We start from the raw sequence: 284,442 nt of genomic DNA, 5'->3' as shown, positions 1-284,442 counted from the left end.
TTGTTGTTAGGGTGTTAGGGTTGTTTGTTTCAGGGAGTTATGGTTGTTTGTTTTTAGGGGTTTAGGGTTGTTTGTTGTTAGGGGTTAGTGTTTGTTGTTAGGGGGTTAGTGTTTTTTGTTGTTAGGGGGTTAGGATTGTGTGTTGTTAGGGGGTTATTGTTGTTTTTTCTTAGGGGGTTAGAGTTGTTTGTGGTTAGGCGGTTAGGTTTGGTTTTTGTTAGGGTGTTAGTGTTTTTTGTTGTTAGGGGGTTAATGTTGTTTGTTGTTAGGGATTTAGGGTTGTTTCTTGTTGGGGTTTAGTGGTTTTTTTGTTAGGGTGTTAGTGTTGTTTGTGGTTAGGGTGTTAGTGTTTTTGGTTGTTAGGGGGTTAGGGTTGTTTGTTTTTAGGGGGTTAGGGTTGTTTTTTGATAGGGGGTTAGTGTTGTTCGTTGTTAGGGGTTTAGGGTTGTTGCTTGTTAGCGATTTAGGGCTGTTTGTTGATAGGGGGTTAGGGTTGTTTGTTTTTAGGGGTTCAGTGTTGTTTGTTTTTAGGGTTTTAGGGTTCTTTGTTTTTAGGGGTTAAGATTGTGTGTTGTTAGGGGGTTACTGTTGTTTGTTGTTAGGGGGTTTGTGTTGTTTGTGGTTAGGAGTTTAGTGTTGTTGGTTGTTAGTGGGTTAGTGTTGTTTGTTGTTAGGGGCTTAGTGTTGTTTGTTTTTAGGGGTTCAGTGTTGTTTCTTTTTAGGGTTTTAGGGTTGTTTTTTTTTTAGGGGGTTAGTGTTGTTTGTTCTTGGGGTGTTAGGATTGTTAGTTGTTAGGGTGTTATTGTTGATTGTTGTTAGGGGGTTAGTGTTGTTTGTGGTTAGGGGGTTAGTGTTGTTTGTTGTTAGGGGTTTAGTGTTGTTTGTTGTTAGGGGGTTAGGGTTGTTTGTTGTAAGGGAGTTAGGGTTGTTTGCTGTTAGGGGGTTAGGGTTGTTTGTTGTTAGGGGTCGTGTTGTTTGTTGTTAGGGGTTTAGTGTTGTTTATTGTTACGGGGTTAGGGTAGTTTCTTGTTAAGGAGTTAGTGTTGTTTGTTGTTAGTGGGTTAGGGTTGTTTGTTGTTAGGAGGTTAAGGTTGTTTGTTGTAAGGGGGTTAGGGTTGTTTGTTGTTATGGGGTTAGGTTTGTTTGTTGTTGGGGTTTAGGGTTGTTTGTTGTTAGGGGGTTAGTGTTGTTTGATGTGAGTGGTTTAGGGTTGTTTGTTGTTAGGGGGTTAGGGTTGTTTGTTGTTAGGGGGTTAGGGTTGTTTGTTGTGAGTTCTTTAGGGTTGTTTGTTTTTAGTGGGTTAGTGTTTTTAGTTGTTTGGGTTTTAGCGTTGTTTGTTTTTAGGGGTTTAGTGTTGTTTGTTGATAGGGTGTTAGGGTTGTTTGTTGTTAGTGGGTGAGGGTTGTTTGTTGATAGGGGTTTAGGGTTGTTTTTTGTTAGGCGTTTGTGTTGTTTGTTGTTGGGTGTTAGTGTTGTTTGTTAGGGGGTTAGTTTTGTTTGTTGTTAGTGGGTTAGGGTTGTTTGTTAGTGGGTTAGGGTTGTTTGTTGTTAGGGGATTAGGGTTGTTTGTTGTTATGGGGTTAGGGTAGTTTCTTATTGGGGTTAGTGTTGTTTGTTTTTAGTGGGTTAGTGTTGTTTGTGGTTAGGGGGTTAGTGTTGGTTGTTGTTAGGGGCTTAGTGTTGTTTGTTGTTAGGTGTTCAGTGTTCTTTTTTTTACGGGTTTAGGGTTGTTTCGTTTTAGGGGGTTAGGGTTGTTTGTTGTTAGTGAGTTAGTGTAGTTTGTTGTTAGGGTGTTAGGGTTGTTTGTTTCAGGGAGTTATGGTTGTTTGTTGTTAGGGGGTTAGGGTTGTTTGTTGTTACGGGGTTAGGGTTGTTTGTTGATAGGGGGTTAGGGTTTTTGTTGTTAGGGGGTTAGTGTTGTTTGTCGTTGGGGTTAGTGTTGTTTGTTCTAAGGGGGTTAGTGTTGTTTATTCTTAGGGGGTTAGGGTTGGTTGTTGTTAGGGTTTTAGTGTTGTTTGTTGTTAGGGGGTTAGTGTTCTTTGATTTTAGGGGTTTAGGGTTGTTTGTTGTTAGTGGGTTAGTGTTGTTTGTTGTTAGGGTGTTAGGGTTGTTTGTTGTTAGTGGGTTAGGGTTGTTTGTTGTTAAGGGAATTAGGGTTCTTGTTGTTAGGGTGTTAGTGTTGTTTGAGGTTGGGGGTTAGTGTTTGTTGTTAGGCGGATAGTGTTGTTTGTTGTTAGGGGGTTTGGGTTGGTTGTTGTTAGGTGTTAGTGTTGTTTGTTGTTAGGGGGTTATTGTTGTTTGTTGTTATGGGGTTAATGTTCTTTGTGGTTAGGGAGTTAGTGTTTGTTGTTAGGGGGTTAGTGTTGTTTCTTCTAAGCGGTTTAGGGTTGTTTCTTGTTGGGGTATACTGGTGTTTGTTGTTAGGGTGTTAGTGTTGTTTGTTGATAGGGGGTTAGTTTTGGTTGTTGTTAGGGGCTTAGTGTTGTTTGTTGTTAGGTGTTCAGTGTTCTTTTTTTTACGGGTTTAGGGTTGTTTCGTTTTAGGGGGTTAGGGTTGTTTGTTGTTAGTGAGTTAGTGTAGCTTGTTGTTAGGGTGTTAGGGTTGTTTGTTTCAGGGAGTTATGGTTGTTTGTTTTTAGGGGTTTAGGGTTGTTTGTTGTTAGGGGTTAGTGTTTGTTGTTAGGGGGTTAGTGTTTTTTGTTGTTAGGGGGTTAGGATTGTGTGTTGTTAGGGGGTTATTGTTGTTTTTTCTTAGGGGGTTAGAGTTGTTTGTGGTTAGGCGGTTAGGTTTGGTTTTTGTTAGGGTGTTAGTGTTTTTTGTTGTTAGGGGGTTAATGTTGTTTGTTGTTAGGGATTTAGGGTTGTTTCTTGTTGGGGTTTAGTGGTTTTTTTGTTAGGGTGTTAGTGTTGTTTGTGGTTAGGGTGTTAGTGTTTTTGGTTGTTAGGGGGTTAGGGTTGTTTGTTTTTAGGGGGTTAGGGTTGTTTTTTGATAGGGGGTTAGTGTTGTTCGTTGTTAGGGGTTTAGGGTTGTTGCTTGTTAGCGATTTAGGGCTGTTTGTTGATAGGGGGTTAGGGTTGTTTGTTTTTAGGGGTTCAGTGTTGTTTGTTTTTAGGGTTTTAGGGTTCTTTGTTTTTAGGGGTTAAGATTGTGTGTTGTTAGGGGGTTACTGTTGTTTGTTGTTAGGGGGTTTGTGTTGTTTGTGGTTAGGAGTTTAGTGTTGTTGGTTGTTAGGGGGTTAGGGTTGTTTGTTGTTAGGGAGTTAGGGTTGTGTGTTGTTAGGGGGTTAGCGTTGTTTGCTGTTAGGGGGTGCGGGTTGTTTTTTGTTGGCGGATTAGGGTTGTTTGTTGTTAGTGGGTTAGTGTTGTTTGTTGTTAGGGGCTTAGTGTTGTTTGTTTTTAGGGGTTCAGTGTTGTTTCTTTTTAGGGTTTTAGGGTTGTTTTTTTTTAGGGGGTTAGTGTTGTTTGTTCTTGGGGTGTTAGGATTGTTATTTGTTAGGGTGTTATTGTTTGTTGGTAGGGGGTTAGTGTTGTTTGTGGTTAGGGGGTTAGTGTTGTTTGTTGTTAGGGGGTTAGGGTTGTTAGTTGTTAGGTGTTAATGTTTGTTGTTAGGGGGTTAGTTTTGCTTGTTGTTAGGGGTTTAGGGTTGTTTCTTTTTGGGGTTTAGTGGTGTTTGTTGTTCGGGTGTTAGTGTTGTTTGTTGTTAGGGGGTTAGTGTTGGTTGTTGTTACTGGGTTAGTGTTTTTTGTTGTTAGTGGGTTAGTACTTTTTGTTGTTAGGGGCTTAGTGTTGTTTGTTTTTAGGGTTTTAGGGTTGTTTGTTTTTAGGGGGTGAGTGTTGTTTGTTGTCAGAGGGTTAGGATTGTTTGTTGTTAGGGGGTTAGTGTTGTTTGTTGTTTGGGGGTTAGGGTTGTTGTTTGTTAGGGGGTTAGTGTTCAATCTTGTTGGGGTTAGTGTTGTTTGTTAGGGGGTTAGATTTGTTTGTTGTTGGTGGGTTAGTGTAGTTTGTTGTTAGTGGGTTAGTGTTGTTTGTTGTTAGGGGGTTAGTGTTTTTTTTTGTCAGGGGGTTAGTGTTCGTTGTTGGGGGTTAGTGTTGTTTGTTGTTAGGGGGTTAGTGTTGGTTGTTGTTACTGGGTTAGTGTTTTTGTTTTTACTGGGTTAGTGCTGTTTGTTGTTAGGGGCTTAGTGTTGTTTGTTTTTAGGGGTTCAGTGTTGTTTGTTTTTAGGGTTTTAGGGTTCTTTGTTTTTAGGGGTTAAGATTGTGTGTTGTTAGGGGGTTACTGTTGTTTGTTGTTAGGGGGTTTGTGTTGTTTGTGGTTAGGAGTTTAGTGTTGTTGGTTGTTAGGGGGTTAGGGTTGTTTGTTGTTAGGGTGTTAGGGTTGTGTGTTGTTAGGGGGTTAGCGTTGTTTGCTGTTAGGGGGTGCGGGTTGTTTTTTGTTGGCGGATTAGGGTTGTTTGTTGTTAGTGGGTTAGTGTTGTTTGTTGTTAGGGGCTTAGTGTTGTTTGTTTTTAGGGGTTCAGTGTTGTTTCTTTTTAGGGTTTTAGGGTTGTTTTTTTTTAGGGGGTTAGTGTTGTTTGTTCTTGGGGTGTTAGGATTGTTAGTTGTTAGGGTGTTATTGTTGTTTGTTGTTAGGGGGTTAGTGTTGTTTGTGGTTAGGGGGTTAGTGTTGTTTGTTGTTAGGGGTTTAGTGTTGTTTGTTGTTAGGGGGTTAGGGTTGTTTGTTGTAAGGGAGTTAGGGTTGTTTGCTGTTAGGGGGTTAGGGTTGTTTGTTGTTAGGGGTCGTGTTGTTTGTTGTTAGGGGTTTAGTGTTGTTTATTGTTACGGGGTTAGGGTAGTTTCTTGTTAAGGAGTTAGTGTTGTTTGTTGTTAGTGGGTTAGGGTTGTTTGTTGTTAGGAGGTTAAGGTTGTTTGTTGTAAGGGGGTTAGGGTTGTTTGTTGTTATGGGGTTAGGTTTGTTTGTTGTTGGGGTTTAGGGTTGTTTGTTGTTAGGGGGTTAGTGTTGTTTGATGTGAGTGGTTTAGGGTTGTTTGTTGTTAGGGGGTTAGGGTTGTTTGTTGTTAGGGGGTTAGGGTTGTTTGTTGTTAGTTCTTTAGGGTTGTTTGTTTTTAGTGGGTTAGTGTTTTTAGTTGTTTGGGTTTTAGCGTTGTTTTTTTTTAGGGGTTTAGTGTTGTTTGTTGATAGGGTGTTAGGGTTGTTTGTTGTTAGTGGGTGAGGGTTGTTTGTTGATAGGGGTTTAGGGTTGTTTTTTGTTAGGCGTTTGTGTTGTTTGTTGTTGGGTGTTAGTGTTGTTTGTTAGGGGGTTAGTTTTGTTTGTTGTTAGTGGGTTAGGGTTGTTTGTTAGTGGGTTAGGGTTGTTTGTTGTTAGGGGATTAGGGTTGTTTGTTGTTATGGGGTTAGGGTAGTTTCTTATTGGGGTTACTGTTGTTTGTTTTTAGTGGGTTAGTGTTGTTTGTTGTTAGGGGGTTAGTGTTGGTTGTTGTTAGGGGCTTAGTGTTGTTTGTTGTTAGGTGTTCAGTGTTCTTTTTTTTACGGGTTTAGGGTTGTTTCGTTTTAGGGGGTTAGGGTTGTTTGTTGTTAGTGAGTTAGTGTAGTTTGTTGTTAGGGTGTTAGGGTTGTTTGTTTCAGGGAGTTATGGTTGTTTGTTGTTAGGGGGTTAGGGTTGTTTGTTGTTACGGGGTTAGGGTTGTTTGTTGATGGGGGTTAGGGTTTTTGTTGTTAGGGGGTTAGTGTTGTTTGTCGTTTGGGTTAGTGTTGTTTGTTCTAAGGGGGTTAGTGTTGTTTATTCTTAGGGGGTTAGGGTTGGTTGTTGTTAGGGTTTTAGTGTTGTTTGTTGTTAGGGGGTTAGTGTTCTTTGATTTTAGGGGTTTAGGGTTGTTTGTTGTTAGTGGGTTAGTGTTGTTTGTTGTTAGGGTGTTAGGGTTGTTTGTTGTTAGTGGGTTAGGGTTGTTTGTTGTTAAGGGAATTAGGGTTCTTGTTGTTAGGGTGTTAGTGTTGTTTGAGGTTGGGGGTTAGTGTTTGTTGTTAGGCGGATAGTGTTGTTTGTTGTTAGGGGGTTTGGGTTGGTTGTTGTTAGGTGTTAGTGTTGTTTGTTGTTAGGGGGTTGGTGTTGTTTGTTCTTAGGGGGTTAGGATTGTTTGTTGTTAGGGGGTTATTGTTGTTTGTTGTTATGGGGTTAATGTTCTTTGTGGTTAGGGAGTTAGTGTTTGTTGTTAGGGGGTTAGTGTTGTTTCTTGTTAGGGGTTTAGGGTTGTTTCTTGTTGGGGTATACTGGTGTTTGTTGTTAGGGTGTTAGTGTTGTTTGTTGATAGGGGGTTAGTTTTGGTTGTTGTTAGGGGCTGAGTGTTGTGTGTTGTTAGGTGTTCAGTGTTCTTTTTTTTATGGGTTTAGAGTTGTTTCGTTTTAGGGGGTTAGGGTTGTTTGTTGTTAGGTGCTTAGGGTTGTTTGTTGTTAGTGGGTTAGGGTTGTTTGTTGTTAGGGGGTTAGCGTTGTTTGTTGTAAGGGGGTAAGGGTTGTTTGTTGTTAGGGGGTTAGGGTTTTTTGCTGTTAGAGGGTTAGGGTTGTTTTTTGTTAGGGGTAGTGTTGTTTGTTGTTAGGGGGTTAGTGTTGTTTGTTGTTAGGGGTTTAGGGTTGTTTCTTGTTGGGGTTTAGTGCTGTTTGTTGTTAGGGGGTTAGTGTTGGTTGTTGTTAGGGGCTTAATGTTGGTTGTTGTTAGGGGCTTAGTGTTCTTTGTTGTTAGGTGTTCAGTGTTCTTTTTTTTACGGGGTTAGAGTTGTTTGTTGTTAGGTGATTACGGTTGTTTGTTCTAAGGGGGTTAGGGTTGTTTGTTGTTAGGGGGTTAGGGTTGTTTGTTGTTAGGGGTAGTGTTGTTTGTTTTTCGGGGTTTAGTGTTGTTTATTGTTACGGGGTTAGGGTAGTTTCTTGTTAAGGAGTTAGTGTTGTTTGTTGTTAGTGGGTTTTGGGTTGTTTGTTGTTAGGAGGTTAAGGTTGTTTGTTGTAAGGGGGTTAGGGTTGTTTGTTGTTATGGGGTTAGGTTTGTTTGTTGTTGGGGTTTACGGTTGTTTGTTGTTAGGGGGTTAGGGTTGTTTGTTGTTAGTTCTTTAGGGTTGTTTGTTTTTAGTGGGTTAGTGTTTTTAGTTGTTTGGGTTTTAGCGTTGTTTGTTTTTAGGGGTTTAGTGTTGTTTGTTGATAGGGTGTTAGGGTTGTTTGTTGTTAGTGGGTGAGGGTTGTTTGTTGATAGGGGTTTAGGGTTGTTTTTTGTTAGGCGTTTGTGTTGTTTGTTGTTGGGTGTTAGTGTTGTTTGTTAGGGGGTTAGTTTTGTTTGTTGTTAGTGGGTTAGGGTTGTTTGTTAGTGGGTTAGGGTTGTTTGTTGTTAGGGGATTAGGGTTGTTTGTTGTTATGGGGTTAGGGTAGTTTCTTATTGGGGTTAGTTTTGTTTGTTTCTAGTGGGTTAGGGTTGTTTGTTGTTAGGGGTTTAGTGTTGGTTGTTGTTAGGGGCTTAGTGTTGTTTGTTGTTAGGTGTTCAGTGTTCTTTTTTTTACGGGTTTAGGGTTGTTTCGTTTTAGGGGGTTAGGGTTGTTTGTTGTTAGTGAGTTAGTGTAGCTTGTTGTTAGGGTGTTAGGGTTGTTTGTTTCAGGGAGTTATGGTTGTTTGTTTTTAAGGGTTTAGGGTTGTTTGTTGTTAGGGGTTAGTGTTTGTTGTTAGGGGGTTAGTGTTTTTTGTTGTTAGGGGGTTAGGATTGTGTGTTGTTAGGGGGTTATTGTTGTTTTTTCTTAGGGGGTTAGAGTTGTTTGTGGTTAGGCGGTTAGGTTTGGTTTTTGTTAGGGTGTTAGTGTTTTTTGTTGTTAGGATGTTAATGTTGTTTGTTGTTAGGGATTTAGGGTTGTTTCTTGTTGGGGTTTAGTGGTTTTTTTGTTAGGGTGTTAGTGTTGTTTGTGGTTAGGGTGTTAGTGTTTTTGGTTGTTAGGGGGTTAGGGTTGTTTGTTTTTAGGGGGTTAGGGTTGTTTTTTGATAGGGGTTAGTGTTGTTCGTTGTTAGGGGTTTAGGGTTGTTGCTTGTTAGCGATTTAGGGCTGTTTGTTGATAGGGGGTTAGGGTTGTTTGTTTTTAGGGGTTCAGTGTTGTTTGTTTTTAGGGTTTTAGGGTTCTTTGTTTTTAGCGGTTAAGATTGTGTGTTGTTAGGGGGTTACTGTTGTTTGTTGTTAGGGGGTTTGTGTTGTTTGTGGTTAGGAGTTTAGTGTTGTTGGTTGTTAGTGGGTTAGTGTTGTTTGTTGTTAGGGGCTTAGTGTTGTTTGTTTTTAGGGGTTCAGTGTTGTTTCTTTTTAGGGTTTTAGGGTTGTTTTTTTTTTAGGGGGTTAGTGTTGTTTGTTCTTGGGGTGTTAGGATTGTTAGTTGTTAGGGTGTTATTGTTGTTTGTTGTTAGGGGGTTAGTGTTGTTTGTGGTGAGGGGGTTAGTGTTGTTTGTTGTTAGTGGTTTAGTGTTGTTTGTTGTTAGGGGGTTAGGGTTGTTTGTTGTAAGGGAGTTAGGGTTGTTTGCTGTGAGGGGGTTAGGGTTGTTTGTTGTTAGGGGTCGTGTTGTTTGTTGTTAGGGGTTTAGTGTTGTTTATTGTTACGGGGTTAGGGTAGTTTCTTGTTAAGGAGTTAGTGTTGTTTGTTGTTAGTGGGTTAGGGTTGTTTGTTGTTAGGAGGTTAAGGTTGTTTGTTGTAAGGGGGTTAGGGTTGTTTGTTGTTATGGGGTTAGGTTTGTTTGTTGTTGGGGTTTAGGGTTGTTTGTTGTTGGGGGTTAGTGTTGTTTGATGTGAGTGGTTTAGGGTTGTTTGTTGTTAGGGGGTTAGGGTTGTTTGTTGTTAGTTCTTTAGGGTTGTTTGTTTTTAGTGGGTTAGTGTTTTTAGTTGTTTGGGTTTTAGCATTGTTTGTTTTTAGGGGTTTAGTGTTGTTTGTTGATAGGGTGTTAGGGTTGTTTGTTGTTAGTGGGTGAGGGTTGTTTGTTGATAGGGGTTTAGGGTTGTTTTTTGTTAGGCGTTTGTGTTGTTTGTTGTTGGGTGTTAGTGTTGTTTGTTAGGGGGTTAGTTTTGTTTGTTGTTAGTGGGTTAGAGTTGTTTGTTAGTGGGTTAGGGTTGCTTGTTGTTAGGGGATTAGGGTTGTTTGTTGTTATGGGGTTAGGGTAGTTTCTTATTGGGGTTAGTGTTGTTTGTTTTTAGTGGGTTAGTGTTGTTTGTTGTTAGGGGGTTAGAGTTGTTTGTTGTTAGGGGCTTAGCGTTGTTTGTTGTAAGGGGGTAAGGGTTGTTTGTTGTTATGGGGTTAGGGTTTTTTGCTGTTAGAGGGTTAGGGTTGTTTTTTGTTAGGGGTAGTGTTGTTTGTTGTTAGGGGGTTAGTGTTGTTTGTTGTTAGGGGTTTAGGGTTGTTTCTTGTTGGGGTTTAGTGCTGTTTGTTGTTAGGGGGTTAGTGTTGGTTGTTGTTAGGGGCTTAATGTTGGTTGTTGTTAGGGGCTTAGTGTTCTTTGTTGTTAGGTGTTCAGTGTTCTTTTTTTTTACGGGGTTAGAGTTGTTTGTTGTTAGGTTATTACGGTTGTTTGTTCTAAGGGGGTTAGGGTTGTTTGTTGTTAGGGGGTTAGGGTTGTTTGTTGTTAGGGGTAGTGTTGTTTGTTTTTAGGGGTTTAGTGTTGTTTATTGTTACGGGGTTAGGGTAGTTTCTTGTTAAGGAGTTAGTGTTGTTTGTTGTTAGTGGGTTTTGGGTTGTTTGTTGTTAGGAGGTTAAGGTTGTTTGTTGTAAGGGGGTTAGGGTTGTTTGTTGTTATGGGGTTAGGTTTGTTTGTTGTTGGGGTTTACGGTTGTTTGTTGTTAGGGGGTTAGGGTTGTTTGTTGTTAGTTCTTTAGGGTTGTTTGTTTTTAGTGGGTTAGTGTTTTTAGTTGTTTGGGTTTTAGCGTTGTTTGTTTTTAGGGGTTTAGTGTTGTTTGTTGATAGGGTGTTAGGGTTGTTTGTTGTTAGTGGGTGAGGGTTGTTTGTTGATAGGGGTTTAGGGTTGTTTTTTGTTAGGCGTTTGTGTTGTTTGTTGTTGGGTGTTAGTGTTGTTTGTTAGGGGGTTAGTTTTGTTTGTTGTTAGTGGGTTAGGGTTGTTTGTTAGTGGGTTAGGGTTGTTTGTTGTTAGGGGATTAGGGTTGTTTGTTGTTATGGGGTTAGGGTAGTTTCTTATTGGGGTTAGTTTTGTTTGTTTTTAGTGGGTTAGGGTTGTTTGTTGTTCGGGGTTTAGTGTTGGTTGTTGTTAGGGGCTTAGTGTTGTTTGTTGTTCGGTGTTCAGTGTTCTTTTTTTTACGGGTTTAGGGTTGTTTCGTTTTAGGGGGTTAGGGTTGTTTGTTGTTAGTGAGTTAGTGTAGCTTGTTGTTAGGGTGTTAGGGTTGTTTGTTTCAGGGAGTTATGGTTGTTTGTTTTTAGGGGTTTAGGGTTGTTTGTTGTTAGGGGTTAGTGTTTGTTGTTAGGGGGTTAGTGTTTTTTGTTGTTAGGGGGTTAGGATTGTGTGTTGTTAGGGGGTTATTGTTGTTTTTTCTTAGGGGGTTAGAGTTGTTTGTGGTTAGGCGGTTAGGTTTGGTTTTTGTTAGGGTGTTAGTGTTTTTTGTTGTTAGGGGGTTAATGTTGTTTGTTGTTAGGGATTTAGGGTTGTTTCTTGTTGGGGTTTAGTGGTTTTTTTGTTAGGGTGTTAGTGTTGTTTGTGGTTAGGGTGTTAGTGTTTTTGGTTGTTAGGGGGTTAGGGTTGTTTGTTTTTAGGGGGTTAGGGTTGTTTTTTGATAGGGGGTTAGTGTTGTTCGTTGTTAGGGGTTTAGGGTTGTTGCTTGTTAGCGATTTAGGGCTGTTTGTTGATAGGGGGTTAGGGTTGTTTGTTTTTAGGGGTTCAGTGTTGTTTGTTTTTAGGGTTTTAGGGTTCTTTGTTTTTAGGGGTTAAGATTGTGTGTTGTTAGGGGGTTACTGTTGTTTGTTGTTAGGGGGTTTGTGTTGTTTGTGGTTAGGAGTTTAGTGTTGTTGGTTGTTAGTGGGTTAGTGTTGTTTGTTGTTAGGGGCTTAGTGTTGTTTGTTTTTAGGGGTTCAGTGTTGTTTCTTTTTAGGGTTTTAGGGTTGTTTTTTTTTTAGGGGGTTAGTGTTGTTTGTTCTTGGGGTGTTAGGATTGTTAGTTGTTAGGGTGTTATTGTTGATTGTTGTTAGGGGGTTAGTGTTGTTTGTGGTTAGGGGGTTAGTGTTGTTTGTTGTTAGGGGTTTAGTGTTGTTTGTTGTTAGGGGGTTAGGGTTGTTTGTTGTAAGGGAGTTAGGGTTGTTTGCTGTTAGGGGGTTAGGGTTGTTTGCTGTTAGGGGTCGTTTTGTTTGTTGTTAGGGGTTTAGTGTTGTTTATTGTTACGGGGTTAGGGTAGTTTCTTGTTAAGGAGTTAGTGTTGTTTGTTGTTAGTGGGTTAGGGTTGTTTGTTGTTAGGAGGTTAAGGTTGTTTGTTGTAAGGGGGTTAGGGTTGTTTGTTGTTATGGGGTTAGGTTTGTTTGTTGTTGGGGTTTAGGGTTGTTTGTTGTTAGGGGGTTAGTGTTGTTTGATGTGAGTGGTTTAGGGTTGTTTGTTGTTAGGGGGTTAGGGTTGTTTGTTGTTAGGGGGTTAGGGTTGTTTGTTGTTAGTTCTTTAGGGTTGTTTGTTTTTAGTGGGTTAGTGTTTTTAGTTGTTTGGGTTTTAGCGTTGTTTGTTTTTAGGGGTTTAGTGTTGTTTGTTGATAGGGTGTTAGGGTTGTTTGTTGTTAGTGGGTGAGGGTTGTTTGTTGATAGGGGTTTAGGGTTGTTTTTTGTTAGGCGTTTGTGTTGTTTGTTGTTGGGTGTTAGTGTTGTTTGTTAGGGGGTTAGTTTTGTTTGTTGTTAGTGGGTTAGGGTTGTTTGTTAGTGGGTTAGGGTTGTTTGTTGTTAGGGGATTAGGGTTGTTTGTTGTTATGGGGTTAGGGTAGTTTCTTATTGGGGTTAGTGTTGTTTGTTTTTAGTGGGTTAGTGTTGTTTGTTGTTAGGGGGTTAGTGTTGGTTGTTGTTAGGGGCTTAGTGTTGTTTGTTGTTAGGTGTTCAGTGTTCTTTTTTTTACGGGTTTAGGGTTGTTTCGTTTTAGGGGGTTAGGGTTGTTTGTTGTTAGTGAGTTAGTGTAGTTTGTTGTTAGGGTGTTAGGGTTGTTTGTTTCAGGGAGTTATGGTTGTTTGTTGTTAGGGGGTTAGGGTTGTTTGTTGTTACGGGGTTAGGGTTGTTTGTTGATAGGGGGTTAGGGTTTTTGTTGTTAGGGGGTTAGTGTTGTTTGTCGTTGGGGTTAGTGTTGTTTGTTCTAAGGGGGTTAGTGTTGTTTATTCTTAGGGGGTTAGGGTTGGTTGTTGTTAGGGTTTTAGTGTTGTTTGTTGTTAGGGGGTTAGTGTTCTTTGATTTTAGGGGTTTAGGGTTGTTTGTTGTTAGTGGGTTAGTGTTGTTTGTTGTTAGGGTGTTAGGGTTGTTTGTTGTTAGTGGGTTAGGGTTGTTTGTTGTTAAGGGAATTAGGGTTCTTGTTGTTAGGGTGTTAGTGTTGTTTGAGGTTGGGGGTTAGTGTTTGTTGTTAGGCGGATAGTGTTGTTTGTTGTTAGGGGGTTTGGGTTGGTTGTTGTTAGGTGTTAGTGTTGTTTGTTGTTAGGGGGTTATTGTTGTTTGTTGTTATGGGGTTAATGTTCTTTGTGGTTAGGGAGTTAGTGTTTGTTGTTAGGGGGTTAGTGTTGTTTCTTGTTAGCGGTTTAGGGTTGTTTCTTGTTGGGGTATACTGGTGTTTGTTGTTAGGGTGTTAGTGTTGTTTGTTGATAGGGGGTTAGTTTTGGTTGTTGTTAGGGGCTTAGTGTTGTTTGTTGTTAGGTGTTCAGTGTTCTTTTTTTTACGGGTTTAGGGTTGTTTCGTTTTAGGGGGTTAGGGTTGTTTGTTGTTAGTGAGTTAGTGTAGCTTGTTGTTAGGGTGTTAGGGTTGTTTGTTTCAGGGAGTTATGGTTGTTTGTTTTTAGGGGTTTAGGGTTGTTTGTTGTTAGGAGTTAGTGTTTGTTGTTAGGGGGTTAGTGTTTTTTGTTGTTAGGGGGTTAGGATTGTGTGTTGTTAGGGGGTTATTGTTGTTTTTTCTTAGGGGGTTAGAGTTGTTTGTGGTTAGGCGGTTAGGTTTGGTTTTTGTTAGGGTGTTAGTGTTTTTTGTTGTTAGGGGGTTAATGTTGTTTGTTGTTAGGGATTTAGGGTTGTTTCTTGTTGGGGTTTAGTGGTTTCTTTGTTAGGGTGTTAGTGTTGTTTGTGGTTAGGGTGTTAGTGTTTTTGGTTGTTAGGGGGTTAGGGTTGTTTGTTTTTAGGGGGTTAGGGTTGTTTTTTGATAGGGGGTTAGTGTTGTTCGTTGTTAGGGGTTTAGGGTTGTTGCTTGTTAGCGATTTAGGGCTGTTTGTTGATAGGGGGTTAGGGTTGTTTGTTTTTAGGGGTTCAGTGTTGTTTGTTTTTAGGGTTTTAGGGTTCTTTGTTTTTAGGGGTTAAGATTGTGTGTTGTTAGGGGGTTACTGTTGTTTGTTGTTAGGGGGTTTGTGTTGTTTGTGGTTAGGAGTTTAGTGTTGTTGGTTGTTAGGGGGTTAGGGTTGTTTGTTGTTAGGGAGTTAGGGTTGTGTGTTGTTAGGGGGTTAGCGTTGTTTGCTGTTAGGGGGTGCGGGTTGTTTTTTGTTGGCGGATTAGGGTTGTTTGTTGTTAGTGGGTTAGTGTTGTTTGTTGTTAGGGGCTTAGTGTTGTTTGTTTTTAGGGGTTCAGTGTTGTTTCTTTTTAGGGTTTTAGGGTTGTTTTTTTTTAGGGGGTTAGTGTTGTTTGTTCTTGGGGTGTTAGGATTGTTATTTGTTAGGGTGTTATTGTTTGTTGGTAGGGGGTTAGTGTTGTTTGTGGTTAGGGGGTTAGTGTTGTTTGTTGTTAGGGGGTTAGGGTTGTTAGTTGTTAGGTGTTAATGTTTGTTGTTAGGGGGTTAGTTTTGCTTGTTGTTAGGGGTTTAGGGTTGTTTCTTTTTGGGGTTTAGTGGTGTTTGTTGTTCGGGTGTTAGTGTTGTTTGTTGTTAGGGGGTTAGTGTTGGTTGTTGTTACTGGGTTAGTGTTTTTTGTTGTTAGTGGGTTAGTACTTTTTGTTGTTAGGGGCTTAGTGTTGTTTGTTTTTAGGGTTTTAGGGTTGTTTGTTTTTAGGGGGTGAGTGTTGTTTGTTGTCAGAGGGTTAGGATTGTTTGTTGTTAGGGGGTTAGTGTTGTTTGTTGTTTGGGGGTTAGAGTTGTTGTTTGTTAGGGGGTTAGTGTTCAATCTTGTTGGGGTTAGTGTTGTTTGTTAGGGGGTTAGATTTGTTTGTTGTTGGTGGGTTAGTGTAGTTTGTTGTTAGTGGGTTAGTGTTGTTTGTTGTTAGGGGGTTAGTGTTTTTTTTTGTCAGGGGGTTAGTGTTCGTTGTTGGGGGTTAGTGTTGTTTGTTGTTAGGGGGTTAGTGTTGGTTGTTGTTACTGGGTTAGTGTTTTTGTTTTTACTGGGTTAGTGCTGTTTGTTGTTAGGGGCTTAGTGTTGTTTGTTTTTAGGGGTTCAGTGTTGTTTGTTTTTAGGGTTTTAGGGTTCTTTGTTTTTAGGGGTTAAGATTGTGTGTTGTTAGGGGGTTACTGTTGTTTGTTGTTAGGGGGTTTGTGTTGTTTGTGGTTAGGAGTTTAGTGTTGTTGGTTGTTAGGGGGTTAGGGTTGTTTGTTGTTAGGGTGTTAGGGTTGTGTGTTGTTAGGGGGTTAGCGTTGTTTGCTGTTAGGGGGTGCGGGTTGTTTTTTGTTGGCGGATTAGGGTTGTTTGTTGTTAGTGGGTTAGTGTTGTTTGTTGTTAGGGGCTTAGTGTTGTTTGTTTTTAGGGGTTCAGTGTTGTTTCTTTTTAGGGTTTTAGGGTTGTTTTTTTTAGGGGGTTAGTGTTGTTTGTTCTTGGGGTGTTAGGATTGTTAGTTGTTAGGGTGTTATTGTTGTTTGTTGTTAGGGGGTTAGTGTTGTTTGTGGTTAGGGGGTTAGTGTTGTTTGTTGTTAGGGGTTTAGTGTTGTTTGTTGTTAGGGGGTTAGGGTTGTTTGTTGTAAGGGAGTTAGGGTTGTTTGCTGTTAGGGGGTTAGGGTTGTTTGTTGTTAGGGGTCGTGTTGTTTGTTGTTAGGGGTTTAGTGTTGTTTATTGTTACGGGGTTAGGGTAGTTTCTTGTTAAGGAGTTAGTGTTGTTTGTTGTTAGTGGGTTAGGGTTGTTTGTTGTTAGGAGGTTAAGGTTGTTTGTTGTAAGGGGGTTAGGGTTGTTTGTTGTTATGGGGTTAGGTTTGTTTGTTGTTGGGGTTTAGGGTTGTTTGTTGTTAGGGGGTTAGTGTTGTTTGATGTGAGTGGTTTAGGGTTGTTTGTTGTTAGGGGGTTAGGGTTGTTTGTTGTTAGGGGGTTAGGGTTGTTTGTTGTTAGTTCTTTAGGGTTGTTTGTTTTTAGTGGGTTAGTGTTTTTAGTTGTTTGGGTTTTAGCGTTGTTTTTTTTTAGGGGTTTAGTGTTGTTTGTTGATAGGGTGTTAGGGTTGTTTGTTGTTAGTGGGTGAGGGTTGTTTGTTGATAGGGGTTTAGGGTTGTTTTTTGTTAGGCGTTTGTGTTGTTTGTTGTTGGGTGTTAGTGTTGTTTGTTAGGGGGTTAGTTTTGTTTGTTGTTAGTGGGTTAGGGTTGTTTGTTAGTGGGTTAGGGTTGTTTGTTGTTAGGGGATTAGGGTTGTTTGTTGTTATGGGGTTAGGGTAGTTTCTTATTGGGGTTACTGTTGTTTGTTTTTAGTGGGTTAGTGTTGTTTGTTGTTAGGGGGTTAGTGTTGGTTGTTGTTAGGGGCTTAGTGTTGTTTGTTGTTAGGTGTTCAGTGTTCTTTTTTTTACGGGTTTAGGGTTGTTTCGTTTTAGGGGGTTAGGGTTGTTTGTTGTTAGTGAGTTAGTGTAGTTTGTTGTTAGGGTGTTAGGGTTGTTTGTTTCAGGGAGTTATGGTTGTTTGTTGTTAGGGGGTTAGGGTTGTTTGTTGTTACGGGGTTAGGGTTGTTTGTTGATGGGGGTTAGGGTTTTTGTTGTTAGGGGGTTAGTGTTGTTTGTCGTTTGGGTTAGTGTTGTTTGTTCTAAGGGGGTTAGTGTTGTTTATTCTTAGGGGGTTAGGGTTGGTTGTTGTTAGGGTTTTAGTGTTGTTTGTTGTTAGGGGGTTAGTGTTCTTTGATTTTAGGGGTTTAGGGTTGTTTGTTGTTAGTGGGTTAGTGTTGTTTGTTGTTAGGGTGTTAGGGTTGTTTGTTGTTAGTGGGTTAGGGTTGTTTGTTGTTAAGGGAATTAGGGTTCTTGTTGTTAGGGTGTTAGTGTTGTTTGAGGTTGGGGGTTAGTGTTTGTTGTTAGGCGGATAGTGTTGTTTGTTGTTAGGGGGTTTGGGTTGGTTGTTGTTAGGTGTTAGTGTTGTTTGTTGTTAGGGGGTTGGTGTTGTTTGTTCTTAGGGGGTTAGGATTGTTTGTTGTTAGGGGGTTATTGTTGTTTGTTGTTATGGGGTTAATGTTCTTTGTGGTTAGGGAGTTAGTGTTTGTTGTTAGGGGGTTAGTGTTGTTTCTTGTTAGGGGTTTAGGGTTGTTTCTTGTTGGGGTATACTGGTGTTTGTTGTTAGGGTGTTAGTGTTGTTTGTTGATAGGGGGTTAGTTTTGGTTGTTGTTAGGGGCTGAGTGTTGTGTGTTGTTAGGTGTTCAGTGTTCTTTTTTTATGGGTTTAGAGTTGTTTCGTTTTAGGGGGTTAGGGTTGTTTGTTGTTAGGTGCTTAGGGTTGTTTGTTGTTAGTGGGTTAGGGTTGTTTGTTGTTAGGGGGTTAGCGTTGTTTGTTGTAAGGGGGTAAGGGTTGTTTGTTGTTAGGGGGTTAGGGTTTTTTGCTGTTAGAGTGTTAGGGTTGTTTTTTGTTAGGGGTAGTGTTGTTTGTTGTTAGGGGGTTAGTGTTGTTTGTTGTTAGGGGTTTAGGGTTGTTTCTTGTTGGGGTTTAGTGCTGTTTGTTGTTAGGGGGTTAGTGTTGGTTGTTGTTAGGGGCTTAATGTTGGTTGTTGTTAGGGGCTTAGTGTTCTTTGTTGTTAGGTGTTCAGTGTTCTTTTTTTTTACGGGGTTAGAGTTGTTTGTTGTTAGGTGATTACGGTTGTTTGTTCTAAGGGGGTTAGGGTTGTTTGTTGTTAGGGGGTTAGGGTTGTTTGTTGTTAGGGGTAGTGTTGTTTGTTTTTCGGGGTTTAGTGTTGTTTATTGTTACGGGGTTAGGGTAGTTTCTTGTTAAGGAGTTAGTGTTGTTTGTTGTTAGTGGGTTTTGGGTTGTTTGTTGTTAGGAGGTTAAGGTTGTTTGTTGTAAGGGGGTTAGGGTTGTTTGTTGTTATGGGGTTAGGTTTGTTTGTTGTTGGGGTTTACGGTTGTTTGTTGTTAGGGGGTTAGGGTTGTTTGTTGTTAGTTCTTTAGGGTTGTTTGTTTTTAGTGGGTTAGTGTTTTTAGTTGTTTGGGTTTTAGCATTGTTTGTTTTTAGGGGTTTAGTGTTGTTTGTTGATAGGGTGTTAGGGTTGTTTGTTGTTAGTGGGTGAGGGTTGTTTGTTGATAGGGGTTTAGGGTTGTTTTTTGTTAGGCGTTTGTGTTGTTTGTTGTTGGGTGTTAGTGTTGTTTGTTAGGGGGTTAGTTTTGTTTGTTGTTAGTGGGTTAGGGTTGTTTGTTAGTGGGTTAGGGTTGTTTGTTGTTAGGGGATTAGGGTTGTTTGTTGTTATGGGGTTAGGGTAGTTTCTTATTGGGGTTAGTTTTGTTTGTTTTTAGTGGGTTAGGGTTGTTTGTTGTTAGGGGTTTAGTGTTGGTTGTTGTTAGGGGCTTAGTGTTGTTTGTTGTTAGGTGTTCAGTGTTCTTTTTTTTACGGGTTTAGGGTTGTTTCGTTTTAGGGGGTTAGGGTTGTTTGTTGTTAGTGAGTTAGTGTAGCTTGTTGTTAGGGTGTTAGGGTTGTTTGTTTCAGGGAGTTATGGTTGTTTGTTTTTAGGGGTTTAGGGTTGTTTGTTGTTAGGGGTTAGTGTTTGTTGTTAGGGGGTTAGTGTTTTTTGTTGTTAGGGGGTTAGGATTGTGTGTTGTTAGGGGGTTATTGTTGTTTTTTCTTAGGGGGTTAGAGTTGTTTGTGGTTAGGCGGTTAGGTTTGGTTTTTGTTAGGGTGTTAGTGTTTTTTGTTGTTAGGGGGTTAATGTTGTTTGTTGTTAGGGATTTAGGGTTGTTTCTTGTTGGGGTTTAGTGGTTTTTTTGTTAGGGTGTTAGTGTTGTTTGTGGTTAGGGTGTTAGTGTTTTTGGTTGTTAGGGGGTTAGGGTTGTTTGTTTTTAGGGGGTTAGGGTTGTTTTTTGATAGGGGGTTAGTGTTGTTCGTTGTTAGGGGTTTAGGGTTGTTGCTTGTTAGCGATTTAGGGCTGTTTGTTGATAGGGGGTTAGGGTTGTTTGTTTTTAGGGGTTCAGTGTTGTTTGTTTTTAGGGTTTTAGGGTTCTTTGTTTTTAGCGGTTAAGATTGTGTGTTGTTAGGGGGTTACTGTTGTTTGTTGTTAGGGGGTTTGTGTTGTTTGTGGTTAGGAGTTTAGTGTTGTTGGTTGTTAGTGGGTTAGTGTTGTTTGTTGTTAGGGGCTTAGTGTTGTTTGTTTTTAGGGGTTCAGTGTTGTTTCTTTTTAGGGTTTTAGGGTTGTTTTTTTTTTAGGGGGTTAGTGTTGTTTGTTCTTGGGGTGTTAGGATTGTTAGTTGTTAGGGTGTTATTGTTGTTTGTTGTTAGGGGGTTAGTGTTGTTTGTGGTGAGGGGGTTAGTGTTGTTTGTTGTTAGGGGTTTAGTGTTGTTTGTTGTTAGGGGGTTAGGGTTGTTTGTTGTAAGGGAGTTAGGGTTGTTTGCTGTGAGGGGGTTAGGGTTGTTTGTTGTTAGGGGTCGTGTTGTTTGTTGTTAGGGGTTTAGTGTTGTTTATTGTTACGGGGTTAGGGTAGTTTCTTGTTAAGGAGTTAGTGTTGTTTGTTGTTAGTGGGTTAGGGTTGTTTGTTGTTAGGAGGTTAAGGTTGTTTGTTGTAAGGGGGTTAGGGTTGTTTGTTGTTATGGGGTTAGGTTTGTTTGTTGTTGGGGTTTAGGGTTGTTTGTTGTTAGGGGGTTAGTGTTGTTTGATGTGAGTGGTTTAGGGTTGTTTGTTGTTAGGGGGTTAGGGTTGTTTGTTGTTAGTTCTTTAGGGTTGTTTGTTTTTAGTGGGTTAGTGTTTTTAGTTGTTTGGGTTTTAGCATTGTTTGTTTTTAGGGGTTTAGTGTTGTTTGTTGATAGGGTGTTAGGGTTGTTTGTTGTTAGTGGGTGAGGGTTGTTTGTTGATAGGGGTTTAGGGTTGTTTTTTGTTAGGCGTTTGTGTTGTTTGTTGTTGGGTGTTAGTGTTGTTTGTTAGGGGGTTAGTTTTGTTTGTTGTTAGTGGGTTAGAGTTGTTTGTTAGTGGGTTAGGGTTGCTTGTTGTTAGGGGATTAGGGTTGTTTGTTGTTATGGGGTTAGGGTAGTTTCTTATTGGGGTTAGTGTTGTTTGTTTTTAGTGGGTTAGTGTTGTTTGTTGTTAGGGGGTTAGGGTTGTTTGTTGTTAGGGGCTTAGCGTTGTTTGTTGTAAGGGGGTAAGGGTTGTTTGTTGTTATGGGGTTAGGGTTTTTTGCTGTTAGAGGGTTAGGGTTGTTTTTTGTTAGGGGTAGTGTTGTTTGTTGTTAGGGGGTTAGTGTTGTTTGTTGTTAGGGGTTTAGGGTTGTTTCTTGTTGGGGTTTAGTGCTGTTTGTTGTTAGGGGGTTAGTGTTGGTTGTTGTTAGGGGCTTAATGTTGGTTGTTGTTAGGGGCTTAGTGTTCTTTGTTGTTAGGTGTTCAGTGTTCTTTTTTTTTACGGGGTTAGAGTTGTTTGTTGTTAGGTTATTACGGTTGTTTGTTCTAAGGGGGTTAGGGTTGTTTGTTGTTAGGGGGTTAGGGTTGTTTGTTGTTAGGGGTAGTGTTGTTTGTTTTTAGGGGTTTAGTGTTGTTTATTGTTACGGGGTTAGGGTAGTTTCTTGTTAAGGAGTTAGTGTTGTTTGTTGTTAGTGGGTTTTGGGTTGTTTATTGTTAGGAGGTTAAGGTTGTTTGTTGTAAGGGGGTTAGGGTTGTTTGTTGTTATGGGGTTAGGTTTGTTTGTTGTTGGGGTTTACGGTTGTTTGTTGTTAGGGGGTTAGGGTTGTTTGTTGTTAGTTCTTTAGGGTTGTTTGTTTTTAGTGGGTTAGTGTTTTTAGTTGTTTGGGTTTTAGCGTTGTTTGTTTTTAGGGGTTTAGTGTTGTTTGTTGATAGGGTGTTAGGGTTGTTTGTTGTTAGTGGGTGAGGGTTGTTTGTTGATAGGGGTTTAGGGTTGTTTTTTGTTAGGCGTTTGTGTTGTTTGTTGTTGGGTGTTAGTGTTGTTTGTTAGGGGGTTAGTTTTGTTTGTTGTTAGTGGGTTAGGGTTGTTTGTTAGTGGGTTAGGGTTGTTTGTTGTTAGGAGATTAGGGTTGTTTGTTGTTATGGGGTTAGGGTAGTTTCTTATTGGGGTTAGTTTTGTTTGTTTTTAGTGGGTTAGGGTTGTTTGTTGTTAGGGGTTTAGTGTTGGTTGTTGTTAGGGGCTTAGTGTTGTTTGTTGTTCGGTGTTCAGTGTTCTTTTTTTTACGGGTTTAGGGTTGTTTCGTTTTAGGGGGTTAGGGTTGTTTGTTGTTAGTGAGTTAGTGTAGCTTGTTGTTAGGGTGTTAGGGTTGTTTGTTTCAGGGAGTTATGGTTGTTTGTTTTTAGGGGTTTAGGGTTGTTTGTTGTTAGGGGTTAGTGTTTGTTGTTAGGGGGTTAGTGTTTTTTGTTGTTAGGGGGTTAGGATTGTGTGTTGTTAGGGGGTTATTGTTGTTTTTTCTTAGGGGGTTAGAGTTGTTTGTGGTTAGGCGGTTAGGTTTGGTTTTTGTTAGGGTGTTAGTGTTTTTTGTTGTTAGGGGGTTAATGTTGTTTGTTGTTAGGGATTTAGGGTTGTTTCTTGTTGGGGTTTAGTGGTTTTTTTGTTAGGGTGTTAGTGTTGTTTGTGGTTAGGGTGTTAGTGTTTTTGGTTGTTAGGGGGTTAGGGTTGTTTGTTTTTAGGGGGTTAGGGTTGTTTTTTGATAGGGGGTTAGTGTTGTTCGTTGTTAGGGGTTTAGGGTTGTTGCTTGTTAGCGATTTAGGGCTGTTTGTTGATAGGGGGTTAGGGTTGTTTGTTTTTAGGGGTTCAGTGTTGTTTGTTTTTAGGGTTTTAGGGTTCTTTGTTTTTAGGGGTTAAGATTGTGTGTTGTTAGGGGGTTACTGTTGTTTGTTGTTAGGGGGTTTGTGTTGTTTGTGGTTAGGAGTTTAGTGTTGTTGGTTGTTAGTGGGTTAGTGTTGTTTGTTGTTAGGGGCTTAGTGTTGTTTGTTTTTAGGGGTTCAGTGTTGTTTCTTTTTAGGGTTTTAGGGTTGTTTTTTTTTTAGGGGGTTAGTGTTGTTTGTTCTTGGGGTGTTAGGATTGTTAGTTGTTAGGGTGTTATTGTTGTTTGTTGTTAGGGGGTTAGTGTTGTTTGTGGTGAGGGGGTTAGTGTTGTTTGTTGTTAGGGGTTTAGTGTTGTTTGTTGTTAGGGGGTTAGGGTTGTTTGTTGTAAGGGAGTTAGGGTTGTTTGCTGTGAGGGGGTTAGGGTTGTTTGTTGTTAGGGGTCGTGTTGTTTGTTGTTAGGGGTTTAGTGTTGTTTATTGTTACGGGGTTAGGGTAGTTTCTTGTTAAGGAGTTAGTGTTGTTTGTTGTTAGTGGGTTAGGGTTGTTTGTTGTTAGGAGGTTAAGGTTGTTTGTTGTAAGGGGGTTAGGGTTGTTTGTTGTTATGGGGTTAGGTTTGTTTGTTGTTGGGGTTTAGGGTTGTTTGTTGTTAGGGGGTTAGTGTTGTTTGATGTGAGTGGTTTAGGGTTGTTTGTTGTTAGGGGGTTAGGGTTGTTTGTTGTTAGTTCTTTAGGGTTGTTTGTTTTTAGTGGGTTAGTGTTTTTAGTTGTTTGGGTTTTAGCATTGTTTGTTTTTAGGGGTTTAGTGTTGTTTGTTGATAGGGTGTTAGGGTTGTTTGTTGTTAGTGGGTGAGGGTTGTTTGTTGATAGGGGTTTAGGGTTGTTTTTTGTTAGGCGTTTGTGTTGTTTGTTGTTGGGTGTTAGTGTTGTTTGTTAGGGGGTTAGTTTTGTTTGTTGTTAGTGGGTTAGAGTTGTTTGTTAGTGGGTTAGGGTTGCTTGTTGTTAGGGGATTAGGGTTGTTTGTTGTTATGGGGTTAGGGTAGTTTCTTATTGGGGTTAGTGTTGTTTGTTTTTAGTGGGTTAGTGTTGTTTGTTGTTAGGGGGTTAGGGTTGTTTGTTGTTAGGGGCTTAGCGTTGTTTGTTGTAAGGGGGTAAGGGTTGTTTGTTGTTATGGGGTTAGGGTTTTTTGCTGTTAGAGGGTTAGGGTTGTTTTTTGTTAGGGGTAGTGTTGTTTGTTGTTAGGGGGTTAGTGTTGTTTGTTGTTAGGGGTTTAGGGTTGTTTCTTGTTGGGGTTTAGTGCTGTTTGTTGTTAGGGGGTTAGTGTTGGTTGTTGTTAGGGGCTTAATGTTGGTTGTTGTTAGGGGCTTAGTGTTCTTTGTTGTTAGGTGTTCAGTGTTCTTTTTTTTTACGGGGTTAGAGTTGTTTGTTGTTAGGTTATTACGGTTGTTTGTTCTAAGGGGGTTAGGGTTGTTTGTTGTTAGGGGGTTAGGGTTGTTTGTTGTTAGGGGTAGTGTTGTTTGTTTTTAGGGGTTTAGTGTTGTTTATTGTTACGGGGTTAGGGTAGTTTCTTGTTAAGGAGTTAGTGTTGTTTGTTGTTAGTGGGTTTTGGGTTGTTTATTGTTAGGAGGTTAAGGTTGTTTGTTGTAAGGGGGTTAGGGTTGTTTGTTGTTATGGGGTTAGGTTTGTTTGTTGTTGGGGTTTACGGTTGTTTGTTGTTAGGGGGTTAGGGTTGTTTGTTGTTAGTTCTTTAGGGTTGTTTGTTTTTAGTGGGTTAGTGTTTTTAGTTGTTTGGGTTTTAGCGTTGTTTGTTTTTAGGGGTTTAGTGTTGTTTGTTGATAGGGTGTTAGGGTTGTTTGTTGTTAGTGGGTGAGGGTTGTTTGTTGATAGGGGTTTAGGGTTGTTTTTTGTTAGGCGTTTGTGTTGTTTGTTGTTGGGTGTTAGTGTTGTTTGTTAGGGGGTTAGTTTTGTTTGTTGTTACTGGGTTAGGGTTGTTTGTTAGTGGGTTAGGGTTGTTTGTTGTTAGGGGATTAGGGTTGTTTGTTGTTATGGGGTTAGGGTAGTTTCTTATTGGGGTTAGTTTTGTTTGTTTTTAGTGGGTTAGGGTTGTTTGTTGTTAGGGGTTTAGTGTTGGTTGTTGTTAGGGGCTTAGTGTTGTTTGTTGTTCGGTGTTCAGTGTTCTTTTTTTTACGGGTTTAGGGTTGTTTCGTTTTAGGGGGTTAGGGTTGTTTGTTGTTAGTGAGTTAGTGTAGCTTGTTGTTAGGGTGTTAGGGTTGTTTGTTTCAGGGAGTTATGGTTGTTTGTTTTTAGGGGTTTAGGGTTGTTTGTTGTTAGGGGTTAGTGTTTGTTGTTAGGGGGTTAGTGTTTTTTGTTGTTAGGGGGTTAGGATTGTGTGTTGTTAGGGGGTTATTGTTGTTTTTTCTTAGGGGGTTAGAGTTGTTTGTGGTTAGGCGGTTAGGTTTGGTTTTTGTTAGGGTGTTAGTGTTTTTTGTTGTTAGGGGGTTAATGTTGTTTGTTGTTAGGGATTTAGGGTTGTTTCTTGTTGGGGTTTAGTGGTTTTTTTGTTAGGGTGTTAGTGTTGTTTGTGGTTAGGGTGTTAGTGTTTTTGGTTGTTAGGGGGTTAGGGTTGTTTGTTTTTAGGGGGTTAGGGTTGTTTTTTGATAGGGGGTTAGTGTTGTTCGTTGTTAGGGGTTTAGGGTTGTTGCTTGTTAGCGATTTAGGGCTGTTTGTTGATAGGGGGTTAGGGTTGTTTGTTTTTAGGGGTTCAGTGTTGTTTGTTTTTAGGGTTTTAGGGTTCTTTGTTTTTAGGGGTTAAGATTGTGTGTTGTTAGGGGGTTACTGTTGTTTGTTGTTAGGGGGTTTGTGTTGTTTGTGGTTAGGAGTTTAGTGTTGTTGGTTGTTAGTGGGTTAGTGTTGTTTGTTGTTAGGGGCTTAGTGTTGTTTGTTTTTAGGGGTTCAGTGTTGTTTCTTTTTAGGGTTTTAGGGTTGTTTTTTTTTTAGGGGGTTAGTGTTGTTTGTTCTTGGGGTGTTAGGATTGTTAGTTGTTAGGGTGTTATTGTTGATTGTTGTTAGGGGGTTAGTGTTGTTTGTGGTTAGGGGGTTAGTGTTGTTTGTTGTTAGGGGTTTAGTGTTGTTTGTTGTTAGGGGGTTAGGGTTGTTTGTTGTAAGGGAGTTAGGGTTGTTTGCTGTTAGGGGGTTAGGGTTGTTTGTTGTTAGGGGTCGTGTTGTTTGTTGTTAGGGGTTTAGTGTTGTTTATTGTTACGGGGTTAGGGTAGTTTCTTGTTAAGGAGTTAGTGTTGTTTGTTGTTAGTGGGTTAGGGTTGTTTGTTGTTAGGAGGTTAAGGTTGTTTGTTGTAAGGGGGTTAGGGTTGTTTGTTGTTATGGGGTTAGGTTTGTTTGTTGTTGGGGTTTAGGGTTGTTTGTTGTTAGGGGGTTAGTGTTGTTTGATGTGAGTGGTTTAGGGTTGTTTGTTGTTAGGGGGTTAGGGTTGTTTGTTGTTAGGGGGTTAGGGTTGTTTGTTGTTAGTTCTTTAGGGTTGTTTGTTTTTAGTGGGTTAGTGTTTTTAGTTGTTTGGGTTTTAGCGTTGTTTGTTTTTAGGGGTTTAGTGTTGTTTGTTGATAGGGTGTTAGGGTTGTTTGTTGTTAGTGGGTGAGGGTTGTTTGTTGATAGGGGTTTAGGGTTGTTTTTTGTTAGGCGTTTGTGTTGTTTGTTGTTGGGTGTTAGTGTTGTTTGTTAGGGGGTTAGTTTTGTTTGTTGTTAGTGGGTTAGGGTTGTTTGTTAGTGGGTTAGGGTTGTTTGTTGTTAGGGGATTAGGGTTGTTTGTTGTTATGGGGTTAGGGTAGTTTCTTATTGGGGTTAGTGTTGTTTGTTTTTAGTGGGTTAGTGTTGTTTGTTGTTAGGGGGTTAGTGTTGGTTGTTGTTAGGGGCTTAGTGTTGTTTGTTGTTAGGTGTTCAGTGTTCTTTTTTTTACGGGTTTAGGGTTGTTTCGTTTTAGGGGGTTAGGGTTGTTTGTTGTTAGTGAGTTAGTGTAGTTTGTTGTTAGGGTGTTAGGGTTGTTTGTTTCAGGGAGTTATGGTTGTTTGTTGTTAGGGGGTTAGGGTTGTTTGTTGTTACGGGGTTAGGGTTGTTTGTTGATAGGGGGTTAGGGTTTTTGTTGTTAGGGGGTTAGTGTTGTTTGTCGTTGGGGTTAGTGTTGTTTGTTCTAAGGGGGTTAGTGTTGTTTATTCTTAGGGGGTTAGGGTTGGTTGTTGTTAGGGTTTTAGTGTTGTTTGTTGTTAGGGGGTTAGTGTTCTTTGATTTTAGGGGTTTAGGGTTGTTTGTTGTTAGTGGGTTAGTGTTGTTTGTTGTTAGGGTGTTAGGGTTGTTTGTTGTTAGTGGGTTAGGGTTGTTTGTTGTTAAGGGAATTAGGGTTCTTGTTGTTAGGGTGTTAGTGTTGTTTGAGGTTGGGGGTTAGTGTTTGTTGTTAGGCGGATAGTGTTGTTTGTTGTTAGGGGGTTTGGGTTGGTTGTTGTAAGGTGTTAGTGTTGTTTGTTGTTAGGGGGTTATTGTTGTTTGTTGTTATGGGGTTAATGTTCTTTGTGGTTAGGGAGTTAGTGTTTGTTGTTAGGGGGTTAGTGTTGTTTCTTGTTAGCGGTTTAGGGTTGTTTCTTGTTGGGGTATACTGGTGTTTGTTGTTAGGGTGTTAGTGTTGTTTGTTGATAGGGGGTTAGTTTTGGTTGTTGTTAGGGGCTTAGTGTTGTTTGTTGTTAGGTGTTCAGTGTTCTTTTTTTTACGGGTTTAGGGTTGTTTCGTTTTAGGGGGTTAGGGTTGTTTGTTGTTAGTGAGTTAGTGTAGCTTGTTGTTAGGGTGTTAGGGTTGTTTGTTTCAGGGAGTTATGGTTGTTTGTTTTTAGGGGTTTAGGGTTGTTTGTTGTTAGGGGTTAGTGTTTGTTGTTAGGGGGTTAGTGTTTTTTGTTGTTAGGGGGTTAGGATTGTGTGTTGTTAGGGGGTTATTGTTGTTTTTTCTTAGGGGGTTAGAGTTGTTTGTGGTTAGGCGGTTAGGTTTGGTTTTTGTTAGGGTGTTAGTGTTTTTTGTTGTTAGGGGGTTAATGTTGTTTGTTGTTAGGGATTTAGGGTTGTTTCTTGTTGGGGTTTAGTGGTTTTTTTGTTAGGGTGTTAGTGTTGTTTGTGGTTAGGGTGTTAGTGTTTTTGGTTGTTAGGGGGTTAGGGTTGTTTGTTTTTAGGGGCTTAGGGTTGTTTTTTGATAGGGGGTTAGTGTTGTTCGTTGTTAGGGGTTTAGCGTTGTTGCTTGTTAGCGATTTAGGGCTGTTTGTTGATAGGGGGTTAGGGTTGTTTGTTTTTAGGGGTTCAGTGTTGTTTGTTTTTAGGGTTTTAGGGTTCTTTGTTTTTAGGGGTTAAGATTGTGTGTTGTTAGGGGGTTACTGTTGTTTGTTGTTAGGGGGTTTGTGTTGTTTGTGGTTAGGAGTTTAGTGTTGTTGGTTGTTAGGGGGTTAGGGTTGTTTGTTGTTAGGGAGTTAGGGTTGTGTGTTGTTAGGGGGTTAGCGTTGTTTGCTGTTAGGGGGTGCGGGTTGTTTTTTGTTGGCGGATTAGGGTTGTTTGTTGTTAGTGGGTTAGTGTTGTTTGTTGTTAGGGGCTTAGTGTTGTTTGTTTTTAGGGGTTCAGTGTTGTTTCTTTTTAGGGTTTTAGGGTTGTTTTTTTTTAGGGGGTTAGTGTTGTTTGTTCTTGGGGTGTTAGGATTGTTATTTGTTAGGGTGTTATTGTTTGTTGGTAGGGGGTTAGTGTTGTTTGTGGTTAGGGGGTTAGTGTTGTTTGTTGTTAGGGGGTTAGGGTTGTTAGTTGTTAGGTGTTAATGTTTGTTGTTAGGGGGTTAGTTTTGCTTGTTGTTAGGGGTTTAGGGTTGTTTCTTTTTGGGGTTTAGTGGTGTTTGTTGTTCGGGTGTTAGTGTTGTTTGTTGTTAGGGGGTTAGTGTTGGTTGTTGTTACTGGGTTAGTGTTTTTTGTTGTTAGTGGGTTAGTACTTTTTGTTGTTAGGGGCTTAGTGTTGTTTGTTTTTAGGGTTTTAGGGTTGTTTGTTTTTAGGGGGTGAGTGTTGTTTGTTGTCAGAGGGTTAGGATTGTTTGTTGTTAGGGGGTTCGTGTTGTTTGTTGTTTGGGGGTTAGGGTTGTTGTTTGTTAGGGGGTTAGTGTTCAATCTTGTTGGGGTTAGTGTTGTTTGTTAGGGGGTTAGATTTGTTTGTTGTTGGTGGGTTAGTGTAGTTTGTTGTTAGTGGGTTAGTGTTGTTTGTTGTTAGGGGGTTAGTGTTTTTTTTTGTCAGGGGGTTAGTGTTCGTTGTTGGGGGTTAGTGTTGTTTGTTGTTAGGGGGTTAGTGTTGGTTGTTGTTACTGGGTTAGTGTTTTTGTTTTTACTGGGTTAGTGCTGTTTGTTGTTAGGGGCTTAGTGTTGTTTGTTTTTAGGGGTTCAGTGTTGTTTGTTTTTAGGGTTTTAGGGTTCTTTGTTTTTAGGGGTTAAGATTGTGTGTTGTTAGGGGGTTACTGTTGTTTGTTGTTAGGGGGTTTGTGTTGTTTGTGGTTAGGAGTTTAGTGTTGTTGGTTGTTAGGGGGTTAGGGTTGTTTGTTGTTAGGGTGTTAGGGTTGTGTGTTGTTAGGGGGTTAGCGTTGTTTGCTGTTAGGGGGTGCGGGTTGTTTTTTGTTGGCGGATTAGGGTTGTTTGTTGTTAGTGGATTAGTGTTGTTTGTTGTTAGGGGCTTAGTGTTGTTTGTTTTTAGGGGTTCAGTGTTGTTTCTTTTTAGGGTTTTAGGGTTGTTTTTTTTTAGGGGGTTAGTGTTGTTTGTTCTTGGGGTGTTAGGATTGTTAGTTGTTAGGGTGTTATTGTTGTTTGTTGTTAGGGGGTTAGTGTTGTTTGTGGTTAGGGGGTTAGTGTTGTTTGTTGTTAGGGGTTTAGTGTTGTTTGTTGTTAGGGGGTTAGGGTTGTTTGTTGTAAGGGAGTTAGGGTTGTTTGCTGTTAGGGGGTTAGGGTTGTTTGTTGTTAGGGGTCGTGTTGTTTGTTGTTAGGGGTTTAGTGTTGTTTATTGTTACGGGGTTAGGGTAGTTTCTTGTTAAGGAGTTAGTGTTGTTTGTTGTTAGTGGGTTAGGGTTGTTTGTTGTTAGGAGGTTAAGGTTGTTTGTTGTAAGGGGGTTAGGGTTGTTTGTTGTTATGGGGTTAGGTTTGTTTGTTGTTGGGGTTTACGGTTGTTTGTTGTTAGGGGGTAAGGGTTGTTTGTTGTTATGGGGTTAGGGTTTTTTGCTGTTAGAGGGTTAGGGTTGTTTTTTGTTAGGGGTAGTGTTGTTTGTTGTTAGGGGGTTAGTGTTGTTTGTTGTTAGGGGTTTAAGGTTGTTTCTTGTTGGGGTTTAGTGCTGTTTGTTGTTAGGGGGTTAGTGTTGGTTGTTGTTAGGGGCTTAATGTTGGTTGTTGTTAGGGGCTTAGTGTTCTTTGTTGTTAGGTGTTCAGTGTTCTTTTTTTTTACGGGGTTAGAGTTGTTTGTTGTTAGGTTATTACGGTTGTTTGTTCTAAGGGGGTTAGGGTTGTTTGTTGTTAGGGGGTTAGGGTTGTTTGTTGTTAGGGGTAGTGTTGTTTGTTTTTCGGGGTTTAGTGTTGTTTATTGTTACGGGGTTAGGGTAGTTTCTTGTTAAGGAGTTAGTGTTGTTTGTTGTTAGTGGGTTTTGGGTTGTTTGTTGTTAGGAGGTTAAGGTTGTTTGTTGTAAGGGGGTTAGGGTTGTTTGTTGTTATGGGGTTAGGTTTGTTTGTTGTTGGGGTTTACGGTTGTTTGTTGTTAGGGGGTTAGGGTTGTTTGTTGTTAGTTCTTTAGGGTTGTTTGTTTTTAGTGGGTTAGTGTTTTTAGTTGTTTGGGTTTTAGCGTTGTTTGTTTTTAGGGGTTTAGTGTTGTTTGTTGATAGGGTGTTAGGGTTGTTTGTTGTTAGTGGGTGAGGGTTGTTTGTTGATAGGGGTTTAGGGTTGTTTTTTGTTAGGCGTTTGTGTTGTTTGTTGTTGGGTGTTAGTGTTGTTTGTTAGGGGGTTAGTTTTGTTTGTTGTTACTGGGTTAGGGTTGTTTGTTAGTGGGTTAGGGTTGTTTGTTGTTAGGGGATTAGGGTTGTTTGTTGTTATGGGGTTAGGGTAGTTTCTTATTGGGGTTAGTTTTGTTTGTTTTTAGTGGGTTAGGGTTGTTTGTTGTTAGGGGTTTAGTGTTGGTTGTTGTTAGGGGCTTAGTGTTGTTTGTTGTTAGGTGTTCAGTGTTCTTTTTTTTACGGGTTTAGGGTTGTTTCGTTTTAGGGGGTTAGGGTTGTTTGTTGTTAGTGAGTTAGTGTAGCTTGTTGTTAGGGTGTTAGGGTTGTTTGTTTCAGGGAGTTATGGTTGTTTGTTTTTAAGGGTTTAGGGTTGTTTGTTGTTAGGGGTTAGTGTTTGTTGTTAGGGGGTTAGTGTTTTTTGTTGTTAGGGGGTTAGGATTGTGTGTTGTTAGGGGGTTATTGTTGTTTTTTCTTAGGGGGTTAGAGTTGTTTGTGGTTAGGCGGTTAGGTTTGGTTTTTGTTAGGGTGTTAGTGTTTTTTGTTGTTAGGATGTTAATGTTGTTTGTTGTTAGGGATTTAGGGTTGTTTCTTGTTGGGGTTTAGTGGTTTTTTTGTTAGGGTGTTAGTGTTGTTTGTGGTTAGGGTGTTAGTGTTTTTGGTTGTTAGGGGGTTAGGGTTGTTTGTTTTTAGGGGGTTAGGGTTGTTTTTTGATAGGGGTTAGTGTTGTTCGTTGTTAGGGGTTTAGGGTTGTTGCTTGTTAGCGATTTAGGGCTGTTTGTTGATAGGGGGTTAGGGTTGTTTGTTTTTAGGGGTTCAGTGTTGTTTGTTTTTAGGGTTTTAGGGTTCTTTGTTTTTAGGGGTTAAGATTGTGTGTTGTTAGGGGGTTACTGTTGTCTGTTGTTAGGGGGTTTGTGTTGTTTGTGGTTAGGAGTTTAGTGTTGTTGGTTGTTAGTGGGTTAGTATTGTTTGTTGTTAGGGGCTTAGTGTTGTTTGTTTTTAGGGGTTCAGTTTTGTTTCTTTTTAGGGTTTTAGGGTTGTTTTTTTTTTAGGGGGTTAGTGTTGTTTGTTCTTGGGGTGTTAGGATTGTTAGTTGTTAGGGTGTTATTGTTGTTTGTTGTTAGGGGGTTAGTGTTGTTTGTGGTTAGGGGGTTAGTGTAGTTTGTTGTTAGGGGTTTAGTGTTGTTTGTTGTTAGGGGGTTAGGGTTGTTTGTTGTTAGGGTTCGTGTTGTTTGTTGTTAGGGGTTTAGTGTTGTTTATTGTTACGGGGTTAGGGTAGTTTCTTGTTAAGGAGTTAGTGTTGTTTGTTGTTAGTTGGTTAGGGTTGTTTGTTGTTAGGAGGTTAAGGTTGTTTGTTGTAAGGGGGTTAGGGTTGTTTGTTGTTATGGGGTTAGGTTTGTTTGTTGTTGGGGTTTAGGGTTGTTTGTTGTTAGGGGGTTAGTGTTGTTTGATGTGAGTGGTTTAGGGTTCTTTGTTGTTAGGGGGTTAGGGTTGTTTGTTGTTAGTTCTTTAGGGTTGTTTGTTTTTAGTGGGTTAGTGTTTTTAGTTGTTTGGGTTTTAGCGTTGTTTGTTTTTAGGGGTTTAGTGTTGTTTGTTGATAGGGTGTTAGGGTTGTTTGTTGTTAGTGGGTGAGGGTTGTTTGTTGATAGGGGTTTAGGGTTGTTTTTTGTTAGGCGTTTGTGTTGTTTGTTGTTGGGTGTTAGTGTTGTTTGTTAGGGGGTTAGTTTTGTTTGTTGTTAGTGGGTTAGGGTTGTTTGTTTGTGGGTTAGGGTTGTTTGTTGTTAGGGGATTAGGGTTGTTTGTTGTTATGGGGTTAGGGTAGTTTCTTATTGGGGTTAGTGTTGTTTGTTTTTAGTGGGTTAGTGTTGTTTGTTGTTAGGGGGTTAGTGTTGGTTGTTGTTAGGGGCTTAGTGTTGTTTGTTGTTAGGTGTTCAGTGTTCTTTTTTTTACGGGTTTAGGGTTGTTTCGTTTTAGGGGGTTAGGGTTGTTTGTTGTTAGTGAGTTAGTGTAGTTTGTTGTTAGGGTGTTAGGGTTGTTTGTTTCAGGGAGTTATGGTTGTTTGTTTTTAGGGGTTTAGGGTTGTTTGTTGTTAGGGGTTAGTGTTTGTTGTTAGGGGGTTAGTGTTTTTTGTTGTTAGGGGGTTAGGATTGTGTGTTGTTAGGGGGTTATTGTTGTTTTTTCTTAGGGGGTTAGAGTTGTTTGTGGTTAGGCGGTTAGGTTTGGTTTTTGTTAGGGTGTTAGTGTTTTTTGTTGTTAGGGGGTTAATGTTGTTTGTTGTTAGGGATTTAGGGTTGTTTCTTGTTGGGGTTTAGTGGTTTTTTTGTTAGGGTGTTAGTGTTGTTTGTGGTTAGGGTGTTAGTGTTTTTGGTTGTTAGGGGGTTAGGGTTGTTTGTTTTTAGGGGCTTAGGGTTGTTTTTTGATAGGGGGTTAGTGTTGTTCGTTGTTAGGGGTTTAGCGTTGTTGCTTGTTAGCGATTTAGGGCTGTTTGTTGATAGGGGGTTAGGGTTGTTTGTTTTTAGGGGTTCAGTGTTGTTTGTTTTTAGGGTTTTAGGGTTCTTTGTTTTTAGGGGTTAAGATTGTGTGTTGTTAGGGGGTTACTGTTGTTTGTTGTTAGGGGGTTTGTGTTGTTTGTGGTTAGGAGTTTAGTGTTGTTGGTTGTTAGTGGGTTAGTGTTGTTTGTTGTTAGGGGCTTAGTGTTGTTTGTTTTTAGGGGTTCAGTGTTGTTTCTTTTTAGGGTTTTAGGGTTGTTTTTTTTTAGGGGGTTAGTGTTGTTTGTTCTTGGGGTGTTAGGATTGTTAGTTGTTAGGGTGTTATTGTTGTTTGTTGTTAGGGGGTTAGTGTTGTTTGTGGTTAGGGGGTTAGTGTTGTTTGTTGTTAGGGGTTAAGTGTTGTTTGTTGTTAGGGGGTTAGGGTTGTTTGTTGTAAGGGAGTTAGGGTTGTTTGCTGTTAGGGGGTTAGGGTTGTTTGTTGTTAGGGGTCGTGTTGTTTGTTGTTAGGGGTTTAGTGTTGTTTATTGTTACGGGGTTAGGGTAGTTTCTTGTTAAGGAGTTAGTGTTGTTTGTTGTTAGTGGGTTAGGGTTGTTTGTTGTTAGGAGGTTAAGGTTGTTTGTTGTAAGGGGTTAGGGTTGTTTGTTGTTATGGGGTTAGGTTTGTTTGTTGTTGGGGTTTAGGGTTGTTTGTTGTTAGGGGGTTAGTGTTGTTTCATGTGAGTGGTTTAGGGTTGTTTGTTGTTAGGGGGTTAGGGTTGTTTGTTGTTAGGGGGTTAGGGTTGTTTGTTGTTAGTTCTTTAGGGTTGTTTGTTTTTAGTGGGTTAGTGTTTTTAGTTGTTTGGGTTTTAGCGTTGTTTGTTTTTAGGGGTTTAGTGTTGTTTGTTGATAGGGTGTTAGGGTTGTTTGTTGTTAGTGGGTGAGGGTTGTTTGTTGATAGGGGTTTAGGGTTGTTTTTTGTTAGGCGTTTGTGTTGTTTGTTGTTGGGTGTTAGTGTTGTTTGATAGGGGGTTAGTTTTGTTTGTTGTTAGTGGGTTAGGGTTGTTTGTTAGTGGGTTAGGGTTGTTTGTTGTTAGGGGATTAGGGTTGTTTGTTGTTATGGGGTTAGGGTAGTTTCTTATTGGGGTTAGTGTTGTTTGTTTTTAGTGGGTTAGTGTTGTTTGTTGTTAGGGGGTTAGTGTTGGTTGTTGTTAGGGGCTTAGTGTTGTTTGTTGTTAGGTGTTCAGTGTTCTTTTTTTTACGGGTTTAGGGTTGTTTCGTTTTAGGGTGTTAGGGTTGCTTGTTGTTAGTGAGTTAGTGTAGTTTGTTGTTAGGGTGTTAGGGTTGTTTGTTTCAGGGAGTTATGGTTGTTTGTTGTTAGGGGGTTAGGGTTGTTTGTTGTTACGGGATTAGGGTTGTTTGTTGATAGGGGGTTAGGGTTTTTGTTGTTAGGGGGTTAGTGTTGTTTGTCGTTGGGGTTAGTGTTGTTTGTTCTAAGGGGGTTAGTGTTGCTTATTCTTAGGGGGTTAAGGTTGGTTGTTGTTAGGGTTTTAGTGTTGTTTGTTGTTAGGGGGTTAGTGTTCTTTGATTTTAGGGGTTTAGGGTTGTTTGTTGTTAGTGGGTTAGTGTTGTTTGTTGTTAGGGTGTTAGGGTTGTTTGTTGTTAGTGGGTTAGGGTTGTTTGTTGTTAAGGGAATTAGGGTTCTTGTTGTTAGGGTGTTAGTGTTGTTTGAGGTTGGGGGTTAGTGTTTGTTGTTAGGCGGATAGTGTTGTTTGTTGTTAGGGGGTTTGGGTTGGTTGTTGTTAGGTGTTAGTGTTGTTTGTTGTTAGGGGGTTGGTGTTGTTTGTTCTTAGGGGGTTAGGATTGTTTGTTGTTAGGGGGTTATTGTTGTTTGTTGTTATGGGGTTAATGTTCTTTGTGGTTAGGGAGTTAGTGTTTGTTGTTAGGGGGTTAGTGTTGTTTCTTCTTAGGGGTTTAGGGTTGTTTCTTGTTGGGGTATACTGGTGTTTGTTGTTAGGGTGTTAGTGTTGTTTGTTGATAGGGGGTTAGTTTTGGTTCTTGTTAGGGGCTGAGTGTTGTGTGTTGTTAGGTGTTCAGTGTTCTTTTTTTTATGGGTTTAGAGTTGCTTCGTTTTAGGGGGTTAGGGTTGTTTGTTGTTAGGTGCTTAGGGTTGTTTGTTTTTAGTGGGTTAGGGTTGTTTGTTGTTAGGGGGTTAGTGTTGGTTGTTGTTAGGGGCTTAATGTTGGTTGTTGTTAGGGGCTTAGTGTTCTTTGTTGTTAGGTGTTCAGTGTTCTTTTTTTTTACGGGGTTAGAGTTGTTTGTTGTTAGGTTATTACGGTTGTTTGTTCTAAGGGGGTTAGGGTTGTTTGTTGTTAGGGGGTTAGGGTTGTTTGTTGTTAGGGGTAGTGTTGTTTGTTTTTCGGGGTTTAGTGTTGTTTATTGTTACGGGGTTAGGGTAGTTTCTTGTTAAGGAGTTAGTGTTGTTTGTTGTTAGTGGGTTTTGGGTTGTTTGTTGTTAGGAGGTTAAGGTTGTTTGTTGTAAGGGGGTTAGGGTTGTTTGTTGTTATGGGGTTAGGTTTGTTTGTTGTTGGGGTTTACGGTTGTTTGTTGTTAGGGGGTTAGGGTTGTTTGTTGTTAGTTCTTTAGGGTTGTTTGTTTTTAGTGGGTTAGTGTTTTTAGTTGTTTGGGTTTTAGCGTTGTTTGTTTTTAGGGGTTTAGTGTTGTTTGTTGATAGGGTGTTAGGGTTGTTTGTTGTTAGTGGGTGAGGGTTGTTTGTTGATAGGGGTTTAGGGTTGTTTTTTGTTAGGCGTTTGTGTTGTTTGTTGTTGGGTGTTAGTGTTGTTTGTTAGGGGGTTAGTTTTGTTTGTTGTTAGTGGGTTAGGGTTGTTTGTTAGTGGGTTAGGGTTGTTTGTTGTTAGGGGATTAGGGTTGTTTGTTGTTATGGGGTTAGGGTAGTTTCTTATTGGGGTTAGTTTTGTTTGTTTTTAGTGGGTTAGGGTTGTTTGTTGTTAGGGGTTTAGTGTTGGTTGTTGTTAGGGGCTTAGTGTTGTTTGTTGTTAGGTGTTCAGTGTTCTTTTTTTTACGGGTTTAGGGTTGTTTCGTTTTAGGGGGTTAGGGTTGTTTGTTGTTAGTGAGTTAGTGTAGCTTGTTGTTAGGGTGTTAGGGTTGTTTGTTTCAGGGAGTTATGGTTGTTTGTTTTTAAGGGTTTAGGGTTGTTTGTTGTTAGGGGTTAGTGTTTGTTGTTAGGGGGTTAGTGTTTTTTGTTGTTAGGGCGTTAGGATTGTGTGTTGTTAGGGGGTTATTGTTGTTTTTTCTTAGGGGGTTAGAGTTGTTTGTGGTTAGGCGGTTAGGTTTGGTTTTTGTTAGGGTGTTAGTGTTTTTTGTTGTTAGGGGGTTAATGTTGTTTGTTGTTAGGGATTTAGGGTTGTTTCTTGTTGGGGTTTAGTGGTTTTTTTGTTAGGGTGTTAGTGTTGTTTGTGGTTAGGGTGTTAGTGTTTTTGGTTGTTAGGGGGTTAGGGTTATTTGTTTTTAGGGTGTTAGGGTTGTTTTTTGATAGGGGGTTAGTGTTGTTCGTTGTTAGGGGTTTAGGGTTGTTGCTTGTTAGCGATTTAGGGCTGTTTGTTGATAGGGGGTTAGGGTTGTTTGTTTTTAGGGGTTCAGTGTTGTTTGTTTTTAGGGTTTTAGGGTTCTTTGTTTTTAGGGGTTAAGATTGTGTGTTGTTAGGGGGTTACTGTTGTTTGTTGTTAGGGGGTTTGTGTTGTTTGTGGTTAGGAGTTTAGTGTTGTTGGTTGTTAGTGGGTTAGTGTTGTTTGTTGTTAGGGGCTTAGTGTTGTTTGTTTTTAGGGGTTCAGTGTTGTTTATGTTTAGGGTTTTAGGGTTGTTTTTTTTTTAGGGGGTTAGTGTTGTTTGTTCTTGGGGTGTTAGGATTGTTAGTTGTTAGGGTGTTATTGTTGTTTGTTGTTAGGGGGTTAGTGTTGTTTGTGGTTAGGGGGTTAGTGTTGTTTGTTGTTAGGGGTTTAGTGTTGTTTGTTGTTAAGGGGTTAGGGTTGTTTGTTGTAAGGGAGTTAGGGTTGTTTGCTGTTAGGGGGTTAGGGTTGTTTGTTGTTAGGGGTCGTGTTGTTTGTTGTTAGGGGTTTAGTGTTGTTTATTGTTACGGGGTTAGGGTAGTTTCTTGTTAAGGAGTTAGTGTTGTTTGTTGTTAGTGGGTTAGGGTTGTTTGTTGTTAGGAGGTTAAGGTTGTTTGTTGTAAGGGGGTTAGGGTTGTTTGTTGTTATGGGGTTAGGTTTGTTTGTTGTTGGGGTTTAGGGTTGTTTGTTGTTAGGGGGTTAGTGTTGTTTGATGTGAGTGGTTTAGGGTTGTTTGTTGTTAGGGGGTTAGGGTTGTTTGTTGTTAGTTCTTTAGGGTTGTTTGTTTTTAGTGGGTTAGTGTTTTTAGTTGTTTGGGTTTTAGCGTTGTTTGTTTTTAGGGGTTTAGTGTTGTTTGTTGGTAGGGTGTTAGGGTTGTTTGTTGTTAGTGGGTGAGGGTTGTTTGTTGATAGGGGTTTAGGGTTGTTTTTTGTTAGGCGTTTGTGTTGTTTGTTGTTGGGTGTTAGTGTTGTTTGTTAGGGGGTTAGTTTTGTTTGTTGTTAGTGGGTTAGGGTTGTTTGTTAGTGGGTTAGGGTTGTTTGTTGTTAGGGGATTAGGGTTGTTTGTTGTTATGGGGTTAGGGTAGTTTCTTATTGGGGTTAGTTTTGTTTGTTTTTAGTGGGTTAGGGTTGTTTGTTGTTAGGGGTTTAGTGTTGGTTGTTGTTAGGGGCTTAGTGTTGTTTGTTGTTAGGTGTTCAGTGTTCTTTTTTTTACGGGTTTAGGGTTGTTTCGTTTTAGGGGGTTAGGGTTGTTTGTTGTTAGTGAGTTAGTGTAGCTTGTTGTTAGGGTGTTAGGGTTGTTTGTTTCAGGGAGTTATGGTTGTTTGTTTTTAGGGGTTTAGGGTTGTTTGTTGTTAGGGGTTAGTGTTTGTTGTTAGGGGGTTAGTGTTTTTTGTTGTTAGGGGGTTAGGATTGTGTGTTGTTAGGGGGTTATTGTTGTTTTTTCTTAGGGGGTTAGAGTTGTTTGTGGTTAGGCGGTTAGGTTTGGTTTTTGTTAGGGTGTTAGTGTTTTTTGTTGTTAGGGGGTTAATGTTGTTTGTTGTTAGGGATTTAGGGTTGTTTCTTGTTGGGGTTTAGTGGTTTTTTTGTTAGGGTGTTAGTGTTGTTTGTGGTTAGGGTGTTAGTGTTTTTGGTTGTTAGGGGGTTAGGGTTGTTTGTTTTTAGGGGGTTAGGGTTGTTTTTTGATAGGGGGTTAGTGTTGTTCGTTGTTAGAGGTTTAGGGTTGTTGCTTGTTAGCGATTTAGGGCTGTTTGTTGATAGGGGGTTAGGGTTGTTTGTTTTTAGGGGTTCAGTGTTGTTTGTTTTTAGGGTTTTAGGGTTCTTTGTTTTTAGGGGTTAAGATTGTGTGTTGTTAGGGGGTTACTGTTGTCTGTTGTTAGGGGGTTTGTGTTGTTTGTGGTTAGGAGTTTAGTGTTGTTGGTTGTTAGTGGGTTAGTGTTGTTTGTTGTTAGGGGCTTAGTGTTGTTTGTTTTTAGGGGTTCAGTGTTGTTTCTTTTTAGGGTTTTAGGGTTGTTTTTTTTTAGGGGGTTAGTGTTGTTTGTTCTTGGGGTGTTAGGATTGTTAGTTGTTAGGGTGTTATTGTTGTTTGTTGTTAGGGGGTTAGTGTTGTTTGTGGTTAGGGGGTTAGTGTTGTTTGTTGTTAGGGGTTTAGTGTTGTTTGTTGTTAGGGGGTTAGGGTTGTTTGTTGTAAGGGAGTTAGGGTTGTTTGCTGTTAGGGGGTTAGGGTTGTTTGTTGTTAGGGGTCGTGTTGTTTGTTGTTAGGGGTTTAGTGTTGTTTATTGTTACGGGGTTAGGGTAGTTTCTTGTTAAGGAGTTAGTGTTGTTTGTTGTTAGTGGGTTAGGGTTGTTTGTTGTTAGGAGGTTAAGGTTGTTTGTTGTAAGGGGGTTAGGGTTGTTTGTTGTTATGGGGTTAGGTTTGTTTGTTGTTGGGGTTTAGGGTTGTTTGTTGTTAGGGGGTTAGTGTTGTTTGATGTGAGTGGTTTAGGGTTGTTTGTTGTTAGGGGGTTAGGGTTGTTTGTTGTTAGGGGGTTAGGGTTGTTTGTTGTTAGTTCTTTAGGGTTGTTTGTTTTTAGTGGGTTAGTGTTTTTAGTTGTTTGGGTTTTAGCGTTGTTTGTTTTTAGGGGTTTAGTGTTGTTTGTTGATAGGGTGTTAGAGTTGTTTGTTGTTAGTGGGTGAGGGTTGTTTGTTGATAGGGGTTTAGGGTTGTTTTTTGTTAGGCGTTTGTGTTGTTTGTTGTTGGGTGTTAGTGTTGTTTGATAGGGGGTTAGTTTTGTTTGTTGTTAGTGGGTTAGGGTTGTTTGTTAGTGGGTTAGGGTTGTTTGTTGTTAGGGGATTAGGGTTGTTTGTTGTTATGGGGTTAGGGTAGTTTCTTATTGGGGTTAGTGTTGTTTGTTTTTAGTGGGTTAGTGTTGTTTGTTGTTAGGGGGTTAGTGTTGGTTGTTGTTAGGGGCTTAGTGTTGTTTGTTGTTAGGTGTTCAGTGTTCTTTTTTTTACGGGTTTAGGGTTGTTTCGTTTTAGGGGGTTAGGGTTGCTTGTTGTTAGTGAGTTAGTGTAGTTTGTTGTTAGGGTGTTAGGGTTGTTTGTTTCAGGGAGTTATGGTTGTTTGTTGTTAGGGGGTTAGGGTTGTTTGTTGTTACGGGGTTAGGGTTGTTTGTTGATAGGGGGTTAGGGTTTTTGTTGTTAGGGGGTTAGTGTTGTTTGTCGTTGGGGTTAGTGTTGTTTGTTCTAAGGGGGTTAGTGTTGCTTATTCTTAGGGGGTTAAGGTTGGTTGTTGTTAGGGTTTTAGTGTTGTTTGTTGTTAGGGGGTTAGTGTTCTTTGATTTTAGGGGTTTAGGGTTGTTTGTTGTTAGTGGGTTAGTGTTGTTTGTTGTTAGGGTGTTAGGGTTGTTTGTTGTTAGTGGGTTAGGGTTGTTTGTTGTTAAGGGAATTAGGGTTCTTGTTGTTAGGGTGTTAGTGTTGTTTGAGGTTGGGGGTTAGTGTTTGTTGTTAGGCGGATAGTGTTGTTTGTTGTTAGGGGGTTTGGGTTGGTTGTTGTTAGGTGTTAGTGTTGTTTGTTGTTAGGGGGTTGGTGTTGTTTGTTCTTAGGGGGTTAGGATTGTTTGTTGTTAGGGGGTTATTGTTGTTTGTTGTTATGGGGTTAATGTTCTTTGTGGTTAGGGAGTTAGTGTTTGTTGTTAGGGGGTTAGTGTTGTTTCTTGTTAGGGGTTTAGGGTTGTTTCTTGTTGGGGTATACTGGTGTTTGTTGTTAGGGTGTTAGTGTTGTTTGTTGATAGGGGGTTAGTTTTGGTTGTTGTTAGGGGCTGAGTGTTGTGTGTTGTTAGGTGTTCAGTGTTCTTTTTTTTATGGGTTTAGAGTTGTTTCGTTTTAGGGGGTTAGGGTTGTTTGTTGTTAGGTGCTTAGGGTTGTTTGTTGTTAGTGGGTTAGGGTTGTTTGTTGTTAGGGGGTTAGTGTTGGTTGTTGTTAGGGGCTTAATGTTGGTTGTTGTTAGGGGCTTAGTGTTCTTTGTTGTTAGGTGTTCAGTGTTCTTTTTTTTTACGGGGTTAGAGTTGTTTGTTGTTAGGTGATTACGGTTGTTTGTTCTAAGGGGGTTAGGGTTGTTTGTTGTTAGGGGGTTAGGGTTGTTTGTTGTTAGGGGTAGTGTTGTTTGTTTTTAGGGGTTTAGTGTTGTTTATTGTTACGGGGTTAGGGTAGTTTCTTGTTAAGGAGTTAGTGTTGTTTGTTGTTAGTGGGTTTTGGGTTGTTTGTTGTTAGGAGGTTAAGGTTGTTTGTTGTAAGGGGGTTAGGGTTGTTTGTTGTTATGGGGTTAGGTTTGTTTGTTGTTGGGGTTTACGGTTGTTTGTTGTTAGGGGGTTAGGGTTGTTTGTTGTTAGTTCTTTAGGGTTGTTTGTTTTTAGTGGGTTAGTGTTTTTAGTTGTTTGGGTTTTAGCGTTGTTTGTTTTTAGGGGTTTAGTGTTGTTTGTTGATAGGGTGTTAGGGTTGTTTGTTGTTAGTGGGTGAGGGTTGTTTGTTGATAGGGGTTTAGGGTTGTTTTTTGTTAGGCGTTTGTGTTGTTTGTTGTTGGGTGTTAGTGTTGTTTGTTAGGGGGTTAGTTTTGTTTGTTGTTAGTGGGTTAGGGTTGTTTGTTAGTGGGTTAGGGTTGTTTGTTGTTAGGGGATTAGGGTTGTTTGTTGTTATGGGGTTAGGGTAGTTTCTTATTGGGGTTAGTTTTGTTTGTTTTTAGTGGGTTAGGGTTGTTTGTTGTTAGGGGTTTAGTGTTGGTTGTTGTTAGGGGCTTAGTGTTGTTGGTTGTTAGGTGTTCAGTGTTCTTTTTTTTACGGGTTTAGGTTTGTTTCGTTTTAGGGGGTTAGGGTTGTTTGTTGTTAGTGAGTTAGTGTAGCTTGTTGTTAGGGTGTTAGGGTTGTTTGTTTCAGGGAGTTATGGTTGTTTGTTTTTAGGGGTTTAGGGTTGTTTGTTGTTAGGGGTTAGTGTTTGTTGTTAGGGGGTTAGTGTTTTTTGTTGTTAGGGGGTTAGGATTGTGTGTTGTTAGGGGGTTATTGTTGTTTTTTCTTAGGGGGTTAGAGTTGTTTGTGGTTAGGCGGTTAGGTTTGGTTTTTGTTAGGGTGTTAGTGTTTTTTGTTGTTAGGGGGTTAATGTTGTTTGTTGTTAGGGATTTAGGGTTGTTTCTTGTTGGGGTTTAGTGGTTTTTTTGTTAGGGTGTTAGTGTTGTTTGTGGTTAGGGTGTTAGTGTTTTTGGTTGTTAGGGGGTTAGGGTTGTTTGTTTTTAGGGGGTTAGGGTTGTTTTTTGATAGGGGGTTAGTGTTGTTCGTTGTTAGAGGTTTAGGGTTGTTGCTTGTTAGCGATTTAGGGCTGTTTGTTGATAGGGGGTTAGGGTTGTTTGTTTTTAGGGGTTCAGTGTTGTTTGTTTTTAGGGTTTTAGGGTTCTTTGTTTTTAGGGGTTAAGATTGTGTGTTGTTAGGGGGTTACTGTTGTCTGTTGTTAGGGGGTTTGTGTTGTTTGTGGTTAGGAGTTTAGTGTTGTTGGTTGTTAGTGGGTTAGTGTTGTTTGTTGTTAGGGGCTTAGTGTTGTTTGTTTTTAGGGGTTCAGTGTTGTTTCTTTTTAGGGTTTTAGGGTTGTTTTTTTTTAGGGGGTTAGTGTTGTTTGTTCTTGGGGTGTTAGGATTGTTAGTTGTTAGGGTGTTATTGTTGTTTGTTGTTAGGGGGTTAGTGTTGTTTGTGGTTAGGGGGTTAGTGTTGTTTGTTGTTAGGGGTTTAGTGTTGTTTGTTGTTAGGGGGTTAGGGTTGTTTGTTGTAAGGGAGTTAGGGTTGTTTGCTGTTAGGGGGTTAGGGTTGTTTGTTGTTAGGGGTCGTGTTGTTTGTTGTTAGGGGTTTAGTGTTGTTTATTGTTACGGGGTTAGGGTAGTTTCTTGTTAAGGAGTTAGTGTTGTTTGTTGTTAGTGGGTTAGGGTTGTTTGTTGTTAGGAGGTTAAGGTTGTTTGTTGTAAGGGGGTTAGGGTTGTTTGTTGTTATGGGGTTAGGTTTGTTTGTTGTTGGGGTTTAGGGTTGTTTGTTGTTAGGGGGTTAGTGTTGTTTGATGTGAGTGGTTTAGGGTTGTTTGTTGTTAGGGGGTTAGGGTTGTTTGTTGTTAGGGGGTTAGGGTTGTTTGTTGTTAGTTCTTTAGGGTTGTTTGTTTTTAGTGGGTTAGTGTTTTTAGTTGTTTGGGTTTTAGCGTTGTTTGTTTTTAGGGGTTTAGTGTTGTTTGTTGATAGGGTGTTAGAGTTGTTTGTTGTTAGTGGGTGAGGGTTGTTTGTTGATAGGGGTTTAGGGTTGTTTTTTGTTAGGCGTTTGTGTTGTTTGTTGTTGGGTGTTAGTGTTGTTTGATAGGGGGTTAGTTTTGTTTGTTGTTAGTGGGTTAGGGTTGTTTGTTAGTGGGTTAGGGTTGTTTGTTGTTAGGGGATTAGGGTTGTTTGTTGTTATGGGGTTAGGGTAGTTTCTTATTGGGGTTAGTGTTGTTTGTTTTTAGTGGGTTAGTGTTGTTTGTTGTTAGGGGGTTAGTGTTGGTTGTTGTTAGGGGCTTAGTGTTGTTTGTTGTTAGGTGTTCAGTGTTCTTTTTTTTACGGGTTTAGGGTTGTTTCGTTTTAGGGGGTTAGGGTTGCTTGTTGTTAGTGAGTTAGTGTAGTTTGTTGTTAGGGTGTTAGGGTTGTTTGTTTCAGGGAGTTATGGTTGTTTGTTGTTAGGGGGTTAGGGTTGTTTGTTGTTACGGGGTTAGGGTTGTTTGTTGATAGGGGGTTAGGGTTTTTGTTGTTAGGGGGTTAGTGTTGTTTGTCGTTGGGGTTAGTGTTGTTTGTTCTAAGGGGGTTAGTGTTGCTTATTCTTAGGGGGTTAAGGTTGGTTGTTGTTAGGGTTTTAGTGTTGTTTGTTGTTAGGGGGTTAGTGTTCTTTGATTTTAGGGGTTTAGGGTTGTTTGTTGTTAGTGGGTTAGTGTTGTTTGTTGTTAGGGTGTTAGGGTTGTTTGTTGTTAGTGGGTTAGGGTTGTTTGTTGTTAAGGGAATTAGGGTTCTTGTTGTTAGGGTGTTAGTGTTGTTTGAGGTTGGGGGTTAGTGTTTGTTGTTAGGCGGATAGTGTTGTTTGTTGTTAGGGGGTTTGGGTTGGTTGTTGTTAGGTGTTAGTGTTGTTTGTTGTTAGGGGGTTGGTGTTGTTTGTTCTTAGGGGGTTAGGATTGTTTGTTGTTAGGGGGTTATTGTTGTTTGTTGTTATGGGGTTAATGTTCTTTGTGGTTAGGGAGTTAGTGTTTGTTGTTAGGGGGTTAGTGTTGTTTCTTGTTAGGGGTTTAGGGTTGTTTCTTGTTGGGGTATACTGGTGTTTGTTGTTAGGGTGTTAGTGTTGTTTGTTGATAGGGGGTTAGTTTTGGTTGTTGTTAGGGGCTGAGTGTTGTGTGTTGTTAGGTGTTCAGTGTTCTTTTTTTTATGGGTTTAGAGTTGTTTCGTTTTAGGGGGTTAGGGTTGTTTGTTGTTAGGTGCTTAGGGTTGTTTGTTGTTAGTGGGTTAGGGTTGTTTGTTGTTAGGGGGTTAGTGTTGGTTGTTGTTAGGGGCTTAATGTTGGTTGTTGTTAGGGGCTTAGTGTTCTTTGTTGTTAGGTGTTCAGTGTTCTTTTTTTTTACGGGGTTAGAGTTGTTTGTTGTTAGGTGATTACGGTTGTTTGTTCTAAGGGGGTTAGGGTTGTTTGTTGTTAGGGGGTTAGGGTTGTTTGTTGTTAGGGGTAGTGTTGTTTGTTTTTAGGGGTTTAGTGTTGTTTATTGTTACGGGGTTAGGGTAGTTTCTTGTTAAGGAGTTAGTGTTGTTTGTTGTTAGTGGGTTTTGGGTTGTTTGTTGTTAGGAGGTTAAGGTTGTTTGTTGTAAGGGGGTTAGGGTTGTTTGTTGTTATGGGGTTAGGTTTGTTTGTTGTTGGGGTTTACGGTTGTTTGTTGTTAGGGGGTTAGGGTTGTTTGTTGTTAGTTCTTTAGGGTTGTTTGTTTTTAGTGGGTTAGTGTTTTTAGTTGTTTGGGTTTTAGCGTTGTTTGTTTTTAGGGGTTTAGTGTTGTTTGTTGATAGGGTGTTAGGGTTGTTTGTTGTTAGTGGGTGAGGGTTGTTTGTTGATAGGGGTTTAGGGTTGTTTTTTGTTAGGCGTTTGTGTTGTTTGTTGTTGGGTGTTAGTGTTGTTTGTTAGGGGGTTAGTTTTGTTTGTTGTTAGTGGGTTAGGGTTGTTTGTTAGTGGGTTAGGGTTGTTTGTTGTTAGGGGATTAGGGTTGTTTGTTGTTATGGGGTTAGGGTAGTTTCTTATTGGGGTTAGTTTTGTTTGTTTTTAGTGGGTTAGGGTTGTTTGTTGTTAGGGGTTTAGTGTTGGTTGTTGTTAGGGGCTTAGTGTTGTTGGTTGTTAGGTGTTCAGTGTTCTTTTTTTTACGGGTTTAGGTTTGTTTCGTTTTAGGGGGTTAGGGTTGTTTGTTGTTAGTGAGTTAGTGTAGCTTGTTGTTAGGGTGTTAGGGTTGTTTGTTTCAGGGAGTTATGGTTGTTTGTTTTTAAGGGTTTAGGGTTGTTTGTTGTTAGGGGTTAGTGTTTGTTGTTAGGGGGTTAGTGTTTTTTGTTGTTAGGGGGTTAGGATTGTGTGTTGTTAGGGGGTTATTGTTGTTTTTTCTTAGGGGGTTAGAGTTGTTTGTGGTTAGGCGGTTAGGTTTGGTTTTTGTTAGGGTGTTAGTGTTTTTTGTTGTTAGGGGGTTAATGTTGTTTGTTGTTAGGGATTTAGGGTTGTTTCTTGTTGGGGTTTAGTGGTTTTTTTGTTAGGGTGTTAGTGTTGTTTGTGGTTAGGGTGTTAGTGTTTTTGGTTGTTAGGGGGTTAGGGTTATTTGTTTTTAGGGTGTTAGGGTTGTTTTTTGATAGGGGGTTAGTGTTGTTCGTTGTTAGGGGTTTAGGGTTGTTGCTTGTTAGCGATTTAGGGCTGTTTGTTGATAGGGGGTTAGGGTTGTTTGTTTTTAGGGGTTCAGTGTTGTTTGTTTTTAGGGTTTTAGGGTTCTTTGTTTTTAGCGGTTAAGATTGTGTGTTGTTAGGGGGTTACTGTTGTTTGTTGTTAGGGGGTTTGTGTTGTTTGTGGTTAGGAGTTTAGTGTTGTTGGTTGTTAGTGGGTTAGTGTTGTTTGTTGTTAGGGGCTTAGTGTTGTTTGTTTTTAGGGGTTCAGTGTTGTTTCTTTTTAGGGTTTTAGGGTTGTTTTTTTTTTAGGGGGTTAGTGTTGTTTGTTCTTGGGGTGTTAGGATTGTTAGTTGTTAGGGTGTTATTGTTGTTTGTTGTTAGGGGGTTAGTGTTGTTTGTGGTTAGGGGGTTAGTGTTGTTTGTTGTTAGGGGTTTAGTGTTGTTTGTTGTTAGGGGGTTAGGGTTGTTTGTTGTAAGGGAGTTAGGGTTGTTTGCTGTTAGGGGGTTAGGGTTGTTTGTTGTTAGGGGTCGTGTTGTTTGTTGTTAGGGGTTTAGTGTTGTTTATTGTTACGGGGTTAGGGTAGTTTCTTGTTAAGGAGTTAGTGTTGTTTGTTGTTAGTGGGTTAGGGTTGTTTGTTGTTAGGAGGTTAAGGTTGTTTGTTGTAAGGGGGTTAGGGTTGTTTGTTGTTATGGGGTTAGGTTTGTTTGTTGTTGGGGTTTAGGGTTGTTTGTTGTTAGGGGGTTAGTGTTGTTTGATGTGAGTGGTTTAGGGTTGTTTGTTGTTAGGGGGTTAGGGTTGTTTGTTGTTAGTTCTTTAGGGTTGTTTGTTTTTAGTGGGTTAGTGTTTTTAGTTGTTTGGGTTTTAGCGTTGTTTGTTTTTAGGGGTTTAGTGTTGTTTGTTGATAGGGTGTTAGGGTTGTTTGTTGTTAGTGGGTGAGGGTTGTTTGTTGATAGGGGTTTAGGGTTGTTTTTTGTTAGGCGTTTGTGTTGTTTGTTGTTGGGTGTTAGTGTTGTTTGTTAGGGGGTTAGTTTTGTTTGTTGTTAGTGGGTTAGAGTTGTTTGTTAGTGGGTTAGGGTTGCTTGTTGTTAGGGGATTAGGGTTGTTTGTTGTTATGGGGTTAGGGTAGTTTCTTATTGGGGTTAGTGTTGTTTGTTTTTAGTGGGTTAGTGTTGTTTGTTGTTAGGGGGTTAGTGTTGGTTGTTGTTAGGGGCTTAGTGTTGTTTGTTGTTAGGTGTTCAGTGTTCTTTTTTTTACGGGTTTAGGGTTGTGTCGTTTTAGGGGGTTAGGGTTGTTTGTTGTTAGTGAGTTAGTGTAGTTTGTTGTTAGGGTGTTAGGGTTGTTTGTTTCAGGGAGTTATGGTTGTTTGTTGTTAGGGGGTTAGGGTTGTTTGTTGTTACGGGGTTAGGGTTGTTTGTTGATAGGGGGTTAGGGTTTTTGTTGTTAGGGGGTTAGTGTTGTTTGTCGTTGGGGTTAGTGTTGTTTGTTCTAAGGGGGTTAGTGTTGTTTATTCTTAGGGGGTTAGGGTTGGTTGTTGTTAGGGTTTTAGTGTTGTTTGTTGTTAGGGGGTTAGTGTTCTTTGATTTTAGGGGTTTAGGGTTGTTTGTTGTTAGTGGGTTAGTGTTGTTTGTTGTTAGGGTGTTAGGGTTGTTTGTTGTTAGTGGGTTAGGGTTGTTTGTTGTTAAGGGAATTAGGGTTCTTGTTGTTAGGGTGTTAGTGTTGTTTGAGGTTGGGGGTTAGTGTTTGTTGTTAGGCGGATAGTGTTGTTTGTTGTTAGGGGGTTTGGGTTGGTTGTTGTTAGGTGTTAGTGTTCTTTGTTGTTAGGGGGTTATTGTTGTTTGTTGTTATGGGGTTAATGTTCTTTGTGGTTAGGGAGTTAGTGTTTGTTGTTAGGGGGTTAGTGTTGTTTCTTGTTAGCGGTTTAGGGTTGTTTCTTGTTGGGGTATACTGGTGTTTGTTGTTAGGGTGTTAGTGTTGTTTGTTGATAGGGGGTTAGTTTTGGTTGTTGTTAGGGGCTTAGTGTTGTGTGTTGTTAGGTGTTCAGTGTTCTTTTTTTTATGGGTTTAGATTTGTTTCGTTTTAGGGGGTTAGGGTTGTTTGTTGTTAGGTGCTTAGGGTTGTTTGTTGTTAGTGGGTTAGGGCTGTTTGTCGTTAGGGGGTTAGCGTTGTTTGTTGTAAGGGGGTAAGGGTTGTTTGTTGTTATGGGGTTAGGGTTTTTTGCTGTTAGAGGGTTAGGGTTGTTTTTTGTTAGGGGTAGTGTTGTTTGTTGTTAGGGGGTTACTGTTGTTTGTTGTTAGGGGTTTAGGGTTGTTTCTTGTTGGGGTTTAGTGCTGTTTGTTGTTAGGGGGTTAGTGTTGGTTGTTGTTAGGGGCTTAATGTTGGTTGTTGTTAGGGGCTTAGTGTTCTTTGTTGTTAGGTGTTCAGTGTTCTTTTTTTTTACGGGGTTAGAGTTGTTTGTTGTTAGGTGATTACGGTTGTTTGTTCTAAGGGGGTTAGGGTTGTTTGTTGTTAGGGGGTTAGGGTTGTTTGTTGTTAGGGGTAGTGTTGTTTGTTTTTAGGGGTTTAGTGTTGTTTATTGTTACGGGGTTAGGGTAGTTTCTTGTTAAGGAGTTAGTGTTGTTTGTTGTTAGTGGGTTTTGGGTTGTTTGTTGTTAGGAGGTTAAGGTTGTTTGTTGTAAGGGGGTTAGGGTTGTTTGTTGTTATGGGGTTAGGTTTGTTTGTTGTTGGGGTTTACGGTTGTTTGTTGTTAGGGGGTTAGGGTTGTTTGTTGTTAGTTCTTTAGGGTTGTTTGTTTTTAGTGGGTTAGTGTTTTTAGTTGTTTGGGTTTTAGCGTTGTTTGTTTTTAGGGGTTTAGTGTTGTTTGTTGATAGGGTGTTAGGGTTGTTTGTTGTTAGTGGGTGAGGGTTGTTTGTTGATAGGGGTTTAGGGTTGTTTTTTGTTAGGCGTTTGTGTTGTTTGTTGTTGGGTGTTAGTGTTGTTTGTTAGGGGGTTAGTTTTGTTTGTTGTTAGTGGGTTAGGGTTGTTTGTTAGTGGGTTAGGGTTGTTTGTTGTTAGGGGATTAGGGTTGTTTGTTGTTATGGGGTTAGGGTAGTTTCTTATTGGGGTTAGTTTTGTTTGTTTTTAGTGGGTTAGGGTTGTTTGTTGTTAGGGGTTTAGTGTTGGTTGTTGTTAGGGGCTTAGTGTTGTTTGTTGTTAGGTGTTCAGTGTTCTTTTTTTTACGGGTTTAGGGTTGTTTCGTTTTAGGGGGTTAGGGTTGTTTGTTGTTAGTGAGTTAGTGTAGCTTGTTGTTAGGGTGTTAGGGTTGTTTGTTTCAGGGAGTTATGGTTGTTTGTTTTTAAGGGTTTAGGGTTGTTTGTTGTTAGGGGTTAGTGTTTGTTGTTAGGGGGTTAGTGTTTTTTGTTGTTAGGGGGTTAGGATTGTGTGTTGTTAGGGGGTTATTGTTGTTTTTTCTTAGGCGGTTAGAGTTGTTTGTGGTTAGGCGGTTAGGTTTGGTTTTTGTTAGGGTGTTAGTGTTTTTTGTTGTTAGGGGGTTAATGTTGTTTGTTGTTAGGGATTTAGGGTTGTTTCTTGTTGGGGTTTAGTGGTTTTTTTGTTAGGTTGTTAGTGTTGTTTGTGGTTAGGGTGTTAGTGTTTTTGGTTGTTAGGGGGTTAGGGTTGTTTGTTTTTAGGGGGTTAGGGTTGTTTTTTGATAGGGGGTTAGTGTAGTTCGTTGTTAGGGGTTTAGGGTTGTTGCTTGTTAGCGATTTAGGGCTGTTTGTTGATAGGGGGTTAGGGTTGTTTGTTTTTAGGGGTTCAGTGTTGTTTGTTTTTAGGGTTTTAGGGATCTTTGTTTTTAGGGGTTAAGATTGTGTGTTGTTAGGGGGTTACTGTTGTCTGTTGTTAGGGGGTTTGTGTTGTTTGTGGTTAGGAGTTTAGTGTTGTTGGTTGTTAGTGGGTTAGCATTGTTTGTTGTTAGGGGCTTAGTGTTGTTTGTTTTTAGGGGTTCAGTTTTGTTTCTTTTTAGGGTTTTAGGGTTGTTTTTTTTTTAGGGGGTTAGTGTTGTTTGTTCTTGGGGTGTTAGGATTGTTAGTTGTTAGGGTGTTATTGTTGTTTGTTGTTAGGGGGTTAGTGTTGTTTGTGGTTAGGGGGTTAGTGTTGTTTGTTGTTAGGGGTTTAGTGTTGTTTGTTGTTAGGGGGTTAGGGTTGTTTGTTGTAAGGGAGTTAGGGTTGTTTGCTGTTAGGGGGTTAGGGTTGTTTGTTGTTAGGGTTCGTGTTGTTTGTTGTTAGGGGTTTAGTGTTGTTTATTGTTACGGGGTTAGGGTAGTTTCTTGTTAAGGAGTTAGTGTTGTTTGTTGTTAGTGGGTTAGGGTTGTTTGTTGTTAGGAGGTTAAGGTTGTTTGTTGTAAGGGGGTTAGGGTTGTTTGTTGTTATGGGGTTAGGTTTGTTTGTTGTTGGGGTTTAGGGTTGTTTGTTGTTAGGGGGTTAGTGTTGTTTGATGTGAGTGGTTTAGGGTTGTTTGTTGTAAGGGGGTTAGGGTTGTTTGTTGTTAGTTCTTTAGGGTTGTTTGTTTTTAGTGGGTTAGTGTTTTTAGTTGTTTGGGTTTTAGCGTTGTTTGTTTTTAGGGGTTTAGTGTTGTTTGTTGATAGGGTGTTAGGGTTGTTTGTTGTTAGTGGGTGAGGGTTGTTTGTTGATAGGGGTTTAGGGTTGTTTTTTGTTAGGCGTTTGTGTTGTTTGTTGTTGGGTGTTAGTGTTGTTTGTTAGGGGGTTAGTTTTGTTTGTTGTTAGTGGGTTAGGGTTGTTTGTTTGTGGGTTAGGGTTGTTTGTTGTTAGGGGATTAGGGTTGTTTGTTGTTATGGGGTTAGGGTAGTTTCTTATTGGGGTTAGTGTTGTTTGTTTTTAGTGGGTTAGTGTTGTTTGTTGTTAGGGGGTTAGTGTTGGTTGTTGTTAGGGGCTTAGAGTTGTTTGTTGTTAGGTGTTCAGTGTTCTTTTTTTTACGGGTTTAGGGTTGTTTCGTTTTAGGGGGTTAGGGTTGTTTGTTGTTAGTGAGTTAGTGTAGTTTGTTGTTAGGGTGTTAGGGTTGTTTGTTTCAGGGAGTTATGGTTGTTTGTTTTTAGGGGTTTAGGGTTGTTTGTTGTTAGGGGTTAGTGTTTGTTGTTAGGGGGTTAGTGTTTTTTGTTGTTAGGGGGTTAGGATTGTGTGTTGTTAGGGGGTTATTGTTGTTTTTTCTTAGGGGGTTAGAGTTGTTTGTGGTTAGGCGGTTAGGTTTGGTTTTTGTTAGGGTGTTAGTGTTTTTTGTTGTTAGGGGGTTAATGTTGTTTGTTGTTAGGGATTTAGGGTTGTTTCTTGTTGGGGTTTAGTGGTTTTTTTGTTAGGGTGTTAGTGTTGTTTGTGGTTAGGGTGTTAGTGTTTTTGGTTGTTAGGGGGTTAGGGTTGTTTGTTTTTAGGGGGTTAGGGTTGTTTTTTGATAGGGGGTTAGTGTTGTTCGTTGTTAGGGGTTTAGCGTTGTTGCTTGTTAGCGATTTAGGGCTGTTTGTTGATAGGGGGTTAGGGTTGTTTGTTTTTAGGGGTTCAGTGTTGTTTGTTTTTAGGGTTTTAGGGTTCTTTGTTTTTAGGGGTTAAGATTGTGTGTTGTTAGGGGGTTACTGTTGTTTGTTGTTAGGGGGTTTGTGTTGTTTGTGGTTAGGAGTTTAGTGTTGTTGGTTGTTAGTGGGTTAGTGTTGTTTGTTGTTAGGGGCTTAGTGTTGTTTGTTTTTAGGGGTTCAGTGTTGTTTCTTTTTAGGGTTTTAGGGTTGTTTTTTTTTAGGGGGTTAGTGTTGTTTGTTCTTGGGGTGTTAGGATTGTTAGTTGTTAGGGTGTTATTGTTGTTTGTTGTTAGGGGGTTAGTGTTGTTTGTGGTTAGGGGGTTAGTGTTGTTTGTTGTTAGGGGGTTAGGGTTGTTTGTTGTAAGGGAGTTAGGGTTGTTTGCTGTTAGGGGGTTAGGGTTGTTTGTTGTTAGGGGTCGTGTTGTTTGTTGTTAGGGGTTTAGTGTTGTTTATTGTTACGGGGTTAGGGTAGTTTCTTGTTAAGGAGTTAGTGTTGTTTGTTGTTAGTGGGTTAGGGTTGTTTGTTGTTAGGAGGTTAAGGTTGTTTGTTGTAAGGGGGTTAGGGTTGTTTGTTGTTATGGGGTTAGGTTTGTTTGTTGTTGGGGTTTAGGGTTGTTTGTTGTTAGGGGGTTAGTGTTGTTTGATGTGAGTGGTTTAGGGTTGTTTGTTGTTAGGGGGTTAGGGTTGTTTGTTGTTAGGGGGTTAGGGTTGTTTGTTGTTAGTTCTTTAGGGTTGTTTGTTTTTAGTGGGTTAGTGTTTTTAGTTGTTTGGGTTTTAGCGTTGTTTGTTTTTAGGGGTTTAGTGTTGTTTGTTGATAGGGTGTTAGGGTTGTTTGTTGTTAGTGGGTGAGGGTTGTTTGTTGATAGGGGTTTAGGGTTGTTTTTTGTTAGGCGTTTGTGTTGTTTGTTGTTGGGTGTTAGTGTTGTTTGATAGGGGGTTAGTTTTGTTTGTTGTTAGTGGGTTAGGGTTGTTTGTTAGTGGGTTAGGGTTGTTTGTTGTTAGGGGATTAGGGTTGTTTGTTGTTATGGGGTTAGGGTAGTTTCTTATTGGGGTTAGTGTTGTTTGTTTTTAGTGGGTTAGTGTTGTTTGTTGTTAGGGGGTTAGTGTTGGTTGTTGTTAGGGGCTTAGTGTTGTTTGTTGTTAGGTGTTCAGTGTTCTTTTTTTTACGGGTTTAGGGTTGTTTCGTTTTAGGGGGTTAGGGTTGCTTGTTGTTAGTGAGTTAGTGTAGTTTGTTGTTAGGGTGTTAGGGTTGTTTGTTTCAGGGAGTTATGGTTGTTTGTTGTTAGGGGGTTAGGGTTGTTTGTTGTTACGGGGTTAGGGTTGTTTGTTGATAGGGGGTTAGGGTTTTTGTTGTTAGGGGGTTAGTGTTGTTTGTCGTTGGGGTTAGTGTTGTTTGTTCTAAGGGGGTTAGTGTTGCTTATTCTTAGGGGGTTAAGGTTGGTTGTTGTTAGGGTTTTAGTGTTGTTTGTTGTTAGGGGGTTAGTGTTCTTTGATTTTAGGGGTTTAGGGTTGTTTGTTGTTAGTGGGTTAGTGTTGTTTGTTGTTAGGGTGTTAGGGTTGTTTGTTGTTAGTGGGTTAGGGTTGTTTGTTGTTAAGGGAATTAGGGTTCTTGTTGTTAGGGTGTTAGTGTTGTTTGAGGTTGGGGGTTAGTGTTTGTTGTTAGGCGGATAGTGTTGTTTGTTGTTAGGGGGTTTGGGTTGGTTGTTGTTAGGTGTTAGTGTTGTTTGTTGTTAGGGGGTTGGTGTTGTTTGTTCTTAGGGGGTTAGGATTGTTTGTTGTTAGGGGGTTATTGTTGTTTGTTGTTATGGGGTTAATGTTCTTTGTGGTTAGGGAGTTAGTGTTTGTTGTTAGGGGGTTAGTGTTGTTTCTTGTTAGGGGTTTAGGGTTGTTTCTTGTTGGGGTATACTGGTGTTTGTTGTTAGGGTGTTAGTGTTGTTTGTTGATAGGGGGTTAATTTTGGTTGTTGTTAGGGGCTGAGTGTTGTGTGTTGTTAGGTGTTCAGTGTTCTTTTTTTTATGGGTTTAGAGTTGTTTCGTTTTAGGGGGTTAGGGTTGTTTGTTGTTAGGTGCTTAGGGTTGTTTGTTGTTAGTGGGTTAGGGTTGTTTGTTGTTAGGGGGTTAGCGTTGTTTGTTGTAAGGGGGTAAGGGTTTTTTGTTGTTATGGGGTTAGGGTTTTTTGCTGTTAGAGGGTTAGGGTTGTTTTTTGTTAGGGGTAGTGTTGTTTGTTGTTAGGGGGTTAGTGTTGTTTGTTGTTAGGGGTTTAGGGTTGTTTCTTGTTGGGGTTTAGTGCTGTTTGTTGTTAGGGGGTTAGTGTTGGTTGTTGTTAGGGGCTTAATGTTGGTTGTTGTTAGGGGCTTAGTGTTCTTTGTTGTTAGGTGTTCAGTGTTCTTTTTTTTTACGGGGTTAGAGTTGTTTGTTGTTAGGTGATTACGGTTGTTTGTTCTAAGGGGGTTAGGGTTGTTTGTTGTTAGGGGGTTAGGGTTGTTTGTTGTTAGGGGTAGTGTTGTTTGTTTTTAGGGGTTTAGTGTTGTTTATTGTTACGGGGTTAGGGTAGTTTCTTGTTAAGGAGTTAGTGTTGTTTGTTGTTAGTGGGTTTTGGGTTGTTTGTTGTTAGGAGGTTAAGGTTGTTTGTTGTAAGGGGTTAGGGTTGTTTGTTGTTATGGGGTTAGGTTTGTTTGTTGTTGGGGTTTACGGTTGTTTGTTGTTAGGGGGTTAGGGTTGTTTGTTGTTAGTTCTTTAGGGTTGTTTGTTTTTAGTGGGGTAGTGTTTTTAGTTGTTTGGGTTTTAGCGTTGTTTGTTTTTAGGGGTTTAGTGTTGTTTGTTGATAGGGTGTTAGGGTTGTTTGTTGTTAGTGGGTGAGGGTTGTTTGTTGATAGGGGTTTAGGGTTGTTTTTTGTTAGGCGTTTGTGTTGTTTGTTGTTGGGTGTTAGTGTTGTTTGTTAGGGGGTTAGTTTTGTTTGTTGTTAGTGGGTTAGGGTTGTTTGTTAGTGGGTTAGGGTTGTTTGTTGTTAGGGGATTAGGGTTGTTTGTTGTTATGGGGTTAGGGTAGTTTCTTATTGGGGTTAGTTTTGTTTGTTTTTAGTGGGTTAGGGTTGTTTGTTGTTAGGGGTTTAGTGTTGGTTGTTGTTAGGGGCTTAGTGTTGTTTGTTGTTAGGTGTTCAGTGTTCTTTTTTTTACGGGTTTAGGGTTGTTTCGTTTTAGGGGGTTAGGGTTGTTTGTTGTTAGTGAGTTAGTGTAGCTTGTTGTTAGGGTGTTAGGGTTGTTTGTTTCAGGGAGTTATGGTTGTTTGTTTTTAAGGGTTTAGGGTTGTTTGTTGTTAGGGGTTAGTGTTTGTTGTTAGGGGGTTAGTGTTTTTTGTTGTTAGGGGGTTAGGATTGTGTGTTGTTAGGGGGTTATTGTTGTTTTTTCTTAGGGGGTTAGAGTTGTTTGTGGTTAGGCGGTTAGGTTTGGTTTTTGTTAGGGTGTTAGTGTTTTTTGTTGTTAGGGGGTTAATGTTGTTTGTTGTTAGGGATTTAGGGTTGTTTCTTGTTGGGGTTTAGTGGTTTTTTTGTTAGGGTGTTAGTGTTGTTTGTGTTTAGGGTGTTAGTGTTATTGGTTGTTAGGGGGTTAGGGTTGTTTGTTTTTAGGGGGTTAGGGTTGTTTTTTGATAGGGGGTTAGTGTTGTTCGTTGTTAGGGGTTTAGGGTTGTTGCTTGTTAGCGATTTATGGCTGTTTGTTGATAGGGGGTTAGGGTTGTTTGTTTTTAGGGGTTCAGTGTTGTTTGTTTTTAGGGTTTTAGGGTTCTTTGTTTTTAGGGGTTAAGATTGTGTGTTGTTAGGGGGTTACTGTTGTCTGTTGTTAGGGGGTTTGTGTTGTTTGTGGTTAGGAGTTTAGTGTTGTTGGTTGTTAGTGGGTTAGTGTTGTTTGTTGTTAGGGGCTTAGTGTTGTTTGTTTTTAGGGGTTCAGTGTTGTTTCTTTTTAGGGTTTTAGGGTTGTTTTTTTTTTAGGGGGTTAGTGTTGTTTGTTCTTGGGGTGTTAGGATTGTTAGTTGTTAGGGTGTTATTGTTGTTTGTTGTTAGGGGGTTAGTGTTGTTTGTGGTTAGGGGGTTAGTGTTGTTTGTTGTTAGGGGTTTAGTGTTGTTTGTTGTTAGGGGTTAGGGTTGTTTGTTGTAAGGGAGTTAGGGTTGTTTGCTGTTAGGGGGTTAGGGTTGTTTGTTGTTAGGGGTCGTGTTGTTTGTTGTTAGGGGTTTAGTGTTGTTTATTGTTACGGGGTTAGGGTAGTTTCTTGTTAAGGAGTTAGTGTTGTTTGTTGTTAGTGGGTTAGGGTTGTTTGTTGTTAGGAGGTTAAGGTTGTTTGTTGTAAGGGGGTTAGGGTTGTTTGTTGTTATGGGGTTAGGTTTGTTTGTTGTTGGGGTTTAGGGTTGTTTGTTGTTAGGGGGTTAGTGTTGTTTGATGTGAGTGGTTTAGGGTTGTTTGTTGTTAGGGGGTTAGGGTTGTTTGTTGTTAGTTCTTTAGGGTTGTTTGTTTTTAGTGGGTTAGTGTTTTTAGTTGTTTGGGTTTTAGCGTTGTTTGTTTTTAGGGGTTTAGTGTTGTTTGTTGATAGGGTGTTAGGGTTGTTTGTTGTTAGTGGGTGAGGGTTGTTTGTTGATAGGGGTTTAGGGTTGTTTTTTGTTAGGCGTTTGTGTTGTTTGTTGTTGGGTGTTAGTGTTGTTTGTTAGGGGGTTAGTTTTGTTTGTTGTTAGTGGGTTAGAGTTGTTTGTTAGTGGGTTAGGGTTGCTTGTTGTTAGGGGATTAGGGTTGTTTGTTGTTATGGGGTTAGGGTAGTTTCTTATTGGGGTTAGTGTTGTTTGTTTTTAGTGGGTTAGTGTTGTTTGTTGTTAGGGGGTTAGTGTTGGTTGTTGTTAGGGGCTTAGTGTTGTTTGTTGTTAGGTGTTCAGTGTTCTTTTTTTTACGGGTTTAGGGTTGTTTCGTTTTAGGGGGTTAGGGTTGTTTGTTGTTAGTGAGTTAGTGTAGCTTGTTGTTAGGGTGTTAGGGTTGTTTGTTTCAGGGAGTTATGGTTGTTTGTTGTTAGGGGGTTAGGGTTGTTTGTTGTTACGGGGTTAGGGTTGTTTGTTGATAGGGGGTTAGGGTTTTTGTTGTTAGGGGGTTAGTGTTGTTTGTCGTTGGGGTTAGTGTTGTTTGTTCTAAGGGGGTTAGTGTTGTTTATTCTTAGGGGGTTAGGGTTGGTTGTTGTTAGGGTTTTAGTGTTGTTTGTTGTTAGGGGGTTAGTGTTCTTTGATTTTAGGGGTTTAGGGTTGTTTGTTGTTAGTGGGTTAGTGTTGTTTGTTGTTAGGGTGTTAGGGTTGTTTGTTGTTAGTGGGTTAGGGTTGTTTGTTGTTAAGGGAATTAGGGTTCTTGTTGTTAGGGTGTTAGTGTTGTTTGAGGTTGGGGGTTAGTGTTTGTTGTTAGGCGGATAGTGTTGTTTGTTGTTAGGGGGTTTGGGTTGGTTGTTGTTAGGTGTTAGTGTTGTTTGTTGTTAGGGGGTTATTGTTGTTTGTTGTTATGGGGTTAATGTTCTTTGTGGTTAGGGAGTTAGTGTTTGTTGTTAGGGGGTTAGTGTTGTTTCTTGTTAGGGGTTTAGGGTTGTTTCTTGTTGGGGTATACTGGTGTTTGTTGTTAGGGTGTTAGTGTTGTTTGTTGATAGGGGATTAGTTTTGGTTGTTGTTAGGGGCTTAGTGTTGTGTGTTGTTAGGTGTTCAGTGTTCTTTTTTTATGGGTTTAGATTTGTTTCGTTTTAGGGGGTTAGGGTTGTTTGTTGTTAGGTGCTTAGGGTTGTTTGTTGTTAGTGGGTTAGGGTTGTTTGTTGTTAGGGGGTTAGCGTTGTTTGTTGTAAGGGGGTAAGGGTTGTTTGTTGTTAGGGGGTTAGGGTTTTTTGCTGTTAGAGGGTTAGGGTTGTTTTTTGTTAGGGGTAGTGTTGTTTGTTGTTAGGGGGTTAGTGTTGTTTGTTGCTAGGGGTTTAGGGTTGTTTCTTGTTGGGGTTTAGTGCTGTTTGTTGTTAGGGGGTTAGTGTTGGTTGTTGTTAGGGGCTTAATGTTGGTTGTTGTTAGGGGCTTAGTGTTCTTTGTTGTTAGGTGCTCAGTGTTCTTTTTTTTTACGGGGTTAGAGTTGTTTGTTGTTAGGTGATTACGGTTGTTTGTTCTAAGGGGGTTAGGGTTGTTTGTTGTTAGGGGGTTAGGGTTGTTTGTTGTTAGGGGTAGTGTTGTTTGTTTTTCGGGGTTTAGTGTTGTTTATTGTTACGGGGTTAGGGTAGTTTCTTGTTAAGGAGTTAGTGTTGTTTGTTGTTAGTGGGTTTTGGGTTGTTTGTTGTTAGGAGGTTAAGGTTGTTTGTTGTAAGGGGGTTAGGGTTGTTTGTTGTTATGGGGTTAGGTTTGTTTGTTGTTGGGGTTTACGGTTGTTTGTTGTTAGGGGGTTAGGGTTGTTTGTTGTTAGTTCTTTAGGGTTGTTTGTTTTTATTGGGTTAGTGTTTTTAGTTGTTTGGGTTTTAGCGTTGTTTGTTTTTAGGGGTTTAGTGTTGTTTGTTGATAGGGTGTTAGGGTTGTTTGTTGTTAGTGGGTGAGGGTTGTTTGTTGATAGGGGTTTAGGGTTGTTTTTTGTTAGGCGTTTGTGTTGTTTGTTGTTGGGTGTTAGTGTTGTTTGTTAGGGGGTTAGTTTTGTTTGTTGTTAGTGGGTTAGGGTTGTTTGTTAGTGGGTTAGGGTTGTTTGTTGTTAGGGGATTAGGGTTGTTTGTTGTTATGGGGTTAGGGTAGTTTCTTATTGGGGTTAGTTTTGTTTGTTTTTAGTGGGTTAGGGTTGTTTGTTGTTAGGGGTTTAGTGTTGGTTGTTGTTAGGGGCTTAGTGTTGTTTGTTGTTAGGTGTTCAGTGTTCTTTTTTTACGGGTTTAGGGTTGTTTCATTTTAGGGGGTTAGGGTTGTTTGTTGTTAGTGAGTTAGTGTAGCTTGTTGTTAGGGTGTTAGGGTTGTTTGTTTCAGGGAGTTATGATTGTTTGTTTTTAGGGGTTTAGGGTTGTTTGTTGTTAGGGGTTAGTGTTTGTTGTTAGGGGGTTAGTGTTTTTTGTTTTTAGGGGGTTAGGATTGTGTGTTGTTAGGGGGTTATTGTTGTTTTTTCTTAGGGGGTTAGAGTTGTTTGTGGTTAGGCGGTTAGGTTTGGTTTTTGTTAGGGTGTTAGTGTTTTTTGTTGTTAGGGGTTAATGTTGTTTGTTGTTAGGGATTTAGGGTTGTTTCTTGTTGGGGTTTAGTGGTTTTTTTGTTAGGGTGTTAGTGTTGTTTGTGGTTAGGGTGTTAGTGTTTTTGGTTGTTAGGGGGTTAGGGTTGTTTGTTTTTAGGGGGTTAGGGTTGTTTTTTGATAGGGGGTTAGTGTTGTTCGTTGTTAGGGGTTTAGGGTTGTTGCTTGTTAGCGATTTAGGGCTGTTTGTTGATAGGGGGTTAGGGTTGTTTGTTTTTAGGGGTTCAGTGTTGTTTGTTTTTAGGGTTTTAGGGTTCTTTGTTTTTAGGGGTTAAGATCGTGTGTTGTTAGGGGGTTACTGTTGTTTGTTGTTGGGGGTTTGTGTTGTTTGTGGTTAGGAGTTTAGTGTTGTTGGTTGTTAGGGGGTTAGGGTTGTTTGTTGTTAGGGTGTTAGGGTTGTGTGTTGTTAGGGGGTTAGCATTGTTTGCTGTTAGGGGGTGCGGGTTGTTTTTTGTTGGCGGATTAGGGTTGTTTGTTGTTAGTGGGTTAGTGTTGTTTGTTGTTAGGGGCTTAGTGTTGTTTGTTTTTAGGGGTTTAGTGTTGTTTCTTTTTAGGTTTTTAGGGTTGTTTTTTTTTTAGGGGGTTAGTGTTGTTTGTTCTTGGGGTGTTAGGATTGTTAGTTGTTAGGGTGTTATTGTTGTTTGTTGTTAGGGGGTTAGTGTTGTTTGTGGTTAGGGGGTTAGTGTTGTTTGTTGTTAGGGGTTTAGTGTTGTTTGTTGTTAGGGGGTTAGGGTTGTTTGTTGTAAGGGAGTCAGGGTTGTTTGCTGTTAGGGGGTTAGGGTTGTTTGTTGTTAGGGGTCGTGTTGTTTGTTGTTAGGGGTTTAGTGTTGTTTATTGTTACGGGGTTAGGGTATTTCTTGTTAAGGAGTTAGTGTTGTTTGTTGTTAGTGGGTTAGGGTTGTTTGTTGTTAGGAGGTTAAGGTTGTTTGTTGTAAGGGGGTTAGGGTTGTTTGTTGTTATGGGGTTAGGTTTGTTTGTTGTTGGGGTTTAGGGTTGTTTGTTGTTAGGGGGTTAGTGTTGTTTGATGTGAGTGGTTTAGGGTTGTTTGTTGTTAGGGGGTTAGGGTTGTTTGTTGTTAGGGGGTTAGGGTTGTTTGTTGTTAGTTCTTTAGGGTTGTTTGTTTTTAGTGGGTTAGTGTTTTTAGTTGTTTGGGTTTTAGCGTTGTTTGTTTTTAGGGGTTTAGTGTTGTTTGTTGATAGGGTGATAGGGTTGTTTGTTGTTAGTGGGTGAGGGTTGTTTGTTGATAGGGGTTTAGGGTTGTTTTTTGTTAGGCGTTTGTGTTGTTTGTTGTTGGGTGTTAGTGTTGTTTGTTAGGGGGTTAGTTTTGTTTGTTGTTAGTGGGTTAGGGTTGTTTGTTAGTGGGTTAGGGTTGTTTGTTGTTAGGGGATTAGGGTTGTTTGTTGTTATGGGGTTAGGGTAGTTTCTTATTGGGGTTAGTGTTGTTTGTTTTTAGTGGGTTAGTGTTGTTTGTTGTTAGGGGGTTAGTGTTGGTTGTTGTTAGGGGCTTAGTGTTGTTTGTTGTTAGGTGTTCAGTGTTCTTTTTTTACGGGTTTAGGGTTGTTTCGTTTTAGGGGGTTAGGGTTGCTTGTTGTTAGTGAGTTAGTGTAGTTTGTTGTTAGGGTGTTAGGGTTGTTTGTTTCAGGGAGTTATGGTTGTTTGTTGTTAGGGGGTTAGGGTTGTTTGTTGTTACGGGGTTAGGGTTGTTTGTTGATAGGGGGTTAGGGTTTTTGTTGTTAGGGGGTTAGTGTTGTTTGTCGTTGGGGTTAGTGTTGTTTGTTCTAAGGGGGTTAGTGTTGTTTATTCTTAGGGGGTTAGGGTTGGTTGTTGTTAGGGTTTTAGTGTTGTTTGTTGTTAGGGGGTTAGTGTTCTTTGATTTTAGGGGTTTAGGGTTGTTTGTTGTTAGTGGGTTAGTGTTGTTTGTTGTTAGGGTGTTAGGGTTGTTTGTTGTTAGTGGGTTAGGGTTGTTTGTTGTTAAGGGAATTAGGGTTCTTGTTGTTAGGGTGTTAGTGTTGTTTGAGGTTGGGGGTTAGTGTTTGTTGTTAGGCGGATAGTGTTGTTTTTTGTTAGGGGGTTTGGGTTGGTTGTTGTTAGGTGTTAGTGTTGTTTGTTGTTAGGGGATTGGTGTTGTTTGTTCTTAGGGGTTTAGTGTTGTTTGTTGTTAGGGGGTTAGTGTTGTTTGTTGTTAGGGGTTAGTGTTGTTTGTTGTTAGGGGGTTAGTGTTTTTTGTTGTTAGGGGGATAGGATTGTGTGTTGTCAGGGGGTTATTGTTGTTTGTTCTTAGGGCGTTAGAGTTGTTTGCTGTTAGGTGGTTAGGTTTGGTTTTTGTTAGGGTGTTAGTGTTTTTTGTTGTCAGGGGGTTAGTGTTGTTTGTTGTTAGGGATTTAGGGTTGTTTCTTGTTGGGGTTTAGTGGTTTTTTTGTTAGGGTGTTAGTGTTGTTTGTGGTTGGGGGTTAGTGTTTTTGGTTGTTAGGGGGTTAGGGGTGTTTGTTGATGGGGGTTAGTGTTGTTTGCTGTTAGGGGTTTAGGGTTGTTGGTTGTTAGCGCTTTAGGGCTGTTTGTTGATACGGGGTTAGGGTTGTTTGTTTTTAGGGGGTTATCGTTTTTTGTTACGGGGTTAGGGTTGTTTCTTTTTAGGGGTTAGTGATGTTTGTGGTTAGGGGGTTAGTGTTGTTTGTTGTTAGGGGGTTAGTGTTGTTTCTTGTTAGGAGTTTAGGGTTGTTTCTTGTTGGGGTATAGTGCTCTTTGTTGTTAGGGGGTTAGTGTTGGTTGTTGTTAGGGGCTTAATGTTGGTTGTTGTTAGGGGCTTAGTGTACTTTGTTGTTAGGTGTTCAGTGTTCTTTTTTTTTACGGGGTTAGAGTTGTTTGTTGTTAGGTGATTAGGGTTGTTTCTTGTTAGTGGTTTAGGGTTGTTTGTTGTTAGGGGGTTAGGGTTGTTTGTTGTAAGGGGGTTAGGGTTGTTTTGCTGTTACGGGGTTAGGGTTGTTTGTTGTTAGGGGTAGTGTTGTTTGTTTTTAGGGGTTGAGTGTTGTTTATTGTTATGGGGTTAGGGTAGTTTCTTGTTAAGGAGTTAGTGTTGTTTGTTGTTAGTGGGTTAGGGTTGTTTGTTGTTAGGAGGTTAAGGTTGTTTGTTGTAAGGGGGTTAGAGTTGTTTGTTGTTATGGAGTTAGGTTTGTTTGTTGTTGGGGTTTACGGTTGTTTGTTGTTAGGGGGTTAGTGTTGTTTGTTGTTAGGGGGTCAGTGTTGTTGGTTGTTAGGGGGTTAGGGTTATTTGTTGTTGGGGGATAGCGTTGCTTCTTGTTAGGGGGTTAGGGTTGTTTGTTGTTAGGGGGTTAGTGATGTTTCTTGTTAGATAGTTAAGGTTCTTTGCTGTTAGGGGGTTAGGGTTGTTTGTTGTTAGTGGGTTAGAGTTGTTTGTGCTTGGGGTTAGCTTTGTTTTTTGTTGGGGTTTAGTGTTGTTTGTTATTCATGGGTTAGTTTTGTTGTTGTTAGTGGGTTAGGGTTGTTTGTTGTTGGGGTAGGGTTGTTTGTTGTTAGAGGGTTAGTGTTGTATTTGTTTGGGGTTAGTGTTTTTTGTTGTTAGGGTGTTAGGGTTGTTTGTTGTTATTGTGTCAGGGTTGTTTGTTGTTAGGGGCTTAGGGTTGTTTTTTTTTAGGGGGTTAGTGTTGTTTGTTGTTGGGGGTTAGTGTTGTTTCTTAGGGGGTCAGTTTTGTTTGTTGTTAGTGTTTTAGAGTTGTTTTTTGTTAGGGGGTTAGGGTTGTTGTTAGGCGGTTAGTGTTGTTTGTTTTTGGGAGTTAAAGTTGTTTCTTCTTATGGGGTTAGTGTTGTTGTTCGGGGGTTAGGGTTGGTTGTTGTTAGGGTCTTAGTCTTGTTTGTTGTTAGGGGGTTAGTGTTGTTTGTTGTTAGGGGTTTAGGGTTGTTTCTTGTTGGGGTTTAGTGGTTATTGTTGTTAGGGTGTTAGTGTTGCTTGTGGTTAGGGGTTTAGTGTTGTTGGTTGTTTGGGGGTTAAGATTGTTGTTAGGGGGTTAGGGTTGTTTGTTGTTAGGGGGTTAGTGTTGTTTGTTGTTGGGGGTTAGGGTTGTTAGTTGTTAGGGTGTTAATGTTTGTTGTTAGGTTGTTAGTTTTGCTTGTTGTTAGGGGTTTAGGGTTGTTTCTTTTTGGTGTTTAGTGGTGTTTGTTGTTCGGGTGTTAGTGTTGTTTGTTGTTAGGGGGTTAGTGTTGGTTGTTGTTACTGGGTTAGTGTTTTTTGTTGTTAGTGGGTTAGTACTTTTTGTTGTTAGGGGCTTAGTGTTGTTTGTTTTTAGGGTTTTAGGGTTGTTTGTTTTTAGGGGGTGAATGTTGTTTGTTGTCAGAGGGTTAGGATTGTTTGTTGTTAGGGGGTTAGGGTTGTTGTTTGTTAGGGGGTTAGTGTTCTTTCTTGTTGGGGGTTAGTGTTGTTTGTTAGGGGGTTAGATTTGTTTGTTGTTGGTGGGTTAGTGTAGTTTGTTGTTAGTGGGTTAGTGTTGTTTGTTGTTAGGGGGTTAGTGTTTTTTTTTGTCAGGGGGTTAGTGTTCGTTGTTGGGGGTTAGTGTTGTTTGTTGTTAGGGGGTTAGTGTTGGTTGTTGTTACTGGGTTAGTGTTTTTGTTTTTACTGGGTTAGTGCTGTTTGTTGTTAGGGGCTTAGTGTTGCTTGCTTTTAGGGGTTCAGTGTTGTTTGTTTTTAGGGTTTTAGGGTTCTTTGTTTTTAGGTGTTAAGATTGTGTGTTGATAGGGGGTTACTGTTGTTTGTTGTTAGGGGGTTTGTGTTGTTTCTGGTTAGGAATTTAGTGTTGTTGGTTGTTGGGGGTTAGGGTTGTTTGTTGTTAGGGTGTTAGGGTTGTTTGTTGTTAGGGAGTTAGTGTTGTTTGTTCTTAGTGTGTTAGTGTTTTTTGTTAGGGGGTTAGTTTTGTTTGTTGTTAGTGGGTTAAGGTTGTTTGTTGTTAGGGGGTTAGGGTTGTTGTTGTTAGGGGGTTAGTGTTGTTTTTTGTTGGGGGATGGTGTTGTTTGTTCTTAGGGGTTAGTGTTGTTTGTTGTTATGGGGTTAGGGTTCGTTGTGGTTAGGGTGTTAGTGTTGTTTGTTGTTAGGGGGAGAGTGTTGTTTGTTGTTAGGGGTTTAGGGTTTTTTCTTGTTGGGGTTTAGTGGTGTTTGTTGTTAGGTTGTTTGTTTTTAGGGGGTTAGTGTTGGTTGTTGTTAGTAGATTAGTGTTTTTTGTTGTTAGTGGGTTAGTGCTGTTTGTGGTTAGGGTGTTAGTGTTGTTGGTTGATAGGGGGTTAGGGTTGTTTGGTGTTAGGGGGTTAGGGTTGTTTTTTTTAGGGGGTTGGTGTTGTTTGTTCTTAGGGGGTTAGTGTTGTTTGTTGTTATGGGGTTAGGGTTCGTTGTGGTTAGGGTGTTAGTGTTGTTTGTTGTTGGGGGTTAGTGTTGTTTGTTCTTAGGGGGTTAGTGTTGTTTGTTGTTAGGGTTTAGTGTTGGCTGTTTTTAGGGTTTTACTGTTTTTTGTTGTTAGTGGGTTAGTGTTGTTTGTTGTTAGGGTTAGGGTCAGACTTAGAGTTACATTTGCAGTTAAGTTGAGGGTTTTCAGTCAGTGTTACGGTTAAGATTGGGGTAGGGCTAGGGTTAGGGTTAGAGTTAGGGTTAGGGGTAAGGGTTAGGTTTAAGTTTATGGTAGGCTTAAAGATAAGGTCATGGTTAGGTTAGGGTCAGGGTTAGGATTAGAATTAGGTTTAGAGTGAGGATTAGGGTCAGAGTTATTGTAAGGGTTAGGTTTAGGGTTAGAGGTGGGACAAGGTTAAGGTGAGGGTTCGGTTTACGTGTAGGGTTAGGGTTAAAGTCAGGGTGAGTTTTAGGTTAGGGATAGGGTGAAGTTTAAGATAGGGTGAGGATTAGGGTTATGGCAAAGGTTTGGGCTTGTTTTCAGGTTAGTGTTAAGGTTATGTTTAGGGTTAGGGTTAAGTTCAGGGGTTGTGTTTAGTTTTAGGGTTAGGGTTAGATTTAAGGTTAGGGTTAAGTTTAGTGTTGCAGTTAAAGTTAGGGTTATGGTTGTGTTAGGCGTTGTGGTTGGGGTGAGGGTTAGTTTTAGGGTTAGGGTTGGATAGGGTTAGGATTATGGTTACGGTAAGGTGTTAGGCGTTAGAGGTGTAGTTTAGGGTTAGGGTTTGGGTGAAGATTCCGGTTAGGCATTGGGGTTCTGGTCATGGTTAGGTTTGGTTTAGGGTTAGTGTTATGTTTATGATTAGGTTTAGGGTTAGTGTTAGAGTTGGCGTTATGTTTTTGGATAGGCTTTGGTGTTAGGGGTTAGGTTTTGTTTTAGGGTTAGGGTTATCATTAGGGCTTAGGGGTTCTGGTTAGCGTTAGGGTTAGGGATAGCATTAGGTTTAGTGTTGGGGGATACAGTTAGGGGTTCAGGTGAGGGTTAGGTTTAGGTTTACAGTTAAAGTAAGGGTTTAGGGCAACTGTTATTGTTAGGGTTAGAGTTCGAGTTAGGGTTAGAGTTCGAGTTAGGGTTAGGGCTAGAGATAGAGTTAGGGTTAGGGTAGTGGTATGGTTAGGATTAAGGCTAGGTTTACAGTACAGGGTAGGGCGAAGCTAGGTTTAGGGTCAGGTTTAGAGTTAGTGTTAGTGCTAGGGTTTAGGATTAGTTTTAGGGTGTGGGTTAGAGTCATAGTTAGAGTTAGCGTTAGGGTTTGGGTTCGGGCTAGGGTTAGGGTTAGAGTTAGGGTTAGGGTTTAGTGTTTTGTTTAAGTTCATGGTAGAGTTAAGGTTAGGTAATGGTTAGGGTCAGGGTTAGGATTAGTATTAGCTGTAGGTTGAGGGTTAGGGCCAGAATTATTGTAAGGGTTAGGTTTAGGGTTACAGATGGGTTAATGTTAAGGTTAGAGTTAGGTTTAGAGGTAGGGTTAGGGTTAAAGTTAGGGTTACCTTTAGGTTAGTGATAGGGTGAATTTTAAGATAGGTTGAGGGTTACGGTTACACTTAGGTTTAAATTTAGAGTTAGTGCTAGGGTTTAGGGTTAGGGTTAGTGTTAGTTTTAGAGTTATTGTTAGGCTTAGGATAGGGTTAGGGTAGAGTAAAAGTTAGGCTTATGGGTAGGGTTAGGGTAAGAGTTAGGTTTAAGTGAGGGTTAGAGTCAGAATGAGTTATAGGGTTAAGGTTAGGGAAAGGGTTAGGGGTTCGTGTGAGTGTTAGTGTTAGGTTTCCAGTTAAGCTGATGTTTTAGGGTGTTATGGTTACGGTCAGGGTTAGAGGTAGGGATAGGGTTAGGTTTAAGTTTAGGGTTAGAGTGAGGGGATAGTTTAGGGTTAGGTTTAGTTTTAGGGTTTGGATTAGGTTTAGGTTTAGGGTGAAGTTTAGGTTAAGGATGAGGGTTAGGGTTAGGGGTAGTGTTTGCTTAGGTGTTTGGGTTAAGGTTAGGGTCAGGTTAGGGTTAGGTTTAGGTTTAGTGTTAAGGTTAGGGTTAGGGTTAGGATTAGCAGTTTTTCAGTAGAAGCCATACGTTTGCAAGAGCAAATGAGGAATTCATTGCAGGAAAGAGGAAGGAAAGAAACTTTGTCTACTTCTGCCTGCTTTGCTCAGAGGACTGGATGAAGTCAGGGAGTTCTCCCTTCCACTGAGAAACATACAGGATGCTGTTCCCTCTGTGCTTTCTTATTTGGAAAAGAGTCTGCAGTTCCACACTTTGAACTGTGGAAAGGCACTGGGGTTTGTTAGGATTTCCCCAGGCGCTTTGATTTCCCTGGGCCAAAAAAAGCCTTCACAATAGCTTACAGCATACTCGTTCCACTTCCAGAATAAAGCTACCGCAAGGCAGTTCTCCAGAGGAAAACTTCCCTTTGCAAAGGGCAGATTTGCCGAGCTCACTACGGGAAAGCGAAACCGAAAGACTGTTTTCTCCTTCTAACTGTTTTCGTCAGAGGAATGGATGAAGTCACAGTGTTCTTTTTTTCACTGAGATACTAAAATCTGATGTGGCCTCTGAGCTCTGTTTTTGGCAAATAACTGAATGTGACATACATTTATGTGGGGAAACATACGGCTTTGCCAGGATTTCTCTGCGCACTGTGTTTTCCCTGGGCCTCACTGTACCAACAGTATCTCATCAGGGCAACACTGCACAGGATTTACTCTGCCAGGAGAGAGTTACTGCTTTGTATTTTGTGCGAGGAAACTTTTCTTTGGCAAGTGTGAATTGACCGCATTCAGGCAGAAAGGAGAATACGAAAAGGCCTTTTCTCCTGGGTGCTCTCACAATCTCTTGAAACTAAAACTATGTAGTAGCTCCTCTGGAAGGATAAATGCACCGTGATATACTTTTTCAGAAGAAGCCTTGCGGTTGTAAGAGCAAAGGAGGAATTCATTGCAGGAAAGAGGAAGGAAAGAAAGTTTCTCTCCTTCTGCCTGCTTTGCTCAGAGGACTGGAGGAAGTCAGGGAGTTCTCCCTTTCACTGAGAAACGTGCAGGCTGCTGTTGCCTGTGCGCTCTCTAATTTGGAAAAGAGTCTTCAGTTCCACACTCTGAACTGTGGAAAGACACCAGGGTTTGATAGGATTTCCCCAGGTGCTTTTTTTTCCCTGGGCCAAAACGAGCCTTCACAACAGCTTAAGGCCAACACTGCATACTCGTTCCTCATCCAGAAAATGACTACCATGAGTCTTTTCTCTCTAAGCCTAACCCTAAACCGAATCCTAAGCATAACAATAAACCTAACTGTTAACCTGACCCTAACATGAACCCAAACACCTATCCCTAATACTAACCCTAACCCTCATCCTTAACCTAATCTTCACCCAAAACCTAAACCTAAACATAACCCTAAAGCAAAATTAACCCTAAACTATGCCCTAACCCTAAATCTAACCCTAACCCTAACTCTAAGCCTAACCCTAGCCCTACCACCCTAAAACACCAGCTTAAGTATAAACCTAACACTAACAACCACACGAACCCCTAACTCTTTCCCTAACCCTAACCTATCCCTAATCCTAACCTAAACCTGACCTAAACCTAACCTGTACCGTATGCCTAAACTTAACCCTAACCCTAAATCTACCGTAACACTAACCCTAAATGTAGCAATAACTCTAAACTTGACCCTAACCCTCAACCTAAACCCTAGCGATAACTCTAACTCTAACCCTAACCCTGACCCTAACCTAGTGCAACCCTTTACCGTAAACCGAGCCTTAACCCTACCTTACCCCTACCCTAAACCTAACCCTAACACTAACCTTAAACCTAACTCTAAACTTAACCCTAACTCTCACTATTTTCTGAAACTTCACCCTAACCCTAACTCTAACCCTAACCTTAACAATTGACCTAAACCAAAAACTTAAATGTAAACCTAACCATAACCATCACCCTAGCCTTAACCATTTCCGCAACCCTAAACCTAACGCTCACCCTAGCCCTAACCCTAATAAGAACAGTAACTCTAATCTAACCATAACCCTGACACTAACCCTATACTTAAACCTACCCTAACCAAAAACCTAAACCTAACACCGTAAACCTAACGTCTAACAGTAACTAAAACCCTAACCCTTATCCTAACCCTTGTCTGAACCCTCACCCTTAACCTAAACTTCATACAAACGCTAAAACTAACCCTAACCTTAAACATAACACCAACCCTAACCCGAACCCTAAACCTAACCTTAATACTAACCTGAACACAAACACAAACTCGAGCCCTAACAATAAAAATAACCCTCATCCAAACCCTAACACTAACCCTAAACCTAACCCAAACCCTATCCTTGAACATAACTCGAACCATAATGCTAGTCCAAATGTAACCCTAAACCTAACCCTTACAATAGCCCTGAACCTAACCCTAAACCTGATCCTAACCCTAGACCTAAACCTAACGCTAACCCTAAATCTAACCTTGACCCTAAATTGACCACTGACTCGAACACTAAACCGGCACCTAAACCTAAATATTGCCCTACACCTAACCATAACCCTAACTCTAACCCTAATGATGACACTTAACCTAAACCCTCACCTAAACTGTAAAAGTAACCGTAACCCTCACCCTAACCCCTAACCGTATCCCCAACCCTAACCCTAACACTAACCTGAACCCCTGAGCCCTAACAATAACCCTAACCCTAACCCTAACCCAAACCCTAACCTCTAACACCAAAGCCTAACCCAAACATTAACTCTAACTCGAACACTAACCTGAAACCTAATCATAAACCTAACCGTAACCCTAAACCAAACCTAACCATGGTCAGAACCACAATGCTTTACCGGAACCCTCACCCACCCCTAACCCTAAACTACACTTCTAACCCCTAACACCTTACCATAACCATAATCCTAAGCATACACAACCCTAACCCTAAACCTAAACCTCACCCCAACCACAATGCCTAACACAAACCGTAACCTTAACTGTTACACTAAACTTAACCCCAACCTAAAATCTAACCCTAACCCTAAAACTAAACACAACCCATAAACTTAACCCTAACCCTAAACATAACCTTAACACTAACCCGAAAACTAACCCAAACCTTAGCCATAACCCTAACCCTCACCCTATCTTAAACTTCATCCTATCCCTAACCTAAAGCTAACCCTAACTTGAACCCTAAACCTAACCCTAACCTTAACCATGGCCCACTTGTAACCCTAAACCTAACCCTTACAACATCTCTGACCCTAACCCTCACCCTAAACCTAATCCTAACCCTGACCCTAACCCTAACCTAACCTTAACCTAACATTAAGGCTACCATAAACTTACACCTAACCCTAACCTCTAACCCTAACTCTAACTGTAACCCTAGCCCTAACCCTAACAGTAACACCCAAAACACTCAACTGTAAATGGAACTCTAACTCTTACCCTAACACTATACTTAACCCTAAACAGAACCCTACCCTAAACCTTACCGAAACAATAACCCCTAACCCTAACTCTAAACCTAATCATTAGCCTAAACCTAAACTTAACCTAAACCTAAACCTAAACACTCACCCTAACTCTAACCCTAATCCTAAACCTAAAACAAACCCTCACCCTTAACCAAAATTTCACCCTAACCATAACGTTAACCTACCTTAAATTCATTCAAACCCTAACCAAAACTAAAACTAACCCTAACGCTAACACTAACCCCAAACCTAAAACTAAACATAACCTAACCCTAACCCCTAACCCTAAACCTCAGAATTAAAATAAACTTCACACTAAGCCTAACCCTAAAACTAAAAAAACAACCTAAACATGCCACTAAATCTCCACCTAACCCTGACCCTAACCCTAACCCTAATCCTAAACATAAACCTAATCCTAACCCTAACTCTAACCCTAACCCTAACTGTAACACCCTAAAACATCAGCTTAACTGTAAACCTGACACTAACCCTCACACGAATCCTTAACCCATCCCCCAATCCTAACCCTATCCCTAATCCTAGCCCTAACCCTGAACTAAACCTGACCCTTACCCTAACCCTAAAATTAACCCTAACATTAACTCTACCCTAACCCTAAACTTAAGCCTAACAATAACTCTAAATGTAACCCTAACCCTAACCCAGCACTACCCTTTACCGTAAACCTAGCCTTCACAGTAACCTTACCCCTACCGTAACCCTAACCCTAAACCTAACCCTGACACTAACCTTAACCCTAACTCTAACCTTAACCCTAACACTCACTCTTAACTGAAACTTCACCCTAACCCTAACCCTAACTCTAACTCTAACCCTAACCATAACAATTAACCTAAACCCTCTCCTTAACGGTAAACCTAACACTAACACACACCCTAACCCTTAACCGTGTCCCCAACCCTAAACCTAATGCTATCCCTAAACTTATCCCTAACCCTAACTCTAACACGAAGAGTAACCCCAATCTAATCCTAACCCTAACATTAACCTTAAACTTAAGACTAGCCTAACCATAAACCTAAACCTAACACCCTAAACCTAATGTCTAACATTATAATTCTAACCCTAATCCTAACCCTTATCCTAACCCTCACACTTAACCTGAACTTCACACTAATACTAACCCTGTTCGTAAATCTAACCCTAAACATAACCCCTAACCCTAATCCAAACCCTAAACCTAAGCTTAAAAGTAACGTGAGCACAAACCCAAACTCCAGCCCTAACCATAAAAATAACCCTCACCCTAGCCTAAACATCATCCAAACCCTAACCCTAACCTTAGCCCTAACCTAAACCTAAGCAAAACCCTTACCTTAAACCTGACTCTAACCATAACACTAGTCCATCTGAAACCCTAAACCTAACCCTTACGATAGCCCTGAACCTAACCCTAACCCTAAACATAATCCTAATCCTAAACCTAACCCTAACTCTAAACTTGACCCTAAATAGAACACTAGCTCTGACCCTAAATACAACACTAACTCTAACCCTAAACTTGGACGTAAACCTAAATATTACCCTACACCTAACCCTAACCCTAAACCTAACCCTAACTCGAACTCTAACCCTAATCATAACACTTACCCTAAACCCTCACCTTAACTGTAAAACTAACCGTAACCTTCACTCTAACCCCTAACCGTAGCCCAAAACCCTAACCCTAATGCTAACCCTAGCCCTAACCACAACACTAACCTGAAACCCCTAAGCCATAAAGATAACACTAACCCTAACGCAAACCCTAACCCATAACACCAAAACCTAACCTAAACCTTAACACTATGCCTCACCCTAACTCTAACACTAACCCGAAACCTAATCATAAACCTAACCCTAACACTGAACCAAACTTAACCATGACCAGAACCACAATGCCTAACCGAAACCCTCACCCAAACCCTAACCCTAAACTACACCTCTAAACCCTAACATCTTACCATAACCGTAATCCTAACTCTACCCAACCCTAACCATAAACCTAACACTCACCCCAACCACAATGCCTAACACAAATCGTAACCCTAACTGTTACACTTAACTTAACCCTAACCTAAAATCTACCCCTAACCCTAAAACTAAACAGAACCCATAAACTTCACCCTAACCCGAAACATAAACTTAACACTAACCTGAAAACGAACCCAAACCTTCGCCATAACCCTAACCCTCACCCTACTTTACTTCACCCTCTCCCTAACCTAAAGCTAACCCTAACTTTAACCCTAATCCTACCCCTAAACCTAACCCTAACCTTAACCTTGGCCCATCTGTAACCCTAAACCTAACCCTTGTAATAACTCTGACACTAACCCTCGCCCGAAACCTAATTCTAATCCTAACCCTGACCCTAACCCTAACCTAACCTTAACCCTAACTTTAAGCCTACCACAAACTAACCTAAACCTAACCCCTAACCCAACTCTAACCCTAAACCTAGCCCTGACCCTAACCGTAACAGTTACGCAAAACCCTCACCTTAACTGTAAACGTAAATCTAACTCTTACCGTAACCCTAAACTTAACCCTAATTATAACCCTATCCTAAACCTAACTGAAACACTAACCACTAACCCTAACTGTAACCCTAATGCTTAGCCTAAACCTAACCTTAACCCTAAACCTAACCTTAACCACTAACCCTAACTCTAACCCTAACCCGAAACCAAACCCTCACACTTAACCAAAATTTCAACCTAACCATAACCCTAAACCTACCCTAACTTCATTCAAACCCTAACCCTAAGCTAAACTAACACTAAACCTAACCCTAACCCTAACCCTAAATCTAACCCTAACCCTGAATCTAACCTGAACTCTAAACCAAAACCCTAAACCTGACCCTAACATTAATCCAAACGCCCACCCCAACCGTAACCCTCATCCTTAACCTAAATTTCACCCTAAACCTAAGCCTAAAGCACTATCACCATACTCTAGCCCTAACTCTAAACCTAACCTAACTCTAACCCTAAACCTTACTGTAACACCCAAAAACATCAGCTTAATGTAAACATAACACTAATCCTCACACGAAACCCGAACCCTTTCCCTAACCCTAACCCTATCCCTCATCCTAACCCTAAACCTGACGTAAACCTAACTCTTACCCTAACCTTAACCTTAACCTTAACCTTAACTCTACCCTAACCTTAACCGTAAACCTAACAATAACTCTAAACCTGACCTTAACCCTAACCCTAAACCCTAGCACTAACTCTAAACCTAACCCTAACCTAGCCTTACACTTTACCGTAAACCCAGTCTTAACCCTAACCCGACCGCTACCTTAACCCTAACCTGAACCTAACCCTAACACTAACCTTAACCCTAAATCTAACATTAACCCTGAACCCCACTATTAACTGAAACTTCACCATGAGCCTAACTCTAACCCTAACCATAACAATTACCCTAAACCCTCACCTTAACTGTAAACCTAAACCTAACCCTCACCATATCCCCAACCCTCACCCTAACCCCTAACTATATTCCTAACCCTAAACCTAATGCTATCCCTAACCCTAACTGTAACCCTAACACGAACAGTAACCCTAATCTAACACTAACTCTAACATTAACCCTAAACTTAAACCTATCCTAACTATAAACCTAAAAGTAGCACCCTAAACCTAACGTCTAACACTAACCCTAATCCTAACCCTAACCCTAACTCTCACCCTTAACCTAAACTTCACACTAACCCTAAACCTAAAACTAACCCTAACACTAAACATAACCCCTAACCCTAAACTGGACCCTAAATCTAACCATAACACTAACCTGAACACAAACCCAAACTCTAGCCCTAACCCTAAAAGTAACCCTCAGCCTATGCTAAGCTTCAACCAAATCCTAACCCTAACCATAATCGTAAACGTAAACCTAGCCCAAACCCTAACCTTAAACCTAACTCTAACCGTAAAGCTAGTCCATCTGTAACCCTAAACCTAAGCCTTACAATAGCTCTGAACCTAACCCTAATCCCAAGCCCAACAATAGACCTAATCCTAAACCTAACCCGAACTCTAAACTTGACCCTAAATAGAACACTAACTCTAACCCTAAAGCAGGACTTAAACCTAAAACTTACCCTGCACCTAACCCTAAACCTAACCCTAACTCTAACTCTAACCCTAATCATAACACTTGCCCTAAAACCTAACCTTAACTGCAATACTAACTGTAACCCTCACCTAACCCCTAACCGTACCCCCAAAAGCTAACCCTAATGCTATCCCTAACCCTAACCCTAACACTCACCTGAAAACCTAAGCCCTAACGATAACCCTAACCTTAACCCAAAACCTAACCCCTAGCACCAAAGCCTAACCCGAACTCTAACACTAACCCTAAACCTAATCATAAAACTAACCCTAACCCTAAACCAAACCTAACCATGACCAGAACCACAATGCCTAACCGGAACCCTCACCCAAGCCCTAACCCAAAACTACTCCTCTAATCCCTAACACCTTACCATAACCAGAATCCTAACCCTACCCAACCCTAATCCTAAACCTAATCCTCACACCAACCACAATGCCTAACACAAACCGTAAACCTAACCCTAACCGTAACACTGAACTTAACCCTAACCTAAAATCTACCCCTAACCCTAAAAGTAAACAGAACCCATAAACTTATTCCTAACCCTAAACATAACCTTAACACTAACCTGAAAACTCAAGCAAACCTTAGCCATAACCCTAACCTCACCCTATCTTAAACTTCACCCTATCCCTAATCTAAAGCACACCCTAACTTTAACCCTGACCCTAACCTTAACCTTGGCCCACCTGTAACCCCAAACCTAACCCTTACAATAACTCTGACCCTAACCCTCACCCTAAACCTAATCCTAATACTAACCCTGACCCTAACCCTAACCAAACCTTAACCCTAACTTTACCCTACCATAAACTTAAACCTAACCCTAACCTGTAACCCGAAATCTAAACCTAACCCTAGCCCTAGCCCTTAACCTAACCCTAACCCTAAATGTAACACTTACCCAAAACCCTCACCTTAACTGTAACCATAAATCTAACTCTTAACCTAACCCTAAATATAACCCTACCCTAAACCTAACCGAAACACTAACACCTAACTCGAAATCAAATCCTGATCTTTAGCCTAAACCTAACCTTAACCCTAAGCCTAACCCTAACCACTAACCCTAATTCTAACCCTTACCCTAAGCCTGATCCTAAACCGAACCCTAACCCTTACCCTAAACCTGACCCTAACATTAACCGAAACACCTAACCCTAACCCAAACCCTAAACCTAACCCTAACCTTAACCCAAACACCTAAACCTAACGCTAACCCTAACCCTCATCCTTAACATAAATTTCAAGATAAACCTAAGCCTAACCTTAACCCTAAAACTAAACCTAACCCTAAACTATCCCCTAAATATAGCCCTAAACCTAAACCTCATCCTAACCCTAACTACAACCCTGACCTAACCGTAACACTGTAAAACATCAGCTTAAGTGTAAACCTAACACTAACCCTCCCACGAACACCTAACCCTTTCCCTAACCCTAACCCTATCCCTAATCCTAACCTTAACCCTGACCTAAACCTAACACTTACCCTAACGCTAAACTTAACCTTAACTCCACCCTAAAACTAACAAAAACTCTAAACCTGACCCTACCTCTTACCCTAAACCCTAGTACTAGCTCTAACTCTAAACCTAACCCTAACCTAGCCCTACCCTTTACCGTAAACCTAGACTTAACCCTAACCTTACCACTACCCTAACCCTAACCCTAACTCTAAACTTAACCCTAACTGATATCTTAACCCCAACCCTTACCCTGACCCTGACTATTAACTGAAACTTCACCCTAAACCTAACCCAAACTCTAACTCGAACCCTAACTATAACACTTACCCTAAACCCTCACCTTAACTGTAAACCTAACCCTAACCCACACCCTAACCACAACCCTCACCCTAACCCCTAACCGTATCCCCAACCCTAAACCTAATGCGATCCCTAACCCTATCCCTAACCCAAACACGAACATTAAACCTAATCTAACCCTAACTCTAACATTAACCCAACCCTAACCATAAACCTAACGTTAGCATCCTAAATCTAACCTCTAACACTAACTATAATCCTAACCCTAATTCTAACTCTTATCCTAACCCTCACCCTTAACCTAAACTTCACACTAACCCTAAACCAAAACATAACCCTAACCCTAAACATAACCCCTAACCCTAACCTGAACCCTAGCCTTAAAGCTAACCTGGACACAAACCCAAACTCTAGCCCTAACCGTAAAAATAACCCTCACCCTATCCTAAACTTCATCCAAACTCTAACACTACCTTAAACCTAAACCTAAACCTAACCCAAACCCTAACCTTAAACCTACCTCTAACCATAACGCTAGTCCACCTGTAACCCTAAACCTAACCCTTACAATAGCCCGGAAATTAACCCTAAACCTAATCCTAGCCCTAGACCTAATCCTAACCTAACCCTAACTGCACCCTTGACCCTAAAGAGAACACTAACTCTAACCCTAAACCTGGACCGAAACCTAAATCTTAACACTAACCCGAAAACTAACCCAAACTTTAGCCATAACCCTAACCCTCACCCTATCTTAAACTTCATCCTATCCCTAACCTAAAGCTAACCCTAACTTTAACCCTAACCCTAACCCTAAACCTAACACTAACCTTAACCTTGGCCCACCAGTCACCGTACACCTAACCCTTACGATAACTCTGACCCTAAACCTCTCCCTAAACCTAATCCTAATCCTAACCCTACCCTAACTCTAACCTAACCTTAACCTTAACTTTAACCCTATCATAAAATTAAACCTAACCCTAAACCCTAATCCTAACTCTAACCCTAACTGTAACACATACCCAAAACCTTCACCTTAACTATAAATGTAACTCTAATTCTTACCCTAACCCTAAATAAAACCCTACCCTAAACCTAACCAAAACACCCCTAACCCTAACTCTAACCCTAATCCTTAGCCCAGACCTAACCATAACCCTAAACCTACCCTAACTTTATTCAAATCCTAACCTTAAACAAAACTAAAACAAACCCTAAACCTATCCCTAACCCTACCCCTGACACTAATCTGAACAATAACCCCTAGCCCTAACCCTAACCCTCACGCTTAACATCAACTTCACCCTAACCCTATCCTAAAACTAAACATAACACTAAATCTCCCCCAACCGTGAACCTAACCCAATCCTAAGCATAAAACTAAACCTAAACTTAACCCTAACCCTGACCCTGACCCTAACTCTAACCTTAATCCTAACCATAAAAATTACCCAACACACTCAGCTTAAATGGAAACCTACCGCTAACCCACACCCTAACATCTAAACCTAAACCCAACACTTAACCTAACCCTATCTCTAACCTTATCCTAGCCCTACACCTAAACATGACTTAATCCTAACACTTACCCTAAACCTGACCCTAAACCTAACCTTAACCTTAAACCTAATCCTAACCTGAACCCTAACCCCTACCCCAAACCCTAAGCTCAACCCTCACCCTTAAATTAAACTTCACCCTATCCCGAACTCTAACTTTAAACCGAATCCTAATCCTAACTCTAAACCTAACCCTAAACCTGACTCTAACATTAACCCAAACACCTAACCCTAACCCTAACAGTAAGCCTAACCCTAACCCTAACCCTAACCCTAACCTGACCCTAACCTTAACCCAAACACCTAACCCTAACACTAAACCTAACCCTAACCCTCATCCTTAACCTAAACTGCACCCTAACCCTGACCCTGAAACTAAACATAACACTAAATCTCCCCCTAACCCTGACCGTAACCCAAATCCTAGCCATAAACCTAACCCTAACCCGAACCTTAACCCTAACCCTGACCCTAACTCTAACTCTAACCCTAATCCAACCCTAAAACTTACCCTACAAACTCAACTTAAATGGAAACCTAGCACTAACCCTCACCCTAACATCTGAACCTAACCCCAACCCTTAACCTGACCCTATCTCAAACCTTAACCGTGCCCTAGCCTAACCATGATTTAACCTTAACACTTACCCTAAACCTAACCCTAAAACTAATCTTAAACCTAAGCCTAAAACTAACCTTAACCCTAACCCTAACCCCTAACCCTAAGCTCAACCCTCACTCTTAACTTAAATTTCACCCAAACACTAACCCTAAAACGAACCCAACACTAACCCTAAACGCAAACATAAACCTAACCCTAACGTTAACCCAAACACCTAACCCTAACACTAACCCTAAACATAACCCTCATCCTTAACCTAAACTTCACCCTAAACCTAAGCCTAAGCCTAACCCTAAAACTAAACCTAACCCTAAACTATCACCTAACTCTAGCCCGAACGCTAAACCTAACAATGACCCTAACCATAACACCCTAAAACATCAGCTTAACTGTAAACCTAACACTTACCCTCAGACGAACCCCTAACCCTTTCACAAACCCTAACCCGATCCCTAATCCTAAACCTAACGCTGACGTAAACCTAACCCTTCCCCTAAACCTAAATTAAACCTAACCTTAACTCTACCTATACCTAAACCAAACAATAACTCGAATCCGGACCCTAACCCTAACCCTAAACTCAGCACTAAGTATGATTCTAAACCTAACCCTAACCCTAACCCAGCCCAACCCTTTACCGTAAACCTAGTCTTAACCCTAACCTTACCTACCCTAAACCTAACACTAACGCTAACCTTAACCCTAACTCTAACATTAACCCTAACTTTTAGCGTAACCCTCACTATTAACTGAAACTTCACCCGACCCCTAACCCTAACTCTAACCATAACCATAACACTTACCCTGAACACTCACCTTAACTGTAAAACTAACCGTAACCCTCAACCTAACCCCTAACTGTATCCCGAACCCTAACCCTAAAGCTATCCCTAAGCCTAACCCTAACACTCACCTGAACCTTTAAGCCCTAAGGATAACCCGAACCTGAAATCAAACCCTAACACATAACACCAAAGCATAACCCAAACCTTAACCCTAACTCTCACCCTAACTCTAACACTAACCCGAAACCGAATCATAAATCTAACCCTAACCCTAAACCAAACCTAACCATGACCAGAACCACAATGCCTAACCAAAACCCTCACCCAAACCCTACCCCTAAACTACACCTCTAACTCCTAACACATTACCATAACCATAATCCTAACCCTAACCAAACCTAACCCTAAACCTAACCCTCATCCCAACCACAACGCCTGACACAAACCATAACCCTAACCCTAACAGTAACACTGTAAATAACCCTAACCTAAAATCTAAACCTAACCCTAAAACTAAACAGAACCCGTAAACTTAACCCTAACCCTAAACATAACCTTAACAATAACCTGAAAACTAACGCAAACCTTAGCCATAACCCTAAACCTAACCCGCACCCTATCTTAAACTTCACCCTATCCCTATCCTAAAGCTAACCCTAACTTTAACCCTAACCCTAACCCTAACCTTAACCTTGGCCAACCTGTAACCCTCATCCAAACCCTTACAATAACTCTGACCCTATCCTTCGCCCTAAACCTAATGCTAATCCTAACCCTAACCTAACCTTAACCCTACCATAATCTTAAACCAAACCCTAACTCCTAACCCTAACTCTAACCCTAACCCTAACACTAAGCCTAACCCTAACAATAACACTTACCCAAAACCCTCATCTTAACTGTAAACGTAACTCTAACTCTTACCCTAACCCTAAACTTAATCCTAAATATAACTCTACCGTAAACCAAACTGAAACACTAACCCCTAACCCTAACTCTAACCCTAATCCTTAGCCTAAGCCTACCCTTAAACGTAAACCTAACCCTAACCCTAAACGGAACCCTCACTCTTAACCAAAATTCCCCCTAACCATGACCCTAAACCTCCCCTAACTTCATTCAAACCCTAACCTTAGCCAAAAATAAAACTAAACTTAAACCTAACCCTAAATGTAAACCTAACCCTAACCCGGACCATAACCTGAACCCTAACCCCTAACCCTAACCCTCACGCTTAACATAAACTTCACCCTAACCCTAAAACTAAATATAACACTAAATCTCCGGCTACCCCTGACCCTAACCCTAATCCTAACCATAAACCTAACCCAAACCTGAACCTAACTCTAACCCTAACCCTAATCCTAACCCTAAAACTTACCCTACACACTCAGCTTAAATGGAAACCTAGAACTAACCCTCACCCTAACATCTAAACCTAACCCCAACCCTTAACCTAACCCTATCTCTAACCTTAACCTAGCCCTAAACCTAACAATGACTTAACCTTAACATGTACTCGAAACCTAAGCATAAACCTAAACTTAACCCTAAACCTAATCCTAACCTTAACCCTAACCCTAACCCCTAACGCTAACCTGAGCTCAACACTCGCCCTTAACTTTAAATGCACCCTAACACTAACCCTAAACTGAACCCTAACCCTAACCCTAAACCTAAGCCTAAACCTGACCCTAGCATTAACCCAAACATGTAAACCTGACCCTAATACTAACCCTAACCCTAAATCTAACCCTAACCTTAACGCAAACACGTAACGCTAACACTAGTCCTAACCCTCATCCTTAACGTATGCTTCACCCAAAACGTAAGCCTAAGCCTAACCTGAAACTAAACCTAACCCTAAACTATCCCCTCAGTCTAGCCCTAACCCTAAACCTAACCCTAACCCTAACTCTAACCATACCCCTAACCATAACACTCTAAAACATCAGCTAAACTGTAAACCTAACACTAACCATCACATGAATCGCTAACCCTTTCCCTAATCCTACCCCATCCCTAATCCTAACCTTAACCTTGACCTAATCCTAACCCTTACCCTAACCCTAAACTTAACACTAACCTTAACTCGAACTTAACCCTAACCCTAACAATAACTCTAAACCTGACCCTAACCCTAAGCCTAAACCCTAGCACTAACTCTAACTCTAAACCTAACCCTAACCCTAACCTAGCCCTACCCTTTACCGTAAACCTAGCCTAAACCCTAACCTTAAAAAAAAAATAACCCTGACACTAACCTTAAGCATAACTCTAACCTTAACCCTAACCCTGACTATTAACTGAAACTTCATCCTAACCATAAGCCTAACTCTAATTCTAACCATAACCATAACAATTACCCTAAACCCTCACCTTCAATGTAAACCTAAACCTAACCCTTAACCGTACCCCCAACCCTAAACCTAATGCTATCTATCCCTCACATTATCCCTAACCCTAACCCGAAGACGAACAGTAACCCTAATCTAACGCTAACCCTAACATTAACCCTAAACTTAACCCTTCCCTAACCATAAACCTAACCCTAACACCCTAAACCTAAACTCTAACACTAACTATAAACCAAACCCTAATGCAAACCCTTATCCTAACCCTCACCCTTAACCTAAACTTCACACTAACCCTAAACCTAAACCTAATCTGAACATAACCACTAACCCTAACCTGAACCCTAAACCTAACCTTAGCACTAACATGAACACAAACCCAAAGTCTAGCCCTAACCCTAAAAATAACCCTCACCCTATCCTAAACTTCATCCAAACCCTAACGCTAACCTTAGTCCTAAACCTAAACCTAAACCTAACCCAACCCCTAACATTAAATCTAACTCTAACCATAATGCTAGTCCACCTGTAACCCTAAACCTAACCCTAAAATACCCCTCAACCTAACCCTAAACCTAATCCTAACCCTAGACCTAATCCTAACCCTAACCCGAACTCTAACCTTGACCCTAAATAGAACACTAACTCTACCCCTAAACCTGAAACTAAAGCTAAATCTTACCCTACACCTAACCCTAAACGTAAACCTACCCCTAACTCTATGTCTAACGATAATCGGGACACTTATCCTAAACCCTCGCCTTAAATGTAAAACTAACCGTAACACTCACTCTAACCCCTAACGGTATCCCACAACCCTTACCCTAATGCTATCCCTAACCCTAACACTAACCTGAACACCTAAGCCCTAATGATAACCCTAACCCTAACCCCAAACCTAACCCATAACACCAAAACCTAACCCTAACCTTAAAGGTAGCTCTCAACCTAACTCTAACTCTAACACTAACCCGAAACCTAATCATAAACCTAACCCTAACCCTAACCCTAAACCAATCCTAACCATGACTAGAACCACAATGCCTAACCAGAACCCTCACCCAAACCCTAACCCTAAACTACACCTCTAACACATAACACCTTACCGTAACCATAATCCTAACCCTACCCAACCCTAACCCTAAACCTAAACCTCACCCCAACCACAACGCCTAACACAAAACGTAACCCTAACCCTAACTGTAACACTAAACTTAACCCTAACCTTAAACATAACCCTAACCCTAAAACTAAACAGAACCCGTAAACTTAACCCTAACACGAAACACAACCTTAACACTAATCTGAAAACTAACCGAAACCTTAGCCATAACCCTAACCCTCACCCTATCTTAAACTTCACCCTATCCCTAACCTAAAGCTCACCCTAATTCTAAACCTATCCCTACCCCTAAACCTAACCCTAACCTTAACCTTGGCCCACCTGTAACCCTAAAACTAACCCTTACAATAACTCGGACCCTAACCCTCACCCTAAACCTAATCCTAATCCTAACCCTGACCATAACCCTAACCTAACCTTAACCCTAACTTTAACCCTACGATAAACTCAAACCTAACCCTAACCCCGAACAATAACTCTAACCAAAATTTCACCCTACCCATAACCGTAAACCTACCCTAACTTCATTCAAATCCTAACCCTAACCAAAACTAAAGCTAACCCTAAACCTAACGTAAAACCTAACCCTGACCCTAACCTGAACCCTTACCCCTAACCCTAACCCTAACCCTCACGCTTAACATAAACTTCACCCTAACCCTAGCCCTAAAACTAAACATAATACTAAATCTCCCCAACCCTGACCCTAACCCTAATCCTAACCATATACCTAACTCTAACCTTAAACATAATCCTAACCCTGACCCTAAATCTATCTCTAACCCTAATCCTAACCCTAAAACTTACCCTACACACTCAGCTTCAATGGAAACCTAGCACTAACCCTCACACTAACATCTAAACCTAAACCCTACCCTTAACCTAATCTTATCTCTAACCTTTACCTAGCCCTAAACCTAACCATGACTTAACCGTAACACTTACCCTAACCCTAACCCTAACCCCTAACACTAACCCTAAGCTCAACCCTCACCCTTAACTTAAACTTCACCCTGACCCTAACCTTAAACTAAACCCTAACCCTAAAGCTAACCTTAACATTAACCCAAACACCAAAACCTAACCCTGACACTAACACTAACCCTAAACCTAACCCTAACCTGATCCTAACCTTAACCCAAACACCTAACTCTAATATTTACCCTAACGCTAATCTTAACTTAACTTTCACCCTATACATAAGCATAACCCTAAAATTAAACCTAACCCTAAACTATCCCCTCAGTCTAGCCCTAACCCTAACTCTAACTCTAACCCTGACCCTAACCGTAACACTGTAAAACATCAGCTTAACTGTAAATCTAACACTAACCCTCACACGAACCCTAACCCTTTCCCTAAACCTAACTCTATCCCTAACCCTAACCCTGACCTAAACATAACCCTTACCCTAACCCTAAACTTAACCCTAACCTTAACTCTACCCTAACCCTAACACTAACAATAACTCTAAACCTGACCCGAACCCTAACCCTAAACCCTAGCACTAACTCCAACTCTACACCTAATCCTAACCCTAACCTAGACGTACCCTTGACCGTAAACCTAGCCTTACCCCTATCCTAACCCTAACCCTAAACCTAACCCTAACACTAATCTTAATCCTAACTCTAACCTTAACCCTAACCCTTACCCTAACCCTCACTATTAACTGAAAATTCACCCTAACCCTAACCCTAACTCTAACTCTAACCCTAACCATAACACTTACCCTAAACCCTCACCTTAACTCTAAACCTAACACTAAAGCTCACCCGAACCCCTAACCGAATCCCCAACCCTAAACCTGCCGCTATCCCTAAACTTATCCCTAACCCTAACCCAAACACGAACAGTAACACTAATCTAATACTAACCCTTACATTAACCCTAAACTTAACCCTACCCTAACCATAAACCTAACCCTAACACCCTAAACATAAAATCTAACACTAAGTATAATCCTCACTGTAATCCTAACCCTTACCTTGACCCTCACTATGAACCTAAACATCACTCTAACCCTGAACCTAAACCTAACACTAACCCTAAACGTAACTCCTAACACTAACCCGAACCCTAAAACTAACCTTAACACTAACCTGAACACAAAATCAAACTTCAGCCCTAATCATAAGAATAACCCTCACCCCGTCCTAAGGTTCATCCAACACTAACCCTAACCTTCACCCTAAACCTAAACCTAACCCAAACCCTAACCTTAAACCAAACTCTAACCATAACACTACTCCACCTGTAACCCTAAAACTAAGCCTTACATTAGCCCTGAACCTAACCCTAGACCTAACCCTAATCCTAACCCTAACCCTAACTCTAAGCTTGATCCTAAATAGAACACTAACTCTAATTCTAAACCTGAACCTAAACCGAAATCTTACCCTACACCTAACCCTAACCCTGAACCTAACCCTAACTCTAACCCTAAAAATAACACTTACCCTAAACCCTCACCTTAACTGTAAAACTAACCGCAACCCTCACCCTAACCCCTAACCGTATCCCCCAACCCTAACCCTAATGCTATTCCTAACCCTAACACTAACCTGAACCCCTAAGCCCTAACGATAACCCTAACCCCTAACCCCTAACCCAAACCCTAACCCCTAACACCAAAGCCTAACCCAAACCTTAACCCTAAGTCTCACCCTAACTCTAACTCTAACATTACCCGAAACCTAATAATAAACCTAACCCTAACCCTAAACCAAACCTAACCATGACCAGAACCACAATGACTAACCGGAACCCTCACCCAAACCCTAACCCTAAACTAAAACTCTAACCCTTAACACCTTACCATAACCATAATCCTAAACCTACCCAACCCGAACCCTAAACCTAACCCTCACCCAAACGACAAAGCCTAACACAAACCGTGACCCTAATCCTAACCATAACACTAAACTTAACCCTAACCCTAAAACTAAAAAGAACCCGTAAACTTAACCTTAACCCTAAACATAACCTTAACACTAACCTGAAACCAAACCCAAACCTTAGCCATAACCCTAACACTAACCCTCAGCCTATCTTAAACTTCACCCTATCCCTAAGCTAAAGCTCACCCTAACTTTAACCCTAACCCTACCCCTAAATCAAACCCTAAACTTAACCTTGGCCCACCTGTAGTACCCTAAACCTAACCCTTACAATAACTCTGACCCTAACCCTCACCCTTACCCTAACCCTAACCGTAACCCTCACCCTTAACCTAAACTTCACACTAACCCTAAATCTAAACATAACCCTACCCCCAAACATAACCCCTAACCCTAATCCAAACGCTAAAACTAACCTTAACACTAACCTGAACACGAACCCAAACTCTAGCCCTAACCTTAAAAATAACACTCACCATATCGTAAACTTCATCCAAACCCTAACCCTAAATCTAAACCTAACCCAAACCCTAAACTTAAACTTAACTCTAATCATAACGCTAGTCCACCTGTAACCCTAAACCTAACCCTTACAATAGCCCTGAACCTAACAATAACCCTTACCCAAAACCCTAACCCAAATCCTAACCCGAAGCCTAAACCGAAGCCTAAGGTGAACCCAAACCCGAACCCTAAACCCAAACCATATCACTAGCCCTAGCCCTAGGCCCTAGCCCAAGTCCTAGCCCTAGCCCTAGCCCTAACCCTAACACTAACTCGAACCCTAAAACCTAACCCTAAACATTAACCCTAACCCTGAACACTAACCCTAACACTAACCGCTAACCCTAAACCCAAACCCTAAAAACTAACCCTAACCCTGAACACTAACCCTAACACTAACTGCTAACCCTAAACTCTAACCCTAACCCTAAACCCTAACACTAACCCTAACACTAACCATAAAACCTAACCCTAAACTCTAACCATCAGCCTAACCCAAAACCCTAACCCTAACCCTACACTCTAGCCCTAAAACCCTAGCCCTAGCCCTACCCCTAACACCAAGCCCTAGCCCTAGCCCTAACCCTAACCCTAAACTCTAACCTCTAAAACTAACCCTAGCCCTAAACCTAAACCCTAAATCCTAACCCTAAACCCAAACCCTAAACCTAACCCTGACTCTAACCCCTAACCCTGACCCAGACCCTGACCCTAAACCGTGACAATGACCCTAAACCCTGACCATGACCCTAACCCTGACCCTAAACTCTGACCCTGACACTAAACACTGACTCTGACCCTGACCCTAAACTCTATCACTAAACACTAAACCCTAACCCCTAGCCCTAACACATAGCCCTAACCTTACCCCAACCCTAATCCTAAACCCTAAACCCTAACCATAAAAATAAACCCTAAACCTAACCCTGACCCTAACCCCTAACCCTGACCCTGACCCTGACCCTAAACCCTGACCATAAACCCTGACCATGACACTAAAAACTGACCCTGACCCTAAACTCGAACACTAAACCCTAAACCTAACCTTAACCCCTAAACCCGATCCCTAACCATAACCCTAACACTAAACTAAACCCTAAACCCTAACCTGTGTAGGGAGTGAGGAGGTGGGAGGGACTAGGCTGGGCGCTGTGAAGGGAGTCAGGAGGTGGGAGAGACCATGCAGGGCCCTGTATAGAGAGTGAGAGACCAGGCAGGGCACTGTATAGGGAGTAAGATGGTGGGACAAAAGAGACAGAAACCTGTGTAGGGAGTGAAGAGCTGAGAGACCAGACAGAGACCTTTGTAGGGATTGAGGAGGTGGGTGAGACCAGGTAGGGCCCTGTGTAGGGAGTGAGGAGGTGGGTGAGACCAGGCAGGGCCCTGAGGGGGAGAGAGGAGATGGAAGAGACCAGGCAGGGACAGGTGTAGGAAGTGAGGAGGTGGGAGGGACCAGGAAGGGCCCTGTGTAAGGAGTGAGGATGTGGAAGAGAACAGGCAGAGACCTTTACAGGGATGGAGGAGGTGGGAGAGAAAAGGCGGGGCCCTGAGTAGGGAGCGAGGAGCTGGGAGCAACCAGGCACGGCCATGTCTAGGGAGTGAGGAGGTGGGAGAGGTCAGGCAGGGACCTGTGTAGGTGGTTAGGCCTTAGGAGAGACCAGGCAGAGACCTGCATAGGGAGTGAGGAGGTGAGAGAGACCAGGTAGAATGCTGTGTAAAGAGTGAGGATGTAGGAGAGACCAGGCAGGGCCCTGTGTAAGGAGTGATGAGGTGGGAGAGACGAAGCAGGGAGCTGTGTAGGGAGTGAGGAAGTGGGAGAGGCCAGGCAGAGACCTGTGTAGGGAGTGAGGAGGTGGGAGAGAATAGGCAGAAACCTGTGTAGGGATTGAGAAGATGGTAGACAGCAGGCAGGGCCCTGTGTAGGGAGTGAAGAGGTGGGAGAACCATTCAGAGACCTGCATAGGGAGTGAGGAGATGAGAGAGACCAGGAAGGTCCCTCTGTAGGGAGTGAGTTGGCCAGAGATCAGGCATGTCCCTGTATGGAGTAAGGATATGGGAGAGACCAGGCGGGCCCTGTGCAGGGAGTTAGGAGGTGGGAGAGAACAGGCAGAGAAGAGTGTAGGGAGTGAGGAGGTGGGACAGACCAGGCAGGGCTCTGTGCATAGAGAAGATGGGAGACACCAGACAGGGCCCTGTGTAGGGAGTGAAGAAGAGGGAGACCCAGGCAGAGTCCTGCTTAGGGAGTGAGGAGATGGGAGAGACCAGGCAGAGCCAAGTATAGGGAGTGAGGATATGGGAGAGACCAGGCAGGCCCTGTGTAAGGAGTGATGAGGTGGGAGAGACCAAGCAGGACCCTGTGCAGGGTGTGAGGGGGAGGGAGCATCCAGGCAGGGCCCTGTGTAGGGAGTGAGGTGTTGGGAGAGACCACACAGGTCCTGTGTAGGGAGTGAGAATGTGCCAGAGATCAGGCAGGGCCCTGTGTAGGGAGTGAGGAGGTGGGAGAGAACAGACAGAGACATACGTAGGGAGTAAGCAGAAGGGAGACACCAGGCAGGGCCCTCTGTAGGGAGTGAGGAGGAGGGACATACCAGGCAGGGCCCTGTGTAAGGAGTGAGGAGGTGGGAGAATCCAGGCAGACACCTGTGTAGGGAGTGAGGAGCTGGAAGAGACCAGGCAGGGACCTGTGTAGGTCCTGAGGAGGTGGGAGAGGCCAGGCAGCATCCTGTGTAGGGAGTGAGAAGGTGGGAGAGACCAGGCAGGGCCCTATGTTGGGAGTGAGGATGCAGGAGAGAAGAGGCAGAGATGTGGGAGAGACCAGGCAAAGACCTGTGAAGGGACTGAGGAGGTGGGAGAGACCTGGCAGGGCCCAGTGTAGGGAGTGAGTATCTTGGAGAGAAGAGGCAGAGACCTGTGTAGGGATTGAGAAGAAGGAGAGACCAGGCCGGGCCCTGTGTAGGGAGTGAGGAGGTGGGAGAGGCCAGGCAGAGCCCTGTGTAGGGAGTGAGGTGTTAGGAGAGACCAGGCAGGGCCCTGTGTAGGGGGTGATGAGGTGAGAGAGACCAGGTAGGACCCTGTGTACAGAGTGAGGATGTGGAAGAGAACAGGCAAGGCTGTGTGTAGGAAGTAAGGTGGTGGAGATACCAGTCAGGGACCTGTGTAGGGATTGAGGAAGTGGGAGAGACTAGGCAGGACCCTGTGTAGGGAGTGAGGAGGTGGGAGAGACCATCAGGGCCCTGTGTAGGGAGTGAGGAGGTGATAGAGAACAGGTAAGGCCCTGCATACACAGTGAGGAGTTGGGAGAGACCACCCAGATACCTGAGTAGGGAGTCAGGATGTGGGAGAGATCAGGCAGAGCCCTGTGTAGGAAGTGAGGAGGTGGGAGAGACCATGCAGGGAGCTGTATAGGGAGGGAGCAGGTGGGAGAGACAAGGCAGGGCCCTGTGTAGGGAGTGAGGAGGTGGGAGAGACCAGGCAGGGCCCTGTGGAGGGAGTAAGGAGGTGGAGAGACCAGGCAGTGGCTTGTTTAGGGAGTGAGCAGGTGCGAGAGAACATCAGGGCCCTGTGTAGGGAGTGAGGAGGAGGGAGAAAACAGGCTAACACCTGTGTATGTAGTAAGGCGGTGGGAAAGACCACCCAGAGACCTGTGTAGGGATTGAGGAATGGGAGGGAACAGGCAGAGAACTGTGTAGGGAGTGAGGAGGTAGGAGAGACCAGGCAAGGCCCTGTGTGGGGAGCGAAGAGGTGAAGAACCAGGCAGAGTCCTGCATAGGGAGTGAGGAGGTGGGATTGACTAGGCAGGACCCTGGGTAGGGTGTGAGGAGGTGGGAGATTCCAGGCAGGGCCCTTTGTAGGGAGTGAGGTGTTGGGAGAGACCAGGCAGAGTCCTGTGTAGGGAGTGAGGATGTGGGAGAGACCAGGCAGGGCCCTGTGTAGGGCCTGAGGAGGTTAGAAATACCAGGCAGGGCCCTGAGTAGGAAGTGAGGAAGTGGAAGAGAAGAGGCAGGGTACTGTCTAGGGACTGAAGAGGTGGGAAAGAACAGGCAGAGACCCTTGTAGGGAATGAGGAGGTGGGAGAAACCATGCAGAGACCTGTGTAGGGATGGAGAAGGTGGGAGGGACCAGTTAGGGCCCTGTGTGTGTAGTCAGGATGTGAGAGAGAGGAGGCAGGGTCCTGTGTGCATTGAGGATGTGGGAGGGACAAGGCAGGGCTCTGTCTAGGGAGTGGCGAGGTGGGAGAGGCCAGGCAGGGACCTGTGTAGGGAGTGAGGAAGTGAGAGACACCAGGTAGAATGCTGTGTAAAGAGTGAGGATGTTGGAGAGACTAGGCAGGGCCCTGTGTAGGGAGTAAGGAGGTGGAGAGACCAGGCAGAGTCCTGTTTAGGGAGTGAGGAGGTGGGAGAGATCATCAGGGCCCTGTAAAGGGAGTGAGGAGGTGGGAGAGACCACGCAGATACCTGTGTAGGAACTGAGGAGGTGGGAGAGAACAGGAAGAGAGCCCTGTGTAGGGAGTGAGGAGGTGGGAGAGACCAGGCAGGGACCTGTGCATGGAGTGAGGAGAAGGGAGAGAACAGGCACAGCCATGTGTAGGGAGTGAGGAGGTGAAAGAGACCAGGCAGGGCCCTGTGTAGGGAGTGTGGTGTTGGGAGAGACCAGGCAGGTCCTGTGTAGGGAGTGAGGAGGTGAGAGAGACCAGGCACAGCCCTGCGTAGGGAGGGAGGAGGTTGGAAATACCAGGCAAGTTCCTGTGTAGGGAGTGAGGAGGTGGGAGAGAACATGCAGAGACCCTTGTAGGGAATGAGGAGGTGGGAGAAACCATGCAGACACCTGTGTAGGGATGGAGGAGGTGGGAGAGCCAGGCAGGGCCTGTGTAGGTAGTCAGGTTGTGAGAGAGACCAGGCAGGCCCCTGTGTAGGAAGTGAGGATGTGGGAGAGACCAGGCAGGGTCCTGTGTAGGGAGTGAGAGACCAGGCAGGGCCCTGTGTAGGGAGGGAGGTGGTGGGAGAGAACAGACAGAGACCTATGCAGGGAGTGAAGAGGTGAGAGACCAGACAGAGACCTTTGTAGGGATTGAGGAGGTGGGAGAGACCAGGCAGGCCCTGTGCAGGGAATGAGGATGTGGGAGAAATCAGGCAGGGCCCTGTAGAGAGTAAGGAGTTGGAGAGACCAGGCAGGGCCTGTTTAGGGAGTGAGAAGGTGGGAGAGACCATCAGGGCCCTGTGTAGGGATTGAGGAGGTGGGAGAAACCAGGCAGGACCCTGTTTAGGGAGTGAGGAGATGGGAGAGATCATCAGGGCCCTGTGTAGGGAGCGAGGAGGTGAAAGAGAACAGGCAAGGCCCTGTATACAGAGTGAGGAGTTGAGAGAGAACACCCAGATACCTGAGTAGGGAGTCAAGAAGCGGGAGAGATCAGGTAGAGCCCTGGGTAGGAATTGAGGAGGTGGGAGAGACCATGCAGGGAGCTGTATAGGGAGGGAGCAGATGGGAGAGACAAGGCAGAGCCCTGTGAAGGGATTGAGGAGGTGGGAGAGACCTGGCAGGGCCTTGTGTAGGGAGTGAGTATCTTGGAGAGAAGAGGCAGAGACCTGTGTAGGGATTCAGAAGGTGGAGAGACCAGGCAGGGCCATGTGTAGGGAGTGGGGAGGTTGGAGAAGCCAGGCAGGGCCCTGTGTAGGGAGTGAGGAGGTGGGAGAGACCAGGTAGGACCCTGTGTACAGAGTGAGGATGTGGGAGAGACCAGGCAGGTCTGTGTGTAGGGAGTAAGGAGGTGGAGATGCCAGGCAGGGCCCTGTGTAGGGAGTGAGGATGTAGGAGAGATCATCAGGGCCCTGTGCAGGGAGTGAGCAGATGGGATACACCAGGCAGGGCCCTGTATAGGGAGTGAGGAGATGGGAGAGAACAAGCACAGCCCTGTGTAGGGAGTGAGAAGAAGGGAGATAACAGCCAGAAACACTGTGCAGGGACTGAGGAGGTGGGAGAGGTAAGGCAGGACTCTGTGTAGGGAGTGAGGGGGTGATAGAGACCAGGCAGAGCCCTGTGTAGGGAGTGAGGAGGTGGGAGAGGCCAGGCATGGCCCTGTGTAAGGAGTGAGGAGGTGGGAGAGACCAGGCAGGGCCCTGTGGAGGGAGTAAGGAGGTGGAGAGACCAGGCAGTGGCTTGTTTAGGGAGTGAGCAGGTGCGAGAGAACATCAGGTCCCTGTGTAGGGAGCGAGGAGGAGGGAGAAAACAGGCTAACACCTGTGTATGTAGTAAGGCGGTGGGAAAGACCACCCAGAGACCTGTGTAGGGATTGAGGAATGGGAGGGAACAGGCAGAGAACTGTGTAGGGAGTGAGGAGGTAGGAGAGACCAGGCAAGGCCCTGTGTGGGGAGTGAAGAGGTGGAGAACCAGGCAGAGTCCTGCATAGGGAGTGAGGAGGTGGGATTGACTAGGCAGGACCCTGGGTAGGGTGTGAGGAGGTGGGAGATTCCAGGCAGGGCCCTTTGTAGGGAGTGAGGTGTTGGGAGAGACCAGGCAGAGTCCTGTGTAGGGAGTGAGGATGTGGGAGAGACCAGGCAGGGCCCTGTGTAGGGCCTGAGGAGGTTAGAAATACCAGGCAGGGCCCTGAGTAGGGAGTGAGGAAGTGGGAGAGAAGAGGCAGGGCCTGTCTAGGGATTGAAGAGGTGGGAGAGAACAGGCAGAGACCCTTGTAGGGAATGAGGAGGTGGGAGAACCATGCAGAGACCTGTGTAGAGATGGAGAAGGTGGGAGGGACCAGTTAGGGCCCTGTGTGTGCAGTCAGGATGTGAGAGAGAGGAGGCAGGGCCCTGTGTGAATTGAGGATGTGGGAGAGGCCAGGCAGGGCCCTGTATAGGGAGTGAGGAGGTGAGAGAGGCCAGTCAGGGACCTGTGTAGGGAGTTAGGTGTTAGGAGAGACCAGGCAGGGCCCTGTGTAGGGAGTGAGGAGGTGGGAGAGACCAGGCAGAGACCTGCATAGGGAGTGAGGAGGTGAGAGAGACCAGGTAGGATGCTGTGTAAAGAGTGAGGATGTAGGAGAGACTAGCCAGAGCCCTGTGTAGGGAGTAAGGAGGTGGAGAGACCAGGCAGGGTCCTGTTTAGGGAGTGAGGAGGTGGGAGAGATCATCAGGGCCCTGTAAAGGGAGTGAGGAGGTGGGAGAGACCACCCAGATACCTGTGTAGGGACTGAGGAGGTGGGAGAGAAAAGACAGAGCCCTGTGTAGGGAGTGAGGAGGTGGGAGATACCAGGCAGGACCCTGTGGAGGGAGTGAGGAGGTGGCAGGGAGCAGTCAGAGACCTGTGTAGGGAGTGAGGAGGTGGCAGAGACCAGGCAGGGCCCTGTCTAGGGAGTGAGGAGTTGGAAGAGACCAGGCAGAGACCTGTGTACTGAGTCAGGAGGTTGGAAAGAACAGGCAGGACTGTGTTTAGCAAGTGAGGGGGTGAGAGAGAATAGGCAGAAACTTGTGTAGGGAGTGAGAAGATGGAAGACAGCAGGCAGGGCCCTGTGTAGGGGGTGAAGAGGTGGGAGAACCATTCAGAGACCTGAACAGGGAGTGAGGAGTTGGGAGAGACCAGGCAGGGCTCTGTGCAGGGAGTGAGGAGGCCAGAGATCAGGCAAGTCCCTTTGTATGGAGTAAGGATGTGGGAGAGACCAGGCAGGGCCCTGTGCAGGGAGTGAGGAGGTAGGAGAGATCAGGCAGGGACTGGTGTAGGGAGTGAGGAGGTAGGAGAGACCAGGCAGGGCCCCAAGTAGGAAGTGAGGAAGTGGGAAAGAACAGGCAGAAAGCTGTGTATGGAGTGAGAAGATGGGAGACACTAGCCAGGGCCCTGTGTAGGGAGTGAAGAGGTGGGAGAACAAGGCAGAGTCCTGCATAGAGAGTGAGGAGGTGGGAGAGGACAGGCAGAGCCTTGCTCAGGGAGTGAGGATGTGGGAGAGACAAAGCAGGGCTCTTTGTAAGGAGTGATGAGGTGGGAGAGACTAGGCAGGACCCTGCTAGGGGTTATTGATATTGTAAGGGTTAGGTTTAGGGTTAGGGTAGGGGTAAGGTTAGGGTTAAGGCTAGCTTTACTGTAAAGGGTGGGGCCAGGTTAGGGTTAGGGTTAGGTTTAGAGTTCGAGTTAGATCTAGGGTTTAGGGTTAGGGTTAGGGTCCGGTTTAGAGTTATTGTTAGGTTTAGGGTTAGGGTTAGGGTAGAGTTAAGGTTAGGGTTAAGTTTAGGGTTAGGGTAAGGATTAAGTTTAGGTCAGGGTTAGGGTTAGGATGAGTGATAGGGTTAGGGAAAGGGTTAGGGGTTTGTGTGAGGGTTAGTGTTACATTTACAGTTAAGCTGATGTTTTAGGGTGTTACTGCCAGGGTTAGGGTTAGAGTTAGGGTTAGGGTTAGGTTTAGGGTTAGGGCGAGAGTTAGAGGATAGTTTAGGGTTAGGTGTAATTTTAGGGTTAGGGGTAGGCTTAGGTTTAGGGTGAAGTTTAGGTTAAGGATGAGGGTTAGGATTAGGCTTCAGTGTTTAGGGTTACATTTAGGGTTAGGCTTAGTGTTAGTTTTAGCGTTAAGTGTTTGGGTTAATGTTAGGGTCAGGTTTAAGGTTAGGTTTAGGGTTAGGGTTAGTGTTTGGTTTAGGGTTAGGGTTAGGGTGAAGTTTAAGTTAAGGGTGAGTGTTGAGCTTAGGGTTAGTGTTAGGGGTTAGGGTTAGGGTTAAGGTTAGGATTAAGTTTAGGGTTAAGGTCAGGTTTAGAGTTAGGGTAAGTGTTAGGGTTAAGTCATAGTTAGGTTTAGGACTAGTTTTTAGTTAGAGATAGGGTTGGGTTCAGGGTTGGGGTTAGGTTTAGATGTTAGGGTGAGGGATAGTGCTAGGTTTCCATTCAAACTGAGTGTGTAGGGTAAGTTTTAGGGTTAAAGTTAGAGTTAGAGTCAGGGTTAGGTTTAAGTTTAGTGTTAGGATTATGTTTATGGTTAGGGTCAGGGTTGGGGAGATTTAGTGTTTAGGGTTACAGTGAATTTATGTTCTGCGAGAGGGTTAGGGTTAGGGGTTTGGGTTCAGGTTAGAGTCAGGGTTAGGGTTAGGTTTAGGGTTAGGGTTAGGTTTAGTGTTAGTGTTAGTTTTGCTTAGGGTTAGGGTTTGAATGAAGTTAGGGTAGGCTTAGCGTTATGCTTAGGGTGAAATTTTGGTTAAGGGTGAGGGTTCGGCTTAGGCTTAAGGTTAGAGTTAGGGTCAGTGGTTAGGGTTAGGTTTAGGGTTAAGGTTAGTTTTAGGCTAAGGATTAGAGTTAGGGTTAAGGGTTACTGTTTCAGTTAGGTTTAGGTTAGGGTTATAATTAGGGTTAAGTTTAGGGTTAGGGTAGTAAGAGTTAGAGTTACATTTACGGTTAAGGTGAGGATTTTGGGTAAGTGTTACCGTTAAGGTTAGGGTTAGGGCTAGGGTTAGGGTTAGAGTTAAGGTTAAGGGTTAGGGTTCGGTTTAAGTTTATGGTAGGCTTAAAGATAGGGTTAAGGTTAGGTTAGGGTTAGGGTCAGGGTTAGAATTAGAATTAGGTTTAGGGCGAGGATTAGGGTCAGAGTTATTGTAAGGGTTAGGTTTCGGGTTACAGGTGGGCCAAGGTTAAGGTGAGGGTTAGGTTTAGGGGTAGGGTTAGGGTTAAAGTTAGGGCGAGTTTTAGGTTAGGGATAAGGTGAAGTTTAGGACAGGGTGAGGGTTAGGGTTATGGCTAAGGTTTGGGCTTGTTTTCAGGTTAGTGTTAAGGTTATGTTCAGGGTTAGGGTTAAGTTCATGGGTTGTGTTTAGTTTTAGGGTTAGGGTTAGATTTAAGGTTAGGGTTAAGTTTAGTGTTACGGTTAGGGTAAGGGTTATGGTTGTGTTAGGTGTTGTGGTTGGGGTGAGGGTTAGGTTTAGGGTAGGGTTGGGTAGGGTTTGGATTATGGTTATGGTAAGGTGTTAGAGTTAGAGGTGTAGTTTAGGATTAGGTTTTGGGTGAGGGTTCCGGTTAGACCTTGTGGTTCTGGTCATGGTTAGGTTTGGTTTAGGGTTAGGGTTAGGTTCATGATTAGGTTTCGGGTTAGTGTTAGAGTTAGGGTGAGAGTTAGGGTTAAGGTTTTTGCTAGGCTTTCGCTTTGGTGTTAGGGTTTGTGTTAGGGTTAGGGTTATCATTAGGGCTCAGGGGTTTCAGGTTAGTGTTAGGGTTAGGGTTAGGGATAGCATTAGGGTTAGCGTTGTGGGATACGGTTAGGGGTTAGGGTGAGGGTTACGGTTAGTTTTACAGTTAAGGTGAGGATTTAGGGTAAGTGTTATGATTAGGGTTAGAGTTAGGGTTAGGGTTAGGTTTAGGGTTAGGGTTAGGTGTAGGGTAAGATTTAGGTTTAGGTCCAAGTTGAGGGTTAGACTTAGTGTTCTATTTAGGGTCAAGGTTAGAGTTAGGGTTAGGATTAGGTCTAGGTTTAGGATTAGGATTAAGTTTAGGGTTAGGTTCAGGGCTATTGTAAGTGTTTGGTTTAGGGTTACAAATGGACTAGCGTTATTCTTAGAGTTAGGTTTAAGGTTAGGGTTTGGGTTAGCTTTAGGTTTAGGGTTAAGGTTATGGTTAGTGTTTGGATGAAGTTCAGGATAGGGTGAGGGTTATTTTTATGGTGAGGGCTAGGGTTTGGGTTTGTGTTCAGGTTAGTGTTAAGGATAGGTTTAGGGTTCGGTTAGGGTTAGGCGTTATGTCTAGGGTCAGCGTTAGGTTAGGTTTAGGGTTAGTGTGAAGTTTAGGTTAAGGGTGAGGGTTATGATAAGGGTTAGGATTATAGACGGTGTTAGACGTTAGGTTTACGGTGTTAGGGTTAGGTTTATGGTTAGGGTAGATTTAAGTTTAGGTTTAATATTAGGGTTAGGGTTAGATTTGGGTTACTGTTCGTATTAGGGTTAGGGTTAGGGATAAGTTTGGGGATAGCGTTAGGTTTAGGGTTGGGGATACGGTTAAGGATTAGGGTGAGGGTTAGCGTTAGGTTTACAGTTAAGGCGAGGGTTTAGGGTAATTGTTATGGTTAGGGTTAGAGTTAGAGTTAGGCTTAGGGTTAGGGTGAAGTTTCAGTTAATAGTCAGGGTTAGGCTTAAGGTTAGAGTAGGGTTAAGGTTAGTGTTCGGGTTAGGTATAGCGTTAGGTTTTGGGTAGGGGTAAGGTTAGGGTTAAGGCTAGGTTTATGGTAAAGGGTAGGGCTAGCTTAGGCTTAGATTTAGAGTTAGAGTTAGTGCTAGGGTTTAGGATTATGGTTATGGTCAGGTTTAGAGTTATTGTTAGGGTTAGGGTAGAGTTAAGGTTAGGGTTAATTTAGGGTTAGAGAAAGGGTTAGGTTTAGGTCTGGGTTAGGTGTAGGATGCGAGGTAGGGTTAGGGTTAGGGGTTCATGGGAGGGTTAGTGTTAAGTTTACATTAAGCTGATGTTTTAGGGTGTTACTGTTAGGGCTAGGGTTAGCATTAGGTTTAGGGTCAGGGCTAGAGTTAGGGGATAGTTAAGGGTTAGCTTTAGTTTCAGGGTTAGGGTTAGCCTTAGGTTTAGGGTGAAGTTTAGGTTAAGGATGAGGGTTAGGGTTAGGGTTAGGGTTAGGCATTTGGGTTAAGGTTAGGGTTAGGTTTAGGATTAGGCTTAGGCTTAGGGTTAGGTGTTTGGGTTAATGTTAGGGTCAGGTTTAGGGTTAGGTTTAGGGTTCGGTTTAGGGTTAGGGCTACAGCTGGGGTAAAGTTTAATTGAAGGGTGAGGGTTGAGCTTAGGGTTAGCGTTAGGGGTTAGGGTTAGAGCTTAGGTTAGGATTAAGTTTAGGGTTAAGGTTAGGTTTAGATTTAGGGTTAGGGTTAGTGTTAGGGTTAAGTCATGTTTAGGTTTAGGGCTAGGTGAAGGTTATAGATAGGGTTAGGTTAAGGGTTGAGGTTAGGTTTAGATGGTAAGATGAGGGTTAGTGCTAGGTTTCCATTTAAGCTGAGTGTGGAGGGTAAGTTTTAGGGTTAGGATTAGGGTTAGAGTTAGAGTTAGGGTCAGGGTTAGTTTTGAGTTTAGAGTTAGGGTTACGTTTATGGTACGGTCAGGGTTAGGGGAGATTTAGTGTTACGTTTAGTTTTAGGGTTAGGGTTACAGAGAAGTTTATGTTAAGCGAGAGGGTTGGGGTTAGGGGTTTGGGTTCAGGTCAGAGTCAGGGTTAGGGTTAGGTTTAGGGTTAGGGTTACGTGTAGTGTTAGTGTTAGTTTTGCTTAGGGTTTGGGTTTGAACGAAGTTAGGGTACGCTTAGCGTTATGCTTAGGGTGAAATTCTGGTTAAGGGTGAGGGTTCGGCTTAGGGTTAGGGTTAGAGTTAGGGTCAGTGGTTAGGGTTAGGTTTAGGGTTAAGGTTAGTTTTAGGCTAAGGATTAGGATTAGAGTTAGGGTTAAGGGTTACTGCTTCAGTTAGGTTTAGGTTAAGGTTATAATTAGGGTTAAGTTTAGGGTTAGGGTAAGAGTTAGAGTTACATTTACAGTTAAGGTGAGGGTTTTGGGTAAGTGTTACCGTTAAGGTTAGGGTTAGGGCTAGGGTTAGGGTTAGAGTTAAGGTTAAGGGTTAGGGTTCGGTTTAAGTTTATGGTAGGCTTAAAGATAGGGTTACGGTTAGGTTAGGGTTAGGGTCAGGGTTAGAATTAGAATTAGGTTTAGGGCGAGGATTAGGGTCAGAGTTATTGTAAGGGTTAGGTTTCGGGTTACAGGTGGGCCAAGGTTAAGGTGAGGGTTAGGTTTATGGGTAGGGTTAGGGTTAAAGTCAGGGTGAGTTTTAGTTTAGGGATAGGGTGAAGTTTAAGATAGGGTGAGGGTTAGGGTTATGGCTAAGGTTTGGGCTTGTTTTCAGGTTAGTGTTAAGGTTATGTTTAGGGTTAGGGTTACGTTCAGGGGTTGTGTTCAGTTTTAGGGTTAGGGTTAGATTTAAGGTTAGGGTTAAGTTTAGTGTTACGTTTAGGGTTAGGTTCATGGTTGTGTTAGGCGTTGTGGTTGGGGTGAGGGTTAGTTTTAGGGTTAGGGTTGGTTAGGGTTAGGATTATCATTATGATCAGGCGTTAAGGGTTAGAGGTGTAGTTTAGGGTTAGGGTTTGGGTGAGGGTTCCGGTTAGGCCTTGCGGTTCTGGTCATGGTTAGGTTTGGTTTAGGGTTAGGGTTAGGTTCATGATTCGGTTTCGGGTTAGTGTTAGAGTTAGGGTGAGAGTTAGGGTTAAGGTTTTTGCTAGGCTTTGGTGTTAGGGTTAGGGTTTGTGTTAGGGTTAGGTTTATCATTCGGGCTCAGGGGTTTCAGGTTAATGCTAGGGTTAGGGTTAGGGATAGCATTAGGGTTAGGGTTGTGGGATGCGGTTAGGATTTAAGGTGAGGGTTACGGTTAGTTTTACAGTTAAGGTGAGGGTTTAGGGTAATTGTTATGATTAGGGTTATAGTCAGAGTTAGCGTTTGGTTTAGGATTAGGGTTAGGTGTAGGGTAAGAATTAGGTTTAGGTCCATGTTGAGGGTTAGACTTAGTGTTCTATTTAGGGTAAAGGTTAGGGGTAGGGTTAGGATTAGGTCTAGGGTTAGGTTTAGGATTATTTTAGGGTTAGGTTCAGGGCTATTGTAAGTGTTCTGTTTAGGGTTACAGATGGACTAGCGTTATTCTTAGAGTTAGGTTTAAGGTTAGGGTTTGGGTTAGGTCTAGGTTTAGGGTTAAGGTTATGGTTAGTGTTTGGATGAAGTTCAGGATAGGGTGAGGGTTATTTTTATGGTGAGGGCTAGGGTTTGGGTTTGTGTTCAGGTTAGTGTTAAGGATAGGTTTAGGGTTCGGTTAGGGTTAGGCGTTATGTCTAGGGTCAGCGTTAGGTTAGGTTTAGGGTTAGTGTGAAGTTTAGGTTAAGGGTGAGGGTTATGATAAGGGTTAGGATTATAGATGGTGTTAGACGTTAGGTTTAGGGTGTTAGGGTTAGGTTTATGGTTAGGGTAGGTTCAAGTTTAGGTTTAATATTAGGGTTAGGGTTAGATTTGGGTTACTGTTCGTATTAGGGTTAGGGTTAGGGATGAGTTTGGGGATAGCGTTAGGTTTAGGGTTGGGGATACGGTTAAGGATTAGGGTGAGGGTTACGGTTAGGTTTACAGCTAAGGCGAGGGTTTAGGGTAATTGTTATGGTTAGGGCTCGAGTTAGATTTAGGCTTAGGGTTAGGGTGATGTTTCAGTTAATAGTCACGTTATAGTTAAAGTTAGAGTAGGGTCAAGGTTAGTGTTCGGGTTAGGTATAGAGTTAGGGTTCAGGTAGGGGTAAGGTTAGGGTTAAGGCTAGGTTTACGGTAAAGGGCAGGGCTAGGTTAGTGTTAGGTTTAGAGTTAGAGTTAGTGCTAGGGTTTGGGGTTATGCTTATGGTCAGGTTTAAAGTTATTGTTAGGGTTTGTTAGGGGGTTAGGGTTGTGTTTGTAACGGGGTTACGATTGTATTTTTAGGGGCTTAGGGTTGTTTATTAGGGGGTTAGGGTTGTTTTCGTGAGGGGGTTAGGGTTCTTTGTTGTTAGGCGGTTAGGGTTGTTTGTTGTTAGGGGGTTAGTGTTGTTTGTTGTTACGGGGTTAGGGTAGTTTCTTGTTAGGGGTTTAGTGATGTTTGTTGTTAGGGGGTTAGTGTTGTTTGTTGTTAGGGGTTTAGGGTTGTTTCTTGCTGGGGTTTAGTGGTTTTTGTTGTTAGGGGGTTAGGGTTGTTTGTTGTTAGGGGGTTAGTGTTGTTTGTTGTTAGGGGTTTAGGGTAGTTTCTTTTTAGGGGATTAGTGTTTGTTCTTAGGTTGTTAGGATTGTTGTTAGAGGGTTAGTGTTGTTTGTTGTTAGGGGGTTAGTGTTTTTTGTTGTTAGTGGGTTAGTGTTGTTTTTTGTTAGGGTGTTAGTGTTGTTTGTTGTTAGGGGGTTAGTGTTGTTTGTGGTTATGGGGTTAGTGTTGTTTGTTGTTAGGGGTTTAGAGTTGTTTGTTGTTAGGGGGTAAGGGTTGTTTGTTGTTAGGGGATTAGTTTTGTTTCTTGTTGGGTGTTAGTGTTGTTTGTTTTTAGGGGGTAAGTGTTGGTTGTTGTTAGGGGGTTAGTTTTTGTTGTTACTGGGTTAGTGCTGTTTGTGGTTAGGGGGTTAGTGTTGTTGGTTGTTAGGGGGTTAGCGTTGTCTGTTGTTGGGGGTTAGGGTTGTTTGTTGTTAGGGGGTTAGTGTTGTTTGCTGTTAGGGGATTAGTGTTTGTTGTTGTTAAGGGGTTAGTGGTGTTTGTTGTTAGGGGTTTAGGGTTGTTGGTTGTTAGGGTGTTAGTGTTGTTTGTTGTTAGGGGCTTAGGGTTGTTTGTTGTTAAGGGGTTAGGGTTGTTTGTGGTTACGGGGTTAGGGTAGTTTCTTGTTAGAGGGTTAGTGTTGTTTGTTGTTAGAGGCTTAGGGTTGTTTGTTGTTAGGGGGTTAGGTTTGTTTGATGTTAGGGGGTTAGTGTTGTTTGATGTTATGGGTTTATGGTTGTTTGTTGTTAGGGGGTTAGTGTTGTTTGTTGTTAGGGGGTTAGTGTTGTTTGTTGTTAGTGGGTTAGGGTTGCTTGTTGGAGATTAGCGTTGTTTGTTTTGGGGGGTTAGTGTTGTTTTGTTAAAGGTTTAGGGTTGTTTCTTGTTAGGGGGTTAGGGTTGTTTGTTGTTAGGGTTTCGGTTTCTTTGTTGTTACTGGATTAGTGTTGTCTGTTCTTATTGAATTAGTGTTGTTTGTTGTTAGTGTGTTAGGGTTGTTTGTAGTGAGTGGGTTTGGGTTGTTTGTTGTTAGGTCGTTAGGGTTGTTTGTTAGAGGGTTAGGGTTGTTTGTTCAGTGGTCACAGCTGTTATTGTTCGGGGGTTAGAGTTGTTTGTTGTTAGGGAGTTAGGATTGTTTCTGTTAGGGGGTTAGAGTTGTTTTTGTTGGGGGTTAGGGTTGTTTTTTAGTGGGTTAGTGTTGTGGTTGTTTCGGGGTTAGGGTTAGGTTTAGGTTGAGGCTTAGTTTTAGGTTTAGGGCTAAGTGTTTGGGTTAGTCCGGTTTAGGGTTAGTGTTAAGGTTCAGGTGAAGTTTAAGTTAAGGGTGAGGGTTGCTCTTAGGTTTAGCGTTAGGCATTACGGTTAAGGTTAGGATTAAGTTTAGGGTTAAGGTTAGGAGTAGAGTTAGGGTTAGGGTAAATGTTAGGGTTAAGTCATGGCTAGGTTTAGGACTAGGTTATGGTTAGAGATAGGGTTGGGTTAAGGGTTGGGTTTAGGTTTCGATGTTAGGGTGAGTTTTAGTGCTGGGTTTCCATTTAAGCTGAGTGTGTACGGTAAGTTTTAGGGTTAAGATTAGGGTTACAGTTAGAGTTAGGGTCAGAGTGAGTGTTAAGTTTAGGGTTAGGGTTAGGTTTATGGTTAGGACTAGGGTTAGGGTCAGGGTTAGGGGAGATTTAGTGTTACATTAGTTTTAGGGTTAGAGTTAGGTGAAGTTTATGTTAAGCGTGAGGTTTAGGGTTAGGGGTTAGGGTACAAGTTAGGTTCAGGGTTAGGGTTAAGTTTAGGTTTAGCGTTAGGGTTAGCGTTAGTGTTAGGGTTAGTTTTAGTTTTGGTGAGGATTAGGCTTTTAATGAAGTTACGGTAGATTTAGAGTTACGGTTAGGGTGAAATTTTGGTTAAGGGTGAAGGTTCCGTTTGGGTAAGTTTTAGGTTTAGAGTTACGGTTAGTGGTTAGGATTAGGTTTAGGGTTCAGTTTAAGTTTACGTTAAGGATTAGGGTTAGAGTTAGGGTTAAGGGTTAGTGTTTCAGTTAGGTTTAGGGTAGGGTTATAATTCGAGTTAAGTTTAGGGTTAGGGTAAGACTTAGAGTTACATTTGCAGTTAAGTTGAGGGTTTTCGGTAAGTGTTACGGTTAAGGTTGGGGAAGGGCTAGGGTTAGGGTTAGAGTTAGGGTTAGGGGTTAGGGTTAGGTTTAAGTTTATGGTAGGCTTAAAGATAAGGTCATGGTTAGGTTAGGGTCAGGGTTAGGATTAGAATTAGGTTTAGGGTGAGGATTAGGGTCAGAGTTATTGTAAGGGTTAGGTTTAGGATTAGAGGTGGGACAAGGTTAAGGTGAGGGTTAGGTTTACGTGTAGGGTTAGGGTTAAAGTCAGGGTGAGTTTTAGGTTAGGGATAGGGTGAAGTTTAAGATAGGGTGAGGGTTAGGGTTATGGCTAAGGTTTGGGCTTGTTTTCACGTTAGTGTTAAGGTTATGCTTAGGGTTAGGGTTAAGTTCATGGGTTGTGTTTAGTTTTAGGGTTAGGGTTAGATTTAAGGTTAGGGTTAAGTTTAGTGTTACGGTTAGGGTAAGGGTTATGGTTGTGTTAGGCGTTGTGGTTGGGGTGAGGGTTAGGGTTGGGTTGGGTTTGGATTATGGTTATGGTGTGTGTAAGGTGTTAGAGTTAGAGGTGTAGTTTAGGGTTTGGTTTGGGTGAGCGTTCCGGTTAGACCTTGTGGTTCTGGTCATAGTTAGGTTTGGTTTAGGGTTAGGGTTAGGTTCATGATTAGGTTTAGGGTTAGTGTTAGAGTTAGGGTTAGAGTTGGCGTTATGTTTTTGGATAGGCTTTGGTGTTAGGGGTTAGGTTTTGTTTTAGGGTTAGGGTTATCATTAGGGCTTAGGGGTTCTGGTTAGGGTTAGGGTTAGGGATAGCATTAGGGTTAGTGTTGGGGGATACAGTTAGGGGTTCAGGTGAGGGTTAGGTTTAGGTTTCCAGTTAAAGTGAGTATTTAGGACAACTGTTATTGTTAGGGTTAGAGTTCGAGTTAGGGTTAGGTTAATGTTAGGGTTAGGGTCGGAGTTAGGGTTAGGGCTAGAGATAGAGTTAGGGTTAGGGTAGTGGTATGGTTAGGATTAAGGCTAGGTTTACAGTACAGGGTAGGGCGAAGCTAGGTTTAGGGTCAGGTTTAGAGTTAGTGTTAGTGCTAGGGTTTAGGATTAGTTTTAGGGTGTGGGTTAGAGTCATAGTTAGAGTTAGCGTTAGGGTTTGGGTTCGGGCTAGGGTTAGGGTTAGAGTTAGGGTTAGGGTTTAGTGTTTTGTTTAAGTTCATGGTAGAGTTAAGGTTAGGTAATGGTTAGGGTCAGGGTTAGGATTAGTATTAGCTGTAGGTTGAGGGTTAGGGCCAGAATTATTGTAAGGGTTAGGTTTAGGGTTACAGATGGGTTAATGTTAAGGTTAGAGTTAGGTTTAGAGGTAGGGTTAGGGTTAAAGTTAGGGTTACCTTTAGGTTAGTGATAGGGTGAATTTTAAGATAGGTTGAGGGTTACGGTTACACTTAGGTTTAAATTTAGAGTTAGTGCTAGGGTTTAGGGTTAGGGTTAGTGTTAGTTTTAGAGTTATTGTTAGGCTTAGGATAGGGTTAGGGTAGAGTAAAAGTTAGGCTTATGGGTAGGGTTAGGGTAAGGGTTAGGTTTAAGTGAGGGTTAGAGTCAGAATGAGTTATAGGGTTAAGGTTAGGGAAAGGGTTAGGGGTTCGTGTGAGTGTTAGTGTTAGGTTTCCAGTTAAGCTGATGTTTTAGGGTGTTATGGTTACGGTCAGGGTTAGAGGTAGGGATAGGGTTAGGTTTAAGTTTAGGGTTAGAGTGAGGGGATAGTTTAGGGTTAGGTTTAGTTTTAGGGTTTGGATTAGGTTTAGGTTTAGGGTGAAGTTTAGGTTAAGGATGAGGGTTAGGGTTAGGGGTAGTGTTTGCTTAGGTGTTTGGGTTAAGGTTAGGGTCAGGTTAGGGTTAGGTTTAGGTTTAGTGTTAAGGTTAGGGTTAGGGTTAGGATTAGCAGTTTTTCAGTAGAAGCCATACGTTTGCAAGAGCAAATGAGGAATTCATTGCAGGAAAGAGGAAGGAAAGAAACTTTGTCTACTTCTGCCTGCTTTGCTCAGAGGACTGGATGAAGTCAGGGAGTTCTCCCTTCCACTGAGAAACATACAGGATGCTGTTCCCTCTGTGCTTTCTTATTTGGAAAAGAGTCTGCAGTTCCACACTTTGAACTGTGGAAAGGCACTGGGGTTTGTTAGGATTTCCCCAGGCGCTTTGATTTCCCTGGGCCAAAAAAAGCCTTCACAATAGCTTACAGCATACTCGTTCCACTTCCAGAATAAAGCTACCGCAAGGCAGTTCTCCAGAGGAAAACTTCCCTTTGCAAAGGGCAGATTTGCCGAGCTCACTACGGGAAAGCGAAACTGAAAGACTGTTTTCTCCTTCTAACTGTTTTCGTCAGAGGAATGGATGAAGTCACAGTGTTCTTTTTTTCACTGAGATACTAAAATCTGATGTGGCCTCTGAGCTCTGTTTTTGGCAAATAACTGAATGTGACATACATTTATGTGGGGAAACATACGGCTTTGCCAGGATTTCTCTGCGCACTGTGTTTTCCCTGGGCCTCACTGTACCAACAGTATCTCATCAGGGCAACACTGCACAGGATTTACTCTGCCAGGAGAGAGTTACTGCTTTGTATTTTGTGCGAGGAAACTTTTCTTTGGCAAGTGTGAATTGACCGCATTCAGGCAGAAAGGAGAATACGAAAAGGCCTTTTCTCCTGGGTGCTCTCACAATCTCTTGAAACTAAAACTATGTAGTAGCTCCTCTGGAAGGATAAATGCACCGTGATATACTTTTTCAGAAGAAGCCTTGTGGTTGTAAGAGCAAAGGAGGAATTCATTGCAGGAAAGAGGAAGGAAAGAAAGTTTCTCTCCTTCTGCCTGCTTTGCTCAGAGGACTGGAGGAAGTCAGGGAGTTCTCCCTTTCACTGAGAAACGTGCAGGCTGCTGTTGCCTGTGCGCTCTCTAATTTGGAAAAGAGTCTTCAGTTCCACACTCTGAACTGTGGAAAGACACCAGGGTTTGATAGAATTTCCCCAGGTGCTTTTTTTTCCCTGGGCCAAAACGAGCCTTCACAACAGCTTAAGGCCAACACTGCATACTCGTTCCTCATCCAGAAAATGACTACCATGAGTCTTTTCTCTCTAAGCCTAACCCTAAACCGAATCCTAAGCATAACAATAAACCTAACTGTTAACCTGACCCTAACATGAACCCAAACACCTATCCCTAATACTAACCCTAACCCTCATCCTTAACCTAATCTTCAACCAAAACCTAAACCTAAACCTAACCCTAAAGCAAAATTAACCCTAAACTATGCCCTAACCCTAAATCTAACCCTAACCCTAACTCTAAGCCTAACCCTAGCCCTACCACCCTAAAACACCAGCTTAAGTATAAACCTAACACTAACAACCACACGAACCCCTAACTCTTTCCCTAACCCTAACCTATCCCTAATCCTAACCTAAACCTGACCTAAACCTAACCCGTACTGTATGCCTAAACTTAACCCTAACCCTAAATCTACCGTAACACTAACCCTAAATGTAGCAATAACTCTAAACTTGACCCTAACCCTCAACCTAAACCCTAGCGATAACTCTAACTCTAACCCTAACCCTGACCCTAACCTAGCGCAACCCTTTACCGTAAACCGAGCCTTAACCCTATCTTACCCCTACCCTAAACCTAACCCTAACACTAACCTTAAACCTAACTCTAAACTTAACCCTAACTCTCACTATTTTCTGAAACTTCACCCTAACCCTAACTCTAACCCTAACCTTAACAATTGACCTAAACCAAAAACTTAAATGTAAACCTAACCATAACCATCACCCTAGCCTTAACCATTTCCGCAACCCTAAACTTAACGCTCACCCTAGCCCTAACCCTAATAAGAACAGTAACTCTAATCTAACCATAACCCTGACACTAACCCTATACTTAAACCTACCCTAACCAAAAACCTAAACCTAACAACGTAAACCTAACGTCTAACAGTAACTAAAACCCTAACCCTTATCCTAACCCTTGTCTGAACCCTCACCCTTAACCTAAACTTCATACAAACGCTAAAACTAACCCTAACCTTAAACATAACACCAACCCTAACCCGAACCCTAAACCTAACCTTAATACTAACCTGAACACAAACACAAACTCGAGCCCTAACAATAAAAATAACCCTCATCCAAACCCTAACACTAACCCTAAACCTAACCCAAACCCTATCCTTGAACATAACTCAAACCATAATGCTAGTCCAAATGTCACCCTAAACCTAACCCTTACAATAGCCCTGAACCTAACCCTAAACCTGATCCTAACCCTAGACCTAAACCTAACGCTAACCCTAAATCTAACCTTGACCCTAAATTGACCACTGACTCTAACACTAAACCGGCACCTAAACCTAAATATTGCCCTACACCTAACCATAACCCTAACTCTAACCCTAATGATGACACTTAACCTAAACCCTCACCTAAACTGTAAAAGTAACCGTAACCCTCACCCTAACCCCTAACCGTATCCCCAACCCTAACCCTAATGCTATCTGTAAACCTAACCCTAACACTAACCTGAACCCCTGAGCCCTAACAATAACCCTAACCCTAACCCAAACACAAACCCTAACCCCTAACACCAAAGCCTAACCCAAACCTTAACTCTAACTCGAACACTAACCTGAAACCTAATCATAAACCTAACCGTAACCCTAAACCAAACCTAAGCATGGTCAGAACCACAATGCTTTACCAGAACCCTCACCCACCCCTAACCCTAAACTACACTTCTAACCCCTAACACCTTACCATAACCATAATCCTAAGCATACACAACCCTAACCCTAAACCTAAACCTCACCCCAACCACAATGCCTAACACAAACCGTAACCTTAACTGTTACACTAAACTTAACCCTAACCTAAAATCTAACCCTAACCCTAAAACTAAACACAACCCATAAACTTAACCCTAACCCTAAACATAACCTTAACACTAACCCGAAAACTAACCCAAACCTTAGCCATAACCCTAACCCTCACCCTATCTTAAACTTCATCCTATCCCTAACCTAAAGCTAACCCTAACTTGAACCATAAACCGAACCCTAAACCTAACCCTAACCTTAACCATGGCCCACTTGTAACCCTAAACCTAACCCTTACAACATCTCTGACCCTAACCCTCACCCTAAACCTAATCCTAACCCTGACCCTAACCCTAACCTAACCTTAACCTAACATTAAGGCTACCATAAACTTACACCTAACCCTAACTCTAACTGTAACCTTAGCCCTAACCCTAAGAGTAACACCCAAAACACTCAACTGTAAATGGAACTCTAACTCTTACCCTAACACTATACTTAACCCAAAACAGAACCCTACCCTAAACCTTACCGAAACAATAACCCCTAACCCTAACTCTAAACCTAATCATTAGCCTAAACCTAAACTTAACCTTAAACCTAAACCTAAACACTCACCCTAACTCTAACCCTAACCCTAAACCTAAAACAAACCCTCACCCTTAACCAAAATTTCACCCTAACCATAACGCTAAACCTACCTTAAATTCATTCAAACCCTAACCAAAACTAAAACTAACCCTAACGCTAACACTAACCCCAAACCTAAAACTAAACATAGCCTAACCCTAACCCCTAACCCTAAACCTCAGAATTAAAATAAACTTCACACTAAGCCTAACCCTAAAACTAAAAAAACAACCTAAACATGACACTAAATCTCCACCTAACCCTGACCCTAACCCTAACCCTAATCCTAAGCATAAACCTAATCCTAACCCTAACTCTAACCCTAACCCTAACTGTAACACCCTAAAACATCAGCTTAACTGTAAACCTGACACTAACCCTCACACGAATCCCTAACCCATCCCCCAATCCTAACCCTATCCCTAATCCTAGCCCTAACCCTGAACTAAACCTAACCCTTACCCTAACCCTAAAATTAACCCTAACATGAACTCTACCCTAACCCTAAACTTAAGCCTAACAATAACTCTAAACGTAACCCTAACCCTAACCCAGCACTACCCTTTACCGTAAACCTAGCCTTCACAGTAACCTTACCCCTACCGTAACCCTAACCCTAAACCTAACCCTGACACTAACCTTAACCCTAACTCTAACCTTAACCCTAACACTCACTCTTAACTGAAACTTCACCCTAACCCTAACCCTAACTCTAACTCTAACCCTAACCATAACAATTAACCTAAACCCTCTCCTTAACGGTAAACCTAACACTAACACACACCCTAACCCTTAACCGTGTCCCCAACCCTAAACCTAATGCTCTCCCTAAACTTATCCCTAACCCTAACTCTAACACGAAGACTAACCATAATCTAATCCTAACCCTAACATTAACCTTAAACTTAAGACTAGCCTAACCATAAACCTAAACCTAACACCCTAAACCTAATGTCTAACATTATAATTCTAACCCTAATCCTAACCCTTATCCTAACCCTCACACTTAACCTGAACTTCACACTAATACTAACCCTGTTCGTAAATCTAACCCTAAACATAACCCCTAACCCTAATCCAAACCCTAAACCTGACCTTAAAAGTAACGTGAGCACAAACCCAAACTCCAGCCCTAACCATAAAAATAACCCTCACCCTAGCCTAAACATCATCCAAACCCTAACCCTAACCTTAGCCCTAACCTAAACCTAAGCAAAACCCTTACCTTAAACCTGACTCTAACCATAACACTAGTCCATCTGAAACCCTAAACCTAACCCTTACGATAGCCCTGAACCTAACCCTAACCCTAAACATAATCCTAAACCTAACCCTAACTCTAAACTTGACCCTAAATAGAACACTAGCTCTGACCCTAAATACAACACTAACTCTAACCCTAAACTTGGACGTAAACCTAAATATTACCCTACACCTAACCCTAACCCTAAACCTAACCCTAACTCGAACTCTAACCCTAATCATAACACTTACCCTAAACCCTCACTTTAACTGTAAAACTAACCGTAACCTTCACTCTAACCCCTAACCGTAGCCCACAACCCTAACCCTAATGCTAACCCTAGCCCTAACCACAACACTAACCTGAAACCCCTAAGCCATAAAGATAACACTAACCCTAACGCAAACCCTAACCCATAACACCAAAACCTAACCTAAACCTTAACACTATCCCTCACCCTAACTCTAACACTAACCCGAAACCTAATCATAAACCTAACCCTAACACTGAACCAAACTTAACCATGACCAGAACCACAATGCCTAACCGAAACCCTCACCCAAACCCTAACCCTAAACTACACCTCTAAACCCTAACACCTTACCATAACCATAATCCTAACTCTACCCAACCCTAACCATAAACCTAACACTCACCCCAACCACAATGCCTAACACAAATCGTAACCCTAACTGTTACACTTAACTTAACCCTAACCTAAAATCTAACCCTAACCCTAAAACTAAACAGAACCCATAAACTTAACCCTAACCCTAAACATAAACTTAACACTAACCTGAAAACGAACCCAAACCTTAGCCATAACCCTAACCCTCACCCTACTTTACTTCACCCTATCCCGAACCTAAAGCTAACCCTAACTTTAACCCTAATCCTACCCCTAAACCTAACCCTAACCTTAACCTTGGCCCATCTGTAACCCTAAACCTAACCCTTGTAATAACTCTGACACTAACCCTCGCCCGAAACCTAATTCTAATCCTAACCCTGACCCTAACCTTAACCTAACCTTAACCCTAACTTTAAGCCTACCATAAACTTAACCTAAACCTAACCCCTAACCCAACTCTAACCCTAAAGCTAGCCCTAACCCTAACCGTAACAGTTACGCAAAACCCTCACCTTAACTGTAAACGTAAATCTAACTCTTACCATAACCCTAAACTTAACCCTAATTATAACCCTATCCTAAACCTAACTGAAACACTAACCACTAACCCTAACTCTAACCCTAATGCTTAGCCTAAACCTAACCTTAACCCTAAACCTAACCTTAACCACTAACCCTAACTCTAACCCTACCCGAAACCAAACCCTCACACTTGACCAAAATTTCAACCTAACCATAACCCTAAACCTACCCTAACTTCAATCAAACCCTAACCCTAAGCTAAACTAACACTAAACCTAACCCTAACCCTAAACCTAAATCTAACCCTAACTCTGAATCTAACCTGAACTCTAAACCAAAACCCTAAACCTGACCCTAACATTAATCCAAACGCCTACCCCAACCCTAACTCTCATCCTTAACCTAAATTTCACCCTAAACCGAAGCCTAAAGCACTATCACCATACTCTAGCCCTAACTTTAAACCTAACCTAACTCTAACCCTAAACCTTACTGTAACACCCAAAAACATCAGCTTAATGTAAACATAACACTAATCCTCACACGAAACCCGAACCCTTTCCCTAACCCTAACCCTATCCCTCATCCTAACCCTAAACCTGACGTAAACCTAACTCTTACCCTAACCTTAAACTTAACCTTAACCTTAACTCTACCCTAACCTTAAACGTAAACCTAACAATAACTCTAAACCTGACATTAACCCTAACCCTAAACCCTAGCACTAACTCTAAACCTAACCCTAACCTAGCCTTACACTTTACCGTAAACCTAGTCTTAACCCTAACCCGACCGCTACCTTAACCCTAACCTAAACCTAACCCTAACACTAACCTTAAGCCTAAATCTAACATTAACCCTGAACCCCACTATTAACTGAAACTTCACCATGACCCTAACTCTAACCCTAACCATAACAATTACCCTAAACCCTCACCTTAACTGTAAACCTAAACCTAACCCTCACCATATCCCCAACCCTCACCCTAACCCCTAACTATATTCCTAACCCTAAACCTAATGCTATCCCTAACCCTAACTGTAACCCTAACACGAACAGTAACCCTAATCTTACACTAATCCTAACATTAACCCTAAACTTAAACCTACCCTAACCAGAAACCTAAAACTAGCACCCTAAACCTATCGTCTAACACTAACCCTAATCCTAACCCTAACCCTAACTCTCACCCTTAACCTAAACTTCACACTAACCCTAAACCTAAAACTAACCCTAACACTAAACATAACCCCTAACCCTAAACTGGACCCTAAATCTAACCATAACACTAACCTGAACACAAACCCAAACTCTAGCCCTAACCCTAAAAGTAACCCTCAGCCTATGCTAAACTTCAACCAAATCCTAACCCTAACCATAACCGTAAACGTAAACCTAGCCCAAACCCTAACCTTAAACCTAACTCTAACCGTAAAGCTAGTCCATCTGCAACCCTAAACCTAAGCCTTACAATAGCTCTGAACCTAACCCTAATCCTAAGCCCAACAATAGACCTAATCCTAAACCTAACCCGAACTCTAAACTTGACCCTAAATAGAACACTAACTCTAACCCTAAAGCAGGACTTAAACCTAAAACTTACCCTGCACCTAACCCTAAACCTAAGCCTAACTCTAACTCTAACCCTAATCATAACACTTGCCCTAAAACCTAACCTTAACTGCAATACTAACTGTAACCCTCACCTAACCCCTAACTGTACCCCCAAAAGCTAACCCTAATGCTATCCCTAACCCTAACCCTAACACTCACCTGAAAACCTAAGCCCTAACGATAACCCTAACCCTAACCCAAAACCTAACCCCTAGCACCAAAGCCTAACCCTAACTCTAACACTAACCCTAAACCTAATCATAAAACTAACCCTAACCCTAAACCAAACCTAACCATGACCAGAACCACAATGCCTAACCGGAACCCTCACCCAAGCCCTAACCCAAAACTACTCCTCTAATCCCTAACACCTTACCATAACCAGAATCCTAAACCTACCCAACCCTAATCCTAAACCTAATCCTCACACCAACCACAATGCTTAACGCAAACCATAAACCTAACCCTAACCGTAACACTGAACTTAACCCTAACCTAAAATCTACCCCGAACCCTAAAAGTAAACAGAACCCATAAACTTATTCCTAACCCTAAACATAACCTTAACACTAACCTGAAAACTCAAGCAAACCTTTGGCATAACCCTAACCCTCACCCTGTCTTAAACTTCACCCTATCCCTAATCTAAAGCACACCCTAACTTTAACCCTGACCCTAACCTTAACCTTGGCCCACCTGTAACCCCAAACCTAACCCTTACAATAACTCTGACCCTAACCCTCACCCTAAACCTAATCCTAATCCTAACCCTGACCCTAACCCTAACCAAACCTTAACCCTAACTTTACCCTACCATAAACTTAAACCTAACCCTAACCTGTAACTCGAAATCTAAACCTAGCCCTAGCCCTAGCCCTAAACCTAACCCTAACCCTAAATGTAACACTTACCCAAAACCCTCACCTTAACTGTAAACATAAATCTAACTCTTAACCTAACCCTAAATATAACCCTACCCTAAACCTAACCGAAACACTAACACCTAACTCGAAATCAAATCCTGATCTTTAGCCTAAACCTAACCTTAACCCTAAGCCTAAGCCTAACCACTAACCCTAATTCTAACCCTTACCCTAAGCCAGATCCTAAACCGAACCCTAACCCTTACCCTAAACCTGACCCTAACATTAACCGAAACACCTAACCCTAACCCAAACCCTAAACCTAACCCTAACCTTAACCCAAACACCTAACCCTAACGCTAACCCTAACCCTCATCCTTAACATAAATTTCAAGATAAACCTAAGCCTAACCTTAACCCTAAAACTAAACCTAACCCTAAACTATCCCCTAAATATAGCCCTAAATCTAAACCTCATCCTAACCCTAACTACAACCCTGACCTAACCGTAACACCGTAAAACATCAGCTTAAGTGTAAACCTAACACTAACCCTCCCACGAACACCTAACCCTTTCCCTAACCCTAACCCTATCCCTAATCCTAACCTTAACCCTGACCTAAACCTAACACTTACCCTAACGCTAAACTTAACCTTAACTCCACCCTAAAACTAACAAAAACTCTAAACCTGACCCTACCTCTTACCCTAAACCCTAGTACTAGCTCTAATTCTAAACCTAACCCTAACCTAGCCCTACCCTTTACTGTAAACCTAGCCTTAACCCTAACCTTACCCCTACCCTAACCCTAACCCTAACACTAAACTTAACCCTAACTGTAATCTTAACCCTAACCCTTACCCTGACCCTGACTATTAACTGAAACTTCACCCTAAACCTAACCCAAACTCTAACTCGAACCCTAACTATAACACTTACCCTAAACCCTCACCTTAACTGTAAACCTAACCCTAACCCACACCCTAACCACAACCCTCACCCTAACCCCTAACCGTATCCCCAACCCTAAACCTAATGCGATCCCTAGCCCTATCCCTAACCCAAACACGAACATTAAACCTAATCTAACCCTAACTTTAACATTAACCCAACCCTAACCATAAACCTAACGTTAGCATCCTAAATCTAACCTCTAACACTAACTATAATCCTAACCCTAATTCTAACTCTTATCCTAACCCTCACCCTTAACCTAAACTTCACACTAACCCTAAACCAAAGCATAACCCTAACCCTAAACATAACCCCTAACCCTAACCTGAACCCTAGCCTTAAAGCTAACCTGGACACAAACCCAAACTCTAGCCCTAACCATAAAAATAACCCTCACCCTATCCTAAACTTCATCCAAACTCTAACACTACCTTAAACCTAAACCTAAACCTAACCCAAACCCTAACCTTAAACCTACCTCTAACCATAACGCTAGTCCATCTGTAACCCTAAACCTAACCCTTACAATAGCCCTGAAATTAACCCTAAACCTAATCCTAGCCCTAGACTTAATCCTAACCTAACACTAACTGCACCCTTGACCCTAAAGAGAACACTAACTCTAACCCTAAACCTGGACCGAAACCTAAATCTTCCCCTACACCTAACCCTAAACCTAAAAATAACTCCAACTCTAACCCTAATCATAACACTTATCCTAAACCCACACTTTAACTGTAAAACTAACAGTAGCCCTCACCCTAACCCCTAACCGTATCCCCCAAACCTAACCCTAATGCAATCCCTAACTTTAACCCTAAAACTAACCTGAAACCCCTGAGCCCTAACGATAACCCTAACTCTAACACAAACCCTAACCCCTAACACCAAAGCCTAATCCAAACCTTAACCGTAACTCTCACCCTAACTCTAACACTAGCCCAAAACCTAATCATAAACCTAAACCAAACACAACCATGACCAGAACCACAATTCCTAACCGGAACCCTCACCCAAACCCTAACCCTAAACTACACCTCTAACCACTAACACCTTACCATAAACCTAATCCTAACCTTTATCCTAACCCTCACCCTTAACCTAAACTTCACACTAACCCTAAACCAAAGCGTAACCCAAACCCTAAACATAACCCCTAACCCAAAACCGAACCCTAAACCTAACCTTAACACTAAGCTGAACACAAAACCAAACTTTAGCCCAAACCATAAAAATAACCCTCACCCTATCCTAAACTTCATCCAAACCCTAACCCTAAACCTAAAGCTAACCCAATCCCTATCCTTGAACATAACTCTAACCATAATGCTAGTCCAAATGTAACCCTGAACCTAACCCTTACAATAGCCCTGAACCTAACCCTAAACCTGATCCTAACCCTAGACCTAAACCTAACCCTAACCCTAAATCTAACCTTGACCCTAAATTGACCACTGACTCGAACACTAAACCGGCACCTAAACCTAAATATTGCCCTACACCTAACCATAACCCTAACTCTAACCCTAATGATGACACTTAACCTAAACCCGCACCTAAACTGTAAAAGTAACCGTAACCCTCACCCTAACCCCTAACCGTATCCCCAACCCTAACCCTAATGCTATCCGTAACCCTAACCCTAACACTAACCTGAACCCCTGAGCCCTAACAATAACCCTAACCCTAACCCAAACACAAACCCTAACCCCTAACACCAAAGCCTAACCCAAACCTTAACTCTAACTCGAACACTAACCTGAAACCTAATCATAAACCTAACCGTAACCCTAAACCAAACCTAACCATGGTCAGAACCACAATGCTTTACCAGAACCCTCACCCATCCCTAACCCTAAACTACACTTCTAACCCCTAACACCTGACCATAACCATAATCCTAAGCATACACAACCCTAACCCTAAACCTAACACTAACCTTAACCTTGGCCCACCAGTCACCCTACACGGAACCCTTATGATAACTCTGACCCTAAACCTCACCCTAAACCTAATCCTAATCCTAACCCTACCCTAACTCTAACCTAACCTTAACCTTAACTTTAACCCTACCATAAAATTAAACCTAACCCTAAACCCTAATCCTAACTCTAACCCTAACCCTAACCGTAACACATACCCAAAACCTTCACCTTAACTGTAAACGTAACTCTAATTCTTACCCTAACCCTAAATAAAACCCTACCCTAAACCTAACCAAAACACCCCTAACCCTAACTGTAACCCTAATCCTTAGCCCAGACCTGACCTTAACCCTAAACCTACCCTAACTTTATTCAAACCCTAACCTTAAACAAAACTAAAACAAACCCTAAACCTATCCCTAACCCTACCCCTGACACTAATCTGAACAATAACCCCTAGCCCTAACCCTAACCCGCACGCTTAACATCAACTTCACCCTAACCCTATCCTAAAACTAAACATAACACTAAATCTCCCCCAACCATGAACCTAACCCAATCCTAAGCATAAAACTAACCCTAAACTTAACCCTAACCCTGACCCTGACCCTAACTCTAACCTTAATCCTAACCATAAAAATTACCCTACACACTCAGCTTAAATGGAAACCTACCACTAACCCACACCCTAACATCTAAACCTAAACCCAACGCTTAACCTAACCCTATCTCTAACCTTATCCTAGCCCTACACTTAAACATGACTTAATCCTAACACTTACCCTAAACCTGACCCTAAACCTAACCTTAACCTTAAACCTAATCCTAACCTGAACCCTAACCCCTACCCCAAACCCTAAGCTTAACCCTCACCCTTAAATTAAACTTCACCCTATCCCGAACTCTAACTTTAAACCGAATCCTAATCCTAACTCTAAACCTAACCCTAAACCTGACTCTAACATTAACCCAAACACCTAACCCTAACCCTAACAGTAAGCCTAACCCTAACCCTAACCTGACCCTAACCTTAACCCAAACACCTAACCCTAACACTAAACCTAACCCTAACCCTCATCCTTAACCTAAACTGCACCCTAACCCTGACCCTGAAACTAAACATAACACTAAATCTCCCCCAACCCTGACCATAACCCAAATCCTAACCATAAACCTAACCCTAACCCGAACCTTAACCCTAACCCTGACCCTAACTCTAACTCTAACCCTAATCCAACCCTAAAACTTACCCTACAAACTCAACTTAAATGGAAACCTAGCACTAACCCTCACCCTAACATCTAAACCTAACCCCAACCCTTAACCTGACCCTATCTCTAACCTTAACTGTGCCCTAGCCTAACCATGATTTAACCCTAACACTTACCCTAAACCTAACCCTAAACCTAATCTTAAACCTAAACCTAAAACTAACCTTAACCCTAACCCTAACCCCTAACCCTAAGCTCAACCCGCACTCTTAACTTAAATTTCACCCAAACACTAACCCTAAAACGAACCCAACACTAACCCTAAACGCAAACATAAACCTGACCCTAACGTTAACCCAAACACCTAACCCGAACGCTAACGCTAACCCGAACTCTAAACCGAACCCTAAACTGACCCTAACCTTAACCCAAACACCTAACCCTAACACTAACCCTAAACATAACCCTCATACTTAACCTAAACTTCACCATAAACCTAAGCCTAAGCCTAACCCTAAAACTAAACCTAACCCTAAACTATCACCTAACTCTAGCCCGAATGCTAAACCTAACAATGACCCTAACCATAACACCCTAAAACATCAGCTTAACTGTAAACCTAACACTTACCCTCAGACGAACCCCTAACCCTTTCACAAACCCTAACCCGATCCCTAATCCTAAACCTAACGCTGACGTAAACCTAACCCTTCCCCTAAACCTAAACTTAAACCGAACCTTAACTCTACCTATACCTGAACCAAACAATAACTCGAATCCAGACCCTAACCCTAACCCTAAACTCAGCACTAAGTATAATTCTAAACCTAACCCTAACCCAGCCCAACCCTTTACCGTAAACCTAGTCTTAAACCTAACCTTACCTACCCTAAACCTAACACTAACGCTAACCTTAACCCTAACTCTAACATTAACCCTAACTTTTAGCGTAACCCTCACTATTAACTGAAACTTCACCCGAACCCTAACCCTAACTCTAACCATAACCATAACACTTACCCTGAACACTCACCTTAACTGTAAAACTAACCGTAACCCTCAACCTAACCCCTAACTGTATCCCGAACCCTAACCCTAAAGCTATCCCTAAGCCTAACCCTAACACTCACCTGAACCTTTAAGACCTAAGGATAACCCGAACCTGAAATCAAACCCTAACGCATAACACCAAAGCATAACCCAAACCTTAACCCTAACTCTCACCCTAACTCTAACACTAACCCAAAACCGAATCATAAATCTAACCCTAACCCTAAACCAAACTTAACCATGACCAGAACCACAATGCCTAATCAAAACCCTCACCCAAACCCTAACCCTAAACTACACCTCTAACTCCTAACACATTACCATAACCATAATCCTAACCCTAACCAAACCTAACCCTAAACCTAACCCTCATCCCAACCACAACGCCTGACACAAACCATAACCCTAACCCTAACAGTAACACTGTAAATAACCCTAACCTAAAATCTAAACCTAACCCTAAAACTAAACAGAACCCGTAAACTTAACCCTAACCCTAAACATAACCTTAACAATAACCTGAAAACTAACGCAAACCTCAGCCATAACCCTAAACCTAACCCGCACCCTATCTTAAACTTCACCCTATCCCTATCCTAAAGCTAACCCTAACTTTAACCCTAACCCTAACCCTAACCTTAACCTTGGCCAATCTGTAACCCTCATCCAAACCCTTACAATAACTCTGACCCTATCCTTCGCCCTAAACATAATGCTAATCCTAACCCTAACCTAACCTTAACCCTACCATAATCTTAAACCAAACCCTAACTCCTAACCCTAACTCTAACCCTAACCCTAGCACTAAGCCTAACCCTAACACTAACACTTACCCAAAACCCTCATCTTAACTGTAAACGTAACGCTAACTCTTACCCTAACCCTAAACTTAACCCTAAATATAACTCTACCGTAAACCAAACTGAAACACTAACCCCTAACCCTAACTCTAACCCTAATCCTTAGCCTAAGCCTACCCTTAAACGTAAACCTAACCCTAACCCTAAACGGAACCCTCACTCTTAACCAAAATTCCCCCTAACCATGACCCTAAACCTCCCCTAACTTCATTCAAACCCTAACCTTAACCAAAAATAAAACTAAACTTAAACCTAACCCTAAATGTAAACCTAACCCTAACCCGGACCATAACCTGAACCCTAACCCCTAACCCTAACCCTCACGCTTAACATAAACTTCACCCTAACTCTAACCCTAAAACTAAATATAACACTAAATCTCCGCCTAACCCTGACCCTAACCCTAATCCTAACCATAAACCTAACCCAAACCTGAACCTAACTCTAACCCTAACCCGAATCCTAACCCTAAAACTTACCCTACACACTCAGCTTAAATGGAAACCTAGCACTAACCCTCACACTAACATCTAAACCTAAACCCTATGTTTAACCTAATCTTATCTCTAACCTTTACCTAGCCCTAAACCTAACCATGACTTAACCGTAACACTTACCCTAACCCTAAAACTAATCTTAACCCTAACCCTAACCCTAACCCCTAACACTAACCCTAAGATCAACCCTCACCCTTAACTTAAACTTCACCCTGACCCTAACCTTAAACTAAACCCTAACCCTAAAGCTAACCTTAACATTAACCCAAACACCAAAACCTAACCCTGACACTAACACTAACCCTAAACCTAACCCTAACCTGATCCTAACCTTAACCCAAACACCTAACTCTAATATTTACCCTAACGCTAATCTTAACTTAACTTTCACCCTGTACATAAGCATAACCCTAAAATTAAACCTAACCCTAAACTATCCCCTCAGTCTAGCCCTAACCCTAACTCTAACTCTAACCCTGACCCTAACCGTAACACTGTAAAACATCAGCTTAACTGTAAATCTAACACTAACCCTCACACGAACCCTAACCCTTTCCCTAAACCTAACCCTATCCCTAACCCTAACCCTGACCTAAACATAACCCTTACCCTAACCCTAAACTTAACCCTAACCTTAACTCTACCCTAACCCTAACACTAACAATAACTCTAAACCTGACCCGAACCCTAACCCTAAACCCTAGCACTAACTCCAACTCTACACCTAATCCTAACCCTAACCTAGACGTACCCTTGACCGTAAACCTAGCCTTACCCCTATCCTAACCCTAACCCTAAACCTAACCCTAACACTAATCTTAATCCTAACTCTAACCTTAACCCTAACCCTTACCCTAACCCTCACTATTAACTGAAAATTCACCCTAACCCTAACCCTAACTCTAACTCTAACCCTAACCATAACACTTACCCTAAACCCTCACCTTAACTCTAAACCTAACACTAAAGCTCACCCGAACCCCTAACCGAATCCCCAACCCTAAACCTGCCGCTATCCCTAAACTTATCCCTAACCCTAACCCAAACACGAACAGTAACACTAATCTAATACTAACCCTTACATTAACCCTAAACTTAACCCTACCCTAACCATAAACCTAACCCTAACACCCTAAACATAAAATCTAACACTAAGTATAATCCTCACCGTAATCCTAACCCTTACCTTGACCCTCACTATGAACCTAAACATCACTCTAACCCTGAACCTAAACCTAACACTAACCCTAAACGTAACTCCTAACACTAACCCGAACCCTAAAACTAACCTTAACACTAACCTGAACACAAAATCAAACTTCAGCCCTAATCATAAGAATAACACTCACCCCGTCCTAAGGTTCATCCAACACTAACCCTAACCTTCACCCTAAACCTAAACCTAACCCAAACCCTAACCTTAAACCAAACTCTAACCATAACACTACTCCACCTGTAACCCTAAAACTAAGCCTTACATTAGCCCTGAACCTAACCCTAGACCTAACCCTAATCCTAACCCTAACCCTAACTCTAAGCTTGATCCTAAATAGAACACTAACTCTAATTCTAAACCTGAACCTAAACCGAAATCTTACCCTACACCTAACCCTAACCCTGAACCTAACCCTAACTCTAACCCTAAAAATAACACTTACCCTAAACCCTCACCTTAACTGTAAAACTAACCGCAACCCTCACCCTAACCCCTAACCGTATCCCCCAACCCTAACCCTAATGTTATTCCTAACCCTAACACTAACCTGAACACCTAAGCCCTAACGATAACCCTAACCCCTAACCCCTAACCCAAACCCTAACCCCTAACACCAAAGCCTAACCCAAACCTTAACCCTAAGTCTCACCCTAACTCTAACTCTAACATTACCCGAAACCTAATAATAAACCTAACCCTAACCCTAAACCAAACCTAACCATGACCAGAACCACAATGACTAACCGGAACCCTCACCCAAACCCTAACCCTAAACTAAAACTCTAACCCTTAACACCTTACCATAACCATAATCCTAAACCTACCCAACCCGAACCCTAAACCTAACCCTCACCCAAACGACAAAGCCTAACACAAACCGTGACCCTAATCCTAACCATAACACTAAACTTAACCCTAACCCTAAAACTAAAAAGAACCCGTAAACTTAACCCTAACCCTAAACATAACCTTAACACTAACCTGAAACCAAACTCAAACCTTAGCCATAACCCTAACACTAACCCTCAGCCTATCTTAAACTTCACCCTATCCCTAAGCTAAAGCTCACCCTAACTTTAACCCTAACCCTACCCCTAAATCAAACCCTAAACTTAACCTTGGCCCACCTGTAGTACCCTAAACCTAACCCTTACAATAACTCTGACCCTAACCCTCACCCTTACCCTAACCCTAACCGTAACCCTCACCCTTAACCTAAACTTCACACTAACCCTAAATCTAAACATAACCCTACCCTCAAACATAACCCCTAACCCTAATCCAAACGCTAAACTTAACCTTAACACTAACCTGAACACGAACCCAAACTCTAGCCCTAACCTTAAAAATAACACTCACCATATCGTAAACTTCATCCAAACCCTAAACCTAAATCTAAACCTAACCCAAACCCTAAACTTAAACTTAACTCTAATCATAACGCTAGTCCACCTGTAACCCTAAACCTAATCCTTACAATAGCCCTGAACCTAACAATAACCCTTACCCAAAACCCTAACCCAAATCCTAACCCGAAGCCTAAACCGAAGCCTAAGGTGAACCCAAACCCAAACCCTAAACCCAAACCATATCACTAGCCCTAGCCCTAGGCCCTAGCCCAAGTCCTAGCCCTAGCCCTAGCCCTAACCCTAACACTAACTCGAACCCTAAAACCTAACCCTAAACATTAACCCTAACCCTGAACACTAACCCTAACACTAACCGCTAACCCTAAACCCAAGCCCTAAAAACTAACCCTAACCCTGAACACTAACCCTAACACTAACTGCTAACCCTAAACCCTAACCCTAACCCTAAACCCTAACCCTAACCCTAAACCCTAACACTAACCATAAACCCTAACCCTAAACTCTAACCATCAGCCTAACCCAAAACCCTAACCCTAACCCTACACCCTAGCCCTAAAACCCTACCCTAGTCCTAGCCCTAACACCAAGCCCTAGCCCTAGCCCTAACCGTAACCCTAAACTCTAACCTCTAAAACTAACCCTAGCCCTAAACCTAAACCCTAAATCCTAACCCTAAACCCAAACCCTAAACCTAACCCTGACTCTAACCCCTAACCCTGACCCAGACCCTGACCCTAAACCGTGACAATGACCCTAAACCCTGACCTTGACCCTAACCCTGACCCTAAACTCTGACCCTGACACTAAACACTGACTCTGACCCTGACCCTAAACTCTATCACTAAACACTAAACCCTAAGCCCTAGCCCTAACACATAGCCCTAACCTTACCCCAACCCTAATCCTAAACCCTAAACCCTAACCATAAAAACAAACCCTAAACCTAACCCTGACCCTAACCCCTAACCCTGACCCTGACCGTAAACCCTGACCATAAACCCTGACCCTGACACTAAAAATTGACCCTGACCCTAAACTCGAACACTAAACCCTAAAACCTAACCTTAACGCCTAAACCCGATCCCTAACCATAACCCTAACACTAAACTAAACCCTAAACCCTAACCTGTGTAGGGAGTGAGGAGGTGGGAGGGACTAGACTGGGTGCTGTGAAGGGAGTCAGGAGGTGGGAGAGACCATGCAGGGCCCTGTATAGAGAGTGAGAGACCAGGCAGGGCACTGTATAGAGAGTAAGATGGTGGGACAAAAGAGACAGAAACCTGTGTAGGGAGTGAAGAGCTGAGAGACCAGACAGAGACCTTTGTAGGGATTGAGGAGGTGGGTGAGACCAGGTAGGGCCCTGTGTAGGGAGTGAGGAGGTGGGTGAGACCAGGCAGGGCCCTGAGTGGGAAGAGAGGAGATGGAAGAGACCAGGCAGGGACAGGTGTAGGAAGTGAGGAGGTGGGAGGGACCAGGAAGGGCCCTGTGTAAGGAGTGAGGATGTGGAAGAGAACAGGCAGAGACCTTTACAGGGACGGAGGAGGTGGGAGAGAAAAGGCGGGGCCCTGAGTAGGGAGTGAGGAGCTGGGAGCAACCAGGCACGGCCATGTCTAGGGAGTGAGGAGGTGGGAGAGGTCAGGCAGGGACCTGTGTAGGTGGTTAGGCCTTAGGAGAGACCAGGCAGAGACCTGCATAGGGAGTGAGGAGGTGAGAGAGACCAGGTAGGATGCTGTGTAAAGAGTGAGGATGTAGGAGAGACCAGGCAGGGCCCTGTGTAAGGAGTGATGAGGTAGGAGAGACGAAGCAGGGACCTGTGTAGGGAGTGAGGAAGTGGGAGAGGCCAGGCAGAGACCTGTGTAGGGAGTGAGGAAGTGGGAGAGGCCAGGCAGAGACCTGTGTAGGGAGTGAGGAGGTGGGAGAGAATAGGCAGAAACCTGTGTAGGGATTGAGAAGATGGTAGACAGCAGGCAGGGCCCTGTGTAGGGAGTGAAGAGGTGGGAGAACCATTCAGAGACCTGCATAGGGAGTGAGGAGATGGGAGAGACCAGGAAGGTCCCTCTGTAGGGAGTGAGTTGGCCAGAGATCAGGCATGTCCCTGTATGGAGTAAGGATATGGGACAGACCAGGCAGGGCCCTGTGCAGGGAGTTAGGAGGTGGGAGAGAACAGGCAGAGAAGAGTGTAGGGAGTGAGGAGGTGGGACAGACCAGGCAGGGCTCTGTGCATAGAGAAGATGGGAGACACCAGACAGGGCCCTGTGTAGGGAGTGAAGAAGAGGGAGACCCAGGCAGAGTCCTGCTTAGGGAGTGAGGAGATGGGAGAGACCAGGCAGAGCCAAGTATAGGGAGTGAGGATATGGGAGATTCCAGGCAGGCCCTGTGTAAGGAGTGATGAGGTGGGAGAGACCAAGCAGGACCCTGTGCAGGGTGTGAGGGGGAGGGAGCATCCAGGCAGGGCCCTGTGGAGGGAGTGAGGTGTTGGGAGAGACCACACAGGTCCTGTGTAGGGAGTGAGAATGTGCCAGAGATCAGGCAGGGCCCTGTATAGGGAGTGAGGAGGTGGGAGAGAACAGACAGAGACATATGTAGGGAGTAAGCAGAAGGGAGACACCAGGCAGGGCCCTCTGTAGGGAGTGAGGAGGAGGGACATACCAGGCAGGGCCCTGTGTAAGGAGTGAGGAGGTGGGAGAATCCAGGCAGACACCTGTGTAGGGAGTGAGGAGCTGGAAGAGACCAGGCAGGGACCTGTGTAGGTCCTGAGGAGGTGGGAGAGGCCAGGCAGCGTCCTGTGTAGGGAGTGAGAAGGTGGGAGAGACCAGGCAGGGCCCTATGTTGGGAGTGAGGATGCAGGAGAGAAGAGGCAGAGATGTGGGAGAGACCAGGCAAAGACCTGTGAAGGGACTGAGGAGGTGGGAGAGACCTGGCAGGGCCCAGTGTAGGGAGTGAGTATCCTGGAGAGAAGAGGTAGAGACCTGTGTAGGGATTGAGAAGAAGGAGAGACCAGGCCGGGCCCTGTGTAGGGAGTGAGGAGGTGGGAGAGGCCAGGCAGAGCCCTGTGTAGGGAGTGAGGTGTTAGGAGAGACCAGGCAGCGCCCTGTGTAGGGAGTGATGAGGTGAGAGAGACCAGGTAGGACCCTGTGTACAGAGTGAGGATGTGGAAGAGAACAGGCAAGGCTGTGTGTAGGAAGTAAGGTGGTGGAGATACCAGTCAGGGACCTGTGTAGGGATTGAGGAAGTGGGAGAGACCAGGCAGGACCCTGTGTAGGGAGTGAGGAGGTGATAGAGAACAGGTAAGGCCCTGCATACACAGTGAGGAGTTGGGAGAGACCACCCAGATACCTGAGTAGGGAGTCAGGATGTGGGAGAGATCAGGCAGAGCCCTGTGTAGGGAGTGAGGAGGTGGGAGAGACCAGGCAGGGCCCTGTGGAGGGAGTAAGGAGGTGGAGAGACCAGGCAGTGGCTTGTTTAGGGAGTGAGCAGGTGCGAGAGAACATCAGGGCCCCGTGTAGGGAGTGAGGAGGAGGGAGAAAACAGGCTAACACCTGTGTATGTAGTAAGGAAGTGGGAAAGACCACCCAGAGACCTGTGTAGGGATTGAGGAATGGGAGGGAACAGGCAGAGAACTGTGTAGGGAGTGAGGAGGTAGGAGAGACCAGGCAGGGCCCTGTATAGGGAGCTAAGAGGTGGAGAACCAGGCAGACTCCTGCATAGTGAGTGAGAAGGTGGGATTGACTAGGCAGGACCCTGGGTAGGGTATGAGGAGGTGGGAGATTCCAGGCAGGGCCCTTTGTAGGGAGTGAGGTGTTGGGAGAGACCAGGCAGAGTCCTGTGTAGAGAGTGAGGATGTGTGAGAGACCAGGCAGGGCCCTGTGTAGGGCCTGAGGAGGTTAGAAATACCAGGCAGGGCCCTGAGTAGGGAGTGAGGAAGTGGGAGAGAAGAGGCAGGGTACTGTCTAGGGACTGAAGAGGTGGGAAAGAACAGGCAGAGACCCTTGTAGGGAATGAGGAGGTGGGAGAAACCATGCAGAGACCTGTGTAGGGATGGAGAAGGTGGGAGGGACCAGTTAGGGCCCTGTGTGTGTAGTCAGGATGTGAGAGAGAGCAGGCAGGGCCCTGTGTGCATTGAGGATGTGGGAGGGACAAGGCAGGGCTCTGTCTAGGGAGTGGTGAGGTGGGAGAGGCCAGGCAGGGACCTGTGTAGGGAGTGAGGAAGTGAGAGACACCAGGTAGAATGCTGTGTAAAGAGTGAGGATGTTGGAGAGACTAGGCAGGGCCCTGTGTAGGGAGTAAGGAGGTGGAGAGACCAGGCAGAGTCCTGTTTAGGGAGTGAGGAGGTGGGAGAGATCATCAGGGCCCTGTAAAGGGAGTGAGGAGGTGGGAGAGACCACGCAGATACCTGTGTAGGAACTGAGGAGGTGGGAGAGAACAGGAAGAGAGCCCTGTGTAGGGAGTGAGGAGGTGGGAGAGACCAGGCAGGGACCTGTGCATGGAGTGAGGAGAAGGGAGAGAACAGGCACAGCCATGTGTAGGGAGTGAGGAGGTGAAAGAGACCAGGCAGGGCCCTGTGTAGGGAGTGTGGTGTTGGGAGAGACCAGGCAGGTCCTGTGTAGGGAGTGAGGAGGTGAGAGAGACCAGGCACAGCCCTGCGTAGGGAGGGAGGAGGTTGGAAATACCAGGCAAGTTCCTGTGTAGGGAGTGAGGAGGTGGGAGAGAACATGCAGAGACCCTTGTAGGGAATGAGGAGGTGGGAGAAACCATGCAGACACCTGTGTAGGGACGGAGGAGGTGGGAGAGCCAGGCAGGGCCTGTGTAGGTAGTCAGGTTGTGAGAGAGACCAGGCAGGCCCCTGTGTAGGAAGTGAGGATGTGGGAGAGACCAGGCAGGGTCCTGTGTAGGGAGTGAGAGACCAGGCAGGGCCCTGTGTAGGGAGGGAGGTGGTGGGAGAGAACAGACAGAGACCTATGCAGGGAGTGAAGAGGTGAGAGACCAGACAGAGACCTTTGTAGGGATTGAGGAGGTGGGAGAGACCAGGCAGGCCCTGTGCAGGGAATGAGGATGTGGGAGAAATCAGGCAGGGCCCTGTAGAGAGTAAGGAGTTGGAGAGACCATCAGGGCCCTGTGTAGGGAGTGACGGGGTGTGAGAAACCAGTCAGGGCCCTGTGTAGGGATTGAGGAGGTGGGAGAAACCAGGCAGGACCCTGTTTAGGGAGTGAGGAGATGGGAGAGATCATCAGGGCCCTGTGTAGGGAGCGAGGAGGTGAAAGAGAACAGGCAAGGCCCTGTATACAGAGTGAGGAGTTGAGAGAGAACACCCAGATACCTGAGTAGGGAGTCAAGAAGCGGGAGAGATCAGGTAGAGCCCTGGGTAGGAATTGAGGAGGTGGGAGAGACCATGCAGGGAGCTGTATAGGGAGGGAGCAGATGGGAGAGACAAGGCAGAGCCCTGTGAAGGGATTGAGGAGGTGGGAGAGACCTGGCAGGGCCTTGTGTAGGGAGTGAGTATCTTGGAGAGAAGAGGCAGAGACCTGTGTAGGGATTCAGAAGGTGGAGAGACCAGGCAGGGCCATGTGTAGGGAGTGGGGAGGTTGGAGAAGCCAGGCAGAGCCCTGTGTAGGGAGTGAGGTGTTAGGAGAGACCAGGCAGGGCCCTGTGCAGGGAGTGAGGAGGTGGGAGAGACCAGGTAGGACCCTGTGTACAGAGTGAGGATGTGGGAGAGACCAGGCAGGTCTGTGTGTAGGGAGTAAGGAGGTGGAGATGCCAGGCAGGGCCCTGTGTAGGGAGTGAGGATGTAGGAGAGATCATCAGGGCCCTGTGCAGGGAGTGAGCAGATGGGATACACCAGGCAGGGCCCTGTATAGGGAGTGAGGAGATGGGAGAGAACAAGCACAGCCCTGTGTAGGGAGTGAGAAGAAGGGAGATAACAGCCAGAAACACAGTGCAGGGACTGAGGAGGTGGGAGAGGTAAGGCATGGCCCTGTGTAGGGAGTGAGGAGGTGGGAGAGACCAGGCAGGGCCCTGTGTAGGGAGTGAGGAGGTGGGAGAGACCAGGTAGGACCCTGTGTACAGAGTGAGGATGTGGGAGAGACCAGGCAGGTCTGTGTGTAGGGAGTAAGGAGGTGGAGATGCCAGGCAGGGCCCTGTGTAGGGAGTGAGGATGTAGGAGAGATCATCAGGGCCCTGTGCAGGGAGTGAGCAGATGGGATACACCAGGCAGGGCCCTGTATAGGGAGTGAGGAGATGGGAGAGAACAAGCACAGCCCTGTGTAGGGAGTGAGAAGAAGGGAGATAACAGGCAGAAACACAGTGCAGGGACTGAGGAGGTGGGAGAGGTAAGGCAGGACCCTGTGTAGGGAGTGAGGGAGTGATAGAGACCAGGCAGAGCCCTGTGTAGGGAGTGAGGAGGTGGGAGAGACCAGGCAGGGCCCTGTGGAGGGAGTAAGGAGGTGGAGAGACCAGGCAGTGGCTTGTTTAGGGAGTGAGCAGGTGCGAGAGAACATCAGGGCCCTGTGTAGGGAGTGAGGAGGAGGGAGAAAACAGGCTAACACCTGTGTATGTAGTAAGGTGGTGGGAAAGACCACCGAGAGACCTGTGTAGGGATTGAGGAATGGGAGGGAACAGGCAGAGAACTGTGTAGGGAGTGAGGAGGTAGGAGAGACCAGGCAAGGCCCTGTGTAGGGAGCGAAGAGGTGGAGAACCAGGCAGAGTCCTGCATAGGGAGTGAGAAGGTGGGAGAGGACAGGCAGAGCCCTGCGTAGGGAGTAAGGAGGTGGGATTGACTAGGCAGGACCCTGGGTAGGGTGTGAGGAGGTGGGAGATTCCAGGCAGGGCCCTTTGTAGGGAGTGAGGTGTTGGGAGAAACCAGGCAGGGCCCTGTGTAGGGCCTGAGGAGGTTAGAAATACCAGGCAGGGCCCTGAGTAGGGAGTGAGGAAGTGGGAGAGAAGAGGCAGGGCCCTGTCTAGGGATTGAAGAGGTGGGAGAGAACAGGCAGAGACCCTTGTAGGGAATGAGGAGGTGGGAGAACCATGCAGAGACCTGTGTAGGGATGGAGAAGGTGGGAGGGACCAGTTAGGGCCCTGTGTGTGCAGTCAGGATGTGAGAGAGAGGAGGCAGGGCCCTGTGTGAATTGAGGATGTGGGAGAGGCCAGGCAGGGCCCTGTATAGGGAGTGAGGAGGTGAGAGAGGCCAGTCAGGGACCTGTGTAGGGAGTTAGGCGTTAGGAGAGACCAGGCAGGGCCCTGTGTAGGGAGTGAGGAGGTGGGAGAGACCAGGCAGAGACCTGCATAGGGAGTGAGGAGGTGAGAGAGACCAGGTAGGATGCTGTATAAAGAGTGAGGATGTAGGAGAGACTAGCCAGAGCCCTGTGTAGGGAGTAAGGAGGTGGAGAGACCAGGCAGGGTCCTGTTTAGGGAGTGAGGAGGTGGGAGAGATCATCAGGGCCCTGTAAAGGGAGTGAGGAGGTGGGAGAGACCACCCAGATACCTGTGTAGGGACTGAGGAGGTGGGAGAGAAAAGACAGAGCCCTGTGTAGGGAGTGAGGAAGTGGGAGATACCAGGCAGGGCCCTGTGTAGGGAGTGAGGAGGTGGCAGGGAGCAGTCAGAGACCTGTGTAGGGAGTGAGGAGGTGGCAGAGACCAGGCAGGGCCCTGTCTAGGGAGTGAGGAGTTGGAAGAGACCAGGCAGAGACCTGTGTACTGAGTCAGGAGGTGGGAAAGAACAGGCAGGACTGTGTTTAGCAAGTGAGGGGGTGAGAGAGAATAGGCAGAAACTTGTGTAGGGAGTGAGAAGATGGAAGACAGCAGGCAGGGCCCTGTGTAGGGAGTGAAGAGGTGGGAGAGCCATTCAGAGACCTGAATAGGGAGTGAGGAGTTGGGAGAGACCAGGCAGGGCTCTGTGCAGGGAGTGAGGAGGCCAGAGATCAGGCAAGTCCCTTTGTATGGAGTAAGGATGTGGGAGAGACCAGGCAGGGCCCTGTGCAGGGAGTGAGGAGGTAGGAGAGATCAGGCAGGGACTGGTGTAGGGAGTGAGGAGGTGGGAGAGACCAGGCAGGGCCCCGTGTAGGAAGTGAGGAAGTGGGAAAGAACAGGCAGAAACCTGTGTATGGAGTGAGAAGATGGGAGACACTAGCCAGGGCCCTGTGTAGGGAGTGAAGAGGTGGGAGAACAAGGCAGAGTCCTGCATAGAGAGTGAGGAGGTGGGAGAGGACAGGCAGAGCCCTGCTCAGGGAGTGAGGATGTGGGAGAGACAAAGCAGGGCTCTTTGTAAGGAGTGATGAGGTGGGAGAGACTAGGCAGGACCCTGCTAGGGGTTATTGATATTGTAAGGGTTAGGTTTAGTGTTAGGGTAGGGGTAAGGTTAGGGTTAAGGCTAGCTTTACTGTAAAGGGTGGGGCCAGGTTAGGGTTAGGGTTAGGGTTAGAGTTAGAGTTAGATCTAGGGTTTAGGGTTAGGGTTAGGGTCCGGTTTAGAGTTATTGTTAGGTTTAGGGTTAGGGTTAGGGTAGAGTTAAGGTTAGGGTTAAGTTTAGGGTTAGGGTAAGGATTAAGTTTAGGTCAGGGTTAGGGTTAGGATGAGTGATAGGGTTAGGGAAAGGGTTAGGGGTTTGTGTGAGGGTTAGTGTTACATTTACAGTTAAGCTGATGTTTTAGGGTGTTACTGCCAGGGTTAGGGTTAGAGTTAGGGTTAGGGTTAGGTTTAGGGTTAGGGCGAGAGTTAGAGGATAGTTTAGGGTTAGGTGTAATTTTAGGGTTAGGGGTAGGCTTAGGTTTAGGGTGAAGTTTAGGTTAAGGATGAGGGTTAGGATTAGGCTTCGGTGTTTAGGTTAAGGTTAGGGTTACATTTAGGGTTAGGCTTAGTGTTAGGTTTAGCGTTAAGTGTTTGGGTTAATGTTAGGGTCAGGTTTAAGGTTAGGTTTAGGGTTAGGGTTAGTGTTTGGTTTAGGGTTAGGGTTAGGGTGAAGTTTAAGTTAAGGGTGAGTGTTGAGCTTAGGGTTAGTGTTAGGGGTTAGGGTTAGGGTTAAGGTTAGGATTAAGTTTAGGGTTAAGGTCAGGTTTAGAGTTAGGGTAAGTGTTAGGGTTAAGTCATAGTTAGGTTTAGGACTAGTTTTTAGTTAGAGATAGGGTTGGGTTCAGGGTTGGGGTTAGGTTTAGATGTTAGGGTGAGGGATAGTGCTAGGTTTCCATTCAAACTGAGTGTGTAGGGTAAGTTTTAGGGTTAAAGTTAGAGTTAGAGTCAGGGTTAGGTTTAAGTTTAGTGTTAGGATTATGTTTATGGTTAGGGTCAGGGTTGGGGAGATTTAGTGTTTAGGGTTACAGTGAATTTATGTTCTGCGAGAGGGTTAGGGTTAGGGGTTTGGGTTCAGGTTAGAGTCAGGGTTAGGGTTAGGTTTAGGGTTAGGGTTAGGTTTAGTGTTAGTGTTAGTTTTGCTTAGGGTTAGGGTTTGAATGAAGTTAGGGTAGGCTTAGCGTTATGCTTAGGGTGAAATTTTGGTTAAGGGTGAGGGTTCGGCTTAGGCTTAAGGTTAGAGTTAGGGTCAGTGGTTAGGGTTAGGTTTAGGGTTAAGGTTAGTTTTAGGCTAAGGATTAGAGTTAGGGTTAAGGGTTACTGTTTCAGTTAGGTTTAGGTTAGGGTTATAATTAGGGTTAAGTTTAGGGTTAGGGTAGTAAGAGTTAGAGTTACATTTACGGTTAAGGTGAGGATTTTGGGTAAGTGTTACCGTTAAGGTTAGGGTTAGGGCTAGGGTTAGGGTTAGAGTTAAGGTTAAGGGTTAGGGTTCGGTTTAAGTTTATGGTAGGCTTAAAGATAGGGTTAAGGTTAGGTTAGGGTTAGGGTCAGGGTTAGAATTAGAATTAGGTTTAGGGCGAGGATTAGGGTCAGAGTTATTGTAAGGGTTAGGTTTCGGGTTACAGGTGGGCCAAGGTTAAGGTGAGGGTTAGGTTTAGGGGTAGGGTTAGGGTTAAAGTTAGGGCGAGTTTTAGGTTAGGGATAAGGTGAAGTTTAGGACAGGGTGAGGGTTAGGGTTATGGCTAAGGTTTGGGCTTGTTTTCAGGTTAGTGTTAAGGTTATGTTCAGGGTTAGGGTTAAGTTCATGGGTTGTGTTTAGTTTTAGGGTTAGGGTTAGATTTAAGGTTAGGGTTAAGTTTAGTGTTACGGTTAGGGTAAGGGTTATGGTTGTGTTAGGCGTTGTGGTTGGGGTGAGGGTTAGGTTTAGGGTTAGGGTTGGGTAGGGTTTGGATTATGGTTATGGTAAGGTGTTAGAGTTAGAGGTGTAGTTTAGGATTAGATTGGGGTGAGGGTTCCGGTTAGACCTTGTGGTTCTGGTCATGGTTAGGTTTGGTTTAGGGTTAGGGTTAGGTTCATGATTAGGTTTCGGGTTAGTGTTAGAGTTAGGGTGAGAGTTAGGGTTAAGGTTTTTGCTAGGCTTTCGCTTTGGTGTTAGGGTTTGGGTTAGGGTTAGGGTTATCGTTAGGGCTCAGGGGTTTCAGGTTAGTGTTAGGGTTAGGGTTAGGGATAACATTAGGGTTAGCGTTGTGGGATACGGTTAGGGGTTAGGGTGAGGGTTACGGTTAGTTTTACAGTTAAGGTGAGGGTTTAGGGTAAGTGTTATGATTAGGGTTAGAGTTAGAGTTAGGGTTAGGTTTAGGGTTAGGGTTAGGTGTGGGGTAAGATTTAGGTTTAGGTCCAAGTTGAGGGTTAGACTTAGTGTTCTATTTAGGGTCAAGGTTAGAGTTAAGGTTAGGGTTAGGATAAATCTAGGTTTAGGATTAGGATTAAGTTTAGGGTTAGGTTCAGGGCTATTGTAAGTGTTTGGTTTAGGGTTACAGATGGACTAGCGTTACTGTTAGAGTTAGGTTTAAGGTTAGGGTTTGGGTTAGCTTTAGGTTTAGGGTTAAGGTTATGGTTAGTGTTTGGATGAAGTTCAGGATAGGGTGAGGGTTATTTTTATGGTGAGGGCTAGGGTTTGGGTTTGTGTTCAGGTTAGTGTTAAGGATAGGTTTAGGGTTCGGTTAGGGTTAGGCGTTATGTCTAGGGTCAGCGTTAGGTTAGGTTTAGGGTTAGTGTGAAGTTTAGGTTAAGGGTGAGGGTTATAATAAGGGTTAGGATTATAGATGGTGTTAGACGTTAGGTTTAGGGTATTAGGGTTAGGTTTATGGTTAGGGTAGGTTTAAGTTTAGGTTTAATATTAGGGTTAGGGTTAGATTTGGGTTAGTGTTTGTATTAGGGTTAGGGTTAGGGATAAGTTTGGGGATAGCGTTAGGTTTAGGGTTGGGGATACGGTTAAGGATTAGGGTGAGGGTTAGAGTTAGGTTTACAGTTAAGGCGAGGGTTTAGGGTAATTGTTATGGTTAGGGTTAGAGTTAGAGTTAGGCTTAGGGTTAGGGTGAAGTTTCAGTTAATAGTCAGGGTTAGGCTTAAGGTTAGAGTAGGGTTAAGGTTAGTGTTCGGGTTAGGTATAGAGTTAGGGTTTGGGTAGGGGTAAGGTTAGGGTTAAGGCTAGGTTTACGGTAAAGGGTAGGGCTAGCTTAGGCTTAGATTTAGAGTTAGAGTTAGTGCTAGGGTTTAGGATTATGGTTATGGTCAGGTTTAGAGTTATTGTTAGGGTTAGAGTAGAGTTAAGGTTTTAGGGTTAATTTAGGGTTAGAGAAAGGGTTAGGTTTAGGTCTGGGTTAGGTGTAGGATGCGGGGTAGGGTTAGGGTTAGGGGTTCATGGGAGGGTTAGTGTTAAGTTTACATTAAGCTGATGTTTTAGGGTGTTACTGTTAGGGCTAGGGTTAGCATTTGGTTCAGGGTCAGGGCTGGAGTTAGGGGATAGTTAAGGGTTAGCATTAGGTTTAGGGTCAGGGCTAGAGTTAGGGGATAGTTAAGGGTTAGCTTTAGTTTCAGGGTTAGGGTTAGCCTTAGGTTTAGGGTGAAGTTTAGGTTAAGGATGAGGGTTGGGGTTATGGTTAGGGTTAGGCATTTGGGTTAAGGTTAGGGTTAGGTTTAGGATTAGGCTTAGGGTTAGAGTTAGGTGTTTGGGTTAATGTTAGGGTCAGGTTTAGGGTTAGGTTTAGGGTTCGGTTTAGGGTTAGGGCTACGGCTGGGGTAAAGTTTAATTTAAGTGTGAGGGTTGAGCTTAGGGTTAGCGTTAGGGGTTAGGGTTAGAGCTTAGGTTAGGATTAAGTTTAGGGTTAAGGTTAGGTTTAGATTTAGGGTTAGGGTTAGTGTTAGGGTTAAGTCATGTTTAGGTTTAGGGCTAGGTGGAGGTTATAGATAGGGTTAGGTTAAGGGTTGAGGTTAGGTTTAGATGGTAAGATGAGGGTTAGTGCTAGGTTTCCATTTAAGCTGAGTGTGGAGGGTAAGTTTTAGGGTTAGGATTAGGGTTAGAGTTAGAGTTAGGGTCAGGGTTAGTTTTGAGTTTAGAGTTAGGGTTACGTTTATGGTACGGTCAGGGTTAGGGGAGATTTAGTGTTACGTTTAGTTTTAGGGTTAGGGTTACAGAGAAGTTTATGTTAAGCGAGAGGGTTGGGGTTAGGGGTTTGGGTTCAGGTCAGAGTCAGGGTTAGGGTTAGGTTTAGGGTTAGGGTTACGTGTAGTGTTAGTGTTAGTTTTGCTTAGGGTTTGGGTTTGAACGAAGTTAGGGTACGCTTAGCGTTATGCTTAGGGTGAAATTCTGGTTAAGGGTGAGGGTTCGGCTTAGGGTTAGGGTTAGAGTTAGGGTCAGTGGTTAGGGTTAGGTTTAGGGTTAAGGTTAGTTTTAGGCTAAGGATTAGGATTAGAGTTAGGGTTAAGGGTTACTGTTTCAGTTAGGTTTAGGTTAAGGTTATAATTAGGGTTAAGTTTAGGGTTAGGGTAAGAGTTAGAGTTACATTTACAGTTAAGGTGAGGGTTTTGGGTAAGTGTTACCGTTAAGGTTAGGGTTAGGGCTAGGGTTAGGGTTAGAGTTAAGGTTAAGGGTTAGGGTTCGGTTTAAGTTTATGGTAGGCTTAAAGATAGGGTTAAGGTTAGGTTAGGGTTAGGGTCAGGGTTAGAATTAGAATTAGGTTTAGGGCGAGGATTAGGGTCAGAGTTATTGTAAGGGTTAGGTTTCGGGTTACAGGTGGGCCAAGGTTAAGGTGAGGGTTAGGTTTATGGGTAGGGTTAGGGTTAAAGTCAGGGTGAGTTTTAGGTTAGGGATAGGGTGAAGTTTAAGATAGGGTGAGGGTTAGGGTTATGGCTAAGGTTTGGGCTTGTTTTCAGGTTAGTGTTAAGGTTATGTTTAGGGTTAGGGTTACGTTCAGGGGTTGTGTTTAGTTTTAGGGTTAGGGTTAGATTTAAGGTTAGGGTTAAGTTTAGTGTTACGTTTAGGGTTAGGGTCATGGTTGTGTTAGGCTCTGTGGTTGGGGTGAGGGTTAGTTTTAGGGTTAGGGTTGGGTAGGGTTAGGATTATCGTTATGATAAGGCGTTAGGGGTTAGAGGTGTAGTTTAGGGTTAGGGTTTGGGTGAGGGTTCCGGTTAGGCCTTGCGGTTCTGGTCATGGTTAGGTTTGGTCTAGGGTTAGGGTTAGGTTCATGATTCGGTTTCGGGTTAGTGTTAGAGTTAGGGTGAGAGTTAGGGTTAAGGTTTTTGCTAGGCTTTGGTGTTAGGGTTAGGGTTTGTGTTAGGGTTAGGTTTATCATTAGGGCTCAGGGGTTTCAGGTTAATGTTAGGGTTAGGGTTAGAGATAGCATTAGGGTTAGGGTAGTGGGATACGGTTAGGATTTAGGGTGCGGGTTACGGTTAGTTTTACAGTTAAGGTGAGGGTTTAGGGTAATTGTTATGATTAGGGTTACAGTCAGAGTTAGGGTTTGGTTTAGGATTAGGGTTAGGTGTAGGGTAAGAATTAGGTTTAGGTCCATGTTGAGGGTTAGACTTAGTGTTCTATTTAGGGTCAAGGTTAGAGTTAAGGTTAGGGTTAGGATAAATCTAGGTTTAGGATTAGGATTAAGTTTAGGGTTAGGTTCAGGGCTATTGTAAGTGTTTGGTTTAGGGTTACAGATGGACTAGCGTTACTGTTAGAGTTAGGTTTAAGGTTAGGGTTTGGGTTAGCTTTAGGTTTAGGGTTAAGGTTATGGTTAGTGTTTGGATGAAGTTCAGGATAGGGTGAGGGTTATTTTTATGGTGAGGGCTAGGGTTTGGGTTTGTGTTCAGGTTAGTGTTAAGGATAGGTTTAGGGTTCGGTTAGGGTTAGGCGTTATGTCTAGGGTCAGCGTTAGGTTAGGTTTAGGGTTAGTGTGAAGTTTAGGTTAAGGGTGAGGGTTATAATAAGGGTTAGGATTATAGATGGTGTTAGACGTTAGGTTTAGGGTATTAGGGTTAGGTTTATGGTTAGGGTAGGTTTAAGTTTAGGTTTAATATTAGGGTTAGGGTTAGATTTGGGTTAGTGTTTGTATTAGGGTTAGGGTTAGGGATAAGTTTGGGGATAGCGTTAGGTTTAGGGTTGGGGATACGGTTAAGGATTAGGGTGAGGGTTAGAGTTAGGTTTACAGTTAAGGCGAGGGTTTAGGGTAATTGTTATGGTTAGGGTTAGAGTTAGAGTTAGGCTTAGGGTTAGGGTGAAGTTTCAGTTAATAGTCAGGGTTAGGCTTAAGGTTAGAGTAGGGTTAAGGTTAGTGTTCGGGTTAGGTATAGAGTTAGGGTTTGGGTAGGGGTAAGGTTAGGGTTAAGGCTAGGTTTACGGTAAAGGGTAGGGCTAGCTTAGGCTTAGATTTAGAGTTAGAGTTAGTGCTAGGGTTTAGGATTATGGTTATGGTCAGGTTTAGAGTTATTGTTAGGGTTAGAGTAGAGTTAAGGTTTTAGGGTTAATTTAGGGTTAGAGAAAGGGTTAGGTTTAGGTCTGGGTTAGGTGTAGGATGCGGGGTAGGGTTAGGGTTAGGGGTTCATGGGAGGGTTAGTGTTAAGTTTACATTAAGCTGATGTTTTAGGGTGTTACTGTTAGGGCTAGGGTTAGCATTTGGTTCAGGGTCAGGGCTGGAGTTAGGGGATAGTTAAGGGTTAGCATTAGGTTTAGGGTCAGGGCTAGAGTTAGGGGATAGTTAAGGGTTAGCTTTAGTTTCAGGGTTAGGGTTAGCCTTAGGTTTAGGGTGAAGTTTAGGTTAAGGATGAGGGTTGGGGTTATGGTTAGGGTTAGGCATTTGGGTTAAGGTTAGGGTTAGGTTTAGGATTAGGCTTAGGGTTAGGGTTAGGTGTTTGGGTTAATGTTAGGGTCAGGTTTAGGGTTAGGTTTAGGGTTCGGTTTAGGGTTAGGGCTACGGCTGGGGTAAAGTTTAATTTAAGTGTGAGGGTTGAGCTTAGGGTTAGCGTTAGGGGTTAGGGTTAGAGCTTAGGTTAGGATTAAGTTTAGGGTTAAGGTTAGGTTTAGATTTAGGGTTAGGGTTAGTGTTAGGGTTAAGTCATGTTTAGGTTTAGGGCTAGGTGGAGGTTATAGATAGGGTTAGGTTAAGGGTTGAGGTTAGGTTTAGATGGTAAGATGAGGGTTAGTGCTAGGTTTCCATTTAAGCTGAGTGTGGAGGGTAAGTTTTAGGGTTAGGATTAGGGTTAGAGTTAGAGTTAGGGTCAGGGTTAGTTTTGAGTTTAGAGTTAGGGTTACGTTTATGGTACGGTCAGGGTTAGGGGAGATTTAGTGTTACGTTTAGTTTTAGGGTTAGGGTTACAGAGAAGTTTATGTTAAGCGAGAGGGTTGGGGTTAGGGGTTTGGGTTCAGGTCAGAGTCAGGGTTAGGGTTAGGTTTAGGGTTAGGGTTACGTGTAGTGTTAGTGTTAGTTTTGCTTAGGGTTTGGGTTTGAACGAAGTTAGGGTACGCTTAGCGTTATGCTTAGGGTGAAATTCTGGTTAAGGGTGAGGGTTCGGCTTAGGGTTAGGGTTAGAGTTAGGGTCAGTGGTTAGGGTTAGGTTTAGGGTTAAGGTTAGTTTTAGGCTAAGGATTAGGATTAGAGTTAGGGTTAAGGGTTACTGTTTCAGTTAGGTTTAGGTTAAGGTTATAATTAGGGTTAAGTTTAGGGTTAGGGTAAGAGTTAGAGTTACATTTACAGTTAAGGTGAGGGTTTTGGGTAAGTGTTACCGTTAAGGTTAGGGTTAGGGCTAGGGTTAGGGTTAGAGTTAAGGTTAAGGGTTAGGGTTCGGTTTAAGTTTATGGTAGGCTTAAAGATAGGGTTAAGGTTAGGTTAGGGTTAGGGTCAGGGTTAGAATTAGAATTAGGTTTAGGGCGAGGATTAGGGTCAGAGTTATTGTAAGGGTTAGGTTTCGGGTTACAGGTGGGCCAAGGTTAAGGTGAGGGTTAGGTTTATGGGTAGGGTTAGGGTTAAAGTCAGGGTGAGTTTTAGGTTAGGGATAGGGTGAAGTTTAAGATAGGGTGAGGGTTAGGGTTATGGCTAAGGTTTGGGCTTGTTTTCAGGTTAGTGTTAAGGTTATGTTTAGGGTTAGGGTTACGTTCAGGGGTTGTGTTTAGTTTTAGGGTTAGGGTTAGATTTAAGGTTAGGGTTAAGTTTAGTGTTACGTTTAGGGTTAGGGTCATGGTTGTGTTAGGCTCTGTGGTTGGGGTGAGGGTTAGTTTTAGGGTTAGGGTTGGGTAGGGTTAGGATTATCGTTATGATAAGGCGTTAGGGGTTAGAGGTGTAGTTTAGGGTTAGGGTTTGGGTGAGGGTTCCGGTTAGGCCTTGCGGTTCTGGTCATGGTTAGGTTTGGTCTAGGGTTAGGGTTAGGTTCATGATTCGGTTTCGGGTTAGTGTTAGAGTTAGGGTGAGAGTTAGGGTTAAGGTTTTTGCTAGGCTTTGGTGTTAGGGTTAGGGTTTGTGTTAGGGTTAGGTTTATCATTAGGGCTCAGGGGTTTCAGGTTAATGTTAGGGTTAGGGTTAGAGATAGCATTAGGGTTAGGGTTGTGGGATACGGTTAGGATTTAGGGTGCGGGTTACGGTTAGTTTTACAGTTAAGGTGAGGGTTTAGGGTAATTGTTATGATTAGGGTTACAGTCAGAGTTAGGGTTTGGTTTAGGATTAGGGTTAGGTGTAGGGTAAGAATTAGGTTTAGGTCCATGTTGAGGGTTAGACTTAGTGTTCTATTTAGGGTAAAGGTTAGGGGTAGAGTTAGGATTAGGTCTAGGGTTAGGATTAGGATTATTTTAGGGTTAGGTTCAGGGCTATTGTAAGTGTTCAGTTTAGGGTTACAGATGGACTAGCGTTATTCTTAGAGTTAGGTTTAAGGTTAGGGTTTGGGTTAGGTCTAGGTTTAGGGTTAAGGTTATGGTTAGTGTTTGGATGAAGTTCAGGATAGGGTGAGGGTTATTTTTATGGTGAGGGCTAGGGTTTGGGTTTGTGTTCAGGTTAGTGTTAAGGATAGGTTTAGGGTTCGGTTAGGGTTAGGCGTTATGTCTAGGGTCAGCGTTAGGTTAGGTTTAGGGTTAGTGTGAAGTGTAGGTTAAGGGTGAGGGTTATGATAAGGGTTAGGATTATAGATGGTGTTAGACGTTAGGTTTAGGGCGTTAGGGTTAGGTTTATGGTTAGGGTAGGTTCAAGTTTAGGTTTAATATTAGGGTTAGGGTTAGATTTGGGTTACTGTTCGTATTAGGGTTAGGGTTAGGGATGAGTTTGGGGATAGCGTTAGGTTTAGGGTTGGGGATACGGTTAAGGATTAGGGTGAGGGTTAGGGTTAGGTTTACAGTTAAGGCGAGGGTTTAGGGTAATTGTTATGGTTAGGGCTCGAGTTAGAGTTAGGCTTAGGGTTAGGGTGATGTTTCAGTTAATAGTCACGTTAGAGTTAAAGTTAGAGTAGGGTCAAGGTTAGTGTTTGGGTTAGGTATAGAGTTAGGGTTCGGGTAGGGGTAAGGTTAGGGTTAAGGCTAGGTTTACAGTAAAGGGCAGGTCTAGGTTAATGTTAGGTTTAGAGTTAGAGTTAGTGCCAGGGTTTGGGGTTATGCTTATGGTCAGGTTTAAAGTTATTGTTAGGGTTTGTTAGGGGGTTAGGGTTGTGTTTGTAACGGGGTTACGATTGTATTTTTAGGGGTTTAGAGTTGTGTTTGTTAGGGGCTTAGGGTTGTTTATTAGGGGGTTAGGGTTGTTTTCGTGAGGGGGTTAGGGTTGTTAGTTGTTTGAGGGTTAGGGTTGTTTGTTGTTAGGGTTTTAGGGTTGTTTGTTGTTAGGGGGTTAGCGTTGTTTGTTGTTAGGGCGTTAGGGTTGGTTGTTGTTAGTGTGTTAGTATTGTTTGTTGTTAGGGGGTTAGTGTTGTTTGTTGTTAGGGATTTAGGGTTGTTTCTTGTTGGGGCTTAGTGGTGTTTGTTGTTAGGGTGTTAGTGTTGTTTGTTGTTAGTGGGTTAGTGTTGGTTGCTGTTAGGCGGTTAGTGTTTTTTGTTGTTAGTGGGTTAGTGCTGTTTGTTGTTAGCGGTTACTGTTTTTTGTTTTTAGGGGTTCAGTGTTGTTTGTTTTTAGGGGTTTAGGGTTGTTTCTTTTTTGGAGGTTAGTGTTGTTTGTTGTTAGGTGGTTAGGATTGTTTGTTGTTAGAGCGTTAGTGTTGTTTGTTGTTGGGGGTTAGTGTTGTTTGTTGTTAGGGGGTTAGTGTTGTTTGTTGTTAGGGGGTTACTCTTTTTTGTTGTTAGTGGGGTATTGTTGTTTGTTGTTAGGGCTTAGTGTTGTTTGTTGTTAGGGGGTTGGGATAATGTGTTGTTAGGGGATTAGTGTTGTTTGTTGTTGGGGGTTAGTGTTGTTTCTAGTTAGGGGTTTAGTGTTGTTGGTTGTTAGGGGGTTATGGTTGTTTGTTGTTAGGGGGTTAGTGTTGTTTGTTGTTAGCGGTTAGTGTTGTTTGTTGTTAGGGGTTAGGGTTGTTTGTTGTTAGGGGGTTTAGGGTTGTTTGTTGTTAGGTGGTTAGGGTTGTTTTTGTTAGTGGGTTAGGGTGTTTTGTTAGGGGGTTAAGCTTTTTTTTGTTAGGGGGTTAGGGTTGTTTGTTAGAGGGTTACGGTTTCTTGTTGTTAGGGGGTTAGGGTTGTTAGGAGTTTCGGGTTGTTTGTTGTTTGGGGGTTAGGATTGTTTGTTGTTAAGGGGTTAGAGTTGTTTTTTAGGGTGTTAGGGTTGTTTGTTGTTAGGGTGTTAGGGTTGTTTTTGTTAGGGTGGTGGGGTTTTTGTTGTTAGGGGGTTAGGGTTGTTTGTTGTGAAGGGGTTAGGGTTGTTTGTTATGAGGGTGTTAGGGTTGTTTGTTGCTAGGGGGTTAGGGTTTTTTGTGTTAGAGGTTTAGGGTTGTTTGTTGTTAGGGGGTTAGTGTTGTTTGTTGTTAGGGGGTTAGTGTTGTTTTTTAGGGGTTTAGGGTTGTTTGTTAGGGGGTTACAGTTGTTATTGTTGGGGGTTAGTGTTGTTTGTTAGGGGATTATGGTTCTTTGTTGTTAGGAGGTTAGGGTTGATTGTTGTTAGGGGGTTAGGGTTGTTTTTGTTAGGGGGTTTGGTTGTTTTTTAGGGGGTTAGGGTTGTTTTCGTTAGGGGGTTAGGGTTTTTTGTTGTTAGGGCGTTAGTGTTGTTTGTTGTTAGGTTGTTAGTGTTGTTTGTTGTTAGGGGGTTAGGGTTGTTTTTTCTTAGGTGGTTAGGGTTGTTTCTTCTTAGGGCTTTAGGGTTCTTTGTTTCTACGGGGTTAGGGTCATTTGTTAGGGGGTTAGGGTTCTTTATTAGGGGGTTATCATTGTTTGTTGTTAAGGGGTTAGGGTTGATTGATTTTAGGGGGTTAGATTCGTGTTTGTTAGGGGGTTAGTGTGTTTTGTTATTATGTTCTGGTTGTGTTTCTAAGGGGTTAGTGTCGTTTTTGTTTGGGGGTTAGGGTTGTTTGTTGTTAGGGGTTTAGGGTTGTTTGTTGTTAGGGTTTAGTGTTGTTTCTTGTTGGGGGTTAGGGTTTTATGTTGTTAGGGGGTTAGGGTTGTTTGTTAGGTGGTTAGGGTTTTTTTTTGTTAGGGTGTTAGGGTATTTTTTTAGGGGTTTAAGGTTGTTTTTGTTAGGGGGCTAGGGTTGTTTGTTAGAGGGTTACGGTTTCTTGTTAGGGGGTTAGGGTTGTTTGTTAGGGGTTTCGGGTTGGTTGTTGTTAGGGGGTTAGGTTTGTTTGTTATTATGGGGTTAGAGTTGTTTGTTAGGGTGTTAGGGTTGTTTGTTGTTAGGGGTTTAGGGTTGTTTGTTAGGGGGTTAGGGTTGTTTTGCCTTTTTCCCTCCCTTTTTCATTGCCTTTTTGCCGTTTTGTCTTGCCTTTTTTCCTTTTTGCCTTGCCTTTTGACATTTTTCCTCTTTTCTTTTTTTCCTTCTACCTTATCTTGTCTTTTGTCCTTTTGCCTTCCTTTTTACCTTCCCTTTTTCATTTTTACTTTTTTTCCCTTCTCTTTTTGCCGCCTTATTCCCTTGTGTTTTTGGAGATTTTTCCTTTTTTCCTTCCCTTTTTTCCATTTTAAATTTGACTTATCTCTTCCTTTTTGCATTGCCTTTTGCATTTTTCGTTTTCCTTTAGCCTTTATTCCTTCTTTTTATTGGTTTTTTGTCCTTTTACTTTTTTACCTTTTTGCCTTTTTCCTTCCCTTGCCTTGCTTTGCTTTGTGTTTCTCTTTTTGTCTTGCATTGTGTTTTTGCCTTTTTGCCTTGACTTCTCTTTTGACTTCTTGACTTTTTGCCTTGTTTTTGCCTTTTTCCCTTGTCTTTTTGCCTTTTTCCTTTTTTGCCTTTCCTTTTTGCCTTTTGTTTTGCCTTTTTGCCTTGACTTTTTCCCTTTTAACTTTGCGTTTTTCGTTGCCTTTTTGCCTTTATGACTTGCCTTTTTGCCTTTATGACTTGCCTTTTTGCCTTTTTACCAGTTTGCCTTCCCTTTTTCATTTTTACTGTATCACCTAGCCATTTTGCATTTTTGTCTCGCCTTTTTCCTTCTCTGTTTTTGCCTTGCATTTAACCTTTTTGCATTGTCTTTTGACTTTTTCCCTCTGCCTTTTTTCTGTTTGCATTATCTTTTTGTCTTTTTGTCCTTTTGCCTTGCCTTTTTGGCTTTACCTATTTGCCTTGTTTTTTTCCCTTTTTGTCTTGCCTTTTTGCCTCAGTTTATTCCCTTTTTTGCTGCCCGTTTTAGCTTTTTGCTTGTGTTTTGGACTTTTTCCCCATTTGTCTTTTTTCCTTTTTGTGTCATCTTTTTGCCTTTTTGTCCTTTTTCCTTGCCTTTTTGCCTTGCCTTTTTTCCTTTTTTCTTTTTTGCCTTGCCTTCTTCCTTGCCTTTATTTCTTTTTGCTTTTTTCCCTTTTTACCTGCCTTGTATTGCCTTTTTGCCTTGCCTTTTTCCCTTTTTTTCTTTTTCCCTTGTCTTTTTGGCTTTTTTCCTTGCCTTTTTTCCATTTTAACTTTTGCCTTATCTCTTTTCCTTTTGCATTTTTGCATTGCCTTTTTACCTTTTTGTTTTGCCTTTTAGACTTTATTCCTTTCCTTGCATTGCCTTTTTGCATTTGAGTTTTTCATCTTTTTCCTCTCCTTGCCTTGCATTTTTACCTTTTTGTCTTGCCTTTTGTTTTTGCCTTTTTGTCTTGACTTGCCTTCTGACTTTTTTCCTTTTTTCTTGTCTTTTTGCCTTTTTCCCTTTCCTTTTTGCCTTTTGTCTTGCCTTTTTCCCTTGCCTTTTTGATTGCCTTATTGCCATTATGATTTGCCTTTTTGCCTTTTACCGTATTGTCTTCACTTTTTGCCTTTTCGTTTTCCCTTTTTGCTTTTTCCCTTTTTGCGTTGCATTTTCCCTTTTTGCCTTGCCTTTCAACTTTTTGTCTCTTTGCCCTTTTTCCTTTCTGTCCCTTTGCCTTGCCTTTTTTCTTTTTTCCTTCCCTTCTTCCTTTTTTGCCTTTTTACCTTGCATTGATATTTTACCTTTTTTCTTTGCCTTTTTTACTGATCTTTTTAGATTTTTGCCTTTTTTCCTTTCCTTTTTGCCTTTTTTCTTGCCTTATTGCCTTGAATTTTTCTCTTCTTACCTTGCCTTTTTTCATTGCCTTTTGCCTTTATGATTTGCCTTTTTACCGGTTTGCCTTCCTTTTTTGTCTTTTTACTGTATTACCTTGCCTTTTTGCCTTTTTCCCTTTATGCCTTGCATTGTACCTTTTTGCCTTGGCTTTTGACTTTTTGCCTCTTTGTCTTTTTTCCTTCCTTCCCTTTTTTCTTTTTGCTTTTTTGTCTTTTTACCTTGCCTTTTCCCTTGTCTTTTGGATTTTTGCCTTTTTTCTTTGTCTTTTTCCCTTTTGATCTTTTTTACCTGTTTGCTTTTTTCCTTGCCTTGCCTTGCCTTGCTTTGCGTTTTTGCCTTTTTGCCTTGACCTGCTTTTTCACTTTTGCCTTTTACCTTGTCTTTTTGCCTTTTTCCCTTTTCTTTTTTCCTTTTGTCTTGCCGTTTTGCCTTGACTTTTTGCCTTCTTGCCTTGCCTTTTTCGTTGCCTTTATGACTTGCCTTTTTGCCTTTTTACCGGTTTGCCTTCCCTTTTTCCTTTTTTCTTGCCTTTTTGCCTTTTTTGCTTCCATTTTACCTTTTTGCCTTGACTTTCTGTCTCTTTGTCTTTTGCCTCGTTTTTGCCTTTTTGTCCTTTTGCCTCACCTTTTTGCCTTGTCTTTATTCCTTTTTGCCTTTTTTCTTTTCGCCCTGCCTTTTTTTCCTTTTTGCCTTGTGCTTTTCCTTTTTTTTTTTTTTTTTGCCCTTTTATGTTACCTTTTTGCCTTGATTTTTTCCGTTCTGTTTTTGGCTTTTTACGTCTTTTCCATCTTGACTTTGCCTTATCTCTTTTCCTTTTTGCATATTTGCATTGCCTTTTTGCTTTCCCTTTTACCCTTTATTCCTTTCCTTGCATTTCCTTTTTGACTTGACCTTTTTAACTTTCTGCCTTTTTCCTTGCCTTGCCTTTAATTTTTGCCTTGCCTTGCCTTTTGAGTTTTTGCCTTGCCTTGTATTTTTGCCTTTTTGCCTTGACTTGCCTTTGACATTTTGCCTTTTTCACGTTTTGCATTGTCTTTTTGCCTTGCCTTTTCCCCTTTTTGCCTTTTTCAGTTGTCTTTTGGTTTTTTGCCTTTTTTCCTTGCTTTTTTCCATTTCTACTTTTGTCTTGTGTCTTTTCCTTTTTGTCATTTTGCATTGCTTTGTTACCTTTTGCTTTGCCTTTTAGCCTTTTTGCCATTCCTTGTATTGTCTTTCTGCCTTTTTCCTTGCCATGCCTTGCGTTTTTTCCTTTTTACCTTGCCTTGCATTTTTGCCTTGACTTTCCTTTTGACCTTTTGACTTCTCTTTTTGCTTTATTCACGTTTTGCATTGAATTTTTGCCTTTAGGTCTTTATGCCTTGCATTTTTGCATTTGTGCCTTGCCTTGCCTTGCCTTACCTTTTTGCCCTTTAGTCTTTTTGCCTTGGCTACCCTTGCCTATTTCCCTTTTTTCCTTTCCTTGCCTTGCCTTTTTCCTAGCCTTTTCCTGCCTTTACCTTTTTGTCATCTCTTGGCTAGGCTTTTTGCCTATTTACCTTGCCTTTTTGCCTTGCTTTGCCTATTTGCCTTTTTCCTTGCCTTTCCTTGCCTTCCATTTTTGTCTTTTTCCTTGCCTTGCCATACGTTTTTCCCTGGCATTTTGCCTCTTTTTCTTGCTTTGCTTTTTGCCTTGCCTTTTCCCTTTTCTCCTTGCCTTTTTGCATTTTGCCTTTTTGCCTCGCCCTTTTGCTTTTCCTTGACTTGTCTTTTTGCCTTCATGCCTTGCCTTTTGGCCTTTTTACCTTATAGCTTGCCCTTTTGCCTTTTTACCTTGCCTTGCCTTTTCGTCTTGCCTTTTTGGCTTTTTTCCTTGCCTTTCTGCTGTTTAGCCTCTTTGCCTTGCCTTTTTCCTTTTTTGCCTTTTTACCTTGCTTTGCCTTGCTTTTTTGCCTTTTTGCCTTCCCATTTCCATTGCTTTTTAGCTTTTTGCCTTGTCTTTTTTTACTTTTTGCCTCTTTGCCTTTATCCCTTTTTGCCTTTTACCTTATCTTATAGCCTTTTACCATTTTGCCTTGCCTTTTTGCCTTTTTTCCTTGCCTTCTTGCCTTTCTTCCTTGCCTTCTTGCCTTTTCGTTTTGCCTTGCCTTTTTCCCTTTTACTTTTTTTCCTTTTTACCTTGCCTTGCCTTTTTGCCTTGCCTTTCTCCCTTGTCTTTTTGGATTTTGGCCTTTTTTCCATTTTTACTTTTGCCTTGTCTTTTTTCCTCTTTGCATTGCCTTTTTGCCTTTTAGCCTTTATTCCTTTCCTTGCATTGCCTTTTTTGCTATAGACTTTTTTACCTTTTTCCTTGCCTTGCCTTGTGTTTTTGCCTTGACTTGCCTTTTGTCTTTTTGTCTTTTTGCCTTGTCTTTTTCCTTTTTCCCTTGTTATTTTGCCTTTTTCCGTTTTTGCCTTTTCTTTTTGCCTTTTGTCTTGCCTTTTTGAGGCGACTTTTTCCCTTTTTGCCTTGCCTTTTTCCTTGCCTTATGACCTTCTTATCAGTTTTTCTTCTCTTTTAGGCTTTTTACCATATTGCCTTGCCTTTGTGTGTTTTTCCCTTTTTGCCTTGCCTTTCGACTTTTTGCCTCTTTTCCTTTTGCCTTTCATGCTTTTGCCTTTTTGCCTTGCTTTTTCACAGTTTGCCTTCCCTTTTTCCCTTCCGTTTTAGCTTTTTGCCTTGTCTTCTTGACTTTTTCCATTGTTTTCTTTTTTCCTTTTGCCTTCTCTTTTTGTCTTTTTGTCCTTTTCCCTGCCCTTTTTGCCATTTTTCCTTGCCTGTATTCCTTTTTGTCCTGTCTTTTTGCTTAAGTTATTATTTTTTAATAATTTTTATTGTGTTTTAAGTGAAAGTTTGCAAATCCAGTCATTCTGTCACATATAAGCTTATATACACCTTACTACATACTCCCATTTTCTCTCCCCTTAATGAGTCAGCCTGCTCCCTTCTTCCAGTCTCTCGTTTTGTGACAGTTTTGCCAGTTTCTATCCCTCTCTACCCTCCCATATCCCCTCCAGAAAGGAGATGCCAATACAGTCTCAAGTGTCCACCTGATACAAGTATCTCAGTGTTCATCGGAATCTCTCTCCAGCCCATTGCCCAGTCCCTTCCACGTCTCATGAGTAGTCTTCGGGAATGATTCCTGTCCTGGGCCAACAGAAGTTTTGGGGACCATGACAGCCGGGATTCTTCTAGTCTTGGCCAGACCATTAAGTCTGGTCTTTTTATGAGAATTTGGGGTCTGCATCCCACTGTTCTGCTGCTCCCTCAGGAGTTCTCTCTTGTGTTCCCTGTCAGGGCAGTCATCGGTTGTGGCCGGGCACCATTTAGTTCTGGGCTCAGGATGATGTAAGTCTCTAGTTCATGTGGCCCTTTCTGTCTCTTGGGCTCATAGTTACCGTGTGACCTTGTTGTTCTTCATTCTCCTTTGATCCAGATGGGTTGACACCAGTTGATACATCTTAGATGGCCTCTTGTTAGCATTTAAGCCCCCAGAAGCCACACTTCAAAGTGGGATGCAGAATGTTTTCATAATAGAAATGCCAATTGACTTAGAAGTTCCCTTATGCCATAGTCCCCAAACCCCCGCCCTTGCTCCACTGGCCTTTGAAGCATTCTGTTTATCCTGGAAACTTCTTTGCTTTTGGTCAATTGAGCTGGCCTTCCCTGTACTGAGTATTGTCCTTCCCTTCACCTAATATAGTTCTTATCTACTAACTAATCAGTAAATAACCGTCTTCCACCCTCCCTCCCTCCCCCCTTGTAACCACAAAAGAATGTGTTCTTCTCAGTTTATACTATTTCTCAAGAACTTATAATACAGGTCTTATACAATATTTGTCCTTTTGCATCTGATTATTTTCACTCAGCATAATGCCTTCCAGGTTCCTCCATGTTATGAAGTGTTTCATAAGTTCGTCACTGTTCTTTATCGATGCGTAGTATTCCATTGTGTGAATACACCACAATTTATTTAACCATTCTTCTGTTGATGGACACCTTGGTTGCTTCCAGGTTTTTGCTATTCTAACAGTGCTGCAATAAACATGTGTGCGCATATATCTGTTCGTGTAAAGAATCTAGGGTATATTCCGAGGAGTGGGATTTCTGGGTTGTACGGTAGTTCTATTTCTAACTTTTTAAGAAAACGCCAGATAGATTTCCAAAGTGGTTGTACCATTTTACATTCCCACCAGCAGTGTATAAGAGTTCCAATCTCTCCGCAGCCCCTCCAACATATTTATTATTTCGTGTTTTTTGGATTAATGCCAGCCTTGTTGGAGTGAGCTGGAATCTCATCGTAGTTTTAATTTGCATTTCTCTAATTTTTTTTTAATGGCTAATGATCGAGAGCATTTGCTCATGTATCTGTTAGCCGCCTGAATATCTTCTTTAGTGAAGTGCGTGTTCATATCCTTTGCCCACTTTTTGATTGGGTTGTTTGTCTTTTGTGGTTGAGGTTTAACAGAATCATATAGATTTTAGAGATCAGGAGCTGATCGGAGATGTCATAGCTGAAAATTCTTTCCCAATCTGTAGGTGGTCGTTTTCCTCTTTCGGTGAAGTCTTTAGATGAGCATAGGTGTTTGATTTTTAGGAGCTCCCAGTTATACAGTTTCTCTTCGTCATTTTTGGTAATGTTTTGTATTCTGTTTATTCCTTGTGTTAGGGCTCCTAACGCTGTCCTTATTTTTTCTTCCATGATCTTTATCGTTTTAGTCTTTATGTTTAGGTCTTTGATCCACTTGTAGTTAGTTTCTGTGCATGGTGTGAGGTATGGGTCCTGTTTCATTTTTTTGCAAATGGATATCCAGTTATGGCAGCACCATTTCTTAAAAAGATTATCTTTTCCCCAATTTACTGACACTGAGCCTTTGTGAAATATCAGCTGCTCATATGTGGATGGATTTCTATCTGGTTTCTCAATTCTGTTCCATTGGTCTATGTGCCTGTTGTACCAATTTCAGGCTGTTTTGACTACTGTGGCTGTACAATAGGTTCTAAAATCAGGTAGAGTGAGGCCTCCCACTTTCTTCTTCTTTTTCAGTAATGCTTTACTTATCCGGGAATTCTTTCCCTTCCATATGAAGTTGGTGATTTGTTTCTCCATCACTTTAAAAAATGTCATTGGAATTTGGATCGGAAGTGCATTGTATGTATAGATGGCTTTTGGTAGAATAGACATTTTTACTATGTTAAGTCTTGCTATCCATGAGCAAGGTATGTTTTCCCACTTAGGTAGGTCCCTTTTAGTTTCTTGCACTAGTACTTTGTAGTTTTCTTTGTATAGGTCTTTAACATCTTTGGTAAGATTTATTCCTAAGTATTTTATCTTCCTGGGGGCTACTGTGAATGGTATTGATTTGGTGATTTCCTCTTCCATGTTCTTTTTGTTGATGTAGAGGAATCCAAGTGATTTTTGTATGTTTATCTTGTAACCTGAGACTCTGTTGAACTCTTCTATTAGTTTCAGTAGTTTTCCGGAGGATTCCTTAGGGTTTTCTGTGTATAAGATCATGTCATCTGCAAATAGATATAATTTTACTTCTTCCTTGCCAATCCGGATGCCCTTTATTTCTTGGTCTAGCCTAATTGCTCTGGGTAGGACCTCTAGCACAATGTTGAATAAGAGCGGTGATAAAGGGCATCCTTGTCTAGTTCCCGTTCTCAAGGGAAATGCTTTCAGGCTCTCTCCATTTAGAATGATGTTGGCTGTTGGCTTTGTATAGATGCCCTTTATTATGTTGAGGAATTTTCCTTCCATTCCTCTTTTGCTGAGAGTTTTTATCATGAATGGGTGTTGGACTTTGTCAAATGCTTTCTCTGCATCAGTTGATGAGATCATGTGGTTTTTGTCCTTTGTTTTATTTATATGGTGGATTACATTAATGGTTTTTCTAATATTAAACCAAACTTGCATAAAAAAATAATAAATCCCACTTGGTAGTGGTGGATTATTTTTTTGATATGTTGTTGAATTCTATTGGGTAGAATGTCGTTGATAATTTTTGCATGTATGTTCATGAGGGATTCCGTAATTTTCGTTTTTTGTGGTGTCTTTACCTGGTTTTGGTATCAGGTATATGGTGGCTTCATAGAATGAGTTAGGTAGTATTCTGTCATTTTCTATGCTTTGAAATACCTTTAGTAGTAGTGGTGTTAACTCTGAAGGTTTGGTAGAACTCTGCAGTGAAGCCATCCGGGCTAGGGATTTTTTTATTGGGAGTTTTTTTGATTACCTTATCAATCTCTTTTTTTGTTATGGGTATTTAGTTGTTCTACTTCTGATTGTGTTAGTTTAGGTCGGTAGTGTTTTTCTAGGAATTCATCCATTTCTTCTAGGTTTGCAAATTTGTTAGAGTACAATTTTTCATAATAATCTGATATGATTCTTTTAATTTCACTTGGGTCTGTTGTGATATGAACCATCTCGTCTCTTATTTGGGTTATTTGTTTCCTTTCCTGTATTTCTTTAGTCAGTCTAGCCAATGGTTTATCAATTTTGTTAATTTTTTCAAAGAACCAACTTTTGACATTGTTAATTCTTTCAATTGTTTTTCTGTTCTCTATTTCATTTAGTTCAGCTCTAATTTTTATTATGTGTTTTCTTCTGGCGCCTGATGGATTCTTTTGTTGCTCGCTTTCTATTTGTTCAAGTTGTAGGGACAGTTCTCTGATTTTGGCTCTTTCTTCTAATGATGACTAGAGTAGAAAAGAGTTGAATACGGCAGAATAGGGCCAAATCGAGCCGAATCCCACCGCATAGAGCCTAATCAGCTGAATTGAGCCAAATTGAGCTGATTTGAACTGAAAGGTGCCGAATCTCATCGAAATGTGTCAAATTAAATTGAAGAGATTAGAGTAGGGTAGGTTAAGGTAGGGTAGAGGAGAGTAGAACAGAACAGAAGGAATAGATTAGGGTCGAATAGAGTCGATTAGAGCCGAATCAAACCGAATTGAGACAAATCTTGCCAAATCGCATCGTATGGTGTCGAATCTCTTAGATTCGCTTCGAATCCTTTGAATTCGGGTTGAATTGTCCTGCACTGAATCACATTTTTAGAATGGATTATAGTCGAGTAGGATAGGGTACAGTAGATTACAATAGAATAGAGTACAACAGATTAGAATGGAGTAGAATGCTGGAGTGGAGCTGAATGTTTTTGAGTGGAGTCAAATGGCATCGAATACAGACAAATACAGTCGAATAGAGCTGATTAGAGACGAATAGAGCCAAATCGGGCTGAACCGAGCCAAATCAAATCGAATCAAACCGATTTGAACCGAATGGAGCCCATTGAAGCCGATTCAAGCCTAGCCACATCGAATCGCGTCGAACAGTGTTGAAATGCGACGAATCGAATTGAATAGAGTAGGGTAGGTTAGGGTAGAATAGAAGAGAATAGGACAGAACAGAATAGAAAGAACGCAATAGAATAGGGTAAGAAGAGTAGGGCAGAGTGGAACAGAGTAGTGTAGAGTAGAATAGAGTCAGATAGAGCCAAATCAAGCCGAACCAATCCAAATGGATAGGAAAGAAGACAAATCGCGTCAAATAGAATCGAACCGATTAGAGTTTGTTAGGGTAGGGTAGAAAGGAATAGAGTAGGATAGTGTAGAATAGAGTGGAATTGTTTGGAATGGAGTCAAATGGAGTGGAATAGATACGAACAGAGTAGAAAAGAGTTGAATAGAGCCAAATAGAGCAGAATAGGGCTGAAAAAGGCCAAGTAGAGCCAAAGTGAGTCAAATCAAGCCTAACTGAGCTGAAACAACCTGAATGGAGCCGAATCGAGCCGAATCGAGCCTAATCATGCTGAATCCACACGATTCGAGCCGAATGGAGCCGAAAGGACCTGAATGGAGCAAGGCAAGGCAAGCATCAAACGGGACCCAGTCAGACCAAGCTGGATATGACCAGATCAAGCCGGGCATAAACAGATCAAACCAGATCTAACTAGACCCAACGGGATCATGCTGCATTAAACAGGGCCTAACTGTATCCAAGCGGATCCAATCGAATCCAGGTGGATAAAAGCAGACCAGCCGAAAAGAACCGGATCCAGCCAGACATAAAAGGATCCAGTCAGATCTGAATGGATTCAACCAATTTTAACCAGATGCACCCGGATTCAACCAGTCCCAACCGGTTCCAACCGGATCCATCCAGTTCCATACATTCCCATCTGGTTCCAACCGGATCCAAAAGATTGAAAGCGGATCCGTCCGGATCCAACTGGTTCCATGTAGACCAAGCCGGATCCATCAAGTTTCAACTGCTTCCAGCTGGATCCAACAGGCTCTGGCCGATTCCAACTGGATCCATCCGGTTCCAACCAGTTCCTTGCAGAACTACACGATCCCAACAGGTTCCACCCGGATCTCTCTGGTTCCAACCAGTTCCACCCGGATCCAACCGGTTCCAGCCGGTTTCAACTGGATCCATCCGGTTCCAACTGGTTCCTTCCAGAATTATCCGGTTCCGACCGGTTCCATCCGGATCCAGCCGGTTTCAGGCAGTTTCAACTGGATCCATCCGGTTCCAACTGGTTCCTTCTGGAATTATCCGGTTCCGACCGGTTCCATCCGGATCCAGCTGGTTTCAACTGGTTCCACCTGGATCCAACCGCTTCCAGCCGGTTTCAACTGGATCCATCGGTTCCAACCGGTTCCAGCCGGCTTCAACTGGATCCATCCGGTTCCAACCGGTTCCTTCCGGAATTATCCGGTTCCAACTGGATCTATCCGGTTCCAACCGGTTCCTTCTGGAAATATTCGGTTCCAACCGGTTCCAACCGGTTCCATCCACATCGATCTGGTTCCAACCGGTTCCATCCAGATCAATCAGCTTCCAACCGGATCCATCCGGTTCCACCCTGATCAATCGGGTTTCAACTGGTTCCAGCTGGATCCAACTGGGTCTAACTGGATCCATCTGGTTCTATCCGGTTCCAAAGTGTTCCTTCCGGAACTATCCGGTTGAACCCGTTCCATCCGGATCCATCCACTTCCAACCGGATCCAGCTGGATCCATTAGGTTTCAACTTGTTTCAGCTGGATCCAACCGGTTCCAACTGGATCCATCTGGTTCCAACCGGTTCATATCGAAACTGGTTCCAACCGGTTCCATCCGGATTCATGCGCTTCCAACCGGATCCATCCAGCTCCAACCATATCCATCTGTCTCCAAACAGTTCCAACCAGATCCAACAGGTTCCAATTGGTTCCATCCGGTTCCAACTGGATCCATCCCGTTCCATCCAGTTCCAATCGGTTGCTATCGTTTCCATCTGGATCCAGCCAGATCCAATCTGATCCCTCCTATTCCAAGCAAATCCAACCGGTTCCATCCAATTCCAACCGGATCAAATCAGCTCAAACGAATCTCGTTGAATGCCATTGAATCCCAACAAATTCCAACAAATTGCATCGAATCCCATCGAATTCCATCCAATCGCGTCGAATCCCGTCACACCCGTTTGAATCGCATTGAATTCTGTCAAATCCCGAAGAATCTCTTCAAACCCCGTTGAACCCTGTCGATTCTTGTCGAATCCTGTTGAATCGTCTCAAATCGTATTGAGTTCCATCACAACACGTCGAAATGCTTCGATTCCTGTCAAATTGCATTGATGGCATCGAATCGCTTCATGTCGGTTCCAAACCCGTTGAATTCCATTGAATCGCATCAAATGGCTTCGATTGGCAACTGATCGGGTCGATTCCTGTCACATCCCATCGCATCTCATTAAATTTGTTGAATCGTGTCAATCTGTGTCATGTTGCATTGAATCCCTTCAAACAAAGTCGAGTGCCATCGAATTGGGTCGAATCAAGTCGAATGGCATGGAATCCCGTCGAATCTTGTCGAATCACATTGAATCCTGTCGGATTGCCTCTAATCGTGTCAAATCGTGTTGGGTCGCTTCGATACCTGTCGAATCCCATCGATTCCCATCAAATGCCGGCCAATCACATTGAACGGCTTTGAGTCGGAACCAATGGAATAGATTAGAATGGAGTAAGGTAGGGTAAGTTCGGGTAGGGTAGACTACGGTGGACTATAGTAGACTAGAGTAAACTAGACTAGTAGTCTAGACTATTCCCCTAGGCTAGTAGCCTAGATGAGTAAACAAGAGTAGGGTAATGGATTACGGGTTAGGATTAGGTTTAAGTTTAGGTTCCGGGCTATCATAAGGGTTAAGTTTAGGATTACAGACGGACTAACTTTATGATTAGAATTAGGTTTAAGGTTCAGGTTTGGGTTAGATTTAGGTTTAGGATTAAGGTTAGGTTTAGGGTTTGGATGAAGTTCACAAAAGGGTGAGGGTTATTTTTATGGTTAGGGCTAGAGTTTGGGTTTGTTTTCAGGTTAGTGTTAAGGTTAGGGTTAGGGTTCCGGTAGGGTTAGATGTTATGTTTAGGGTTAGGTTTAAGTTTAGGGTTAGTCTGAAGTTTAGATTATGGGCGAGGGTTAGGTTAAGGGTTAGGATTAGGTTTAGGATTACAGATAGTGTTAGACGCTAGGTTTAGGGTGTGAGGGCGAGGTTTATTGTTAGGGTAGGCTTCACTTTAGGGTTAATGTTAGCGTTAGGTAGTATTTGGGTTACTGTTCCTTTAGAGTTAGGGTTAGGGATAAGGTTAGAGATAGCGTTAGGTTTAGGGTTGGGGATATATATGGTTAAGGGCCAGGGTGACTGTTGGGGTTAAGTTTACAGTTAAAGTGAGGGTTCAGGTTAATTGTTATGGTTAGGGTTAGGGGTAGAGTTAGTCTTAGGGTTAGGGTGAAGTTTTAATTAATAGCGAGGTTTAAGGTTAAGGTTAGAGTAAGGTTTAAGTTTAGTGTCAGGGTTAGGTTAAGGTTTAGAGTTAGGGTAGTGGTAAGGTTAGGGTTAAGGCTGGGTTTACTGTAAAGGGTAAGGCTAGGTTAGGTTGAGGTTTAGAGTTAGAGTTATTGCTAGGGTTTACGGTTAGGGATAGGGTCAAGTTTAGAGTTATTGTTAGGTTTAGGGTTAGGGTTAGGGTGGAGTTCAGGTTAGGGTTGAGTTCACGATTAGGGTAAGGTTTAGGTTTATGTCAGGGTTAGTGCTAGGATTAGGGATAGGGTTAGGGTTGGGAAAAGTGTTAGAGATTCATGTGAGAGTTGGTGTTAGGTTTGCAGTTAAGCTGATGTTTTAGGGCGTTCCGGTTAGGGTTAAGGTGAGAGTTAGGGTTAGGGTTATGTTTAGGTTTAGTGCCAGTGTTAGGGGATAGTTTAGGGTTAATTTAGTTTTAGCGTTAGGTTTAGGTTTAGGGTGAATTTAGGTTAAGGATGAGGGTTATGGTTACTATTAGGGTTAGGTGTTTTGGTTAATGTTAGGGTCAGGTTTAAGGTTAGGTTCAGGGTTAGGCTTAGGGTTTGGTTTAGGATAAGGTTTAGGGAGAACTGCCTTGCGGTAGGCGTGCTCTGTAAGTGGAAGGAGTATGCAGTCTTACTGTTAAGCTATTGTGAAGGCTCGTTTTGGAAAGGGCAAACAAAGAGCCGGGGGAAATCTTAGCAGAGCCCGGTGCCTTTCCACGGTTCAAAGCGTGGAACTGCAGACTCTCTTGCAAAGAAGAGAGCGCACAGGCAATAGCAGCCTGCACGTTTCTCAGTGAAAGGGAGAACTGCATGACTTCATCCAGTCCTCTGAGCAAAGCAGGCAGAGGGAGAGAAACTTTCTTTCCTTCTTCTTTCCTGCATCGAATTCCTCATTTGCTCTTGCAAACGCAAGGCTTCTTCTGAAAAACTACGTCGCGGTGCAGGGATCCTTGCAGAGGAGCAACGGCATAGTTTGAGCTGGAAGGGCTTGGGAAAGCAGCCGGGGAGAAAAGAAAGGTCTTTTGCTATTCTCTTTTCTTTCTGCCTGAATGCAGTCAATTGGCACTTGCCAAAGCAAGGTTTCCCAGCACAAACTACAAAGCAGCAGCTCTCTCCTGGCAGAGGAAATCCCATGCAGCATTGCCCTGGCGAGATATTGTTGCTACAGTGAGGCCCAGGGAAAACACACTGCCTACAGAAATACTAGCAAAGCCCTGTGTTTCCCCACAGGAATGTATGTCACTTTCAGTTCTTTGCCAGCAATGGAGCTCAGAGGCAAAGTCAGATTGTGTGTATCTCAGGGAGAGAAAGAACACTGTGACTTCCCCCGATTCTCTGACGAAAGCAGTTAGAGGGAGAAAAGCGTCCTTTGCTTTCGCTTTCCCGCAATGAGCTCGGCAGATCTGCCCTTCGCGAAGGGCCGTTTTCCCCCGAAGAACTGCCTCGCCGTACCCCGGTTCTGGAAGTGGAACGAGTATGCAGTGTTAGCGTTCAGCTATTGTGAAGGCTCGCTTTGGCGCAGGGCAAACGAAGCGCCGGGGGAAATCTTAGCAGACCCCTGCACCTTTCCACGGTTCAAAGCGTGGAACTGCAGACTCTTTTGCAAAGAAGAGAGCGCCCAGGCAACAGCAGCCTGCACGTTTCTCAGTGAAAGGGAGAACTCCCTGACTTCATCCAGTCCTCTGAGCAAAGCAGGCAGAGGGAGAGAAACTTTCTTTCCTTTATCTTTCCTGCAACGAATTCCTCATTTGCTCTTGCAAACGCAAGACTTCTTCTGAAAAACTAAGTCGCGGGGCACGGATCCTTCCAGAGGAGCAACGACATAGTTTTAGCTGGAAGGACTTGGCGGAGCAGCAGGGGAGAAAAGGCCTCTTGCTATTCCTAAACCCTAACCCTAAACCTCATAATTAAAATAAACTTCACACTAAGTCTAACCCTAAAACTAAAAAAACAACCTAAGCATGACACTAAATCTCCTCCTAACCCTGACCCTAACCCTAACCCTAATCCTAAGCATAAACCTAATCCTAACTCTAACTCTAACCCTAACCCTAACTGTAACACCCTAAAACATCAGCTTAACTGTAAACCTGACACTAACCCTCACACGAATCCCTAACCCATCCCCCAATCCTAACCCTATCCCTAATCCTAGCCCTAACCCTGAACTAAACCTAACCCTTACCCTAACCCTAAAATTAACCCTAACATTAACTCTACCCTAACCCTAAACTTAAGCCTAACAATAACTCTAAACGTAACCCTAACCCTAACCCAGCACTACTCTTTACTGTAAACCTAGCCTTCACAGTAACCTTACCCCTACCGTAACCCTAACCCTAAACCTAACCCTGACACTAACCTTAACCCTAACTCTAACCTTAACCCTAACCCTCACTATTAACTGAAACTTCACCCTAACCCTAACCCTAACTCTAACTCTAGCCCTAACCATAACAATTAACCTAAACCCTCTCCTTAACGGTAAACCTAACACTAACACACACCCTAACCCTTAACCGTGTCCCCAACCCTAAACCTAATGCTATCCCTAAACTTATCCTTAACCCTAACTCTAACACGAAGAGTAACCCCAATCTAGTCCTAACCCTAACATTAACCTTAAACTTAAGACTAGCCTAACCATAAACCTAAACCTAACACCCTAAACCTAATGTCTAACATTATAATTCTAACCCTAATTCTAACCCTTATCCTAACCCTCACACTTAACCTGAACTTCACACTAATACTAACCCTGTTCGTAAATCTAACCCTAAACATAACCCCTAACCCTAATCCAAACCCTAAACCTAAGCTTAAAAGTAACGTGAGCACAAACCCAAACTCCAGCCCTAACCATAAAAAGAACCCTCACCCTAGCCTAAACATCATCCGAACCCTAACCCTAACCTTAGCCCTAACCTAAACCTAAGCAAAACCCTTACCTTAAACCTAACTCTAACCATAACACTAGTCCATCTGAAACCCTAAACCTAACCCTTACGATAGCCCTGAACCTAACCCTAACCCTAAACATAATCCTAATCCTAAACCTAACCCTAACTCTAAACTTGACCCTAAATAGAACACTAGCTCTGACCCTAAATACAACACTAACTCTAACCCTAAACTTGGACGTAAACCTAAATATTACCCTACACCTAACCCTAACCCTAAACCTAACCCTAACTCGAACTCTAACCCTAATCATAACACTTACCCTAAACGCTCACCTTAAGTGTAAAACTAACCGTAACCTTCACTCTAACCCCTAACCGTAGCCCACAACCCTAACCCTAATGCTAACCCTAGCCCTAACCACAACACTAACCTGAAACCCCTAAGCCATAAAGATAACACCAACCCTAACGCAAACCCTAAGCCATAACACCAAAACCTAACCTAAACCTTAACACTATCCCTCACCCTAACTCTAACACTAACCCGAAACCTAATCATAAACCTAACCCTAACACTGAACCAAACTTAACCATGACCAGAACCACAATGCCTAACCGAAACCCTCACCCAAACCCTAACCCTAAACTACACCTCTAAACCCTAACACCTTACCATAACCATAATCCTAACTCTACCCAACCCTAACCATAAACCTAACACTCACCCCAACCACAATGCCTAACACAAATCGTAACCCTAACTGTTACACTTAACCCTAACCTAAAATCTAACCCTAACCCTAAAACTAAACACAACCCATAAACTTAACCCTAACCCTAAACATAAACTTAACACTAACCTGAAAACGTACACAAGCCTTAGCCATAACCCTAACCCTCACCCTACTTTACTTCACCCTATCCCGAACCTAAAGCTAACCCTAACTTAAACCCTAATCCTACCCCTAAACCTAACCCTAACCTTAACCTTGGCCCATATGTAACCCTAAACCTAACCCTTATAATAACTCTGACACTAACCCTCGTCCGAAACCTAATTCTAATCCTAACCCTGACCCTAACCCTAACCTAACCTTAACCCTAACTTTAAGCCTACCATAAACTTAACCTAAACCTAACCCCTAACCCAACTCTAACCCTAAACCTAGCCCTAACCCTAACCGTAACAGTTACGCAAAACCCTCACCTTAACTGTAAACGTAAATCTAACTCTTACCGTAACCCTAAACTTAACCCTAATTATAACCCTATCCTAAACCTAACTGAAACACTAACCACTAACCCGAACTCTAACCCTAATGCTTACCCTAAACCTAACCTTAACCCTAAACCTAACCTTTACCACTAACCCTAACTCTAACCCTAACCCGAAAACAAACCCTCACACTTAACAAAAATTTCAACCTAACCATAACCCTAAACCTACCCTAACTTCATTCAAACCCTAACCCTAAGCTAAACTAACACTAAACCTAACCCTAACCCTAAACCTAAATCTAACCCTAACCCTGAATCTAACCTGAACTCTAAACCAAAACCCTAAACCTGACCCTAACTTTAATCCAAACACCTACCCCAACCCTAACCCTCATCCTTAACCTAAATTTCACCCTAAACCTAAGCCTAAAGCACTATCACCATACTCTAGCCTAACTCTAAACCTAACCTAACTCTAACCCTAAACCTTACTGTAACACCCAAAAACATCAGCTTAATGTAAACATAACACTAATCCTCACACGAAACCCTAACCCTTTCCCTAACCCTATCCCTCATCCTAACCCTAAACCTGACGTAAACCTAACCCTTACCCTAACCTTAAACTTAACCTTAACCTTAACTTTACCCTAACCTTAACCGTAAACCTAACAATAACTCTAAACCTGACCTTAACCCTAACCCTAAACCCTAGCACTAACTCTAAACCTAACCCTAACCTAGCCTTACACTTTACCGTAAACCCAGTCTTAACCCTAACCCGACCGCTACCTTAACCCTAACCTGAACCTAACCCTAACACTAACCTTAACCCTAAATCTAACATTAACCCTGAACCCCACTATTAACTGAAACTTCACCATGACCCTAACTCTAACCATAACAATTACCCTAAACCCTCACCTTAACTGTAAACCTAAACCTAACCCTCACCATATCCCCAACCCTCACCCTAACCCCTAACAATATTCCAAACCCTAAACCTAATGCTATCCCTAACCCTAACTGTTACCCTAACACGAACAGTAACCCTAATCTAACACTAACCCTAACCATAAACCCAAAAGTAGCTCCCTAAACCTAACGTCTAACACTAACCCTAATCCTAACCCTAACCCTAACTCTCACCCTTAACCTAAACTTCACACTAACCCTAAACCTAAAACTAACCCTAACACTAAACATAACCCCTAACCCTAAACTGGACCCTAAATCTAACCATAACACTAACCTGAACACAAACCCAAACTCTAGCCCTAACCCTAAAAGTAACCCTCAGCCTATGCTAAACTTCAACCAAATCCTAACCCTAACCATAACCGTAAACGTAAACCTAGCCCAAACCCTAACCTTAAACCTAACTCTAACCGTAAAGCTAGTCCATCTGTAACCCTAAACCTAAGCCTTACAATAGCTCTGAACCTAACCCTAATCCTCAGCCCAACAATAGACCTAATCCTAAACCTAACCCGAACTCTAAACTTGACCCTAAATAGAACACTAACTCTAACCCTAAAGCAGGACTTAAATCTAAAACTTACCCTGCACCTAACCCTAAACCTAACCCTAACTCTAACTCTAACCCTAATCATAACACTTGCCCTAAAACCTAACCTTAACTGCAATACTAACTGTAACCCTCACCTAACCCCTAACCGTACCCCCAAAAGCTAACCCTAATGCTATCCCTAACCCTAACCCTAACACTCACCTGAAAACCTAAGCCCTAACGATAACCCTAACCCTAACCCAAAACCTAACCCCTAGCACCAAAGCCTAACCCGAACTCTAACACTAACCCTAAACCTAATCATAAAACTAACCCTAACCCTAAACCAAACCTAACCATGACCAGAACCACAATGCCTAACCGGAACCCTCACCCAAGCCCTAACCCAAAACTACTCCTCTAATCCCTAACACCTTACCATAACCAGAATCCTAAACCTACCCAACCCTAATCCTAAACCTAATCCTCACACCAACCACAATGCCTAACACAAACCGTAAACCTAACCCTAACCGTAACACTGAACTTAACCCTAACCTAAAATCTACCCCTAACCCTAAAAGTAAACAGAACCCATAAACTTATTCCCAACCCTAAACATAACCTTAACACTAACCTGAAAACTCAAGCAAACCTTAGCCATAACCCTAACCCTCACCCTATCTTAAACTTCACCCTATCCCTAATCTAAAGCACACCCTAACTTTAACCCTGACCCTAACCTTAACCTTGGCCCACCTGTAACCCCAAACCTAACCTTTACAATTACTCTGACCCTAACCCTCACCCTAAACCTAATCCTAATCCTAACCCTGACCCTAACCCTAACCAAACCTTAACCCTAACTTTACCCTACCATAAACTTAAACCTAACCCTAACCTGTAACCCGAAATCTAAACCTAACCCTAGCCCTAGCCCTAAACCTAACCCTAACCCTAAATGTAACACTTACCCAAAACCCTCACCTTAACTGTAAACATAAATCTAACTCTTAACCTAACCCTAAATATAACCCTACCCTAAACCTAACCGAAACACTAACACCTAACTCGAAATCAAATCCTGATCTTTAGCCTAAACCTAACCTTAACCCTAAGCCTAACCCTAACCACTAACCCTAATTCTAACCCTAACCCTAAGCCTGATCCTAAACCGAACCCTAACCCTTACCCTAAACCTGACCCTAACATTAACCGAAACACCTAACCCTGACCCAAACCCTAAACCTAACCCTAACCTTAACCCAAACACCTAACCCTAACGCTAACCCTAACCCTCATCCTTAACATAAATTTCAAGATAAACCTAAGCCTAACCTTAACCCTAAAACTAAACCTAACCCTAAGGAGGAGAGGAACAGAAGTTGGGATTGAGAATGGAGGTGAGGGGTGAGCAGGAGGCAGAGAGGAAGAGTCAGCCACGAAGGAGGCACAAGAGAGGGGGGCTCGGTAAACTGGGGGTAAGTGCGGGATAGAAAGTGGGGGATGGGGGAGGGTCCCCGCGGAGGAAGAGGAGTCCATAGCCCTAAACCTAAACCTCATCCTAACCCTAACTACAACCCTGACCTAACCATAACACTGTAAAACATCAGCTTAAGTGTAAACCTAACACTAACCCTCCCACGAACACCTAACCCTTTCCCTAACCCTAACCCTATCCCTAATCCTAACCTTAACCCTGACCTAAACCTAACACTTACCCTAACGCTAAACTTAACCTTAACTCCACCCTAAAACTAACAAAAACTCTAAACCTGACCCTACCTCTTACCCTAAACCCTAGTACTAGCTCTAACTCTAAACCTAACCCTAACCTAGCCCTACCCTTTACCGTAAACCTAGCCTTAACCCTAACCTTACCCCTACCCTAACCCTAACCCTAACACTAAACTTAACCCTAACTGTAATCTTAACCCTAACCCTGACCCTGACCCTGACTATTAACTGAAACTTCACCCTAAACCTAACCCAAACTCTAACTCGAACCCTAACTATAACACTTACCCTAAACCCTCACCTTAACTGTAAACCTAACCCTAACCCACACCCTAACCCACACCCTAACCACAACCCTCACCCTAACCCCTAACCGTATCCCCAACCCTAAACCTAATGCGATCCCTAACCCTATCCCTAACCCAAACACGAACATTAAACCTAATCTAACCCTAACTCTAACATTAACCCAACCCTAACCATAAACCTAACGTTAGCATCCTAAATCTAACCTCTAACACTAACTATAATCCTAACCCTAATTCTAACTCTTATCCTAACCCTCACCCTTAACCTAAACTTCACACTAACCCTAAACCAAAACATAACCCTAACCCTAAACATAACCCCTAACCCTAACCTGAACCCTAGCCTTAAAGCTAACCTGAACACAAACCCAAACTCTAGCCCTAACCATAAAAATAACCCTCACCCTATCCTAAACTTCATCCAAACTCTAACACTACCTTAAACCTATATCTAAACCTAACCCAAACCCTAGCCTTAAACCTACCTCTAACCATAACGCAAGTCCATCTGTAACCCTAAACCTAACCCTTACAATAGCCCTGAAATTAACCCTAAACCTAATCCTAGCCCTAGACCTAATCCTAACCTAACCCTAACTGCACCCTTGACCCTAAAGAGAACACTAACTCTAACCCTAAACCTGGACCGAAACCTAAATCTTCCCCTACACCTAACCCTAAACCTAAAAATAACTCCAACTCTAACCCTAATCATAACACTTATCCTAAACCCACACTTTAACTGTAAAACTAACCGTAACCCTCACCCTAACCCCTAGCCGTATCCCCCAAACCTAACCCTAGTGCAATCCCTAACCTTAACCCTAAAACTAACCTGAAACCCCTGAGCCCTAACGATAACCCTAACTCTAACACAAACCCTAACCCCTAACACCAAAGCCTAATCCAAACCTTAACCCTAACTCTCACCCTAACTCTAACACTAACCCGAAACCTAATCATAAACCTAAACCAAACCCAACCATGACCAGAACCACAATTCCTAACCGGAACCCTCACCCAAACCCTAACCCTAAACTACACCTCTTACCACTAACACCTTACCATAAACCTAATCCTAACCTTTATCCTAACCCTCACCCTTAACCTAAACTTCACACTAACCCTAAACCAAAGCGTAACCCAAACCCTAAACATAACCCCAACCCAAAACCGAACCCTAAACCTAACCTTAACACTAAGCTGAACACAAAACCAAACTTTAGCCCAAACCATAAAAATAACCCTCACCCTATCCTAAACTTCATCCAAACCCTAACCCTAAACCTAAACCTAACCCAAACCCTATCCTTGAACATAACTCTAACCATAATGCTAGTCCAAATGTAACCCTAAACCTAACCCTTACAATAGCCCTGAACCTAACCCTAAACCTGATCCTAACCCTAGACCTAAACCTAACCCTAACCCTAAATCTAACCTTGACCCTAAATTGACCACTGACTCTAACACTAAACCGGCACCTAAACCTAAATATTGCCCTACACCTAACCATAACCCTAACTCTAACCCTAATGATGACACTTAACCTAAACCCTCACCTAAACTGTAAAAGTAACCGTAACCCTCACCCTAACCCCTAACCGTGTCCCCAACCCTAACCCTAATGCTATTCGTAACCCTAACCCTAACCTGAACCCCTGAGCCCTAACAATAACCCTAACCAGAACCCAAACCCAAACCCTACCCCTTAACACCAAAGCCTAACCCAAACCTTAACTCTAACTCGAACACTAACCTGAAACCTAATTATAAACCTAACCATAACCCTAAACCAAAATTAACCATGGTCAGAACCACAATGCTTTACCAGAACCCTCACCCACCCCTAACCCTAAACTACACTTCTAACCCCTAACACCTTACCATAACCATAATCCTAAGCATACAGAACCCTAACCCTAAACCTAAACCTCACCCCAACCACAATGCCTAACACAAACCGTAACCTTAACTGTTACACTAAACTTAACCCTAACCTAAAATCTAACCCTAACCCTAAAACTAAACACAACCCATAAACTTAACCCTAACCCTAAACATAACCTTAACACTAACCCGAAAACTAACCCAAACCTTAGCCATAACCCTAACCCTCACCCTATCTTCAACTTCACCCTATCCCTAACCTAAAGCTAACCCTAACTTGAACCCTAAACCTAACCCTAACCTTAACCATGGCCCACTTGTAACCCTAAACCTAACCCTTACAATATCTCTGACCCTAACCCTCACCCTAAACCTAATCCTAACCCTGACCCTAACCCTAACCTAACCTTAACCTAACATTAAGGCTACCATAAACTTACACCTAACCCTAACCTCTAACCCTAACTCTAACTGTAACCCTAGCCCTAACCCTAACAGTAACACCCAAAACACTCAACTGTAAATGGAACTCTAACTCTTACCCTAACACTATACTTAACCCTAAACAGAACCCTACCCTAAACCTTACCGAAACAATAACCCCTAACCCTAACTCTAAACCTAATCATTAGCCTAAACCTAAACTGAACCTTAAACCTAAACCTAAACACTCACCCTAACTCTAACCCTAACCCTAAACCTAAAACAAACCCTCACCCTTAACCAAAATTTCACCCTAACCATAACGCTAAACCTACCTTAAATTCATTCAAACCCTAACCAAAACTAAAACTAACCCTAACGCTAACACTAACCCCAAACTTAAACTAAACATAACCTAACCCTAAACCTCAGAATTAAAATAAACTTCACACTAAGCCTAACCCTAAAACTAAAAAAACAACCTAAACATGACACTAAATCTCCACCTAACCCTGACCCTAACCCTAACCGTAATCCTAAGCATAAACCTAATCCTAACCCTAACTCTAACCCTAACCCTAACTGTAACACCCTAAAACATCAGCTTAACTGTAAACCTGACACTAACCCTCACACGAATCCCTAACCCATCCCCCAATCCTAACCCTATCCCTAATCCTAGCCCTAACCCTGAACTAAACCTAACCCTTACCCTAACCCTAAAATTAACCCTAACATTAACTCTACCCTAACCCTAAACTTAAGCCTAACAATAACTCTAAACGTAACCCTAACCCTAACCAGGCACTACCCTTTACCGTAAACCTAGCCTTCACAGTAACCTTACCCCTACCGTAACCCTAACCCTAAACCTAACCCTGACACTAACCTTAACCCTAACTCTAACCTTAACCCTAACCCTCACTTTTAACTGAAACTTCACCCTAACCCTAACCCTAAATCTAACTCTAACCCTAACCATAACAATTAACCTAAACCCTCTCCTTAACGGTAAACCTAACACTAACACACACCCTAACCCTTAACCGTGTCCCCAACCCTAAACCTAATGCTATCCCTAAACTTATCCCTAACCCTAACTCTAACACGAAGAGTAACCCCAATCTAATCCTAACCCTAACATTAACCTTAAACTTAAGACTAGCCTAACCATAAACCTAAACCTAACACCCTAAACCTAATGTCTAACATTATAATTCTAACCCTAATCCTAACCCTTATCCTAACCCTCACACTTAACCTGAACTTCACACTAATACTAACCCTGTTCGTAAATCTAACCCTAAACCTAACCCCTAACCCTAATCCAAACCCTAAACCTAACCTTAAAAGTAACGTGAGCACAAACCCAAACTCCAGCCCTAACCATAAAAATAACCCTCACCCTAGCCTAAACATCATTCAAACCCTAACCCTAACCTTAGCCCTAACCTAAACCTAAGCAAAACCCTTACCTTAAACCTAACTCTAACCATAACACTAGTCCATCTGAAACCCTAAACCTAACCCTTACGATAGCCCTGAACCTAACCCTAACCCTAAACATAATCCTAATCCTAAACCTAACCCTAACTCTAAACTTGACCCTAAATAGAACACTAGCTCTGACCCTAAATACAACACTAACTCTAACCCTAAACTTGGACGTAAACCTAAATATTACCCTACACCTAACCCTAACCCTAAACCTAACCCTAACTCGAACTCTAACCCTAATCATAACACTTACCCTAAACGCTCACCTTAACTGTAAAACTAACCGTAGCCTTCACTCGAACCCCTAACCGTAGCCCACAACCCTAACCGTAATGCTAACCCTAGCCCTAACCACCACACTAACCTGAAACCCCTAAGCCATAAAGATAACACTAACCCTAACGCAAACCCTAACCCATAACACCAAAACCTAACCTAAACCTTAACACTATCCCTCACCCTAACTCTAACACTAACCCGAAACCTAATCATAAACCTAACCCTAACACTGAACCAAACTTAACCATGACCAGAACCACAATGCCTAACCGAAACCCTCACCCAAACCCTAACCCTAAACTACACCTCTAAACCCTAACACCTTACCATAACCATAATCCTAACTCTACCCAACCCTAACCATAAACCTAACACTCACCCCAACCACAATGCCTAACACAAATCGTAACCCTAACTGTTACACTTAACTTAACCCTAACCTAAAATCTAACCCTAACCCTAAAACTATACAGAACCCATAAACTTAACCCTAACCCTAAACATAAACTTAACACTAACCTGAAAACGAACCCAAACCTTCGCCATAACCCTAACCCTCACCCTACTTTACTTCACCCTATCCCGAACCTAAAGCTAACCCTAACTTTAACCCTAATCCTACCCCTAAGCCTAACCCTAACCTTAACCTTGGCCCATATGTAACCCTAAACCTAACCCTTATAATAACTCTGACACTAACCCTCGTCCGAAACCTAATTCTAATCCTAACCCTGACCCTAACCCTAACCTAACCTTAACCCTAACTTTAAGCCTACCATAAACTTAACCTAAACCTAACCCCTAACCCAACTCTAACCCTAAACCTAGCCCTAACCCTAACCGTAACAGTTACGCAAAACCCTCACCTTAACTGTAAACGTAAATCTAACTCTTACGGTAACCCTAAACTTAACCCTAATTATAACCCTATCCCAAACCTAACTGAAACACTAACCACTAACCCTAACTCTAACCCTAATGCTTAGCCTAAACCTAACCTTAACCACTAACCCTAACTCTAACCCTAACCTAACTCTAACCCTAAACTTACTGTAACACCCAAAAACATCAGCTTAATGTAAACATAACACTAATCCTCACACGAAACCCGAACCCTTTCCCTAACCCTAACCCTATCCCTCATCCTAACCCTAAACCTGACGTAAACCTAACTCTTACCCTAACCTTAAACTTAACCTTAACCTTAACTCTACCCTAACCTTAACCGTAAACCTAACAATAACTCTAAACCTGACCTTAACCCTAACCCTAAACCCTAGCACTAACTCTAAACCTAACCCTAACCTAGCCTTACACTTTACCGTAAACCTAGTCTTAACCCTAACCCGACCGCTACCTTAACCCTAACCTGAACCTAACCCTAACACTAACCTTAACCCTAAATCTAACATTAACCCTGAACCCCACTATTAACTGAAACTTCACCATGACCCTAACTCTAACCATAACAATTACCCTAAACCCTCACCTTAACTGTAAACCTAAACCTAACCCTCACCATATCCCCAACCCTCACCCTAACCCCTAACAATATTCCAAACCCTAAACCTAATGCTATCCCTAACCCTAACTGTTACCCTAACACGAACAGTAACCCTAATCTAACACTAACCCTAACCATAAACCCAAAAGTAGCTCCCTAAACCTAACGTCTAACACTAACCCTAATCCTAACCCTAACCCTAACTCTCACCCTTAACCTAAACTTCACACTAACCCTAAACCTAAAACTAACCCTAACACTAAACATAACCCCTAACCCTAAACTGGACCCTAAATCTAACCATAACACTAACCTGAACACAAACCCAAACTCTAGCCCTAACCCTAAAAGTAACCCTCAGCCTATGCTAAACTTCAACCAAATCCTAACCCTAACCATAACCGTAAACGTAAACCTAGCCCAAACCCTAACCTTAAACCTAACTCTAACCGTAAAGCTAGTCCATCTGTAACCCTAAACCTAAGCCTTACAATAGCTCTGAACCTAACCCTAATCCCAAGCCCAACAATAGACCTAATCCTAAACCTAACCCGAACTCTAAACTTGACCCTAAATAGAACACTAACTCTAACCCTAAAGCAGGACTTAAACCTAAAACTTACCCTGCACCTAACCCTAAACCTAACCCTAACTCTAACTCTAACCCTAATCATAACACTTGCCCTAAAACCTAACCTTAACTGCAATACTAACTGTAACCCTCACCTAACCCCTAACCGTACCCCCAAAAGCTAACCCTAATGCTATCCCTAACCCTAACCCTAACACTCACCTGAAAACCTAAGCCCTAACGATAACCCTAACCCTAACCCAAAACCTAACCCCTAGCACCAAAGCCTAACCCGAACTCTAACACTAACCCTAAACCTAATCATAAAACTAACCCTAACCCTAAACCAAACCTAACCATGACCAGAACCACAATGCCTAACCGGAACCCTCACCCAAGCCCTAACCCAAAACTACTCCTCTAATCCCTAACACCTTACCATAACCAGAATCCTAAACCTACCCAACCCTAATCCTAAACCTAATCCTCACACCAACCACAATGCCTAACACAAACCGTAAACCTAACCCTAACCGTAACACTGAACTTAACCCTAACCTAAAATCTACCCCTAACCCTAAAAGTAAACAGAACCCATAAACTTATTCCCAACCCTAAACATAACCTTAACACTAACCTGAAAACTCAAGCAAACCTTAGCCATAACCCTAACCCTCACCCTATCTTAAACTTCACCCTATCCCTAATCTAAAGCATACCCTAACTTTAACCCTGACCCTAACCTTAACCTTGGCCCACCTGTAACCCCAAACCTAACCCTTACAATTACTCTGACCCTAACCCTCACCCTAAACCTAATCCTAATCCTAACCCTGACCCTAACCCTAACCAAACCTTAACCCTAACTTTACCCTACCATAAACTTAAACCTAACCCTAACCGGTAACCCGAAATCTAAACCTAACCCTAGCCCTAGCCCTAAACCTAACCCTAACCCTAAATGTAACACTTACCCAAAACACTCACCTTAACTGTAAACATAAATCTAACTCTTAACCTAACCCTAAATATAACCCTACCCTAAACCTAACCGAAACACTAACACCTAACTCGAAATCAAATCCTGATCTTTAGCCTAAACCTAACCTTAACCCTAAGCCTAACCCTAACCACTAACCCTAATTCTAACCCTAACCCTAAGCCTGATCCTAAACCGAACCCTAACCCTTACCCTAAACCTGACCCTAACATTAACCGAAACACCTAACCCTGACCCAAACCCTAAACCTAACCCTAACCTTAACCCAAACACCTAACCCTAACGCTAACCCTAACCCTCATCCTTAACATAAATTTCAAGATAAACCTAAGCCTAACCTTAACCCTAAAACTAAACCTAACCCTAAGGAGGAGAGGAACAGAAGTTGGGATTGAGAATGGAGGTGAGGGGTGAGCAGGAGGCAGAGAGGAAGAGTCAGCCACGAAGGAGGCACAAGAGAGGGGGGCTCGGTAAACTGGGGGTAAGTGCGGGATAGAAAGTGGGGGATGGGGGAGGGTCCCCGCGGAGGAAGAGGAGTCCATAGCCCTAAACCTAAACCTCATCCTAACCCTAACTACAACCCTGACCTAACCATAACACTGTAAAACATCAGCTTAAGTGTAAACCTAACACTAACCCTCCCACGAACACCTAACCCTTTCCCTAACCCTAACCCTATCCCTAATCCTAACCTTAACCCTGACCTAAACCTAACACTTACCCTAACGCTAAACTTAACCTTAACTCCACCCTAAAACTAACAAAAACTCTAAACCTGACCCTACCTCTTACCCTAAACCCTAGTACTAGCTCTAACTCTAAACCTAACCCTAACCTAGCCCTACCCTTTACCGTAAACCTAGCCTTAACCCTAACCTTACCCCTACCCTAACCCTAACCCTAACACTAAACTTAACCCTAACTGTAATCTTAACCCTAACCCTGACCCTGACCCTGACTATTAACTGAAACTTCACCCTAAACCTAACCCAAACTCTAACTCGAACCCTAACTATAACACTTACCCTAAACCCTCACCTTAACTGTAAACCTAACCCTAACCCACACCCTAACCCACACCCTAACCACAACCCTCACCCTAACCCCTAACCGTATCCCCAACCCTAAACCTAATGCGATCCCTAACCCTATCCCTAACCCAAACACGAACATTAAACCTAATCTAACCCTAACTCTAACATTAACCCAACCCTAACCATAAACCTAACGTTAGCATCCTAAATCTAACCTCTAACACTAACTATAATCCTAACCCTAATTCTAACTCTTATCCTAACCCTCACCCTTAACCTAAACTTCACACTAACCCTAAACCAAAACATAACCCTAACCCTAAACATAACCCCTAACCCTAACCTGAACCCTAGCCTTAAAGCTAACCTGAACACAAACCCAAACTCTAGCCCTAACCATAAAAATAACCCTCACCCTATCCTAAACTTCATCCAAACTCTAACACTACCTTAAACCTATATCTAAACCTAACCCAAACCCTAGCCTTAAACCTACCTCTAACCATAACGCAAGTCCATCTGTAACCCTAAACCTAACCCTTACAATAGCCCTGAAATTAACCCTAAACCTAATCCTAGCCCTAGACCTAATCCTAACCTAACCCTAACTGCACCCTTGACCCTAAAGAGAACACTAACTCTAACCCTAAACCTGGACCGAAACCTAAATCTTCCCCTACACCTAACCCTAAACCTAAAAATAACTCCAACTCTAACCCTAATCATAACACTTATCCTAAACCCACACTTTAACTGTAAAACTAACCGTAACCCTCACCCTAACCCCTAGCCGTATCCCCCAAACCTAACCCTAGTGCAATCCCTAACCTTAACCCTAAAACTAACCTGAAACCCCTGAGCCCTAACGATAACCCTAACTCTAACACAAACCCTAACCCCTAACACCAAAGCCTAATCCAAACCTTAACCCTAACTCTCACCCTAACTCTAACACTAACCCGAAACCGAATCACAAACCTAAACCAAACCCAACCATGACCAGAACCACAATTCCTAACCGGAACCCTCACCGAAACCCTAACCCTAAACTACACCTCTAACCACTAACACCTGACCATAAACCTAATCCTAACCTTTATCCTAACCCTCACCCTTAACCTAAACTTCACACTAACGCTAACCCAAAGCGTAACAAAAACCCTAAACATAACCCCTAACCCAAAACCGAACCCTAAACCTAACCTTAACACTAAGCTGAACACAAAACCAAACTTTAGCCCAAACCATAAAAATAACCCTCACCCTATCCTAAACTTCATCCAAACCCTAACCCTAAACCTAAACCTAACCCAAACCCTATCCTTGAACATAACTCTAACCATAATACTAGTCCAAATGTAACCCTAAACCTAACCCTTACAATAGCCCTGAACCTAACCCTAAACCTAATCCTAACCCTAGACCTAAACCTAACCCTAACCCTAAATCTAACCTTGACCCTAAATTGACCACTGACTCTAACACTAAACCGGCACCTAAACCTAAATATTGCCCTACACCTAACCATAACCCTAACTCTAACCCTAATGATGACACTTAACCTAAACCCTCACCTAAACTGTAAAAGTAACCGTAACCCTCACCCTAACCCCTAACCGTATCCCCAACCCTAACCCTAATGCTATCCGTAACCCTAACCCTAACACTAACCTGAACCCCTGAGCCCTAACAATAACCCTAACCCTAACCCAAACCCTAACCCCTAACACCAAAGCCTAACCCAAACCTTAACTCTAACTCGAACACTAACCTGAAACCTAATCATAAACCTAACCGTAACCCTAAACCAAACCTAACCATGGTCAGAACCACAATACTTTACCAGAACCCTCATCCACCCCTAACCCTAAACTACACTTCTAACCCCTAACACCTTACCATAACCATAATCCTAAGCATACACAACCCTAACCCTAAACCTAAACCTCACCCCAACCACAATGCCTAACACAAACCGTAACCTTAGCTGTTTACACTAAACTTAACCCTAACCTAAAATCTAACCCTAACCCTAAAACTAAACACAACCCATAAGCTTGACCCAAACCCTAAACATAACCTTAACACTAACCCGAAAACTAACCCAAACCTTAGCCATAACCCTAACCGTCACCGTATCTTCAACTTCACCCTATCCCGAACCTAAAGCTAACCCTAACTTGAACCCTAAACCTAACCCTAACCTTAACCATGGCCCACTTGTAACCCTAAACCTAACCCTTACAATATCTCTGACCCTAACCCTCACCCTAAACCTAATCCTAACCCTGACCCTAACCCTAACCTAACCTTAACCTAACATTAAGGCTACCATAAACTTACACCTAACCCTAACCTCTAACCCTAACTCTAACTGTAACCCTAGCCCTAACCCTAACAGTAACACCCAAAACACTCAACTCTAAATGGAACTCTAACTCTTACCCTAACACTATACTTAACCCTAAACAGAACCCTACCCTAAACCTTACCGAAACAATAACCCCTAACCCTAACTCTAAACCTAATCATTAGCCTAAACCTAAACTGAACCTTAAACCTAAACCTAAACACTCACCCTAACTCTAACCCTAACCCTAAACCTAAAACAAACCCTCACCCTTAACCAAAATTTCACCCTAACCATAACGCTAAACCTACCTTAAATTCATTCAAACCCTAACCAAAACTAAAACTAACCCTAACGCTAACACTAACCCCAAACCTAAAACTAAACATAACCTAACCCTAACCCCTAACCCTAAACCTCATAATTAAAATAAACTTCACACTAAGCCTAACCCTAAAACTAAAAAAACAACCTAAACATGACACTAAATCTCCACCTAACCCTGACCCTAACCCTAACCGTAATCCTAAGCATAAACCTAATCCTAACCCTAACCCTAACTGTAACACCCTAAAACATCAGCTTAACTGTAAACCTGACACTAACCCTCACACGAATCCCTAACCCATCCCCCAATCCTAACCCTGTCCCTAATCCTAGCCCTAACCCTGAACTAAACCTAACCCTTACCCTAACCCTAAAATTAACCCTAACATTAACTCTACCCTAACCCTAAACTTAAGCCTAACAATAACTCTAAACGTAACCTTAACCCTAACCCAGCACTACCCTTTACTGTAAACCTAGCCTTCACAGTAACCTTACCCCTACCGTAACCCTAACCCTAAACCTAACCCTGACACTAACCTTAACCCTAACTCTAACCTTAACCCTAACCCTCACTATTAACTGAAACTTCACCCTAACCCTAACCCTAAATCTAACTCTAACCCTAACCATAACAATTAACCTAAACCCTCTCCTTAAGGTAAACCTAACACTAACACACACCCTAACCCTTAACCGTGTCCCCAACCCTAAACCTAATGCTATCCCTAAACTTATCCCTAACCCTAACTCTAACACGAAGAGTAACCCCAATCTAATCCTAACCCTAACATTAACCTTAAACTTAAGACTAGCCTAACCATAAACCTAAACCTAACACCCTAAACCTAATGTCTAACATTATAATTCTAACCCTAATCCTAACCCTTATCCTAACCCTCACACTTAACCTGAACTTCACACTAATACTAACCCTGTTCGTAAATCTAACCCTAAACCTAACCCCTAACCCTAATCCAAACCCTAAACCTAACCTTAAAAGTAACGTGAGCACAAACCCAAACTCCAGCCCTAACCATAAAAATAACCCTCACCCTAGCCTAAACATCATCCAAACCCTAACCCTAACCTTAGCCCTAACCTAAACCTAAGCAAAACCCTTACCTTAAACCTAACTCTAACCATAACACTAGTCCATCTGAAACCCTAAACCTAACCCTTACGATAGCCCTGAACCTAACCCTAACCCTAAACATAATCCTAATCCTAAACCTAACCCTAACTCTAAACTTGACCCTAAATAGAACACTAGCTCTGACCCTAAATACAACACTAACTCTAACCCTAAACTTGGACGTAAACCTAAATATTACCCTACACCTAACCCTAACCCTAAACCTAACCCTAACTCGAACTCTAACCCTAATCATAACACTTACCCTAAACCCTCACCTTAACTGTAAAACTAACCGTAGCCTTCACTCGAACCCCTAACCGTAGCCCACAACCCTAACCCTAATGCTAACCCTAGCCCTAACCACAACACTAACCTGAAACCCCTAAGCCATAAAGATAACACTAACCCTAACGCAAACCCTAACCCATAACACCAAAACCTAACCTAAACCTTAACACTATCCCTCACCCTAACTCTAACACTAACCCGAAACCTAATCATAAACCTAACCCTAACACTGAACCAAACTTAACCATGACCAGAACCACAATGCCTAACCGAAACCCTCACCCAAACCCTAACCCTAAACTACACCTCTAAACCCTAACACCTTACCATAACCATAATCCTAACTCTACCCAACCCTAACCATAAACCTAACACTCACCCCAACCACAATGCCTAACACAAATCGTAACCCTAACTGTTACACTTAACTTAACCCTAACCTAAAATCTAACCCTAACCCTAAAACTAAACAGAACCCATAAACTTAACCCTAACCCTAAACATAAACTTAACACTAACCTGAAAACGAACCCAAACCTTCGCCATAACCCTAACCCTCACCCTACTTTACTTCACCCTATCCCGAACCTAAAGCTAACCCTAACTTTAACCCTAATCCTACCCCTAAACCTAACCCTAACCTTAACCTTGGCCCATATGTAACCCTAAACCTAACCCTTATAATAACTCTGACACTAACCCTCGTCCGAAACCTAATTCTAATCCTAACCCTGACCCTAACCCTAACCTAACCTTAACCCTAACTTTAAGCCTACCATAAACTTAACCTAAACCTAACCCCTAACCCAACTCTAACCCTAAACCTAGCCCTAACCCTAACCGTAGCAGTTACGCAAAACCCTCACCTTAACTGTAAACGTAAATCTAACTCTTACCGTAACCCTAAACTTAACCCTAATTATAACCCTATCCTAAACCTAACTGAAACACTAACCACTAACCCGAACTCTAACCCTAATGCTTAGACTAAACCTAACCTTAACCCTAAACCTAACCTTAACCACTAACCCTAACTCTAACCCTAACCCGAAACCAAACCCTCACACTTAACCAAAATTTCAACCTAACCATAACCCTAAACCTACCCTAACTTCATTCAAACCCTAACCCTAAGCTAAACTAACACTAAACCTAACCCTAACCCTAAACCTAAATCTAACCCTAACCCTGAATCTAACCTGAACTCTAAACCAAAACCCTAAACCTGACCCTAACATTAATCCAAACGCCTACCCCAACCCTAACCCTCATCCTTAACTTAAATTCCACCCTAAACCTAAGCCTAAAGCACTATCACCATACTCTAGCCCTAACTCTAAACCTAACCTAACTCTAACCCTAAACCTTACTGTAACACCCAAAAACATCAGCTTAATGTAAACATAACACTAATCCTCACACGAAACCCGAACCCTTTCCCTAACCCTAACCCTATCCCTCATCCTAACCCTAAACCTGACGTAAACCTAACTCTTACCCTAACCTTAAACTTAACCTTAACCTTAACTCTACCCTAACCTTAACCGTAAACCTAACAATAACTCTAAACCTGACCTTAACCCTAACCCTAAACCCTAGCACTAACTCTAAACCTAACCCTAACCTAGCCTTACACTTTACCGTAAACCCAGTCTTAACCCTAACCTGACCGCTACCTTAACCCTAACCGAAACCTAACCCTAACACTAACCTTAACCCTAAATCTAACATTAACCCTGAACCCCACTATTAACTGAAACTTCACCATGACCCTAACTCTAACCATAACAATTACCCTAAACCCTCACCTTAACTGTAAACCTAAACCTAACCCTCACCATATCCCCAACCCTCACCCTAACCCCTAACTATATTCCTAACCCTAAACCTAATGCTATCCCTAACCCTAACTGTAACCCTAACACGAACAGTAACCCTAATCTAACACTAACCCTAACATTAACCCTAAACTTAAACCTACCCTAACCATAAACCTAAAAGTAGCACAATAAACCTAACGTCTAACACTCACCCTCGTCCTAACCCTAACCCTAACTCTCACCCTTAACCTAAACTTCACACTAACCCTAAACCTAAAACTAACCCTAACACTAATCATAACCCCTAACCCTAAACTGGACCCTAAATCTAACCATAACACTAACCTGAACACAAACCCAAACTCTACCCCTAACCCTAAAAGTAACCCTCAGCCTATGCTAAACTTCAACCAAATCCTAACCTTACCTATAACCGGAAACGTAAACCTAGCCCAAACCCTAACCTTAAACCTAACTCTAACCGTAAAGCTAGTCCATCTGTAACCCTAAACCTAAGCCTTACAATAGCTCTGAACCTAACCCTAATCCTAAGCCCAACAATAGACCTAATCCTAAACCTAACCCGAACTCTAAACTTGACCCTAAATAGAACACTAACTCTAACCCTAAAGCAGGACTTAAACCTAAAACTTACCCTGCACCTAACCCTAAATCTAACCCTAACTCTAACCCTAATCATAACACTTGCCCTAAAACCTAACCTTAACTGCAATACTAACTGTAACCCTCACCTAACCCCTAACCGTACCCCCAAAAGCTAACCCTAATGCTATCCCTAACCCTAACCCTAACACTCACCTGAAAACCTAAGCCCTAACGATAACCCTAACCCTAACCCAAAACCTAACCCCTAGCACTAAAGCCTAACCCTAACTCTAACACTAACCCTAAACCTAATCATAAAACTAACCCTAACCCTAAACCAAACCTAACCATGACCAGAACCACAATGCCTAACCGGAACCCTCACCCAAGCCCTAACCCAAAACTACTCCTCTAATCCCTAACACCTTACCATAACCAGAATCCTAACCCTACCCAACCCTAATCCTAAACCTAATCCTCACACCAACCACAATGCCTAACACAAACCGTAAACCTAACCCTAACCGTAACACTGAACTTAACCCTAACCTAAAATCTACCCCTAACCCTAAAAGTAAACAGAACCCATAAACTTATTCCTAACCCTAAACATAACCTTAACACTAACCTGAAAACTCAAACAAACCTTAGCCATAACCCTAACCCTCACCCTATCTAAAACTTCACCCAATCCCTAATCTAAAACACACCCTAACTTTAACCCTGACCCTAACCTTAACCTTGGCCCACCTGTAACCCCAAACCTAACCCTTACAATAACTCTGACCCTAACCCTCACCCTAAACCTAATCCTAATCCTAACCCTGACCCTAACCCTAACCAAACCTTAACCCTAACATTACCCTACCATAAACTTAAACCTAACCCTAAGCTGTAACCCGAAATCTAAACCTAACCCTAGCCCTAGCCCTAAACCTAACCCTAAATGTAACACTTACCCAAAACCCTCACCTTAACTGTAAACATAAATCTAACTCTTAACCTAACCCTATATATAACCCTACCCTAAACCTAACCGAAACACTAACACCTAACTCGAAATCAAATCCTGATCTTTAGCCTAAACCTAACCTTAACCCTAAGCCTAACCCTAACCACTAACCCTAATTCTAACCCTAACCCTAAGCCTGATCCTAAACCGAACCCTAACCCTTACCCTAAACCTGACCCTAACATTAACCGAAACACCTAACCCTAACGCTAACCCTAACCCTCATCCTTAACATAAATTTCGAGATAAACCTAAGCCTAACCTTAACCCTAAAACTAAACCTAACCCTAAACCATCCACTAAATATAGCCCTAAACCTAAACCTCATCCTAACCCTAACTACAACCCTGACCTAACCGTAACACTGTAAAACATCAGCTTAAGTGTAAACCTAACACTAACCCTCCCACAAACACCTAACCCTTTCCCTAACCCTAACCCTATCCCTAATCCTAACCTTAACCCTAACCTAAACCTAACACTTACCCTAACGCTAAGCTTAACCTTAACTCCACCCTAAAACTAACAAAAACTCTAAACCTGACCCTACCTCTCACCCTAAACCCTAGTACTAGCTCTAACTCTAAACCTAACCCTAACCTAGCCCTACCCTTTACCCTAAACGAAGCCTTAACCCTAACCTTTCCCCCTACCCTAACCCTAACCCTAACACTAAACTTAACCCTAACTGTAATCTTAACCCTAACCCTTACCCTGACCCTGACTATTAACTGAAACTTCACCCTAAACCTAACCCAAACTCTAACTCGAACCCTAACTATAACACTTACCCTAAACCCTCACCTTAACTGTAAACCTAACCCTAACCCACACCCTAACCACAACCCTCACCCTAACCCCTAACCGTATCCCCAACCCTAAACCTAATGCTATCCCTAACCCTATCCCTAACCCAAACACGAACATTAAACCTAATCTAACCCTAACTCTAACATTAACCCAACCCTAACCATAAACCTAACGTTAGCATCCTAAATCTAACCTCTAACACTAACTATAATCCTAACCCTAATTCTAACTCTTATCCTAACCCTCACCCTTAACCTAAACTTCACACTAACCCTAAACCAAAACATAACCCTAACCCTAAACATAACCCCTAACCCTAACCTGAACCCTAGCCTTAAAGCTAAGCTGAACACAAACCCAAACTCTAGCCCTAACCATAAAAATAACCCTCACCCTATCCTAAACTTCATCCAAACTCTAACACTACCTTAAACCTAAACCTAAACCTAACCCTAACCTTAAACCTACCTCTAACCATAGCGCTAGTCCATCTGTAACCCTAAACCTAACCCTTACAATAGCCCTGAAATTAACCCTAAACCTAATCCTAGCCCTAGACCTAATCCTAACCTAACCCTAACTGCACCCTTGACCCTAAAGAGAACACTAACTCTAACCCTAAACCTGGACCGAAACCTAAATCTTCCCCTACACCTAACCCTAAACCTAAAAATAACTCCAACTCTAACCCTAATCATAACACTTATCCTAAACCCACACTTTAACTGTAAAACTAACCGTAACCCTCACCCTAACCCCTAGCCGTATCCCCCAAACCTAACCCTAATGCAATCCCTAACCTTAACCCTAAAACTAACCTGAAACCCCTGAGCCCTAACGATAACCCTAACTCTAACACAAACCCTAACCCCTAACACCAAAGCCTAATCCAAACCTTAACCCTAAGTCTCACCCTAACTCTAACACTAACCTGAAACCTAATCATAAACCTAAACCAAACCCAACCATGACCAGAACCACAATTCCTAACCGGAACCCTCACCCAAACCCTAACCCTAAACTACACCTCTAACCACTAACACCTGACCATAAACCTAATCCTAACCTTTATCCTAACCCTCACCCTTAACCTAAACTTCACACTAACCCTAAACCAAAGCGTAACCCAAACCCTAAACATAACCCCAACCCAAAACCGAACCCTAAACCTAACCTTAACACTAAGCTGAACACAAAACCAAACTTTAGCCCAAACCATGAAAGTAACCCTCACCCTATCCTAAACTTCATCCAAACCCTAACCCTAAACCTAAACCTAACCCAAACCCTATCCTTGAACATAACTCTAACCATAATGCTAGTCCAAATGTAACCCTAAACCTAACCCTTACAATAGCCCTGAACCTAACCCTAAACCTAATCCTAACCCTAGACCTAAACCTAACCCTAACCCTAAATCTAACCTTGACCCTAAATTGACCACTGACTCTAACACTAAACCGGCACCTAAACCTAAATATTGCCCTACACCTAACCATAACCCTAACTCTAACCCTAACTCTAACCCTAATGATGACACTTAACCTAAACCCTCACCTAAACTGTAAAAGTAACCGTAACCCTCACCCTAACTCCTAACCGTATCCCCAACCCTAACCCTAATGCTATCCGTAACCCTAACCCTAACACTAACCTGAACCCCTGAGCCCTAACAATAACCCTAACCCTAACCCAAACCCTGACCCCTAACACCAAAGCCTAACCCAAACCTTAACTCTAACTCGAACACTAACCTGAAACCTAATCATAAACCTAACCGTAACCCTAAACCAAACCTAACCATGGTCAGAACCACAATGCTTTACCAGAACCCTCACCCACCCCAACCCTAAACTACACTTCTAACCCCTAACACCTTACCATAACCATAATCCTAAGCATACACAACCCTAAACCTAAACCTCACCCCAACCCCAATGCCTAACACAAACCGTAACCTTAGCTGTTTACGCTAAACTTAACCCTAACCTAAAATCTAACCCTAACCCTAAAACTAAACACAACCCATAAACTTAACCCTAACCCTAAACATAACCTTAACACTAACCCGAAAACTAACCCAAACCTTAGCCATAACCCTAACCCTCACCCTATCTTAAACTTCATCCTATCCCTAACCTAAACCTAAACCTAACTTGAACCCTAAACCTAACCCTAACCTTAACCATGGCCCACTTGTAACCCTAAACCTAACCGTTACAATATCTCTGACCCTAACCCTCACCCTAAACCTAATCCTAACCCTGACCCTAACCCTAACCTAACCTTAACCTAACATTAAGGCTACCATAAACTTACACCTAACTCTAACCTCTAACCCTAACTCTAACTGTAACCCTAGCCCTAACCCTAACAGTAACACCCAAAACACTCAACTGTAAATGGAACTCTAACTCTTACCCTAACACTATACTTAACCCTAAACAGAACCCTACCCTAAACCTTACCGAAACAATAACCCCTAACCCTAACTCTAAACCTAATCATTAGCCTAAACCTAAACTTAACCTTAAACCTAAACCTAAACACTCACCCTAACTCTAACCCTAACCCTAAACCTAAAACAAACCCTCACCCTTAACCAAAATTTCACCCTAACCATAACGCTAAACCTACCTTAAATTCATTCAAACCCTAACCAAAACTAAAACTAACCCTAACGCTAACACTAACCCCAAACTTAAACTAAACATAACCTAACCCTAAACCTCAGAATTAAAATAAACTTCACACTAAGCCTAACCCTAAAACTAAAAAAACAACCTAAACATGACACTAAATCTCCACCTAACCCTGACCCTAACCCTAACCGTAATCCTAAGCATAAACCTAATCCTAACCCTAACTCTAACCCTAACCCTAACTGTAACACCCTAAAACATCAGCTTAACTGTAAACCTGACACCAACCCTCACACGAATCCCTAACCCATCCCCCAATCCTAACCCTATCCCTAATCCTAGCCCTAACCCTGAACTAAACCTAACCCTTACCCTAACCCTAAAATTAACCCTAACATTAACTCTACCCTAACCCTAAACTTAAGCCTAACAATAACTCTAAACGTAACCATAACCCTAACCCAGCACTACTCTTTACTGTAAACCTAGCCTTCACAGTAACCTTACCCCTACCGTAACCCTAACCCTAAACCTAACCCTGACACTAACCTTAACCCTAACTCTAACCTTAACCCTAACCCTCACTTTTAACTGAAACTTCACCCTAACCCTAACCCTAAATCTAACTCTAACCCTAACCATAACAATTAACCTAAACCCTCTCCTTAACGGTAAACCTAACACTAACACACACCCTAACCCTTAACCGTGTCCCCAACCCTAAACCTAATGCTATCCCTAAACTTATCCCTAACCCTAACTCTAACACGAAGAGTAACCCCAATCTAATCCTAACCCTAACATTAACCTTAAACTTAAGACTAGCCTAACCATAAACCTAAACCTAACACCCTAAACCTAATGTCTAACATTATAATTCTAACCCTAATCCTAACCCTTATCCTAACCCTCACACTTAACCTGAACTTCACACTAATACTAACCCTGTTCGTAAATCTAACCCTAAACATAACCCCTAACCCTAATCCAAACCCTAAAGCTAACCTTAAAAGTAACGTGAGCACAAACCCAAACTCCAGCCCTAACCATAAAAATAACCCTCACCCTAGCTGAAACATCATCCAAACCCTAACCCTAACCTTAGCCCTAACCTAAACCTAAGCAAAACCCTTACCTTAAACCTAACTCTAACCATAACACTAGTCCATCTGAAACCCTAAACCTAACCCTTACGATAGCCCTGAACCTAACCCTAACCCTAAACATAATCCTAATCCTAAACCTAACCCTAACTCTAAACTTGACCCTAAATAGAACACTAGCTCTGACCCTAAATACAACACTAACTCTAACCCTAAACTTGGACGTAAACCTAAATATTACCCTACACCTAACCCTAACCCTAAACCTAACCCTAACTCGAACTCTAACCCTAATCATAACACTTACCCTAAACCCTCACCTTAACTGTAAAACTAACCGTAGCCTTCACTCGAACCCCTAACCGTAGCCCACAACCCTAACCGTAATGCTAACCCTAGCCCTAACCACAACACTAACCTGAAACCCCTAAGCCATAAAGATAACACTAACCCTAACGCAAACCCTAACCCATAACACCAAAACCTAACCTAAACCTTAACACTATCCCTCACCCTAACTCTAACACTAACCCGAAACCTAATCATAAACCTAACCCTAACAGTGAACCAAACTTAACCATGACCAGAACCACAATGCCGAAACCCTCACCCAAGCCGTAACCCAAAACTACTCCTCTAATCCCTAACACCTTTCCATAACCATAATCCTAACCCTACCCAACCCTAATCCTAAACCTAATCCTCACACCAACCACAATGCCTAACACAAACCGTAAACCTAACCCTAACCGTAACACTGAACTTAACCCTAACCTAAAATCTACCCCTAACCCTAAAAGTAAACAGAACCCATAAACTTATTCCTAACCCTAAACATAACCTTAACACTAACCTGAAAACTCAAGCAAACCTTAGCCATAACCCTAACCCTCACCGTATCTTAAACTTCACCGTATCCCTAATCTAAAGCACACCCTAACTTTAACCCTGACCCTAACCTTAACCTTGGCCCACCTGTAACCCTAAACCTAACCCTTACAATTACTCTGACCCTAACCCTCACCCTAAACCTAATCCTAATCCTAACCCTGACCCTAACCCTAACCAAACCTTAACCCTAACTTTACCCTACCATAAACTTAAACCTAACCCTAACCCGTAACTCGAAATCTAAACCTAACCCTAGCCCTAGCCCTAAACCTAACCCTAACCCTAAATGTAACACTTACCCAAAACCCTCACCTTAACTGTAACCATAAATCTAACTCTTAACCTAACCCTAAATATAACCCTACCCTAAACCTAACCGAAACACTAACACCTAACTCGAAATCAAATCCTGATCTTTAGCCTAAACCTAACCTTAACCCTAAGCCTAACCCTAACCACTAACCCTAATTCTAACCCTAACCCTAAGCCTGATCCTAAACCGAACCCTAACCCTTACCCTAACCCTGACCCTAACATTAACCGAAACACCTAACCCTGACCCAAACCCTAAACCTAACCCTAACCTTAACCCAAACACCTAAACCTAACGCTAACCCTAACCCTCATCCTTAACATAAATTTCAAGATAAACCTAAGCCTAACCTTAACCCTAAAACTAAACCTAACCCTAAACCATCCCCTGAATGTAGCCCTAAACCTAAACCTCATCCTAACCCTAACTACAACCCTGACCTAACCGTAACACTGTAAAACATCAGCTTAAGTGTAAACCTAACACTAACCCTCCCACGAACACCTAACCCTTTCCCTAACCCTAACCCTATCCCTAATCCTAACCTTAACCCTGACCTAAACCTAACACTTACCCTAACGCTAAACTTAACCTTAACTCCACCCTAAAACTAACAAAAACTCTAAACCTGACCCTACCTCTTACCCTAAACCCTAGTACTAGCTCTAACTCTAAACCTAACCCTAACCTAGCCCTACCCTTTACTGTAAACCTAGCCTTAACCCTAACCTTACCCCTACCCTAACCCTAACCCTAACACTAAACTTAACCCTAACTGTAATCTTAACCCTAACCCTTACCCTGACCCTGACTATTAACTGAAACTTCACCCTAAACCTAACCCAAACTCTAACTCGAACCCTAACTATAACACTTACCCTAAACCCTCACCTTAACTGTAAACCTAACCCTAACCCACACCCTAACCACAACCCTCCCCCTAACCCCTAACCGTATCCCCAACCCTAAACCTAATGCTATCCCTAACCCTATCCCTAACCCAAACACGAACATTAAACCTAATCTAACCCTAACTCTAACATTAACCCAACCCTAACCATAAACCTAACGTTAGCATCCTAAATCTAACCTCTAACACTAACTATAATCCTAACCCTAATTCTAACTCTTATCCTAACCCTCACCCTTAACTTAAACTTCACACTAACCCTAAACCAAAACATAACCCTAACCCTAAACATAACCCCTAACCCTAACCTGAACCCTAGCCTTAAAGCTAACCTGAACACAAACCCAAACTCTAGCCCTAACCATAAAAATAACCCTCACCCTATCCTAAACTTCATCCAAACTCTAACACTACCTTAAACCTAAACCTAACCCAAACCCTAACCTTAAACCTACCTCTAACCATAACGCTAGTCCATCTGTAACCCTAAACCTAACCCTTACAATAGCCCTGAAATTAACCCTAAACCTAATCCTAGCCCTAGACCTAATCCTAACCTAACCCTAACTGCACCCTTGACCCTAAAGAGAACACTAACTCGAACCCTAAACCTGGACCTAAACCTAAATCTTCCCCTACACCTAACCCTAAACCTAGAAATAACTCCAACTCTAACCCTAATCATAACACTTATCCTAAACCCACACTTTAACTGTAAAACTAACCGTAACCCTCACCCTAACCCCTAACCGTATCCCCCAAACCTAACCCTAATGCCATCCCTAACCTTAACCCTAAAATTAACCTGAAACCCCTGAGCCCTAACGATAACCCTAACTCTAACACAAACCCTAACCCCTAACACCAAAGCCTAATCCAAACCTTAACCCTAACTTTCACCCTAACTCTAACACTAACCCGAAACCTAATCATAAACCTAAACCAAACCCAACCATGACCAGAACCACAATTCCTAACCGGAACCCTCACCCAAACCCTAACCCTAAACTACACCTCTAACCACTTACACCTTACCATAAACCTAATCCTAACCTTTATCCTAACCCTCACCCTTAACCTAAACTTCACACTAATCCTAAACCAAAGCGTAACCCAAACCCCTAACCCAAAACCGAACCCTAAACCTAACCTTAACACTAAGCTGAACACAAAACCAAACTTTAGCCCAAACCATAAAAATAACCCTCACCCTATCCTAAACTTCATCCAAACTCTAATCCTAATCTTAAGTGTAAACCTAAACCTAAACCAAACCCTAACCTTAAACCTAACTCTAAGTATAACGCTAGTCCACCTGTAACCCTAAACCTAAGCATTTCAATAGCCCTGAACTTAACCCTAAAACTAATCCTATTCCTAACCCTAGACCGAATCCTAAACCTAACTCTAACCTTGACCCTAAATAGAACACTACCTCTCACCCTGAACCTGAAAGTAAACCTAAATCTTACCCCACATCTAAACCTAACCCTAACCCTAAACCTAACCGTAACTCTAACTCTAACCCTAATCATAACACTTGCCCTAAACCCTCACCTTAACTGTAAAACTAACCGTAACCCTCACCAGAACCCCTAAACGTATCCCCCAACACTAACCCTAATGCTAGCCCTCACACTAACCTTAAACCCTAAGCCCTAACGATAACCCTAACCCAAACCATACCCCTAACACCAAAGCCTAACCCAAACCTTAAACCAAACACTCACCCTAAATCTAACACTAACCCGAAACCTAATCATAAACCTAACCCTAACCCTAAACCAAACCTAACCATGACCAGAACCAAAATGCCTAACCAGAACCCTCACCGAAACCCTAACTATAAACTACACCTCTAACCCCTCACACTTTACCATAACCATAATCCTAAGCCTACTCAACCCTGACGCTAAAACTAACCCTCAACCCAACCACAACACCTAAAACAAACCGTAACCCTAACCCTAACCGTAACACTAAATTTAACCCTAACCTAAAATCTAACCCTAACCCAGAACTAAACATAACCCATAAACTTAACCCTAACCCTAAACGTAACCTTAACAATAACCTGAAAACTTACCCAAACCTTTAGCCATAACCCTCACCCTAACCCACACCCTATCTTAAACTTCACCCTATCCCTAACCTAAAGCTAACCCTAACTTTAACCCTAACCCTACCCCTAAACCTAACACTAACCTTAACCTTGGCCCACCAGTCACCCTACACCTAACCCTTACGATAACTCTGACCCTAAACCTCACCCTAAACCTAATCCTAATCCTAACCCTACCCTAACTCTAACCTAACCTTAACCTTAACTTTAACCCTACCATAAAATTAAACCTAACCCTAAACCCTAATCCTAACTCTAACCCTAACCCTAACCGTAACACATACCCAAAACCTTCACCTTAACTGTAAACGTAACTCTAATTCTTACCCTAACCCTAAATAAAACCCTACCCTAAACCTAACCAAAACACCCCTAACCCTAACTCTAACCCTAATCCTTAGCCCAGACCTAACCATAACCCTAAACCTACCCTAACTTTATTCAAACCCTAACCTTAAACAAAACTAAAACAAACCCTAAACCTATCCCTAACCCTACCCCTGACACTAATCTGAACAATAACCCCTAACCCTAACCCTAACCCGCACGCTTAACATCAACTTCACCCTAACCCTATCCTAAAACTAAACATAACACTAAATCTCCCCCAACCATGAACCTAACCCAATCCTAAGCATAAAACTAACCCTAAACTTAACCCTAACCCTGACCCTGACCCTAACTCTAACCTTAATCCTAACCATAAAAATACCCTACACACTCAGCTTAAATGGAAACCTACCACTAACCCACACCCTAACATCTAAACCTAAACCCAACGCTTAACCTAACCCTATCTCTAACCTTATCCTAGCCCTACACCTAAACATGACTTAATCCTAACACTTACCCTAAACCTGACCCTAAACCTAACCTTAACCTTAAACCTAATCCTAACCTGAACCCTAACCCCTACCCCAAACCCTAAGCTCAACCCTCACCCTTAAATTAAACTTCACCCTATCCCGAACTCTAACTTTAAACCGAATCCTAATCCTAACTCTAAACCTAACCCTAAACCTGACTCTAACATTAACCCAAACACCTAACCCTAACAGGAAGCCTAACCCTGACCCTAACCCTAACCTGACCCTAACCTTAACCCAAACACCTAACCCTAACACTAAACCTAACCCTAACCCTCATCCTTAACCTAAACTGCACCCTAACCCTGACCCTGAAACTAAACATAACACTAAATCTCCCCCTAACCCTGACCATAACCCAAATCCTAACCATAAACCTAACCCTAACCCGAACCTTAACCCTAACCCTAACCCTGACCCTAACTCTAACTCTAACCCTAATCCAACCCTAAAACTTACCCTACAAACTCAACTTAAATGGAAACCTAGCACTAACCCTCACCCTAACATCTAAACCTAACCCCAACCCTTAACCTGACCCTATCTCTAACCTTAACCGTGCCCTAGCCTAACCATGATTTAACCCTAACACTTACCCTAAACCTAACCCTAAACCTAATCTTAAACCTAAACCTAAAACTAACCTTAACCCTAACCCTAACCCCTAACCCTAAGCTCAACCCTCACTCTTAACTTAAATTTCACCCAAACACTAACCCTAAAACGAACCCAACACTAACCCTAAACGCAAACATAAACCTGACCCTAACGTTAACCCAAACACCTAACCCGAACCCTAACGCTAACCCGAACTCTTAACCGAACCCTAAACTGATCCTAACCTTAACCCAAACACCTAACCCTAACATTAACCCTAAACATAACCCTCATCCTTAACCTAAACTTCACCCTAAACCTAAGCCTAAGCCTAACCCTAAAACTAAACCTAACCCTAAACTATCACCTAACTCTAGCCCGAATGCTAAACCTAACAATGACCCTAACCATAACACCCTAAAACATCAGCTTAACTGTAAACCTAACACTTACCCTCAGACGAACCCCTAACCCTTTCACAAACCCTAACCCGATCCCTAATCCTAAACCTAACGCTGACGTAAACCTAACCCTTCCCCTAAACCTAAACTTAAACCTAACCTTAACTCTACCTATACCTGAACCAAACAATAACTCGAATCCTGACCCTAACCATAACCCTAAACTCAGCACTAAGTATAATTCTAAACCTAACCCTAACCCTAACTCAGCCCAACCCTTTACCGTAAACCTAGTCTTAACCCTAACCTTACCTACCCTAAACCTAACACTAACGCTAACTTTAACCCTAACTTTTAGCGTAACCCTCACTATTAACTGAAACTTCACCCGAACCCTAACCCTAACTCTAACCATAACCATAACACTTACCCTGAACACTCACCTTAAGTGTAAAACTAACCGTAACCCTCAACCTAACCCCTAACTGTATCCCCCAACCCTAACCCTAAAGCTATCCCTAAGCCAAACCATAACACTCACCTGAACCTTTAAGCCCTAAGGATAACCCGAACCTGAAATCAAACCCTAACGCATAACACCAAAGCATAACCCAAACCTTAACCCTAACTCTCACCCTAACTCTAACACTAACCCGAAACCGAATCATAAATCTAACCCTAACCCTAAACCAAACCTAACCATGACCAGAACCACAATGCCTAACCAAAACCCTCACCCAAACTCTAACCCTAAACTACACCTTTAACTCCTAACACATTACCATAACCATAATCCTAACCCTAACCAAACCTAACCCTAAACCTAACCCTCATCCCAACCACAACGCCTGACACAAACCATAACCCTAACCCTAACAGTAACACTGTAAATAACCCTAACCTAAAATCTAAACCTAACCCTAAAACTAAACAGAACCCGTAAACTTAACCCTAACCCTAAACATAACCTTAACAAAAACCTGAAAACTAATGCAAACCTCAGCCATAACCCTAAACCTAACCCGCACCCTATCTTAAACTTCACCCTATCCCTATCCTAAAGCTAACCCTAACTTTAACCCTAAACCTAACCCTAACCTTAACCTTGGCCAACCTGTAACCCTCATCCAAACCCTTACAATAACTCTGACCCTATCCTTCGCCCTAAACCTAATGCTAATCCTAACCTAACCTTAACCCTACCATAATCTTAAACCAAACCCTAACTCCTAACCCTAACTCTAATCCTAACCCTAGCACTAAGCCTAACCCTAACACTAACTCTTACCCAAAACCCTCATCTTAACTGTAAACGTAACTCTAACTCTTACCCTAACCCCTAACCCTAAACGTAACCCTAAATATAACTCTACCGTAAACCGAACTGAAACACTAACCCCTAACCCTAACTCTAACCCTAATCCTTAGCCTAAGCCTACCCTTAATCGTAAACCTAACCCTAACCCTAAACCGAACCCTCACTCTTAACCAAAATTCCCCCTAACCATGACCCTAAACCTCCCCTAACTTCATTCAAACCCTAACCTTAGCCAAAAATAAAACTAAACTTAAACCTAACCCTAAATGTAAACCTGAACCCTAACCCCTAACCCTAACCCTCACGCTTAACATAAACTTCACCCTAACTCTAACCCTAAAACTAAATATAACACTAAATCTCCGCCTAACCCTGACCCTAACCCTAATCCTAACCATAAACCTAACCCAAACCTGAACCTAACTCTAACCCTAACCCTAATCCTAACCCTAAAACTTACCCTACACACTCAGCTTAAATGGAAACCTAGAACTAACCCTCACCCTAACATCTAAACCTAACCCCAACCCTTAACCTAACCCTATCTCTAACCTTAACCTAGCCCTAAACCTAACAATCACTTAACCCTAACATGTACTCTAAACCTAAGCATAAACCTAAACTGAACCCTAAACCTAATCCTAACCTTAACCCTAACCCTAACACTTAACGCTAACCTGAGCTCAACACTCGCCCTTAACTTTAAATGCACCCTAACACTAACCCTAAACTGAACCCTAACCCTAACCCTAAACCTAAGCCTAAACCTGACCCTAGCATTAACCCAAACACGTAAACCTGACCCTAATACTAACCCTAAATCTAACCCTAACCTTAACACAAACACGTAACGCTAACACTAGTCCTAACCCTCATCCTTAACGTATGCTTCACCCTAAACGTAAGCCTAAGCCTAACCTGAAACTAAACCTAACCCTAAACTATCCCCTCAGTCTAGCCCTAACCCTAAACCTAACCCTAACCCTAACTCTAACCATACCCCTAACCATAACACTCTAAAACATCAGCTAAACTGTAAATCTAACACTAACCATCACATGAATCGCTAACCCTTTCCCTAATCCTACCCCTATCCCTAATCCTAACCTTAACCTTGACCTAATCCTAACCCTTACCCTAACCCTAAACTTAACACTAACCTTAACTCTAACTTAACCCTAACCCTAACAATAACTCTAAACCTGACCCTAAGCCTAAACCCTAGCACTAACTCTAACTCTAAACCTAACCCTAACCTAGCCCTACCCTTTACCGTAAACCTAGCCTAAACCCTAACCTTATCCCTACCCTAAACCTAACCCTGACACTAACCTTAAGCATAACTCTAACCTTAACCCTAACCCTGACTATTAACTGAAACTTCACCCTAACCATAAGCCTAACTCTAACTCTAACCCTAACCATAACAATTACCCTAAACCCTCACCTTCAATGTAAACCTAAACCTAACCCTTAACCGTATCCCCAACCCTAAACCTAATGTTATCTATCCCTCACATTATCCCTAACCCTAACCCAAAGACGAACAGAAACCCTAATCTAACGCTAACCCTAACATTAACCCTAAACTTAACACTTCCCTAACCATAAACCTAACCCTAACACCCTAAACCTAAACTCTAACACTAACTAGAATCCAAACCCTAATGCAAACCCATATCCTAACTCTCACCCTTAACCTAAACTTCACACTAACCCTAAACCTAAACCTAATCTGAACATAACCACTAACCCTAACCTGAACCCTAAACCTAACCTTAGCACTAACATGAACACAAACCCAAAGTCTAGCCCTAACCCTAAAAATAACCCTCACCCTATCCTAAACTTCATCCAAACCCTAACGCTAACCTTAGTCCTAAACCTAAACCTAAACCTAACCCAACCCCTAACATTAAATCTAACTCTAACCATAATGCTAGTCCACCTGTAACCCTAAACCTAACCCTTAAAATACCCCTCAACCTAACCCTAAACCTAATCCTAACCCTAGACCTAATCCTAACCCTAACCCGAACTCTAACCTTGACCCTAAATAGAACACTAACTCTACCCCTAAACCTAAAACTAAAGCTAAATCTTACCCTACACCTAACCCTAAACGTAAACCCACCCCTAACTCTATGTCTAACGATAATCGGGACACTTATCCTAAACCCTCGCCTTAAATGTAAAACTAACCGTAACACTCACTCTAACCCCTAACGGTATCCCACAACCCTTACCCTAATGCTATCCCTAACCCTAACACTAACCTGAACACCTAAGCCCTAATGATAACCCTAACCCTAACCCCAAACCTAACCCATAACACCAAAACCTAACCCTAACCTTAAAGGTAGCTCTCACCCTAACTCTAACTCTAAAACTAACCCGAAACCTAATCATAAACCTAACCCTAACCCTAACGCTAAACCAATCCTAACCATGACTAGAACCACAATGCCTAACCAGAACCCTCACCCAAACCCTAACCCTAAACTACACCTCTAACACCTAACACCTTACCGTAACCATAATCCTAACCCTACCCAACCCTAACTCTAAACCTAAACCTCACCCCAACCACAACGCCTAACACAAAACGTAACCCTAACCCTAACTGTAACACTAAACTTAACCCTAACCTTAAACATAACCCCAACCCTAAAACTAAACAGAACCCGTAAACTTAACCCTAACACGAAACACAACCTTAACACTAACCTGAAAACTAACCCAAACCTTAGCCATAACCCTAACCCTAACCCTCACCCTAACTTAAACTTCACCCTATCCCTAACCTAAAGCTCACCCTAATTCTAAACCTATCCCTACCCCTAAACCTAACCCTAACCTTAACCTTGGCCCACCTGTAACCCTAAAACTAACCCTTACAATAACTCGGACCCTAACCCTCACCCTAAACCTAATCCTAATCCTAACCCTGACCATAACCCTAACCTAACCTTAACCCTACGATAAACTCAAACCTAACCCTAACCCCGAACAATAACTCTAACCAAAATTTCACCCTACCCATAACCCTAAACCTACCCTAACTTCATTCAAATCCTAACCCTAACCAAAACTAAAGCTAACCCTAAACCTAACGCAAACCCTAACCCTGACCCTAACCTGAACCCTTACCCCTAACCCTAACCCTAACCCTCACGCTTAACATAAACTTCACCCTAACCCTAGCCCTAAAACTAAACATAATACTAAATCTCCCCAACCCTGACCCTAACCCTAATCCTAACCATATACCTAACCCTAACCTTAAACATAATCCTAACCCTGACCCTAAATCTATCTCTAACCCTAATCCTAACCCTAAAACTTACCCTACACACTCAGCTTAAATGGAAACCTAGCACTAACCCTCACACTAACATCTAAACCTAAACCCTACCCTTAACCTAATCTTATCTCTAACCTTTACCTAGCCCTAAACCTAACCATGACTTAACCGTAACACTTACCCTAACCCTAAAACTAATCTTAACCCTAATCCTAATCCTAACCTTAACCCTAACCCTAACCCTAACCCCTAACACTAACCCTAAGCTCAACCCTCACCCTTAACTTAAACTTCACCCTGACCCTAACCTTAAACTAAACCCTAACCCTAAAGCTAACCCTAACATTAACCCAAACACCAAAACCTAACCCTGACACTAACACTAACCCTAAACCTAACCCTAACCTGATCCTAACCTTAACCCAAACACCTAACTCTAATATTTACCCTAACGCTAATCTTAACTTTCACCCTATACATAAGCATAACCCTAAAATTAAACCTAACCCTAAACTATCCCCTCAGTCTAGCCCTAACCCTAACTCTAACTCTAACCCTGACCCTAACCGTAACACTGTAAAACATCAGCTTAACTGTAAATCTAACACTAACCCTCACACGAACCCTAACCCTTTCCCTAAACCTAACCCTATCCCTAACCCTAACCCTGACCTAAACATAACCCTTACCCTAACCCTAAACTTAACCCTAACCTTAACTCTACCCTAACCCTAACACTAACAATAACTCTAAACCTGACCCGAACCCTAACCCTAAACCCTAGCACTAACTCTAACTCTACACCTAATCCTAACCCTAACCTAGACGTACCCTTGACCGTAAACCTAGCCTTAACCCTAACCTTACCCCTATCCTAACCCTAACCCTAAACCTAACCCTAACACTAATCTTAATCCTAACTCTAACCTTAACCCTAACCCTTACCCTAACCCTCACTATTAACTGAAAATTCACCCTAACCCTAACCCTAACTCTAACTCTAACCCTAACCATAACACTTACCCTAAACCCTCACCTTAACTCTAAACCTAACACTAAAGCTCACCCGAACCCGACCGAATCCCCAACCCTAAACCTGCCGCTATCCTTAAACTTATCCCTAACCCTAACCCAAACACGAACAGTAACACTAATCTAATACTAACCCTTACATTAACCCTAAACTTAACCCTACCCTAACCATAAACCTAACCCTAACACCCTAAACATAAACTCTAACACTAAGTATAATCCTCACCGTAATCCTAACCCTTACCTTGACCCTCACTATGAACCTAAACATCACTCTAACCCTGAACCTAAAGCTAACACTAACCCTAAACGTAACTCCTAACACTAACCCGAACCCTAAAACTAACCTTAACACTAACCTGAACACAAAATCAAACTTCAGCCCTAATCATAAGAATAACCCTCACCCCGTCCTAAGGTTCATCCAACACTAACCCTAACCTTCACCCTAAACCTAAACCTAACCCAAACCCTAACCTTAAACCAAACTCTAACCATAACACTACTCCACCTGTAAACCTAAAACTAAGCCTTACATTAGCCCTGAACCTAACCCTAGACCTAACCCTAATCCTAACCCTAACCCTAACTCTAAGCTTGATCCTAAATAGAACACTAACTCTAATTCTAAACCTGAACCTAAACCGAAATCTTACCCTACACCTAACCCTAACCCTGAACCTAACCCTAACTCTAACCCTAAAAATAACACTTACCCTAAACCCTCACCTTAACTGTAAAACTAACCGCAACCCTCACCCTAACCCCTAACCGTATCCCCAACCCTAACCCTAATGCTATTCCTAACCCTAACACTAACCTGAACCCCTAAGCCCTAACGATAACCCTAACCCCTAACCCAAACCCTAACCCCTAACACCAAAGCCTAACCCAAAACTTAACCCTAAGTCTCACCCTAACTCTAACTCTAACATTACCCGAAACCTAATAATAAACCTAACCCTAACCCTAAACCAAACCTAACCATGACCAGAACCGCAATGACTAACCGGAACCCTCACCCAAACCCTAACCCTAAACTAAAACTCTAACCCTTAACACCTTACCATAACCATAATCCTAACCCTACCCAACCCGAACCCTAAACCTAACCCTCACCCAAACGACAAAGCCTAACACAAACCGTGACCCTAATCCTAACCATAACACTAAACTTAACCCTAACCCTAAAACTAAAAAGAACCTGTAAACTTAACCCTAACCCTAAACATAACCTTAACACTAACCTGAAACCAAACTCAAACCTTAGCCATAACCCTAACACTAACCCTCAGCCTATCTTAAACTTCACCCTATCCCTAAGCTAAAGCTCACCCTAACTTTAACCCTAACCCTACCCCTAAATCAAACCCTAAACTTAACCTTGGCCCACCTGTAGTACCCTAAACCTAACCCTTACAATAACTCTGACCCTAACCCTCACCCTTACCCTAACCCTAACCGTAACCCTCACCCTTAACCTAAACTTCACACTAACCCTAAATCTAAACATAACCCTACCCCCAAACATAACCCCTAACCCTAATCCAAACGCTAAACCTAACCTTAACACTAACCTGAACACGAACCCAAACTCTAGCCCTAACCTTAAAAATAACACTCACCATATCGTAAACTTCATTAAAACCCTAACCCTAAATCTAAACCTAACCCAAACCCTAAACTTAAAGTTAACTCTAATCATAACGCTAGTCCACCTGTAACCCTAAACCTAACCCTTACAATAGCCCTGAACCTAACAATAACCCTTACCCAAAACCCTAACCCAAATCCTAACCCGAAGCCTAAACCGAAGCCTAACGTAAACCCAAACCCGAACCCTAAACCCAAACCATATCACTAGACCTAGCCCTAGGCCCTAGCCCAAGTCCTAGCCCTAGCCCTAACCCTAACACTAACTCGAACCCTAAAACCTAACCCTAAACATTAACCCTAACCCTGAACACTAACCCTAACACTAACTGCTAACCCTAAACCCTAACCCTAACCCTAAACCCTAACACTAACCATAAACCCTAACCCTAAACTCTAACCATCAGCCTAACCCAAAACCCTAACCCTGAACTCTAGCCCTAAAACCCTAGCCCTAGACCTAGCCCTAACACCAAGCCCTAGCCCTAGCCCTAACCCTAACACTAACTCGAACCCTAAAACCTAACCCTAAACATTAACCCTAACCCTGAACACTAACCCTAACACTAACTGCTAACCCTAAACCCTAACCCTAACCCTAAACCCTAACACTAACCATAAACCCTAACCCTAAACTCTAACCATCAGCCTAACCCAAAACCCTAACCCTAAACTCTAGCCCTAAAACCCTAGCCCTAGACCTAGCCCTAACACCAAGCCCTAGCCCTAGCCCTAACCCTAACCCTAACCTCTAACCTCTAAAACTAACCTAGCCCTAACCCTAAACCCTAAATCCTAACCTAAACCCAAACCCTAAACCTAACCCTGACTCTAACCCCTTACCCTGACCCAGACCCTGACCCTAAACCGTGACAATGATCCTAAACCCTGACCATGACCCTAACCCTGACCATGACCCTAACCCTGACCCTAAACTCTGACCCTGACACTAAACACTGACACTGACCCTGACCCTAAACTCTATCACTAAACACTAAACCCTAACCCCTAGCCCTAACACATAGCCCTAACCTTACCCCAACCAAAATCCTAAACCCTAAACCCTAACCATAAAAACAAACCCTAAACCTAACCCTGACCCTAACCCCTAACCCTGACCCTGACCCTGACCCTAAACCCTGACCATAAACCCTGACCCTGACACTAAAAACTGACCCTGACCCTAAACTCAAACACTAAACCCTAAAACCTATCCTTAACCCCTAAACCCGATCCCTAACCATAACCCTAACACTAAACTAAACCCTAAACCCTAACCTGTGTAGGGAGTGAGGAGGTGGGAGGGACTAGGCTGGGCGCTGTGAAGGGAGTCAGGAGGTGGGAGAGACCATGCAGGGCCCTGTATAGAGAGTGAGAGACCAGGCAGGGCACTGTATACAGAGTAAGATGGTGGGACAAAAAAGACAGAAACCTGTGTAGGGAGTGAAGAGCTGAGAGACCAGACAGAGACCTTTGTAGGGAGTGAGGAGGTGGGTGAGACCAGGCAGGGCCCTGAGTAGGGAGAGAGGAGATGGAAGAGACCAGGCAGGGACAGGTGTAGGAAGTGAGGAGGTGGGAGGGACCAGGAAGGGCCCTGTGTAAGGAGTGAGGATGTGGAAGAGAACAGGCAGAGAACTCTGTAGGGAGTAAGGAGGTGGGACAGACCAGGCAGAGACCTTTACAGGGATGGAGGAGGTGGGAGAGAAAAGGCGGGGCCCTGAGTAGGGAGTGAAGAGCTGGGAGCAACCAGGCACGGCCATGTCTAGGGAGTGAGGAGGTGGGAGAGGTCAGGCAGGGACCTGTGTAGGGAGTTAGGCCTTAGGAGAGACCAGGCAGAGACCTGCATAGGGAGTGAGGAGATGGGAGAGACCAGGAAGGGCCCTCTGTAGGGAGTGAGTTGGCCAGAGATCAGGCATGTCCCTGTATGGAGTAAGGATATGGGAGAGACCAGGCAGGGCCCTGTGCAGGGAGTTAGGAGGTGGGAGAGAACAGGCAGAGAGGAGTGTAGGGAGTGAGGAGGAGGGAAAAAACAGGCTAACACCTGTGTATGTAGTAAGGAAGTGGGAAAGACCACCCAGAGACCTGTGTAGGGATTGAGGAATGGGAGAGAACAGGCAGAGAACTGTGTAGGGAGTGAGGAGGTAGGAGAGACCAGGCAGGGCCCTGTGTAGGGAGCGAAGAGGTGGAGAACCAGGCAGACTCCTGCATAGTGAGTGAGAAGGTGGGATTGACTAGGCAGGACCCTGGGTAGGGTGTGAGGAGGTGGGAGATTCCAGGCAGGGCCCTTTGTAGGGAGTGAGGTGCTGGGAGAGACCAGGCAGAGTCCTGTGTAGGGAGTGAGGATGTTGGAGAGACCAGGCAGGGCCCTGTGTAGGGCCTGAGGAGGTTAGAAATACCAGGCAGGGCCCTGAGTAGGGAGTGAGGAAGTGGGAGAGAAGAGGCAGGGCCCTGTCTAGGGATTGAAGAGGTGGGAAAGAACAGGCAGAGACCCTTGTAGGGAATGAGGAGGTGGGAGAACCATGCAGAGACCTGTGTAGGGATGGAGAAGGTGGGAGGGAACAGTTAGGGCCCTGTGTGTGTAGTCAGGATGTGAGAGAGAGGAGGCAGGGCCCTGTGTGCATTGAGGATGTGGGAGGGACAAGGCAGGGCTCTGTCTAGGGAGTGACGAGGTGGGAGAGGCCAGGCAGGGACCTGTGTAGGGAGTGAGGAAGTGAGAGACACCAGGTAGAATGCTGTGTAAAGAGTGAGGATGTTGGAGAGACTAGGCAGGGCCCTGTGTAGGGAGTAAGGAGGTGGAGAGACCAGGCAGAGTCCTGTTTAGGGAGTGAGGAGGTGGGAGAGATCATCAGGGCCCTGTAAAGGGAGTGAGGAGGTGGGAGAGACCACGCAGATACCTGTGTAGGAACTGAGGAGGTGGGAGAGAACAGGAAGAGAGCCCTGTGTAGGGAGTGAGGAGGTGGGAGAGACCAGGCAGGGACCTGTGCATGGAGTGAGGAGAAGGGAGAGAACAGGCACAGCCCTGTGTAGGGAGTGAGGAGGTGGAAGAGACCAGGCAGGGCCCTGTGTAGGCAGTGTGGTGTTGGGAGAGACCAGGCAGGTCCTGTGTAGGGAGTGAGGAGGTGAGAGAGACCAGGCACAGCCCTGCGTAGGGAGGGAGCAGGTTGGAAATACCAGGCAAGTTCCTGTGCAGGGAGTGAGGAGGTGGGAGAGAACATGCAGAGACCCTTGTAGGGAATGAGGAGGTGGGAGAAACCATGCAGACACCTGTGTAGGGACGGAGGAGGTGGGAGAGCCAGGCAGGGCCTGTGTAGGTAGTCAGGTTGTGAGAGAGACCAGGCAGGCCCCTGTGTAGGAAGTGAGGATGTGGGAGAGACCAGGCAGGGTCCTGTGTAGGGAGTGAGAGACCAGGCAGGGCCCTGTGTAGGGAGGGAGGTGGTGGGAGAGAACAGACAGAGACCTATGCAGGGAGTGAAGAGGTGAGAGACCAGACAGAGACCTTTGTAGGGATTGAGGAGGTGGGAGAGACCAGGCAGGCCCTGTGCAGGGAGTGAGGAGGTGGGAGAGAATAGGCAGAAACCTGTGTAGGGAGTGAGAAGATGGCAGACAGCAGGCAGGGCCCTGTGTAGGGAGTGAAGAGGTGGGAGAACCATTCAGAGACCTGCATAGGGAGTGAGGAGATGGGAGAGACCAGGAAGGGCCCTCTGTAGGGAGTGAGTTGGCCAGAGATCAGGCATGTCCCTGTATGGAGTAAGGATATGGGAGAGACCAGGCAGGGCCCTGTGCAGGGATTTAGGAGGTGGGAGAGAACAGGCAGAGAAGAGTGTAGGGAGTGAGGAGGTGGGACAGACCAGGCAGGGCTCTGTGCATAGAGAAGATGGGAGACACCAGACAGGGCCCTGTGTAGGGAGTGAAGAAGAGGGAGACCCAGGCAGAGTCCTGCTTAGGGAGTGAGGAGATGGGAGAGACCAGGCAGAGCCAAGTATAGGGAGTGAGGATATGGGAGAGACCAGGCAGGCCCTGTGTAAGGAGTGATGAGGTGGGAGAGACCAAGCAGGACCCTGTGCAGGGTGTGAGGGGGAGGGAGCATCCAGGCAGAGCCCTGTGTAGGGAGTGAGGTGTTGGGAGAGACCACACAGGTCCTGTGTAGGGAGTGAGAATGTGCCAGAGATCAGGCAGGGCCCTGTGTAGGGAGTGAGGAGGTGGGAGAGAACAGACAGAGACATATGTAGGGAGTAAGCAGAAGGGAGACACCAGGCAGGGCCCTCTGTAGGGAGTGAGGAGGAGGGACATACCAGGCAGGGCCCTGTGTAAGGAGTGAGGAGGTGGGAGAATCCAGGCAGACACCTGTGTAGGGAGTGAGGAGCTGGAAGAGACCAGGCAGGGACCTGTGTAGGTCCTGAGGAGGTGGGAGAGGCCAGGCAGCGTCCTGTGTAGGGAGTGAGAAGGTGGGAGAGACCAGGCAGGGCCCTATGTTGGGAGTGAGGATGCAGAAGAGAAGAGGCAGAGATGTGGGAGAGACCAGGCAAAGACCTGTGAAGGGACTGAGGAGGTGGGAGAGACCTGGCAGGGCCCAGTGTAGGGAGTGAGTATCTTGGAGAGAAGAGGCAGAGACCTGTGTAGGGATTGAGAAGAAGGAGAGACCAGGCCGGGCCCTGTGTAGGGAGTGAGGTGTTAGGAGAGACCAGGCAGGGCCCTGTGTAGGGGGTGATGAGGTGAGAGAGACCAGGTAGGACCCTGTGTACAGAGTGAGGATGTGGAAGAGAACAGGCAAGGCTGTGTGTAGGAAGTAAGGTGGTGGAGATACCAGTCAGGGACCTGTGTAGGGATTGAGGAAGTGGGAGAGACCAGGCAGGACCCTGTGTAGGGAGTGAGGAGGTGGGAGAGACCATCAGGGCCCTGTGTAGGGAGTGAGGAGGTGATAGAGAACAGGTAAGGCCCTGCATACACAGTGAGGAGTTGGGAGAGACCACCCAGATACCTGAGTAGGGAGTCAGGATGTGGGAGAGATCAGGCAGAGCCCTGTGTAGGAAGTGAGGAGGTGGGAGAGACCATGCAGGGAGCTGTATAGGGAGGGAGCAGGTGGGAGAGACAAGGCAGGGCCCTGTGTAGGGAGTGAGGAGGTGGGAGAGACCAGGCAGGGCCCTGTGGAGGGAGTAAGGAGGTGGAGAGACCAGGCAGTGGCTTGTTTAGGGAGTGAGCAGGTGCGAGAGAACATCAGGGCCCTGTGTAGGGAGTGAGGAGGAGGGAGAAAACAGGCTAACACCTGTGTATGTAGTAAGGCGGTGGGAAAGACCACCCAGAGACCTGTGTAGGGATTGAGGAATGGGAGAGAACAGGCAGAGAACTGTGTAGGGAGTGAGGAGGTAGGAGAGACCAGGCAGGGCCCTGTGTAGGGAGCGAAGAGGTGGAGAACCAGGCAGACTCCTGCATAGTGAGTGAGAAGGTGGGATTGACTAGGCAGGACCCTGGGTAGGGTGTGAGGAGGTGGGAGATTCCAGGCAGGGCCCTTTGTAGGGAGTGAGGTGTTGGGAGAGACCAGGCAGAGTCCTGTGTAGGGAGTGAGGATGTTGGAGAGACCAGGCAGGGCCCTGTGTAGGGCCTGAGGAGGTTAGAAATACCAGGCAGGGCCCAGAGTAGGGAGTGAGGAAGTGGGAGAGAAGAGGCAGGGTACTGTCTAGGGACTGAAGAGGTGGGAAAGAACAGGCAGAGACCCTTGCAGGGAATGAGGAGGTGGGAGAAACCATGCAGACACCTGTGTAGGGACGGAGGAGGTGGGAGAGCCAGGCAGGGCCTGTGTAGGTAGTCAGGTTGTGAGAGAGACCAGGCAGGCCCCTGTGTAGGAAGTGAGGATGTGGGAGAGACCAGGCAGGGTCCTGTGTAGGGAGTGAGAGACCAGGCAGGGCCCTGTGTAGGGAGGGAGGTGGTGGGAGAGAACAGACAGAGACCTATGCAGGGAGTGAAGAGGTGAGAGACCAGACAGAGACCTTTGTAGGGATTGAGGAGGTGGGAGAGACCAGGCAGGCCCTGTGCAGGGAGTGAGGAGGTGGGAGAGAATAGGCAGAAACCTGTGTAGGGAGTGAGAAGATGGCAGACAGCAGGCAGGGCCCTGTGTAGGGAGTGAAGAGGTGGGAGAACCATTCAGAGACCTGCATAGGGAGTGAGGAGATGGGAGAGACCAGGAAGGGCCCTCTGTAGGGAGTGAGTTGGCCAGAGATCAGGCATGTCCCTGTATGGAGTAAGGATATGGGAGAGACCAGGCAGGGCCCTGTGCAGGGATTTAGGAGGTGGGAGAGAACAGGCAGAGAAGAGTGTAGGGAGTGAGGAGGTGGGACAGACCAGGCAGGGCTCTGTGCATAGAGAAGATGGGAGACACCAGACAGGGCCCTGTGTAGGGAGTGAAGAAGAGGGAGACCCAGGCAGAGTCCTGCTTAGGGAGTGAGGAGATGGGAGAGACCAGGCAGAGCCAAGTATAGGGAGTGAGGATATGGGAGAGACCAGGCAGGCCCTGTGTAAGGAGTGATGAGGTGGGAGAGACCAAGCAGGACCCTGTGCAGGGTGTGAGGGGGAGGGAGCATCCAGGCAGAGCCCTGTGTAGGGAGTGAGGTGTTGGGAGAGACCACACAGGTCCTGTGTAGGGAGTGAGAATGTGCCAGAGATCAGGCAGGGCCCTGTGTAGGGAGTGAGGAGGTGGGAGAGAACAGACAGAGACATATGTAGGGAGTAAGCAGAAGGGAGACACCAGGCAGGGCCCTCTGTAGGGAGTGAGGAGGAGGGACATACCAGGCAGGGCCCTGTGTAAGGAGTGAGGAGGTGGGAGAATCCAGGCAGACACCTGTGTAGGGAGTGAGGAGCTGGAAGAGACCAGGCAGGGACCTGTGTAGGTCCTGAGGAGGTGGGAGAGGCCAGGCAGCGTCCTGTGTAGGGAGTGAGAAGGTGGGAGAGACCAGGCAGGGCCCTATGTTGGGAGTGAGGATGCAGAAGAGAAGAGGCAGAGATGTGGGAGAGACCAGGCAAAGACCTGTGAAGGGACTGAGGAGGTGGGAGAGACCTGGCAGGGCCCAGTGTAGGGAGTGAGTATCTTGGAGAGAAGAGGCAGAGACCTGTGTAGGGATTGAGAAGAAGGAGAGACCAGGCCGGGCCCTGTGTAGGGAGTGAGGTGTTAGGAGAGACCAGGCAGGGCCCTGTGTAGGGGGTGATGAGGTGAGAGAGACCAGGTAGGACCCTGTGTACAGAGTGAGGATGTGGAAGAGAACAGGCAAGGCTGTGTGTAGGAAGTAAGGTGGTGGAGATACCAGTCAGGGACCTGTGTAGGGATTGAGGAAGTGGGAGAGACCAGGCAGGACCCTGTGTAGGGAGTGAGGAGGTGGGAGAGACCATCAGGGCCCTGTGTAGGGAGTGAGGAGGTGATAGAGAACAGGTAAGGCCCTGCATACACAGTGAGGAGTTGGGAGAGACCACCCAGATACCTGAGTAGGGAGTCAGGATGTGGGAGAGATCAGGCAGAGCCCTGTGTAGGAAGTGAGGAGGTGGGAGAGACCAGGCAGGGCCCTGTGGAGGGAGTAAGGAGGTGGAGAGACCAGGCAGTGGCTTGTTTAGGGAGTGAGCAGGTGCGAGAGAACATCAGGGCCCTGTGTAGGGAGTGAGGAGGAGGGAGAAAACAGGCTAACACCTGTGTATGTAGTAAGGCGGTGGGAAAGACCACCCAGAGACCTGTGTAGGGATTGAGGAATGGGAGAGAACAGGCAGAGAACTGTGTAGGGAGTGAGGAGGTAGGAGAGACCAGGCAGGGCCCTGTGTAGGGAGCGAAGAGGTGGAGAACCAGGCAGACTCCTGCATAGTGAGTGAGAAGGTGGGATTGACTAGGCAGGACCCTGGGTAGGGTGTGAGGAGGTGGGAGATTCCAGGCAGGGCCCTTTGTAGGGAGTGAGGTGTTGGGAGAGACCAGGCAGAGTCCTGTGTAGGGAGTGAGGATGTGGGAGAGACCAGGCAGGGCCCTGTGTAGGGCCTGAGGAGGTTAGAAATACCAGGCAGGGCCCAGAGTAGGGAGTGAGGAAGTGGGAGAGAAGAGGCAGGGTACTGTCTAGGGACTGAAGAGGTGGGAAAGAACAGGCAGAGACCCTTGCAGGGAATGAGGAGGTGGGAGAAACCATGCAGAGACCTGTGTAGGGATGGAGAAGGTGGGAGGGACCAGTTAGGGCCCTGTGTGTGTAGTCAGGATGTGAGAGAGAGGAGGCAGGGCCCTGTGTGCATTGAGGATGTGGGAGGGACAAGGCAGGGCTCTGTCTAGGGAGTGACGAGGTGGGAGAGGCCAGGCAGGGACCTGTGTAGGGAGTGAGGAAGTGAGAGACACCAGGTAGAATGCTGTGTAAAGAGTGAGGATGTTGGAGAGACTAGGCAGGGCCCTGTGTAGGGAGTAAGGAGGTGGAGAGACCAGGCAGAGTCCTGTTTAGGGAGTGAGGAGGTGGGAGAGATCATCAGGGCCCTGTAAAGGGAGTGAGGAGGTGGGAGAGACCACGCAGATACCTGTGTAGGAACTGAGGAGGTGGGAGAGAACAGGAAGAGAGCCCTGTGTAGGGAGTGAGGAGGTGGGAGAGACCAGGCAGGGACCTGTGCATGGAGTGAGGAGAAGGGAGAGAACAGGCACAGCCATGTGTAGGGAGTGAGGAGGTGGAAGAGACCAGGCAGGGCCCTGTGTAGGGAGTGTGGTGTTGGGAGAGACCAGGCAGGTCCTGTGTAGGGAGTGAGGAGGTGAGAGAGACCAGGCACAGCCCTGTGTAGGGAGGGAGGAGGTTGGAAATACCAGGCAAGTTCCTGTGTAGAGAGTGAGGAGGTGGGAGAGAACATGCAGAGACCCTTGTAGGGAATGAGGAGGTGGGAGAAACCTTGCAGACACCTGTGTAGGGACGGAGGAGGTGGGAGAGCCAGGCAGGGCCTGTGTAGGTAGTCAGGTTGTGAGAGAGACCAGGCAGGCCCCTGTGTAGGAAGTGAGGATGTGGGAGAGACCAGGCAGGGTCCTGTGTAGGGAGTGAGAGACCAGGCAGTGCCCTGTGTAGGGAGGGAGGTGGTGGGAGAGAACAGACAGAGACCTATGCAGGGAGTGAAGATGTGAGAGACCAGACAGAGACCTTTGTAGGGACTGAGGAGGTGGGAGAGACCAGGCAGGCCCAGTGCAGGGAATGAGGATGTGGGAGAAATCAGGCAGGGCCCTGTAGAGAGTAAGGAGTTGGAGAGACCAGGCAGGGCCTGTTTAGGGAGTGAGAAGGTGGGAGAGACCATCAGGGCCCTGTGTAGGGATTGAGGAGGTGGGAGAAACCAGGCAGGACCCTGTGTAGGGATTGAGGAGGTGGGAGAAACGAGGCTGGACCCTGTTTAGGGAGTGAGGAGATGGGAGAGACCATCAGGGCCCTGTGTAGGGAGCGAGGAGGTGAAAGAGAACAGGCAAGACCCTGTATACAGAGTGAGGAGTTGAGAGAGACCACCCAGATACCTGAGTAGGGAGTCAAGAAGCGGGAGAGATCAGGTAGAGCCCTGGGTAGGAATTGAGGAGGTGGGAGAGACCATGCAGGGAGCTGTATAGGGAGGGAGCAGGTAGGAGAGACAAGGCAGAGCCCTGTGAAGGGATTGAGGATGTGGGAGAGACCTGGCAGGGCCTTGTGTAGGGAGTGAGTATCTTGGAGAGAAGAGGCAGAGACCTGTGTAGGGATTCAGAAGGTGGAGAGACCAGGCAAGGCCATGTGTAGGCAGTGGGGAGGTTGGAGAATCCAGGCAGAGCCCTGTGTAGGGAGTGAGGTGTTAGGAGAGACCAGGCAGGGCCCTGTGTAGGGAGTGAGGAGGTGGGAGACCAGGTAGGACCCTGTGTACAGAGTGAGGATGTGGGAGAGACCAGGCAGGTCTGTGTGTAGGGAGTAAGGAGGTGGAGATGCCAGGCAGGGCCCTGTGTAGGGAGTGAGAATGTAGGAGAGATCATCAGGGCCCTGTGCAGGGAGTGAGCAGATGGGATACACCAGGCAGGGCCCTGTATAGGGAGTGAGGAGATGGGAGAGAACAAGCACAGCCCTGTGTAGGGAGTGAGAAGAAGGGAGATAACAGCCAGAAACACAGTGCAGGGACTGAGGAGGTGGGAGAGGTAAGGCAGGACCCTGTGTAGGGAGTGAGGGGGTGATAGAGACCAGGCAGAGCCCTGTGGAGGGAGTAAGGAGGTGGAGAGACCAGGCAGTGGCTTGTTTAGGGAGTGAGCAGGTGCGAGAGAACATCAGGGCCCTGAGTAGGGAGTGAGGAGGAGGGAGAAAACAGGCTAACACCTGTGTATGTAGTAAGGCGGTGGGAAAGACCACCCAGAGACCTGTGTAGGGATTGAGGAATGGGAGGGAACAGGCAGAGAACTGTGTAGGGAGTGAGGAGGTAGGAGAGACCAGGCAAGGCCCTGTGTAGGGAGCGAAGAGGTGGAGAACCAGGCAGAGTCCTGCATAGGGAGTGAGGAGGTGGGATTGACTAGGCAGGACCCTGGGTAGGGTGTGAGGAGGTGGGAGATTCCAGGCAGGGCCCTTTGTAGGGAGTGAGGTGTTGGGAGAGACCAGGCAGAGTCCTGTGTAGGGAGTGAGGATGTGGGAGAGACCAGGCAGGGCCCTGTGTAGGGCCTGAGGAGGTTAGAAATACCAGGCAGAGCCCTGAGTAGGGAGTGAGGAAGTGGGAGAGAACAGGCAGGGCCCTGTCTAGGGATTGAAGAGGTGGGAGAGAACAGGCAGAGACCCTTGCAGGGAATGAGGAGGTGGGAGAACCATGCAGAGACCTGTGTAGGGATGGAGAAGGTGGGAGGGACCAGTTAGGGCCCTGTGTGTGCAGTCAGGATGTGAGAGAGAGGAGGCAGGGCTCTGTGTGAATTGAGGATGTGGGAGAGGCCAGGCAGGGCCCTGTATAGGGAGTGAGGAGGTGAGAGAGGCCAGTCAGGGACCTGTGTAGGGAGTTAGGCGTTAGGAGAGACCAGGCAGGGCCCTGTGTAGGGAGTGAGGAGGTGGGAGAGACCAGGCAGAGACCTGCATAGGGAGTGAGGAGGTGAGAGAGACCAGGTAGGATGCTGTATAAAGAGTGAGGATGTAGGAGAGACTAGCCAGAGCCCTGTGTAGGGAGTAAGGAGGTGGAGAGACCAGGCAGGGTCCTGTTTAGGGAGTGAGGAGGTGGGAGAGATCATCAGGGCCCTGTAAAGGGAGTGAGGAGGTGGGAGAGACCACCCAGATACCTGTGTAGGGACTGAGGAGGTGGGAGAGAAAAGACAGAGCCCTGTGTAGGGAGTGAGGAGGTGGGAGATACCAGGCAGGGCCCTGTGTAGGGTGTGAGGAGGTGGCAGGGAGCAATCAGAGACCTGTGTAGGGAGTGAGGAGGTGGCAGAGACCAGGCAGGGCCCTGTCTAGGGAGTGAGGAGTTGGAAGAGACCAGGCAGAGACCTGTGTACTGAGTCAGGAGGTGGGAAAGAACAGGCAGGACTGTGTTTAGCAAGTGAGGGGGTGAGAGAGAATAGGCAGAAACTTGTGTAGGGAGTGAGAAGATGGAAGACAGCAGGCAGGGCCCTGTGTAGGGAGTGAAGAGGTGGGAGAACCATTCAGAGACCTGAATAGGGAGTGAGGAGTTGGGAGAGACCAGGCAGGGCTCTGTGCAGGGAGTGAGGAGGCCAGAGATCAGGCAAGTCCCTTTGTATGGAGTAAGGATGTGGGAGAGACCAGGCAGGGCCCTGTGCAGGGAGTGAGGAGGTAGGAGAGATCAGGCAGGGACTGGTGTAGGGAGTGAGGAGGTGGGAGAGACCAGGCAGGGCCCCGTGTAGGAAGTGAGGAAGGGGGAAAGAAGAGGCAGAAAGCTGTGTATGGAGTGAGAAGATGGGAGACACTAGCCAGGGCCCTGTGTAGGGAGTGAAGAGGTGGGAGAACAAGGCAGAGTCCTGCATAGAGAGTGAGGAGGTGGGAGAGGACAGGCAGAGCCTTGCTCAGGGAGTGAGGATGTGGGAGAGACAAAGCAGGGCTCTTTGTAAGGAGTGATGAGGTGGGAGAGACTAGGCAGGACCCTGCTAAGGGTTATTGATATTGTAAGGGTTAGGTTTAGGGTTAGGGTAGGGGTAAGGTTAGGGTTAAGGCTAGCTTTACTGTAAAGGGTGGGGCCAGGTTAGGGTTAGGGTTAGGGTTAGAGTTCGAGTTAGATCTAGGGTTTAGGGTTAGGGTTAGGGTCCGGTTTAGAGTTATTGTTAGGTTTAGGGTTAGGGTTAGGGTAGAGTTAAGGTTAGGGTTAAGTTTAGGGTTAGGGTAAGGATTAAGTTTAGGTCAGGGTTAGGGTTAGGATGAGTGATAGGGTTAGGGAAAGGGTTAGGGGTTCGTGTGAGGGTTAGTGTTACATTTACAGTTAAGCTGATGTTTTAGGGTGTTACTGCCAGGTGTTTTAGGGTGTTACTGCCAGGGTTAGGGTTAGAGTTAGGGTTAGGGTTAGGTTTAGGGTTCGGGCGAGAGTTAGAGGATAGTTTAGGGTTAGGTGTAATTTTAGGGTTAGGCTTAGGCTTAGGTTTAGGGTGAAGTTTTTTAGGTTAAGGATGAGGGTTAGGATTAGGCTTTGGTGTTTAGGTTAAGGTTAGGGTTACGTTTAGGGTTAGGCTTAGTGTTAGGTTTAGCGTTAAGTGTTTGGGTTAATGTTAGGGTCAGGTTTAAGGTTAGGTTTAGGGTTAGGGTTAGTGTTTGGTTTAGGGTTAGGGTTAGGGTGAAGTTTAAGTTAAGGGTGAGTGTTGAGCTTAGGGTTAGTGTTAGGAGTTAGGGTTAGGGTTAAGGTTAGGATTAAGTTTAGGGTTAAGGTCAGGTTTAGAGTTAGGGTAAGTGTTAGGGTTAAGTCATAGTTAGGTTTAGGACTAGTTTTTAGTTAGAGATAGGGTTGGGTTCAGGGTTGGGGTTAGGTTTAGATGTTAGGGTGAGGGATAGTGCTAGGTTTCCATTCAAACTGAGGGTGTAGGGTAAGTTTTAGGGTTAGAGTTAGAGTCAGGGTTAGGTTTAAGTTTAGTGTTAGGATTATGTTTATGGTTAGGGTCAGGGTTGGGGAGATTTAGTGTTTAGGGTTACAGTGAATTTATGTTCTGCGAGAGGGTTAGGGTTAGGGGTTTGGGTTCAGGTTAGAGTCAGGGTTAGGGTTAGGTTTAGGGTTAGGGTTAGGTTTAGTGTTAGTGTTAGTTTTGCTTAGGGTTAGGGTTTGAATGAAGTTAGGGTAGGCTTAGCGTTATGCTTAGGGTGAAATTTTGGTTAAGGGTGAGGGTTCGGCTTAGGCTTAGGGTTAGAGTTAGGGTCAGTGGTTAGGGTTAGGTTTAGGGTTAAGGTTAGGTTTAGGCTAAGGATTAGGGTTAGAGTTACGGTTAAGGGTTAGCGTTTCAGTTAGGTTTAGGTTAGGGTTATAATTAGGGTTAAGTTTAGGGTTAGGGTAAGAGTTAGAGTTACATTTACAGTTAAGATGAGGGTTTTGGGTAAGTGTTACAGTTAAGATTAGGGTTAGGGCTAGGGTTAGGGTTAGAGTTAGGGTTAAGGGTTAGGGTTAGGTTTAAGATTATGGTAGGCTTAAAGATAGGGTTAAGGTTAGGTTAGGGTTAGGGTCAGGGTTAGGATTAGAATTAGGTTTAGTTGGAGGATTAGGGTCAGAGTTATTGTAAGGGTTAGGTTTAGGGTTACAGGTGGGCCAAGGTTAAGGTGAGGGTTAGGTTTAGGGGTAGGGTTAGGGTTAAAGTTAGGGCTAGTTTTAGGTTAGGGATAGGGTGAAGTTTAAGACAGGGTGAGGGTTAGGGTTATGGCTAAGGTTTGGGCTTGTTTTCAGGTTAGTGTTAAGGTTATGTTCAGGGTTAGGGTTAAGTTCATGGGTTGTGTTTAGTTTTAGGGTTAGGGTTAGATTTAAGGTTAGGGTTAAGTTTAGTGTTACGGTTAGGGTAAGGGTTATGGTTGTGTTAGGCGTTGTGGTTGGGGTGAGGGTTAGGTTTAGGTTTAGGGTTAGGGTTGGGTAGGGTTTGGATTATGGTTATGGTAAGGTGTTAGAGTTAGAGGTGTAGTTTAGGATTAGGTTGGGGTGAGGGTTCCGGTTAGACCTTGTGGTTCTGGTCATGGTTAGGTTTGGTTTAGGGTTAGGGTTAGGTTCGTGATTAGGTTTCGGGTTAGTGTTAGAGTTAGGGTGAGAGTTAGGGTTAAGGTTTTTACTAGGCTTTCGCTTTGCTGTTAGGGTTTGGGTTTCGGTTAGGGTTATCGTTAGGGCTCAGGGGTTTCAGGTTAGTGTTAGGGTTAGGGTTAGGGATAGCATTAGGGTTAGCGTTGTGGGATATGGTTAGGGGTTAGGGTGAGGGTTACGGTTAGTTTTACAGTTAAGGTGAGGGTTTAGGGTAAGTGTTATGATTAGGGTTAGACTTAGAGTTAGGGTTAGGTTTAGGGTTAGGGTTAGGTGTGGGGTAAGATTTAGGTTTAGGTCCAAGTTGAGGGTTAGACTTAGTGTTCTATTTAGGGTCAAGGTTAGAGTTAAGGTTAGGGTTAGGATAAATCTAGGTTTAGGATTAGAATTAAGTTTAGGGTTAGGTTCAGGGCTATTGTAAGTGTTTGGTTTAGGGTTACAGATGGACTAGCGTTACTGTTAGAGTTAGGTTTAAGGTTAGGGTTTGGGTTAGCTTTAGGTTTAGGGTTAAGGTTATGGTTAGTGTTTGGATGAAGTTCAGGATAGGGTGAGGGTTATTTTTATGGTGAGGGCTAGGGTTTGGGTTTGTGTTCAGGTTAGTGTTAAGGATAGGTTTAGGGTTCGGTAAGGGTTAGGCGTTATGTCTAGGGTCAGCGTTAGGTTAGGTTTAGGGTTAGTGTGAAGTTTAGGTTAAGGGTGAGGGTTATGATAAGGGTTAGGATTATAGACGGTGTTAGACGTTAGGTTTACGGTGTTAGGGTTAGGTTTATGGTTAGGGTAGGTTTAAGTTTAGGTTTAATATTAGGGTTAGGGTTAGATTTGGGTTACTGTTCGTATTAGGGTTAGGGTTAGGGATAAGTTTGGGGATAGCGTTAGGTTTAGGTTTGGGGATACGGTTAAGGATTAGGGTGAGGGTTAGGGTTAGGTTTACAGTTAAGGCGAGGGTTTAGGGTAATTGTTATGGTTAGGGTTAGAGTTAGAGTTAGGCTTAGGGTTAGGGTGAAGTTTCAGTTAATAGGGTTAGGCTTAAGGTTAGAGTAGGGTTAAGGTTAGTGTTCGGGTTAGGTATAGAGTTAGGGTTTGGGTAGGGGTAAGGTTAGGGTTAAGGCTAGGTTTACGGTAAAGGGTAGGGCTAGCTTAGGGTTAGATTTAGAGTTAGAGTTAGTGCTAGGGTTTAGGATTATGGTTATGGTCAGGTTTAGAGTTATTGTTAGGGTTAGGGTAGAGTTAAGGTTAGGGTTAATTTAGGGTTAGAGAAAGGGTTAGGTTTAGGTCTGGGTTAGGTGTAGGATGCGGGGTAGGGTTAGGGTTAGGGGTTCATGGGAGGGTTAGTGTTAAGTTTACATTAAGTTGATGTTTTAGGGTGTTACTGTTAGGGCTAGGGTTAGCATTAGGTTTAGGGTCAGGGCTAGAGTTAGGGGATAGTTAAGGGTTAGCTTTAGTTTCAGGGTTAGGGTTAGCCTTAGGTTTAGGGTGAAGTTTAGGTTAAGGATGAGGGTTAGGGTTAGGGTTAGGGTTAGGCATTTGGGTTAAGGTTAGGGTTAGGTTTAGGATTAGGCTTAGGGTTAGGGTTAGGTGTTTGGGTTAATGTTAGGGTCAGGTTTAGGGTTAGGTTTAGGGTTCGGTTTAGGGTTAGGGCTACGGCTGGGGTAAAGTTTAATTGAAGGGTGAGGGTTGAGCTTAGGGTTAGCGTTAGGGGTTAGGGTTAGAGCTTAGGTTAGGATTAAGTGTAGGGTTAAGGTTAGGTTTAGATTTAGGGTTAGGGTTAGCGTTAGGGTTAAGTCATGTTTAGGTTTAGGGCTAGGTGAAGGTTATAGATAGGGTTAGGTTAAGGGTTGAGGTTAGGTTTAGATGGTAAGATGAGGGTTAGTGCTAGGTTTCCATTTAAGCTGAGTGTGGAGGGTAAGTTTTAGGGTTAGGATTAGGGTTAGAGTTAGAGTTAGGGTCAGGGTTAGTTTTGAGTTTAGAGTTAGGGTTACGTTTATGGTACGGTCAGGGTTAGGGGAGATTTAGTGTTACGTTTAGTTTTAGGGTTAGGGTTACAGAGAAGTTTATGTTAAGCGAGAGGGTTGGGGTTAGGGGTTTGGGTTCAGGTCAGAGTCAGGGTTAGGGTTAGGTTTAGGGTTAGGGTTACGTGTAGTGTTAGTGTTAGTTTTGCTTAGGGTTTGGGTTTGAATGAAGTTAGGGTAGGCTTAGCGTTATGCTTAGGGTGAAATTCTGGTTAAGGGTGAGGGTTCGGCTTAGGGTTAGGGTTAGAGTTAGGGTCAGTGGTTAGGGTTAGGTTTAGGGTTAAGGATAGTTTTAGGCTAGGGATTAAGATTAGAGTTAGGGTTAAGGGTTACTGTTTCAGTTAGGTTTAGGTTAAGGTTATAATTAGGGTTAAGTTTAGCGTTAGGGTAAGAGTTAGAGTTACATTTACAGTTAAGTTGAGGGTTTTGGGTAAGTGTTACCGTTAAGGTTAGGGTTAGGACTAGGGTTAGGGTTAGAGTTACGGTTAAGGGTTAGGGTTAGGTTTAAGTTTATGGTAGGCTTAAAGATAGGGTTATGGTTAGGTTAGGGTTAGGGTCAGGGTTAGAATTAGAATTAGGTTTAGGGCGAGGATTAGGGTCAGAGTTATTGTAAGGGTTAGGTTTCGGGTTACAGGTGGGCCAAGGTTAAGGTGAGGGTTAGGTTTATGGGTAGGGTTAGGGTTAAAGTCAGGGTGAGTTTTAGGTTAGGGATAGGGTGAAGTTTAAGATAGGGTGAGGGTTAGGGTTATGGCTAAGGTTTGGGCTTGTTTTCAGGTTAGTGTTAAGGTTATGTTTAGGGTTAGGGTTACGTTCAGGGGTTGTGTTCAGTTTTAGGGTTAGGGTTAGATTTAAGGTTAGGGTTAAGTTTAGTGTTACGTTTAGGTTTAGGGTCACGGTTGTGTTAGGCTTTGTGGTTGGGGTGAGGGTTAGTTTTAGGGTTAGGGTTGGTTAGGGTTAGGATTATCGTTATGATAAGGCGTTAGGGGTTAGAGGTGTAGTTTAGGGTTAGGGTTTGGGTGAGGGTTCCGGTTAGACCTTGCGGTGCTGGTCATGGTTAGGTTTGGTTTAGGGTTAGGGTTAGGTTCATGATTCGGTCTCGGGTTAGTGTTAGAGTTAGGGTGAGAGTTAGGGTTAAGGTTTTTGCTAGGCTTTGGTGTTAGGGTTAGGGTTTGTGTTAGGGTTCGGTTTATCATTAGGGCTCAGGGGTTTCAGGTTAATGTTAGGGTTAGGGTTAGGGATAGCATTAGGGTTAGGGTTGTGGGATACGGTTAGGATTTAGGGTGAGGGTTACGGTTAGTTTTACAGTTAAGGTGAGGGTTTAGGGTAATTGTTATGATTAGGGTTATAGTCAGAGTTAGGGTTTGGTTTAGGATTAGGGTTAGGTGTAGGGTAAGAATTAGGTTTAGGTCCATGTTGAGGGTTAGACTTAGTGTTCTATTTAGGGTAAAGGTCAGGAGTAGGGTTAGGATTAGGTCTAGGGTTAGGATTAGTATTATTTTAGGGTTAGGTTCAGGGCTATTGTAAGTGTTCAGTTTAGGGTTACAGATGGACTAGCGTTATTCTTAGAGTTAGGTTTAAGGTTAGGGTTTGGGTTAGGTCTAGGTTTAGGGTTAAGGTTATGGTTAGTGTTTGGATGAAGTTCAGGATAGGGTGAGGGTTATTTTTATGGTGAGGGCTAGGGTTTGGGTTTGTGTTCAGGTTAGTGTTAAGGATAGGTTTAGGGTTCGGTTAGGGTTAGGCGTTATGTCTAGGGTCAGCGTTAGGTTAGGTTTAGGGTTAGTGTGAAGTTTAGGTTAAGGGTGAGGGTTATGATAAGGGTTAGGATTATAGACGGTGTTAGACGTTAGGTTTACGGTGTTAGGGTTAGGTTTATGGTTAGGGTAGGTTCAAGTTTAGGTTTAATATTAGGGTTAGGGTTAGATTTGGGTTACTGTTCCTATTAGGGTTAGGGTTAGGGATGAGTTTGGGGATAGCGTTAGGTTTAGGGTTGGGGATACGGTTAAGGATTAGGGTGAGGGTTAGGGTTAGGTTTACAGTTAAGGCGAGAGTTTAGGGTAATTGTTATGGTTAGGGCTCGAGTTAGAGTTAGGCTTAGTGTTAGGGTGATGTTTCAGTTAATAGTCACGTTAGAGTTAAAGTTAGAGTAGGGTCAAGGTTAGTGTTCGGGTTAGGTATAGAGTTAGGGTTCGGGTAGGGGTAAGGTTAGGGTTAAGGCTAGGTTTACGGTAAAGGGCAGGGCTAGGTTAGTGTTAGGTTTAGAGTTAGAGTTACTGCTAGGGTTTGGGGTTATGCTTATGGTCAAGTTTAAAGTTATTGTTAGGCTTTGTAAGGGGGTTAGGGTTGTGTTTGTTACGGGGTTACGATTGTATTTTTAGGGGTTTAGAGTTGTGTTTGTTAGGGGCTTAGGGTTGTTTATTAGGGGGTTAGGGTTGTTTTCGTGAGGGGGTTAGGGTTGTTTGTTGTTTGGGGGTTAGGGTTGTTTGTTGTTAGGGGGTTAGGGTTGTTTGTTGTTAGGGGGTTAGTGTTGTTTGTTGTTAGGGGTTCAGGGTTGTTTGTTGTTAGCGGGTTAGTGTTGTTTGTTGTTAGGGTGTTAGGGTTGTTTGTTGTTAGTGGGTTAGGGTTGTTTATTGATAGGGGTTTAGGGTGGTTTTTTGTTAGGGGGTTAGGGTTGTTTGTTGTTGGGGGTTAGTGTTGTTTGTTAGGGCATTAGTTTTGTTTCTTGTTAGTGGGTTAGGGTTGTTTGTTGTTAGGGGGTTAGTGTTGTTTGTTGTTAGGGGGTTAGGATTGTTTGTTGTTAGAGTGTTAGTGTTGTTTGTTGTTAGGGGGTTAGGATTGTTTGTGGTTAGGGGGTTAGCATTGTTGGACTTTTGGGGTTAATGTTTTTTGTTGTTTGGGGTTAGGGTTGTTTGTTGTTGGGGGTTATGGTTGTTTGCTGTTAGGGGGTTAGTGTTTGTTGATGGTGGTTAGTGTTGTTTCTTGTTAGTGGGTTAGGATTGTTTGTTGTTAGGGGGTTAGTGTTGTTTGTTTTTAGGGGGTTAGTGTTGTTTGTTGTTAGGGGGTTAGGGTTGTTTGTTGTTAGGGGGTTAGGGTAGTTTCTTGTTAGGGGGTTAGTGTTGTTTGTTGTTAGTGAGTTAGGGTTGTTTCTTTTTAGGGGGTTAGCATTGTTTGTTGTTAGGGGGTTAGGGTTGTTTGTTGTTGGGGCGTAGTGTTTGTGGTTAGGGGGTTAGGGTTCTTTGTTGTTCGGGGTTAGGTTGTTTGTGGTTAGGGGTTTAGTTTTGTTTGTTGTTAGGGGGTTAGTGTTGTTTCTTGTTAGGGGTTTAGGGTTTTTGGTTGTTAGTGGGTTAGTGTTTGTTGTTCGGGGGTTAGGGTTGTTTGTTGTTTGGGGGTTAGGGTTGTTTGTTTTTATGGGGTTAGGGTAGTTTCTTGTTAGATGGTTAGTGTTGTTTCTTGTTGGGTTAGCGTTGTTTGTTGTTGGGGGTTAGCGTTGTTTGTTGTTGGTGGTTAGTGTTGTTTCTTATTATTGGTTTAGTTTTGTTTGTTGTTAGTGGGTTAGGTTTGTTTGCTGTTGGGTTATTGTTGTTTGGTGTTAGGGGGTTAGTGTTTTTTCTTGTTGGGGGTAAGTGTTGTTTCTTGTTAGCGGTTTAGGGTTGTTGGTTGTTAGGGGTTAGGGTTCTTTGTTGTTAGGGGTTAGTGTTGTTTCTTTTTACGCGTTCAGTGTTGTTTCTTTTTAGGGTTTTAGAGGTGTTTGTTTTAAGGGGGTTAGAGTGGTTACTTGTAGGGGGGTCATGATTGTTTGTTGTTAGTGGGTTAAGTTTGTTTGTTGTTAGGGGGTTAGGGTTGTTTTTTTAAGGGGGTTAGGGTTGTTTGTTGTTAGTTGGTTAGTGTTGTTTGTTGTTAGGGTGTTAGGGTTGTTTGTTAGAGGGTTAGTGTTGTTTGTTTTTAGGGGGTTAGTGTTTTTGTTCTTAGGGGGTTAGTGTTGTTTGTTGTTAGGGGGTTAGTGTTTTTTGTTGTTAGGGGGTTAGGGTTGTTTGTTGTTAGGGGATTAGAGTTGTTTGTTGTTAGGGGGTTAGTGTTGTTTGTTGTTAAGTGGTTAGTGTTGGTTATTTTTAGGGGTGTTAGTGGGTTAGTGTTGTTTGTTGTTAGTGGGTTAGTGTTGTTTGTTGTTAGGAGGTTAGTGTTTTTGTGGTTAGGGGGTTAGGGTTTTTTCTTGTTAGGGGTTAGGGTTGTTTTTGTTAGGTGTTTAGGGTTGTTTGTTGTTAGGGGGTTAGTGTTGTTTCTTGTTAGCTGTTTAGGGTTGTTGGTTGTTAGGGGGTTAGGGTTGTTTGTTGTTAGGGGTTTAGGGTTTTTTGTTAGGGGGTTAGGGTTGTTTGTTGTTAGGGGGTTAGGGTAGTTTCTTGTTAGTGGGTTAGTGTTGTTTGTTGTTAGTTGGTTAGTGTTGTTTGTTTTTAGGGGGTTAGGGTTGTTTGTTGTAAGGGGGTTAGGGTTGTTTGTTGTTAGGCAGTTAGTGTTGTTTGTTGTTCGGGGGTTAGGGTTGTTTGTTGTTAGTAGTTTAGTGTTGTTTGTTTTTAGTGGTTTAGGGTTGTTTGGTTTTAGGGGGTTAGTGTTGTTTGTTGTTAGGGGGTTAGTGTTTTTTGTTGTTAGTGGGTTAGTGTTGTTCTTAGGGAGTTAGTGTTGTTTCTTGTTAGGTGGTTAGGGTTGTTTGTTGTTAGGGGGTTAGAGTTGTTAGTGGGTTAGGGTTGTTTGTTGTTACTGGGTTAGTGTTGTTTGTTGTTAGTGGGTTAGGGTTGTTTCTTTTTAGGGGGTTGGCGTTGTTTGTTGTTAGGGGGTTAGTGTTGTTTGTTGTTAGGGGTTTAGTGTTGTTTGTTGTTAGTTGGTTAGTGTTTTTTGTTGTTAGGGGTTTAGTTTTTTTGTTTTTAGGTCGTTAGTGTTGTTTGTTAGGTGGTTAGGTTTTTTATTTGGGGAGTTAGTTTTGTTAGTTAGGGGGTTAGGGTTGTTTTTGTTAGAGGGTTAGTGTTGTTTTTGTTGTTAGGGCATTAGTTTTGTATTTGTTGGGAGGTTCGTGTTGATTTGTTAGGGGGTAAGGGTTGTTTTTGTTGGGGGTTAGAGTTGTTTCTGTTAGGGGGTTAGAGTTGTTTCTGTTGGGGGTTAGGGTTTTTTTTTAGTGCGTTAGGGTTCTGTTTGGAGGTTAGGGTTAGGTTTAGGTTTAGGCTTAGTGTTAGGTTTAGGGCTAAGTGTTTGGGTTAATGTTATTGTCCCATTTAAGGTTAGGGTTAGGTTTATGTTAAGGTGAAGTTTAAGTTAAGGTTGAGGGTTGAGCTTAGGTTTATCGTTAGGGGTTAGGGTTAAGGTTGGGATTAAGTTTAGGGTTAAGGTTAGGATTAGAGTTAGAGTTAGGGTAAGTGTTAGGGTTAAGTCATGGTTAGGTTTAGGACTGGGTTATGTTTAGAGATAGGGTTTGGTTAAGGGTTGGGGTTAGGTTTCGATGTTTGGGTGAGGGTTAGTGCTAGGTTTCCATTTAAGTTGAGTGTGTAGGGTAAGTTTTAGGGTTAAGATTAGGGTTAGAGTTAGAGTTAGGGTCAGGGTGAGTGTTAAGTTTAAGGTTATGGTTAGGTTTATGGTTAGGTCTAGGGTTAGGGTCAGGGTTAGGGGAGATTTAGTGTTACGTTTAGTTTTAGGGTTAAAGTTAGGGTGAAGTTTATGTTAAGCGTGAGGTTTAGGGTTAGGGGTTAGGGTACAAGTTAGGGTCAGGGTTAGGGTTAAGTTTAGGTTTAGCGTTAGGGTTAGTTTTAGTTTTGGTTAGGATTAGGCTTTTAATGAAGTTAGGGTAAGTTTAGAGTTACCGTTAGGGTGAAATTTTGGTTAAGGATGAAGGTTCCGTTTGGGTAAGGTTTAGGTTTAGAGTTACAGTTAGTGGTTAGGATTAGGTTTAGGGTTGAGGTTAAGTTTACGCTAAGGATTAGGGTTAGAGTTAGGGTTAAGGGTTAGTGTTTCAGTTAGGTTTTGGGTAGGGTTATAATTAGAGTTAAGTTTAGGGTTAGGGTAAGACTTAGAGTTACATTTGCAGTTAAGTTGAGGGTTTTCGGTAAGTGTTACGGTTAAGGTTAGGGTTAGGTCTAGGGTTAGGGTTAGAGTTAGGGTTAGGGGTTAGGGTTAGGTTTAAGTTTATGGTAGGCTTAAAGATAAGGTCATGGTTAGGTTAGGGTCAGGGTTAGGATTAGAATTAGGTTTAGGGTGAGGATTAGGGTCAGAGTTATTGTAAGGGTTAGGTTTAGGGTTAGAGGCGGGACAAGGTTAAGGTGAGGGTTAGGTTTACGTGTAGGGTTAGGGTTAAAGTCAGGGTGAGTTTTAGGTTAGGGATAGGGTGAAGTTTAAGATAGGGTGAGGATTAGGGTTATGGCTAAGGTTTGGGCTTGTTTTCAGGTTAGTGTTAAGGTTATGTTTAGGGTTAGGGTTAAGTTCAGGGGTTGTGTTTAGTTTTAGGGTTAGGGTTAGATTTAAGCTTAGGGTTAAGTTTAGTGTTACGGTTAAGGTTAGGGTTATGGTTGTGTTAGGCGTTGTGGTTGGGGTGAGGGTTAGGTATAGGGTTAAGGTTGGATAGGGTTAGGATTATGGTTATGGTAAGGTATTAGGCGTTAGAGGTGTAGTTTAGGGTTAGGGTTTGGGTGAAGATTCCGGTTAGGCATTGTGGTTCTGGTCATGGTTAGGTTTGGTTTAGGGTTAGTGTTATGTTTATGATTAGGTTTAGGGTTAGTGTTAGAGTTAGGGTTAGAGTTGGCGTTATGTTTTGGGATAGGCTTTGGTGTTAGGGGTTAGGTTTTGTTTTAGGGTTAGGGTTATCATTAGGGCTTAGGGGTTCTGGTTAGCGTTAGGGTTAGGGATAGCATTAGGGTTAGTGTTGGGGGATACAGTTAGGGGTTCAGGTGAGGGTTAGGTTTAGGTTTACAGTTAAAGTGAGGGTTTAGGGCAACTGTTATTGTTAGGGTTAGAGTTCGAGTTAGGGTTAGAGTTCGAGTTAGGGTTAGGGTTAGTGTTAGGGTTAGGGTCGGAGTTAGGGTTAGGGCTAGAGATAGAGTTAGGGTTAGGGTAGTGGTATGGTTAGGATTAAGGCTAGGTTTACAGTACAGGGTAGGGCGAAGCTAGGTTTAGGGTCAGGTTTAGAGTTAGTGTTAGTGCTAGGGTTTAGGATTAGTTTTAGGGTGTGGGTTAGAGTCATAGTTGAGTTAGCGTTAGGGTTTGGGTTCGGGCTAGGGTTAGGGTTAGAGTTAGGGTTAGGGTTTAGTGTTTTGTTTAAGTTCATGGTAGGGTTAAGGTTAGGTAATGGTTAGGGTCAGGGTTAGGATTAGTATTAGCTTTAGGTTGAGGGTTAGGGCCAGAATTATTGTAAGGGTTAGGTTTAGGGTTACAGATGGGTTAATGTTAAGGTTAGAGTTAGGTTTAGAGGTAGGGTTAGGGTTAAAGTTAGGGTTACCTTTCGGTTAGTGAGAGGGTGAATTTTAAGATAGGTTGAGGGTTACGGTTACACTTAGGTTTAAATTTAGAGTTAGTGCTAGGGTTTAGGGTTAGGGTTAGTGTTAGTTTTAGAGTTATTGTTAGGCTTAGGATAGGGTTAGGGTAGAGTAAAAGTTAGGCTTATGGGTAGGGTTAGGGTAAGGGTTAGGTTTAGGTGAGGGTTAGAGTCAGAATGAGTTATAGGGTTAAGGTTAGGGAAAGGTTTAGGGGTTTGTGTGAGTGTTAGTGTTAGGTTTCCAGTTAAGCTGATGTTTTAGGGTGTTATGGTTACGGTCAGGGTTAGAGGTAGGGATAGGGTTAGGTTTAAGTTTAGGGTTAGAGTGAGGGGATAGTTTAGGGTTAGGTTTAGTTTTAGGGTTTGGATTAGGTTTAGGTTTAGGGTGAAGTTTAGGTTAAGGATGAGGGTTAGGGTTAGGGGTAGTGTTTGCTTCGGTGTTTGGGTTAAGGTTAGGGTCAGGTTAGGGTTAGCTTTAGGTTTAGTGTTAAGGTTAGGGTTAGGGTTAGGATTAGCAGTTTTTCAGTAGAAGCCATACGTTTGCAAGAGCAAATGAGGAATTCATTGTAGGAAAGAGGAAGGAAAGAAACTTTGTCTACTTCTGCCTGCTTTGCTCAGAGGACTGGATGAAGTCAGGGAGTTCTCCCTTTCACTGAGAAACATGCAGGCTGCTGTCGCCTGTGCACTCTCTAATTTGGAAAAGAGTCTTCAGTTCCACACTCTGAACTGTGGAAAGACACCAGGGTTTGATAGGATTTCCCCAGGCGCTTTGTTTTCCCTGGGCCAAAATGAGCCTTCACAACAGCTTAAGGCCAACACTGCATACTCGTTCCTCATCCAGAAAACGACTACCATGAGTCTTTTCTCTCTAAGCCTACCCCTAAACCGAATCCTAAGCATAACACTCAACCTAACCGTTAACCTGACCCTAACATGAACCCAAACACCTATCCCTAATACTAACCCTAACCCTCATCCTTAACCTAATCTTCACCCAAAACCTAAACCTAAACATAACCCTAAAGCAAAATTAACCCTAAATTATGCCCTAACCCTAAATCTAACCCTAACCCTAACTCTAAGCCTAACCCTAGCCCTACCACCCTAAAACACCAGCTTAAGTATAAACCTAACACTAACAACCACACGAACCCCTAACTCTTTCTCTAACCCTAACCTATCCCTAATCCTAACCTAAACCTGACCTAAACCTAACCCGTACCGTATGCCTACACTTAACCCTAACCCTAAATCTACCGTAACACTAACCCTAAACGTAGCAATAACTCTAAACTTGACCTTAACCCTCAACCTAAACCCTAGCACTAACTCTAACTCTAACCCTAACCCTGACCCTAACCTAGCGCAACCCTTTACCGTAAACCGAGCCTTAACCCTACCTTACCCCTACCCTAAACCTAACCCTAACACTAACCTTAAACCTAACTCTAACCTTAACCCTAACTCTCACTATTTTCTGAAACTTCACCCTAACCCTAACTCTAACCCTAACCTTAACAATTGACCTAAACCAAAAACTTAAATGTAAACCTAACCCTAACCATCACTCTAGCCTTAACCATTTCCACAACCCTAAACCTAACGCTCTCCCTAACCCTAACCCTAACATGAACAGTAACTCTAATCTAGCCCTAACCCTAACACTAACCCTATACTTAAGCCTACCCTAACCAAAAACCTAACCCTAACACCCTAAACCTAACGTCTAACAGTAACTAAAACCCTAACCCTTATCCTAACCCTTGTCTGAACCCTCACCCTTAACCTAAACTTCATACAAACGCTAAAACTAACCCTAACCTTAAACATAACACCAACCCTAACCCGAACCCTAAACCTAACCTTAATACTAACCTGAACACAAACACAAACTCGAGCCCTAACAATAAAAATAACCCTCACCCTATCCTAAACTTCATCCAAACCCTAAACCTAAACTTAACCCAAACCCTATCCTTGAACATAACTCTAACCATAATGCTAGTCCAAATGTAACCCTAAATCTAACCCTTACAATAGCCCTGAACCTAACCCTAAACCTAATCCTAAACCTAGACCCAAACCTAACCCTAACCCTAAATCTAACCTTGACCCTAAATTGAACACTGACTCTAACCCTAAACCGGCACCTAAACCTAAATATTGCCCTACACCTAACCACAACCCTAAACCTAACCCTAACTCTAACTCTAACCCAAATGATGACACTTAACCTAAACCCTCACCTAAACTGTAAAACTAACCATAACCCTCACCCTAACCCCTAACCGTATCCCCAACCCTAACCCTAATGCTATCCGTAACCCTAACCCTAACACTAACCTGAACCCCTGAGCCCTAACAATAACCCTAACCCTAACTCAAACCCTAACCCCTAACACCAAAGCCTAACCCAAACCTTAACTCTAACTCGAACACTAACCTGAAACCTAATCATAAACCTAACCGTAATCCTAAACCAAACCTAACCATGGTCAGAACCACAATGCTTTACCAGAACCCTCACCCACCCCTAACCCTAAACTACACTTCTAACCCCTAACACCTTACCATAACCATAATCCTAAGCATACACAACCCTAACCCTAAACCTAAACCTCACCACAACCACAATGCCTAACACAAACCGTAACCTTAACTGTTACACTAAACTTAACCCTAACCTAAAATCTAACCCTAACCCTAAAACTAAACACAACCCATAAACTTAACCCTAACCCTAAACATAACCTTAACACTAACCCGAAACTAACCCAAACCTTAGCCATAACCCTAACCCTCACCCTAAATTAAACTTCATCCTATCCCTAGCCTAAAGCTAACCCTAACTTTAACCCTAAACCTAACCCTAACCTTAACCATGGCCCACTTGTAACCCTAAACCTAACCCTTACAATATCTCTGACCCTAACCCTCACCCTAAACCTGATTCTAACCCTGACCCTAACCCTAACCTAACCTTAACCTGACATTAATGCTACCATAAACTTACACCTAACCCTAACCTCTAACCCTAACTCTAACTGTAACCCTAGCCCTAACCCTAACAGTAACACCCAAAACACTCAACTGTAAATGGAACTCTAACTCTTACCCTAACACTATACTTAACCCTAAGCAGAACTCTACCCTAAACCTTACCAAAACAATAACCCCTAACCCTAACTCTAAACCTAATCATTAGCCTAAACCTAAACTTAACCTTAAACCTAAACCTAAACACTCACCCTAACTCTAACCCTAACCCTAAACCTAAAACAAACCCTCACCCTTAACCAAAATTTCACCCTAACCATAACGCTAAACCTACCTTAAATTCATTCAAACCCTAACCAAAACTAAAACTAACCCTAACACTAACATTAACCCCAAACCTAAAACTAAACATAACCTAACCCTAACCCCTAACCCTAAACCTCATAATTAAAATAAACTTCACACTAGGCCTAACCCTAAAACTAAAAAACAACCTAAACATGACACTAAATCTCCACCTAACCCTGACCCTAACACTAACCCTAATCCTAAGCATAAACCTAACCCCTAACCCAACTCTAACCCTAAACCTAGCCCTATCCCTAACCGTAACAGTTACGCAAAACCCTCACCTTAACTGTAAATGTAAATCTAACTCTTACTGTAACCCTAAACTTAACCCTAATTATAACCCTATCCTAAACCTAACTGAAACACTAACCGCTAACCCTAAATCTAACCCTAATGCTTAGCCTAAACCTAACCTTAACCCTAACCTTCACCACTAACCCTAACTCTACCCCTAACCCGAAACCGAACCCTCACACTTAACCAAAATTTCAACCTAACCATAACCCTAAACCTACCCTAACTTCATTCAAACCCTAACCCTAAGCTAAACTAACACTAAACCTAACCCTAACCCTAAACGTAAATCTAACCCTAACCCTGAATCTAACCTGAACTCTAAACCAAAACCCTAAACCTGACCCTAACATTAATCTAAACACCTACCCCAACGCTAACCCTCATCCTTAACCTAAATTTCACCCTAAACCTAAGCCTAAAGCACTATCACCATACTCTAGCCCTAACTCTACACCTAACCTAACTCTAACCCTAAACCTTACTGTAGCACCCAAAAACATCAGCTTAATGTAAACATAACACTAATCCTCACACGAAACCCTAACCCTTTCCCTAACCCTAACCCTATTCCTCATCCTAACCCTAAACCTGACGTAAACCTAACCCTTACCCTAAACTTAAACTTAACCTTAACCTTAACTCTACCCTAACCTGAACCGTAAACCTAACAATAACTCTAAACCTGACCTTAACCCTAACCCTAAACCCTAGCACTAACTCTAAACCTAACCCTAACCTAGCCTTACACTTTACCGTAAACCTAGTCTTAACCCTAACCTGACCGCTACCCTAACCCTAACCTAAACCTAACCCTAACACTAACCTTAACCCTAAAACTAACCTTAACCCTAAACCCCACTATTAACTGAAACTTCACCATGACCCTAACTCTAACCCTAACCATAACAATTACCCTAAACCCTCACCTTAACTGTAAACCTAAACCTAACCCTCACCATATCCCCAACCCTCACCCTAACCCCTAACTATATTCCTAACCCTAAACCTAATGCTATCCCTAACCCAAACTGAAACCCTAACATGAACAGTAACCCTAATCTAACACTAACCCTAACATTAACCCTAAACTTAAACCTACCCTAACCATAAACGTAAAACTAGCACCCTAAACCTAACCTCTAACACGAACTATAATCCTAACCCTAACCCTAACTCTCACCCTTAACCTAAACTTCACACTAACCCTAAACCTAAAACTAACCCTAACAAACACTAAACATAACCCCTAACCCTAAACTGGACCCCAAATCTAACCATAACACTAACCCGAACACAAACCCAAACTCTAGCCCTAACCCTAAAAGTAACCCTCAGCCTATGCTAAACTTCAACCAAATCCTAACCCTAACCATAACCGTAAACGTAAACCTAGCCCAAACCCTAACCTTAAACCTAACTCTAACCGTAAAGCTAGTCCATCTGTAACCCTAAACCTAAGCCTTACAATAGCTCTGAACCTAACCCTAATCCTTAGCCCAACAATAGACCTAATCCTAAACCTAACCCGAGCTCTAAACTTGACCCTAAGTAGAACACTAACTCTAACCCTAAACCAGGACTTAAACCTAAAAGTTACCCTGCACCTAACCCTAAACCTAACCCTAACTCTAACTCTAACCCTAATCATAACACTTGCCCTAAAACCTAACCTTAACTGCAATACTAACTGTAACCCTCACCTAACCCCTAACCGTACCCCCAAAAGCTAACCCTAATGCTATCCCTAACCTTAACCCTAACACTCACCTGAAAATCTAAGCCCTAACGATAACCCTAACCCTAACCCAAAACCTAACCCCTAGCACTAAAGCCTAACCCTAACTCTAACACTAACCCTAAACCTAATCATAAAACTAACCCTAACCCTAAACCAAACCTAACCATGACCAGAACCACAATGCCTAGCCGGAACCCTCACCCAAGCCCTAACCCAAAACTACTCCTCTAATCCCTAACACCTTACCATAACCATAATCCTAACCCTACCCAACCCTAATCCTAAACCTAATCCTCACACCAACCACAAAGCCTAACACAAACCGTAAACCTATCCCTAACCGTAACACTGAACTTAACCCTAACCTAAAATCTACCCCTAACCCTAAAAGTAAACAGAACCCATAAACTTATTCCTAACCCTAAACATAACCTTAACACTACCCTGGAAACTCAAGCAAACCTTAGCCAAAACCCTAACACTCACCCTATCTTAAACTTCACCCTATCCCTAATCTAAAGCACACCCTAACTTTAACCCTAACCCTAACCTTAACCTTGGCCCACCTGTAACCCCAAACCTAACCCTTACAATAACTCTGACCCTAACCCTCATCCTAAACCTAATCCTAATCCTAACCCTGACCCTAACCCTAACCAAACCTTAACCCTAACTTTACCCTACCATAAACTTAAACCTAACCCTAACCCGTAACTCGAACTCTAAACCTAACCCTAGCCCTAGCCCTAAACCTAACCCTAATCCTAAATGTAACACTTACCCAAAACCCTCACCTTAAATGTAAACATAAATCTAACTCTTAACCTAACCCTAAATATAACCCTACCCTAAACCTAACCGAAACACTAACACCTAACTCGAAATCAAATCCTGATCTTTAGCCTAAACCTAACCTTAACCCTAAGCCTAACCCTAACCACTAACCCTAATTCTAACCCTAACCCTAAGCCTGATCCTAAACCGAACCCTAACCCTTACCCTAAACCTGACCCTAACATTAACCGAAACACCTAACCCTAACCCAAACCCTAAACCTAACCCTAACCTTAACCCAAACACCTAACCCTAACGCTAACCCTAACCCTCATCCTTAACATAAATTTCAAGATAAACCTAAGCCTAACCTTAACCCTAAAACTAAACCTAACCCTAAAGAATCCCCTAAATATAGCCCTAAACCTAAAACTCATCCTAACCCTAACTGCAACCCTGACCTAACCGTAACACTGTCAAACATCAGCTTAAGTGTAAACCTAACACTAACCTTCCCACGAACACCTAACCCTTTCCATAAACTTAACCCTATCCCTAATCCTAACCTTAACCCTGACCTAAACCTAACACTTACCCTAACGCTAAACTTAACATTAACTCCACCCTAAAACTAACAAAAACTCTAAACCTGACCCTACCTCTTACCCTAAACCCTAGTACTAGCTCTAACTCTAAACCTAACCCTAACCTAGCCCTACCCTTTACTGTAAACCTAGCCTTAACCCTAACCTTACCCCTACCCTAACCCTAACCCTAACACTAAACTTAACCCTAACTGTAATCTTAACCCTAACCCTTACCCTGACCCTGACTATTAACTGAAACTTCACCCTAAACCTAACCCAAACTCTAACTCGAACCCTAACTATAACACTTACCCTAAACCCTCACCTTAACTGTAAACCTAACCCTAACCCACACCCTAACCACAACCCTCACCCTAACCCCTAACCGTATCCCCAACCTTAAACCTAATGCTATCCCTAACCCTATCCCTAACCCAAACACGAACATTAAACCTAATCTAACCCTAACTCTAACATTAACCCAACCCTAACCATAAACCTAACGTTAGCATCCTAAATCTAACCTCTAACACTAACTATAATCCTAACCCTAATTCTAACTCTTATCCTAACCCTCACCCTTAACCTAAACTTCACACTAACCCTAAACCAAAACATAACCCTAACCCTAAACATAACCCCTAACCCTAACCTGAACCCTAGCCTTAAAGCTAAGCTGAACACAAACCCAAACTCTAGCCCTAACCATAAAAATAACCCTCACCCTATCCTAAACTTCATCCAAACCCTAACACTACCTTAAACCTAAACCTAACCCAAACCCTAACCTTAAACCTACCTCTAACCATAACCCTAGTCCATCTGTAACCCTAAACCTAACCCTTACAATAGCCCTGAAATTAACCCTAAACCTAATCCTAGCCCTAGACCTAATCCTAACCTAACCCTAACTGCACCCTTGACCCTAAAGAGAACACTAACTCTAACCCTAAACCTGGACCGAAACCTAAATCTTCCCCTACACCTAACCCTAAACCTAAAAATAACTCCAACTCTAACCCTAATCATAACACTTATCCTAAACCCACACTTTAACTGTAAAACTAACCGTAACCCTCACCCTAACCCCTAACCATATCCCCCAAACCTAACCCTAATGCAATCCCTAACCTTAACCCTAAAACTAACCTGAAACCCCTGAGCCCTAACGATAACCCTAACTCTAACACAAACCCTAACCCCTAACACCAAAGCCTAATCCAAACCTTAACCCTAAGTCTCACCCTAACTCTAACACTAACCCGAAACCTAATCATAAACCTAAACCAAACCCAACCATGACCAGAACCACAATTCCTAACCGGAACCCTCACCCAAACCCTAACCCTAAACTACACCACTAACCACTAACACCTTACCATAAACCTAATCCTAACCTTTATCCTAACCCTCACCCTTAACCTAAACTTCACACTAACCCTAAACCAAAGCATAACCCAAACCCTAAACATAACCCCTAACCCAAAACCGAACCCTAAACCTAACCTTAACACTAAGCTGAACACAAAACCAAACTTTAGCCCAAACCATAAAAATAACCCTCACCCTATCCTAAACTTCATCCAAACCCTAACCCTAATCTTAACTGTAAACCTAAACCTAACCCAAACCCTAACCTTAAACCTAACTCTAACTATAATGCTAGTCCACCTGTAACCCTAAACCTAAGCATTTCAATAGCCCTGAACTTAACCCTAAAACTAATCCTAATCCTAACCCTAGACCGAATCCTAAACCTAACTCTAACCTTGACCCTAAATAGAACACTACCTCTCACCCTGAACCTGAAAGTAAAGCTAAATCTTACCCTACACCTAAACCTAACCCTAAACCTAACTGTAACTCTAACTCTAACCCTAATCATAACACTTGCCCTAAACCCTCACCTAAACTGTAAAACTAACCGTAACCCTCAACAGAACCCCTAAACGTATCCCCCAACACTAACCCTAATCCTAGCCCTAACACTAACCTGAAACCCTAAGCCCTAACGATAACCCTAACCCAAACCAAACCCCTAACACCAAATCCTAACCCAAACCTTAAACCTAACACTCACCCTAAATCTAACACTAACCCGAAACCTAATCATAAACCTAACCCTAACTCTAAACCAAACCTAACCATGACCAGAACAAAAATGCCTAACCAGAACCCTCACCGAAACCCTAACCATAAACTACACCTCTAACCCCTAACACCTTATCATAACCATAACCCTAAGCCTACTCAACCCTGACGCTAAAACTAACCCTCACCCCAACCACAACGCCTAAAACAAACCGTAGCCCTAACCCTAACCGTAACACTAAACTTAACCCTAACCTAAAATCTAACGCTAACCCAGAACTAAGCATAACCCATAAACTTAACCCTAACCCTAAACGTAACCTTAACAATAACCTGAAAACTTACCCAAACCTTAGCCATAACCCTCACCCTAACCCACACCCTATCTTAAACTTCACCCTATCCCTAACCTAAAGCTAACCCTAACTTTAACCCTAACCCTACCCCTAAACCTAACCCTAACCTTAACCTTGGCCCACCAGTCACCCTACACCTAACCCTTACAATAACTCTGACCCTAAACCTCACCCTAAACCTGATCCTAATCCTAACCCTACCCTAACTCTAACCTAAACTTAACCTTAACTTTAACCCTACCATAAAATTAAACCTAACCCTAAACCCTAATCCTAACTCTAACCCTAACCCTAACCCTAACCGTAACACATACCCAAAACCTTCACCTTAACGGTAAATGTAACTCTAATTCTTACCCTTACCCTAAATAAAACCCTACCCTAAACCTAACCAAAACACCCCTAACCCTAATTCTAACCCTAATCCTTAGCCCAAACCTAACCTTAACCCTAAACCTAACCCTAACCACTAACCCTAACTCTAACCCTATCCCTAAACCGAACCCTCACCCTTAACGAAAATTTCACCCTAACCATAACCCTAAACCTACCCTAACTTTATTCAAACCCTAACCTTAAACAAAACTAAAACAAACCCTAAACCTATCCCTAACCCTACCCCTGACACTAATCTGAACAATCACCCCTAGTCCTAACCCTAACCCACACGCTTAACATCAACTTCACCCTAACCCTATCCTAAAACTAAACATAACACTAAATCTCCCCCAACCATGAACCTAACCCAATCCTAACCTTAAAACTAACCCTAAACTTAACCCTAACCCTGACCCGGACCCTAATTCTAACCCTACTCCTAACCATAAAAATTACCCTACACACTCAGCTTAAATGGAAACCTACCACTAACCCACACCCTAACATCTAAACCTAAACCCAACCCTTAACCTAACCCTATCTCTAACCTTATCCTAGCCCTACACCTAAACATGACTTAATCCTAACACTTACCCTAAACCTGACCCTAAACCTAACCTTAACCTTAAACCTAATCCTAACCTGAACCCTAACCCCTACCCCAAACCCTAAGCTCAACCCTCACCCTTAAACTTCACCCTATCCCGAACTCTAACTTTAAACCGAATCCTAATCCTAACTCTAAACCTAACCCTAAACCTGACTCTAACATTAACCCAAACACCTAACCCTAACAGTAAGCCTAACCCTGACCCTAACCCTAACCCGACCCTAACCTTAACCCAAACACCTAACCCTAACTCTAAACCTAACCCTAACCCTCATCCTTAACCTAAACTGCACCCTAACCCTGACCCTGAAACTAAACATAACACTAAATCTCCCCCTAACCCTGACCGTAACCCAAATCCTAACCATAAACCTAACCCTAACCCGAACCTTAACCCTAACCCTAACCCGAACCTTAACCCTAACCCTGACCCTGACCCTAACTCTAACTCTAACCCTAATCCAACCCTAAAACTTACCCTACAAACTCAACTTAAATGGAAACCTAGCACTAACCCTCACCCTAACATCTAAACCTAACCCCAACCCTTAACCTGACCCTATCTCTAACCTTAACCGTGCCCTAGCCTAACCATGATTTAACCCTAACACTTACCGTAAACCTAACCCTAAACCTAATCTTAAACCTAAACCTAAAACTAACCTTAACCCTAACCCTAACCCCTAACCCTAAGCTCAACCCTCACTCTTAACTTAAATTTCACCCAAACACTAACCCTAAAACGAACCCAACACTCACCCTAAACGCAAACATAAACCTGATCCTAACGTTAACCCAAACACCTATCCCGAACCCTAACGCTAACCCGAACTCTAAACCGAACCCTAAACTGACCCTAACCTTAACCCAAACACCTAACCCTAACACTAACCCTAAACATAACCCTCATCCTTAACCTAAACTTTACCCTAAACCTAAGCCTAAGCCTAACCCTAAAACTAAACCTAACCCTAAACTATCACCTAACTCTAGCCCGAACGCTAAACCTAACAATGACCCTAACCATAACACCCTAAAACATCAGCTTAACTGTAAACCTAACACTTACCCTCAGACGAACCCCTAACCCTTTCACAAACCCTAACCCGATCCCTAATCCTAAACCTAACGCTGACGTAAACCTAACCCTTACCCTAACCCTAAACTTAAACCTAACCTTAACTCTACCTATACCTAAACCAAACAATAACTCGAATCCTGACCCTAACTCTAACCCTAAACTCAGCACTAAGTATAATTCTAACCCTAACCCTAACCCAGCCCAACCCTTTGCCGTAAACCTAGTCTTAACCCTAACCTTACCTACCCTAAACCTAACACTAACGCTAACGCTAACCTTAACCCTAACTCTAACATTAACCCTAACTTTTAGCGTAACCCTCACTATTAACTAAAACTTCACCCGAACCCTAACCCTAACTCTAACCATAACCATAACACTTACCCTGAACACTCACCTTAACTGTAAAACTAACCGTAACCCTCAACCTAACCCCTAACTGTATCCCGAACCCTAACCCTAAAGCTATCCCTAAGCCTAACCCTAACACTCACCTGAACCTTTAAGCCCTAAGGATAACCCGAACCTGAAATCAAACCCTAACGCATAACACCAAAGCATAACCCAAACCTTAACCCTAACTCTCACCCTAACTCTAACACTAACCCGAAACCGAATCATAAATCTAACCCTAACCCTAAACCAAACCTAACCATGACCAGAACCACAATGCCTAACCAAAACCCTCACCCAAACCCTAACCCTAAACTACACCTCTAACTCCTAACACATTTTTTTACATTACCATAACCATAATCCTAACCCTAACCAAACCTAACCCTAAACCTAACCCTCACCCCAACCACAACGCCTGACACAAACCATAACCCTAACCCTAACAGTAACACTGTAAATAACCCTAACCTAAAATCTAAACCTAACCCTAAAACTAAACAGAACCCGCAAACTTAACCCTAACCCTAAACATAACCTTAACAATAACCTGAAAACTAACGCAAACCTTAGCCATCACCCTAAACCTAAACCGCACCCTTTCTTAAACTTCACCCTATCCCTATCCTAAAGCTAACCCTAACTTTAACCCTAAACCTAACCCTAACCTTAACCTTGGCCAACCTGTAACCCTCATCCAAACCCTTACAATAACCCTGACCCTATCCTTCGCCCTAAACCTAATGCTAATCCTAACCCTAACCTAACCTTAACCCTACCATAATCTTAAACCAAACCCTAACTCCTAACCCTAACTCTAACCCTAACCCTAGCACTAAGCCTAACCCTAACACTAACACTTACCCAAAACACTCATCTTAACTGTAAACGTAACTCTAACTCTTACCCTAACCCTAAACTTAACCCTAAATATAACCCTACCGTAAACCAAACTGAAACACTAACCCCTAACCCTAACTCTAACCCTAATCCTTAGCCTAAGCCTACCCTTAAACGTAAACCTAACCCTAAACCGAACTAACCAAAATTTCACCCTAACCATAACTCTAAACCTCCCCTAAATTCATTCAAACCCTAACCCTAGCCAAAAATAAAACTAAACTTAAACCTAACCCTAAACGTAAACCTAACCCTAACCCGGCCCATAACCTGAACCATAACCCCTAACCCTAACCCTCACGCTTAACATAAACTTCACCCTAACTCTAACCCTAAAACTAAATATAACACTAAATCTCCGCCTAACCCTGACCCTAACCCTAATCCTAACCATAAACCTAACCCAAACCTGAACCTAACTCTAACCCTAACCCTAATCCTAACCCTAAAACTTACCCTACACACTCAGCTTAAATGGAAACCTAGAACTAACCCTCACCCTAACATCTAAACCTAACCCCAACCCTTAACCTAACCCTATCTCTAACCTTAACCTAGCCCTAAACCTAACAATGACTTAACCCTAACATGTACTCTAAACCTAAGCATAAACCTAAACTTAACCCTAAACCTAATCCTAACCTTAACCCTAACCCTAACCCCTAACGCTAACCTAAGCTCAACACTCGCCCTTAACTTTAAATGCACCCTAACACTAACCCTAAACTGAACCCTAAACCTAAGCCTAAACCTAAGCCTAAACCTGACCCTAGCATTAACCCAAACACGTAAACCTGACCCTAATACTAACCCTAACCCTAAATCTAACCCTAACCTTAACGCAAATACGTAACGCTAACACTAGTCCTAACCCTCATCCTTAACCTATGTTTCACCCTAAACGTAAACCTAAGCCTAATCTGAAACTAAACCTAACCCTAAACTATCCCCTCAGTCTAGCCCTAACCCTAAACCTAACCCTAACCCTAACTCTAACCATACCCCTAACCATAACACTCTAAAACATCAGCTAAACTGTAAACCTAACACTAACCATCACATGAATCGCTAACCCTTTCCCTAATCCTACCCCTATCCCTAATCCTAACCTTAACCCTGACCTAATCCTAACCCTTACCCTAACCCTAAACTTAACACTAACCTTAAATCTAACTTAACCCTAACCCTAACAATAACTCTAAACCTGACCCTAACCCTAAGCCTAAACCCTAGCACTAACTCTAACTCTAAACCTAACCCTAACCCTAACCTAGCCCTACCCTTTACCGTAAACCTAGCCTAAACCCTAACCTTATCCCTACCCTAAACCTAACCCTAAACCTAACCCTGACACTAACCTTAAGCATAACTCTAACCTTAACCCTAACCCTGACTATTAACTGAAACTTCACCCTAACCATAAGCCTAACTCTAACTCTAACCCTAACCATAACAATTACCCTAAACCCTCACCTTCAATGTAAACCTACACCTAACCCTCAACCTAACCCTTAACCGTATCCCCAACCCTAAACCTAATGCTATCTATCCCTCACATTATCCCTAACACTAACCCGAAGACGAACAGTAACCCTAATCTAATGCTAACCCTAAACTTAACCCTTCCCTAACCATAAACCTAACCCTAACACCCTAAACCTAAACTCTAACCCTAACTATAATCCAAACCCTAATGCAAACCCTTATCCTAACCCTCACCCTTAACCTAAACTTCACACTAACCCTAAACCTAAACCTAATCTGAACATAACCACTAACCCTAACCTGAACCCTAAACCTAACCTTAGCACTAACATGAACACAAACCCAAAGTCTAGCCCTAACCCTAAAAATAACCCTCACCCTATCCTAAACTTCATCCAAACCCTAACGCTAACCTTAGTCCTAAACCTAAACCTAAACCTAACCCAACCCCTAACATTAAATCTAACTCTAACCATAATGCTAGTCCACCTGTAACCCTAAACCTAACCCTTAAAATACCCCTCAACCTAACCCTAAACCTAATCCTAACCCTAGACCTAATCCTAACCCTAACCCGAACTCTAACCTTGACCCTAAATAGAACACTAACTCTACCCCTAAACCTAAAACTAAAGCTAAATCTTACCCTACACCTAACCCTAAACGTAAACCTACCCCTAACTCCATGTCTAACGATAATCGGGACACTTATCCTAAACCCTCGCCTTAAATGTAAAACTAACCATAACACTCACTCTAACCCCTAACGGTATCCCACAACCCTTACCCTAATGCTATCCCTAACCCTAACACTAACCTGAACCCCTAAGCCCTAATGATAACCCTAACCCTAACCCCAAACCTAACCTGTAACACCAAAACCTAACCCTAACTTTAAAGGTAGCTCTCACCCTAACTCTAACTCTAACACTAACCCGAAACCTAATCATAAACCTAACCCGAACCCTAAACCAATCCTAACCATGACCAGAACCACAATGCCTAACCGGAACCCTAAGCCTAAACTACACCTCTAACACCTAACACCTTACCGTAACCATAATCCTAACCCTACCCAACCCTAACCCTAAACCTAAACCTCACCCCAACCACAACGCCTAACACAAAATGTAACCCTAACCCTAACCGTAACACTAAACTTAACCCTAACCTTAAACATAACCCTAACCCTAAAACTAAACAGAACCCGTAAACTTAACCCTAACACGAAACACAACCTTAAGACTAATCTGAAAACTAACCCAAACCTTAGCCATAACCCTAACCCTAACCCTCACCCTAACTTAAACTTCACCCTATCCCTAACCTAAAAAAAACCTAAAGCTCACCCTAATTCTAAACCTATCCCTACCCCTAACCCTAACCCTAACCTTAACCTTGGCCCACCTGTAACCCTAAAACTAACCCTTACAATAACTCTGACCCTAACCCTCACCCTAAACCTAATCCTAACCCTGACCCTAACCCTAACCTAACATTAACCCTAACTTTAACCCTACGATAAACTCAAACCTAACCCTAACCCTGAACAATAACTCTAAACAAAATTTCACCCTACCCATAAACCTACCCTAACTTCATTCAAATCGTAACCCTAACCAAAACTAAAGCTAACCCTAAACCTAACGCAAACCCTAACCCTGACCCTAACCTGAACCCTTACCCCTAACCCTAACCCTAACCCTCACGCTTAACATAAACTTCACCCTAACCCTAGCCCTAAAACTAAACATAATACTAAATCTCCCCAACCCTGACCCTAACCCTAATCCTAACCATAAACCTAACCCTAACCTTAAACATAATCCTAACCCTGACCCTAAATCTACCTCTAACCCTAATCCTAACCCTAAAACTTACCCTACACACTCAGCTTAAATGGAAACCTAGCACTAACCCTCACACTAACATCTAAACCTAAACCCTACCCTTAACCTAATCTTACCTCTAACTAAATCTAACCATGACTTAACCGTAACACTTACCCTAACCCTAAAACTAATCTTAACCCTAATCCTAATCCTAACCTTAACCCTAACCCTAACCCCTAACACTAACCCTAAGCTCAACCCTCACCCTTAACTTAAACTTCACCCTGACCCTAACCTTAAACTAAACCCTAACCCTAAAGCTAACCCTAACATTAACCCAAACACCAAAACCTAACCCTGACACTAACACTAACCCAAAACCTAACCCTAACCTGATCCTAACCTTAACCCAAACACCTAACTCTAATATTTACCTTAACACTAATCTTAACTTAACTTTCACCCTATACATAAGCATAACCCTAAAATTAAACCTAACCCTAAACTATCCCCTCAGTCTAGCCCTAACCCTAAACCTAACCCTAACTCTAATTCTAACCCTGACCCTAACCGTAACACTGTAAAACATCAGCTTAACTGTAAATCTAACACTAACCCTCACACGAACCCTAACACTTTCCCTAAACCTAACCCTATCCCTCACCCTAACCCTGACCTAAACATAACCCTTACCCTAACCCTAAACTTAACCCTAACCTTAACTCTACCCTAACCCTAACACTAACAATAACTCTACACCTGACCCGAACCCTAACCCTAAACCCTAGCACTAACTCTAACTCTACACCTAACCCTAAGCCTAACCTAGACGTACCCTTTACCATTAACCTAGCCTTAACCCTAACCTTACCCCTACCCTAGCCCTAACCCTAAACCTAACCCTAACACTAATCTTAATCCTAACTCTAACCTTAACCCGAACCCTTACCCTAACCCTCACTATTAACTGAAAATTCACCCTAACTCTAACCCTAACTCTAACTCTAACCCTAACCATAACACTTACCCTAAACCCTCACCTTAACTGTAAACCTAACACTAAACCTCATCCGAACCCCTAACCGTATTCCCAACCCTAAACCTGCCGCTATCCCTAAACTTATCCCTAACCCTAACCCAAACACGAACAGTAACACTAATCTAATACTAACCCTTATATTAACCCTAAACTTAGCCCTACCCTAACCATAAACCTAACCCTAACACCCTAAACATAAACTCTAACACTAAGTACAATCCTCACCGTAATCCTAACCCTTACCTTGACCCTCACTCTGAACCTAAACATCACTCTAACCCTGAACCTAAACCTAACACTAACCCTAAACGTAACTCCTAACACTAACCCAAACCCTAAAACTAACCTTAACACTAACCTGAACACAAAATCAAACTTCAGCCCTAATCATAAGAATAACCCTCACCCCGTCCTAAGGTTCATCCAAAACTAACCCTAACCTTAACCCTAAAGCTAAACCTAACCCAAACCCTAACCTTAAACCAAACTCTAACCATAACACTACTCCACCTGTAACCCTAAAACTAAGCCTTACATTAGCCCTGAACCTAACCCTAGACGTAACCCTAATCCTAACCTTAGACATAATCCTAACCCTAACTCTGACTGTAAGCTTGATCCTAAATAGGACACTAACTCTAATTCTAAACCTGAACCTAAACCGAAATCTTACCCTACACCTAACCCTAACCCTAAACCTAACCCTAACTCTAACCCTAAAAATAACACTTACCCTAAACCCTCACCTTAACTGTAAAACTAACCGTAACCCTCACCCTAACCCCTAACCGTATCCCCCAACCCTAACCCTAATGCTATTCCTAACCCTAACACTAACCTGAACCCCTAAGCCCTAACGATAACCCTAACCCCTAACCAAACCCTAACCCTTAACACCAAAGCCTAACCCAAACCTTAACCCTAACTCTCACCCTAACTCTAACTCTAACTCTAACATTAACCCTGAACCTAAACCTAACACTAACCCAAACCCTAAAACTGAACCCTAACATTAACCCGAAACCTAATCATAAACCTAACCCTAACTCTAAACCAAACCTAACCATGACCAGAACCACAATGACTAACCGGAACCCTCACCCAAACCCTAACCCTAAACTAAAAGTCTAACCCTTAACACTTTACCATAACCATAATCCTAACCCTACCCAACCCGAACCCTAAACCTAACCCTCACCCAAACGACAAAGCCTAACACAAACCGTGACCCTAATCCTAACCGTAACACTAAACTTAACCTTAACCTAAAATCTAACCCTAACCCTAAAACTAAAAAGAACCCGTAAACTTAACCCTAACCCTAAACATAACCTTAACACTAACCTGAAACCAAACTCAAACCTTAGCCATAACCCTAACACTAACCCTCAGCCTATCTTAAACTTCACCCTATCCCTAAGCTAAAGCTCACCCTAACTTTAACCCTAACCCTACCCCTAAATCAAACCCTAAACTTAACCTTGGCCCACCTGTAGTACCCTAAACCTAACCCTTACAATAACTCTGACCCTAACCCTCACCCTTACCCTAACCCTAACCGTAACCCTCACCCTTAACCTAAACTTCACACTAACCCTAAATCTAAACATAACCCTACCCCCAAACATAACCCCTAACCCTAATCCAAACGCTAAATCTAACCTGAACACTAACCTGAACACGAACCCAAACTCAAGCCCTAAACTTAAAAATAACACTCACCGTATCGTAAACTTCATCCAAACCCTAAACCTAAATCTAAACCTAACCCAAACCCTAAACTTAAAGTTAACTCTAATCATAACGCTAGTCCACCTGTAACCCTAAACCTAACCCTTACAATAGCCCTGAACCTAACAATAACCCTTACCCAAAACCCTAACCCAAATCCTAACCCGAAGCCTAAACCGAAGCCTAACGTGAACCCAAACCCGAACCCTAAACCCAAACCATATCACTAGCCCTAGCCCTAGGCCCTAGCCCAAGTCCTAGCCCTAGCCCTAGCCCTAGCCCTAACCCGAACACTAACTCGAACCCTAAAACCTAACCCTAAACATTAACCCTAACTCTAAACACTAACCCTAACACTAACTGCTAACCCTAAACCAAACCCTAAACCCTAACCCTAACCCTAAACCCTAACACTAACCCTAACACTAACCATAAACCCTAACCCTAAACTCTAAGCATCAGCCTAACCCAAAACCCTAACCGTAACCCTAAACTCTAGCCCTAAAACCCTAGCCCTAGACCTAGCCCTAACACCAAGCCCTAGCCCTAGCCCTAACCCTAACCCTAACCTCTAACCTCTAAAACTAACCCTAGCCCTAACCCTAAACCCTAAATCCTAACCCCAAACCCAAACCCTAAACCTAACCCTGACCCAGACCCTGACCCTAAACCGTGACAATGACCCTAAGCCCTGACCATGACCCTAACCCTGACCCTAAACTCTGACCCTGACACTAAACACTGACTCTGACCCTGACCCTAAACTCTATCACTAAACACTAAACCCTAACCCCTAGCCCTAACCCCTAGCCCTAACCTTACCCCAACCAAAATCCTAAACCCTAACCATAAAAACAAACCCTAAACCTAACCTTGACCCTAACCCCTAACCCTGACCCTGACCGTAAACCCTGACCATAAACACTGACCCTGACCCTAAACTCGAACACTAAACCCTAAAACCTAACCTTAACGCCTAAACCCGATCCCGAACCATAACCCTAACACTAAACTAAACCCTAAACCCTAACCTGTGTAGGGAGTGAGGAGGTGGGAGGGACTAAGCTGGGCGCTGTGAAGGGAGTCAGGAGGTGGGAGAGACCATGCAGGGCCCTGTATAGAGAGTGAGAGGGCAGGCAGGGCACTGTATAGGGAGTAAGATGGTGGGACAAAAGAGACAGAAACCTGTGTAGGGAGTGAAGGCTGAGAGACCAGACAGAGACCTTTGTAGGGATTGAGGAGGTGGGTGAGACAAGGTAGGGCCCTGTGTAGGGAGTGAGGAGGTGGGTGAGACCAGATAGGGCCCTGTGTAGGGAGTGAGGAGATGGGTGAGACCAGGCAGGGCCCTGTGGAGGGAGTGAGGAGGTGGGAGATACCAGGCACGGCCCTGAGTAGGGAGAGAGGAGATGGAAGAGACCAGGCAGGGACAGGTGTAGGAAGTGAGGAGGTGGGAGGGACCAGGAAGGGCCCTGTGTAAGGAGTGAGGATGTGGAAGAGAACAGGCAGAGAACTCTGTAGGGAGTAAGGAGGTGGGACAGACCAGGCAGAGACCTTTACAGGGATGGAGGAGGTGGGAGAGAAAAGGCGGGACCCTGAGTAGGGAGTGAGGAGCTGGGAGCAACCAGGCACGGCCATGTCTAGGGAGTGAGGAGGTGGGAGAGGCCTGGCAGGGACCTGTGTAGGGAGTTAGGCCTTAGGAGAGACCAGGCAGAGACCTGCATAGGGAGTGAGGAGGTGAGAGAGACCAGGTAGGATGCTGTGTAAGGAGTGAGGATGTAGGAGAGACCAGGCAGGGCCCTGTGTAAGGACTGATGACGTGGGAGAGACGAAGCAGGGACCTGTGTAGGGAGTGAGGAAGTGGGAGAGACCAGGCAGAGACCTGTGTAGGGAGTGAGGAGGTGGGAGAGAATAGGCAGAAACCTGTGTAGGGATTGAGAAGATGGCAGACAGCAGGCAGGGCCCTGTGTAGGGAGTGAAGAGGTGGGAGAACCATTCAGAGACCTGCATAGGGAGTGAGGAGATGGGAGAGACCAGGAAGGGCCCTCTGTAGGGAGTGAGTTGGCCAGAGATCAGGCATGTCCCTGTATGGAGTAAGGATATGGGAGAGACCAGGCAGGGCCCTGTGCAGGGAGTTAGGAGGTGGGAGAGAACAGGCAGAGAAGAGTGTAGGGAGTGAGGAGGTGGGACAGACCAGGCAGGGCTCTGTGCATAGAGAAGATGGGAGACACCAGACAGGGCCCTGTGTAGGGAGTGAAGAAGAGGGAGACCCAGGCAGAGTCCTGCTTAGGGAGTGAGGAGATGGGAGAGACCAGGCAGAGCCAAGTATAGGGAGTGAGGATATGGGAGAGACCAGGCAGGCCCTGTGTAAGGAGTGATGAGGTGGGAGAGACCAAGCAGGACCCTGTGCAGGGTGTGAGGGGGAGGGAGCATCCAGGCAGGGCCCTGTGTAGGGAGTGAGGTGTTGGGAGAGACCACACAGGTCCTGTGTAGGGAGTGAGAATGTGCCAGAGATCAGGCAGGGCCCTGTGTAGGGAGTGAGGAGGTGGGAGAGAACAGACAGAGACATATGTAGGGAGTAAGCAGAAGGGAGACACCAGGCAGGACCCTCTGTAGGGAGTGAGGAGGAGGGACATACCAGGCAGGGCCCTGTGTAAGGAGTGAGGAGGTGGGAGAATCCAGGCAGACACCTGTGTAGGGAGTGAGGAGCTGGAAGAGACCAGGCAGGGACCTGTGTAGGTCCTGAGGAGGTGGGAGAGGCCAGGCAGCGTCCTGTGTAGGGAGTGAGAAGGTGGGAGAGGCCAGGCAGGGCCCTATGTTGGGAGTGAGGATGCAGGAGAGAAGAGGCAGAGATGTGGGAGAGACCAGGCAAAGACCTGTGAAGGGACTGAGGAGGTGGGAGAGACCTGGCAGGGCCCAGTGTAGGGAGTGAGTATCTTGGAGAGAAGAGGCAGAGACCTGTGTAGGGATTGAGAAGAAGAAGAGACCAAGCCGGGCCCTGTGTAGGGAGTGAGGAGGTGGGAGAGGCCAGGCAGACCCCTGTGTAGGGAGTGAGGTGTTAGGAGAGACCAGGCAGGGCCCTGTGTAGGGGGTGATGAGGTGAGAGAGACCAGGTAGGACCCTGTGTACAGAGTGAGGATGTGGAAGAGAACAGGCAAGGCTGTGTGTAGGAAGTAAGGTGGTGGAGATACCAGTCAGGGACCTGTGTAGGGATTGAGGAAGTGGGAGAGACCAGGCAGGACCCTGTGTAGGGAGTGAGGAGGTGGGAGAGACCATCAGGGCCCTGTGTAGGGAGTGAGGAGGTGATAAGAGAACAGGTAAGGCCCTGCATACACAGTGAGGAGTTGGGAGAGACCACCCAGATACCTGAGTAGGGAGTCAGGATGTGGGAGAGATCAGGCAGAGCCCTGTGTAGGAAGTGAGGAGGTGGGAGAGACCATGCAGGGAGCTGTATAGGGAGGGAGCAGGTGGGAGAGACAAGGCAGGGCCCTGTGTAGGGAGTGAGGAGGTGGGAGAGACCAGGCAGGGCCCTGTGGAGGGAGTAAGGAGGTGGAGAGACCAGGCAGTGGCTTGTTTAGGGAGTGAGCAGGTGCGAGAGAACATCAGGGCCCTGTGTAGGGAGTGAGGAGGAGGGAGAAAACAGGCTAACACCTGTGTATGTAGTAAGGCGGTGGGAAAGACCACCCAGAGACCTGAGTAGGGATTGAGGAATGGGAGAGAACAGGCAGAGAACTGTGTAGGGAGTGAGGAGGTAGGAGAGACCAGGCAGGGCCCTGTGTAGGGAGCGAAGAGGTGGAGAACCAGGCAGAGTCCTGCATAGGGAGTGAGAAGGTGGGATTGACTAGGCAGGACCCTGGGTAGGGTGTGAGGAGGTGGGAGATTCCAGGCAGGGCCCTTTGTAGGGAGTGAGGTGTTGGGAGAGACCAGGCAGAGTCCTGTGTAGGGAGTGAGGAGGTTAGAAATACCAGGCAGGGCCCTGAGTAGGGAGTGAGGAAGTGGGAGAGAAGAGGCAGGGTACTGTCTAGGGACTGAAGAGGTGGGAAAGAACAGGCAGAGACCCTTGCAGGGAATGAGGAGGTGGGAGAAACCATGCAGAGACCTGTGTAGGGATGGAGAAGGTGGGAGGGACCAGTTAGGGCCCTGTGTGTGTAGTCAGGATGTGAGAGAGAGGAGGCAGGGCCCTGTGTGCATTGAGGATGTGGGAGGGACCAGGCAGGGCTCTGTCTAGGGAGTGGCGAGGTGGGAGGGGCCAGGCAGGGACCTGTGTAGGGAGTGAGGAAGTGAGAGACACCAGGTAGAATGCTGTGTAAAGAGTGAGGATGTTGGAGAGACTAGGCAGGGCCCTGTGTAGGGAGTAAGGAGGTGGAGAGACCAGGCAGAGTCCTGTTTAGGGAGTGAGGAGGTGGGAGAGATCATCAGGGCCCTGTAAAGGGAGTGAGGAGGTGGGAGAGACCACGCAGATACCTGTGTAGGAACTGAGGAGGTGGGAGAGAACAGGAAGAGAGCCCTGTGTAGGGAGTGAGGAGGTGGGAGAGACCAGGCAGGGACCTGTGCATGGAGTGAGGAGAAGGGAGAGAACAGGCACAGCCATGTGTAGGGAGTGAGGAGGTGGAAGAGGCCAGGCAGGGCCCTGTGTAAGGAGTGAGGAGGTGGAAGATACCAAGCAGGACCCTGTGCAGGGTGTGAGGGGGTGGGAGCATCCAGGCAGGGCCCTGTGTAGGGAGTGAGGTGTTGGGAGAGACCAGGCAGGTCCTGTGTAGGGAGTGAGGAGGTGAGAGAGACCAGGCACAGCCCTGTGTAGGGAGGGAGGAGGTTGGAAATACCAGGCAAGGTCCTGTGTAGGGAGTGAGGAGGTGGGAGAGAACATGCAGAGACCCTTGTAGGGAATGAGGAGGTGGGAGAGAACATGCAGAGACCCTTGTAGGGAATGAGGAGGTGGGAGAAACCATGCAGACACCTGAGTAGGGATGGAGGAGGTGGGAGAGCCAGGCAGGGCCTGTGGAGGTAGTCAGGTTGTGAGAGAGACCAGGCAGGCCCCTGTGTAGGAAGTGAGGATGTGGGAGAGACCAGGCAGGGTCCTGTGTAGGGAGTGAGAGACCAGGCAGGGTCCTGTGTAGGGAGGGAGGTGGTGGGAGAGAACAGACAGAGACCTATGCAGGGAGTGAAGAGGTGAGAGACCAGACAGAGACCTTTGTAGGGATTGAGGAGGTGGGAGAGACCAGGCAGGCCCTGTGCAGGGAATGAGGATGTGGGAGAAATCAGGCAGGGCCCTGTAGAGAGTAAGGAGTTGGAGAGACCAGGCAGGGCCTGTTTAGGGAGTGAGAAGGTGGGAGAGACCATCAGGGCCCTGTGTAGGGAGTGAGGGGGTGTGAGAAACCAGTCAGGGCCCTGTGTAGGGATTGAGGAGGTGGGAGAAACCAGGCAGGACCCTGTTTAGGGAGTGAGGAGATGGGAGAGACCATCAGGGCCCTGTGTAGGGAGCGAGGAGGTGAGAGAGAACAGGCAAGGCCCTGTATACAGAGTGAGGAGTTGAGAGAGACCACCCAGATACCTGAGTAGGGAGTCAAGAAGCGGGAGAGATCAGGTAGAGCCCTGTGTAGGAATTGAGGAGGTGGGAGAGACCATGCAGGGAGCTGTATAGGGAGGGAGCAGGTGGGAGAGACAAGGCAGAGCCCTGTGAAGGGACTGAGGAGGTGGGAGAGACCTGGCAGGGCCTTGTGTAGGGAGTGAGTATCTTGGAGAGAAGAGGCAGAGACCTGTGGAGGGATTCAGAAGGTGGAGAGACCAGGCAGGGCCATGTGTAGGTAGTGAGGAGGTTGGAGAGGCCAGGCAGAGCCCTGTGTAGGGAGTGAGGTGTTAGGAGAAACCAGGCAGGGCCCTGTGTAGGGAGTGAGGAGGTGGGAGAGGCCAGGCATGGCCCTGTGTAGGGAGTGAGGAGGTGGGAGAGACCAGGCAGGGCCCTGTGGAGGGAGTAAGGAGGTGGAGAGACCAGGCAGTGGCTTGTTTAGGGAGTGAGAAGGTGAGAGAGAATATCAGGGCCCTGTGTAGGGAGTGAGGAGGAGGGAGAAAACAGGCTAACACCTGTGTATGTAGTAAGGCGGTGGGAAAGACCACCGAGAGACCTGTGTAGGGATTGAGGAATGGGAGGGAACAGACAGAGAACAGTGTAGGGAGTGAGGAGGTGGGATTGACTAGGCAGGACCCTGGGTAGGGTGTGAGGAGGTGGGAGATTCCAGGCAGGGCCCTTTGTAGGGAGTGAGGTGTTGGGAGAGACCAGGCAGAGTCCTGTGTAGGGAGTGAGGATGTGGGAGAGACCAGGCAGGGCCCTGTGTAGGGCCTGAGGAGGTTAGAAATACCAGGCAGGGCCCTGAGTAGGGAGTGAGGAAGTGGGAGAGAAGAGGCAGGGCCCTGTCTAGGGATTGAAGAGATGGGAGTGAACAGGCAGGGCCCTGAGTAGGGAGTGAGGAAGTGGGAGAGAAGAGGCAGGGCCCTGTCTAGGGATTGAAGAGATGGGAGAGAACAGGCAGAGACCCTTGTAGGGAATGAGGAGGTGGGAGAAACCATGCAGAGACCTGTGTAGGGATGGAGAAGGTGGGAGGGACCAGTTAGGGCCCTGTGTATGTAGTCAGGATGTGAGAGAGAGGAGGCAGGGCTCTGTGTGAATTGAGGATGTGGGACAGGCCAGGCAGGGCCCTGTATAGGGAGTGAGGAGGTGGGAAAGGCCAGGCAGGGACCTGTGTAGGGAGTTAGGCGTTAGGAGAGACCAGGCAGGGCCCTGTGTAGGGAGTGAGGAGGTGGGAGAGACCAGGCAGAGACCCGCATAGGGAGTGAGGAGCTGAGAGAGACCAGGTAGGATGCTGTATAAAGAGTGAGGATGTAGGAGAGACTAGGCAGGGCCCTGTGTAGGGAGTAAGGAGGTGGAGAGACCAGGCAGGGTCCTGTTTAGGGAGTGAGGAGGTGGGAGAGATCATCAGGGCCCTGTAAAGGGAGTGAGGAGGTGGAAGAGACCACCCAGATACCTGTGTAGGGACTGAGGAGGTGGGAGAGAAAAGACAGAGCCCTGTGTAGGGAGTGAGGAGGTGGGAGATACCAGGCAGGACCCTGTGGAGGGAGTGAGGAGGTGGCAGGGAGCAGTCAGAGACCTGTGTAGGGAGTGAGGAGGTGGCAGAGACCAGGCAGGGCCCTGTCTAGGGAGTGAGGAGTTGGAAGAGACCAGGCAGAGACCTGTGTACTGAGTCAGGAGGTGGGAAAGAACAGGCAGGACTGTGTTTAGCAAGTGAGGGGGTGAGAGAGAATAGGCAGAAACTTGTGTAGGGAGTGAGAAGATGGAAGACAGCAGGCAGGGCCCTGTGTAGGGAGTGAGGAGGTGGGAGAACCATTCAGAGACCTGAATAGGGAGTGAGGAGTTGGGAGAGACCAGGCAGGGCTCTGTGCAGGGAGTGAGGAGGCCAGAGATCAGGCAAGTCCCTTTGTATGGAGTAAGGATGTGGGAGAGACCAGGCAGGGCCCTGTGTAGGAAGTGAGGAAGTGGGAAAGAACAGGCAGAAACCTGTGTATGGAGTGAGAAGATGGGAGACACTAGCCAGGGCCCTGTGTAGGGAGTGAAGAGGTGGGAGAACAAGGCAGAGTCCTGCATAGAGAGTGATGAGGTGGGAGAGGACAGGCAGAGCCCTGCTCAGGGAGTGAGGATGTGGGAGAGACAAAGCAGGGCTCTTGTAAGGAGTGATGAGGTGGGAGAGACTAGGCAGGACCCTGCTAGGGGTTATTGATATTGTAAGGGTTAGGTTTAGGGTTAGGGTAGGGGTAACGTTAGGGTTAAGGCTAGCTTTACTGTAAAGGGTGGGGCCAGGTTAGGGTTAGGGTTAGGTTTAGAGTTCGAGTTAGATCTAGGGTTTAGGGTTAGGGTTAGGGTCCGGTTTAGAGTTATTGTTAGGTTTAGGGTTAGGGTTAGGGTAGAGTTAAGGTTAGGGTTAAGTTTAGGGTTAGGGTAAGAATTAAGTTTAGGTCAGGGTTAGGGTTAGGATGAGTGATAGGGTTAGGGTTAGGGAAAGGGTTAGGGGTTCGTGTGAGGGTTAGTGTTACATTTACAGTTAAGCTGATGTTTTAGGGTGTTACTGCCAGGGTTAGGGTTAGAGTTAGGGTTAGGGTTAGGTTTAGGGTTAGGGCGAGAGTTAGGGGATAGTTTAGGGTTAGGTGTAATTTTAGGGTTAGGGTTAGGCTTAGGTTTAGGGTGAAGTTTAGGTTAAGGATGAGGGTTAGGATTAGGCTTTGGTGTTTAGGTTAAGGTTAGGGTTACGTTTAGGGTTAGGCTTAGTGTTAGGTTTAGCGTTAAGTGTTTGGGTTAATGTTAGGGTCAGGTTTAAGGTTAGGTTTAGGGTTAGGGTTAGTGTTTGGTTTAGGGTTAGGGTTAGGGTGAAGTTTAAGTTAAGGGTGAGTGTTGAGCTTAGGGTTAGTGTTAGGGGTTAGGGTTAGGGTTAAGGTTAGGATTAAGTTTAGGGTTAAGGTCAGGTTTAGAGTTAGGGTAAGTGTTAGGGTTAAGTCATAGTTAGGTTTAGGACTAGTTTTTAGTTAGAGATAGGGTTGGGTTCAGGGTTGGGGTTAGGTTTAGATGTTAGGGTGAGGGATAGTGCTAGGTTTCCATTCAAACTGAGGGTGTAGGGTAAGTTTTAGGGTTAGAGTTAGAGTCAGGGTTAGGTTTAAGTTTAGTGTTAGGATTACATTTATGGTTAGGGTCAGGGTTAGGGGAGATTTAGTGTTTAGGGTTACGGTGAATTTATGTTCTGCGAGAGGGTTAGGGTTAGGGGTTTGGGTTCAGGTTAGACTCAGGGTTAGGGTTAGGTTTAGGGTTAGGGTTAGGTTTAGTGTTAGTGTTAGTTTTGCTTAGGGTTAGGGTTTGAATGAAGTTAGGGTAGGCTTAGCGTTATGCTTAGGGTGAAATTTTGGTTAAGGGTGAGGGTTCGGCTTAGGTTTAGGGTTAGAGTTAGGGTCAGTGGTTAGGGTTAGGTTTAGGGTTAAGGTTAGGTTTAGCCTAAGGATTAGGGTTAGAGTTACAGTAAAGGGTTAGCATTTCAGTTAGGTTTAGGTGAGGGTTATAATTAGGGTTAAGTTTAGGGTTAGGGTAAGAGTTAGAGTTACATTTACAGTTAAGATGAGGGTTTTGGGTAAGTGTTACAGTTAAGACTAGGGTTAGGGCTAGGGTTAGGGTTAGAGTTAGGGTTAGGGGTTAGGGTTAGGTTTAAGATTATGGTAGGCTTAAAGATAGGGTTAAGGCTAGGTTAGGGTTAGGGTCAGGGTTAGGATTAGAATTAGGTTTAGGGTGAGGTTTAGGGTCAGAGTTATTGTAAGGGTTAGGTTTAGGGTTACAGGTGGGCCAAGGTTAAGGTGAGGGTTAGGTTTAGGGGTAGGGTTAGGGTTAAAGTTAGGGCAAGTTTTAGGTGAGGGATAGGGTGAAGTTTAAGATAGGGTGAGGGTTAGGGTTATGGCTAAGGTTTGGGCTTGTTTTCAGGTTAGTGTTAAGGTTATGTTCAGGGTTAGGGTTAAGTTCATGGGTTGTGTTTAGTTTTAGGGTTAGGGTTAGATTTAAGGTTAGGGTTAAGTTTAATGTTATGGTTAGGGTAAAGGTTATGGTTGTGTTAGGCGTTGTGGTTGGGGTGAGGGTTAGGTTTAGGGTTAGGGTTGGGTTGGGTTTGGATTATGGTTATGGTAAGGTGTTAGAGTTAGAGGTGTAGTTTAGGGTTTGGTTTGGGTGAGGGTTCCGGTTAGACCTTGTGGTTCTGGTCATGGTTAGGTTTGGTTTAGGGTTAGGGTTAGGTTCATGATTAGGTTTCGGGTTAGTGTTAGAGTTATGGTGAGAGTTAGGGTTAAGGTTTTTGCTAGGCTTTTGCTTTGGTGTTAGGGTTTGGGTTAGGGTTAGGGTTATCGTTAGGGCTCAGGGGTTTCAGGTTAGTGTTAGGGTTAGGGTTAGGGATAGCATTAGGGTTAGGGTTGTGGGATACGGTTAGGGGTTAGGGTGAGGGTTACGGTTAGTTTTACAGTTAAGGTGAGGGTTTAGGGTGTTATGATTAGGGTTAGACTTAGAGTTAGGGTTAGGTTTAGGATTAGGGTTAGGTGTACGGTAAGATTTAGGTTTAGGTCCAAGTTGAGGGTTAGACTTAGTGTTCTATTTAGAGTCAAGGTTAGAGTTAGGGTTAGGATTAGGATTAGGTCTAGGGTTAGGATTAGGATTGTTTTAGTGTTAGGTTCAGGGCTATTGTAAGTGTTCAGTTTAGGGTTACAGATGGACTAGCGTTATTCTTAGAGTTAGGTTTAAGGTTAGGGTTTGGGTTAGGTCTAGGTTTAGGGTTAAGGTTATGGTTAGTGTTTGGATGAAGTTCAGGATAGGGTGAGGGTTATTTTTATGGTGAGGGCTAGGGTTTGGGTTTGTGTTCAGGTTAGTGTTAAGGATAGGTTTAGGGTTCGGTTAGGGTTAGGCATTATGTCTAGGGTCAGCGTTAGGTTAGGTTTAGGGTTAGTGTGAAGTTTAGGTTAAGGGTGAGGGTTATGATAAGGTTTAGGATTATAGATGGTGTTAGACGTTAGGTTTAGGGTGTTAGGGTTAGGTTTATGGTTAGGGTAGGTTTAAGTTTAGGTTTAATATTAGAGTTGGGGTTAGATTTGGGTTACTGTTCGTATTAGGGTGAGGGTTAGGGATAAGTTTGGGGATAGCGTTAGGTTTAGGGTTGGGGATACGGTTAAGGATTAGGGTGAGGGTTAGGGTTAGGTTTACAGTTAAGGCGAGGGTTTAGGGTAATTGTTATGGTTAGGGTTAGAGTTAGAGTTAGGCTTAGGGTTAGGGTGAAGTTTCAGTTAATAGTCAGGGTTAGGCTTAAGGTTAGAGTAGGGTTAAGGTTAGTGTTTGGGTTAGGTATAGAGTTAGGGTTTGGGTAGGGGTAAGGTTAGGGTTAAGGCTAGGTTTACGGTAAAGGGTAGGGCTACCTTAGGGTTAGATTTAGAGTTAGAGTTAGTGCTAGGGTTTAGGATTATGGTTATGGTCAGGTTTAGAGTTATTGTTAGGGTTAGGGTAGAGTTAAGGTTAGGGTTAAGTTTAGGGTTAGAGAAAGGGTTAGGTTTAGGTCTGGGTTAGGTGTAGGATGCGGGGTAGGGTTAGGGTTAGGGGTTCATGGGAAGTTTAGTGTTAAGTTTACATTAAGCTGATGTTTTAGGGTGTTACTGTTAGGGCTAGGGTTAGCATTAGGTTTAGGGTCAGGGCTAGAGTTAGGGGATAGTTAAGGGTTAGCTTTAGTTTCAGGGTTAGGGTTAGCCTTAGGTTTAGGGTGAAGTTTAGGTTAAGGATGAGGGTTAGGGTTAGGGTTAGGTGTTTGGGTTAATGTTAGGGTCAGGTTTAGGGTTCGGTTTAGGGTTAGGGCTACGGCTGGGGTAAAGTTTAATTTAAGGGTGAGGGTTGAGCTTAGGGTTAGCGTTAGGGGTTAGGGTTAGAGCTTAGGTTAGGATTAAGTTTAGGGTTAAGGTTAGGTTTAGATTTAGGGTTAGGGTTAGTGTTAGGGTTAAGACATGTTTAGGTTTAGGGCTAGGTGAGGGTTATAGATAGGGTTAGGTTAAGGGTTGAGGTTAGGTTTAGATGGTAAGATGAGGGTTAGTGCTAGGTTTCCATTTAAGCTGAGTGTGTAGGGTAAGTTTTAGGATTAGGGTTAGCGTTAGAGTTAGGGTCAGGGTTAGTTTTGAGTTTAGAGTTAGAGTTACGTTTATGGTACGGTCAGGGTTAGGGGAGATTTAGTGTCACGTTTAGTTTTAGGGTTAGGGTTACGGAGAAGTTTATGTTAAGTGAGAGGGTTGGGGTTAGGGGTTTGGGTTCAGGTTACAGTCAGGGTTAGGGTTAGGTTTAGGTTTAGGGTTAGGGTTACATGTAATGTTAGTGTTAGTTTTGCTTAGGGTTCGGGTTTGAATGAAGTTAAGGTACGCTTAGCGTTATGCTTAGGGTGAAATTCTGGTTAAGGGTGAGGGTTCGGCTTAGGGTTAGAGTGAGTTAGGGTCAGTGGTTAGGGTTAGGTTTAGGGTTAAGGTTAGTTTTAGGCTACGGATTAGGATTAGAGTTAGGGTTAAGGGTTACTGTTTCAGTTAGGTTTAGGTTAAGGTTATAATTAGGGTTAAGTTTAGGGTTAGGGTAAGAGTTAGAGTTACATTTACAGTTAAGGTGAGGGTTTTGGGTAAGTGTTACCGTTAAGGTTAGGGTTAGGGATAGGGTTAGGGTTAGGGCTAGGGTTAGGGTTAGAGTTAGGGTTAAGGGTTAGGGTTAGGGTTAGGTTTAAGTTTATGGTAGGCTTAAAGATAGGGTTAAGGTTAGGTTAGGGTTAGGGTCAGGGTTAGAATTAGAATTAGGTTTAGGGCGAGGATTAGGGTCAGAGTTATTGTAAGGGTTAGGTTTTGGGTTACAGGTGGGCCAAGGTTAAGGTGAGGGTTAGGTTTATGGGTAGGGTTAGGGTTAAAGTCAGGGTGAGTTTTAGGTTAGGGATAGGGTGAAGTTTAAGATAGGGTGAGGGTTAGGGTTATGGCTAAGGTTTGGGCTTGTTTTCAGGTTAGTGTTAAGGTTATGTTTAGGGTTAGGGTTACGTTCAGGGGTTGTGTTCAGTTTTAGGGTTAGGGTTAGATTTAAGGTTAGGGTTAAGTTTAGTGTTACGGTTAGGGTTAGGGTCATGGTTGTGTTAGGCTTTGTGGTTGGGGTGAGGGTTAGTTTTAGGGTTAAGGTTGGGTAGGGTTAGGATTATCGTTATGATAAGGCATTAGGGGCTAGAGGTGTAGTTTTGGGTTAGGTTTTGGGTGAGGGTTCTGGTTAGGCCTTGCGGTTCTGGTCATGGTTAGGTTTGGTTTAGGATTAGGGTTAGGTTCATGATTCGGTTTCGGGTTAGTGTTAGAGTTAGGGTGAGAGTTAGGGTTAAGGTTTTTGCTAGGCTTTGGTGTTAGGGTTAGGGTTTGTGTTAGGGTTCGGTTTATCATTAGGGCTCAGGGGTTTCAGGTTAATGTTAGGGTTAGGGTTAGGGATAGCATTAGGGTTAGGGTTGTGGGATATGGTTAGGATTTAGGGTGAGGGTTACGGTTAGTTTTACAGTTAAGGTGAGGGTTTAGGGTAATTGTTATGATTAGGGTTACAGTCAGAGTTAGGGTTTGGTTTAGGATTAGGGTTAGGTGTAGGGTAAGAATTAGGTTTAGGTCCATGTTGAGGGTTAGACTTAGTGTTCTATTTAGGGTAAAGGTTAGGGGTAGGGTTAGGATTAGGTCTAGGGTTAGGATTAGGATTATTTTAGGGTTAGGTTCAGGGCTATTGTAAGTGTTCAGTTTAGGGTTACAGATGGACTAGCGTTATTCTTAGAGTTAGGTTTAAGGTTAGGGTTTGGGTTAGGTCTAGGTTTAGGGTTAAGGTTATGGTTAGTGTTTGGATGAAGTTCAGGATAGGGTGAGGGTTATTTTTATGGTGAGGGCTAGGGTTTGGGTTTGTGTTCAGGTTAGTGTTAAGGATAGGTTTAGTGTTCGGTTAGGGTTAGGAGTTATGTCTAGGGTCAGGCGTTATGTCTAGGGTCAGCGTTAGGTTAGGTTTAGGGTTAGTGTGAAGTTTAGGTTAAGGGTGAGGGTTATGATAAGGGTTAGGATTATAGATGGTGTTAGACGTTAGGTTTAGGGTGTTAGGGTTAGGTTTATGGTTAGGGTAGGTTTAAGCTTAGGTTTAATATTAGAGTTAGGGTTAGATTTGGGTTACTGTTCGTATTAGGGTTAGGATTAGGGATGAGTTTGGGGATAGCGTTAGGTTTAGGGTTGGGGATACGGTTAAGGCTTAGGGTGAGGGTTAGGGTTAGGTTACAGTTAAGGCGAGGGTTTAGGGTAATTGTTATGGTTAGGGTTAGAGTTAGAGTCAGGCTTAGGGTTAGGGTGATGTTTCAGTTAATAGTCACATTAGAGTTAAAGTTAGAGTAGGGTCAAGGTTAGTGTTCGGGTTAGGTATAGAGTTAGGGTTCGGGTAGGGGTAAGGTTAGGGTTAAGGCTAGGTTTACGGTAAAGGACAGGGCTAGGTTAGTGTTAGGTTTAGAGTTAGAGTTAGTGCTAGGGTTTGGGGTTATCCTTATGGTCAGGTTTAAAGTTATTGTTAGGGTTTGTTAGGGCGTTAGGGTTGTGTTTGTTACGGGGTCACGTTTGTATTTTTAGGGGTTTAGAGTTGTGCTTGTTAGGGGCTTAGGGTGGTTTATTGGGGGTTAGGGTTGTTTTTGTGAGGGGGCTAAGGTTGTTTTTGTTGTTAGGGGTTAGGGTTGTTTGTTGTTAGTGGGTTAGGATTGTTTGTTGTTAGTGGGTTAGTGTTGTTTGCTGTTGGGGGTTAGCGTTTTTTGTTGTTGGGGGTTAGTGTTGTTTGTTAGGGGGTTAGTTTTGTTTGTTGTTAGTGGGTTAGGGTTGTTTGTTGTTAGGGGGTTAGGGTTGTTGTTAAGGGGTTAGTGTTTTTTGTTGTTGGGGGTTAGTGTTGTTTGTTGTTAGGGCGTTAGGGTTGTTTGTTGTTAGGGGTTTAGGGTTGTTTGTTGTTAGGGGGTTAGTGTTTTTTTTGTTAGTGGGTTAGTGTTGTTTGTTTTTAGGGGTTCAGTGTTGTTTGCTTTTAGGGTTTTAGGGTTGTTTGTTTTTAGGGGTTACTGTTGTTTGTTGTTAAGGGGTTAGGATTGTTTGTTGTTAGGGGGTTAGTGTTGTTTCTGGTTAGGGGGTTAGTGTTGTTTCTGGTTAGGGGGTTGTGTTGTTGGTTGTGAGCGGGTTAGGGTTGTTTGTTGTTAGGGGGTTAGTGTTGTTTTTTGTTATGGGGTTAGGGTTGTTTGTTGTTAGGGGGTTAGTGTTGTTTGTTGTTGGCGGTTAGCGTTTTTTCTTGTTGGGGGTTAGTGTTGTTTGTTAGGGGGTTAGTTTTGTTTGTTGTTAGTGGGTTAGGGTTGTTTGCTGTTAGGGAGTTAGGGTTGTTGTTAAGGGGTTAGTGTTGTTGGGGATTAGTGTTGTGTGTTATTAGGGGGTTAGGGTTGTTTGTTGTTAGCGGGTTAGGGTTGTTTGTTGTGAAGTGGTTGGTGTTTTTTGTCGTTAGGGGGTTAGTGTTTTTGTTGTTCGGCGTTTAGGGTTGTTTCTTGTTGGGGTTTAGTGTTGTTTGTTGTTAGGGTGTTAGTGTTGTTTGTTGTTAGGGTGTTAGTGTTGTTTGTTGTTAGGGGGTTAGTGTTTTTTGTTATTATGTTCTGGTTGTGTTTCTAAGGTGTTAGTGTCGTTTTTGTTTGGGGGTTAGGATTTTTTGTTGTTAGGGGGTTAGGGTTGTTTGTTGTTAGGGGTTTAGGATTGTTTGTTGTTAGTGGTTAGTTTTGTTTCTTGTTGGGGGTTAGGGTTTTTTGTTGTTAGGGGGTTAGGGTTGTTTGTTGTTAGGGGGTTAGTGTTGTTTGTTAGGTGGTTAGGGTTGCTTTTTTAGGGGGTTAGGGTATTTTTTTGGGGGGTTAAGTTTGTTTTTGTTAGGTTGTTAGGGTTGTTTGTTAGAGGGTTACGGTTTCTTGTTGTTAGGGTTTTAGGGTTGTTTGTTAGGGGTTTCGGGTTGGTTGTTGTTAGGGGGTTAGGTTTGTTTGTTGTTATGGGGTTAGAGTTGTTTGTTTGGGTGTTAGGGTTGTTTGTTGTTAGTCGGTTAGGGTTGTTTGTTAGGGGGTTAGGTTTGTTTTGCCTTTTTCCCTCCCTTTTTCATTGCCTTTTTGCCGTTTTGTCTTGCCTTTTGACTTTTTTCCTCTTTTCTTTTTTTCCTTCTGCCTTATCTTGTCTTTTGTCCTTTTGCCTTCCTTTTTGCCTTCCCTTTTTCATTTTTACTTTTTTGCCTTTTTACCTTTGTTTCCCTTCTCTTTTTGCCTTTTTGTTGCCTTATTCCCTTGTGTTTTTGGAGATTTTTGCCTTTTATCCTTCCCTTTTTTCCATTTTAAATTTGACTTATCTCTTCCTTTTTGCATTGCCTTTTGCATTTTTCGTTTGCCTTTAGCCTTTATTCCTTCTTTTTATTGCTTTTTTGCCCTTTTACTTTTTTACCTTTTTGACTTTTTCCTTCCCTTGCCTTGCTTTGCTTTGTGTTTCTCTTTTTGTCTTGCATTGTGTTTTTGCCTTTTTGCCTTGACTTCTCTTTTGACTTCTTGACTTTTTGCCTTGTTTTTGCCTTTTTCCCTTGTCTTTTTGCCTTTTTCCTTTTTGCCTTTTGTTTTGCCTTTTTGCCTTGACTTTTTCCCTTTTAAGCTTGCCTTTTTCATTGCCTTTTTGCCTTTATGACTTGCCTTTTTTCCTTTTTACCAGTTTGCCTTCCCTTTTTCATTTTTACTGTATCACCTAGCCATTTTGCATTTTTGTCTCGCCTTTTTCCTTCTCTGTTTTTGCCTTGCATTTAACCTTTTTGCATTGTCTTTTGACTTTTTCCCTCTGCCTTTTTTCTGTTTGCATTATCTTTTTGTCTTTTTGTCCTTTTACCTTGCCTTTTTGGCTTTACCTATTTGCCTTGTTTTTTTCCCTTTTTGTCTTGCCTTTTTGCCTCAGTTTATTCCCTTTTTTGCTGCCCGTTTTAGCTTTTTGCTTGTGTTTTGGACTTTTTCCCCATTTGTCTTTTTCCTTTTTGTGTCATCTTTTTGCCTTTTTGTCCTTTTTCCTTGCCTTTTTGCCTTGCCTTTTTTCCTTTTTTCTTTTTTGCCTTGCCTTCTTCCTTGCCTTTATTTCTTTTTGCTTTTTTCCCTTTTTACCTGCCTTGTATTGCCTTTTTGCCTTGCCTTTTTCCCTTTTTTTCTTTTTCCCTTGTCTTTTTGGCTTTTTTCCTTGCCTTTTTTCCATTTTAACTTTTGCCTTATCTCTTTTCCTTTTGCATTTTTGCATTGCCTTTTTACCTTTTTGTTTTGCCTTTTAGACTTTATTCCTTTCCTTGCATTGCCTTTTTGCATTTGAGTTTTTCATCTTTTTCCTCTCCTTGCCTTGCATTTTTACCTTTTTGTCTTGACTTGCCTTCTGACTTTTTTCCTTTTTTCTTGTCTTTTTGCCTTTTTCCCTTTCCTTTTTGCCTTTTGTCTTGCCTTTTTCCCTTGCCTTTTTGATTGCCTTATTGCCATTATGATTTGCCTTTTTGCCTTTTACCGTATTGTCTTCACTTTTTGCCTTTTCGTTTTCCCTTTTTGCGTTGCATTTTCCCTTTTTGCCTTGCCTTTCAACTTTTTGTCTCTTTGCCTTTTTTCCTTTCTGTCCCTTTGCCTTGCCTTTTTTCTTTTTTCCTTCCCTTCTTCCTTTTTTGCCTTTTTACCTTGAGTTGACATTTTACCTTTTTTCTTTGCCTTTTTTACTGATCTTTTTAGATTTTTGCCTTTTTCCTTTCCTTTTTGCCTTTTTTCTTGCCTTATTGCCTTGAACTTTTCTCTTCTTACCTTGCCTTTTTTCATTGCCTTTTGCCTTTATGATTTGCCTTTTTACCGGTTTGCCTTCCTTTTTTGTCTTTTTACTGTATTACCTTGTCTTTTTGCCTTTTTCCCTTTATGCCTTGCATTTTACCTTTTTGCCTTGGCTTTTGACTTTTTGCCTCTTTGTCTTTTTTCCTTCCTTCCCTTTTTTCTTTTTTCTTTTTGCTTTTTTGTCTTTTTACCTTGCCTTTTCCCTTGTCTTTTGGATTTTTGCCTTTTTTCCTTGTCTTTTTCCCTTTTGATCTTTTTTACCTTTTTGCTTTTTTCCTTGCCTTGCCTTGCTTTGTGTTTTTGCCTTTTTGCCTTGACCTGCTTTTTCACTTTTGCCTTTTACCTTGTCTTTTTGCCTTTTTCCCTTTTCTTTTTTCCTTTTGTCTTGCCGTTTTGCCTTGACTTTTTGCCTTCTTGCCTTGCCTTTTTCGTTGCCTTTATGACTTGCCTTTTTGCCTTTTTACTGGTTTGCCTTCCCTTTTTCCTTTTTTCTTGCCTTTTTGCCTTTTTTGCTTGCATTTTACCTTTTTGCCTTGACTTTCTGTCTCGTTGTCTTTTGCCTCGTTTTTGCCTTTTTGTCCTTTTGCCTCACCTTTTTGCCTTGTCTTTATTCCTTTTTGCCTTTTTTCTTTTCGCCCTGCCTTTTTTTCCTTTTTGCCTTGTGCTTTTCCTTTTTTTTTTTTTTTTTTTGCCCTTTTATGTTACCTTTTTGCCTTGATTTTTTCCGTTCTGTTTTTGGCTTTTTACGTCTTTTCCATCTTGACTTTGCCTTATCTCTTTTCCTTTTTGCATTGCCTTTTTGCTTTCCCTTTTACCCTTTATTCCTTTCCTTGCATTTCCTTTTTGACTTGACCTTTTTAACTTTCTGCCTTTTTCCTTGCCTTGCCTTTAATTTTTGCCTTGCCTTGCCTTTTGAGTTTTTGCCTTGCCTTGTATTTTTGCCTTTTTGCCTTGACTTGCCTTTGACATTTTGCCTTTTTCACGTTTTGCATTGTCTTTTTGCCTTGCCTTTTCCCCTTTTTGCCTTTTTCAGTTGTCTTTTGGTTTTTTGCCTTTTTTCCTTGCTTTTTTCCATTTCTACTTTTGCCTTATCTCTTTTCCTTTTTGCCATTTTGCATTGCTTTGTTACCTTTTGCTTTGCCTTTTAGCCTTTTTGCCATTCCTTGTATTGCCTTTTTGCCTTTCTGCCTTTTTCCTTGCCATGCCTTGCGTTTTTTCCTTTTTACCTTGCCTTGCATTTTTGCCTTGACTTTCCTTTTGACCTTTTGACTTCTCTTTTTGCTTTATTCACGTTTTGCATTGACTTTTTGCCTTTAGGTCTTTATGCCTTGCATTTTTGCATTTGTGCCTTGCCTTGCCTTGCCTTACCTTTTTGCCCTTTAGTCTTTTTGCCTTGGCTACCCTTGCCTATTTCCCTTTTTTCCTTTCCTTTCCTTGCCTTTTTCCTAGCCTTTTCCTGCCTTTACCTTTTTGTCTTCTCTTGGCTAGGCTTTTTGCCTATTTGCCTTGCCTTTTTGCCTTGCTTTGCCGATTTGCCTTTTTCCTTGCCTTTCCTTGCCTTCCATTTTTGTCTTTTTCCTTGCCTTGCCATACGTTTTTCCCTGGCCTTTTTGCCTCTTTTTCTTGCTTTGCTTTTTGCCTTGCCTTTTTCCCTTTTCTCCTTGTCTTTTTGCATTTTGCCTTTTTGCCTCGCCCTTTTGCTTTTCCTTGACTTGTCTTTTTGCCTTCATGCCTTGCCTTTTGGCCTTTTTACCTTATAGCTTGCCCTTTTGCCTTTTTACCTTATGGCCTTGCCTTTTCGTCTTGCCTTTTTGGCTTTTTTCCTTGCCTTTCTGCTGTTTAGCCTTTTTGCCTTGCCTTTTTCCTTTTTTGCCTTTTTACCTTGCTTTGCCTTGCATTTTTGCCTTCCCATTTCCCTTGCTTTTTAGCTTTTTGCCTTGTCTTTTTTGACTTTTTGCCTCTTTGCCTTTATCCCTTTTTGCCTTTTGCCTTATCTTATAACCTTTTACCATTTTGCCTTGCCTTTTTGCCTTTTTTCCTTTTTTCCTTGCCTTCTTGCCTTTTTTGTTTTGCCTTGCCTTTTTCCCTTTTACTTTTTTTTCTTTTTACCTTGCCTTGCCTTGCATTTTTGCCTTGCCTTTCTCCCTTGTCTTTTTGGATTTTGGCCTTTTTCCCATTTTTACTTTTGCCTTGTCTTTTTTCCTCTTTGCATTGCCTTTTTGTCTTTTTGCTTTGCCTTTTAGCCTTTATTCCTTTCCTTGCATTGCCTTTTTTGCTATAGACTTTTTTACCTTTTTCCTTGCCTTGCCTTGTGTTTTTGCCTTGACTTGCCTTTTGTCTTTTTGTCTTTTTGCCTTGTCTTTTTCCTTTTTCCCTTGTTATTTTGCCTTTTTCCGTTTTTGCCTTTTCTTTTTGCCTTTTGTCTTGCCTTTTTGAGGCGACTTTTTCCCTTTTTGCCTTGCCTTTTTCCTTGCCTTATGACCTTTTTATCAGTTTTTCTTCCCTTTTTGGCTTTTTACCATATTGCCTTGCCTTTGTGTGTTTTTCTCTTTTTGCCTTGCCTTTCGACTTTTTGCCTCTTTTCCTTTTGCCTTTTCATGCTTTTGCCTTTTTGCCTTGCTTTTTCACAGTTTGCCTTCCCTTTTTCCCTTCCGTTTTAGCTTTTTGCCTTGTCTTCTTGACTTTTTCCATTGTTTTCTTTTTTCCTTTTGCCTTCTCTTTTTGTCTTTTTGTCCTTTTCCCTGCCCTTTTTGCCATTTTTCCTTGCCTGTATTCCTTTTTGTCCTGTCTTTTTGCTTAAGTTATTATTTTTTAATAATTTTTATTGTGCTTTAAGTGAAAGTTTACAAATCCAGTCATTCTGTCACATATAAGCTTATATACACCTTACTACATACTCCCATTTTCTCTCCCCTTAATGAGTCAGCCTGCTCCCTTCTTCCAGTCTCTCGTTTTGTGACAGTTTTGTCAGTTTCTATCCCTCTCTACCCTCCCATATCCCCTCCAGAAAGGAGATGCCAATACAGTCTCAAGTGTCCACCTGATACAAGTATCTCAGTGTTCATTGGAATCTCTCTCCAGCCCATTGCCCAGTCCCTTCCACGTCTCATGAGTAGTCTTCGGGAATGATTCCTGTCCTGGGCCAACAGAAGTTTTGGGGACCATGACAGCCGGGATTCTTCTAGTCTTGGCCAGACCATTAAGTCTGGTCTTTTTATAAGAATTTGGGGTCTGCATCCCACTGTTCTGCTGCTCCCTCAGGAGTTCTCTCTTGTGTTCCCTGTCAGGGCAGTCATCGGTTGTGGCCGGGCACCATTTAGTTCTGGGCTCAGGATGATGTAAGTCTCTAGTTCATGTGGCTCTTTCTGTCTCTTGGGCTCATAGTTACCGTGTGACCTTGTTGTTCTTCATTTTCCTTTGATCCAGATGGGTTGACACCAGTTGATACATCTTAGATGGCCGCTTGTTAGAATTTAAGCCCCCAGAAACCACACTTCAAAGTGGGATGCAGAATGTTTTCATAATAGAAATGCCAATTGACTTAGAAGTCCCCTTATGCCATAGTCCCCAAACCCCCGCCCTTGCTCCACTGACCTTTGAAGCATTCTGTTTATCCTGGAAACTTCTTTGCTTTTGGTCAATTGAGCTGGCCTTCCCTGTACTGAGTATTGTCCTTCCCTTCACCTAATATAGTTCTTATCTACTAACTAATCAGTAAATAACCGTCTTCCACCCTCCCTCCCTCCCCCCTTGTAACCACAAAAGAATGTGTTCTTCTCAGTTTATACTATTTCTCAAGAACTTATAATACTGGTCTTATGCAATATTTGTCCTTTTGCATCTGATTATTTTCACTCAGCATAATGCCTTCCAGGTTCCTCCATGTTATGAAGTGTTTCATAAATTCGTCACTGTTCTTTATCGATGCGTAGTATTCCATTGTGTGAATACACCACAATTTATTTAACCATTCTTCTGTTGATGGACACCTTGGTTGCTTCCAGGTTTTTGCTATTCTAACAGTGCTGCAATAAACATGTGTGCGCATATATCTGTTCGTGTAAAGAATCTAGGGTATATTCCGAGGAGTGGGATTTCTGGGTTGTACGGTAGTTCTATTTCTAACTTTTTAAGAAAACGCCAGATAGATTTCCAAAGTGGTTGTACCATTTTACATTCCCACCAGCAGTGTATAAGAGTTCCAATCTCTCCGCAGCCCCTCCAACATATTTATTATTTTGTGTTTTTTGGATTAATGCCAACCTTGTTGGAGTGAGCTGGAATCTCATCATAGTTTTCATTTGCATTTCTCTAATTTTTTTTTAATGGCTAATGATCGAGAGCATTTTCTCATGTATCTGTTAGCCGCCTGAATATCTTCTTTAGTGAAGTGCGTGTTCATATCCTTTGCCCACTTTTTGATTGGGTTGTTTGTCTTTTGTGGTTGAGGTTTAACAGAATCATATAGATTTTAGAGATCAGGAGCTGATCGGAGATGTCATAGCTGAAAATTCTTTCCCAATCTGTAGGTGGTCGTTTTCCTCTTTCGGTGAAGTCTTTAGATGAGCATAGGTGTTTGATTTTTAGGAGCTCCCAGTTATATGGTTTCTCTTCGTCATTTTTGGTAATGTTTTGTATTCTGTTTATTCCTTGTGTTAGGGCTCCTAACGTTGTCCCTATTTTTTCTTCCATGATCTTTATCGTTTTAGTCTTTATGTTTAGGTCTTTGATCCACTTGTAGTTAGTTTCTGTGCATGGTGTGAGGTATGGGTCTTGTTTCATTTTTTTGCAAATGGATATCCCAGTTATGGCAGCACCATTTGTTAAAAAGATTATCTTTTCCCCAATTTACTGACACTGAGTCTTTGTGAAATATCAGCTGCTCATATGTGGATGGATTTCTATCTGGTTTCTCAATTCTGTTCCATTGGTCTATGTGCCTGTTGTACCAATTTCAGGCTGTTTTGACTACTGTGGCTGTACAATAGGTTCTAAAATCAGGTAGAGTGAGGCCTCCCACTTTCTTCTTCTTTTTCAGTAATGCTTTACTTATCCGGGAATTCTTTCCCTTCCATATGAAGTTGGTGATTTGTTTCTCCATCACTTTAAAAAATGTCATTGGAATTTGGATCGGAAGTGCATTGTATGTATAGATGGCTTTTGGTAGAATAGACATTTTTTACTATGTTAAGTCTTCCTATCCATGAGCAAGGTATGTTTTCCCACTTAGGTAGGTCCCTTTTAGTTTCTTGCACTAGTACTTTGTAGTTTTCTTTGTATAGGTCTTTAACATCTTTGGTAAGATTTATTCCTAAGTATTTTATCTTCTTGGGGGCTACTGTGAATGGTATTGATTTGGTGATTTCCTCTTCCATGTTCTTTTTGTTGATGTAGAGGAATCCAAGTGATTTTTGTATGTTTATCTTGTAACCTGAGACTCTGTCGAACTCTTCTATTAGTTTCAGTAGTTTTCCGGAGGATTCCTTAGGGTTTTCTGTGTATAAGATCATGTCATCTGCAAATAGATATAATTTTACTTCTTCCTTGCCAATCCGGATGCCCTTTATTTCTTGGTCTAGCCTAATTGCTCTGGGTAGGACCTCTAGCACAATGTTGAATAAGAGCGGTGATAAAGGGCATCCTTGTCTAGTTCCCGTTCTCAAGGGAAATGCTTTCAGGCTCTCTCCATTTAGAATGATGTTGGCTGTTGGCTTTGTATAGATGCCCTTTATTATGTTGAGGAATTTTCCTTCCATTCCTATTTTGCTGAGAGTTTTTATCATGAATGGGTGTTGGACTTTGTCAAATGCTTTTTCTGCATCAGTTGATGAGATCATGTGGTTTTTGTCCTTTGTTTTATTTATATGGTGGATTACATTAATGGTTTTTCTAATATTAAACCAAACTTGCATAAAAAAATAATAAATCCCACTTGGTAGTGGTGGATTATTTTTTTGATATGTTGTTGAATTCTATTGGGTAGAATGTTGTTGATAATTTTTGCATGTATGTTCATGAGGGATATAGGTCTGTAATTTTCGTTTTTTTGGTGTCTTTACCTGGTTTTGGTATCAGGTATATGGTGGCTTCATAGAATGAGTTAGGTAGTATTCTATCATTTTCTATGCTTTGAAATACCTTTAGTAGTAGTGGTGTTAAGTCTGAAGGTTTGGTACAACTCTGCAGTGAAGCCATCCGGGCTAGGGATTTTTTTATTGGGAGTTTTTTGATTACCTTATCAATCTCTTTTTTTGTTATGGGTATTTAGTTGTTCTACTTCTGATTGTGTTAGTTTAGGTCGGTAGTGTTTTTCTAGGAATTCATCCATTTCTTCTAGGTTTGCAAATTTGTTAGAGTACAATTTTTCATAATAATCTGATATGATTCTTTTAATTTCACTTGGGTCTGTTGTGATATGGTCCATCTCGTCTCTTATTTGGGTTATTTGTTTCCTTTCCTGTATTTCTTTAGTCAGTCTAGCCAATGGTTTATCAATTTTGTTAATTTTTTCAAAGAACCAACTTTTGACATTGTTAACTCTTTCAATTGTTTTTCTGTTCTCTATTTCATTTAGTTCAGCTCTAATTTTTATTATGTGTTTTCTTCTGGTGCCTGATGGATTCTTTTGTTGCTCGCTTTCTATTTGTTCAAGTTGTAGGGACAGTTCTCTGATTTTAGCTCTTTGTTCTTTTTGTATGTGTGCATTTATCGATATAAATTGACCTCTGAGCACTGCTTTTGCTGTGTCCCGGAGGGTCTAATAGGAAGTGTTTTCATTCTCATTGGATTCTTTGAATTTCTTTATTCCTTCCTTAATGTCTTCTATAATCCAGTCTTTTTTGAGCAGAGTATTGCTCAGTTTCCAAGTATTTGATTTCTTTTCCCTGATTTTTTCTGTTATTGATTTCCACTTTTATAGCTTTGTGGTCTGAGAAGACGCTTTGTAATATTTTGATGTTTTGGATTCTGCAAAGGTTTGTTTTATGACCTAATATGTGATCTATTCTAGAGAATGTTCCATGTGCACTAGGAAAAAAAGTATATTTTGCAGCTGTTAGGTGGAGTGTTCTGTATAGGTCTATGAGGTCAAGTTGGTTGATTGTAGCAGTTAGGTCTCCCGTGTCTCTGTTGAGCTTCTTACTGGATGTCCTGTCCTTCACTGAAAGTGATGTGTTGAAGTCTCCAACTATAATTGTGGAGGTGTCTATCTCACTTTTCAGTCCTGTTAAAGTTTGTTTTATGTATCTTGCAGCCCTGTCATTCGGTGCGTAAATATTTAATATGGTTATATCTTCCTGGTCAATTGTCCCTTTAATCATTATGTAGTGTCCTCTTTTATCCTTTGTGGTGGATTTAACTTTGAAGTCTATTTTGTCAGAAATTAATTTTGCTACTTCTCTTTTTTGATTGTTGTTTGCTTGATATATTTTTTCCTTCCTTTGAGTTTTAGTTTGTTTGTGTCTCTAAGTCTAAGGTGTGTCTCTTGTAGGCAGCATGTAGACGGATCGTGTTTCTTTATCCAGTCTGAGACTTTCTGTCTCTTTATTGGTGCATTTCGTCCATTTACATTCAGTGTATTTATAGATAAGAATGTGTTTAGTGCTGTCATTTGATGACATTTTTTGTGTGTTGTTGACAATTTCATTTTTCCACTTACTTTTATGTGTTGAGAGGTTTTTCTTTGTAAATTGTGTGTTCCTCATTTTCATAGTAGTCGAATTTATGTTGGCTGAGTTGTTATGTTTTTCTTAGTTTTTATTTTGAGTTATGGAATTGTTAAACCTCTTTGTGGTTACCTTAATATTTACCCCTATTTTTCTAAGTAAAAACCTAACTCGTATCGTCCTACATCGCCTTGTTTTCCTCTCCATATGGCAGTTCTGTGCCTCCTGTATTTAGTCCCTCTTTTTGATTATTGTGATCTTTTACATAATGACTTCAATGATTCCGTTTTGAGCATTTTTTTCTTTTTAAAATGAATCTTAATTTGTTTTTGTGATTTCCTTATTTGAGTTGATATCAGGATATTCTGTTCTGAGTCTTTGTGTTGTGTTGTTATCTGATGTTATTCATTTTCTGACCAATTTCCTTTATTTTTTGGTTTGGTTTTTGCAACTTCTGTAAGCTTGTGTTCATCTGTAAATGTTTTAATTTCACCTTCATATTTTAGAGAGAGTTTTGCTGGATAAATGATCCTTGGCTGGCAGTTTTTCTCCTTCAGTGCTCTATATACGTCATCCCATTGCCTTCTTGACTGCATAGTTTCTGCTGAGTAGTCTGAACTTATTCCTATTGATTCTCCTTTGTAGGAGACCTTTCTTTTATCCCTGGCTGCTTTTAAAATTTTCTCTTTATCTTTGGTTTTGGCAAGTTTGATGATAATATGTCTTGGTGTTTTTCTTTTTGGATCAGTCTTAAATGGGGTTCGATGAGCATCTTGGATAGATATCCTTTTGTCTTTCATGATGTCAGGGAAGTTTTCTGCCAACAGATCTTCAACTATTCTCTCTGTATTTTCTGTTTTTTCCTTGCCTTTTTCCTTTTTGCCTTTTTACCTTCCCTTTTGACCTGTTTGCCTTGCTTTTTAACTTTTGGAATTGTCTTTTTGACTTTTTGTCTCTTTGCCTTTTTCCTTATCTCATGGCCTTTTACCCTTTTGCCTTGCCTTTTTGCCTCTTTTCTTTTTGTCTTGCCTTTTGCCTTTTTACCTTGCCTTGCCTTTTTGCCGTGACTTTTTCCCTTGTCTTTTCGGATTTTTGCCTATTTTCCTTGCCTTTTTTCCATTTTTGCTTTTGCCTTATCTTTTTTCTTTTTGTATTGCCTTTTTGCCTTTTTGCTTTGCCTTTTAGCCTTTATTCCTTTCCTTGTATTGCTTTTTTCCCTTTTTACTTTTTTACCTTTTTCCTTGCCTTGCTTTGCATTTTTCCCTTTTTGACTTACCTTCTGTTTTTGCCCTGACTTGCCTTTTGATTTTTTGGCTTTTTGCCCTGTCTTTTTCATTTTTGCCTTTTGTCTTGCCTTCATTTTTGCCTTTTGTCTTGCCTTTTTCACTTTTTACCTTCCTTTTTTGCTGCCTCTTTGCCTTTATGACTTGCCTTTTTGCCTTTTTACTGTATTGCCTTGCCTTTTTGCATTTTTGCCCTGTTTTTTACCTTTTTGTCTTGCCTTTTGAGTTTTTGCTTCTTTGCCTTTCTTCCTTTTGCGTCAAGTTTTTGCCTTTTTTCTTTTGCCTTACCTTTTTGTTTTTTTTTCTTTTTGCCTTGCCTTTTTCAATTTTCGCCTTGCCTTTTTGCATTCCGTTTTAGCTTTTTGCCTTGTCTTTTTTGCTTTTTTCCTCTTTGCCTTTTTTCCTTTTTGCCTCTTGCCTTATCTTTTTGCCTTTTGCCCATTTGCCTTGCCTTTTTGTCTTTTTTCCTTTCCTTTATTTTTTGCCTTACCTTTTTGCCTTTTTTCTTTTTCCCTTGCCTTTTTTGCGTTGTCTTTTTCCCTTGTCTTTTTGACTTTGGTCTTGCCTTTTTGCCTTGCCTTTTGCCTTCATGTCTTGCCTTTTTGCCTTTTTGCCAGTTTGCCTTACCTTTTTGACTGGCCTTGCCTTTTAGTCTTTTTGCCTTGCCTTGTTTTTTTTCCTTTTTGCTTTGCCTTTTTGCCTTGCCTTTTTCCCTTTTTCCTTGTCTTTTTGACTCTTTCCTGTTTTGCCTGGCCTTTGCTTACCTTTTTGCTTTTTTGCCTTGCCTTTTTGCCTTTTTCTTTTTGTCTTATGTTTTTGCCTTTTTGACTTTCTTTTTGCTTTTTTGCCTGCCTTTTTGCCTTTCCTTGCTTGCCTTTTTGACTTCCCTTTCCTTTTTGCCTTGCCTTGTCTTTTTGCCTTTTCCCTTTCCTTGCCTTGCCTTTTGTCCTTTCCCTTTTTACCTTTCCCTTTTTGCATTGCCTTGTCTTGCCTTTTGCTTTGCTTTGCCTTTTTGCTTTTTTCCTTGCCTTGCCTTGTCTTGCGTTTTTCACTTCTTGCCTTTCCCTGTTTGTGTTTTTGCCCTTTTCCCTTCTTGCGTTGCCTTTTTCCATTTTGATTTTTTGCCTTCCCCTTTTGCTTTTCCTTTCCTTGCCTTACCTTTTCCCTCTATGCCTTTTTGCCTTGCCTTTTGTCCTTCCATTTTTGCCTCTTTGCCTTGCCTTTTTTTCCTTTTCCCTTGCCTTTTTCATTTTTTGCTTTGCCTTGGCTTCCCTTTTTACTTTTTCGCCTTGCCTTTTTGCCTTTTTCTTTTTGTCTTACGTTTTTGCCTTTTTGCCTGCCTTTTTGCCTTGCCTTTTTTCCTTTCCTTGCTTGCCTTTTTGCCTTTCCCTATTTGCCTTGCCCTTTTTGCATTGCCTTGCCTTGCCTTTTGCCTTGCTTTGCCTTTTTGACTTTTTCCTTGCCTTGCCTTTTCTTCCATTTTTCCCTTTTAGCCTTTCCTTGGTTGTGTTCTTGCCTTTTTCCCTGGCCTTTTTCCGTTCTTTCATTGCCTTTTTCCATTTTCAGTTTTTGCCTTTCCTTTTTGCTTTTCCTTTCCTTGCCTTATCTTTTCCCTGTATGCCTTTTTGCCTTGCCTTTTTTCTTTTTGCTTTGCCTTTTTGCCTTGCCTTTTTTCCTTTTCCCTTGCCTTTTTCGTTTTTTGCCTTCCCTTTGCTTCCCCTTTTGCATTTTGGCCTTGCCTTTTTGCCTTTTTTTTTCTTACGTTTTTGTCTTTCCTTTTTGCTTTTTTTCCTGCCTTTTTGACTTTCCTTGCTTGCCTTTTTGACTTCCCTTTCCTTTTTGCCTTTTTTCCTTTCCTTGCCTTTTTGCCTTTTTTCCTTTCCTTTCCTCACCTTGCCTTTTTGTGTACCCTTGCCTTGCCTTTTTGCCTTCCTTTGGCTTTTTGCATTTTTGTCTTTTTGCGTTTTTCTCTTTTTCCTTGCCTTGCCTTCTTTTGCGTTTTTTCCTTTTTGCCTTGCCTGGCCTTGCTTTTTTGCCTTGCCTTTTTCCCTTTTGCGTTGGCTTTTTCAATTTTGCGTTTTTGCCTTACCTTTTTTCTTTTCCTTGCTTTTCATTTTTGCATTCATGCCTTGGCTTTTTGCCTTTTTACCTTATTGTCTTGCGTTTTTGCCTTGCTTTTTTTGCCTTCATGTCTTGCCTTTTTTGGCCTTTTGCCAGCTTGCCCTGCTTTTTTGCTTTTTGCTTTTTTCCGTTTTTGCCTTGCCTTTGTGTGTTTTTGCTCTTTGGCCTTTTTACCTTGCCTGCGGTTTTCCTTAGCATATTTCTCTCTTTGCCTTTTTGCCTTCCCTTTTTTCCTTTTTGCTATTTTAACTTGCATTTCTGGCTTTTTGCCATTTTGCCTCACCTATTTAACTTTTTACCAGTTTGCCTTGCCTTTTTGCATTTTTACTTTGCCTTGACTTGCGTTTTTAACTTTTTGCCTTGACTTGCCTTTTTGCCTTGCCTTTTTCCCCTTTTCCCTTGCCTTTTTGCTTTTCCTTGCCTTATCTTTTTGCCTTTTTGTCCTTTTACTTGTCTTTTTCCCTTGGCCTTTTGCATTCCCTTTTTCCCTGTTTTGTGTTCCGTTTTAGCTTTTTCCTTGCCTTTTTGACTTGTTCCCTCTTTGCCTTTTTCCCTTGTCTTTTTGCCTTTTTTCCTTGCCTTTTTTCCATTTTAAATTTTGCCTTATGTCTTTTCCTTTTTGCATCCTTGCATTGCCTTTTGACTTTTTGCTTTGCTTTTTAGCCTTTATTCCTTTCCCTTCATTGCTTTTTCACTCTTTCCTTTTATACCTTTCTCCTTGCCTTGCGTTGCTTTACATTTTTGCCTTTTTGTCTTGCCTTGTGGTTTTACATTTTTGTCTTGGCTTGTCTTTTCACTTTTTACCATTTTCCTTTTTGTCTTGTCTTTTTGCCTTCTTCCTTTACTTTTTGCCTTTTTTCTTGCCTTTCTGCCTTCACTTTTTCACTTGACTTTTCCTTTGGATTTTTGCCTTTATGAGTTGTCTTTTTAGCTCGAGCTGAAACGAGGCAAATCGAGCCGAATCAAACCAATTTGAACCGAATGTAGCCCATCGGAGCAGACATGAGCCTAGTCGGATCGAATCGTGTCTAATAGTGTTGAAATGCGACGAATCAAATTGAATAGAGTAGGGTAGGTTAGGGTAGAATAGAAGAGAATAGGACAGAACAGAATAGAAAGAACACAACAGAATAGGGTAAGAAGAGTAGAGCAGAGTGGAATAGAGAAGTGTAGAGTAGAATAGAGTCAGATAGAGCCGAATCAAGCCAAATCAATCCAAAGGAACAGGAAATAAGACAAATCGCGTCAAAGAGATTAGAGTTTGTTAGGGTAGGGTAGAGAGGAATAGAGTAAGATAGTGTAGAATAGAGTGGAATTGTTTGGAATGGAGTCAAATGGAGTGGAATAGATACGAACAGAGTAGAAAAGAGTCAAATAGAGCCAAATACAGCGCAATAGGGCTGAATAAGCCCGATTCGAGCCAAAGTGAGTTGAATCGAGCCTAATTGAGCTGAATCAACCTGAATGGAGACGAATCCAGCCGAATCAAGCAGAATCCACATGATTCGAGCCAAATGGAGCCAAAAGGACCTGAATGGAGCAAGGCAAGGCAAGGCAAGGATCAAACGGGACCCAGTCAGACCAAGCTGGATATGACCAGATCAAGCCGGGCATAACCAGATCAAACCAGATCTAACTAGACCCAACCAGATCAATCTGAATCCAACTGGGCCTAACTGCATCCAAGTAGATCCAATCGAATCCAGCTGGATATAAGCAGATCAAGTCAAATATAACCAGATCCAGCCAGACATGACAGGATCCAGTCAGATCCGAAAGGATTCAACTAACTAGATACACCCGGATCCCACCAGTCCCAACCGGTTCCAACTTTATCCATCATATTCCAATAGTTCCCGTCTGATTCCAACCGGATCCAACTGATTGGAACCGGATCCATCCAGTACCAACCGGTTCCATCTGGGTCCAGCCGGATCCATCAGGTTTCAACTGGTTCCAGCTGGATCCAACTGGTTCCAGCCGTTTCTAACTGGATCAATCCGGTTCCAACCAGTTCCTTCTGGAACTATCCGGTTCCAATGGGTCCCATCCGGATCGATGCGGTTACAAAGGTTTCCAACCAGATCCATTTGCTTCCAATCGTATCCATCCAGCTCCAAACGTATCAATCCGTCTCCAAACAGTTCCAAACTGATCCATTAGGTTCCAATTGATTCCATCCGGTTCCAACTGGATCCATCCCATTCCATCCGGTTCCAACCGGTTGCTATTGGTTCCATCTGGATCCAACCTGATCCCTCCTATTCCAAGCGAATCCAACCGGTTCCATCCAATTCCAACCGGATCGAATCAGCTCGAATGAATCTCATTTAATGCCATTCAATCCCAACAAATTCCACCAAATCACATCGAATCCCATCAAATTCCATCAACTCGCGTTGATTCCCGTCACATCCCATCAAATCGCGTTGAATCCCGTCAAATCATGACGAATCTCTTCAAACCCGGTTGAACCCTGTCGATTCTTGTCGAATCCTGTTGAATCGTGTCAAATCGTATTGAGTTCCATCAAAACATGTCAAAATGCTTCGAATCCTGTCAAATTGTATCAATGGCATCGAATCGTTTAAAGTCGCTTCCAAACCCATTAAATTCCATTGAATCGCATCAAATGGCTTCGATTGGCACCTGATCAGGTCGATTCCTGTCACATCCCGTCGCATCTCATCAAATCTTGTTGAATCGTGTCAATTTGTGTTATGTTGTACTGAATCCCTTTGAACAACATCGAATGCCATCGAATTGGGTCAAATCAAGTCGAATGGAATTGAATCCCATTGAATCTTGTCGAATCACATTGAATCCTATCGGATTGCCTCTAATCGTGTCAAATCGTGTTGAATCGTTTCAATACCTGTCGAATCCCATCCATTCCCATCAAATGCCGTCCAATCACATTGAATGGCTTTGAATCGGAACCAATGGAATAGATTAGAATGGAGTAAGGTAGGGTAAGTTTGGGTAGGGTAGACTATGGTGGACTATAGTAGACTAGAGTAAACTAGACTAGTAGTCTAGACTATTCCCCTAGGCTAGTAGCCTAGATGAGTAGACAAGAGTAGGGTAATGTGGGGTAGTGTAGGGTAGGGGAGCGAAGGATGGAATAGAGACAGTAGAAGAATAGAAGAGAATAGAGTTGAATTGTTTTGAATTGCCTCGAGTTGCATTGAATATCATCAAATCATGTCGAATCGCATTGAATAGAGTATATTAGAACAGGGTAGTGTAGGATAGGATAGAGAAGAATAGAATAGAATACAACAGAACAGAATAGAATAGATCATGAAAGGGTAGGGTAGTGCAGAAAAGAATAGAGTAGAACAGAACAGAGTAGAGTCAATTAGGGTAGGGTTTTAGGGTAGGGTAGAGTAGGGGGAAGAGAGAGAATAGAAGAATAAAATAAAACAGAGCACTATAGAAAAGGATAGATTATTGTTAGGTAGGGTATGATAGGGTAGAATAGAATAGAAATGAATAGAATAAAAGAGAAGAAAGTCGAATTGCATCAAATCTTACAGAATCGCATTAAATCACATGGAATAGAATAGATTAGAATAGGGTAGGGTAGGGTAGAATGGAATGGAATAGAATAGAACAGCATAGAACAGAATGAAAGGAAAAGAACAGGGGAGGGCAGGGTAGAATAGAGTAGGATACTGTAGAGTCAAATAGAATGTAATAGAATAGATTAGGGTAGGGTAGCATAGGGTGGAATAGAGAGTAGAAGAATAGAATAGAAGAGAACAGACTAGAACTGAAAAGAGTCGAATTGAATAGATTAAAGTTCGACAGGGAAGGGGAGAGGACGGTAGAATAGAATAGCATAGAACAGAACAGAACACAATAGAAAGCATAGCAGAGAGTAGAATAGGGAAGAGTGGAGTTGAATAGAATCGAAAGGAGCCAAATAGAGCTGATTAGAGCAAAACGGAGCCGAAATGACCTGAATCAAGATGAAACGAGATGAATCGAGACAAATCGAGCCGAATTGTGCCTAATCACATTATATCACAGAGAATCGTGTCGCATCCCATCAAATTGTGTCTAATTGCATCGAATCAAATTGAATTTCATTTAAGCTGAATCGCGTCGAATCGTGTCGAAATGTGTCAAGTCGAATCCCATCGAATAGATTAGAGTAGGGTAGGGTAGGGTAGAAAGAATAGAGTTAAATAGAAGAGAATACAAAGAATACAATAGAATAGAGTAAAGCAGAATAGAGTTGAATAGAGTCAAATAGAGGCGAATAGAGCCAAATGGAGATAAAACGAGAAAAATTGCTTTGAATCACGTCGAATCGAACCAATTAGAGTAAACTAGAGCAGGGTAGAATAGAATAGTGCAGAATGGAGTGGAATGGTGTGGAATGGAATCGAATGGAGTCGAATTGAGTCGAATAATGATGAATAGAGTAGAAAAGAGTTGAATACGGCAGAATAGGGCCAAATCGAGCCGAATCCCACCACATAGAACCTAATCAGCTGAATTGAGCCGAATTGAGCTGATTTGAACTGAAAGGTGCCGAATCTCATCGAAATGTGTCAAATTAAATTGAAGAGATTAGAGTAGGGTAGGTTAAGGTAGGGTAGAAGAGAGTAGAACAGAACAGAACAGAAGGAATAGATTAGGGTCGAATAGAGCCGAATCAAACCGAATTGAGACAAATCTTGCCAAATCGCATCGTATGGTGTCGAATCTTTTAGATTCGCTTCGAATCCTTTGAATTCGGGTTGAATTGTCCTGCACTGAATCACATTTTTAGAATGGATTATAGTCGAGTAGGATAGGGTACAGTAGATTACAATAGAATAGAGTACAACAGATTAGAATGGAGTAGAATGCTGGAGTGGAGCTGAATGTTTTTGAGTGGAGTCGAATGGCATCGAATACAGACAAATACAGTCGAATAGAGCTGATTAGAGACGAATAGAGCCAAATCGGACTAAACCGAGCCAAATCAAATCGAATCAAACCGATTTGAACCAAATGGAGCCCATTGAAGCCGATTCGAGCCTAGCCACACCGAGTCGCGTCGAACTGTGTTGAAATGCGACGAATTGAATTGAATAGAGCAGGGTAGGTTAGGGTAGAATAGAAGAGAATAGGACAGAACAGAATAGAAAGAACGCAATAGAATAGGGTAAGAAGAGTAGGGCAGAGTGGAACAGAGTAGTGTAGAGTAGAATAGAGTCAGATAGAGCCGAATCCAGCCGAACCAATCCAAATGGATAGGAAAGAAGACAAATCACGTCAAATAGAATCGAACCGATTAGAGTTTGTTAGGGTAGGGTAGAAAGGAATAGAGTAGGATAGTGTAGAATAGAGTGGAATTATTTGGAATGGAGTCAAATGGAGTGGAATAGATACGAACAGAGTAGAAAAGAGTTGAATAGAGCCAAATAGAGCAGAATAGGGCTGAATAAGGCCAAATAGAGCCAAAGTGAGTCAAATCAAGCCTAATTGAGCTGAATCAACCTGAATAGAGCCGAATCGAGCCGAATCGAGCCTAATCATGCTGAATCCACACGATTCGAGCCGAATGGAGCCGAAAGGACCTGAATGGAGCAAGGAAGGCAAGCATCAAACGGGACCCAGTCAGACCAAGCTGGATATGACCAGATCAAGCCGGGCATAAACAGATCAAACCAGATCTAACTAGACCCAACGGGATCATGCTGCATTAAACAGGGCCTAACTGTATCCAAGCGGATCCAATCGAATCCAGGTGGATAAAAGCAGACCAGCCGAAAAGAACCGGATCCAGCCAGACATAAAAGGATCCAGTCAGATCTGAATGGATTCAACCAATTTTAACCAGATGCACCCGGATTCAACCAGTCCCAACCGGTTCCAACCGGATCCATCCAGTTCCATACATTCCCATCTGGTTCCAACCGCATCCAACAGATTGAAACCGGATGCGTCCGGATCCAACTGGTTCCATGTGGACCAGGCCGGATCCATCAGGTTTCAACTGCTTCCAGCTGGATCCAACAGGCTCTGGCCGAATCCAACTGGATCCATCCGGTTCCAACCAGTTCCTTACAAAACTACCCGATCCCAACAGGTTCCATCCGGATCTCTCTGGTTCCAACTGGTTCCATCTGGATCCAGCCGGATCCAGATGGTTTCAACCGGTTCCACCCGGATCCAAAATGTTCCAGCCGGTTTCAACTGGATCCATCCGGTTCCAACCCGTTCCTTCCGGAATGATCCGGTTCCGACCGGTTCCAGCCGGATCCAGCCGGTTTCAACCGGTTCCACCCGGATCCAACCGGTTCCAGCCGGTTTCAACTGGATCCATCCGGTTCCAACCGGTTCCTTCCGGAATGATCCGGTTCCGACCGGTTCCAGCCGGATCCAGCCGGTTTCAACCGATTCCACCTGGATCCAACCGGTTCCAGCCGGTTTCAACTGGATCCATCCGGTTCCAACCGGTTCCTTCTGGAATGATCCGGTTCCGACCGGTTCCAGCCGGATCCAGCCGGTTTCAACCGGTTCCACCCGGATCCAACCGGTTCCAGCCGGTTTCAACTGGATCCAACCGGTTCCAACCGGTTCCTTCCGGAATGATCCGGTTCCGACCGGTTCCACCCGGATCCAACCGGTTCCAGCTGGTTTCAACTGGATCCATCCGGTTCCAACCGGAATGATCCGGTTCCGACCGGTTCCATCCGGATCCAACCGGATCCAGCCGGTTTCAACTGGTTCCACCCGGATCCAACCGGTTCCAGCCGGTTCCACCCGGATCCAACCGGTTCCACCCGGATCCAACCGGTTCCAGCCGGTTTCAACTGGATCCATCCGGTTCCAACCGGTTCCTTACGGAATGATCCGGTTCTGACCGGTTCCATCCGGAACCAGCCGGATCCAGCCGGTTTCAACCGGTTCCACCCGGATCCAAGCAGTTCCAGCCAGTTTCAACTGGATCCATCCGGTTCCAACCGGTTCCTTCCGGAATGATCCTGTTCCGACCGGTTCCATCCGGATCCAGCCGGTTTCAACCGGTTCGACCCGGATCCAACTGGTTCCAGCCAGTTTCAACTGGATCCATCCAGTTCCAACCGGTTCCTTAAGGAGTGATCCGGTTCCAACCGGTTCCATCTGGATCCAGCTGGATCCGGCCGGTTTCAACTGGTTGCACCCGGATCCAACCGATTCCAGCCGGTTTCAACTGGATCCATCCCGTTCCAACCGGTTCCTTCAGGAATGATCCAGTTCCAACCGGTGCCAACCGGATCCAACCGGTTTCAACCGGTTCCAGCTGGTTTCAACTGGATCTATCCGGTTCCAACTGGTTCCCCCGGAATTATCCGGTTCCGACCGGTTCCATCCGGATCCAACCGGTTCCAGCCAGTTTCAACTGGATCCATCCGATTCCAACCGGTTCCTTCCGGAATTATCCGGTTCCAACCGGTTCCATCCGGATCCAGCTGGATCCAGCCGGTTTCAACCGGATCCAACCGGTTCCAGCTGGTTTCAACTGGATCCATCCGGTTCCAACCGGTTCCTTCCGGAATGATCCGGTTCTGACCAGTTCCATCCGGATCCAGCCGGATCCATCCGTTTCCAACCGGTTCCTTCCGGAGTTATCCGGTTCCGACCGGTTCCATCCGGATCCAGCCGGTTTCAACCGGTTCCACCCGGATCCAACCGGTTCCAGCCAGTTTCAACTGGATCCATCCGGTTCCAACCGGTTCCTTCTGGAATGATCCGGTTCCGAGCAGTTCCATCCGGATGCAGCCGGTTTCAACAGGTTCCAGCCAGTTTCAACTGGATCCATTCGGTTCCGACCGGTTCCATCCGGATCCAGCTGGATCCAGCCGGATCCAGCCGGTTTCAATCGGTTCCACCCGGATCCAACCGGTTCTAGCCGGTTTCAACTGGATCCATCCAGTTCCAACCAGTTCCTTCCGGAATCATCCGGTTCCGACCTGTTCCATCTGGATCCAGCCGGTTTCAACTGGATCCATCCGGTTCCAACCGGTTCCTTCCAGAATGATCCGGTTCCAACCGGTTCCATCCGGATCCATCCGGATCCAGCCGGTTTCAACCGGTTCCACCCAGATCCAACCGGTTCCAGCCGGTTTCAACTGGATCCATCCGGTTCCAACCGGTTCCTTCTGGAATTATCCGGTTCCGAATGGTTCCAGCCGGATCCAGACGATTTCAACCGGTTCCACCCGGATCCAACCGGTTCCAGCCGGTTTCAACTGGATCCATCCGGTTCCAACCGGTTCATTAAGGAATGATCCGGTTCCGACCGGTTCCATCCAGATCCAGCCGGTTTCAACCGGTTCCTCCCGGATCCAACCGATTCCAGCCGGTTTCAAATGGATCCATCCGGATCCAACCGGTTCCTTCAGCAATGATCCAGTTCCAACCGGTTCCATCCGGATCCAGCTGGATCCGGCCAATTTCAACCGGTTCCACCCGGATCCAACCGGTTCCAGCCAGTTTCAACTGGATCCATCCGCTTCCTACCAGTTCCTTCCGGAATGATCCTGTTCCGACCGGTTCCATCCGGATCCAGCCGGATCCAGCCGGTTCTAAACGGTTCCTTCCGGAGTTATCCGGTTCCGACCGGTTCCATCCGGATCCAGCTGGTTTCAACCGGTTCCACCCGGATCCAAGCAGTTCCAGCCAGTTTCAACTGGATCCATCCGGTTCCAACCGGTTCCTTCCGGAATGATCCTGTTCCGACCGGTTCCATCCGGATCCAGCCGGTTTCAACCGGTTCAACCCGGATCCAACTGGTTCCAGCCGGTTTCAACTGGATCCATCCAGTTCCAACCGGTTCCTTAAGGAGTGATCCGGTTCCAACCGGTTCCATCTGGATCCAGCTGGATCCGGCCGGTTTCAACTGGTTGCACCCGGATCCAACCGATTCCAGCCGGTTTCAACTGGATCCATCTGGTTCCAACCGGTTACTTCCGGAATGATCCGGTCCCGACTGGTTCCATCCGGATCCAGCCGGATCCAGCAGGTTCTAAACGGTTCCTTCCGGAGTTATCCGGTTCCGACCGGTTCCATCCGGATCCAGCCGGTTTCAACCGGTTCCACCCGGATTCAACTGGTTCCAGCCGGTTTCAACTGGATCCATCCGGTTCCAACCAGTTCCTTCCAGAGTTATCCGGTTCCATCCAGATCCAGCCGGTTTCAACCGGTTCCACCCGGATCCAACTGGTTCTAGCCGGTTTCAACTGGATCCATCCGGTTCCAACCGGTTCCTTCCACAATGATCCGGTTCCGACCGGTTCCATCCGGATCCAGCCGGTTTCAACCGGTTCTAGCTGGTTTCAACTGGATCCATCCGGTTCCAACCGGTTCCTTCCAGAATGATCTGGTTCCGACCGGATCCATCCGGATCCAGCTGGATCCAGTCGGTTTCAACCGGTTCCAACTGGATCCAACCGGTTCCAGCCGGTTTCAACTGGATCCATCCGGTTCCGACCGGTTCCATTCGGATCCATCTGGATCCAGCCGGTTTTAACTGGATCCACCCGGATCCAACCGGTTCCAGCCGGTTTCAACTGGATCCATCCGGTTCCAACCGGTTCCTTCCGGAATGATCCTGTTCCAACCGGTTCCATCCCGATCCAGCCGGTTTCAACCAGTTCCACCCAGATCCAACCGGTTCCAGCCGGTTTCAACTGGATCCATCCGGTTCCAACCGGTTCCTTCTGGCGTTATCCAGTTCCGAGCGGTTCCATCCGGATCCAGCCTGTTTCAACCGGTTCCACCCGGATCCAACCGGTTCTAGTCGGTTTCAACTGGATCCATCCAGTTCCAACCGGTTCCTTCCGGAATGATCCGGTTCCGACCGGTTCCATCCGGATCCAGCCTTTTTCAACTGGTTCCAGCTGGTTTCAACTGGATCCATCCAGTTCCAACCGGTTCCCCCGGAATTATCCGGTTCCGACCGGTTCCACCCGGATCCAACCGGTTCCAGCCGGTTTCAACTGGATCCATCTGGTTAAAACCGGTTCCTTCCGGAATTATCTGGTTCCGAATGGTTCCAGCCGGATCCAGCCGGTTTCAACCTGTTCCACCCGGATCCAAATGGTTCCAGCGAGTTTCAACTGGATCCATTCGGTTCCAACCGGTTCCTTCCGGAATTATCCGGTTCCAACTGGTTCCGTCCGGATCCAGCCGGATCCAGCCGGTTTCAACCAGTTCCACCCGGATCCAACCGGTTCCAGCCGGTTTCAACTGGATCCATCCAGTTCCAACCGGTTCCTTCCGGAATGATCTGGTTCTGACCGGTTCCATCCAGATCCAGCCGGTTTCAACTGGATCCATCCGGTTCCAACCGGTTCCTTCCGGAGTTATCCGGCTCCGACCGGTTCCATCCGGATCCAGCCGGTTTCAACCGGTTCCACCCGGATTCAACGGGTTCCAGCCGGTTTCAACTGGATCCATCCGGTTCCAACCGGTTCCTTCCGGAATGATCCGGTTCCAACCAGTTCCATCCGAATCCAGCCGGTTTCAACCGGTTCCAGGTGGTTTCAAATGGATCCATCCGGTTCCAACCGGTTCCTTCCAGAATGATCCGGTTCCGACCGGTTCCATCCGGATCCAGCCGGATCCAGCCAGTTTCAACCGGTTCCAACCAGATCCAACCGGTTCCACCCGGATCCAACCGGTTCCAGCTGGTTTCAATTGGATCCATCCGGTTCCAACCGGTTCCTTTCGGAGTTATCCGGTTCTGACCGCTTCCATCCGGATCCAGCTGGTTTCAACCGGTTCCACCCGGATCCAACCGGTTCTAGCCGGTTTCAACTGGATGCAACCGGTTCCAACCGGTTCCTTCCAAAATGATCCGTTTCCGACCGGTTCCAGCCGGATCCAGCCGGTTTCAACCGGTTCCAGCCGGTTTCAACTGGATCCATCCGGTTCGAACCGGTTCCTTCCGGAATTAACCGGTTCCAAACGGTTCCATCCAGATCCAGCCGGATCCAGCCGGTTTCAAACGGTTCCACCCGGATCCAACCGGTTCCAGCCGGTTTCAACTGGATCCATCCGGTTCCAACTGGTTCCTTCCAGAATGATCCGGTCCGACCGGTTCCATCCGGATCCAGCCAGTTTCAACCGGTTCCACCCAGATCCAACCAGTTCCAGACGGTTTCAACTGGGTCCATCTGGTTCCAACTGGTTCCTTCCGGAATGATCCAGTTCCCACTGGATCTATCTGGTTCCAACCGGTTCCTTCTGGAACTATTCGGTTCCAACCGGTTCCTTCCAGATCAATCAGCTTCCAACCGGATCCATCCTGTTCCACCCTGATCAATCAGGTTTCAACTGGTTCCAGCTGGATCCAGCCAGGTCTAACTGGATCCATCTGGTTACATACAGTTCCAAAGTGTTCCTTCCGGAACTATGCGGTTGAGCCCGTTCCATCCGGATCCATCTGCTTCCAACCGGATCCAGCTGGATCCATTAGGTTTCAACTTGTTCCAGCTGGATCCAACCGTTTCCAACTGGATCCATCTGGTTCCAACCGGTTCATATCGAAACTGTCTGGCTCCAACCGGTTCCATCTGGATTCATGCACTTCCAACCGGATCCATCCAGCTCCAACCGTATCCATCTGTCTCCAAACAGTTCCAACCAGATCCAACAGGTTCCAATTGGTTCCATCCGGTTCCAACTGGATCCATCCTGTTCCATCCAGTTCCAACCGGTTGCTATCGGTTCCATCTGGATCCAACCAGATCCAATCTGATCCCTCCTATTCCAAGCAAATCCAACCGGTTCTGTCCGATTCCAACCGGATCGAATCAGCTCGAACGAATCCCGTTGAATGCCATTGAATCCCAGCAAATTCCAACAAATTGCATCGAATCCCATCGAATTCCATCCAATCGCGTCGAATCCCGTCACACCCGTTTGAATCGCATTTAATTCCGTCTATTCCCGAAGAATCTCTTCAAACCCTGTTGAACCCTGTCGATTCTTGTCGAATCCTGTTGAATCGTGTCAAATCGTATTCAGTTCCATCACAACACGTCGAAATGCTTCGATTCCTGTCAAATTGCATTGATGGCCTCCAATCGCTTCATGTCGGTTCCAAACCCGTTGAATTCCATTGAATCGCATCAAATGGCATCTGATCGGGTCGATTCCTGTCACATCCCATCGCATCTCATTAAATTTGTTGAATCGTGTCAATCTGTGTCATGTTGCATTGAATCCCTTCAAACAAAGTCAAGTGCCATCGAATTGGGTCGAATCAAGTCGAATGGCATGGAATCCCGTCGAATCTTGTCGAATCACATTGAATCCTGTCGGATTGCCTCTAATCGTGTCAAATCGTGTTGGGTCGCTTCGACACCTGTCGAATCCCATCGATTCCCATCAAATGCCGTCCAATCACATTGAACGGCTTTGAGTCGGAACCAATGGAATAGATTAGAATGGAGTAAGGTAGGGTAAGTTTGGGTAGGGTAGACTACGGTGGACTATAGTAGACTAGAATAAACTAGACTAGTAGTCTAGACTATTCCCCTAGGCTAGTAGCCTAGATGAGTAAACAAGAGTAGGGTAATGGATTACGGGTTAGGATTAGGTTTAGGGTTAGGTTCAGAGCTATCATAAGGGTTAGGTTTAGGGTTACAGATGGACTAACTTTATGATTAGAATTAGGTTTAAGGTTCGGGTTTGGGTTAGATTTAGGTTTAGGATTAAGGTTAGGTTTAGGGTTTGGATGAAGTTCACGAAAGGGTGAGGGTTATTTTTATGGTTAGGGCTAGAGTTTGGGTTTGTGTTAAGGTTAGGGTTAGGGTTCGAGTAGGGTTAGAAATTATGTTTAGGGTTACGTTTAAGTTTAGGGTTAGTCTGAAGTTCAGATTATGGGTGAGGGTTAGGTTAAGGGTTAGGATTAGGTTTAGGATTACAGATAGTGTTAGACGTTAGGTTTAGGGTGTGAGGGTGAGGTTTATTTTTAGGGTAGGCTTCAGTTTAGTGATAATGTTAGCGTTAGGGTAGTATTTGGGTTAGTGTTCGTTTAGAGTTAGGGTTAGGGATGAGGTTAGGGATAGCGTTAGGTTTAGGGTTGGGGATATATATGGTTAAGGGCTAGGGTGACTGTTGGGGTCAGGTTTACAGTTGAAGTGAGGGTTCAGGTTAATTGTTATGGTTAGGGTTAGGGGTAGAGTTAGTCTTAGGGTTAAGGTGAAGTTTTAATTAATAGCGAGGTTTAAGGTTAAGGTTAGAGTTAGGTTTAGGTTTAGTGTTAGGGTTAGGTTAAGGTTTAGAGTTAGGGTAGTGGTAAGGTTAGGGTTAAGGCTGGGTTTACTGTAAAGGGTAAGGCTAGGTTAGGTTTAGGTTTAGAGTTAGAGTTATTGCTAGGGTTTAGGGTTAGGGATACGGTCAGGTTTAGAGTTATTGTTAGGTTTAGGGTTAGGGTAGGGTGGAGTTCAGGTTAGGGTTGAGTTCACGATTAGGGTAAGGTTTAGGTTTATGTCAGGGTTAGTGCTAGGATTAGGGATGCGGTTAGGGTTGGGAAAAGGGTTAGAGGTTCATGTGAGGGTTGGTGTAAGGTTTGCACTTAAGCTGATGTTTTAGGGCGTTACGGTCAGGGTTAGGGTGAGAGTTAGGGTTAGGGTTATGTTCAGGTTTAGTGCCAGTGTTAGGGGATAGTTTAGGGTTAATTCAGTTTTAGGTTTAGCTTTAGGTTCAGGGTGCATTTAGGTTAAGGATGAGGGTTACGGTTAGTATTAGGTGTTTTGGTTAATGTTAGGGTCAGGTTTAGGGTTAGGTTTAGGGTTAGGCATAGGGTTTGGTTTAGGATTAGGTTTAGGGAGAACTGCTTTGCGGTAGCCATGTTCTAAAAGTGGAAGGAGTATGAAGTCTTAGTGTTCAGCTATTGTGAAGGCTTGCTTTGGCCCAGGGCAAACAAAGCGCCGGGGGAAATCTTAGCAGAGCCCCGCGCCTTTCCACGGTTCAAAGCGTGGAACTGCAGACTCTTTTGCAAAGAAGAGAGCGCCCAGGCAACAGCAGCCCGCACGTTTCTCAGTGAAAGGGAGAACTCCCTGACTTCATCCAGTCCTCTGAGCAAAGCAGGCAGAGGGAGAGAAACTTTCTTTCCTTCCTCTTTCCTGCCACGAATTCCTCATTTGCTCTTGCAAACGCAGGGCTTCTTCGGAAAAACTACGCCGCGGTGCAGGGATCCTTCCAGAGGAGCAACGACATAGTTTGAGCTGGAAGGGCTTGGCAGAGCCGCCGGGGAGAAAAGGCCTCTTGCTATTCTCTTTTCTTTCTGCCTGAATGCGGTCAATTCGCACTTGCCAAAGCAAGGTTTCCCAGCACAAACTACAAAGCAGCAGCTCTCTCCTGGCAGAGGAAATCCCATGCAGTTCTGCCCTTGCGAGATCGTGTTGCTACAGTGAGGCCCAGGGAAAACACACTGCCTAGAGAAATCCTAGCAAAGCCCTGTGTTTCCCCACAGGAATGTATGTCACTTTCAGTTCTTTGCCAGCAACGGAGCTCAGAGGCAACGTCAGATTGTGTGTATCTCAGGGAGAGAAAGAACACTGTGACTTCCCCCGTTCCTCTGACGAAAGCGGTTAGAGGGAGAAAAGCGTCCTCTGCTTTCGCTTTCCCGCAATGAGCTCGGCAGATCTGCCCTTCGCGAAGGGCCGTTTTCCCCCGGAGAACTGCCTCGCCGTAGCCCGGTTCTGGAAGTGGAACGAGTATGCAGTGTTAGCGTTCAGCTATTGTGAAGGCTCGCTTTGGCCCAGGGCAAACGAAGCGCCGGGGGAAATCTTAGCAGAGCCCGGCGCCTTTCCACGGTTCAAAGCGTGGAACTGCAGACTCTTTTGCAAAGAAGAGAGCGCCCAGGCAACAGCAGCCCGCACGTTTCTCAGTGAAAGGGAGAACTCCCTGACTTCATCCAGTCCTCTGAGCAAAGCAGGCAGAGGGAGAGAAACTTTCTTTCCTTCCTCTTTCCTGCCACGAATTCCTCATTTGCTCGTGCAAACGCAGGGCTTCTTTGGAAAAACTACGCCGCGGTGCAGGGATCCTTCCAGAGGAGCAACGACATAGTTTGAGCTGGAAGGGCTTGGCAGAGCAGCCGGGGAGAAAAGGCCTCTTGCTATTCTCTTTTCTTTCTGCCTGAATGCGGTCAATTCGCACTTGCCAAAGCAAGGTTTCCCAGCACAAACTACAAAGCAGCAGCTCTCTCCTGGCAGAGGAAATCCCACGCAGTTCTGCCCTTGCGAGATCGTGTTGCTACAGTGAGGCCCAGGGAAAACACACTGCCTAGAGAAATCCTAGCAAAGCCCTGTGTTTCCCCACAGGAATGTATGTCACTTTCAGTTCTTTGCCAGCAACGGAGCTCAGAGGCAACGTCAGATTGTGTGTATCTCAGGGAGAGAAAGAACACTGTGACTTCCCCCGTTCCTCTGACGAAAGCGGTTAGAGGGAGAAAAGCGTCCTTTGCTTGCGCTCCCGCAATGAGCTCGGCAGATCTGCCCTTCGCGAAGGGCCGTTTTCCCCCGGAGAACTGCCTCGCCGTAGCCCGGTTCTGGAAGTGGAACGAGTATGCAGTGTTAGCGTTCAGCTATTGTGAAGGCTCGCTTTGGCCCAGGGCAAACGAAGCGCCGGGGGAAATCTTAGCAGAGCCCGGCGCCTTTCCACGGTTCAAAGCGTGGAACTGCAGACTCTTTTGCAAAGAAGAGAGCGCCCAGGCAACAGCAGCCCGCACGTTTCTCAGTGAAAGGGAGAACTCCCTGACTTCATCCAGTCCTCTGAGCAAAGCAGGCAGAGGGAGAGAAACTTTCTTTCCTTCCTCTTTCCTGCCACGAATTCCTCATTTGCTCGTGCAAACGCAGGGCTTCTTCGGAAAAACTACGCCGCGGTGCAGGGATCCTTCCAGAGGAGCAACGACATAGTTTGAGCTGGAAGGGCTTGGCAGAGCCGCCGGGGAGAAAAGGCCTCTTGCTATTCTCTTTTCTTTCTTTCTGAATGCGGTCGATTCGCACTTGCCAAAGCAAGGTTTCCCAGCACAAACTACAAAGCAGCAGCTCTCTCCTGGCAGAGGAAATCCCATGCAGTTCTGCCCTTGCGAGATCGTGTTGCTACAGTGAGGCCCAGGGAAAACACACTGCCTAGAGAAATCCTAGCAAAGCCCTGTGTTTCCCCACAGGAATGTATGTCACTTTCAGTTCTTTGCCAGCAACGGAGCTCAGAGGCAACGTCAGATTGTGTGTATCTCAGGGAGAGAAAGAACACTGTGACTTCCCCCGTTCCTCTGACGAAAGCGGTTAGAGGGAGAAAAGCGTCCTCTGCTTTCGCTTTCCCGCAATGAGCTCGGCAGATCTGCCCTTCGCGAAGGGCCGTTTTCCCCCGGAGAACTGCCTCGCCGTAGCCCGGTTCTGGAAGTGGAACGAGTATGCAGTGTTAGCGTTCAGCTATTGTGAAGGCTCGCTTTGGCCCAGGGCAAACGAAGCGCCGGGGGAAATCTTAGCAGAGCCCGGCGCCTTTCCACGGTTCAAAGCGTGGAACTGCAGACTCTTTTGCAAAGAAGAGAGCGCCCAGGCAACAGCAGCCCGCACGTTTCTCAGTGAAAGGGAGAACTCCCTGACTTCATCCAGTCCTCTGAGCAAAGCAGGCAGAGGGAGAGAAACTTTCTTTCCTTCCTCTTTCCTGCCACGAATTCCTCATTTGCTCGTGCAAACGCAGGGCTTCTTCGGAAAAACTACGCCGCGGTGCAGGGATCCTTCCAGAGGAGCAACGACATAGTTTGAGCTGGAAGGGCTTGGCAGAGCCGCCGGGGAGAAAAGGCCTCTTGCTATTCTCTTTTCTTTCTTTCTGAATGCGGTCGATTCGCACTTGCCAAAGCAAGGTTTCCCAGCACAAACTACAAAGCAGCAGCTCTCTCCTGGCAGAGGAAATCCCATGCAGTTCTGCCCTTGCGAGATCGTGTTGCTACAGTGAGGCCCAGGGAAAACACACTGCCTACAGAAATCCTAGCAAAGCCCTGTGTTTCCCCACAGGAATGTATGTCACTTTCAGTTCTTTGCCAGCAACGGAGCTCAGAGGCAACGTCAGATTGTGTGTATCTCAGGGAGAGAAAGAACACTGTGACTTCCCCCGTTCCTCTGACGAAAGCGGTTAGAGGGAGAAAAGCGTCCTTTGCTTTCGCTTTCCCGCAATGAGCTCGGCAGATCTGCCCTTCGCGAAGGGCCGTTTTCCCCCGGAGAACTGCCTCGCCGTAGCCCGGTTCTGGAAGTGGAACGAGTATGCAGTGTTAGCGTTCAGCTATTGTGAAGGCTCGCTTTGGCCCAGGGCAAACGAAGCGCCGGGGGAAATCTTAGCAGAGCCCGGCGCCTTTCCACGGTTCAAAGCGTGGAACTGCAGACTCTTTTGCAAAGAAGAGAGCGCCCAGGCAACAGCAGCCCGCACGTTTCTCAGTGAAAGGGAGAACTCCCTGACTTCATCCAGTCCTCTGAGCAAAGCAGGCAGAGGGAGAGAAACTTTCTTTCCTTCCTCTTTCCTGCCACGAATTCCTCATTTGCTCGTGCAAACGCAGGGCTTCTTCGGAAAAACTACGCCGCGGTGCAGGGATCCTTCCAGAGGAGCAACGACATAGTTTGAGCTGGAAGGGCTTGGCAGAGCAGCCGGGGACAAAAAGGCCTCTTGCTATTCTCTTTTCTTTCTTTCTGAATGCGGTCAATTCGCACTTGCCAAAGCAAGGTTTCCCAGCACAAACTACAAAGCAGCAGCTCTCTCCTGGCAGAGGAAATCCCATGCAGTTCTGCCCTTGCGAGATCGTGTTGCTACAGTGAGGCCCAGGGAAAACACACTGCCTAGAGAAATCCTAGCAAAGCCCTGTGTTTCCCCACAGGAATGTATGTCACTTTCAGTTCTTTGCCAGCAACGGAGCTCAGAGGCAACGTCAGATTGTGTGTATCTCAGGGAGAGAAAGAACACTGTGACTTCCCCCGTTCCTCTGACGAAAGCGGTTAGAGGGAGAAAAGCGTCCTCTGCTTTCGCTTTCCCGCAATGAGCTCGGCAGATCTGCCCTTCGCGAAGGGCCGTTTTCCCCCGGAGAACTGCCTCGCCGTAGCCCGGTTCTGGAAGTGGAACGAGTATGCAGTGTTAGCGTTCAGCTATTGTGAAGGCTCGCTTTGGCCCAGGGCAAACGAAGCGCCGGGGGAAATCTTAGCAGAGCCCGGCGCCTTTCCACGGTTCAAAGCGTGGAACTGCAGACTCTTTTGCAAAGAAGAGAGCGCCCAGGCAACAGCAGCCCGCACGTTTCTCAGTGAAAGGGAGAACTCCCTGACTTCATCCAGTCCTCTGAGCAAAGCAGGCAGAGGGAGAGAAACTTTCTTTCCTTCCTCTTTCCTGCCACGAATTCCTCATTTGCTCGTGCAAACGCAGGGCTTCTTCGGAAAAACTACGCCGCGGTGCAGGGATCCTTCCAGAGGAGCAACGACATAGTTTGAGCTGGAAGGGCTTGGCAGAGCCGCCGGGGAGAAAAGGCCTCTTGCTATTCTCTTTTCTTTCTTTCTGAATGCGGTTGATTCGCACTTGCCAAAGCAAGGTTTCCCAGCACAAACTACAAAGCAGCAGCTCTCTCCTGGCAGAGGAAATCCCATGCAGTTCTGCCCTTGCGAGATCGTGTTGCTACAGTGAGGCCCAGGGAAAACACACTGCCTACAGAAATCCTAGCAAAGCCCTGTGTTTCCCCACAGGAATGTATGTCACTTTCAGTTCTTTGCCAGCAACGGAGCTCAGAGGCAACGTCAGATTGTGTGTATCTCAGGGAGAGAAAGAACACTGTGACTTCCCCCGTTCCTCTGACGAAAGCGGTTAGAGGGAGAAAAGCGTCCTTTGCTTTCGCTTTCCCGCAATGAGCTCGGCAGATCTGCCCTTCGCGAAGGGCCGTTTTCCCCCGGAGAACTGCCTCGCCGTAGCCCGGTTCTGGAAGTGGAACGAGTATGCAGTGTTAGCGTTCAGCTATTGTGAAGGCTCGCTTTGGCCCAGGGCAAACGAAGCGCCGGGGAAATCTTAGCAGAGCCCGGCGCCTTTCCACGGTTCAAAGCGTGGAACTGCAGACTCTTTTGCAAAGAAGAGAGCGCCCAGGCAACAGCAGCCCGCACGTTTCTCAGTGAAAGGGAGAACTCCCTGACTTCATCCAGTCCTCTGAGCAAAGCAGGCAGAGGGAGAGAAACTTTCTTTCCTTCCTCTTTCCTGCCACGAATTCCTCATTTGCTCGTGCAAACGCAGGGCTTCTTCGGAAAAACTACGCCGCGGTGCAGGGATCCTTCCAGAGGAGCAACGACATAGTTTGAGCTGGAAGGGCTTGGCAGAGCAGCCGGGGACAAAAAGGCCTCTTGCTATTCTCTTTTCTTTCTTTCTGAATGCGGTCAATTCGCACTTGCCAAAGCAAGGTTTCCCAGCACAAACTACAAAGCAGCAGCTC

The sequence above is a fragment of the Elephas maximus genome, chromosome 6, assembly GCF_024166365.1.
Source record: "Elephas maximus indicus isolate mEleMax1 chromosome 6, mEleMax1 primary haplotype, whole genome shotgun sequence".
NCBI lineage: Eukaryota > Metazoa > Chordata > Mammalia > Proboscidea > Elephantidae > Elephas > Elephas maximus.
The sequence above is the reverse complement of the archived record's forward strand: the minus strand, read 5'-3'. Positions refer to the sequence as shown.